At 44.0% G+C, this 277711-nt stretch overlaps 2 protein-coding genes across 2 annotated transcripts; one reads left to right on the top strand and one right to left on the bottom strand.

The window, feature by feature from the left end:
• Positions 1-56439: 56439 nt before the first annotated feature.
• Positions 56440-163423, top strand: LOC136632686 (BAR/IMD domain-containing adapter protein 2-like). Its single transcript, XM_066607732.1, has 14 exons — positions 56440-56689; positions 80558-80633; positions 95404-95490; positions 103702-103763; positions 108295-108366; positions 108482-108619; positions 134266-134418; positions 139279-139488; positions 143143-143380; positions 144857-145058; positions 148808-148879; positions 150021-150192; positions 156997-157037; positions 160635-163423. Exons 1-14 carry the CDS (start codon positions 56642-56644, stop codon positions 160705-160707), a joined length of 1644 nt encoding a protein of 547 aa, XP_066463829.1. The 5' UTR covers positions 56440-56641; the 3' UTR covers positions 160708-163423.
• Positions 163424-174569: 11146 nt separating this feature from the next.
• On the bottom strand, positions 174570-245817 carry LMTK3 (lemur tyrosine kinase 3). Its single transcript, XM_066605771.1, has 16 exons — positions 245777-245817; positions 245326-245456; positions 207916-208046; positions 201870-202020; positions 199101-199171; positions 197047-197165; positions 188746-188833; positions 186039-186187; positions 185615-185699; positions 183999-184120; positions 181989-182138; positions 178699-181736; positions 177638-177996; positions 176181-176292; positions 175571-175816; positions 174570-175024 (listed from the first exon to the last, which is right to left on the bottom strand). The coding sequence occupies exons 2-16, from the start codon at positions 245411-245413 to the stop codon at positions 175008-175010; spliced, it is 4926 nt and encodes a 1641-aa protein (XP_066461868.1). The 5' UTR covers positions 245414-245456; positions 245777-245817; the 3' UTR covers positions 174570-175007.
• Between the last annotated feature and the right edge of the window lie 31894 nt (positions 245818-277711).

Genomic DNA, 277711 nt, shown 5'->3' with positions numbered 1-277711 from the left:
CCGCCATCAGGAGCTGCACACGTGGGCATAGCAATGGGGAACCTATGTGTCACACACTATTCATTCTGTCAAGGTGTCTCTGCATGCCCCAGTCAGACCGGGATTTTTAATTCATAGACACAGGCAGGTACAACTCCCTATTGTGAAGTCCCTGTCGACCGACAGCATGGGTGGCTTCCTGGAACCCACCGGCGGTACATAAAAATATCCCATTGCAGTGCCCAACACAGCTGAGGTAGTAATGTCGTGCTTAATGCAGGTGGGCTTCGGCCCACACTGCATGCCCCAGTCAGACTGGGGTTCTTTACAAGTGGACACAGATGCATTTATAATTCCCTGTGGACCCACAGCATGGGTGGGTGCCAGGAAGCCACCGGCGGTACATAGAAATATCCCATTGCATTGCCCAACACAGCTGAGGTAGTAATGTCGTGCTTAATGCAGGTGGGCTTCGGCCCACACTGCATGCCCCAGTCTGACTGGGGTTCTTTACAAGTGGAAACAGATGCATTTATAATTCCCTGTGGACCCACAGCATGGGTGGGTGCCAGGAAGCCACCGGCGGTACATAGAAATATCCCATTGCATTGCCCAACACAGCTGAGGTAGTAATGTCGTGCTTAATGCAGGTGGGCTTCGGCCCACACTGCATGCCCCAGTCTGACTGGGGTTCTTTACAAGTGGACACAGATGCATTTATAATTCCCTGTGGACCCACAGCATGGGTGGGTGCCAGGAAGCCACCGGCGGTACATAGATATATCCCATTGCATTGCCCAACACAGCTGAGGTAGTAATGTCGTGCTTAATGCAGGTGGGCTTCGGCCCACACTGCATGCCCCAGTCAGACTGGGGTTCTTTACAAGTGGACAGATGTAGGTTAAACTCCGTGTGCACCTACAGCATGGGTGGCTCCCTGGAACCCACCGGCGATACACAAAAATATCCCATTGCATTGCCCAACACAGCGGATGTAACGTCAGCTGTAATGCAGGTGGGCTAAAAATTCATTTGATTACACTGTAGGCGAGGGCCCACAAAAATTGCTGTATCAACAGTACTAATGTACATCCAAAAAATTGGCCATGGCAAACCAAGAGGGCAGGTGAAACCCATTAATCGCTTTGGTTATTGTGGCTTAAGTGGTAACTAGGCCTGGAGGCAGCCCAGTTTAACGAAAAATTGGTTCAAGTTAAAGTTTCAACGCTTTTAAGAGCATTGAAACATATAAAAATTGTTTAGAAAAATTATATGAGTGAGCCTTGTGGCCCTAAGAAAAATTGCCCGTTCAGCGTGATTACGTGAGGTTTCAGGAGGAGGAGCAGGAGGAGGAGGAGGAATATTAGACACAGATTGATGAAGCAGAAATGTCCCCGTTTTGGATGGTGAGAGAGAACGTAGCTTCCATCCACGGGTGCAGCCTACGTATTGCTTACGTATCGCTGCTGTCCGCTGGTGGAGAAGAGAAGTCTGGGGAAATCCAGGCTTTGTTCATCTTGATGAGTGTAAGCCTGTCGGCACTGTCGGTTGACAGGCGGGTACGCTTATCCGTGATGATTCCCCCAGCCACACTAAACACACTCTCTGACAAGACGCTAGCCGCAGGACAAGCAAGCACCTCCAGGGCATACAGCGCGAGTTCAGGCCACGTGTCCAGCTTCGACACCCAGTAGTTGTAGGGGGCAGAGGCGTCACGGAGGACGGTCGTGCGATCGGCTACGTACTCCCTCACCATCCTTTTACAGTGCTCCCGCCGACTCAGCCGTGACTGGGGAGCGGTGACACAGTCTTGCTGGGGAGCCATAAAGCTGGCAAAGGCCTTGGAGAATGTTCCCCTGCCTGCGCTGTACATGCTGCCTGATCTCTGCGCCTCCCCTGCTACCTGGCCCTCGGAACTGCGCCTTCTGCCACTAGCGCTGTTGGATGGGAAGTTTACCATCAGTTTGTCCACCAGCGCCCTGTGGTATAGCATCATTCTCGAACCCCTTTCCTCTTCGGGAATGAGAGTGCAAAGGCTCTCCTTATACCGTGGATCGAGCAGTGTGTACACCCAGTAATCCGTAGTGGCCAGAATGCGTGTAACGCGAGGGTCACGAGAAAGGCATCCTAACATGAAGTCAGCCATGTGTGCCAGGGTACCTGTACGCAACACATGGCTGTCCTCACTAGGAAGATCACTTTCAGGATCCTCCTCCTCCTCCTCTTCCTCCTCCTCAGGCCATACACGCTGAAAGGATGACAGCCCAGCAGCATGTGTACCCTCACCAGTGGGCCAAGCTGTCTCTTCCCCCTCCTCCTCATCCTCCTCATGCTCCTCCTCCTCCTCCTCAACGCGCTGAGATATAGACATGAGGTTGCTCTGACTATCCAGCAACATACTGTCTTCCCCCGCCTCCGTTTCTGATTCCAAAGCGTCTGCCTTTATGCTTTGCAGGGAACTTCTCAAGATGCATAGCAGAGGAATGGTGACGCTAATGATTGCAGCATCGCCGCTCACGATCTGGGTAGACTCCTCAAATTTTCCAAGGACCTGGCAGATGGCTGCCAACCAGGGCCACTCTTCTGTAAATAATTGAGGAGGCTGACTCCCACTGCGCCGCGCAAGTTGGAGTTGGTATTCCACTATAGCTCTACGCTGCTCATAAAGTCTGGCCAACATGTGGAGCGTAGAGTTCCACTGTGTAGGCACGTCGCACAGCAGTCGGTGCACTGGCAGATTAAACCTATGTTGCAGTGTCCGCAGGGTGGCAGCATGCGTGTGGGATTTGCGGAAATGTGCGCAGAGCTGGCGCACCTTTCCGAGCAGGTATGACAAGTGGGGGTAGCTTTTCAGAAAGCGCTGAACCACCAAATTAAACACATGGGCCAGGCATGGCACGTGCGTGAGGCTGCCGAGCTGCAGAGCCGCCACCAGCTTACGGCCGTTGTCACACACGACCATGCCCGGTTGGAGGCTCAGCGGCGCAAGCCAGTGGTTGGTCTGCTCTGTCAGACCCTGCAGCAGTTCGTGGGCCGTGTGCCTCTTCTCTCCTAAGCTGAGTAGTTTCAGCACGGCCTGCTGACGCTTGCCCACCGCTGTGCTGCCACGCCGCGTGACACCGACTGCTGGCGACGTGCTGCTGACACATCTTGATTGCGAGACAGAGGTTGCGTTGGAGGCGGAGGAGGAGGAGGGTGGTTTAGTGGAGGAAGCATACACCGCCGCAGATACCACCACCGAGCTGTGGCCCGCAATTCTGGGGGTGGGTAGGACGTGAGCGGTCCCAGGCTCTGACTCTGTCCCAGCCTCCACTAAATTCACCCAATGTGCCATCAGGGAGATATAGTGGCCCTGCCCGCCTGTGCTTGTCCACGTGTCCGTTGTTAAGTGGACCTTGGCAGTAACCGCGTTGGTGAGGGCGCGTACAATGTTGCGGGAGACGTGGTCGTGCAGGGCTGGGACGGCACATCGGGAAAAGTAGTGGCGACTGGAAACCGAGTAGCGCGGGGCCGCCGCCGCCATCATGCTTTTGAAAGCCTCCGTTTCCACAAGCCTATATGGCAGCATCTCTAGGCTGATCAATTTTGCAATGTGCACGTTTAACGCTTGAGCGTGCGGGTGCGTGGCGTCGTACTTGCGCTTGCGCTCAAACTGTGGCACTAGCGACGTCTGGACGCTGCGCTGAGAGACATTGCTGGATGGGGCCGAGGACAGCGGAGGTGAGGGTGTGGGTGCAGGCCAGGAGACGGTAGTGCCTGTGTCCTCTGAGGGGGGTTGGATCTCAGTGGCAGGTTGGGGCACAGGGGGAGAGGCAGTGGTGCAAACCGGAGGCGGTGAACGGGCATTGTCCCACCTTGTGGGGTGCTTGGCCATCATATGCCTGCGCATGCTGTTGGTGGTGCCTCCCCAGCTGATCTTGGCGCGACAAAGGTTGCACACCACTGTTCGTCGGTCGTCAGGCGTCTCTGTGAAAAACTGCCACACCGTAGAGCACCTTGACCTGTGCAGGGTGGCATGGCGCGAGGGGGCGCTTTGGGAAACAGTTGGTGGATTATTCGGTCTGGCCCTGCCTCTACCCCTGGCCACCGCACTGGCTCGGCCTGTGCCCACACCCTCACTTGGCCCTCCGCGTCCTCGGCCGCGTCCACGTCCTCTAGGCCTACCCCTACCCCTCAGCATGCTGTATTACCAGTGATTTGATTTCCCAGGCAGGAAATAAATTGGCGCAAGCCTGCAGGTCAAATATAATTTTTTCGCTTTTTTGCAAAGGGAAGGCCCCACTGCGTATATTCAATGAACAATACGTTTAATAACTGTGGTGTGGCCCTGAAAAAGTGTCACACAACTTTAGTGTAGCAGAGTTATTAACTCTGGCAGAGCAGGTATTTGCCAGTCAGGAAAGACAATGGCGCAAGCCTGCAGTAAACCGTAGCTGGTTGCGTCTGATTTTTGTACGTTGTACACGCAGCACACACGTACACGGAGACCTTAGGACTGACACAGGCTGGCCAAATATAATTTCTTTTCCTTTTTTGCAAAGGGAAGGACCCACTGCGTATATTCAATGAACAATAACTTTTAGAACTGTAGTGTGGCCCTGAAAAAGTGACACACAACTTTAGTGTAGCAGAGTTATTAACTCTAGCAGAGCAGGTATTTGCCAGTCAGGAAAGACAATGGCGCAAGCCTGCAGTAAACCGTAGCTGGTTGCGTCTGATTTTTGTACGTTGTCCACGCAGCACACACGTACACGGAGACCTTAGGACTGACACAGGCAGGCCAAATATAATTTCTTTTCCTTTTTTGCAAAGGGAAGGACCCACTGCGTATATTCAATGAACAATAACTGTGTTGTGGCCCTGCCTACACAATTCTGTCCCTGTAGTATCAATGGAGGGTGCAATGCTCTGCACAGACGATTTTTAGAAAAAAAAAAAATATGCAACACTGCTAACAGCAGCCAGCACAGTACTGCACACGCTTAAATTTGGCCCTAGAAAGGACCGTTGAGGTTCTTGAAGGCTACACTCACTCCTAACACTCTCCCTGCCTATGCACCACTTCTGTCCCTAATGCCGGGTGCAATGCTCTGCACTGCCGATTTTGAGGAAAAAAAAACAAAAACACTGCTAGCAGCAGCCTGCACACAGGTAGATGTGGCCCTAAGAAGGACCTTTGGGGTTCTTGAAGCCTACACTGACTCCTAACGCTCTCCCTACAGCAGCACCAGCACGATAGTACTTTCCCTCAGCTAACTCACAAGGCATGTGTGGCGAGCCGCGGGAGGGGCCGACTTTTATACTCGGGTGACATCTGATCTTCCCAGCCACTCACTGCAGGGGGGTGGTATAGGGCTTGAACGTCACAGGGGGAAGTTGTAATGCCTTCCCTGTCTTTCAATTGGCCAGAAAAGCGCGCTAACGTCTCAGAGAGGAAACTGAAAGTAACCAGAACACCGCGTGGTGCTCATTACGAGTAACGAGCATCCCGAACACCCTAATATTCGCACGAATATCAAGCTCGGACGAGTACGTTCGCTCATCTCTAATCTCGACCCGGAGAAGGTTATAGGCTAAAAAAAAAAACTGAAATGTTGTTGTCTTGGCAACCTTATTTGCATTTTTTTTGCCTTTGCTTGAATTTTAATGCAGCAACCCCCAAATTTGCTTCCACCAATGGATTCTACAGACTTGATTTAGTATTTCTAGTTGTTTCCAACAAGTAATTCCCACTAAAAGAGTCAGACTGAGCGCTGACAATTTGTGTTTCAGGAAATGATCTGTCCCCAGGCAGGAATACATGGAGCAAATTTATGAACACCGGCCCTCATTTATCAAAACTGTCTAACCTAACAGTAAATCAATAAACAGTAAAAAAAACTGTTTTTGTTTCCCATAGCAACCAGTAACAGAGCAGCTTTTATTTTATCTCAGCACTAAGAGCGTTGAAAACTGTTGCTCAAAGAAACCAATCACAGAGCAGCTTTCATTTTATCTCAGCACTAAGGATTGAAAACTGTTGCCCATAGCAACCAATCACAGCACAGCTTTCATTTTACTGTGGTATGAGGACATAGAATAATGAATGTACTTTAACTGCTATTGACTCTCTGTTATCAGCCAGACAAATGGAGTATATTGTAAGTCTTCTTCTGCTCATACTGTTGTAATTTGATACCAAAATAGCCCATTTCCAAAGCAACTTCCTTACTGAAATTCACGTAGAAAGTGATAAAAAATTCTTTTCCCCTTATGTTTTCCCTGTGCAGTGTTAACTAATAGTTATGAATCTGTGAATAAGCCAGCTTACACTGTATAAAGTTATGTTAACATCTTTATATAGTCATTCAGGGTGAAAGATGCGAATCGACCAGAGTCTGCACGCACATAAAATAAACACCATTTCCTGAGGAAATCCTGAGTTGTCCTGTCAAGTGCCATATAAAATTACCTCAGCAGTATAATATATAGCAACCAATCACAGCGCAGCTTTCATTTTACCTCAGCACTAAGAGGATTAAAAGCTATTGCCTATAGCAACCAATCACAGCACAGCTTTAATTATACTTTTAACAGTAAAATATATAGCAACCAATGACGGCGCAGCTTTCATGTTACCTCAGCAGTATAATATATGCCAACCAATGACGGTGCAGCTTTCATGTTACCTCAGCAGTATAATATATGGCAACCAATGACGGCACAGCTTTCATTTTATCTCAGCAGAATAACAAATGAAAGCTGAGCTATGATTGGTTACTATTGGTAACAAAAAATGCCAAATTTTACTCAAATCAGGCCAGAACTGGGGATTTATATACGACACAAACAAACAGATTTTGTGTTTTAGATATTATACTGCTGTTATACTGTGTTCTAAACATTGAACATGGAGAAAACAGCAGATGCTGCCACTTAACTGTCTTTAAGGGCTCGTTCACACGGAGCTGTGGGCACACATGAGAGGGGCACACAGAAAGCGCTTCTATAGGAACCAATGGGTTCAAACACAACTAGTAATAACTTCGATACAGTTCACGCTTAACATCCACCGGCAGTATAGGTAGTGCAGAAAAACACTTTGTTTGACAGGGAGGAAACACAGGAGAACAGAGTGACTTACGCAGGCCAAGCTATCTGTGCTTCTCTGGTCCCAGACACTTTCTCATGAACACCTTGCTGACTCTGTACCGGTACACACTTACGGAGTAGGAGATTCGCACTCCACACTGCACGGCGGGAACTTGCACTTCTTGCGGCTTGTCACACTTCTAGTTCTCCATACAGTGAAGAAAAAGGGGGTCACAGCACACTCCATAACCACCACACACAGACTAAGCTCCTCTCAGGACAGACCATCTGACAACACAGAACAACAACAACTCCCTCTCAAACACCTTGCACCCACATATATAAAACAAGGTCACATGACACACCAGGAGATACTTTTCTAGTCATAACCCAGACTGTAACCCATTCAGTGCTGCAGCTATGCAATACACGTCATATTCACTCACATGAAACACATTGCCAATATACATAAGCACAAGACTACATAGACCATTCAGAAACATCCAGAAGCTTCCACATACTGACATCTGTACACTACACTTGCAGCCTAGAAGCACATTTTAAATGTCCACTATAAACTCCTGTTAGTCCCGGTGGTGATGAGGGGAAGCCCCGAGGGTTCCATTCATTTCCCTGGGGGTTCCCTTAATCCCCACGGGGGCTAACAGGAGTTTACAGCTGGACATTTAAAACAGGCTTCTGGGCTGCACGTTTGAAATGTCCCGCTGTAAGCAGCAGTGACTTCCTCTAATCTTGCTGCTGGGCAATTCCCCTTCACCTCTTCCCCAAGGGATTTCCCCATAGCGGGGAGAGTGAGGGGGGCAGGGTTACAGTGCTCTCCTGAGGGTTTTTCCGAGAGCAGGGGCAGAACTAGAGGGATCCACCCTCTAGCCCCGCCCCTCTCAACTTTCAATAGGGAAAATCCCTGGGAAGGAGACATTTAGCCCCGCCCCTCCCTCTTTGCTATGAGGATAACTCTCAGGGATCCCCTATAGCTCTGCCTCCTCTCTCTCTGGACTACGGGGTATCCCTCAGGCATCCCCTTAGCAGGGAGAGAGAGAGCGGGGCTATGTGTTAGTCCCCTATAGCAGGGAAACAGAGCAGGGCTATGGGAAATTAACCCATCACAGGGAGAGAGAGAGAAAGATAGAGAGAGAGAGAGAGGGGTTATGGGTTATTCCCCCTATAGTAGGGAGACAGAGCGAGGCTATGGGGAATTAACGCATAGCAGGGAGAGACAGAGCGGGCCTATGGGTTAATAGCCCCACTCTATCTGTCTCCCTGCTATGCGAGGCTTCTTCTCTTTCTCCTCTTGGAGCAGCTGCGCTTTTTTAAGCTTTTTTAAATATTTGCCATTCAAGTGATTGTTAGTGCAGTGTAGGCTCATTTTCTTTGCACAACTATACTACGCTAAAACAGCGCTCTTGTGAATGAGCCCTTAGACACACACAGACACAACATCATCATGACGCTAGAGAATTACTGAGCAGTGGAGATGTCAATAAATATCAGTAAATCACTTACCATTTGCCTTATCAGGACGTCTCCTCTCTACAGACTTTTATAAGTCATCCCCCTTTGCCATTTACTGTTCTCCGATTGTTATCTCTGTTACTAGAGATGGGCATCAATTGAAAACAGGTAGTGCCCAGCAAATTAGCTAGTTATCATATTTTCTATCATATAAGCGCAAGTTGTTTGAAAAGTCCATTGCCATTTAACACAAGACTAAATTAGACACAAGGATTTATGTTATTTCACAACAGGTATCTGGTCCAGAGATCCTTAGGCATCAGGTCTCAGAACTAAGATCAGTGTAGAAACAATAAAAGTTTCACATTTTTAAAATTACAACACTGTCTTTGTGAGTCTGTGTATATTGCTTTAGAAAGCAATTTGGAAAGTAGGAATGAGGGCAGAACTAGACAGATGTAAGACAAAGCCCACAGGTCCTCAACACACAGATGACCAACCGCATACATACCCCACACACCAAATAAAGCATGGATTCAGGCGTATGCACAGCTACAAATGAAGTGATACATTTAGACCAGGCATCTGCACACCAATGAACCAAAGGGATACTTTCAGACCAAACCACGCATTTGCACACCTACATGCGGGGGAATTCAAACGAGACTCAAACACCAACAAACAGACCACACCTATCTCATACAACATTGAGCTAGACTACCTCACCCAACTGGATGCAGACGGAGAGCAGCACAGTACATATCCTCACACAAACAACTAGACTACAGAATAAACACCACCAAAGGATGGATGTGACCAGGTTAAAGGGTCTCACACCAATGCAGACTGGCCAACCAGTTGACATACACATCCATGTCAACCAATCAGCCCATACACCATATGAGATGTTAGAACAGAGTGGGGAGGAAAGCCTCAGAGAGATATTTCAAGACAATCTCAAAGGGACCTATTGCAGCAACAGATTAGAGGCAAACAACAGAGCTGAAGGTATAACTACATGGACCAGACTGACATAAAAATGCCACCCATGTTCCACTACCTGTTATTGATGGCACACCGTAACAAGTCCAAGTTCAAACCCTGAAAAACAGCTCCATACGATTTTTCCTCCAAATTTTACAGTCAGCAACATGCATACCGTAGGTAGCATTCACCGGGCATCAGCCAACCTGAATTCAACTAGAGGCACCATTATTTACACCTCACCAGTCACCAATTGGCATTGTGCACTGTCAGAGGCGTAACTTGAAGCTCCCGCCCCCCTGATGCAAAACTTGTAACAGGGCCCCCAACTATAATGCTTTACTCATAGTACTGAGTTACCTATATGTAGAAGAGAGGCCTTATGGGCCCCCTAAGGCTCCTGGGCCTGGGTGCAACCGCATCCCCTGCATCCTCTATAGTTACACCCCTGTGCGCTATGATCTTAAGCTTGAGGATAGCTGCTCAGCCATGGAAACCCATTTCATGAAGCTCCTGATGCACAGTTCGTGATGTAACAGAGTATAGACAATTTTTGTAAGCCACGTGCTTTTGGACTCGGTGGCCTTGCTCTTTGAGTTTATGTGGTCTTCTGCTTCATGGCTCAGCAATTAATTCTAGATGCTTCCACTTTATTATAATAGCAGTTACAGGCGATTGGGGCAGATTTTACAGATATGAAATTTGCCAGAGCTGGCATGCTATGACAGTGCCATGTTTAAGGTTACTGAGCTCTTCAATACAACCCAGACTGGAACCAATGTTTGTCTATGAAGATTAAATATTTGTGTGATTGATTTCTTGCACCTATTTTTAATGTGAGAAGCAGGAACACCTGAATTTAGGAATGTGGAGAGGTGTTCACATACTTTTAGCTAGATAGTGTACTTCAAGTACTTTAAAATCTTGGGAAGAGTTAAATGGCTTTATCCATGTGGACAGTCTTCATGGGACTCAGCCGCCCAAGAGATGCCTCTAGACCTTCCATGGCTCTATACCTATTAGGTCCTGAATAAGGCATAATAGTCCGCCTGCTAGTGTAACCCATTGGGGATAAAAAAAAAAAAAAAACACATTTAAAAGATCAAAGAAACAAAACTTTTTCCAATGAAACATGTTTTATTAGGCAATGTACAGCATAGCATCTTTTCATAAGAAATACACAAATACTACTGCTACAATCATTACGAACCAACATAAAACATGTTGTTATTTATGCTGCACAGTGAATGTTACAAAACAATGGCAAACCTAGCAGGATGCCATCTTGATTGCTGCTTATTTTCAACCTGCAAAAATGAACAAAAGTTAATAGTGCTAAAACAAACAAAAACAAACAAAAACAAGCCATCATAAATAGCTGGAAAAATAAAAGAGAAGGGCCCTCAAAATGTGATGATGTTTTAATCCATAAGAAACAAGGATAAGTGCTTCATAGTACAATTGTAGTAAAACAAAGAAGCTCTGATTCTGGTGATACCAAATCCAGAGCCACCCAGAGTCTGTTACATGTGTTACTCATACCACCTTGTAATTATCCTGAAGAGTCCTAAAAAACGGCAGAATTGCAATGTCATCATTTTATGGTAAATATGATTGATTTTTATCAGTTATATGTTATTAAAAAATACATAGTAACGTATCACGCAAGAACAAGCCTTCATACAGTTACGTCAGCAGAAAAATAAAATGTGTTAGCCCCCCTGTTCATGGGCGTTGCGGTATCCTGCGGCAGAGCTGCGTCGCGGGTGCCGCCGCCGCCCGGGAGCAGGAGCTGGTAGACGGATCTCCGCAGGTCAGCCTAATCTGATAGATAGGCTGACCACGGAAAATTGGGGCAATTCCCAGCATGCTGCGAATTGCCGGCCGCGAGGGGAGAATCGCAATGATTCTCCGCTCGTGGACAGGGGGCCGGCGTTTTCCATAGCAACGCTATGGAAAGCTTCGGATGGTGTGATTTACCAGCGATAAATCACGCCTGTAAACAGGCAGCCTTACAGTTCTCACACTTTAGTTCTGCAAAATTTTTTTAAATGCTGCGTCCTAAAGACCCAAAATAGGTCACGTCCTTAGCAAGGGGAAGAGCCTACAAACATCACTGAGGCCATCAGCCTAACCAATGACACCGATCTGCTGACAGTAGTTATACAGAGTTGTTGCTTCTCATCAGTACAGAATAGGGTTCTAAACACTTCGTCCCCCCCAGGACCACAGCCACAGGAATAACCAGCACCTTCTGTGGTAGAACATGTGCTCAAGGAATTTTTTAATTCTCTGCTATAATTCGTCCATTAGGTGGCACCAAAATATAATTACTGAATTCCTGTTTCCATTTTCTTAATTGTAGTCATATTTACTATCATATTATGAAATGTTCTTACTTTTTGTATATTTGTTGTTACATTCTGTTAATTATAATGTCAGCATTCTGTATCTGATCTATCACATATTAAATGTAAATTAGGACATTGAAGTGCTGTAGATGCTTTCCTCTGAGCATCATTTTCAGGTTACATAGAAATAGAAGCTACTTAAAAATTAATAAACTATGTAAATCTGTTGTTGTATTTACTGATCTTGGGTTATATGACGTTTTCTTCTCTATTTATGTGAAGTTAGATTGTCTGCAAATATGATAAAAACTAACTAGTGTGTGACTGAAGTTAATGTGTGGGGACAGCCTTAATGTCCCCAACATCTCCCACTGGTAGAAATAAGGATTTGATAGCTATGCCATTTGCTAAGGTACATTGGCTATATTTTCTTAAGTACTTTTGTACACAACAGAATTATAATAATTATGGGGGATGGGGGGGAGGATAGAAATTGGTACACTGCAATATATTTTGCTCTGTATAGTCACACCTCACCATCAAAAACAGAAGTGGGAAAATAAAAGGGGAGCACAGAAATATTGATCCACTCAGTCGGACACAAGCATACACTTTCACTTTCGGTCAACGACAAGTGTATAATATCACTATACAATACTACTGCCCTACAGTGACCATATAGTATTACCGTGTATTATCACACTGCAGACTGTAAAGCTGAATAGAAGACTGGCCAGATGCTCTCAAAAACAGAATACATAACTATGACATCTAGTGACTCATAGGTAATGTTTTATCTAACTTCAGTTTTCATTTCCATTCGGCCCAGGCCACCATGATAACATCTGGCCACTGTAGAGTTTCTTGCTCAAACATCATTGGACCCTCATTCCTACAGCCCCTTCAGAAAAATAAATAGAGATCTCAAAAGCAGACCCTTAGGCTGCTCTCATACAGCCCACTTTTTACCACAATTAGCGCGAACATTTAAAACTCCGCACTAACCGTGGTACAATGCTCCCATACATTTCAATGAGGCTTCACAGACCAGCACTCGAACGCAGCATTCACTAAATCAATGCAGGCCTCAAGACCAGTCCCTTAAAGAACGTCATGCCCAAGGCCCGGATCCTAAAAATATAAACCTCAGACCAGAAACAATGTTTAGATCGGACATCCCCATATATTTAGCCTCCTCGTTCCCAGATTCTTCTTTAGCATCAAGAACCCATTAACACAGTGTTTTAACAGTAATTTCATCAGAACCTAGTATGGCTGAACCCAGGGCTGATAGTGAAACCAGTGTCCGGAATGGTAGGCATTAACAATAGAGATGAGCGAACGCGTTCGTCCGAGCTTGATATTCGTGCGAATATTAGGGTGTTCGGGATGTTCGTTATTCGTAACGAACACCATGCGGTGTTCTGGTTATTTTCACTTCCTTCCCTGAGACATTAGCGCGCTTTTCTGGCCAATTGAAAGACAGGGAAGGCATTACAACTTCCCCCTGTGACGTTCAAGCCCTATACCACCCCCCTGCTGTGAGTGGCTGGGAAGATCAGGTGTCACCCGAACATAAAAGTCGGCCCCTCCCGCGGTTCGCCTCAGATGCGGTGTGAGTTAGATGAAGGACAGTGCTGTTTGTACCGGAGCTGCTGTAGGGAAAGAATTGGTAGTTAGTGTAGGCTTCAAGACCCCCCAAAGGTCCTTATTAGGGCCACTGATAGCTGTGTGTTGGCTGCTGTTAGCAGTGGCAAATTTTTTTTTCTCAAAATCGCCTCTGCAGACCGTTGCACCTGGCATTAGGGACAGAAGTGCTGCATAGGCAGGGAGAGTGTTAGGAGTGAGTGTAGCCTTCAAGAACCTCAACGGTCCTTTCTAGGGCCATATTTATCCGTGTGCAGTACTGTCCAGGCTGCTGTTAGCTGTGCTGCATTTTTTTTTGCTTCTCAAAATCGCCTCTGCAGACCATTGCACCCTCCATTGATACTGCAGGGAAAGAATTGTATAGGCAGGGCGACAACACAGTTGTTATTCATTGAATATACGCAGTGCTGCCTTTTGGTGCCAAAAAACTGAAAACAAATCTATTTGTCCAGCCTCTGTCCGTCCTAAGGGCTGTGGACACGTGTGAGCTGCGTGAACAACATTGCTAAATCAGACGCACCCAGCTACGCTTTACTGCTGGCTTCGCCATTTGCTTTCCTTAATTGGGAAAAAAATACCTGCTCTCCAAGAGTTATAATAACTCTGCTACCCTCACGTTCTGTGACACATAAGCAGGGACACAGCACAGTTATTAAACTTCTCATGTTCATTGAATATACGCAGTGCTGCCTTTTGGTGGAAAAAAACTGAAAACAAATCTATTTGTCCAGCCTCTGTCCGTCCTAAGGGCGGTGGAGACGTGTGAGCTGCGTGAACAACATTGCTAAATCAGACGCACCCAGCTACGCTTTACTGCTGGCTTCGCCATTTGCTTTCCTTAATTGGGAAAAAAATACCTGCTCTCCAAGAGTTATAATAACTCTGCTACCCTCACGTTCTGTGACACATAAGCAGGGACACAGCACAGTTATTAAACTTCTCATGTTCATTGAATATACGCAGTGCTGCCTTTTGGTGGAAAAAAACTGAAAACAAATCTATTTGTCCAGCCTCTGTCCGTCCTAAGGGCGGTGGAGACGTGTGAGCTGCGTGAACAACATTGCTAAATCAGACGCACCCAGCTACGCTTTACTGCTGGCTTCGCCATTTGCTTTCCTTAATTGGGAAAAAAATACCTGCTCTCCAAGAGTTATAATAACTCTGCTACCCTCACGTTCTGTGACACATAAGCAGGGACACAGCACAGTTATTAAACTTCTCATGTTCATTGAATATACGCAGTGCTGCCTTTTGGTGGAAAAAAACTGAAAACAAATCTATTTGTTCAGCCTCTGTCCGTCCTAAGGGCTGTGGACACGTGTGAGCTGCGTGAACAACATTGCTAAATCAGACGCACCCAGCTACGCTTTACTGCTGGCTTCGCCATTTGCTTTCCTTAATTGGGAAAAAAATACCTGCTCTCCAAGAGTTATAATAACTCTGCTACCCTCACGTTCTGTGACACATAAGCAGGGACACAGCACAGTTATTAAACTTCTCATGTTCATTGAATATACGCAGTGCTGCCTTTTGGTGGAAAAAAACTGAAAACAAATCTATTTGTTCAGCCTCTGTCCGTCCTAAGGGCGGTGGAGACGTGTGAGCTGCGTGAACAACATTGCTAAATCAGACGCACCCAGCTACGCTTTACTGCTGGCTTCGCCATTTGCTTTCCTTAATTGGGAAAAAAATACCTGCTCTCCAAGAGTTATAATAACTCTGCTACCCTCACGTTCTGTGACACATAAGCAGGGACACAGCACAGTTATTAAACTTCTCATGTTCATTGAATATACGCAGTGCTGCCTTTTGGTGGAAAAAAACTGAAAACAAATCTATTTGTCCAGCCTCTGTCCGTCCTAAGGGCGGTGGAGACGTGTGAGCTGCGTGAACAACATTGCTAAATCAGACGCACCCAGCTACGCTTTACTGCTGGCTTCGCCATTTGCTTTCCTTAATTGGGAAAAAAATACCTGCTCTCCAAGAGTTATAATAACTCTGCTACCCTCACGTTCTGTGACACATTAGCAGGGACACAGCACAGTTATTAAACTTAGATAATTCATTCACTAGAGGCAGTGGGGCCTTTCGTTTTCCAAAAAGGGCAAAAATTATATTTGGCCTGCAGTCTTGCGCCAATTTATTTCCTGCCTGTGAAATCAAATCACTGGTAATACAGCATGCTGAGGGGTAGGGGTAGGCCTAGAGGACGTGGACGCGGCCGAGGACGCGGAGGGCCAAGTCAGGGTGTGGGCACAGCCCGAGCTCCTGATCCTGGTGTGTCGCAGCCGACTGCTGCGCGATTAGGAGAGAGGCACGTTTCAGGCGTCCCCACATTCATCGCCCAATTAATGGGTCCACGCGGGAGACGGTTATTAGAAAATGAGCAGTGTGAGCAGGTCCTGTCCTGGATGGCAGAAAGTGCTTCGAGCAACCTATCGTCTACCCGCAGTTCTGCGCCGTCCACTGCTGCCAATCCGAATCCTCTGTCTGCTGCTTCTCCTTCCTCCCAGCCTCCTCACTCCACTACAATAACACCTGCTCAGGAGCGGGAACACTCCCAGGAACTGTTCTCGGGCCCCTGCTTAGATTGGGCAGCAGCGGTTCCTCTCCCACCAGAGGAGTTTATCGTCACTGATGCCCAACCATTCGAAAGTTCCCGGGGTCCGGGGGAAGAGGCTGGGGACTTCCGCCAACTGTCTCAACAACTTTCTGTGGGTGAGGAGGACGATGACGATCAGACACAGTTGTCTTGCAGTGAGGTAGTAGTAAGGGCAGTAAGTCCGAGGGAGCAGCGCACAGAGGATTCGGAGGAAGAGCAGCAGGACGATGAGGTGACTGACCCCACCTGGTGTGCAACGCTTACTCAGGAGGACAGGTCTTCAGAGGGGGAGTCAAGGGCATCAGCAGGGCAGGTTGCAAGAGGCAGTGCGGTGGCCAGGGGTAGAGGCAGGGCCAGACCGAATAATCCACCAAGTGTTTCCCAAAGCGCCCCCTCGCGCCATGCCACCCTGCAGAGGCCAAGGTGCTCTAAGGTCTGGCAGTTTTTCACAGAGACGCCTGACGACCGACGAACAGTGGTGTGCAACCTTTGTTGCGCAAAGCTCAGCCGGGGAGCCAACACCAACAGCCTCACCACCACCACCATGCGCAGACATATGATGGCCAAGCACCCCACAAGGTGGGACGAAGGCCGTTCACCGCCTCCGGTTTGCACCCCTGCCTCTCCCCCTGTGCCCCAACCTGCCACTAAGATGCAACCCCCCTCTCAGGACACAGGCACTACCGCCTCATGGCCTGCACCCACACCCTCATCTCCGCTGTCCTCGGCCCCATCCAGCAGTGTAGTTCAGCGCACCGTTCAGCCGTCGCTTGCGCAAGTGTTCGAGCGCAAGCGCAAGTACGCCGCCACGCACCCGCACGCTCAAACGTTAACCGTCCGCATAGCAAAATTCATCAGCCTTGAGATGCTGCCGTTTAGGGTTGTGGAAACTGAGTCCTTCAAAAGTATCATGGAGGCGGCGGCCCCGCGCTACTCAGTTCCCAGTCGCCACTACTTTTCCCGATGTGCCGTCCCAGCCCTGCACGACCACGTCTCCCGCAACATTGTGCGCGCCCTCACCAACGCGGTTACTGCCACGGTCCACTTAACTACGGACATGTGGACAAGCACAGGCGGGCAGGGCCACTACATCTCCCTGACGGCACATTGGGTGAATTTAGTGGAGGCTGGGACAGAGTCAGAGCCTGGGACCGCTCACGTCCTACCCACCCCCAGAATTGCGGGCCCCAGCTCGGTGCTGGTATCTGCGGAGGTGTATGCTTCCTCCACTAAAGCACCCTCCTCCTCCTCCTCCTCCTCTGTCTCGCAATCAAGATGTGTTAGCAGCAGCATGTCGCCAGCAGTCGGTGTCGCGCGGTGTGGCAGCACAGCGGTGGGCAAGCGTCAGCAGGCCGTGCTGAAACTACTCAGCTTAGGCGATAAGAGGCACACGGCCCACGAACTGCTGCAGGGTCTGACACAGCAGACCGACCGCTGGCTTGCGCCGCTGAGCCTCCAACCGGGCATGGTCGTGTGTGACAACGGCCGTAACCTGGTGGCGGCTCTGCAGCTCGGCAGCCTCACGCACGTGCCATGCCTGGCCCACGTCTTTAATTTGGTGGTTCAGCGGTTTCTGAAAAGCTACCCACGCTTGTCAGACCTGCTCGTAAAGGCGCGCCGGCTCTGCGCACATTTCCACAAGTCCCACACGGACGCTGCCACCCTGCGCACCCTGCAACATCACTTTAAGCTGCCAGTGCACCGACTGCTGTGCGACGTGCCCACACGGTGGAACTCTACGCTCCACATGTTGGCCAGGCTCTATGAACAACGTAGAGCTATAGTCGAATACCAACTCCAACATGGGCGGCGCAGTGGGAGTCAGCCTCCTCAATTCCTTTCAGAAGAGTGGGCCTGGTTGGCAGACATCTGCCATGTCCTTGGTAATTTTGAGGAGTCTACCCAGGTGGTGAGCGGCGATGCTACAATCATTAGCGTCACCATTCCTCTGCTATGCATCTTGAGAAATTCCCTGCAAACCATAAAGGCAGCTGCTTTGCGCTCGGAAACGGGGGCGGGGGAAGACAGTATGCCGCTGGATAGTCAGGGCACCCTCCTGTCTATTTCTCAGCGCGTACAGGAGGAGGAGGAGGAGCATGAGGAGGATGAGGAGGAGGGGGAAGAGACAGCTTGGCCCGCTGCTGACGGTACACCGGCTGATTGCCTGTCATCCTTTCAGCGTGTATGGCCTGAGGAGGAGGAGGAGGAGGAGGAGGAGGAGGAGGATCCTGATAGTGATCTTCCTAGTGAAGACAGCCATGTGTTGCGTACAGGTACCCTGGCACACATGGCTGACTTCATGTTAGGATGCCTTTCTCGTGACCCTCGCGTTGCACGCATTCTGGCCACGACGGATTACTGGGTGTACACACTGCTCGATCCACGGTATAAGGAGAACCTGCCCACTCTGATTCCCGAAGAGGAAAGGGGTTCGAGAGTGTTGCTATACCACAGGACCCTTGCGGACAAGCTGATGGTAAAATTCCCAGCCGACAGCGCTAGTGGCAGAAGGCGCAGTACCGAGGGCAAGGTAGCAGGGGATGTGCGTAGATCGAGCAGCATGTACATCCCAGGCAGTGCAACAGTCTTTAAGGGCCTGGCCAGCTTTATGGCTCCCCACCAAGACTGTGTCACCGCTCCCCAGTCACGGCTGAGTCGGCGGGAACACTGTAAAAGGATGGTGAGGGAGTACGTAGCGGATCGCACGACCATCCTTGGTGACGCCTCTGCCCCCTACAACTACTGGGTGTCGAAGCTGGACATGTGGCCTGAACTAGCGCTGTATGCCCTGGAGGTGCTTGCTTGTCCTGCGGCTAGCGTCTTGTCGGAGAGGGTGTTTAGTGCGGCTGGGGGAATCATCACAGATAAGCGTAGCCGCTTGTCAACCGACAGTGCCGACAGGCTAACACTCATCAAGATGAACAAAGGCTGGATTTCCCCAGACTTCTCTTCTCCACCAGCGGACAGCAGCGATACGTAAGCAATACGTAGGCTGCACCCGCGGTTGGAAGCTACGTTCTCTCTCACCATCCAAAACGGGGACATTTCTGCTTCATCAATCTGTGTCTAATATTCCTCCTCCTCCTCCTGCTCCTCCTCCTGAAACCTCACGTAATCACGCTGAACGGGCAATTTTTCTTAGGGCCACAAGGCTCACTCAAATAATTTTTCAGAACAATTTTTATAAGTTTCAATGCGCTTAAAAGCATTGGAACTTTAACTTGAACCAATTTTTCGTTACACTGGGCTGCCTCCAGGCCTAGTTACCACTTAAGCCACATTAACCAAAGCGATTAATGGGTTTCACCTGCCCTCTTGGCTGGCCATGGCCAATTTTTGGGATGTACATTAGTACTGTTGATACAGCAATTTTTGTGGACCCTCGCCTACAGTGTAATCAAATTAATTTTTAGCCCACCTGCATTACAGCTGACGTTACCTCAGCTGTGTTGGGCAATGCAATGGGATATTTTTATGTACCGCCGGTGGGTTCCAGGGAGCCACCCATGCTGTAGGTGCACACTGAGTTTTTAATACATCTGTACACTTCTAAAGAACCCGTCTGACTGGGCCATGCAGTGTGGGCCGAAGCCCACCTGTATTACGCACGACATTACTACCTCAGCTGTGTTGGGCAATGCAATGGGATATTTCTATGTACCGCCGGTGGCTTCCTGGCACCCACCCAGGCAGTGGGTCCACAGGGAGTTTAACCTACATGTGTCCACTTGTAAAGAACCCCAGTCTGACTGGGGCATGCAGTGTGGGCCGAAGCCCACCTGCATTAAGCACGACATTACTACCTCAGCTGTGTTGGGCAATGCAATGGGATATTTTTATGTACCGCCGGTGGGTTCCAGGGAGCCACCCATGCTGTAGGTGCACACTGAGTTTTTAATACATCTGTACACTTCTAAAGAACCCGTCTGACTGGGCCATGCAGTGTGGGCCGAAGCCCACCTGTATTACGCACGACATTACTACCTCAGCTGTGTTGGGCAATGCAATGGGATATTTCTATGTACCGCCGGTGGCTTCCTGGCACCCACCCAGGCAGTGGGTCCACAGGGAGTTTAACCTACATGTGTCCACTTGTAAAGAACCCCAGTCTGACTGGGGCATGCAGTGTGGGCCGAAGCCCACCTGCATTAAGCACGACATTACTACCTCAGCTGTGTTGGGCAATGCAATGGGATATTTTTATGTACCGCCGGTGGGTTCCAGGGAGCCACCCATGCTGTAGGTGCACACTGAGTTTTTAATACATCTGTACACTTCTAAAGAACCCGTCTGACTGGGCCATGCAGTGTGGGCCGAAGCCCACCTGTATTACGCACGACATTACTACCTCAGCTGTGTTGGGCAATGCAATGGGATATTTCTATGTACCGCCGGTGGCTTCCTGGCACCCACCCAGGCAGTGGGTCCACAGGGAGTTTAACCTACATGTGTCCACTTGTAAAGAACCCCAGTCTGACTGGGGCATGCAGTGTGGGCCGAAACCCACCTGCATTAACCCTTTCCAGTCCACTGTGTGACCTGTGAAGACATTAGGGTTTAAGGCTGTACAGCTCCGTTGTTGGTAGACGTCCGTCGGGGTTCTCTTACTGTATATTGCCAGCCTCTCTGCTGTCGGAGCCTATCCTACGTGTCAGCTCATGCAGTACTGGCTTTAGCCAGCATATAGCGCCGTTGTATAACAGCAGAAAAAGAGTAAGCCCCCTAGGAAAACCATATACAAATTGGATTGGAAAGGGTTAAGCACAACATTACTACCTCAGCTGTGTTGGGCAATGCAATGGGATATTTCTATGTACCGCCGGTGGCTTCCTGGCACCCACCCATGCTGTAGGTGCACACGGAGTTTTTACTACATCTGTACACTTATAAAGAACCCCAGTCTGACTGGGGCATGCAGTGTGGGCCGAAGCCCACCTGCATTAAGCACGACATTACTACCTCAGCTGTGTTGGGCAATGCAATGGGATATTTCTGTGTACCGCCGGTGGGTTCCAGGGAGCCACCCATGCTGTGGGTCGACAGGGACTTCACAATAGGGAGTTGTACCTGCCTGTGTCTATGAATTAAAAAGCCCGGTCTGACTGGGGCATGCAGACACCTTGACAGAATGAATAGTGTGTGGCACATAGGTTCCCCATTGCTATGCCCACGTGTGCAGCTCCTGATGGCGGTGGCACAGGATTCTATTTCTCATTGCTTCTGTACAGCATTGTGGGCTATCGCTCCGCCACTTTTAAAGAGGGTCGCTGCCTAGGCGTGCCAACCTCTGCAGTGTGTGCCTGCGGTCCCTCGTCATGGCAGACGCAATTCTAAATAGACATGAGTGTGGCGTGGCATGAGGGCAGCTGAAGGCTGCGCAGGGACACTTTGGTGTGCGCTGTGGGGGGGGAGGGGGGGCGGTTGGGCAGCATGTAACCCAGGAGAAGTGTCAGTGGAGTGTCATCCAGGCAGTGATTGTGCTTTGTTGTAGCTAGTGTGGTGCTTAGCAAAGGTATGCCATGCTAATGAGGGCTTTTCAGAAGTAAAAGTTGTTGGGAGGGGGGGGGGCCCACTCTTGCCGGTATTGTGGCTTAATAGTGGGACCTGTGAACTTGAGATGCAGCCCAACATGTAGCCCCTCGCCTGCCCTATCCGTTGCTGTGTCGTTCCCATCACTTTGTTGAATTGCCCAGATTTTCACAAATGGAAACCTTAGCGAGCATCGGCGAAATACAAAAATGCTCTGGTCGCCCATTGACTTCAATGGGGTTCGTTGTTCGAAACGAACCCTCGAGCATCGCGGGAAGTTCGTTCCGAATAACGAACACCCGAACATTTTGGTGTTCGCTCATCTCTAATTAACAACCATTATAATGGATATATGGAACATTTCATGTATTTGCATAAATGTCCTAAGTAAGGACTTCTTAAACAAACTTTCCACTATGCGAATGCCTCTAACGAACCATGTACTCATGTCTATGTTTGGTATCAGTAGCCGGATCACCTCCACTGGCAATCTTAGGCTAGGGTCACACAGGGCGGATTTGTTGCGGTTTTGCTGCGGTTTTTCCGTTGCGGTTTTGACGCAGAAGAACTGCTTCTGCGGCAAAACCGCTTCAAAGGTTAATTTGGGCTTGCGGATTTTGCTGCGGATTTTCGTGCGGAAAAATCCGCAAGCGTTTTTTTCCGCAGCGCTTTTCTACTTTTGTCGCGTATTTGTCGTGTATTTGGTGCGGTTTTGGCTGCGTCCATAGAGGTCTATGGACAAAAAAGCGCTGCAGAAACGACCAAAGAATGAACATGCTGCATCTTTTAAAACCGCGACGCAGTTGCATTTCCGCACTGCGGCTGTGCGGAAAAAATCAGTCCTGTGAGAACAGCTTTTTGGCAAATCTCATTTGTGCTGCATTGCACTGCAAACGCAGCGGTTTTGCCGCAGTGCGGATATGCAACGGCAATCCACGGCAAAACCGCGGCAAATCCGCCCTGTGTGAACCCAGCCTAAGAATTCGTAGTGAGAGGATGTCCAGTTTTATAGATATTAGTTTCCAAATGAGATTTTTTTCGTTTACCTACTGTTGAAACCTACAAGTAAAAGCTTTGGGTATTTAGTGATATTGGTTTCAATATTTACCCAGCATTTGGAGGCCCTCAGACCACTTAAATGGGAGAGAGCTTTGCAAGTATGCTTGCATGGTTTAGGGGATTGTCATATTAAGGATCAGGGATTTGGAGTTATTGACCTTATATTTGCTTGACTGATTATCTGATAATGTTTGAGACTGCCTGGTAGAGATTCTAAGCTGTAGGAGCTCAGGATGGCATGCTGGTGTGGTACACTTGGTTAATACGGGGCAATGCACTACTTTGTTAGTGACAGTTGTACTCCTGTGTGGTGTGGCGCATTTATCTATGGCTGTCATCCTGGTATCAGTTCATACAGTGCAGTTTAGGTTTGTCAGCAGTCACGCCTTTCCAGTTTGAGTTATTAGTCTGCACATTAACACTTTTGCTCCTCTATATTGCAGTCTGGCTTGCTGCATGCTATTAAGGTACATGGCGATTTCCTGTAGTTTATACAGCATTATGCTTCTTTTTCGGTGAGTTGCTGTACAACCCTTAGGCCTGATGCCCACCGCTGGGTTGGATTCAGACTGCGAAATATCGCAGTGGAATCAGGCCTGGCGCCCCTCAGAGACCCCATACTCACCTCTCCATTTCCTCTGCAAGTGGCTCGCCCAGGGAGCTGGCACATGTGCGCAGTGCAGCGTATGACGCGTCGGTGCTGGGCTATGACGTAGATCCCACAGTACTTCTGCAGTGCTCACAGCGGAAGTATAGCGGAACGGACGGCTTCCATTGACTGCAATGGAAGCCGATCGTGCCATTTTCCACACAGAATAGAGCAATAGAGAATTGTTTAACACAGCATGTCTATGGACGGACATTGCAACATAATTCGTGATGGGTGTCTGACCGTGAATTCCGTAGTGATAAATTGTCCGTGGGCATTCGGCCTTAGAGCAGGGGTGTCAAACTCACTTTCACCAAGGGCACCATCAGCCTTTATGGTTCCCTTCAAAGGGCTGATTACAATTTTAAGATTGTATAGTAACAGAGACCCCCATAGTAGTCCCAGCAGTAAAAGTGACCCCCTATTGGCCTCTGTTTCAGTGCATGTTAAAAAACTGGTGAATGTTGAGAACAGCTATCTAGTCACTGGAAAAAAAAATGCAAACCTGATCTGATGTAGGACTCAGTCACACGGGCACCGATCTTCCCGTGTTTCTGCATGATAAGACCGCTGTACTGCAGGTGTGGACGACTCTCCGCAGTGCCGGAAGAAAGAACACATGACCGGCAATGGAGCCGATCATATAGAGAGTCGCCCAGCACGCGGTGCGGCTGTCTTATCGCGCAGATACACGGGCGGATTGGCGACTGTGTGACTGAGCCCTTGCTGTAATTTTAACTGAGTTTCAACTCTGATCCATATAACCCAAGATCAGTAAATGCAACAAAAGATTTACATAGTTTATGAATTTAAGTAGCTTCTATTTATGTGTAACCTGAAAATGGTGTTCAGAGGAAAGCATCTACAGCACTTCAATGCCCTAATTTACATTTAATATGTGACAGATCAGATACAGAATGCTGACATAATTAACAAAATGTGACAATAAATATAAAAAATATAAAAAAAGTAAAATCAATATTCTTGTGTTTTTTTGCTCTTCAATAACATTTCATAATATTATAGTAAATATGACTTCAATTAGGAAAATGGAAACAGGAATTCAGTAATTATATTTTAGTGCCACCTAGTGGACGAATTATAGCAGAGAATTAAAAAATTCCTTGAGCACATGTTCTACCACAGAAGGTGCCAGTTATTCCTGTGGCTGTGGTCTTGGGGGGAACAAAGTGTTTAGAACCCTATTCTGTACTGATGAGAAGCAACAACTCTGTATAACTACAGTCAGCAGATCGGTGTCATTGGTTAGGCTGATGGACCCAGTGATGTTTGTAGGCTCTTCCCCATGACCTATGTTGGGCCTTTTCTTGAAGGCCAGGAAAAGGTAAGTATATTGGTTTCACAGGGGAATGTCTGCAGCAAATTCCGCAGCATTTCCACATCCAAAAAACCATCAGAATCTGCCTGGCCAGGTTTGGCGCTGCTGGTCTAGTGATGCTGGTCTGGTGATGCTGGTCTGGTGATGCTGGTCAGGCGAGGCCACTACAGCTCGCTGGGAGCTGGAAGTCAGAGCGCTGACAGCAGGAAACCTTCAGAAGATGTGAGGGGGAGCGCTGCATAGTATGAAATCCGCTGCGGGTACGGCCCTGTCTGCTTTATAGAGCTGGAGATAAAAGCATATGTCCTGATATGCCCCGCCCCTGACCACACCCCTTTGTTCGCCTCAGACAGTGGGAGTTTTGGTGAAAGTTGGGACCCAGCCCTCTACAGCAGCGGAAGCAATTCTGTGAGTGTTTTATTAATTTATTTCTGCTGCCATGTAATCTCTAGCAGGTTCTGACTTCTAGCAAGCAAAATATTGTTTTATCTGCCTTTGGTGCTGGAGTCAGCTTTGTAACTCTTCACTGTGCTTTTATTTGTGTGTCATCGACATGCCCCTGTAAGTTGATATTTTTATGGGCTTCTGTGTTAACTTTGGCATTTGGACTCTGTGCTTCATTAGAAAAACACCCCATATCATAATGTGCGCAAGAAAAGTGTGACCCTCTGAAAATAGATTTTTACAGTACTGCAATGTTCCATTGGTATTGTATGCCTTTTGCAGCTGAAAGAGAATGAACATTGTGTGCAGCTACTGATAATAGGCCGGCCCATTCTGGACCTTTATGTGCCCTATAAATTACCACAGAAACATGCTGTAAATGGCCTGCAACCCTATTTACATTGAAGAGAGTTTTTGTACTTTATGTCGATCCGGTTTGCTCCATGGAGAGCAGATCAGTACTAACCTGTGTTTATTATAATTGTAAAGACTTATATTTTATTTACACGAGCGTATATCGGCAGGCGTTTCCACGGCCGGACGATATACGCTTCCATCTAAGTAGTTCCCCCCTTTCCTCCCCCTCATCGGCTCTCTGTCTCTTTCCTCCACTCCAGCATCTGCAATGGGAGTGGGACGGGATGGGGTGGAGCTAAGCTTCCGCCCCCTCTCCATAGCCAGCAATTGGAGTGGGCAGGACAGAGCAAAGCTTTGCTCTGCCCCATCCCCCCCCCCCTCCAATTGCAGACGCTGGAGTAGAGGAAAGATGCACAGAGCCGGTGAGGGGGAAGGAAGTGCTTAGATGGAAGCGTATATCAGCTGGCCATGAAAACGTCGGCTGATATACGCTCGTGTAAATAAGCCCTAAAGAACACTTTATTAAAATAATATTTTTCTATCATTAATTAGGTCATCTTTCCTAAAGATGAAGATCATCTTCCCACCACTTCAGTCCAGAGGCAACTCAGAACCCTGAAGATCTGGGGCGGCCCTTCACCTTGGCTGTAAGAAGCCACCATGCAGCCCCAAGGCATAAAAGTCGAGGGCCCAATCCTCCTGGTTTGCTGGTAGATCAGAATGTTCTGAGCTACTTGTGAACCAGTAGGGAGGAGGGTTGGGCAGATCTTTACTGCCAAAATCTGTCCCCAGACTTCAGGGAGCTGCTTAAACCAAAGGTGCAACCAATGAAGGCAGCAATAGCGACTCTTTTTGAGGCTGCATTGCCTAACTACAAGCATGGGTCTTGGGCTTCTTCATAGTGAACCCATAGCCAGTTTCATTGGCATGAGCCCTATTATGGCCACCCATCTACACCTCCCTCTTCCCCTCCTCCTATTCACCCCTCCTTTAGGGAAATCCAACCCCAGCCTGGCCCCAGTGGTATGGCCAGAGTGCACAGGTCTGAGGCCTTTGGCCCCTGACCTCCCCACCCCCGAAGGAGATATATTTTCCAGATAAGGACAAACTACAAAAGAAAAACCACAGCTGGCTTGAAAAGCAAATAATGGTGCTTGGAGAGATCAGTTCATCTGCTTCTTTGAACATAGTCCATCGGCCACTGAACTGCTCCCTTAGGGAAAGTAGTCTGTAAAGAGGTCCCTGACTCGTGGAGCATATTCTGCTGCGGTGCAGCCTGGGGTGATGCCCAACTTCCGATGGAAGAGTTGCAGGTTGAGCCTCTTCTGCATTCCAACCAGCATCGTTGTTCCAACAAAAAGTATGCAGATCCTCGCAGGCTCTAATTATGGCACACACAATATCAGGTTTTGGCTGACGTGCACTCTGGAAAACTCTCCACTTGTTGGGAAGAATCCAAAAGGCCTACTCCACGAAATGCCGGGCCCGTGTGAATCGGTAATTAAAGACCCGCCTTTTTGGTGTCCATTTCCCTGCAAGCAAAGGGACACAGAACATGAGTCATCAGGCCAAATCCCTCCATCGCCACAATGATAAATGAGACAAGTGGACCTGAAGAGCCAGGAAGGTTTCGTGGTTCTGGCAGGGACAGCTGGTCGTCCCAAAGTCGCTAACCCATTCTGGAAACCCTAAAAATGCGAGCATCCGCAGCGCTACCATAGACCCCAATATCTACAATCACAAATCAATAGTAACTATGGCCAACAGCACAACAGTGAGGTACTGCTTTTAGTTGTAATATCTGGACCCCAGTGACTTTTTACCACAGATGCGTTTGCAGTTGGGAAACTGTGCAGCATCCAGGATTCCCTCAGAGATGTCAGTTCAATGTAGACGAGAGGGCGCAGCCATCATCAAGGCACCAGACACTGCCAAAGGACATCACAGGTCTTCCTGACAATCGCAGAAATAGCAGATATGCCCAACAGAAAATCGAAGCATACGAATTTCCAGTGGCCTGGAACCTGCACAAAGAAGGCAAATGGGAAAATTTTTAGTACAAATGTTACTTTGTAAGGGTTAACTCCCATGTCAGTACTTTACAGCAGTATTTTGCAAGCCAAAACCAGGAGACGGTCAATAACACAGAAAAAAAGGCAAAATATTTCTATTATTTTTTTCTCTCAGTAGGATCCACTCCGGGTTTTGCCTTACTTAAAGGGGTTGTCCCGCCACGCAGAGTGATTTTTTTTTTATAATAGTAATGCTTTCCTTTCGCTAAGCATTGTAACACAGCATACATGGGTTCACAATGGCAGGCATATCAGCTAAAATGTATTTTTCTTACTTTGTAATCTGATGCTGTAAGCAACTTTCAAAGATGGTGCTGTTGTGCTACCTTCCCACAATGCCCTGTGCCTCTCCCCTCTGTGTGCACGCTCCTAATGACAAGAGAATAAAAAAAAGTACCTCCATACAACTCATCAGCAGTGTCCTGGCCCCACTCAATTCCATTGCACACCTCAGCCATCTCTCCTGGCCCCGCCCGTTGCAATGAATGGGCAGCAGTAAAGAAAAAAAAAAAAGTTAAAACCATGCATCCATCCATCCATCATCCATCCTTCCATCATCCATCCTTTCTGGATGACAGCCCAACAGTGAACACCATGCGCGACAAGTTATAGTGACAGCCCCACCCCCCCAGGCATGACAAGCTACAGTGACAGCACCCCATCCCCCAGCGTAACAAGTTACAGTGACAGCCCACCCTCCAAAGCAACAAGTTGTAGTGACAGCCCCCCCCCCTTCCCGTCACGACAAGCTACAGTGACAGCCCCACCCATCCCCCAGCGTGACAAGTTACAGTGACAGCCCCCCCCCCCCCCTTCCCCGACACGACAAGTTACACTGACAGTCCGGATCACACTGCTCTAGAAGCTTGTTGAACAGCTAGACCGACAAACCATAGAAAACGATAAACTTCTCCAGATGACGCCTCAAGTCAGCATTAGGGCTCCTTTCCACTGGCGATAGCAATATCGTTGCGAGAAAATCGCAATGCTAAAAACACATCGCAACGCTGCAAAATTGCAAGCTTTTGCGTTGCGATGCGAGAATCTGTTTTGCCATTGCACTGTATGGGCGACAAAAAATGCTAAACGCTGAAACAATCCCCCAGCTGCGATTGTTAATCCTCGCATCGCAGCTTGCCCTTAAACATCGCTAGTGGAAAGGTTGTCATAGAACAACATGTGCGGGACTTTCCTGCGAGAGCTCGCACTATCGCATCGCACTGAAAACGTGCGATTACCTCGCCAGTGGAAAGGGGCCCTTAGGGCTCCCACACACTTGCGATTGCGTTTTTTGTTAACGCGATTGTCAATGGGACTTTCTATTGTAAAAAACGCAACGCAACTGCGTTTTTGGTGCATTGCGTTGCGTTTTTAACATTAGGAAGTCCCATTGACAATCGCGTTTACAAAAACGCAAACGCAAGTGTATGGGAGCCCTAAAGAGTATAGAAATGCCCCTTATGCACATGTTGCGCCTCCCCCTCCTCGGCGCATCCTCCAACATCTCATGTGACTGTCCAAATCTGTGAGACAGCAACAGCACAGCAGAATAGCGCGGTGCCGCACCTATGGCCTATTTATGGTTGTTTGCAGTGGGCAAGATCAACGACGACATGTTCAGATTCTGTTTGCATTCTCTTTTTGAGCGCGCAACAGCGCTTCGTCTGAATGCGCAAAAAATGCTAAATTTATGCAGATAGGTAAACAATAATGCCTCGTTCATGTGCAAATATGTTGCGCTCAGACAAGCATTTTTGCACATATGCTCATGTAAAGCCGCCGTTAGGGTGGCTACTCATGGGCGAGAAAATCACGCGATTTTTGCGTGATGCGAGAGTCAGTAAAAACGCCTTTTATGAAACCAATGATTTACAATGGTTTCCTTCCCAATTGTGATGTTTCCACTGATGGGATGTTGAGAGAACAAAAAAATTGCAGCATGTTCTATCTTTCTGCTATGTGCGGTTTCCCTATGGAGCCTGTTTTTTATCGCATCGCAACAAACTTGCGTTGCGATGCAATGTTAACATTTGAAAGTTCTATTGACGTTCGCAATAAAAATGTGTGATTTTATCGCGGGTGGCGGCGATGCGAGATTATTCTAAAAAAAACAAAAACAAAACATCGCTGACGCTCATCAGTCACAGAAACAAAGACGTGATTTTGCCACAAAGACGTGATTCTCGCAAAATCGCGATCGCTCGTCTGAAACTAGCCTGAGGGCTCCCACACACTTGCGTTTGTTGTTAACGTTATTGTCAATGGGACTTTCTAATGTTAAAAACGCAATGCAATGCAACTTGCGTTTTTGGTGCGTTGCATTGCGTTTTTAACATTAGAAAGTCCCATTGACATTAACGTTAACAAAAAACGCAAAATGCAAGGGTGTGGGAGCCCTTAGGGGGATTTCAGCCCTCAACCTCTCTTCTGGGAACCTTCTTGTTTCAGCCTACGGTTTAGTGGTCTCTTCCTCTGCCACAGACCTTTGCCTCTCAGTTTCCTCAGTGAGAGGACACAATCTGGCAGCTTCCTCTTTTGCCAACAAACATTGCCTCAGTTCTTCTGCGTGAGCGCTCAGCCTGGGAACTTCTCCTGAAAATTCTCCTACCTTGCCTTCGGGTTCCGGTATCCTCTGGTTAGACCCTTTCGCTGAATGACACTTCTCTTTTGCATCACTACATATCTTACCGACTTCACATTTGAGGTGGACACACTCCTCTTCCAGAACCATGCGCTGCTGCTCAACATGATTTACCTTTGTCTTCAGCCGCATCATTTCTTGGTCAGCCCATAACTTGTAGGAAACAGTTTCTTCAACTCTCTCTCTGTTCCTCTAATTCTTTACCTAGGATGGAACTACCCTTACACTATTGGTCCAGCTCAGCCCTAACACTAGCTAGCTCCTCCTGAAGCCTACCGTGTTTCCCCGATAGTAAGACACCCCCGATTGTAAGACGTATCGGGGGGTGTCAGGGGGGTCAGCCAATGTAAGCCGTACCCCGAAAGTAAGACATACCGTAGAAAAAAAAAAATCATTACTCACCTCCCCCGGCGTTCTGTCGCGCTCCGGCAGGATGTCGCTCGCTCCTCGTCCCCGGCGCAGCATTGCTTTCTGAATGCGGGGGCTTGAAATCCCCGCCTCCAGAAAGCTAATACACACGCCGTCAGCCAGTTACAGAATGGCTGTGATTGGCTGAAGGCGCACGTGGCTTCAGCCAATCACACTATTCAATGACATCATTGAATGGCTGTGATTGGCTGAAGGCGCACGTGGCTTCAGCCAATCACACCCATTCAATGATGTCATTGAATAGTGTGATTGGCTGAAGCCACGTGCGCCTTCAGCCAATCACAGCCATTCAATGCTGTCATTGAATGGCTGTAACTGGCTGACGGCGTGTGTATTAGCTTTCTGGAGGCGGGGATTCCAAGCCCCGCATTCAGAAAGCAATGCTGCGCCGGGGACGAGGAGCGAGCGACATCCTGCCGGAGCGCGACAGAACGCCGGGGGAGGTGAGTAATGATTTTTTTTTATTATAAGACATACCCCGAAAGTAAGACATAGTCTGGCTTTTGGGGATAAAAAGAAAGTAAGACACTGTCTTACTTTCGGGGAAACACGGTAGCTACCAATGTCTCACTTTTGACATGAATTGCTTCTTTTCCATCCCACTGTGGATCTACACCTCCCACAGACTCTAGGGACACATCACTTTCTCCATTTTTGTTTTCCCACCTACTCCCTGTACTTGCAGGGAAAATTTCCTTTTATTGACTAAGCCACTATCCCTTGCATTTACTGTACAAACCTGGGCAGGGAAAATTAACATTTTTCAGTACCACACACATTCTTATGTATTATACCTTTGGTTGCTACTAGCAACAACACTAGTCTCACCTGAAACCGCACTGGCTATAATACTCCCTGATTGGCCAGCAATCACATCAGATTCAACACTTCCACATTACACATTACTTCATCATCCCTCATTTCACTCTTGAGGAATCACCACTCCAGCATCTGTAGACGACAGTTCTATAATTATCTTCATTAAAGAATATGCGCACAGTCTCCTGACTCCACACTGTCTCCAATACCGACACTCTTTTGGCCAGGCACACACAAGCGGGTCAGATTCCGCATGCTGGAGGTCTGCAGTGGATTCTAGCTGTGAGCTCGGCCGGTGACCCTGCATACGGCACTTTATTTTATTGCAAATGACCGTGAAGGCACAAAGGTGGACATGCGCAGTGCAGGGTTTTTTTGGTTTATATTTCCCATGAAGTCACTTAGCAATGATGCAGGTACCCGTAGTCCATACACAATGTTAATTGCATATAGGCTGCGGGTCGGCCGACTTCATTGACGTCAAAGGAGGCGGTTCGCGTGGATTGCGCAGTAAAATTGAGCATGCTGCAATTTTTCTTTTGCTCATAGAATACGCAAATGTGAAGGAAAATTCGAAAATACATGCCTTTTAATGTCTGTGTTTTACTGCAGCTCGTTCGTGTGGACGCCGATCGCAGAATCCGCAATTCAAATTTAGTCATGTGAGCCCGGCCTTTCTGGGCCCAGTTTAGCTCAGCTGCACATACATCAGCAGCTATATGCCTAGTCTGGTCAGCTAGCAGCAATGTTATAACACAGGGGTCCCTAACTCCAGTCCTCAGGGACCACAAACAGGTCATGTTTTCAGGATCTCCTATAGTAAGAACCCCTGTGGCAATGTCTGAGGCACTGACAATAATTACATCACCTGTGTAACACTAAGGAAATCCTGAAAACGACCTGTTGGCGGTCCCTGAGGACTGGAGTTGGGGAACACTGTTCTAGCAGACATTACAGCCATGTCAGAGTTAGGTTTGTCAGAAGAGGTTGTTTTTGTCTCACATGGTACCTTACTACCGTATACAGCCAACATCACTTCCTGCAGCCGACTCAGCATTCTGCTCAATCACCAGCTCCCGGTGCTCACCAACACTTACGGCACACGACGGCATCTCTTGTAGGTGGAAGAATCAGCTAGTTGCTATTAGTAACACACTAAAAACTCAAGACACACATTGCGGCAGCAGCTATCGGGTTAATCCCAGTAACATCCTGTGCATCACACAGCACACTTTCATTGCTGCCAGTTAACCTCACCACTAGGGGCGTATTAGAGCTACTTCCCACATATATGCTTTTCTTATACACACTACTTAACACCTTGCAGATTCCACTGCACCATCCTGCAAAGAAAATGTGTTAAACACTTAACAAAGATATGATAATGTGATTGCAAAGTCATGTCAAGTGCTATTTCTAGCATTTCCTTTTGCAGCCGACACATCCTGCAACACATTTTTATCATAGAGTCCATCAGACTTTACAAGTCCATGCTGCACCCAGTTACCACTCCCTGGGATGGTCTCACCACCCCTCACACTTGTCTTGCGGTGCTGCAGCTCCTCAGGCCACCCTGATGTTGGACCTTGGACACAGAACTCCAACCACCATCGTTACTGGCCTCCTGGCCAGAGGACATCCAGGTGCACATCTATTCACTTTGTTGCACCTCCAGCAAAAGTCTCTTTGCTCATTTGTGAAAGCTACCTGCAGTCAACGTTTGTTACCACTGGAAACTGCAACAGTCTGTCTCAGCCCACTTGGCTTTGTGGACTGCAGCACAATCCGGTGGAAATGACTTAAACTAGACCCCACACAAGTCCATTTGCACACAACCTCGATATAGCTCCTGTCGGTTATCACTGTTAGCAACAACCATCTGTTCCTCTTGTACTCCAGCCGGAACAGCATTTTGGACTTTAGAAATACAGTCCTTTGCTGGGGACACCTCCAGTTGTGTCCTCACAGCCACTCAGTCCACTTCCAACCATGGCTAGAAATTCTTATTATCCATTTCTACTTGAGCATTCATCTGTCGGTGCTTGGCATTCAACTGCATCATCTGCCTGAGGAGTTCCTCCATTGTCACACTCCACAGCGGAAACCTTCTTTCATAAAGAGCAAAGATAGTGTTTCATACTTGAGGGCAGTGGTGGCAAACCTGCGGCACGCAGAGTCCTCCCTGCTGGCACGCTCACCACTTTAGTGAATACTGGCAGGGGCCGCGGCTCCCCTGCTAGCATTCAATCAGCTGCACAGCTAGTGGCGCTAATCCTGGTGCACACTGTAACATCAGTGTGCAGCCAGGATCCTCCTCCGCCCTCGCGACGTTGGTATTCTTGTATTATGTCGCCACTGGAAGTTAAGGGCGGCGACATAATACAGGAAATTGACATGTAGTCACGCCCAGCCCAGCTTGTGATTGGCTCGGGGCATGTGTGGCCTGAGGAGAGGAAGTGGTGGCGGCATCATGAGAGGCTGGGGCAGTGGCACCAGGACCTCTGGTAGCCGATGCTGAAGGGAGCGGCGACACCACACCCACTGGCAGCGGGCTCTGCAGGAAAGGTCAGTGTATGCATTTAATTTTGCTTTTCATTTTACCTGGCCTGGATTTTCCAGTGAGGCTTACATATAATGGGGGGGCCCGCTGTGGGGTGTCACTATTCTACTGGGGGCCGCCGTGGGGAGGGGGTCACTATTCTACCGGGTTCGCCATCACTGCTTTAGGGTTTACTGGCCCTTTAAACCTATGCAGTCACAGCAGCCATTAAGGCTCTTAGGTGCAACACATCACTTTCATCCATGCAAATCAGCGCTTTCCACTACCTACTGGACATTAGACCTTTCAGGACACCATAGCAATTTTGTGTATCACGTTTCTTGCCTACATCCAAAATACTATGTGATAACTTGAGGGTTGTCAGCTCAGGCGATCGCTATCTTTCCTCTACCAGATGGATGGTCACACACCAGTAAATAAATCATGTCCAGGCTAGAAGTTTAGTAAAAAACTTTGTAAATCTATCCTTTATTGTTGTAGATCAAGAGCAAATTATACCACAATCTTCACACGGTTGTTACATATCACAGTGTACACAAATACAAACAAGTCCCTAGCTGTCTGACCACTACATAAGATGGGCATCATCATGTCTACCAATACAGGCTTTGCACTAAAACATATAGTGTAAAAGTCAATCACATCATACCCATCCAGGGTGTCAACCTAGAGGCCGTCCATCCCTGTCAGGTTTGTGGCTATTCAGCCACCAGCAGGAGTTCAGCAGTGGACCATGGCTTGCTCTCCAATGGACCTTTTTCCAGGAACCAAGTGTCCCAGAATGGACAGTTAGCTCAGAAACTCATGAGCTTTTCTGTACTGAAGCCACCCAGGTGTTGGCTTATTAATTGGGACCAAAAATCCTTCTGTGCTGGAGATTTCTTTTCAAAACCTGTTCTCAAACTCCCTAGAGGCTGCTTTTGGTACTGCATTCCTACAATACATATTGGCCAAGAATTTAGGAGGTGATGGCAGCAAGTTGTGTGTTTGTCATTTTTGGACTGTAGTTGGACCGTGCTTTATGCTCAGTTTGTAATCCGAGTGGAAGGTGAGTGATAACAGGTAAACTCCTTACCGTTGCACCTACATCATGTAAAGGGTTACTAATCCACATGATCAGGGATTAATTTTACACTGATGGGGTTCCATTTGTTTAAAATGGGAGCTCCCTTTCCTCCTACTATGGTCGGCCAAAATGGAGCGGTCTTCTACGGAACAATGGCTGAGTATATGTACAGTCATCTCCATATACGTCTATGAGAGAAGCCATCACTCCACACAACTCCATGGCTGTCTTACAGAAGGACAAATGGGTGTCCCCTGCTCTAATGATCAATGGGGCTCCCAGCGGTCCAACATTTCTCACATATTTTGCGGATTGGCGAGAAATGTTAATAGCAGATAAACCCCTTTAACACTTATCTCCATCTATACTAACCCTAATTCTTTTTATTAAAATCACCATCACAGGGAAATTCTTTGGAAACCCACCAGAAAATTACCCAAGACCCCCAGAACTAAGTGAAATGTATTAACAGATGTCAGTATATGCCTTATAAATGGAATATATATACTGACATACTCTAGCCTTACATCAAATACATTCTTCCTAAAATTGCTGTGGTTTTTTGGGGCTTGGTAAAATACATGCAGACACGCACTCACACATAATACTGGTCTGATTTAATATACTTCAGTTCAGATGATCACACTGCAGTACTGTTCTGTGCTGCCAGAGAGTATATTGAATCAGCCCCTTGCAAAAGAAGCTAAGCACAGGCCTGCAGGCTCGTGGAGGAATGCCCTGTGAAGAGGTAGGTAATCTATTGCTTCCTAATCATAAAACATCATGCATAGATGCAAATTGAATGAGTACAAGCTGCATGTATTATGTGTACAGAGAAAATGGGATTCACCTGAAATATCTGTATACAGTACACAGGATTTTATTGCAAGAGCCAAAACAATCCCATGCTTTGAACAACATACATTAGATAGGATCTGTCGTATAAAGGATCATGCAGATTTGTAGGCAACATTATTCATATAGGATATGATATATGCAATAACTGGAGGCATGCAAAGAAAATATGCTATTCAGTCGCATATGATTCATTGTGTGAATCGAAGGAATGTGTCTGCCTCATTATCTCATACTGTACTCTTCCTTGTCACATAATCCCCCCCATCCCACCCTTCTACTCATATCATTCTACCCTACACAGTGGCCGATCATAGTGATGAATGGGGCTGTAGGTAGAGCCCAGAAATGGACAGGAAGGAGAGTGCCTCTAACTTCATGCTAGGATTGCACTCTGCTATTGAAAGAGAAATAAGACATAATTAAGAAAAGAACCACTACAATAAAAACTCCCACAAGGCTACTACTGCACATGTAATGCAAGTTGTTATGTCAACATATGTGCAAGTAGCAGAGAAGGATAGAAACAGGCAGGGGAATTGTATTTTCCTCTCTGGCTGCATAAAGGCTTTTGGAAATTAAAGGGATAGTTCATTGAAACATATTCTCAACTTTAGATGGGCTATATTTGTTAGAAGGGTCTCTTAAAAATAAGATGGTGAACCACAAAGACCAGCTGCAATCTGGGGGGAAACCTGACATTAAGTGCTCAATAACCCTACAGCACTACCACAGGAGACATTAGGCATTGCACAGACCCCATTTAAATCAATAGGCTGTGTGTGTATTGCAATACAGTTCAGGTCCTCCAGAGCAAAAGACACTCTTTGTATGTGCTTTTAATTCTGGCCAAGACATTAGAATCCTCAACAGAGAACCTCGCATCCCTTCTATTAAAAGGGTTGTCTGGGACAATTTTTAAATTTTGATGATCCGGATAGGTCATCAATAGATGATCAGCGGGGCTCCGCCACTCAGAATCCCTGCTGATCAACTGAATACTGGTCCTGCTGTCACTATGGACAGTGCAGGAAGCAGATCACACTGACCATAATACCTGCAATACCAACCCAGGCAGCCATGTTACAGTCAGCGCAATCTACTTCTTGCACTGTCCATAGTCACAGCAGCACCAAGAATCAGTTGATCAACAGGGATCCCAAGCAGCATGACAGGTCATCAATAGAAAAAAAATCAAAAAAAGTCAGACAACCCCTTTAACCAGGAATTCTCAATTAGGGAGAATGAATATGGTTTTTCTAAATTGAACATCCCCTTTAAGTTACTGCAGGACTTCTATAGTTGGATGTCAACAGCATAAAAATGGTACTGAACACCAAGTAGTAGATAAAAGGCACAGTAAAAGTATAGTCAGACAGTAAGAAAACTAGGATAGAACATTGTCCTTTAGGTCAGAGTGGAGAGTGTGTAGGAGTTGATGTACAATGTAAGGATAAGAAATGCTCCCATACATAGTAGGGAAATGTTATCAAAACTATCTGATTTTGGCAGGATTGGCAAGTATATGGGAGCCTCCTGACTCTCCCCAGATCAGTGGCGACGAACCTATTGCACGGGTGCCAGAGGCGGCACGCAGAGCCCTCCCTACTTGCACGCATGCTGGCAGCTGTTCACCATGGTAGTTAATACTGGCAGGGGTGCCGCTGCACCAATATTCACTCAGCAGCGCTGATCCCGGTGCACACTGTGATGTCAGTGTGCATCCGGGATCTTCCTCCCCCTCTCCCCTGATGTCTCCTCCTTGGTTCCACGAGAGCAGGGGGAGGAGGCGTCTGGCAGTACACTGACGTCAGTGTACACCTGGGATCAGCACCAGCAGCAGTGCAGAGCAGAGGAGGGTGTAAGTATATGGGTCTCCAGGGCGGCGCTATCACTACTGGGGCTGATATAGGGGATGCTATTAGTAATAGTATCCCCTATATCGGCCCCAGTAGTAATAGCATTACTGCTGGGGCCGCTGTGGGGTGTCACTATTACTACCGGGGCCACTGTGGAATGTCACTATTACTACTGGGGCCACTGTGGGATGTCACTACATCACAGTGGCCCCAGTAGTAATAATGACAATCACAGCCACTCATTGAATTACATCACTGAAGGGCTGTGGTTGGCTCATCAAGCGCCGGCTGTGATTGGCTGGCGCTCGATCCACTCACAGCACTCGCTTTGCTGGAGGTGGGGTATTCAAAGCCCCGTCACCAGGAAGAAGCTGAGATGTCAGAGCGGAGGACACTGCAGTTTGCTGCAGCGCCGCCGGAGACCACCACGAAGCATGGTGACGCCGTGGATCAGGTGAGTATTGTTTTTGTTTTTTTTTAAAGCAGGTTAGCTAGGACTTATTTTTGGGAGAGGGCTTATATTTCAAACCTCCTCGAAAACCAGGGTAGGTCTTATTATCGGGGTAGGTCCTATTATCAGGGAAAAGCGGTATTACTACTGGGGCCGCTGTGGGATGTCACTATTACTACTGGGGCCGCTGTGGGATGTCACTATTACTACTGGGGCCACTGTGGGGGGAAACTAATCATACTGGGGCCACTGTGGGGGGAAACTAATCATACTGGGGCCACTGTAGGGGGAAACTATTACTACTGGGGCCGCTGTGGGGGGTAACTATGACTACTGGGGCCATGGGGGGGGTCATCATTACCGCTGAAGCCACTGTGGGGGTCACTATTACCCCTTGGGACGGTCTCTGGGCTGTCACTATTACCGCTAGGGCCGCTCTATGGGCTGTCACTATTACTACTGGGGCCACTCTGGGGTGTCACTATTACTGCTGGGGTATGTTTACACGTGGCAGGAATGCTGCAGAATGTCCTCAACGGAAATTTCTGTGGCAAATTCTGCAGCATCTCTGTATCCAAAAAGCAGTCAAAATCTGCACCGTCTATTTTGAAACAGCCCTGTCCATTTTATAATGGCTAAGGTAAAATCATATGTCATGATAAGCCCCGCCCCCTGAAGTGTTGGTACTTTGCGATAAATAAGTGGGTTTTGGGTTGCAGTTTTGGCACTCAGTCTCTAAAAGGTCCGCCAACACTGCCCTAGATAGATGATGTCACTGGTAAGAAGCATTAGGCACATTGAAAAGGAACCTATCACTGGGTTCATGCTGCCCGAACCACAGGCAGCATGAACTCGAGATGGCAATCCTCATTGCCCCTGTGTATGTGTTATTCTGAAACACTGCGCCTTTAAAGTTTGACTCAGGAGCTCTAAATCATAGAGGCAGGCTGCATCTTGACTGACCACTCTATCCCCTTTTGTGTATAGGCAGTGTGCACATGGCTCTTACATGTGCATGGAGCCTAAGGCCTCATGTCCACGGGGTTAAAATCCGCAGCGTTTTTCCCGCACGCGGATCCGCGCCCCATAAGGATGCATTGGACACCCGCGGGTAATTAAATACCTGCGGATGTCATTTTTCCGTTCAGGCGCGGATCCGCGTGCAGGAAAAAATACGGACATGCTCCATTTCAGTGCGGGTCTCCCGCAGGCTTCTATTGCAGCCTATGGAAGCCATGCGGATCTGCGGGAGACCCGTACCATAATTAAAACTCACCCGTCCTGGACGCTGCAGATCTCCCTTCCTTCCCGGCCGGATCTTCTTTCTTCGGCCCGGCGGATGTGCCTGGCGCATGCGCGCGGCATGCCGATCACATCCGCCAGGCCGAAGAAAGAAGATCCGTCCGGGAAGGAAGGAAGAACTGCAGCGTCCGGAGAGGTGAGTTTATTCTTATTTTTTGGCCTCATGTCTGCGGGGCAGGAGGGACCCGCTACGGATTCTCCATGAAGAATCCGCGCTGGCCTGATTTTTCCCTGTGGACGTGAGGCCTAAAAGTGATGAGTACCTAACGTTTCAGGTGATTTTTCAGAATAAGCTGTTATGTTTGTGTACAGATGAGCTGTAACACCGTTTCTTGCCATTGGTATGTCCGGTTTTCAGTTCTCTCTGAGCTGTTGGGAAGAGACTGCTGCTATAATGTTCTCTACGTACTGCACAAGGAGAAAACTGCAGATTCTGCTCATTCAGTTCCCATGCCATTTATTACTTTAGTTACCCACCTTTTGTACCCGCTCAAACTCTGATATGTCCTTCTTGAGTTCTGGTGCCCAAAACTGTCCACAATATTCCATGTGTGTTCTGACTAGTGACTTGTAAAGAGTAAGAACAATGTTCTCGTCATGTGCCCCTAGACCTCTTTTGATGCTCCCCATGATACTATTTGCCTCTGCAGCAGCTGCCTGACACTGGTTGCTCCAGTTTAGTTTACAATTAACTAACGTTCCCAAGTCCTTCTCCATGTCAATTTTGTGCAGTAGTTTCCCATTTAGTGTGTAACGGTGACATGTATTTAACCTCCCCATGTGCAGAACCTTACATTTATCAGTGTTAAACCTCATTTGCCACTTTTCTTCACAAACCCCCAAACTTATCCAGATCCATTTGTAACCAAATTCTGTCCCCTATTGTGTTAATTACTTTACATAGTTTTGTATCATCTGCAAATATTGCTATTTTACTGTACAATCCTTCTACCGGGTCATTAAGAAATATATTAAAAAGAATAGGGCCCAATACTGCCCCCTGTAGTACCACACTAGTAATGGCGACCCAATCAGAGTATGTACCATTTATAACCACCCAACCACTGTTTTCTATCACTGACCAGTTACTTACCCACTTACACACATTGCCCAGACCAAACATTCTCACTTCATATACCAACCTTTAATGCCGCATAATAACAAACGCTTTGGAAAAGTCTAGATAAACAAGATCCAGTGACTCTCCCCGGTCCAGTCTAGAATTCACCTCCTCCTAGAAACTGATCAGATTGGTTTGACAGCCACAACCCCTCATTAACTCATGCTAATATGGAGTTCTATGGCTATTTCCCTTGAGATACTCCAGGATAGCATCTCTTAGAAATCCTTAAAACATTTTACACACAATAGAAGTAAGATGAACCCGCTGGTAGTTTCCAGGTTCCCTTTTCGACACCTTTTTGAACATTGGCACCACAATGGCGATGCGTCAACCCAGTGGAACAGACCCCATCACCGTTAAATATAAGGAACAATTATATGTCATTGGGACCTGTTGATTTGTATATTTTAGTCTTTTTAAGGCGACGTTTCACTTCTTCCTGGGTTAGACTAGTGACATTTAGTGGAGAGCTTACTTTATCACTCTGCATCTCATCTGACATTTCATTTCTCTGAGTGAATACACTGGAGAAAATCTACTGTATTTAATGGACTTGCTTTCTCCTCATCCCTCTCCACAACATCCCCCTCCCCCTCTACATTATTTATTAAGGGGCCAACACTTTCAGTATTAATCCTTTTACTATTTAAATGATTGAAAAACAGTTTAGGATTATGCTGCGTTTAGATTGAACGATTATCTTTCAGAAAATTGTAAAAAAAAAAAAAAGGAGCGGAACTGAATTATAATCATTCAGTTTAAATGCAGCCAATGACTGAATAACGAATAAGAATCGTGCACTTCTCATTTGTCAATCAGTTTTAGCTGGCGTAAAATTCCGCGCTGGCTCACGCGCTTATCGTTCAGTCCTTAGGAATGTGAAACACTGAGCGATTACTGCATGAGAGCCGTGTAATCTAAACGTGTTAACATCCCCAGCTTGTTCGCTTGGGCAAACAAGAATCGTTAGATTCTCAGCCCGTGTAAAGGGACATTTGTTTTACTCTCCTTGGCAATTAGTCTCTCTGTCTCCAACTTTGCTTTTATCTGCTTTTTCACTGAAAATATATGAATAATTTGTTCCTTCTTCTGCACTTCATGTACTTCACTGAATAAAGATTAAAATTTAACTTTTATTCTCACAATTTAAAAAATATTCAACACAAGCGCAATGTTTTTCTTCTTAAGAAGGCGCAGAAGGTAAATTGCTATTTGCTGATACTTCCTTCTTTTGTATAACAGGCAGTTCTAAATGTAACAAATACGTCCAGGGCTGGCTCTTGTAGAATAGTGATAAATATTACTTCCAACCAGCCCTGTGTACAGAATATAGCTTATATTAGGGCAATCTATCCAGACATATTCATGTCTGCAACAAATCTTTCTAAGATTAGTTGGTATGGGGAGATATTCAATCCCCACTATCCTCATAAATGGCCGGTCTGCAGTAAAGGTATTGGACTGGAGACCCCCCTAAATAAGTCTCAATGCATTTCAACTAGAGATGAGCGAGCGTACTCGCTATGGCAAACTACTTGAGCGAGTAGTGCCTTATGCAAGTACCTGCCCGCTCGTCTCTAAAGATTCGGGTGCCGGCCGCGGAGAGCAGTGAGTTGCGGGAGTGATCAGGGGGGAGCCGGGGAAGAGAGTGAGAGAGAGATCTCTCCCCCCGTTCCTCACCACTCTCCCCCGCAGCTCCCCGCCCCCCGCCAGCACCCGAATCTTTAGAGACCAGCGGGCAGGTACTCGCATAAGGCACTACTCGCTCGAGTAGTTTGCCTTAGCGAGTACGCTTGCTCATCTCTAGTTTCAACAAAAATACTGGTATCCTCATGGCTCATTTATTAAAACAGCCCTTAATACTCGATTGGAAAATATTTTGCCATATAAGAATTTTCGATTGATATGCTTGTTTTATGTAGGAGGCCTATTGATTAAAGGTTTAATACTCTGTCCAGTTTGATCTTTATAATGGCCATATGATTTTGTTTATCAATGTTGTTTGAGGAAGATGGACTTTTTTAATACTATGGTTGACAAATACAGTCATTCTATATAGGTACTCCTGTCACATGAGATTACAGCTGTATATCTAAAGCAAGTCCTTAGAGGCTTATTAACCCCATCCCCTCCACAGGACATAAGGGTATGTCATGGCGGCTGTCACTGATAGCCGGCCTCCCGCTGCAACAGTGGGGGTGCATCGGAGATGCGACCCCTGCTGTTAGCCCCTTCCCTGACGTGATCTATGTAGATCACGGCATAAGAAGGGTTCACAGAGGGAGTGCGCTCTCTCTGTGACCTCATTGGGCTCTCACGATGTAATCGCAGAAAGCCCGGCTGGTTGCCGTGGTAACAGGACGCCACTTACAGGCGATAAGGCATTGCAGGAGAGAAGTCCTGCAATGCTTTATCATAGCGATCATAGGTGCTATGGTGCAAGTCCCTCAGAGGAATGCAAATGATGTAAAAAAAAAAGATAAGAAAAATGTAAAAAAAAAATGTAAACGTAACCCATTTTTTTGTGCTTTTGCTCATATTTGCATAAAAAAATGAAAATAAAAAAAACTAAGATATTTGGTATCGTCATGTCCATAACAACACATACAACACAAGCTGAACATGCTTTTTATCCTGCACGGCAGAAAGCGTTAAAAAAAAAAAAAAACGCTAAACAACTGAGGCAAAATGCCAAATTTTAGCCTTTTTCACCCACAAAAAACGCTGTGAAAGTGATCAAAGAAGCCGTATGTACCCCAACATGGTACCAATAAAAACTACAGCTTGTCTTGCCAAAAACAAGCCCTCACAGAGCTCCGTCTATGAACAAATTAAAAAGGTATAGGACTTTGAGTGCACCGATTTAGAAAAGTAGAAAAAAATATATAGGAATTTTGGTATCGTTGTAATTATACTGATCCGCAGAAAAAATGTAGTGTCATTTATGCTGCATGATTAACGCTGTAAAAAAAAAAAAAATCTATGGCAGAATTTATGTGTTTTCTCTCCCTGCTATCATAAAAAAATTAATAAAAGTTTTACAATATAGTCTATGTACCCGAAAATGGCACCGATAAAAACTACAGTTCGCCACGCAAAAAACAAGCCCTTATGCGGCCGCATAGACAGATATATAAAAAAGTTATGGCTTTTGAAAATGGAGATGAAAATCCGCCAAAAATCGTTGCGTCGTTAAGCCCAAAATAGGCCATGTCATTAAGGGGTGCAAGGTCTTGAACCACTGAAGTTGTTTCTATTGGGGCTATTTTAGACTAGCTTTGCTATCTGGACAAAGTGACACGAACCATTCTCATAAGCCTATTATGGCACATTACGCTCAATAATACTGTCAAATCTTGCATATATGAGCGCTGGGTTCTTCTAGAATTGCTTTTGCGATCGTTAAACCCCTCTTTTAAAACAAACTCCCTTATATGTTCTTAGCAACAATCATAATTCATAAACCTATTTTGGCACACTGTGCTCAGTAATATATAATCTCGCACTTGTAAACTCTAAATCCCTATATTATTGCATTTGCGAATGTACTACACTTAAAATGTCGTGAGCTGGGCCAATAGCCAATCACGGCATCTCCCACATAACTCTCTGACGCTAATCGCGCCAAGGAAATGATGGATAGGCCCCATCACAGTCCCTGCTGAAGGAGTGGGATCCACCCACAACTTGCTATGGGAACATAGGACGCTATCACGTTCCTAATACAAGAGCACTGGCCTCCTCAAGTCACGGTTTGACTATTCAAATATGTTGATGGAATGTGGGTGCGGGTCTGAAAAGCTACATTTTTATTTTCTGGAACAAGGTTTTGTTTCATCAACTTATTTTAAACATTGCGTATTAGAACAGTAGCGATCACGATATCGCTACGAGAAAATTGAGGCAAAATCGCAACTTTTTTCCTTGCACTTTTTGAGTGTCAGCTCTGCTTTTCTTGCAAAAACATCCCCAGTGTCAAGGCGCCCTAAATAAGACACAAACAGAGGAGCCCTGGAATTAGAGACCTTTTTATTGGTTAATGATGTACTACATTATAGTGCCTATAATTGGCATCTTTTAGGATATAATGCTCCAAGAACACAGCAGCTGTCCTCTATATACAGTGAGAGCCTTCATTTACACACTAATAAGCTCTTAAAGGGGTTGTCTCGCGCCGAAACTGTTTTTTTTTTTTCCATAGGCCCCCCCGTTTGGCGCAGGACAACCCCAAGGGATGTGTTAAAAAAACCAAACATATTCCTTACCTGAATCCCTGCTCTGCGACGTCTTCCTTCTTCCTTCTTCTTCCTTCACCAAGATGGCCGCCGGGATCTTCACCCACGATGCACCGTGGGTCCTTTCCCATGGTGCACCGTGGGCTCTGTGCGGTCCATTGCCGATTCCAGCCTCCTGATTGGCTGGAATCGGCACACGTGACGGGGCGGAGCTACGCGATGACGTGTAGAAGGGGGCAGAGCCAGAACGCCGCTCGTGCCGGAGAGAGCAGAAGGGGAGAAGACCGCACAGCGCAAGCGCGTCTAAAAAAGCAAGAAGACCTCAGAATTAGACGGAGCCATGGAGACGGGGACGCTAGCAACGGAGCAGGTAAGTGAATAACTTCTGTATGGCCAATATTTAATGCACAATGCATATTACAAAGTGCATTAATATGGCCATACAGAAGTGTATACCCCACTTGCTGCCGTGAGACAACCCCTTTAAGTAGCTAATTATCTACTCAAGAGCTAATGCAAAGTAAACGCTTAAAACTGTTATTTTTGAGCAATCATCTTGAATTTCAATCAATCATCTTGCTGTGTAAATGCACCCAACGATTATCACTCAAAAAATTGCTTTTGAGCGGATTTTGAGCGATAATCGTTGCGTCTAAATGGGCTTTAAGACGGGAGGGATTCAACAAAAGGTCTTAGAATCATATCAACCTAAATGCTGATGTTTTGAGTTAGATTCCACATCCCAGATGCTATAAGAGTATATTCCTCATGGGTTTTAGGGAGACTGTAGAGCATCAATATCCCGGGATGGACTTGTAATAGAAATGCATGTTCCTTTTGATCAATTAACTCATTTTCCATTGCTGGATTTAAGACTATTGCTAATTTTTGTTTGAAAGATGGCAGGGGATTGGAGCTCAACCTTTTAAAACAATCCATATTCTTCAAGATATTGAGACACATTGTTTCATACAAATTTGCATGATAAGATCACAATGTTTCCTCCTTTATCTGAGATTTTAGTTACAATATTTTCATCACTTTCTTCACTAGTATGCCTCTCTCTCTTCTCTTGTCGGATTCTGCCATTTCATAGGTCTATTTTCAATTTTCTTCTCAGATGTTCCTCAACAAATAACACAAACAAATTGATGTCCCTATAATCTCCACAAGGTGGAGCTTTTGCGCTCTTTAAATGAAAGTCTTTGTCCTTCCTCCCATGGTTGTCCGAGATCTCTTAGGCCATCTAAATCTGTGATATTTTAGCCCAATTTCTCCCATTTTTCTTCTCATACATAGCAAAAAAATTGCCATTTCAATTTTCGTGCAAATAAAAGCACTTCTTTTGTCCAGCTGAATACGTCAAATTTCACTGTTGGAACGTACGACAAACCTTTCTTTGGAAGATCTAATTCAGAAGTAGATAGGGACTTCTCTGATAAATTAATAGTTTGTAATTGTTCTTCCTCACTTTCTCATGATCCTTGCTGTCCCTCAGGAGATAAGACATAATCAGAGGGGGGTTGGACAACCCTTTATTACCTTCCCGGTTGCGATACTCTCTTCTATTCCTTGGTCCGGGTCTAACTCTAGAGACACCTCTTTGAATATGACAGGTCAGATAATGAAACGACATGGCCCACCCATAACAATCATTTTGTAGTGTAGTCATAAACTCTATAGTGCCTAAAATATTTTAGATCATGAAGATACTGGAAATTCTCCCAATCTCTTATGTATAATGTGAACTTCACAATTGTTGCCCCTACATTATATTCTCTCTTTGTAAAATAAGGTTCCACAGAAAACTTCTTTACAGCAATTATTGATGTTTCTAGCTGGACTATAAGTCTTCCGAACACTTTCTTTTCTTTCTTCAACGATCCCATAAGTTTTAGTTATATTTCTGTAACTTCCTTTTCCCAGCTTTTCGAGAGAAGATGTATGGATCCGCTCTGCTGGATAATGTAATTTTCAAATACTCTTGATAGCGTCCTAGGAGAGCTTTGTGGGTGAGGGGTTTAAATTTAGTTCTGCAGTAGATGGGCAGCCAATACAGCGACTGGCATAGTGCAGAGACATCTGAGTAATGGCTGGATAGAAAAATGAGCCTAGCTGCTGCTTTTAGTATGGATTGGAGTGGAGCAAGTCAGGTGCGGGGGAGGCCGATGAATAGCGAGTTGCAGTAGTCGAGTCGGGAGTGGATGAGGGTGACCACAAGTGTCTTTAGTGTGTCCATGGTGAAAAAGCGGCCGGGTTTTAGCAATATTTCTGAGGTGCATGTGGCATGTTTGGGCCAGAGATTAGATATGGGGGGTAAAGGAGAGGTCAGAGTCCAGTGTGACACCCCCCCCCCCCCCCCCCCCCCAAGGCAGCGGGCATGCTGTCTGGAGGTTATGATGGTGCCAGACACTGGAATGGAGATGTTGAGGGTAGGTCAGTTGGAAGGCGGAAAGATGAGAAGGTCAGTTTTAGAGAGGTTAAGTTTGAGAAAAAGGAAGTACCAGAGACAGCGGACAGAGGTGTATAATTGGGTGTCATCAGCCCAGAGATGGTATTGGAGGCCGAATTTGAAGATGGTTTGTCCAATTGGGGCTTTGTAAATGGAGAAGAGAAGGGGACCAAGGACTGAGCCCTGGGGTACCCCAACAGTGAGAGGACGTGGAAAGGAAATAGAGACAGTGAAGGAGACACTGAAAGAGCGATGAGAGAGGTAGGAGGAGAACCAGGAGAGAACAGTGTCCTTTAGGCCAATCGAGCGGAACATAGTGAGAAGGAGGTCATGGTCAACAGTGTCAAATGTAGCAGACAGGTCAAGGAGGATTAGTAGGGAGGGAGTAGTCACCTCTCGACTTTGCCGTCATCAGGTTATTTGATACTTTTGTGAGGGCAGTTTCAGTCGAGTGTAGAGAGTGGAAACCAGACTGGAGTGGGTTGAGGAGTGAGTTGTCAGAAAGAAAGCGTGTGAGGCGAGAGTAGACCAGGCGTTCTAGTAATTTGGAGATGAAGGGGAGGTTTGAGACGGGTCGGTAATTGGTGGCATCGGTCAGGTCGAGGCTTGGTTTTTTAAACAGAGGGGATATGATGGAGTGTTTAAATGAGGAGGGAAAGATGGCAGATCTTAGGGAAAGGTTGCAGATTGTGGTGAGGTGAGTAATGAGAGCTGAGGAAAGGGTCTGGAGGAGGTGAGAGGGGAGAGGGTCGCTAGCGCAGATGGTGGGGCAGGCAGCAGAAAGTAGCCTGGGAACTTCTTCCTCTATCGTTGGTTGTAACATAGAAAATGAGTAGGTGCTGGATATAGTGCTGTGGAGACTGGGATCGGGGCTAGCCGTGCAGTTATTGCCAGAAACTGATTACCTTTATGAGATCTGCATATTTTGGCTTCCTAGTTTGTATCCGGATAGTTAGTCTCCCACAATAATTACCTCAGTGTGATTTGCTGCTTCCTCTATTTGCCTCATTAATAGATTTTCAGTGGCTTTTGTTCTATTTGGTGGCCTATAGAAAACCCCTATGAGGATTTTATTATTGTTTTTCCCCCCATGTATTTCTACCAATAGAGACTCCACATGTTCATCTCTCTCACATATATCTTCCCGTAATGTGGGCTTTAAACAGGATTTTACATGAATACAAACCCCTCCCTATTTCCGTTTTTTACAATCCTTTCTGAATAGACTGTAACATTCATTGCCCAGTCACAGCTTTCATCCAACCAGGTTTCAGTTAGTTCCACTATGTCAGATTTTTCCTTAGACATTATTACTTCCAGTTTATAAACCTTATTGGTCAGACTTCTAGCATCAGTCCCCATACAGTTTAGAAGATTTAAGTTATTTTTTATTTTGAGTGTATCCCTACTAACTGTTCTGCCAGTTCTAACTATACTTACCCCTCCCACCGTTCTACCCCAGTTTTCATTACTTAATCCCAGATCACTGTCTACACTATCTTCCCCTCCATCTCTGTGATTGCCCCCCCCCCCACAACCCCCAGTCCCTAGTTTAAACACATCTACAACCTTCTAACCATCTTCTCCCCAGTACAGACGTTACCCCTCCCCATCCCTATTGAGATGCAGCCCATCCCCACAGTAGAACCTGTAGCCAACATCAAAGTTAGCCCAGTTTTCCAGAAATCCAAACCCCTCCTTCTGACACCAACTCTCCTCCCTAATCTCCCTCTACCTTTTTGGGGTGACATGTGGTACAGGTAGTATCTCAGAAAAAAACTACTTTGGAGGTCCTTGTCTTAAGCTTACCTCCTAGTTCCCTGAAATCGTTTTTAAGGACCTTCCACCTACCTCCAACTTTGTCATTGGTGCCAATGTGTACCAAGACTGCTGGATCCTCACATGCCCCTCCCAGTAATCAGTCAACCCGATCCGCGATATATTGAACTCGAGCGCTAAGAAGACAGCACACTGTTCTATGATCCCACTCTTTGTGGCAGATTGCCCTGTCTGTCCCTCTATTAATTGAGTGTCCCACCATTATGACCTATCTAGCCTGCCCTGTGCTCCTATTCCCCTTCTTACTGGAGCAGACATCCCCTGGCGGTCAGAGGCCATATCATGCTGCAGTGGTGCTAATCCTGTAATGGCATCCCCCTCATCTGCCAATTTTGCAAACTTGTAGGAGTGTACCAGGTCAGGACTAGCCTCCCTGGATCTCTTTCTTCTACCCCTCCTTCTGTCACCCAACTAGCTGCCTGCTCATCCTGCTCTCCCTTACTACTATCCACCCCCACATCTACCCCAGTGAGTGCTTGCTCAGTGATGAGCAAATTGCTTTCCATATTGCCAATGGATCACAGTGTTGCAAGCTGCTGATTTAGATCCAGGATCTGGGCTTCCAAATGTGCAAAGTACTCGCATCTCATACAGCAGTATGCACTTTCAACCGTCTATTCAAGGACTGCATACATGGCACAAGATGTACACTGTTGATTATGGAGCACATTCTAAACGGGGATTGTACAGATAGATTGGATAAAAGTGATATATGCAAAAATTCAAATGAATAAGCAGTAAATAAATGCAAGTTACTCTTCTGAAGTCCCTGAATCCAAAGTCACTAATCCCAAGTCACACACTTAGGAAACCGCACACCTACGAATACAGTACACTTAGACTACAGCATGCAAACTCAGGCTAGTTTCATATGGCCGAGAATCTTGCGTGAGATTTGTGTGTTGCGAGATGCACAAATCTTGCACAAATATGCAACCCATTGTTTTGAATCGGGTCATACACATGAAAATCGCGGCATGTCCTACTATTGGGCGTGCCCTCATATCGCCCATTGTTTTCAGTGGGGTTAGCTAAGCAGTGCAATGCGCGGTTTCCCATTGAAAACAATGGGAAGCACTCCATGGCTGCCAGCCTTGCCAGAGATCACCCGAAGTGATGCAAGACGTTTTTGATATAAAAATGCTTTGCATCCGCAGGGAAGTTGCATGTGTGAAATTAGCCTTACGTTTGCTTTATATAGCACTTATCTGTAATACTCCTGCTCCTCCTCTGGGAAAGTTTTCAGCACAAAAACATATTTTAGGTAAATAAAGCGACTGGCACTTTTGCTCGTTATGACATAAGCACAAGTTACATATGTATATGGCGTGTAAAGCCTGGTTTAGACACAACAATTATTGCTCAAAAGATGTCTTTTGAGCGATAATCGTTGTGTGCCTTTACGGCGCAAGGTGATCGCTCAAATGTTGAGTGATCACTTTGCGATCCAAGCGGGGTATACAGAAGACAAGCAGGACGCTTGTATTCTGCATTCAGCTGTTCTCTGCTCGGAGCGCTCAGCTGAGCACTCCAAGCGGGGTATGCAGAACACAGCTAGACCGCTGTGTTCTTCATACCCCGCCTGTGTTTAGGGAGTGGGATACAGCTAAAACAATTGTATCAGCTGTATCCCGCTGTGAATTCTTGATAAGGCTGATCGCTGATCTTTCAGAATGTTGAAAGACAACGATCAGTGACAGCTTAACGAAAACTGCACAATGTCAGTGCAGTTAGACACAACGATTCCCGCTCAAAAGACTGCTTTTGAGCAAATTTTGAGTGATAATAGTTGTGTCTAAATGGGCCTTTAGGCTTAAAAAAAAGGCATATGTCCATCCAGTTTAGCCTATTACCCCCTCCCCATGTTGATCCAGAGGAAGGCAAAAAAACCCATGTAAAAAAAGCCAATCGGAATAATTCCAGGATCACTGATTCTCCTGAAGTAATCAGTGACTATAACATGTAATGGCCTTTTTTTTAATACAGAACGAGAAATGCACAATTGTTTGTCCGAGTGAATGAGCTGGTGACGTCATTAGCAGCTCGTTGGCACTCGTGCAGCCTGTTTAGACAAGCAGCTCATCGTTGAGAATCGCTCAGTTCTTGTTCAGTGTTTCCCATTCCTATGGGAAACACTGAATGGGCAGTGCTTAAACGCTACAACAAGTGAACAAGCTCATGATTTTTATGCCGGCTGAAAATGAACGATGAATGAAAAGTGCACGATTCTCATTCATCGTTTAGTCATTGTCTCATGTTTAAACTGGGCGATTATTGTTCACTTTTGTCTAAACGCACCTTAAGAAAGGCATCCAGGCCCCTCTTGAACTCTTTTAGTGAGTTCGTCATCTCACCACATCCTCAGGCAAAGAGTTCCATAGTCTCACTGCTCTTACAGTAAAGAACCCCCTTCTATGTTGATGTAGAAACCTTCTTTCCTCTAGACATAGAGAGCCCCCTTGTTACTGTCACAGTCCTGGGTAAAAATAGATGATGGGAGAGATCTCTGTATTGTTCCTCTGATATATTTATACATAATTATTAGGTCGCCCCTCAGACGCCTTTTTTCTAAACTAAATAACCTCAATTTTGATAACCTCTCTGGGTATTGTAGTCCGCCCATTCCAATTATTACTTTAGTTGCCTACTATAGATGAGCGAGTATACTCACTAAAGGCAATTGCTCGAGCGAGCATTGCCTTTAGCGAGTATCTCCCCCGCTCGAGACTGCAGGTTCGGGTGCCGGCAGCGGGCACGGAGCTGCGGGGGAGAGCGGGGCGGAATGGAGGGGAGATCTCTCTCTTCCTCTCTCCCCCCCCCCCCCCCTCCCGCTCCCTCCTGGTGACAGCCGCTACTCACGGCTCCCCCGCGCCGCACCCGAACCTGCAGTCTCGAGCGGGGGAGATACTCGCTAAAGGCAATGCTTGCTCGAGCAATTGCCTTTAGCGAGTATACTCGCTCATCTCTATTGCCTACCTTTGTATCCGCTAAAGGTCAGATATGTCCTTCTTGAGTACCGGTGCACAAAACTGTCCACAATATTCCAGGTGTGGGATGACCAGTGACTTGTAGTGAAGTATCGTTCAAAAAACTGTTCAAATGAGCAAAAATTAATGATATCGTTCAGTGTAAATGCAGCCAACAATCGAAGGATGAAAGATAAATAGTTCGCTTTTCATTCATTGTTCACGAATGAACAAAAAAATGCATAAATAAGGCATAAAAATCATCATTGGCTCATTCACTAATTGTTCAGTTTAAATACCAATCGTTCAGTTGTTCTTATTTATACAGTCAATGTGAACGACTGAACGATTTCTTGTTTGAATGAGCCAACAATGCATCTGCCAGTGATCGAGTAAACTCTGACCATGTACGCTCGTTCTAACAACAAATCCCCAAGTCCTTTTCCATACCAGTTATGCCCAAATTCACATGAGCATATAAAAACTTGTCCGTGTTGAATCCACAAAAAAACAGTTTTTTTTTTCATTTCAGTACACTTTCATATGCCAGTTATATGCAATCTGTGCGTCCAGTTTTTACTTCTGTACGAGGAGAAATTTGGCCCCCTATCGCACTCGTCAGCATGCTTTTTCACGCTAAAGTGAGGCGGTTTTCTGTTAAAAACGCCTCCCATCACTTCTGTGAAGCAGCGACCCTCCATGTTAGAGAATCGGCAAGCTAATCATAATTATAGTGTCCTCCCAGGAGACAGAAATGGTACAGGCTCTAGCTGCTCATGTAATACTGTGCTGATGTACAGAAAAGTGAAAGAGCAAGCAGGGAGAAATCTCAATATCAAAATGCCACCTGATAATATCAGACATGAAGCTGTACTGCATGGAAGTGACTGCAATATACATAGGTGATGTCCAGGGAGTGGCATATAAATATGTGTTTTCACCAAAGTGGCCCTTTAACAATGTTGCACTGTCCAAGCAATATGCTCGTCTCTCCCCGAGTGCTGGATATGCCATATTCATGAACAGGGCATATGGGCATAAACAATGCTAGTTCGGTTCTGTTTCCTACTTTTAAAGTGATGCAATAACTTGCTGAGTGAGCCCATATTTAGTTGTATTGGAAAAGGGGGAGTGTGGCCTTCCAAAGTATGGCATTCTGCCCAAATGATGTATCTTTCAATGTATTCATACCTGTAAACTGTCTTGAAGGGCCACTACTGTCTTGTTTTTTTAATAAGTTCATTATCTAGTTATCCTCCCCAGCATATATAAGTCAGCTGATGTTATCTTGGTTAATTATTTCTGTCTGAATCTACCAGCGTCTTTATCCTCAGATGATCATGTGATCTCAATTCTGACCAGTTCTGATCTCTTTGGCGTTATGGATTCATTTTCTGGTCAATTTCTCAGTCTGTGATTCTGTTACATGGATCTATCACAGAAACTGCAAGCAGGGGGACGCCAACAACCCTATTACTGTTACTGATGCTGATCACATATCTCCTGTCACACAGTTATAACTGAGGACATCACAGCTCATCCTCCTAACTGTATACTTAAGGGCTGTAGCCTTTTTAGAAGCATATAGTTGCTAATGATAATTAAACTTTCCCTCAGCAGGCAAAAATGGTATAGCCTCAGCTAATGCTATGCTGATGCATCATGGGATAGATGTGAAACTGAAAGTAAAAACTCTCAGCCTAAGGCCACTCTCACACATGGGCTCGGCAAAATACCACGATTTTACTTTCATTTTCAGACGCAGGTTCCTGCCTCCGATAGCGGGTTTTTAGCACCCCATCATTGTAATGGGTGATAAGATGTGCTAAACGCGGCAAAAAAATGCAGACAGCGCTCGAAAATCACAGCACTAGAAAGCGCCATGTTCAAGCATATATCTGCAAGACACCATTGAGAACAATTGGAGCGTTATACCGTGATTACCGTGGTGGTTGAAATGCCACGGTAATCACGGTAAAAATCAGATGTGTGAGAGTGGCCTGAAGATGGTGTCTGATAAGCATCAGACAGGGGGGGCTGCACTGAATAGAAGTGGCTGCAATATACAAATGAGACCTCCAAAGTTTAAAAGGACAATTAGGTTAGGGGTCAGAGATGGAAAAATGTGTTTTACCGGAGTGGCCCAGTAAATGATACATTGCTATATCTACCCTATTATTTGTAGTCTAGGCAATCTTAGACTGGGCTACAGTTTTATACCTCTTAGGCTAGGTGAAATTGCATTTTTTGCTACACTCATAATTTTCAACTGGAATCCTGGGACAGAAAGGGTTAGCATAGCAAACAACTCCATCCTTATCTACATTAATCTGTAAATTCATATTTGGTAAAATGAATGCATATGTAGCTATTTCCTATTATACTGCTATTATCGCATCACTCCGTGGCATCTGAATCTTCGGCATCTTGGCTTCTTACTGTGCAGGGAGTGATTATTATATTAAGAACATACTAGAGATTTGTAGTTTGTACAATGAATAAGTAAGTGTCGATCACTTTAATAGCAGCCTATTAGGCAATTGCTGATAATGCGTTGCCTCAGTACTGTATCTAAAGTATGTCGGAAAATGAGGATTTGTCTAAGTGACTAATTTAAAGGGCCACTCCAGTGATTTCTTTTTATTCATCCATTATGCAGCTATTCCCCAGTATATATAAGTGAACCAGTGCTACCTTGGTTAGTTATTTCTTTCTGTCTGAAACTTCCAGCCTCTTTTTCCTCAGGTGATCATGTGACCTCAATGATCACTAGCTCAGATCAACTTGGGTTTATGGATTCATTTTCTAGTCAAACGCTCAGTTTGTGTGATGCTGTTTCATGGACCTACCACAGAAACTACCTGAGACCGCAACACTCCTATCATAGTTCCTGCTGATGATTAGAGGCTCCTGTCAGATGGGTATAATAGAGGAGATCACAGCTCAGCCTCCAGATTATATACGTATGGGCTGTAGTTTATATAGGTGAATACAATAATAAACTGTCCCTCCCAGCAGGCAGAAAGGTACAGCCTCACCTAATGCTGTGCTGATGCATCATGGGATTGATGTGAAACAGAAAGTAAGGCTGGGTTCACACGGGGCGGATTTGCCGCCGAAATTCCGTCCGGAATGTCGCTGCAGCAAATCCGCCTGCGGCTGCTAATTCCGGGATTAGCCAAGCCATGTGGACGAGATTTCTGAGAAATCTCGTCCACACGGGACGGCAAATCCGCCACGGCAAAGCCAGCAAAAGGCGGCACTGCCGCACGGATTAGCCGGCCGAAGCATGCTCATTCTTTTTCTTCCTCCGCTGCGGCCGCGCTCTCCTCTATGGGAGCGCCGGCCGCAGCAGAAGAGCGAGCGGCCAGGCCACTTCAAAACCCGTGGCTAAGTGCCACGGGTTTTGAAGCAGCCCTTCTCCCGGCAGAAATCTCACGGGTTTTTCGCTGCGGCCAGACCGCGAGATTTCCGCTGGGATTCCGCTATGTGGGAACCCAGGCTAAAACATCTAAAGATGGTGCCTCATAAGGGCTTCGGTCCACGGGCGTAGCAATATCCCGCGGTAGATCTCTGACACAGGAGCCACCGCCGGGGAGCAGGGGAGAGCTGATGGTTGTCCGCGCTGAGCCTATCTGACAAATAGGCTCACCGCGGAGAATCGCAGCTAATCGCAGCATGCTGCGATTTAAAACCCATGAGCAGAGAATCGCTATGACTCTATGCTCGTGGACAGCAGGGCTGCGCTTTCCATAGTAGTCTATGGAAAGCGTTCACTGCATTTCCTGCGGACAGATTATCGCCGCGGGAAACGAAGTGAAGAATCGCCCGTGGGCAGGCGGCCTTAGTATTAGACAGGGGACTGCATGGCATGGTAGTGGCTAGAATACTATATGGGGTGACCTCCATATAGTACATGCTATGGCTCACATGAGACCAGCAAATTCTTGTCAAAAAAGAGAGCCCAGAAAAATCCGAAAATATTCCTTAAAGCATGCCTTCATTTATGACTGCAGCGTGGAGACTACTAGTTATGGGATTGAACTCAGTGTCATGTCTCCTATTCATTCACAGGGGAAATTGGTGTGTCAGGGAAAAGATGAAAGAGACTATGGATGAAGTCAAAGGCTTGAAGGTTAAGAGACCCCTTTGCAGACTCTCCCAGATGTCTAGAGAATGAGCCCCTCCCTTTCTGTCAAGCTAAATCCTCCCTTTATGCAGAGCACATAGCTGGGTGACAGCCGAGCAAAACTCTTATTGGTTGGAAGTTTTTTATTCTGAGCTGCAGAACTTTTGTCTGAGGCTGTTTTCTCCCTCCCATCCTGTTTCCTCCCCAGGCCCTTCTCCTCCCTCCCACTGCCAGCCCTCCACACCAGAGCAGTGGTCAGTGGTCACCATCACAGAGACACCTTCTGCCTCCACATCTCCAGGGATCCAGCCCTGTGTCCTACATCTAAATTCCATGTGAACAGCTTCAAGCCAAGCAACATGTCCAGGTCCGACGAGGTGAACAGACTGACAGAGAATGTATACAGAGTAAGTAGTCTATGAAGTAGTCTATTCACTCACTGGGGGTCTGCACCCTCCGCAAACCTTTCATTCTCCTATACCGCTTATTCCTTTTTTATTATGCCATTCATACGGATGTAGCAGTGCTGGATTTGTCAGTTAACTCTTTGTGGTTTGCAGTACTGTGATAACGCGGTAGAAGACCTTCAGTCCTGTGTAAAATCAAAGTGATTTCAGAAGTTGTGCCACAGGGCAAACTCAGCTCTGCTCTACTGATGTGTCTATTGATTTAAAGGAATTCACATTCTTAGGCTGTATTGATACGGATGATATTCATAAGATATTCACGCATGAGTTCTGTGTGATTGGATGATGCAAAGAACCTGAAAAGAACTCCATAATTGCTTATGTAAATTAACCCATTCAAAATAATACCACAATAATATTGCAAGATGGAAGAATCGCAGCAGGTCCTATTTTTTTTGGCGATTCTACAGTGAGGCGCGTCCATTATTACCTATAGGAGTGTGAAAAGAATTGTATCGCACTTGCATGCTATGCGATTTACAAGCAAGTGCAATGCAGTTTTTTCATTTCATCTGCTGGAACAACAAGTCATTTTTTTTCACGCGTGTACAGCAATGCAAATCACAAGGTTTTTACGTGGAAACACATCGCAGAAATATGAAGATCGCAGGTTACATGAGTTTGATATAGGTCAGACTTTCGCTTACCTTTTCGCACTTGCCCATGTAAATACAGCCTTAAAGTGGGAAAAAAACAGATAAAGAGCAAATAAATTGTCGACAAGCAAAGGGCCGGCGATGGAACCCGCATCGGCGATGTTGTATAGTCATTTATCTGTGCCATGAGATTCACAAACTCTATAAGAAATGAATACAAAATTTGAAAAAAAGTCACTGCGCCATTACATGAGGGGTACATTTACACCACAAACCTGCCACAAAATCCATATGTCTTTAAATGCAGATTATGATGCGGATTTACCACAAAATTCCTGCGGATTTCACTCTTTCCAATGTAGCGGACATAATCTGTAGCCATTCCACCGCAAACGCACATGAAAGAAAGGTGGATTTCCTTGTGGATTTATTTGCAGTGCCATAATATATACTGTGTGGGAGGTGGGGGGTCTGGGGGGGGGGCCCTAAGGTTGGTTTCTCACGGAGCAACTTTTGGAAAAAACATGTCCTTTTTCGGTGCGTATTTTCCTGCCATTTTTTTCATCCAAAAAACTGCAGCCAGATGTTCGCTGTCTACAGCGAAATATAAAACACGCTATAAACACTGCTGCTTTTGTTTCTGGCATTTTGGTGTGTTTTTTAGGTGCCTAGCATTTTTCTTTTCAAAATACAGCTTGTTCTCATTATTGCATTTTTTTTCTGCCATTTTTCAAATAGGTTTCACTATAGAACTTGAAAAATGTTAGAAAAAAATGCATGTTAAGAATGTAGTGAATAGAAAAAAAGTCCAAACCAGGAGTGACTCCAGCAGGAAGTAGAAGTCCATCCTTTACATTTCTTATCCCCTTTGAATTCCTTTCTGACTTTGATTTAAAAAACTGCATCAAAAACTGCTTTAAAAAAAACCCCAGCAACCTGTGTGTATTGTAACATATCCGTAATACGGATCCATAAACCGGATGTGTTATAGATGACATTACAACCGTGTGCCATCGGTATTTGCCTCCATATTTGCTGTCATTGCTTTTATTTTCTATTGGACAAGTACTGCTCCTTATTTGCCCAATAGAAAATAGTAGCAATACGGAGGCAAAACCATGAAGAATAGATTATGCTGTGTTTTAAAAAAAACATCTGTGAAAAACATAGCAATGTGAATAGATACGTAGATTTACACTAGATCCATATTACTGCAAAGCACAGAGCAAATACGAAGCTATGATAAACTTGTCAGAAAGCGGCCGGAAGGCCATATCCAACGATTTGTTGAATAAAAACACGTGGACCATAATGCCTTTCATACTAGTTTATCCATCGGTGATATCCTTCGTTACACCCACAGGGTTGTCCAGAGTGGACTTTCCTTCATACCAGAGAGAAAGTTTAGGGTAGACTAATCATCTGCTAATAGGGGCATTATGCACGGTTCACTGTGGTCCACTTAACCCTTCTGTCATTTAGGATGGGGGAAGGGAAGCTATTTTCATTGCATCGCGACACTAACATGGCCCTAAATATAAACCACAAGACTTTCTATAATTACTTAGTTGCATTACAAGTTTAGACATTCAGTGGAAAAAGTCTCATGATCAGGATCATCAATGTGTCAGTAATTGTCATATGATAAGGTTTTCTCTAGAACGAATGCCTCATGTTTCTTGTTTCCAGTCCTCTAGTTCCCGTAGCAGCTCATGATTTCAGGATATCCTATTAGAGAGAGATCTGTTGTCAATAGTTACAAATGCTCTCTCTATAGGATGTCCTCAGATCATGACCTGACCTGAGTTGGGAAACACTGGGTTAGAATAATATGGATAAACTGCTTTCTGGAAATATTACAATTGTGCTACCAATGGCACAATGGTAAATATTCCCCTCCACACAACATCATCCATACATATACAGATAGTCTGATAATCTTAGGGTCCTTTTTTACAGGCAGATCATCAGCTAGTACAAATGAGTGCTCATTCATATTGTTCACATGGGCAAATGATCTGCTGTACAAGCAATTGTTAAAGGGGTTTTATTACTTTTTACTGTTGATGACTTATCCTTCAGATAAGCGGCAGATCAATGGGGATCCTCCGCTGGGGATCTCCGACAATCACTCAGACCGCTATTGGTACATTGGGGCTGGACTCTGTCATAGGAGTCGGTGAAGGAAGGCTGCTTCACACCTATTGAAATCAATGCGAGTGAAGTTGGCTATTACACTTTTGCCCTGACCACCGATGCTGACTTCCGGCTTCACTGCACTGACAGCATGCCAGGAGATTAGCTGAACGGCTGGGATCCCGAGCGGCAGATCCCCATCAATCTGCTACTTTTTACTCAATAGTAAAAAGTGATAAAACCCCTTTAACACAATAGATTGTCTCCATACAACCATCATTGGTTGGCTACTAGAGATGAGCGAACGTACTCGTAATGAGTACTTACGCACCCGAGTACCGCCATTTTCGAGTACTTCAGTACTTGGGCGTAAAGATTCGGGGGGCGCCGGGGGGCGGGGAGAGGCGCGGCGGTGCGGGGGGGAGCAGCGGGGAACAGGGGGGAGCCCTTTCTCTCTCCCTCTCCCCCCCACTCCCCACTGCTACCCCCCGTGCCGCCACGGCGCCCCCCGAATCTTTACGCGCGGGTACTGCTGTACTCGAAAATGGCGGTGCTCGGGTGCGTAAGTACTCGTAACGAGTACGTTCGCTCATCTATATTGGCTACCCATCTTCCTGCTTGCTTGGTAAAATGTGTGGCCAACCAGCAAGCGTTTTCATGCTTGCATAAAATATATGATTAGTTGACAAATGAGCATTTGCTTGTTCGTTAGCTATTCACTTTTCCTTTTACACGGTCCAAGGATTGGTCAAATGAACCATTCTTGTCCAATAATCAGGCCATGTAAAAGGCCCTTTATGCGTATAACGGTAACCTATATGTAGAGCTTTCCAATATCTTCGGCGAGGAACTTGCAGAACAGCGTGTGACTACACCGGAGCATGGAGATGCATTGTAGTCACCAACTGGCTACAGATCATGTTTCTAGGCAACAACCTGAATCTATTCAACATGCAAAAGAATTTGTCAATGAATGACTGAAATGAGAAACTCTGCTTTTTACTAGAGTTTCCCTTTAACACCAATTATACATGCCCCATAAGGAATTCCATTCACAGTCCCCTCATCGCACACAGTCACATCAGAATTACTGTTGCCTGAGCCGAGTCTGACTCCGTTCTCTGTATTACAGGGCCTCATCTTGGCTATGGCTTCCTTGAGTGTCTCCAATGTTTAATTGTAGGGGCTGCCAAAGAAAAAAGGTTGGATTCTAGAAATAACAGATGTGAAATGATCTTCTCAATGTGATTTCCAACAGTAAATACATTAATGAATAAATATAAGCCATCTGATGCTTTTTGAGGCTTCTCACGGTGTTGAGCAGATTATGCACGGGCACCACTTTTCTTGTAGAGCTCTAATAAACGGTAATCCAGGAGCACATTGATGCAATCGACACATTGGTAGCATCCTATCTGGTAGCACTACCCAGGCCTGTTCCCACGTGGCTGTAATATGGCCACATTTTAGTATCTGTATTATGGCAGGTTTGCTGACGATTTACACTTTTTTTTGTTTTGTAATTTATATATTGCTTTGCTACAATAACGAATAGTTGTTTATAAACACGAGTGAAGCACAATGTTACTGTTCTACCTATGATAGGATTCGTATATTGTATGTAGGGCATTATATATGCTGGAATCCTGAAAATATTTGCTCCCTTTTGTGCTCTACTAATCACTGTACGTTGCAGCTAAAATAGACAGCATAGATCACAGCCTATGGGGTCTTTGTTTGGCCAGCAGTGCTGCCTGAGAACAATACCTCGGCTGCCTGAATCTAGAGGACACGCCATATGCTGTGTGCTGATTTTTTTTGTTATTGCCTTTTTAGTTGAGAATAGTGAATGGGTTGGTATCCCCCAGGCAGTATGTCACAACCCAGTAAAATGCAGATCCTCACAGCAAGACCTTATTTTATTTATCATTTGAAGACCACTAAGGGACCTTTTACATGGGGTGGAATTATCCGCAGGATGCAGAGCATATGCAGATTTTGTCAATTAGTGTGGAAATTGTTGCGTTTCTGACTGCAGAATGTCGTGCAGAATTGATAGTGATTTTTTTTTTACCCCCCAAAGACTTTGATTGCGGAATTACAACCCCTGTATGTTGGAAATCCACAACAGCAATTCTGCAAGACGTTCTTAATTCCACAGCAGAAAACTATTCTGCTGCGGAATTTAATCTAGCGGCTTTGAAGTAAGGACACACGGATTTTAGCAAATACAGAATTCACGCTCAATAGATATAACATTGTGACACAGAAATGTCCGTGCCGACTAATTCCGTCCCAAGTGAAAGGTCCAACCCAACAAGTTAGGTGACGGTCTGAAGGTTTAGTGAAGATTTCAATTTATACATTGTGAAATGATTTGTTCTTGTAAAGTCTGAATGTAGTCCTTAGAAGAAAAGAAAAAGACTACACACAGCCAGCAAACGGACCCACATTATTCAATGGTGCAACACCTACTACTGAGTCTTTCACACTAACACGGACTGATTAAAAAGAATCATCAAATGCACTACTGTGATCCGTTTCACGGACGAGACTTGCCCATTCAAGTCGATTGGCAGAGGAAAAAAAAAGAACCGCAGATGGATGCCGTCTGTGTGTAGTTTGTGTGTTGTCTGTTTTTTTTTTTATAAGACATACAAAAAAAGAACTGGGCCTGTGTGAGTTTTTTTGCGGGCATGAAAAGGAATCATGGCATGCATAGGAAAAAACTAACACATGGACCGAATACCGGCCAGATACAGAGGTCCACAACAAAAGTCCTCTTTTTTGTGGACATAGCACTCGGTCCGTTATTGCGCTCGCTAGTGTGTATTTTCATGTTGATGTAAGATGTTTTTCTGGCAAAAACACCTCCCATCACTTTAGCGATCTTCCGGTGCGTCTTTTTGCCACGTTGGAAGATAGATAGGCAAGTGTCTCCCATTGTTTTCAATGGGAAGCCTTGAATTGCAATGGCATGCACAACACACACCATGCAATGTATTTTACTGCCCCATTAAAAATACTGCGCGATGTGTTCTGAGGAAAGGACATGCAGCGATGTCCGTCTCCCCCCCCCCCCACTGCATCGCTTATGTATATGCCTCCATTCAAAAGAATGGGGTTTATATCTGCACGAGATCTGTGCATCTCGCAACCCACAAATCTTGTGCGAATTTTGAGGACGAATTCAGGAACAGTATTTTGTGGATTGACTTGGGACCTTGTCGTACAGACCTTTTGGAAACCCATGTTCTGCTGTTTAGGGTCTATATGCACAGAATTCCTGTCTGCGATAGTCAAATAAGTGACCTTTCACACGGGATAGAATAGGAGTCCTATTATAGGACGTATCACAAGCCATGATTAATTCTGCAGCAAAATCCACAGGCTATCTGCAGATTTTGATGTAGAATTGAAAATGGCTTAAAACCTGCCTGCAATTCTGCATCAAAATCTGCAGTTAGACCTGCGGATTTTGGTGTGGAATTCTGCAGCTGCGGATTTGGCTGCGTCCTGCGGTGTAATTCCATCCCACTTGAAATGGGCTTTTGTGATGGAGTAGCCTGGAAATCTGATTTATAGGGCTTCTAGATGAAGGCTTCTATAAAAGAGCATGAGTAGTTATGTCGGGCGATGCTCATCAGCATATGTATCACCTATATGAAAGATGTATATACTGGTATGTCACAGGATTTCCCCCAGTGTTTGCTTACCTACAATACATCTCATCAATGGACTAGTGATATATACGCTACTCATGAGCACTTAATGTGAGTAAACTGACATTAACCCTCCCAGCCGCACCCTGCAGCTGCAGTTACTGTTACTGACATCATCTACATTTTAACACAGTACATATTAAGAGCAAAATATTCCTTTGGTGTATTTACATGAGATTCAAAAATTCAGATACTTTTTAGCGGACTGCTACTTTTTTGTGTTGGCAAGCAGAGAAATTCACAGTATTAGAAATAATGCTTGAATGTCCATTGGTAATATTTTCTGTTGGGCAGATACAGATCTATAGTTGCCCATTTGAAAAAAAAACCAATGACTGCAAATACTGGGGCAAAACAGATGAAATACTGATGACCTATGAATGCAATATGACTTGTAACACATCCACATTATAAACCCTTATTACATATTATATGTTACAATATACTTGTGTGACATTGGCCTTAGAGCTAAAGCAGTATTCCCAGAATTGACATTTATCACTTATCCACAGAATGAAGGTCCTGTATCCCCCTTTCCTCCTCACTGCCCCCCCCCCACCTAGCAGACAATAGGAACTTGAATGGGGTGGCGGCCAAGCATGCATGCTTCCTTCAACTCTCTGTGACTGTTGGAGATGGCCGAGCACTTATAGTTGGCCGGTGGTGCTTTTTACAGTTGGAATCAAAATTATCCAATCCCAATTGAAAATTGAGTTTATTTGCCCAATTTACAAATTTGTTGCTGTTCGCAAAAAACAATCAAAAACAATTGAAGAGCTCAACACATCTAATGCCATGTTTAATGACTACAGCAGTCTCAGAATTATTTAACCCCCTGAACAGAATTCCTCATAAGGGACCTTTCACCCGGGCTGGAATTAGGATGCATCGGAATTTGCTGTAAATTCTGGACCACCTGCTGGCTTTAATGCAGAATTGAAAATGATTTAAAACCTGCTGCAATTCCACATCAAAATATACAGTGGATTTTGGCATGGAATTCCACAGCTGTGGTTTTGGGTGCATCTTGCATCCTAATCCCAGACCATGTGAAATGTCTCTAAGAACAGGCCTTTCACACATGCGGAATATTTTTGCAGGATGCACCTAAAGACTCAGCTTAATCTGCTCCATACTCCCACGTATATGCGGATTTTGGTGCAGTATTTTCTGCTTTTTGCAGAAATATTCTGGTCACAGAAGTAGGTTTGGAAGATTCTGGATTGGCTGTTGCAATCACCTGACTTAAATCCAAAGGTGACCAAATTTTCTCAGGGTCAAGGAGGGACAGAGGGGTGTGACCAGGGGGCGATGTATGATTTTACCTCCGGCATTATAAAAAGTACAGGGCCTTTTCAAAAAAGACGGGGAGCAAATTCTGCAGCATTTCTGCATCCAAAAAAACAATCTATACCATTGGTGTAGATTTTGACTTCATACTATGCGGTGCTCCCCCTCGCTTCAGCTGAAGGCTTCCCGCTGTCAGTACTCCCCGTCTTCCGGTTCCCAGCAGCCTATAGTGGCCTAACCTGACCAGCATCACTTAACCAGCGGCGCTGCACATGACCAGGCTGCTGGGAACCGGAGGCTGGGAGCGCTGACAGCGGGAAGCCTACGGAGGAGGTGAAGGGGAGTGCTACATGGCATGAAATCAGCTGCTGATACGCAGATAATTTCCAGTCAAAATGGTTTTTGGATGCGCAAATGTTGCAGAATTTGCAGCGGAAATTTAAGCTATGGACACTTCACAGCATTTCCGTAACATGTAAACAGACCCTAAGCCAGCTTGAGGTGTGCTGCCATGTGCAGAGTGGTCGCAGTAGTAATAGTGACCTCTATATTGGCCCCAGTAGCACCGATAATAGTGTCCCCTGTATTGGCCCCAGTAGTAATAGTGACCGTCACAATGGCCTCAGAGGTAATAGTGACCCCCACAGTAACTCCAGTAGTAATAGTGTCCCCTCGGTAGTAATAGTGACCCCCCCATAGTGGCCTCAGTAGTAATAATGAACCCCACAATGGCCCCACTAATAATACTATTACTACTGGGGCTGATATAGGGGACACTATTACTAGCAAAAGCGTGTGCGCCCGCAGCAGCGTCTCTTCCCCTCTCCAACCAAGGAGGAGAGGTCAGGGGAGGAGGGGACGAACATCCCAGATGCACACACTGCCGTCAGTGTGTGCATCCCGTCACAGTGCTGCTGAGTGATTAAAGGGGTTGTCCCGCGGCAGCAAGTGGGGGTATACACTTCTGTATGGCCATATTAATGCACTTTGTAATGTACATCGTGCATTAAATATGAGCCATACAGAAGTTATTCACTTACCTGTTCCGTTGCTAGCGTCCTCGTCTCCATGGTGCCGTCTAATTTCAGCGTCTAATCGCCCGATTAGACGCGCTTGCGCAGTCCGGTCTTCTTTCTTCTGAATGGGGCCGCTCGTGCCGGAGAGCGGCTCCTCGTAGCTCCGCCCCGTCACGTGTGCCGATTCCAGCCAATCAGGAGGCTGGAAACGGCAATGGAACGCACAGAGCCCACGGTGCACCATGGGAAAAGACCTGCGGTCCACCGTGGGTGAAGATCCCGGCGGCCATCTTAGCAAGGTAAGTAAGAAGTCGCAGCAGCGCCGGGATTCGGGTAAGTACCGGACGGTTTTTTTTTTTACCCCTGCATCGGGTTTGTCTCGCGCCGAACGGGGGTGCTATTGAAAAAAAAACAAACCCGTTTCGGCGCGGGACAACCCCTTTAATGGCTAGTGAGCTGCAACACCCTGGCTGGTAATCACTTTGATGGTAAACTGATGCCCCGAAAGCGGGACAAATGGCTTAGGACCATGGAGAAAGTATGGCATAGGGTCCCAGAGCAGGACTGTCCCGCCTAAATCGGAATGTCTGGTCACCTTATGAAACGCAAAGAAAATCTTTGTTAGGATTTAAAGGAGGAGGTTGCAGCACAAACATTTGTGAATTGGAGGCCATTGGCCATTAGGAATGGGCTAAGATTCCTCAGGAACGCAGTCAGAGGCTGCTGTCTGGCTATGCATCACGTTTGCAGCAAGTCATAACAGCAAAAGGGGGCTTAAAGGGGTTGTCCCACGCCGAAACGGGTTTTTTTTTTTTTTTAACCCCCCCCCCCCGTTCGGCGCGAGACAACCCCGATGCGGGGGTTAAAAAAACAAACCGCTCAGCACTTACCTGAATCCCGGCGGTCCGGCGTCTTCATACTTACCTGCTGAAGATGGCCGCCGGGGTCTGCTTCCTCCGTGGACCGCAGCTCTTCTGTGCGGTCCATTGCCGATTCCAGCCTCCTGATTGGCTGGAATCGGCACGTGACGGGGCGGAGCTACACGGAGCCGGCATTCTGCACGAGCGGCTCCATTGAAGAGAGCAGAAGACCCGGACTGCGCAAGCGCGGCTAATTTGGCCATCGGAGGGCGAAAATTAGTCGGCTCCATGGGAACGAGGACGCTAGCAACGGAGCAGGTAAGTAAAAAACTTTTTATAACTTCTGTATGGCTCATAATTAATGCACAATGTACATTACAAAGTGCATTAATATGGCCATACAGAAGTGTATAGACCCACTTGCTTCCGCGGGACACCCCCTTTAATGAAGTACTAAAGACTCTTGTCATGCAGGGGTTGTATAATTCTGAGGCTGCAGTTGTCATTAAAAGTGGAACTTTTTGTGTTGAATTTGGAGAAACCACTTGTTATATTAGTTGTGTTATTGCTATTTGTTTTTCAGCAATTTTAGCAAACAGCTGAGAATTTGTAAATGTGGCAAATAAACCTGATTTGCAATAGGGGTTGAATAGCTTTGATTGTAACTGTAAATGAATAGAATGGCAGCTGTGGATAAGTGATAAATATCAATTCTGGGAATACACTTTAACAGCTTAAAAGGGAAGAGAACAATCTTGCAGCTCCTTACATTACAGGGATAAGTTCCTTTTTGTGTGTCAGAGGGTAATGCACTTCTGATTATACAGTTCCTCAAATTTGGAGGTTGCCTGGAACACAGAAGGGGAGGGTCCGGGACTATGGTTTTCAGACGGTTATCCTTGTGTAGGGTGTGATGGAGTTTCTTTGCGGTCTTCCTTAGTATGTCTAGCTGTGACTTGTAGGTCACTACTAGAGGTACACAATTGTTTCCTTCCTTTTCTGTGTATCCTGATATCCTCTTGGCTCTGGTGACTTAATCATCAATTGAGGTGGGATGGTAGCGCTGATTTCAAAATGTCCTTTTAAGATGGTACAAATGTTCCTCTCTGTCTGTTCGATTGGAGCAGATCCAGTTGTATCTGATGGCCTGGCTGTAGACCAGTGATGGTGCATCTTTTAGAGACCCAAACTGCAACCCAATATGTACTTATTGCAAAGTGCCATCACAACAATTTAACCTGAATACTGAGTTCAAGCGCGATATCGGGCCGTAAAATTTGGCCTGATATCATGCTTGTGCACTGTGGTGTTCCGTAAAAAATGCCTCCTATCACTTTAGTGAGGTTGCGATCCCCCAATGCAGCTTTCAACCACATCGGAGGATCAGCAAGTGTTTCCCATTGTTTTCAATGGGAAACCTTGCATTGCACCCATGTGCACATCTCATGCTGTGCGATGTGTTTTCCTGTCCCATTGAAAATGATGGGCGATGCATTCCAAGGAACGCCCAAAGATAGGACATGCCGCAGTTTTTTCCCCCCACCGCAATGCGATGCAGGAAAAAAATTGCTCATGTATATATCGCTCTACTGATAGTGAGCCCCATAGTGGCCCCAGTAGTAATAGCGCCCCCCCTGAGACCAATATACTTACCACCTCTTTGTCTTCAAAGCGCCACTGCTCCTTTGCTCGTTGCTGCTGCAGTGGAAGTGTGTGTGCACAGATTCCTTCCTTATGCTCTTCTCCTGTAGAACCAAGGAGGAAAGGTCCGAGGAGGAGGAACTCTGGTGCACACACTGCCGTCAGTTTGTGGACCCGTAGCAGTGCCGCTGAGTGATTACCAGTCAGGGAGCAGCGGCACCCCGGCTGGTAATCACGTTTATGGTGACCCGACGTCCCAAAAGTGTGACAAAAGGCTGTCCCGCTTAGGGCCCCTGTCAATGTCTGGTCACCTTATTCTAGAAGTACTAGTAATAAATGGCGCGCATGCCCACAGAGAGGGCCAAGAAGTCACTCTCCAGTTTAGCCATGAAAAGGTTGGGATATTGCAGTGCCATTTTACTGCCCATGGTTCTGATGAGTAGAAGGTATAGCTCTTTGTGAAAGGAGAAATTATTGTGTGTGAGGATAAATCTTCTGAGTTGTAACACTGATTCAGAGGCAACCCCATTGGCCTCAAGTAGGATGTTGGAATATAAGAATTCCAGATCCATGGTGGCCTGGATGGCATCATCGGGGAGGGGACCTATGGATGACAGTTTGTTCAGTAGTTCCGTGGTGTCCTACAAGTATCTGGTTGTATTTCTCACCAGTGGTTTGAGGACACTTTCTACCCATCCTGAGATTCCTTCATTGGGGGTTCCCACACCTGAGATAATTGGCCTCCCTGGGTTGCCACCTTTGTGTAGTTTGGGAAGCATGTATAATATACAAATGCTGGGGTTGTCCAGTATGAAGTCCAAAAGTTTTGTGGAGCCCACAGACAGGCTTCTGACGACCCTTCTCAATTTGCTCATATATTTTTGAGTCCCATTTTGATCTAGTTTGGTGTAGTATCTGGTGTCCGTCAGCTGTCTGTCTGCTTTTTTTATGTAATCTGATATATTCATGAGGACTATAGCACCACTTTATTTTTCATAGTCCTAATGGTGATCTCCTTGTTGGCTTTGAGCGCATAGATGCCCCTTCTTTCCTGCATATTGATATTAAATGCTTCCTTTTTCTGCTTACCCAATATAGTAGACTGCACCACATTTCTTAAGAAGTCTATATATTTGTCCAAAATGGGATTGCGACCAGGTAGAGTTGTCCAATCAGATTCTAGAACTCCTGCACTGCAAGGGAACAGTGCCAAGCCAACACACCTGTCCTTTCTGCTCAAAGCACATGGCCAATATTTTGACAATTTTTGCTAAAAATCGGATCAGGATCCAGATTTTTTTGCCCGGCTGATCATGATGAGCAACGCTAGTTATAACGAACAATCCTTTGTTGTTACATAACTAAACAGATTTCCTCAACAGGACTCTATAGATAATAACTTTGAGGGTAGTTGTGAATGTGGTTATATATTGTTTGACATCCAGCTTTCCCATAGCTAGATATAAGGTGGTATTTAAGAGCATGTCTTAGCTCTTCTGATATGTCTGTTCTAGTAAATTCTTGTATTCCATATGAAAAAACTATTTTGGAGCATCTTTTCTTAGACCCTCTTTAAGAAATGTACATATATGATAAACGCTAACATCCAAATGCTATCTCATGTACTAGAATTGCTTCCTTTCTTCTAGTTCAGTTGAAGTTCGTAGACATCATTATATAATGGTATATAATTAGTAAAACCAGAAGCTGTCTGTATTTTGGTGAGAGAACAAGCCTGGCCTGTGTATTATGTGCTAGCGGTTTAAGAAATTGATGGACTACTGCAGAAATGTAAGTAAGGCAGACTACTTCCACTTTGCCACGGAGGAGCTCGGATGCTAAGATTAGTTTAAAAAGCTGGAACAGTGTTTTACTGTTCCCTCCGCTGGCCTGCAGGATCTTCTACTGTTGCTGTATAAAGATGGGCAGTATGAATAGCCTGTTATATAGCCCAGGATATCCCTCTGCCGGATAAACAACCTCATTACCCAGGAGTCAGGGGAAAAAAAGCTCTTGTATTTAATGTGAATATGTTATAGACACAGTCATAACCTGCAACTCCTACAGCCCACTGCAAATATGTAGCATGGCTCCCCAACCATCACATGCATTTATAATAGTGCTGTCCTCTTATATAGCAGAGGGCTGTTTGATCTCCGTCAGTCATCAGAGCTTTGGAGCAACTGCAATCTCTTTACTGCTTACAGCTACCTCACCGTGTATAGCTTTTAACAAGGTCATCATTAGGAATCTCGGTTACCTTACAGACAGATTTTCAGGGCCCTAAGCGCCCTTTAGTGTCACCTTTGCTGGGGTACGGCCGATGACTAATTTACATTTGCTTGGACTTGTAGAATCTGTAGAACTGTTAAATGCTTGTGGTCCATGCTATTTTATGTGATGGTGGCTTTGGGGCACAACGTGCTGCTCTAGGAGAAAGACTATTCAGAAGAGAAATGCCAATAAACGCTGATTAGTTGTATCCTTTTCACGCTTTTCAAAATATGACTTCGTTTAGCTGCAAGTAATCAGGTGATGAAACCATAAAGTGACAACCAGTTATTTCCTCAAAACTCCAGTGTAAGTCAGTATCTATAGGTAATGCTTATGTGCTATTTATTTTCTTGAGTGCATACTCCTTGGTTGCTTTTTAGCTGTGCTTCATTAGGACAGAGCTGTGATCTGTGATCATAGTTTAGTACATTGTCTATAGGGAGTCTTAAACACACCCCTTGTCTTATCATTGGTTCAGGAAGACACCTACTGCACCTCCTGCCCAATGAGGAGGCCGAATAGAGCTCCATTCACTTTCAGTGAGACAGCCGAGCACCTGCTCAGGTATTTCTGTTACTCCCATTGTAAAGAATAAAGCGTTAACCACGCATGCTTGCCCAGCGCTCCATGCAGAATGTGAGGGGAGAAGAAACCACTGAAGTGACAGGAGAAACGGACACAGGAGTCCTGTTCTCCAAATCAGTTGGGAGTCTCAGTAGTGACTTGATATCCACAACCCCTTTAATGATTCTCCTATTTACTTTCCCCAAGATCAGAGTTTTAACCCTGAAGGACCAGAGTATTTTAGCCCTGAAGGACCAGATACTTTAGCGATTTTACTCATGTGACGGTTTTATGGTCCTATTTTTTTTTGGCCTGCCAAAATTATTTTGCTGCTTTTTTTATGACTTAAAGGGCTATCTTTTAGCACCTTATTTCAAAGAATTTGTTTTTTCATTTTTTTTGTTAGGGGTCATGTGTACAAAAAGTTTACAAAAAAAATTAAAAATGGTTTAATTAATACTTTATTTTTAACATTACTATTTTTAAACTATAAGAAATTACAGGAATGGATTTCCCATTTTTTGTTTTGGACGTCTTGATATATCAAGTCTTGGATTACAGGGTAGATCTAGCAATAGTTTCGGTTGACGTGGGCAGTGGGTTGTTTTTTTAAATATATTTGTAATGTATTCTGTAATTTCAATTTTCTTATTTTTGTAGATTTTTTTTTAACATCTCTGTCCTGCATGGTATTACATTGTAATTTTTTTTCTTACTGCACAGTTCTCCACTGTACACAGGGGCATCGATAGGAGCAGCATCCATAGGAGCCCCTGTTACAAGGAAGAACATCCCCATATAATGACAAAGGTCAGAGCTGATCTAGGTCTTGTTAACCAACCGGGATGGCTGGTGATTAAAGGCATTATCATTCAAAAAATTGTCGAAACGAGCAAAGATGAAAGATAATCGCTCAGTGTAAACGCAGCCAACGATCGAATGACAAAATTTATTTGCTTTTCGCTCATCGCTCTTTTTATGCAGGTATAAAAATCATCATTGGCTCGCTCGTTAATCGTTCGGTTTAAATACAGATTGTTCAGTCCCTCTCATTCACTTAGGGTGACTACCCACTATAGTTTTTTTTCACTGCGAAATTCGCAGTGTTTTTTTTCTGCAGGGGTCTATGGGACTTGTAATGTTAAAATCGCAATTGCGCAAAATCGTGATTTTGCGGTAAATTGCGATTTTGCGCGATCGCGATTTTAACATTACAAGTCCAATAGACCCCTGCAGAAAAAAAACACTGCGAATTTCGCAGTGAAAAAAAAACTGTAGTGGGTAGTCACCCTTATATAGAGAATGTGAACGACTGAACTATTTATTGTTTGAACGAGCCAATGATGTATCTGCTTGTATAAACGGGCCGCCCAAACAAACAAGCGAACTCCGACATTGTTCACTCGTTCGAATGATAAATCATTTAGCGTAAACAGACCCTAAGTGATCGTCAGGTCCAATAAAGGAAACAGCGCTGCAGCTTCCTCTGTTCTCTCTATAGCTTATTGAGCCCTATGTATCCTGCAAAAGAGGACAGAAGCAGTTATAAACCACTTTTGTCTTCCCTCTCTAGGTCCTTGGCTATCTTTGACAGCCGAACACCCAACCTGCTCTTGCTAGATTGCTGGCACCGGGGCTTTAAACTTGCAATGTATTTTTTACTATTGGCTATTATTAAAGCCCAGGATCGAGCATTGGATATTTGCAGGGTTTGCTCCTTAACGGGGTAACTATTTACAAAGTTCATATGAGGAAATTAATGGAGCTCTATACACTTCTTACTTGAACCATATTTCTTTCTGTATTGGGGGGTCATTTAAAAAGAAGTCTTGAGACAGAAATGAGGCATAGCAGGTACTGCAGTTCTAAGCTTCCTCATATGTAGAATCGGCAACAAATACCATAAAATTGACTGAGCCAATGTGCTTCAAATAAACAGATGGCTAAAACCATCATAAAGTTTTTATTTTCCACTGGAGACACACTTTTATGTGTTTTTGATTGTAAATAATTCTATTGTATTTCCATAAATTAGGCTAATTTTTGATACATGACAGACATGATATAACTAGTGATGAGCGAGCATACTCTCTAAGGGCAATTGCTTGAGCGAGCATTGCCCTTAGCGAGTACCTGCCCGCTCGAGAAAAAAGGTTCGGGTGCCGGCGCGGGTGACAGGTGATTTGTGGCAGTCAGCAGGGGGGAGCGGGGGGGAGAGGGAGGGAGAGATCTCCCCTCCGTTCCTCCCCGCTCTCCCCCGCAGCTCCCTGCCCGCCGCCGGCACCCGAACCTTTTCTCTCGAGCGGGCAGGTACTCGCTAAGGGCAATGCACGCTCGAGCAATTGCCCTTAGAGAGTATGCTTGCTCATCACTAGTTATATCATGTCTGTCATGTATCAAAAATTGGCCTAATTTATGTGTAGGATTGAAAGCTCGCATGAAAATCATGTATTTTTATATTGTTCTGCTTGTAAATCATATCTTATTTGTTTGTGAAGTTCTAAGTTATGATATATTTACCATGGTCTCAACACAAACTATGAGAGCAGATTGTATACTGTGACATTTTCATCTGCCTTCTCTATCTGGATGATACGTCTACAATGTATCATAGCGGTCGTACATTATGATTTCCTGAATGTAGTCGCAGATCTGCAGTACAAGCAGAAGATGTTATTGTTTGTAGAGGTGTCATGGAGGATTTTAAGGCAAAAAGCCTGGTCCCTAGTGAGCGCACATGGGAAGTCCTAGTTCATGCCAGCTGGTTCAGAACTACAAAGACCACAGAACAAATCATGTCAGCTCAGAACATCCTTGCAAGTTTGAAGTTGTTGGAGACCCCTCGGGCTGTTATGAAGTTCAGGAAAATAATGTGAAATGAGCTGCAGCTATGGTAACCTCTTCTGTGCCACGGAGATTCACAGCTCAGCTTTTCAGCGCTTAGCAGAGCGTTGTTGAGTGTTTTGCTGGGTGTATTGTAATGCCCAGAACTCCAGGGTTTTTCATAGGGAACTCTGGGGCTTTTGTTTATAATTACTGGGGATTAACAAGAAACCATAGCAATTATGTGAATATTAACATTGCAGGCAAATAGGCTGAACTGGATGGACACAAGTCTTTTTTTCAGCCTAAAATACTATGTTACCATGTTAAATGCTAATAGGTAAAGATCACAATCTGACTTTGGCTCCATAAATATGCATAAAATTATGACAGCCAACAAAGCAGTCAGCAAAATTCATTCAGACTGCACTAGAAACCATAATGGGCACAGTGATACAAGAACATTACATGTGCCAATCCATAATGTAGTGGATTACTTGTGTGCTTATACTGTACATATTTGACCTATGCAAACAATGTTAGAACTGCATATCCATACTATACTGTCTGTACTGTACTAAAGCTTGAGTGTCCTGGGTTCAAGCTCAACAGCTATACATAGATCATGCAAAACCTCTATATCTCATAATGTCATGCTTCATGGAATCTATATACATATAGTCAAGCCTAGTCAATTTATTACATGTAATACTTTGTTAACCCACCTTTTTTACACTTGTGAAATGTTTTAACCCTTTCCAATCCACTGTCCTCTGAAGACATTATGATTTTTTAGGCTGTACAGCTCCGATGTTGGAAGACATCCGTTGAAGTTCTCTTACTGTATATTGCCAGCCTCTCTGCTGTTGGAGCCTATCGAACGTGTCACCTCATGCAGTACTGGCTTTAGCCAGCAGATAGCGCCATTGTATAACAGCAGAAACAGACTAAGCACTCTAGGAAAACCAGGATACAAATTGGATTGGAAAGTGTTAATGTCTAATACACTGTACATAAAAAAGGTTAAAGGGAACCAGTTATCAAATAGGAACACCATAAAAGTTATAGTTTAGGTGAAGTGGAGTTCAGGAACCTGTCCCATACGCGCCTAGTCCCCTATTCCTGCGCTGTTCCCGTTGAAGTCTGTGTGTACACAGTAGCTTGACTCTTCAGCAGACTGAGCATACGCACTCCCATAGAGATAAATTGGAGATGCGTGCACACAACCTTCTGAAAAGAATCAAGTTGCTGTTGGTTTGCTCATTCCATTGGGAGACACCACAGGAACAGGGAACCAGTTGAGTAAGAAACACAGCTCCCCGGATTCGTCGTCATCTAAAATATAAGCACCATAACCTAGTTTGTGGTGCTTATAATTAATGATGACGGTTCTCTTTAAATTGGCATTCTAATTTAAAAAAATTTGGAATGTCTACAGAATGTGGGATTCACAACTAACAGGCATTATCAGCATATTGCCTCCTGCATTACTTCCTCTTCCCTCTTCTTGGGTTGTGGAGGTAATTGTTATTTCGCCCTTCCTCTTATTATACGTTTCTCCTGACTGCTGATCCTGGTTACCAGAGTCCTTTTCTTTAGTTTTTTGCCATTCCCATTGGTTATTTCCCCTTAGTTTAATGGCACTTCTGCAAACAGATAAACCTTAAAGGGGTTGTCTCATGAAAGCATGTGGGGTTATGCACTTCTGTATGGCCATATTAATGCACTTTGTAATATACATCGTGCATTAATTATGAGCCATACAGAAGTTATTCACTTACCTGTTCCGTTGCTAGCGTCCTCGTCTCCATGGATCCGTCTAAAATCGCCTCTTCTGGCGATTTTAGACGCGCTTGCGCTGTGCGGTCTTCTCCCTTCTGAATGGGGCCGCTCGTGCCGGAGAGCTGCTCCTCGTAGCTCCGCCCCGTCACGTGTGCCGATTCCAGCCAATCAGGAGGCTGGAATCGGCAATGGACCTCACAGTGAAGATCCCGGCGGCCATCTTACTAAGGTAAGTAAGAAGAAGGAAGAAGTCGCCGCAGCGCGGGGATTCGGGTAAGTGCTACCCGTTTTTTTTTTTTAACACATGCATCGGGTTTGTCTCGCGCCGAACGGGGGGCCTATTGAATAAAAAAAAAACCCGTTTCGGCGTGAGACAACCCCTTTAACTACGTTAAGTATCACACTTTTTCCTGTGAAGCCTACACATTTTACCTTGATTGTGATAGCACGGCACAGAAAGAGATCTCTTAACCCATTAAAAACCTCTATTCTCAACACAATAAAAGCTTATGGGCTGAAAGTAGCTGACCTGCTGAGTCTGGGGATGTAAGTTTTGTACTCGCACTCTCCATCATTCCCCCAGTGTGAGCGCTAAAAGTCGCCACTGAATGCATTGAGAGACGGTGCTAAGTGGTCCGTCCATTCTAATTTTATAATGGGTGGACTACTTAGCAGCGGCTCTCAATACAATCAGCGGCACCTTTCCGGGCTTGCACTGGGGGTCGAAGGAGAAGGTGAGTATAAAACTTACATCCCCAGACTCCAGGAGTCGCCTACTTTCAGCCCATAAGTTTAGTTTATAGGGCAAAAAGTAGGTAACAGAGTCTCTTTAATATACCACATCTAGAGTTTTTAGAGGATGTTGCAGCAGAAAGTATAACTTATAGCGCATTATATCCACATATTGCTGAAAAAAGGGATGACTAAACGTTTGAAAGGAAAATGTGTAGAGGGATTAAACTGCCAATCGGATAATATATAACACCTAATTATGCACCATATATGTAGCCCATAGGGCACTTGTATACCAAAGGCCATACCGTCCACAGGTAAAACATACATATACCTCCAGCATTTATAGTGTACTCTATATATCCCTATATATTGCTGTTCAAAACACATTCTTCCTTCTCTATACGGGATTGTAATATCTGATTTCTAAAAACAAAATCCCACCCATAATATGATAGAATGACCCTAAAGGTGATGCTCCTTTGCAGTTTTGGAAATTATTTGTGTCATTTTTTTCATGTGCTATATGCAGTGAATAGAACCCATTGATTTCAACGAGTTCGTTTTATATGCATGTATTTTGTGTGCTTCTTTTCAGCTGCGCAAAAAAAGATGCTCTATCTTTCTGCGCATTTGTGCACCAAAGTTCCACATAAAAGTCAATGGGGGTGCGCAAATGCGTGTGGAATAAGCAGTGAGAAGCGTGAAACACTGTGTAATTCTGCTGGAAAAAACCCACATCTGAACTAATTAGCCATTTCAATCGGTGCGTTTGTTGGCTGCGCATAAATGAATATGACACGCAGGCAGAAAAAGTATGGTAAAATACACCGATGCACACACAAGAAAGCTTCGTTCATAGCACAAAAAAAGTTGCGCTAAGGCATGCACAATTGCACTTATGCCCGTGTAATGCCTGCCTAAGGGCTCTTTCACACTGGCGCTGCGATTTTCGGACAGCCGTGTCATGGCCACAGGGCGCCTGCAAATCACATGAACGAGAGGCAGCCGTGACTAAGTCATGGCTGCATCTCCAGTTTATACGCCCGTTTAGACAGCCCGGGTCCGGCAAGTATACGCCGAGCCCAGGATACCGTCGGGCAGGGGGAGGGAGTTTAGCTCTGCTAAACTCCCACCCGCTTCTCTCCCCTTCGCCGCTCTTTGCTGGCTGTCTGCAATGGCATGGGGTGGGAGCTAGTGTGCTAATCCCCCGCCTCTTCCTTTGCCAACAGCCGGCAAGAGGGGGAGGAAGGAGGGAGGAGAAAGGGAGTTTAGCAGAGCCGCTGCTAAACTCCCTCCCACCTCCCTTTTTTGGCAGTTCCCATAGGATCCCACAGGAGTCTATAGGACTGTCTGCCATATTCCAGCCGGAAGGTAGTACCAGAACTATCTTTTCCAGCCAGCGTAAAAATGGCCGATCGGAATGCGCACTGTATGTGTTATCTTGGCCGGCCATTTTTACGCACCGCAAAAATGGCCATCTGAACTGAAGCATTGGAAACCAATGCCTCAGATGGGTAGCGTATATCGTCCGGCTGTGAAAACGGGGCCAATATACGCTCATGTGAATGAAGCCTAAGGTTGCTATTACACAGTGGCACTACTGCCATGCAAAACGCAGGAGAAGCTACACTAATTGTAGTTGGCACTTGGATATCTCAGTTCAGTAACAATGAGAAGTCCAGGTACCGGCAGCAATCAGTGCAGCTCCTCCTGGGTTTTGCAGGGCAGTAACGCTGCTGTGTAATGGCACCCTTAAATGTGTTTGTACATGATATAGTGCTGTGTCTTGTCGCAGCATCGGGATTCTTAGTTCTAATAAGCTTCTTAGGAATCCAATTCAGGTTGCTGTAGTTGCAAAGTGTTATAATATATGGTGCTCGGGAGGCATGAATCACCAGAAACCTGTTCAGAAGCGTTAAAGCTAATACATTACAGAGTTGGCTTGCTTGGCTTTTCTATTGATATCAAAAGGATATCCAAATGCAGAAGGGACGTTAGCTGCCAGGACTCATTTTTTGTCAGCAACCTGACCTTCATCCTGCCCTGTACTTTCTCATATGTTCACTTTCCATTAATTTTTTTATTAAAACGCATATCTTCTGCCATCCCACATTAGTCCCCACTTATAGACTGCTACTTATGAGAAGAAAGTTCCAATATTTGACTCCACTGCTGAGCACTACCGGGAATGGAAGTGTCGGTGATGTGCCACAATCCTTACAAAATTCTGTTCACATTTATTCATTGTCTGTGTCCTACAGTTGCATTTATTTGGGCATAAAAAGCTTAAAACTGTACAACTAGGGTAGGCTCATATAGCAGTAGTTTGCTATGGATTTAAAGCGAAACACACATGGAATCTGTGTGGATTCTGCAGCCTATATGGTGTAGATTTCAAATCCGCACACGGAAAAAAAGTAATGACATGTCAATTCTTGACACAGATTATTTTGCTTTGCCCATTGAATAAGTCTAAATCTACGTGCGAATCCGCAGGCAAAGAACTGCATAGCTGGTTATTTGTGCCATGGTTTTTGAGGTGCAGTGCACCTGTGTGAATGAACCCTGTGGAACCTCCATGTCACAGCGGTGCTTGTTCGGCAGGAGGAAGGGAAAAAGCTGGGTGGTGGAGGCGGGGAAGCAGCAGCAGCAGCTCCCGCTGGTGCTTACCATCATTCGGCGGCACATATTGGGCGGCAGTGGGGAGGAGAGAAAACTGGTAAGTGTTCGAACATTTGTTCGCGTGATTGCGAGTTTATTTGCACGACCGCGATTTAGTTGGCGTAATTATGCGAACAAATGCCGATTTGACGAATTTCAGCAGGTTCACTTTATAAGATGCAGTGATTTTTTTTCCCCTCTCTGGGGGGAAAAAGTGTGTCTTATAAAGTGAAAAATACAGTACAGTATATGGTGGTGATATAGAAGGGAAGAAGAGCAGACTGGTACAGATGGAGGCACGCTGGACCCATCTTTTACAGACATTTTACCCCAAAGGGATAAATGAGGTGTGTAACCTGAATTCCTCTGTGTATAGAGAAGGCGCTTGCTGTATAGAAGTGAACCGGTGGATTTCCCCTCTTTGATGATCATAATCCTCCTGTGTAATCAGCATAAGGGAATGTATTCCTCAGTAGTAATAATAATTAATATTAATAATACAATCTTGTATATACTTCTAACAGATGAATGTAATTCAGTCTTAGTATGAATACTAGTGGTGGGCCGCAGATCACGCATGCCCGAGGGAGGCGGATGAGCCCCCGAAACATTGCTGCTATGGTGGGCGATGTGCATTCACCTTGCTCGCTGCCTCTGGACTTGACCTCTTGGCTTGCAAATGGACTGTACGCACCATGGTGATCAGAGGCATAGCTAAAGGCTCAGGGGCCCGGACGCAAAGGTTCAGCATGGGCCCCCCACAACTTTCCTCTGTATTGTTTGGTCTCTTAAGAAGCCCATCAATGTAATACTTTTAGGTGGGGGCATTGCTAGAAACTTAGAAGATTAGGTAGAGGCTAAATATAGGGGATCCCAATGCAAAATCTGCAGCATGGGCCCTCAATCATCTATTTCTTATATGATGGACCCTTTGGGACCCTTAAGATTCAAGGCCCTAGTAGTAACTGCTTCCTCTGCACCCCCTATAGCTACGCCCCTGGAGGTGATTATTATTGACAGATGTGAGGAGGATTTTAAGTTCAAAAAAGTATTTTGAAAAAAAACTAGAAGTTTAGTGGTATTTTTTATTTTTTTGTCTGCAACTGTGGAGACTGTCTCTATTCACCGACACAAAGGCTGAGGTGCAGCTTTGGCTGCTCTGTTGGGTTACTGGAATACACATGTTTCTAACTGTTGAAATATGTGTCCCTACTTTAATAGGCTTTTGTGCACATGTTCAGCTGCTTTTCAAATGTCCTTGACTGGACGCATTGGAATACTGAACCCCAACCCCTCCTAATTATACTCTCTATGCCTAAAATACTGTTCTGTAATGTGTCCCTCGTCAATGTAGAGAGCATCCTCTGCAATATGACAGACCAACATACTGTTACTACTGTTACTACTAATTCAATGTGTTTAGGGACAATTACAGCATTAACAAGGCTATATCCAGTACCTATCTAATGGCACCGAGGGCTATAAAGGGGTCTTCAAGTATAGATTTTTTTTTTTTTGTCTGAGCCCATTCCCTGCCCACTGAGTTTTGTAAACTCTTTTTTTTAACTCCTGGAAAAGCCCTTTAATCCAATAATAAATGATGTATAATTGATTGAGAAAGCTTGAGCTTGTTAGAACTTTTTAACACATGTAACTAAGGTCTTAGTTTTATTTATGCCTGCCAAATAATATCTTCTCTCTTTCACAGGTTATATTGGACCAATTCAACCCAAGTCTTAAGAACTTTGTGACGATGGGAAAGCATTATGAGAAAGCACTTTCTGGTATTATTATGATTATTACTTGTTGGACATTTGCAATACCTATGTGTAATAATAAATATATTATTTCAGGGAACTGGCTTACAAAAAATGACAGCTGTAATGTGATTGGTTGCTATGTGTAACACCTAAAATCTACTGTATTAGGCCTCAGTCACACGGGCGCATCGGCATCTGTACACCGGTGCCGATGCGCCCGTGTGACTGATACCAGCAGACAGACTACCTAAAGACGGCCGTCTCTCTGCAGCGCCGGAGGAAAGAACATGTGACCGGCTTCATTGCCGGTCATGTGTTCTTTCCTCCGGCGCTACAGTGAGACGGCCGTCTCCTGGTACGTCCGTCTCCTTCCTGCAGTCACACGGGCGCATCGGCGTCGGCGTCGGTGTACAGATGCCGATGCGCCCGTGTGACTGAGGCCTTATGGTACATGTCCATGCTGCTTCTTCATGGGTGAAGAATTGTAGCCAAACTATCAGTGTTTTGCTCATAAATGACCCCAGACTTTTTAGCGATTTTGTGTATGTGGTGGTCTAATTGTCCTAACTGTAAGAACCAGCAGCTCTGCCACGCCAGGGGTCACTCACTGATCATGTGATCACAGGAGCTTTTAATCCTTTTAAACCCGTACCATTAATGTACAGCATGTGGTTATCAACTGGTTAAAAGAGAGCTACTAGAATGTATATATAGTTATACGTGTGTATTTTGTGTAAGGCACAGTGTCGGCATAAAGACTATGCTTGGATCAAAATAATCATTTACAGCCTCTCTACATCATAGATTCTGTTCATATTATGTTTGAGCTCAATATGTGGCATGTTTGCCTCTGTATGCCTATACTTTGGTATACATTGGAGGTATACATCCTGTGTTGGTCCCAATCTATTCCTCAAATGTACGCTGCAAATGTAGTGTGAACAGAGCCTTAAGGCCTTTTTACATTAGCCGATAATCATTCGGACTCCCACTATCCAGCGAGAATCTGAAGGGTTATCATTCAGTGTAAATGCATGCCACGACTGAACGACAAATGAGAACCCGTTCGCTTCTTGTTTGTTGTTCAGTTTCTGCATGCAGAAAACTGACCGATGGATTGGCCCAAGTAAACAGGCAGCCGTTCACCTACTATGAATGAAGGCATGCGGGTCGGACCGATCTTCGGCCCGCTCCAGTGTAAAAGCACAGGAATGATTATTGCTGGGACGACCTGACAGGTTGTTCCGTGTAAAAGCACCCTTACCTATCTTGAATAGCAGAAATGTATGTGTAGATGGTGATTTAAAGTTGATGATGAACTGAGCTACAGGTCGTTCCTAGATACCAGATTGCTGTGGTGTATGGGATTTTGTGCAGTGGAACATGGAGAGAGAATCAGTGCAGCTAGCTTTTAGGAATTGCATTTTGTATCTATCAGCACATCCGCTCAATCAGAGACATGCACCCCACGATGGGAGCTGTCCAGTAGCCTGTTTTAATTTGGAACAGAATTTAGAGGAGTATGCTTTTAGGATAATAAATTGTAAAGGGAATATAAAATATTCTTCTAGTTAATCCAGAGGCACCCCAAAACCATTTACAATAATCAAATTTTCTTGAGCCGCATTCCAATAGAAGTCAATGTTGGGTCCCATGAGATAAACATTGAACAGTTGAAGTCTATTGCCTTTGCTTTTTGTGGGAAAAAGAAGACATCTATATGAAACGTGGCAGCAGTATATGAATTCCATTGCTAGTGCTTAAGATATTGGAAGCCGAGAACATTACAAAGAATTTGGCAGTGAGACCCTTAGAAATATCCAACAGCATTGAAAATATATTAAGAAAATCCAGGATTCAAGGATGATTGAGAGGGGCGAGGTTAAAAGTCACACGCAGAACACCCTGAAATGAAAATATTACCTATAAATATATTTCCTTGAGTTGTCCTCTTATGGGAAGCCTCTTGGCATCCAATTCTGCTATCCCAAATACCAATCACAGTGACAGAAGCAGTTGTTACTAGTTTTCCATAGATCTTTCTGGAGTGCTTTTCAGATTCTGTACAGTTGCATACAGAATGATTCAACCTCCTTGCAAATTAGTTTTTATGTCAAATTACAGACTTTCAGCTGTTTGCTAAAAAAACAAGCAGGAACAATTTAAATGTAATAGCTTCAAACAAATAATATAACAAGTGTTTTCTCCAAATGTAACACATAATGCTACTTTTAACAACCTACTACGAGCTCAATAATATTCAACCCACTTAATAAAATCCCACTTAAGAAAACACACTTGTAAATCAGGTGTTGTTTAAAGAACACCTGATGTAACTAATCAAGGGTTTCATTAGTTGCATCAGATGTGCTTGAGATAAAACACATCAAAACATCTGGACTGGCTAGGGTTTTGTTGGCTGTGAGATGTTTGATTGCATGTTAGAAATATCTGTATGTCAAAAGAACCAAAAAGTTAAGAGAACAGATCATTGTGTTGCACAAACAAAGTGATACAAAAAGGTAGCAAAGACACTGAACGTCCGTAGAGATACAGTAGAAAGCATAGTTTGCAAGTTCAAAGTTAAAAGAATAGTGGCTACACTATATGGACATGGCAGAAAGGGGAAGCTATTACTGTCTGCTATCAGATTCCTGATAAGGTAGGTGGTCAAAAACTCTTGCATGACTGTGACAGACTTGCAGCAAGATTTTAAGGAGCAGGAAATGAGGTTTCCTTTTGCACAATAGGGTGCATACTAAACGCTGAAGGTCATCATGCCCAAACTTCAAGACGAACACCTCTACCAACCCAAAAGCAAAAGGAAAGTCTGCACCAATATGCACAAAATCATATAAACAAGACACGGACGTTTTAGGATTCTGTTGTGTGGAGTGATGTATTAAAAATAGTACTTTTCGGGCATATAGATCAGCGGTATGTCTAGTGGAGGAAGAATGAAACACATGCTGTACTTTGGTAAAGCTGCTTCTCTTCCTTTGGCAATGGAGATCTGTAGAGTGTGGAGGGCAAAGTAGATTCAATCAAGTATCAGGAAATCTTAGGATAAAACGTTCACCAAGGTTTCAAGACGTCTATAGCATTAGAGGGGTTATACAGAATTTGACTATAAATGGCCGCAGTCGATGCAGCCTGCGAGAAACCCACTCTAGACAGGTTGAATCCGGCTGTTTATCAAAGGAGGATGGGGTTTACTGTTCAGCAAACAGGAGTGAACATGGCGGTGCTGGTATATTTCTAAAAAACCATGATCTATCAGACCACTGAACATAACAATCTGTTATGTGTGTATACATGTATGCGTCTTCAGATCTATTCTGTTAAGCCTGAGGTAGAACCCTGAGCTGGTTGGAAAGCTTGCATTAACATCATGTCTTTTTGTTAAGCATTAAAAGGTATCATATCTACAAGATTACTTGGTTTCTCTTACTGAGAACAATCACACTTTGAACATAACAATGGAATGTGGTTGATGAGCCTGAAACAATTCCATAAAGTTCAATATATAATCCTAGTGTTTGAAAAATTATAACTGACCATGAGATTAATATTTTCATTGGTACTATACTCACTGTCTGTGTGGAGGGAACTCGGACCTCTAGGAAAGTAGCTTTATTGTTGCTTATCCATTTTTTTGGACGCGCTATTGACGAACAATAGTGTATTGTTGAGCTTATTCATTCACACTGACCTATTATAGTTATGTCAGAACTTTACGTTAATCATGTAGTCAGGTAGTATTGTCTGCATGCTTTCATCTATACAGTATAGTTATCCCAAGGTTTATCCATTAGGGACCTTTTACAGAACAGGATACACGATGCACTGCAAACTACCTGCGGATTTTGTGGAATTGAGAATGGTTTAAAACCTGCCTGCAATTCTGTATCAAAACTTGCAGTTAGATTTTGGTGTGGAATTTCGCAGCTACAGATTTGTCTGCGTTCTCCGACATACTTTTGTGTGAAAGGTCCATAAGTCATCTAAAAATCGGCATTGCTCTTACATGTGGTGGTACAAAGTCTATTAAATCTTCTGTAAGGGGTCATATTCCTTTTGTCGTCAACTGATTTAGGTACAGCTTACGACCACAGATCTTTTTGCCCATTCTATTGGTGTTATATAGATTTCCACTTTAACTTCTCTTTCTTCTTCACTAAAAGTGATTGGATGAAAAGTACATGAAATGTGCCTTCATATCTGACACCAACAATGAAATGTTTGATAAAACACAGAAAAGGGTTCAGCTCCCCTCATGTATATGTTTGTAAATGGACAGGTATAATCCAAAAGGAATCATGGAGGAACTTCAAGCCCTGGACTTCGTTAGCATTGATGAAAACATTGTACCCAGCATCCAAGAGTAAAATAAAGCTTCCAATGTATTGCATCATGTAAAAACCACAGTCTGTGTGCACACAGGTACCTCAAAGTCACTGATGCATTTCGGCAGAATGTCTACCATAGTCATTTATAGACATGATGTACGTTTGTTCAGTAAGCTATGACTAAGGTAGACGTCATGAAGCAATAAATTGGAAATTTTATTTTACTTTTGGAGGCTGGATACAATTTTTTTGGCAGAATATTTTTAGCTTTTGCCAAAGTCACGGGCTGCTTTGGTTCCTCCTAGGGCTAGCTATGTATGTTGTAATGGAAGGTAACATGATTATTTGGCATCCATATGGTAATTTTGTAAGCCTACTAAACTCTTCCTACTAGCTAATAGTTTTTATTGCAGGTTGGACTATGGGGTGCAGAAACCAGAGCTTAGTAGGTGGTTATGTCTTAGAATAGAGCGCGTCACATCTTACATCTAAGCCTGGATTTTTAGTTTAAAAAAGGTTTAGCAAAGAAACATCTCTTTATCCAAACTCAAAAATCAAGTCATTTGTGGGAAAAGGGGGACAATGAACTAATTAAAGGGGTTGTCCCGAGGCAGCAAGTGGGTCTGTACACTTCTGCATGGCCATAATAATGCACTTTGTAATGTACATTGTGCATTAATTATGAGCCATGCAGAAGTTATAAAAAGTTTTTTACTTACCTGCTCCGTTGCTGGCGTCCTCGTCTCCATGGTGCCGACTAATTTTCGCCCTCCGATGGCCAAATTAGCCGCGCTTGCGCAGTCCGGGTCTTCTGCAGTCTTCTATGGGGCTCCGTGTAGCTCCGTGTAGCTCCGCCCCGTCACGTGCCGATTCCAGCCAATCAGGAGGCTGGAATCGGCAATGGACCGCACAGAAGAGCTGCGGTCCACGGAGGAAGAGGCCATCTTCAGCGGTGAGTAGAGAAGTCACCGGAGCGCGGGGATTCAGGTAAGCGCTCCGGTGAGCTTTCTTTACCTCCCTGCATCGGGGTTGTCTCGCGCCGAACGGGGGGGGGGTTGAAAAAAAAAAAAACCCGTTTCGGCGCGGGACAACCCCTTTAATATTCCTGGTCCTTCCTCATATTTACATACTGTCTAATCATAAACAAGAAATTTGCCTAATATGTTAATAGGCACTTCTGAAACCTTAGCCAAAGACTGAAACTATAAAAATGTGGATTGCACTATAACTTATAGGAAAGTGTACAGCCCCTTCTCTTTCCATGAGGATGCAATCCTGGGGATTTCATATCTGGATGCTACAGATATGGCTTCTGCTGCAGCTGGAACAGGAAATCCCAGGTTTTATCTTACAACAGGACGGCCCCCCACCCCTATTTTTACAATAGATTCAGGGGTGAGCTCAATAGGAGACTACCAAACAGATGGATTGTCTTACAGAGAGAAAATTGCAGCATGTCCTATTTTAGCACGAATTCTGCGCGGACGGCTTCCATTGAAGTCAATTCACTGCAGGCAGGCAACGGAATCCTCGTCATCGCCTAGCGATGGTGCGGCATCTTCTGTACTGTGCATGTGCGTCGGCTGGCACATCCAGGATACAGAAAAGACAACTGTGGACAGGTACGCAGGGGTCACCGGCCGGGCACTGGGTCAGATTCTTCTATGGCATCCTGCATGCGGAATCCGACCCACCGTGTACATCCGGCCTAACCATGAGTGTTTAAGTGTTATGAGTGTTTTAGATCGGGAAGGTGATTTGTATATCCTGTTGTGAGATATGATCTGTTGTGGTTTAATGACATTTATGGCTGATGCAAAGCTCTGCAGGTTTGCAGCTCTATTATTTTCATACAAAAATATAGTAACCCCAATAGATCCCATTAAAGTCAATGGGATCTATGAGTGTCCATTTGAATCTATAGAAAAACCGATCCATCCCAGTGCTGATGACTGCATTCTGATTTTGCAGCTAGGACTGTGGTCTTTTTTGATAAGCTAACATGCATCATGTAGCATGTCAAGATGTTAAGGGTCAAGGTATATATTAGGCAGCTGCATAAATAAGTTTCCTATTTTGCTGCGTTTGCACACATGCAGCACTTGTGGCATTCATTGAAGAAATTGCCCAATTCAATGGCTCGGAGCATTGGAACATATCTTTTTGTGCGTGCAAAAAGTACAGTAAAAATGCAGTTGCGGGTGCAAATACGCAAATTTCAAAGAACACCTCTCATTAGGCTATTTAATCCTTCTTTCCATGGAAAGGGTGTATCGCATGCACATGTGTGAACTGGCCCTGTGTGCGCAAAAAGTACAGTACTATGCGCAGACACTCACGTGCAAATCTACCTCATCAAATGTTGTCCATGTGCAAATATGTTGCGCTGCGGTGAGTGTTTTTTCACATACGCTTTTGTGAGGCCGCCCTAAGGGCTCCTGCAACGGGCGGCTCGGACCCCGCATGTGGAATCCCGCAGCGGAGTTCGACCTGGTGCCCGGCCGGTGACCCCAGCATACCTGTCCGGTGTCGTCTTCTGTGCTGCGGATGTGCCGGCCTGTGCTCCGTGATGCATGCACAGTACAGAGGACGCCACGCCATCACTATGGCAATAATGCGGCTCCTGCGGCCACTGGTGATTGCGGAACAAATGGCTTCCATTGAATTCAATGGAAAACGCAAGCTGCCATTTCTTCTCCACGAGCGGAAAATTGCAATCGATTTCTGCCCGTGGGCAGGATATCGCGTTTTTACCTTGCATGCTATGGGCTGGATTTGTTGCGGAGTCCGGAATGCAAATCCGTCTGTGGGCAGGAGCCCTTAGGGTAGAAAATGCCAGCTCATTGTTAGGACTATTCAGACTGATTCTGCTCACTGATGGGTGCCTAGTCCTGGATATGGACTGCAATACGGAAATGAAGACTTTTAGAACAAGGACCTATAGAAAAGCTACATATGTTGAAGGAAATGGGTTTGTGGTTGCAGATGCCCTTAGGGTCACTTTCTTTTTTGCGCTGTAAACTCTGCAATTGCTAGCACAATCCCCGTGTAATTACATTTCCAATTCTAGAAAAAACACTGTAAAAACAGTCACTCCATAACGAAGATATCCCAAGTTGTGGAAATGATATTTGGCATTCACTCCGGTGACGTTCACTGCACTTTATTTCCAGGTGGTGGTCATAAACAGCGGGTACTGACAGCAATTCTCATTTCACGCGATCTTGCGCTTCCTCAGGCCTCCATAACATCACGGCGTCCGCACACTGCGCAGCGTCCAAGTCCCAGTAACAATACTGAAGTAGTTCAACAATTAAAATCTCAGTAGCAAGTCACAAGAACACACTGAGCTCATTAACAGGGTTGTCTAGCATGAAGGAGACATCCTTTAAAGGGGTATTCCCATCATGGCTGTTCATAGCCGGAGATAGGAAACCGCTGCTATATTTCCTGGCCACCTAGCCAGTGACTACGTGAACAGCCGAGCGCTTCAGCTCTGCGCTGCTTGCATAGCTCTCATTGAAGTAAATATGAGTCAAAGAAGGAAAGTAGTTCCATAACCCTGAGTTACAGAAAATCGTAGCGTGCCGTGCTATGCTGTTCCTGTGGCTCTCCCTCAATGAGCGCTATGCGTACAGTGCTGGGCTGAAGCGCTCGGCTGTTTTCGTAGGTGGTCGGATACAGAGGGCCTGGTTTTTCCATCTCGATCTTGAAAGCCATGATGGGAATACCCCTTTAAAGCAGCAATAAAATCCTGAACAAACTTAGGCCGGCTATACATGAGCGCATTGGCGTATGCCTTAGCCTTGTTCATAGCGTTAGCACATTGCACCATTTGCACACATATTGACATATGTTACTGTACTTTTTTTTTTTTACCAAACGCACCAATTGAAATGACTAAATAGTTCCAGATGTGTTCTTTTTTTCTGCAAAATTATGCAGTGTCTCATGCATCTCCTTGCGCATTTGTGCACCCCCCTTTTGCCTTCCATTTGGTGTGCAAATACACAGAAAGATAGAGTATGTCCAAAATGCACACGCAACATACGCACATGTGAACAAACCCAATGAAATCAAATATGTCCATGTGAAGCCAGTCTTACCCAATTGATGTCTCTGGTGCTCCGGTTTCCCAGCGCTCTGGCACCCTGCGGTCACATATAGTCTCTGTCTAGTTCTAGTTGACACAGTCACGTGCCGTCCAAGCGTGTGGCCATTACAGCCAGTCACCGCTTCAGCATCGGTACCATCGAGCTCGCATGGACCTTTTCATATATTGTGGATGGAAACTCCGATGGGGCTAAATTGCAGTGGGTTTCCGATAACCAGAAGGGCCATTTGTATCATTCTCCACCGAAACAAAAATGTTCAAAGACTCAATACATTGAATGTGATCCTCCTATTTCTGGTGGTTGTAGGGATACATGACAAATTCGTTAAATTGTCTGTGTGAACCAGACAAAATTAGAAAAACATTGTCCGTGGGTTTAAGAAAAAGTTTTATACACCTCAAGGGTTGGTCACACAAAATATTGAAGTATCTTCAAACCGGGCCAAAAAGGTATTAGCGCACCCGTTGAAGTCCCTGCTTTTTTGATAATACCACTTGTATGAAGTAATATACAGTAATCTGGACTCTTATCAGCACTGCCCAGCGGCGGGCGACTTGTATCGGTAACTGCTGTATATCATGAGCGATCAGGTGTAAAGGTTCTCAACATCTATGGAGGCCAAGGCATAATACATGATTACTACAAGCCAAAACGAGATTGAACTCATTCACAACATCCTAATATAAATATAAGCCATGTGGTCGTGGGGGGAATGTATGATGTGGGCTCCGGCAATGGCCACGACTGCAGCTGCTTGCACCAGCATCATCATTTGCTTCATGGTTAAATAGAATGGATAGCGTAGCGTTGCTCATCTCATTTCATTACTCCCATAGATTGAAATGCAGACGGCTATGCACAGGAGCAGTCGCCTCTCTAATGCTTTCTATGGAGACTACCCTTTTAAATGCCCTTCTTCAGCTATGAACTGATGAGTGGAACGGTTGTTACTAAGGTCTCCGCAGACTATCATTACCGTATAAATCTATATCCCTGCGCCCTCAATATGTTGCTTTTCTACCTGTAGTTCTCATGAACAGTGCTACAAGTCCCTATCTGCAGTGCGCAAAATTGTGGAAAACAAGGACATCACCATTAGGGCTCCTTCATAAGGGTGTATTTGCACAAGCAATAGGTTCATTCAGTTTTTTTTTTGCGTGCAAAGAGATAGAACATGCTTGATTTTGTGTATATTTGCGCACCAAAAGACCCCATAGAAATCTATGGTGGGGGTGCGCAAAAGTGCATGCAATATGCAGGGTGATGAGCAAAATATAGCGCAAAGCTGCAGGGAAAAGGAACACACTTGGACCTTAGTAGGCTAAAGAGCCTTTTAAATCAGGGTTGATGTGTGTTGCGCTTGCTCATATGAACAGGCCCTGCGAGCGTAAAAAAAGTACAGTACATTGTGCAGACGCGCACAAATAAACTTTGTTCAATATGTTGTGCTGAAGTGTCTGCATTTGCACATACGCTCATCTGAAGATGCCCTTGGCAAGCAATGTTTTGATTTGTGAGCGTTTTAGGGTGGCTTTGCATGGGCATATACACAAAAACGCTTGCGATTGTGCAACTTTTTGCGCAGTGAAGATGGCGCTATCGCATGCATTTTAGCACATTTTACTGTGCTTTTTGCGCTGGCAGGGACCCTTCACATCGATTGTGATTGGAAAGGCTGTGCAACCTAGTTAGTGCCTAGGGTTTTTATTTTTCTGCGGAATTGTGCAGTTCATTGCACAATTTTGCGGAGATTGGGTGCGTATTTGCACACCCCCATAGACTCCTATGGTGCCTTTCGTGTGCAAATATGCACAAAAATAGAGCGTTTTTTTTTTGCGTGTGCAAAAAGTGTGAAAAACAATGGGTTCTATTCTGTGCGCAAATGCGGTCCCGGGTAACCGCCCTTATGAGGTATTTATTGAGTAGATAACAATGTGTAGGGGTTAGGGATGAACGAGTATACTCGTTAAGGCACATTACTCGAGCGAGTAGTGCCTTAGCCGAGTATCTCCCTGCTCGTCTGTAAAGATTCGAGGGGCGGGGAGCGGCGGGGGAGAGCGGGGAGGAACGGAGGGGAGATCTCTCTCTCCCTCTCTCCCCCCCCCCCCCCCGCTCCCCGCCGCAACTCACCTGTCACCCGCGCCAGCCCCCGAATTTTTAGAGACGAGCGGGAGGATACTCGGCTAAGGCACTACTCGCTCGAGTAATGTGCCTTAGCGAGTATACTCGCTCATCTCTAGTAGGGGGAATGAATGAGATCCACATATCTAAGGCTCTATTCACACATGCACAATGTTGTTATTGCTAATACCAAGAACAATACAGTCTTCAGCACTTTCTTTGCTGAATTCCGATGGAAGCCTGCAAATCCCACTGTAAGTTACTGGGGTCCATCACAATCGGATACACCTATTTGGAAATGGGTCCGGCGGTGCTGTCATGGCTCCTATATTAAGTTAAAGCAACTCAATAGAGTGACTGCCCCATAAAGCAGTAAGCTGCTAGGCTTACATAGACAACACTGAGACATATAGCCTCAGGTATGAAGGAATCACAACACGCATGTAGCAAGGTCAGACATAAAGAAAGCCGGAAGAATTCTTACTTTACATGATTTCATTATAGGGCATAAGCCAATTTCTGACAAACGGTGACTTAATGATGTAAAACCTGAGCTGTAAGGAAGTTGTGTCACTGCCAGATGGTTCTAAAAGAATGAATCACGTTCTTGTGTGGTGTTAATCATTGGTTCTCTCCTGTCATCATTCTTAACCCTTTCAGAACTGTAATATGTCCCTTGGGCCTCATGTCCACTTGCACGCACGGATTGCACTGCTGAATCCCGCAGTGGTATCCCTGCGTGCCCACAAACATGGACAGGAGAAAGGTAGCTTGCCTCATGTCCACGGCTAAAATAAAATTTAAAATCCGCAGCGTTTCTCCCGCAGCGTGATCCGTGCCCCATAGGGAGGCATTGGACACCCGCAGGTAGTTAAATACCTGCGGATGTCATTTTCCCCTGAGGCGCGGATTACGTGTGAGGGAAAAGACCCGCAGCATGCTCCATTTTAGTGCGGGTCTCCCGCAGGCTTCATTTGAAGCCTATGGAAGCCGTCCGGATCCGCGGCACAGCCGCACCTGAATTATTGCTCTCCAGCGCGGGAGAGCAGGAGTTAAAAAAAAAAATGGATTGCCCGGCGCATGCAGACGGCACGCTGCTGGGCCGAAGAAAGAAGATCTGGCTGTGACGGAGGAAAGGTCCGCAGCGTCCGGATAGGTAAGTAAATCTTCTTTTTAGGCCTCATGTCCGCGGGGCAGGAGGGACCCGCTGCGGGATTCTCCATGAAGAATCCGCGGCGGGCCTGATTTTCCCCGTGGACATGAGGCCTTAGTCTTCAAAGGGTTAAAGGAAGACTAAATCTGGAAATGAAGATTGCAGGAAACATCTTGCATTTTTTGTTAGTCTGCAGCATGTTTTGCATGTTCCTAAAAACAGTTTCGCAGAAATTCAGCAGAGGACAAGGGTTAATCTTCTGGTGATTTGGTCCATTTTCAACTGCAGAATAGGTAATGGACAAGTCTTAGTCAATGAGGCGGGGCTAACTATCCTTTTGTCGTACTACAGGCAGGGGGAGGCTCCTGCTTCAGGGTTTGCAAAAAAAAAAGAATTTTGTGCAGATTCTGCTGCGAAATCCTCGTTTCATTATTTTATCATCCCCTTGGCTTCAATGGGAATCTGCATTGCAGTATACCAGCTGCGGGATATCATGCTGTTTATAGGAAGTTCAGTTCAACAAGCAAGACTTTATTAAGTGTCAGATAAAGAAAGCTATGGCAATACCTTACAATAGTATTATTTGGACACCATGGAACAGGTTAGCTGTACTTGGAGGGGAGAGCTCTAGAGATGAGCGAGTATACTCGCTAAGGCACATTACTCGAGCGAGTAGTGCCTTAGCCGAGTATCTCCCCGCTCGTCTCTAAAGATTCGGGGGCCGATGGCGGGCGGGGAGCGGCGGGGGAGAGCGGGGAGGAACGGAGGGGAGATCTCTCTCTCCTGCTCTCCCCCCTGCAACTCACCTGTCACCCACGCCGGCCTCCGAATCTTTAGAGACGAGCGGGGAGATACTTTGCTAAGGCACTACTCGCTCGAGTCTGGACTGTATCTGTAGGTAAACCCTGCTTTCCTCTCTCAGGTACACAAGTGTAGTTGCAGGTCAGCTCTGCTGCAGCTCACACTAGTCTCTCCTACACTCTATAAAACTGCACCAGAGCCCAGGAACAGGACCTCTCTTCTATACCCAGCCCTTCAGCCAATCAGTCTGTAGCTCAGGTCCTGTCAGTCCACAGCAACAAAATCATGTGACCTCTCTCTGAAGGTCACAGCAGTTATCTTGTATATAAAACGTAAAATCCTGTGTTTGTGTCATATACAAATCCACAGTTCTGGTCTGAGTTGAGTGAAATTGTGCATGAGCGTTCTCCAGCACCAGGCGACGAATACTGGTGGAATTAAAAATCAAAACGTCACTGTCTTCCCCTGTAATTTTTGTTGCTAATAGAAACCAATCACAGCTCCTCTTTAATTTCTTACACTGCTGAGGTAAAATGAAAGCTGCACTGTGATTGGCTGCTAATTGCACGCCTTGCTTAATTGAGAACCTTCTTTTTGGGCTTACATGTTTGTAAAAAAAATGTGGAAATTCTGGAAAAATAGGGATATCGGTATAGCAACAAAACTTAGGATAGTGCAATCCATCGTTTTTCCAGTAGCCATGTATGGATGTGAAAGCTGGACTGCTGATAGGAGGATTGATGCATTTGAGCTGCTGGCGAAACCTGCTGCCTATATCCTGAACAGCGAGAGTAACAAACTGAGAAGTCCTGAATCGTATAAGACCCGATATATCACTGGAGGGCAAGATGGCCCGGCTCAGACTCATGTATTTTGGCCATGTAATGCGAGCAGAGTCACTGGAAAAATCCATAATTCTTGGACAGATCAGTGGCAAAAGAAGACCTGGCCGCCAACGAACATGATGGCCGATACTATCAGAGCGGATACTGGCATGGGTATCACATAACTGAAAGAAGCAGTGCAAAACCGAAAAACATAGAGGGAGACTTTAGGGTCGCCGATGGTCGTGAACGACTAAACAGCTCACAACAACATCATGAAAACGTTCATAAATCGTATATTAGGTCAGGCCAAGCTGGCTGCTGTCTATAATATACCACCAAAACAAACTTTTCGCATGTCAGCGACTTGTAGCAACTAATGACATTAATGAACAGTTCAGCTAAAAAGAAATCTTGCTGAAGATGATTGCACGTAAGGGTGATGTGCCAATTGTGCAGCTCCTCATAATCAAATTATTTGGGACTGCTGCGAAATGGCGTAGCAGCATCAGTTATGTAGCAGAAGGAAATAACTTTGATATACATAAAATATAATAGGCATTTAACTCCTTAAAGGGGTTGTCTCGTGAAATCAAGTGGGGTTCAGCACTTCTGTATGGCCATATTAATGCACTTTGTAATATACATCGTGCATTAAATATGAGCCATACAGAAGTTATTCACTTACCTGCTCCGTTGCTAGCGTCCCCGTCGCCATGGATCCGTCTAAATTCGCTGTCTTCTGGCGTTTTTAGACGCGCTTGCGCAGTCCGGTCTTCTCCCTGGTGAATGGGGCTGCTCGTGCCAGAGAGCTGGTCCTCGTAGCTCCGCCCCGTCACGTGTGCCGATTCCAGCCAATCAGGAGGCTGGAATCGGCAATGGACCGCACAGAGCCCACGGTGCACCATGGGAGAAGACCCGCGGTGCATTGTGGGTGAAGATCCCGGCGGCCATCTTGGTAAAGGAAGAAAGAAGACGCCACAGCGCGGGGATTCGGGTAAGTAATAAACTTTTTTTTTTTTAACCCATCCCTTGGGTTTGTCTCGCGCCGAACGGGGGGCCTATTGAATTTAAAAAAAAACCGTTTCGGAGTGAGACAACCCCTTTAAAGTAGTTCATAAGTCCAAAAGGAGTTGATGTGACCTGGTTTCCACATGCAAAAATTGCACCATTGCATGGCGCTAAATTTATGTGCAAACCACACGAAAATCCACAGAAAAATTCAACGGTTCAGCTTCATATTTCTGCCACTGATTTATGTGGCAGATTTGCATCTGAAGAAATGTATTAAGAATTTCCGACTTGTCATATTAGTAATATTACTTGTCTGTTATTTTTTTCAATAAGATATCCGGAAAAAAATAAATGCTCAGGTTGGCAACTCTGGATCTAGACTGTTGCAAAGGTAAAATTCTATCTTTTTCCTCATAGGTGTCACTGTAGCGGCAAAAGGCTATTTTGATGCCCTGGTGAAACTTGGGGAACTTGCCAGCATCAGCCAAGGCTCCAAAGAGCTGGGTGAGTTTCATGTATTCCTTTATTTATTCAACTCCAACTATGTCCTCCACTCTTACTACTTTATGTTCTGCAAGTATAATGTGTAGGACCCTTCAAGATCAGGGATTCATGACCAGCCTGATTAAACAGGAAGCTCTGCCTTCCTGCGGAGTGCCAGAAATTCCTGTTAACTGTCTCCTCTCACATATAACTTGGATGTAGGATATAGTGTGGCTCCTGCAGGGGGAATGTGAAATTAAGCGTCCGTCAGTGTCTGCTCTGTTCCTTCCTTGACAACTCTGCCAGCTCCCGGCTTTTCTTAATTTAAATCACATTCCCCACTTTGCTGCCCTGGCAACCTGCTCAGTGCTAGAGCGGATTGTGAGAGGTGCACAGACAGTCGGTGCCTGGATTTCCCGTGGCCTCCCTCTTCATGCCAGGGTTACTTATTTCCATTACCATCTTTTGTTGCCCAAGTGACCTTCATACTGATACAAAACACTTTAAATCACCGTCTCCGGGAGACTTTCTATCATGAGGGAATCGGGCAACATTCACACAGATACTGATCTGTTCACTCAAGCAAGTCTACTCTACACTGTAGGCTTATAAAACCTCGAAAGATTGCTTCTAAAATGATAGCCACACGAGTCAGTGGGCCAGGTCACAACCTTTATCAGCCGGCAGTATATATCCAGAAGTGTTATGATCCCATAACAGGATGCAATAAAATACAAACGTCTGCACTTCCGACAAATAAATGAAATGTGAAGGCACATACAAGCCATGGCTGCAACAAATCTAGTAACAAAAAAACAAGCCTCAGCACTCCTATACACTGAATAGCTGCACAACTGTTGTTTAAACTAAATGCATAAAAAATGCAAGGTTCTTAGAGCACAATTTGATCAAATTATGTGGGCCCATCCGCCGTGTTCAGACAAACCTTAATGGATGGGTTCCCATATATAGATCAATGCTCTTTTTCCCTGCATGCCTAGATATAGCCCCATGCTCTGTGCCCCCACTTAGATATAGCTCACTGCCCTGTGCACCGCTCTTAGGTATAGCTCCCTGCTCTGTGGCCCCCTTAGATATACTGCAATGCCCCACTCTGTGGCCCCCTCTTATATGTAGCCACTGCACTCAAATTTCTATCAGCAGTAGAAGACTACTCACAGTCACACACACGCCTGCTGCAGGCATAGGTCGCTGTGCTCTGTACTTCATAGACGACTCCTCTCCCGTTCTCCTGCACACACTGTAGATGGAAGGCCCCATCTATGTAGTACGGAGCACAACCACCAGCTGCAGCATAACAATAAAAAGAAATGGCTATAATGACTAGAATATAAAAATGAAAGATAGCTGCGCTGGGAAGGGGTTAAGGGGTCTGCTAATTGCTCTCACTATTAGGATGCTTTCAGACGAGTGTATTTTCGTTCCATGTTAGGTCCATACTGAGAGGCCCATAATGCACAGCTAATCACCAGAACTATGGGGTAATCATATGAATGTATTTTCTAAAGCTGTTTTTTGAAAACGCAGCATGATCCACTTGCGCATTTGCCTCTGTATTTGTATTACTTTCTATTGGGCAAATACTTATCTTTATTTGCCCAATAGAAAAGAATATGAATACGGAGGCAAATATGGCTGAAAAATTGATAGCATATGGATGTAATGGCTTTTGAGACACTAGATTGAACCGATGTTCACTATGCGAACATAAAAAGCTTGGAAGGATGGTTGTAAATGTTTTAAGAACTGTTCAGCCGAGGATTCGGCTTAAACTTGTTCTTCCACGTTTTTGAGACATTGTAACAGTCAATTAGTGTATATTACATATCGGTATATTACACTTAGTATAGTATGTGTTACTGTGGAGCCCCCAGTATATTTGGTGTATCCTGTGGTAATATCTTGTATCTCTGGTACACTCTACAGATTGCATCTACTACAGAGAGAGAATACAGTCACTGTGCTGTAGACCACTATATACCGGTGTGTAGCAGTGCTGAGTGTGTATAGCTGCGTGTAGCAGCGCTGAGTGTGTATAGCTGCGTGTAGCAGCGCTGAGTGTGTATAGCTGCGTGTAGCAGCGCTGAGTGTGTATAGCTGCGTGTAGCAGCGCTGAGTGTGTATAGCTGCGTGTAGCAGCGCTGAGTGTGTATAGCTGCGTGTAGCAGCGCTGAGTGTGTATAGCTGCGTGTAGCAGCGCTGAGTGTGTATAGCTGCGTGTAGCAGCGCTGAGTGTGTATAGCTGCGTGTAGCAGCGCTGAGTGTGTATAGCTGCGTGTAGCAGCGCTGAGTGTGTATAGCTGCGTGTAGCAGTGCTGAGTGTGTGTAGCAGTGCTGAGTGTGTATAGCTGCGTGTAGCAGTGCGGAGTGTGTATAGCTGCGTGTAGCAGTGCGGAGTGTGTATAGCTGCGTGTAGCAGTGCTGAGTGTGTATAGCTGTGTGTAGCAGTGCTGAGTGTGTATAGCTGTGTGTAGCAGTGCTGAGTGTGTATAGCTGTGTGTAGCAGTGCTGAGTGTGTATAGCTGCGTGTAGCAGTGCTGAGTGTGTATAGCAGCGTGTAGCAGTACTGAGTGTGTATAGCTGCGTGTAGCAGTGCTGAATGTGTATAGCTGCGTGTAGCAGTGCTGAATGTGTATAGCTGCGTGTAGCAGTGCTGAGTGTGTATAGCTGCGTGTAGCAGTGCTGAGTCTGTATAGCTGCGTGTAGCAGTGCTGAGTCTGTATAGCTGCGTGTAGCAGTGCTGTGTGTATAGCTGCGTGTAGCAGTGCTGTGTGTATAGCTGCGTGTAGCAGTGCTGTGTGTATAGCTGCGTGTAGCAGTGCTGTGTGTATAGCTGCGTGTAGCAGTGCTGTGTGTATAGCTGCGTGTAGCAGTGCTGTGTGTATAGCTGCGTGTAGCAGTGCTGTGTGTATAGCTGCGTGTAGCAGTGCTGTGTGTATAGCTGCGTGTAGCAGTGCTGTGTGTATAGCTGCGTGTAGCAGTGCTGTGTGTATAGCTGCGTGTAGCAGTGCTGTGTGTATAGCTGCGTGTAGCAGTGCTGAGTGTGTATAGCTGCGTGTAGCAGTGCTGAGTGTGTATAGCTGCGTGTAGCAGTGCTGAGTGTGTATAGCTGCGTGTAGCAGTGCTGAGTGTGTATAGCTGCGTGTAGCAGTGCTGAGTGTGTATAGCTGCGTGTAGCAGTGCTGAGTGTGTATAGCTGAGTGTAGCAGTGCTGAGTGTGTATAGCTGAGTGTAGCAGTGCTGAGTGTGTATAGCTGAGTGTAGCAGTGCTGAATGTGTATAGCTGAGTGTAGCAGTGCTGAATGTGTATAGCTGCGTGTAGCAGTGCTGAATGTGTATAGCTGCGTGTAGCAGTGCTGAATGTGTATAGCTGCGTGTAGGAGTGCTGAATGTGTATAGCTGCGTGTAGCAGTGCTGAGTGTGTGTAGCAGTGCTGAGTGTGTGTACCTGGGTGTAGCAGTGATGAGTATGTGTATCTAGGTATAGCATTGCTGAGTTTGTTTAGCTTCGTGTAGCAGAGGTGTATAGCTGCGTGTAGCAGTGCTAGCAGAGCTGACGGTGTATAGCTGTGTGTAGTAGAGCTAAGTGTGTGTAGAAATGTGTAGTAGTGTATAGCAGAGTTGTACACTGCTACACACACATATGGAACAAAATTACACTCGTCTGAAAGCATCCATAGACTTAACACTGTAACTTTAATCTCGCCTGACTGCTCACTGAATATATTATAATCAACTCACATTTGATGATTTTACGGCAACAGTGACCATGTGTGTCATGTAATGACACCAACATCATACACCAAAGTTTCAGCAAAGGGGGCAAAGTGGGGTCCAAGAAAAAGCCTGTAGGCTTGTTAATATCAGATGTCCAGAATACGAATCTGTGTTACAGACATATTTTTATATGCTCATCTGAAACCAGTGTAAGGGCGCCTGCACATGGCAAAGCCGGATTCCGCATGCGGGAGCCTGCTGCAGAATCCAACCCTGACAGCAGCCAGTGACCCTGCATACCTGTGAGTTCTCCTCTTCGGCTGTACTGCAGATGGTCGCAGCGCAGTACAGATTTTTTTCAAATGATTATTTTCCGTCGGTAGGTGATGATGCGGAATCTGCGACCTGTCCGCAATGTTAATTGCGGACGGAACGCGACTCGGACAGTTTCCATTGACTTCAATAGAAACCATCCGCGCGGAATCTGTGCAAAAATGTAGCATGGTGCGATTTTTTTTTTTTTTTCCTTTGTGGATTCTGCAGCAAAAATCCATTCGTGTGCAGGCGGCCTTACTCTAGTTTTACTGAATTGAGCTGACGCTGATTTATAGTAATAGGTTACTGGGCCCAGCAGTCGTAGCACACATCTGTCTGGCTGCGTATACATAGTACTCCCGTACCCTAAAGAAAAGATTTCAGACTGATTTTATTCGTAATTCCTAAAAACCTCCCTATGACCTAAATTTAACCTTGAAAGTGCCAAAATGATAGTGCCAAGCTGGAAGAGAGCTGAGGTCACAGAAGAAGCAAGATGGGTCGCCATATTAGTCAAAGAGCTATAAAAGCACATACTGCATGATCCACATTATATAAGTGGGGGGAGAGACTGTAAGAGGCCTTTCGCACGGGATACAATATTCTGCAACAATGTTGTGGAATAGGCTCCTGGCGAAATATTCAGCACCAAAAGCCACCAAAAACATGCAGATTTGGATGCAGAATCGAAAATCGTGGAATTCTTCCCGCAATTCTGTTTCAAAATCTGCAACAAAAAAGTGTAGATTTCAATGCGGAATTCAATGCTGTTGCAGAATATGCCGTACCGCGTGAAAGGTCCCTAATAATACTCAGTGGATACTTCTCTTCTAATCTGATCTAACTCGTTAGCAGGAATCTCCCTAATTTCTCTCTATTGTGACATCTTGTAATGGCAGCTCTACAATGAGTCATGTAACACTTTATTGTCAGTTTCCTTATCACCATGCCAACAGCTATATTGTTATCCAAACCTCCTGTACATATTAAAGAATCCCCCACTTCTCAGAAGTGCCCCCCACCTGGTTATTAGTAGTGTTCTAATGCTAGAATGTATCAGCATCCCTGCCGGAGTATTCCAGCTATGTGGGAGTAAGTGATTAGTAATGTCTTAGTCTTCTTAGATGGAATGGAACTAAAAGATAATCTGAGTCACGTTGAACTGCAAGAATGTCATAATTAGGGTTAAAACAGTTGGAAACAATATTCATCTTTATTTCTGCTCAGGAGGGTAACGATTTGTAGCTGGTGCTGACATGGCCCCAAACTTGATCTGTCTCATGTTAGTTCAGGTTCTGAATTAACTGTAGTAATAACATAGAGAACATTGTATCAGTAGCTGTATGATATAGGCAGTGTAAGGCCTCTTCGCACGACCATATGCGTTTTTACGTTCAAATGTACACCGGGTTTATTCGCCTGCATGAACATTTGCCGTAATCGAGTCCCGATCTTACTCAGCGCAACGATCTGTCGGCAGAAATCCTGAATGACTGCTAATGCTTAAATAGGCCAAGCTGTCTTCTTTCCCCAGCGTTGTAGGCAGGATATCTCCCTCCCCCTCCCTTTTTTCCTGCTTTAATTGAAATCTATGGAAGCTTCCTGCGTATTTCAGCAAAAGATAGGGCAATCTATCTTCTCACGTGGCGTATAAAATCGGCGACCGATAACGGTTGCTGATGTGCTATTTTTCCTGGTGCAATTTTTTTATGCTACCAAAAATCGTTCATCTGAATGAATACATTGGAATCCAATGCTTCAGCTGGTCGCGATTTTTGGGCGATTTTTTTTTTTTTTTTATTTCTTTATGCGGAAAAATACCTGGGTGCAAAACACATTGGGCAGCACATGGGCAGCCATCTGCACAGTTAGTGCACATTGCATGCCCTATTCTCATCTGAGAAAATGGATGGGAATAGGACTTGTGGTGACCTTTCTTTCACAGGGACCACAAGTCCATATGAAAAACCGCTTGTGTGTATAGCCTCATACGCTATAAAGCATCCATGTGCTGTGTGTGAAATAAAAAAGGAAATTCTATATGGGCAGACTAGTGGGGGCATATGGTCTTTTTCCGCTATCAATTTTCTAGGGTTCTATGAATACATGGACTGAAAATACATCCATCCGAACGACTCCTAAATATGCAGTATAGCATAGCATACAGCATTTCCATTTCATTCATTAAATGGGTTGTCCCATTTCTGGCTATTTTGCTGCAGGAAGCAGACGGCTCTATACATTGTTCCGTAGCCTGGGTTGGTACTGCAGGCACAGCTCCCATACACTTTAATAGAACTACGCCTGCAGTACCAATCCGGGCCACTGTACAATGTATGGCACTGTCTGCTTTCTGCAGCAAAACAGGTAGAAGTGGGACAATTCCTTTAAATAGGAAATATATGATTCTGGAAGCGCTGTTAGATGAAGACAATCCCTATCTATATACCATTGTAAAATAGATGGGGAAGATTTACTAATGTTGTCTAAAATTTAGACAGTGGACTAGACAGCTTGAAAATGGGCCATATTTATCACAGTGGCTCATGTGGTAAGATAGATTTGCCACATTAATTAGACCCTTTTATCGACCACTACACCACCTATTGTTTGCTTAGTTTTTGCCAATGTTTTGCACCAAAATTTTGCCACAATTGTATGCCACATGTTGTGACATTTAAACAATGCCACTTCTCCACGTTACTTTGTCGTGTGAGCCACAAAGGGGGAATTTAACATCAGGGGAATTGTTGGTGCCCGTTTTCTGGCAGCTTTTCTTCCCTTCTCGAGTTTAAGGCCCCCTGCACACTGTACCTTGTCACTTTCTTTTTCTTCTGTACTGCAGATGGTCCGCACAGCGGAATCTGCGACATTTCCACAGTGTCATTGCGGAACGGCCGCGGATCAGACGACTTCCATGGAAGCCTTCTGTGTGGATTCCGCAAAAAAATGGAGCATTCTGCGATTTATTTTTTTTCCCTCTGCTTGCGGATATCGCAATTGGTCTCTGCAAGTGTGGAGGAAGAATCGATTTCCCATAGTATGCTATGGGCGCTTTTTGCTGCGGATCCACGGTCACGGTTCCGCAGCAAATATCCAGCCGTGGGCAGGAGCCCTGAAGATCTGTCACATTTATCAAATGTCGCACAATGTTGATAAATGTGTCACCTCTTTAAATATGTCTATAGATGTGGAGCCACTTTGTACATCACCCAGCGAGTGAAGTGAGATGGCCTCAAAAAGTCGCATGTCATAAATGTCTGTAAAAAGCTTACTCCACTCAAACCCCGCCTCTTTGCTAAACCCTTTTAAAAAGTGTTAAGAATGGCGTAAATCAGTAGTAAAGCTTTCTAAATTCATTCGCACTAAAAAGGTGCTACTTACACCAGAATTTTGATAATAAACGTGCTCCATTGTGTCTAAACCACATAATGAATGTGATGCCCGATATGTACGCCATTTTTAAAAAATGCAAATTAGGCCATCATTCTTGTACGTTGACTTAGTACTGCATTCCTCCTCTATTGCTTTGACAATGCGCAAATACCCACTCACCTCAACGCAACTTATTAGTACACTGACCAAGGCTTGTTTTCGGGTGTGCCTGCACACTTTACCATACCTACAGGGGGGTGGACAAAATTATGGAAACGCCAAAACTGAGCCCCGACCATTTTTCAGTCTTGGCAGCAAACAATCTGGATCGTAAGCTTGGGATGGCATTCTCCAGACAAAAAGTTGGAAACCGTGTAAAAGTAGACTCATCCGACCAATAGACCTTATAGCTCCATAGTCCAGGTTTTATGACTTTTATATCACTGTCTTCTCTGAGTAGCACCTCGATCACTGATGAGTGGTTTTGGGATCCGGCTGGTAACAGCAACTGAGCGGCTAAAACCCCTGACCAATGAACCTGATGTTCACTTCTGACCGGCAGCTGGAATCTCTTCGACAACAAAATCAGTTCCATACGTGTGAATGGGGTTGTTTCTGCAGCAAGCGGATGGATTTCTGCTGACCCCATTTAGATTCATGGAACAGTTGCAGAAGTTTGCTCTGCAACAGATTTGCACCTGTGAATATACCCAAAAACCTGAAGATCACCTCCCAGCCGCCGTCTGCTGTTTAATATTATGTGATTTGCAGGATATGTATTAATCCATATGGTTGATAATTACAGGTGACACTTTATTTCAAATGGCTGAAGTTCATCGGCAAATCCAAGTCCAGCTGGAGGAAGTAGTAAGCATTTTCTTTAGTATTTTTGATTATTTAAAGTGTTGGATGTTGGATATCTCCACTGAACCCCCATCCAAAATAGGTGGGCACACTTCATCTTTTGCTATAATGAAGGGCAGTGATAACGCAGCTGGTCTCACATTGTAAGTATGCTGCTGATTTCCCGCCTCTTTTTTCAAACTCCTGCACTCTGGCACAGAGTTTGACTGCTCGCGGAGGTGAAGGGATTCTCCTCATTTAGGCGCAACTACGCTCCGTCCTGCTAAGCGTAGTTGCGCCTATGTCAGTGTGAATAAGCCCTCATGTGCGTGTACTTTTCAGGCGCATATTAAAAAACTCTTTCTAATTCTCTTTTTTTAATTATGGCTGCCATGGTTACATACATTTAAAATCATGCAAGTGCAATCCTTTTTCAGGCTTGCATGGGGGATTTTCATATGAAAATCTTACTAAGATAGGACATAATGCAACTTTTTTTTTAGTTGGACTGCTAGTAAAATTGGTAAAACTAGTTAGTGAATTGTTAGTAAAAGAATGCTGATGTGAATATTCATATTGAAATCGATGCGTTCTATTTCTGACAAATTTCGGACCAATATTTTTGGTCCGAAAATTTAACAGAAAACTGTCTGTGACTATACCCTTTGTAAGTATGGTCAGGGACTATGAAGGGCCCATGTTTGGATGGTTGGGATTATTATCAGAAGATTCCGATTTCTAGCATATACAAGTATCAGTTATCATGCAGCCTCCGAATATTACGTTATATAGTCGGGCAGCTTAGATGTTCTTCATCCTGGTCTAGTCTGGTATTTGCTCAGTAGTTCTGTACAAGCTGGAGTGATTACAGTGTAACGCCTAGGATGCATTGTAATTACATTATTACTGCTATTAAGAAGCTTCACACTCTGCTAATGAATTAGTGCTCCTTAATTATTAAGGAAATGTCTAGTTCTTATTTCTCCTTTCTTTTCCACTAAAGAAACACAAAGCATAATAAGATAGAACACGATTCTGGAGGTTTATACTTGTGAGTTCTGCCATTCTACAATGTCCCCTATGATGTTGTGCCATGGGTGCTGCAGTAACGCATCATCTTCGTAGGAATACTAGTAATTATTTATTAGGAAATTATAGTGCCAGCGTTTCCTGTGCCGCAATGCGCCACACAGCTGTGCTACATGCACGTCACACAGACAGCACTGCTACATACATTATCCATCCTATACAATAGGGATCAGAAGCAGCACAGCAGTGGAAATAAAGGACTTGTGATGACATCACTGTCATGCTCCACCCCTGATCACATGACGGTGACGCTCATCTCGAGTGAATAACTTATATGCTCTGCCCCTGATCACATGACGGTGGTGTCATCAAAGGTCCTGGATCTTTGTGCAGATTACGGGTGGACTATAAAACCTCTGTGGTCTCAGTTGCTATGGAATACTAATGAACACATAGCTGGACAGCTGCCAAGTGCATACATGACCTGTAATGATGTCACCATCATGTGATCAGGAGCAGAGTATGCAGCTCCCTTACTGGGGATGAAGGACCTTTGATGACGTTACCGTCATGTGATCAGGGGCGGAGCATGTAAATCACTCACAAACCTACTTAGTCACGGACGGACAGACAGGTTGTCGTTAGTAGTTTGATAGCTTGGGAAAACCTCTGCTAAACAAAAGTGCATTCACATGTAGTTAACTTGCTGTGGATTTTGGTGTAGATCTGGCAGATTTCATGCCTTCAGGGAGGTTTTAGATGGCCGTATGCACAACTATGCTTGCGCTATGGAGCATAGTTGCACATGAACAGCTTTTTTTCCCCTTCCTTCTTGGGCTTTTCAAACTCCACCATAGTGCAGAAGTTAAAAAAAAAAAATGCGTGAAGATAGGTGCTGCCCAATCTTTCCGGCACATAATTAATACTATGTGCAGGAAAGACAGGGCAAATCCTAACTTTTCTCGCCCGTATAATTAATAGGCAGAAATCCCAATAGTGAAAACAAAACCACTGAAATATGTTGCAATCAGTGCTTTTCTTTTGTCCCGTTATGTTGTCGTGATTGTTTTCACCACCTCTTTTCCCAGCTGTGTTTTATACGGCCAGGAAAAGTTGGGACCTGCCCTATCTCTCCCGCATGTAACAAATACTACGTGTGGGAAAGTTCAGGCAGCACCTGTCTTCCCAACTCTTTTTTCAATCTCCTGCGCTCTGGCGCTGTAATGATTTTACGGCACCGGTGAGCCTGTGTGTCATCTAATGACACCAACATCATGCACCAAAGTTACAGCAAAGGGGGCAAAGTGTGGTGCAGGAAAAAGCATGTAGGCTTATTTATACTAGATTTGCTATGGGTAAATACGGATCAGTATTTGTTCAATAGAAAATAAAATATACAGAGGCAAATACTGATCAAATACTGATGACATATGGTTGTGATGTTATCTGTAACATGTCCGTAATTCAGATCCGTATTGTAAATTGCTACAATACACTCACCTGAAATCCGCCTTAGGGTGCCTTTGAATGTATATTTTCACATAGCATGACCTATTTTGTTACAAACTACGCACCCCGATAGGCCATTGAAGTGAATGGGCCGCGCAAATACGTGGTGAATGCGCAGGAAACCTATGTATTCACTGTATATTTGCGCACCATTTCAGTGGGCCCATCTGCGTTCTTTTTTGCGTGCCCAAATATGCAGGCATAAGCAATTTTCGATTGCGCAAATACGCAGCGTATTTGTGCAACCAAAATACGATTACGCCAGTGTGAATGAGCCCTAATTGTGACCCCTATAGTGGTTGCAGTAGTCAGTGACTCTAATAGTGGCCCCAGTAGAAATAACGACCCCCCCCCCACAGTGGCCCCAGTAGTAACAGGGTACCCCACAGTAGCCCCTCAGAAATATTAACCCCCCCTTCAGTAATATTAACCCCCCCTCAGTAATAATACTTACCCACCAACCAATATACTTACCTCCTCCTTGCTGTCAGTGCCGCTCCCCTTCTGCTCGTGCTGAGCCTGAGTGCACACTGACATCAGTGTGTGCGCCCGTCACGTTTCCTCCCTGAGTCCTCTCCTGCAGAACTGAGGGGCAGGGGGCTCAGGAGAGAAGGATCCCGGCTGCACACTGATATCAGAGTGTGCGCCAGGATCAGCGCTAACAGCGTGATTACCAGCGGGGAGCTGCGGCACCCCAGCTGGTAATCGCTTAAGTGGTCAGCAGCCGTCCGCACGCCACGGGCCATATAAAATGAGGCAGCGGGCCTTGTATTTGACACATGTGGTATAGCGGATACTATGTAGAGATAATAGTTAAAGGGACTGCTGTGTTTCACTAGAGTTGCAGCCCCTTCACCCTAGTGATTGATGGGGGTCCCAGGCTCCTAGTGAGTGATCAGACTCCCACTGGTCAGTAAGTTATTATATACCATACATTTTTTATGGTTGTAAAACTTGGACATAAAGATAAAGTGCTGGTCAAATGATTGGCTTTACCTACTAAGACACATGTTCTGCCTGGGAATTATGCAGCTGTCTACCAGTCCGATCCATGTTTCCGACACTGGTTGACATGTGGAGGATTGTATACCAGATTGCCTACACTTATGGCATTTGTAGACTAGAACTCAATTCCTGTTGGTGGTTTTAGTATGGATGGCAACTGTTTGAGAGAGTATTTAGAAAAACTGAAATATCCTTGCTATATGGATAAGAGATCTATGTAAGCATTATTTATATTAGTATATGTAACGGCTCAACCCATCCTCTTCTGTTATTGGACTGTAGTCAGTCAGTCTTGGTATTACCTACTTCTAGATAGAATTTGGTGACAACCAACATGGCTGTCCTTCCACCTCCATAGGGGCTGTCCTTTAGTATAGGTCATAGAATCATGAAAGATACATTTGCCTACAGACAAGCAAAGATTGTATCACCATACTGTATAAGGCCTTTGGCGCACTAGCGTTTTTTTTTCGGGCTGCACACTGTCCGTGTAATTCCATGGACAACACACAAAGCATATATAGCCTTTGGGGCTAGAAACAGTGATGTTTTTTCATGTTGACCAATGGTCCATGTGACAAACTCATGGCATGTCTTATTCCTGCACATTTCACGGACAAGAAGTAGGACATGCCAATGCATGTCAATGTACTGTGTTCATGTGCATTGGACTCACACCTCCAACTAGTGTGCACCTAGCCTTACTAGATAGATTTGCTGAGAAAGTTACGCAACAGTTGTTATGTGAATTCTAATGGCAGCCAAATCGGTTAATTCCTCAACTTTCCTTAAAGGTGATTCAACTAAGAAGCAGCAGATTTTAGAAAATGATTTGAGGATTTCTATTTATGGGTGACGGGTCTTACAAGAAACATTCCGCGATTAGTAGAAAAAACAGTACTGTTTGTATTTCATTGTTAACCTCATTGTCAGACTGTGTTATCTTTTTACAACACCATAGAAAGTTACAGTGCAGAGAGTCACAAAATAATATATTTCTTTCCTTTTTCAGCTTAAACTTTTCCACTCCGAACTCCTGGCTCAACTGGAACACAAGCTGGAGTTAGACATTAAGTATCTAACAGTGCGTAGTTTTGTCTTCCGTTCTGTTACATTGTCTATTGTGATATTCGTTCCACCTTCTTGGTATCGGGGGATTGTCACTTTTTAACTGATAGCGTTTCCTCCGTTATTCCCAGGCGACACTGAAAAAATATCAAGTTGAGCATCGTTCCAAGTCAGAGTCTATAGAAAAATGTCAGTCTGAGCTGAAGAAGCTAAGGAAGAAGTGTCAAAACAGCAAAAACCCTCAGAAATATGGAGACAGAGAGGTGCAGGTACAGCGATATCATAAATCTACCGTAGGAGAACATTGTATAAAGATCATGTCTGTGTAAAAATGTGACTATGGGTGATTTCACATCTGCACTTGGGTTCCGCTTTCCTCCCGTTCGGGGAGCAGGAAAGGGGAATACTCATGGCCGAACGTCTCCCTCTCCGGACAGAACCGAAGAGCGCCGGACGCACCTCATTGAGTGTAATGGGGTCTGTCTTCTGCCCTGCTGCCCGGCTTTTGGATGGAAGAAAAAAAGCTGTAATTTGAGCTGGATCTGTGACGGAACCTCCGACCAGAGGATTCCGATGTGGATGTTAAACTGGCCTAATGTGGGCAGAACTGTTAGACGTTGCCAGTGTTGTGGTATTGCACATTCCATGTAGCTGTGGTGGAAAGTACGCTCAAGGGTTGGATCAGGTATCCTGGGCTGGAAGATAGGTAGTACAGTAATTTAGCTCCGCTGAACAGCTTTTACAAGTTATATTCAGAATTTTCTTCTCTGGTCTATTCTGTTATTTATTGTTTCTGCTAAAGTTGGGTGCAGGACCGATATTTGGAATACGTGTGTTTTTATATAGTCAAATAAGGCTCCTCTGACTTCCTCATCCTTCCATCATCCATCTTCTATTCCACTTCCCCATGTAAATGTTATTGCTTTATGTTTGTAAACAGACAGAACAATATACATTAAAGACAGATCATTCTATGCACCATCTCCCCGAGGTGGGAGAAGAAGAAAAAAAGCTGTAGCACCCCACAAAGCCTCTAGGGTGCATATTCTCTATGCATAAATCTGTATATTTGTATGTTAGACCTCCATTCCAATATATTATTTTGTCCAAATGTATTTGTATTCCATCTGAAAACCTCAAGGGTTAGGTGTGAAATTCAGTTCTGCAGTATTATTTTCCTTGCCACATACAACTTACTATCTCAATTTTGTCAAAAAAAATTTAAAACCCACATTTCTTTAATTATTCCAAAGATACAATCAGATCAATTGGAATTCTAATTGCATAGATACTGTTCAATGTATCTAACACCTCCTCCAATGTCTGTGCAATTTAGGACAGTTTCATAACGACACTTTTTTTAATTACATATTTAGGGCAATCTTTTGAATTTCAAAGCCCCATTCTGTATAACCTAGAGCGTGTATAATGTTATCTATGTACAATATGTAATTAGGAGGTTCTCTGAGAAGAATAGGTAGATGGGGGGAGACTATGTCCAAAACTTCAAAACATCTTGCCACCTTCTCTGTTTTAACTTATCAAGTATGTTTTCAGTAGAGAAGTACTGAGCAGTGTAGATGTGATTCTAGTAGCTATAAAGACAGTGATCACTTACTAGCAGGCATACCTGTGTGAGTCTGCCTCTCTCAAGCAGCTCCCTTTCTTTTTCTATCTATAGACTTCTATAAGCAGCATGTATTATTACCCTCTTCCACTTTCTGCTCTCTATCTTGTTGTTTTTGTTACTAGAAATGGCTTTTTATTTGGCTATTTTCATATAGCTTCTACGGAACCATATATCAAGCTATGCACAGACTTATAGCCTGTGATAGCATAATCTTTTAGATCTCCACTTTCCCCAATTTTGCGGTAGCCTTCCTCCAGCACAATACACCTGGAGTGAATCTAAGCCCCTGAGAAGCCCATTTGGTGGGCGAAACGCGTTGGGGATTGATAGGGCATGCATCAAACTACATCTCCATCACCTGTGTGACGTATCACGACAGAAATACACGATTCTGGTTGACCAAAACCCACTATATATATATAGCAAAATTAGAGTTGCGAGCGTTACTAATCTGGACACATGACCAGATAGTACGTATAACCCTTTTTCCTTGGAGTATCAATCTTTTGTTACTTCTCTAGAAATATATGTTTGTTTTGTTTTTTCATAGTTTTTATTTGGAATCTAATAAAAGTTAAATTTTAGCATTTACCCAATTAGTAAGCTTTGTTACTAGAAATGGCTATTGCTTCACAACAGGCAGTGGATGTCTGATAGAATTCAATATTTTCTATATCCTAACACATTAGAAATTTGGAATCCGACATCCAGTCTGCCTCTAGTGTAGCTAAAGAAACTTTGTCAAGGGTCATAGAATCTGGTTGTTTCTATCTAGAGTAAGTCTAATTCTGCATCCCCTTTGATGACTGTTATGGGTGGAAAAAGAGTACATGCAGACATGGCGTAAGACCAGACCTCCCTCTACTGTACCTTCTTGAAATTATTTCATTGCTAATCATTGCTCTCTTCCTATTCCAAATATTTTCCCCAAATACTGACTTTATAGTTGTCAGATAGTCAGGGTTCATTGGACTTCTTCATCCTCTCTTTTGTACCCCCAATGTAAATTTGCTGAGTGCCTGGAATAGAGGAGTAGATTTCTTTAATATGTGGGTTCCTATGGGAGGGACCATAGGGGCATATTATGATTTGTGTATACATTATATTTAGTGCTCTATTAAACAGAACAGGGAATAGTGGTGGATGGCAGTTGCTAAGTGAATGGGTCCCTGTGTTAGACTAATTTTCCTGAGCCTCCTGGCGCTACATGTAAAGTAGTCCCATGATGGCATCCCCGGCTGGGTAACAATCAATATGGTCACCACCATTACAGAGGTTCAAACCTAGCTTTCTTAAATTCCTGAATCGAAAATCTACCTAGTTTTGCAATGATATAGTGAAGTGGAGATTTGAAACTTTGAGGAATGAAGAAGCTGAAGAAAGCCCTCTTGTTTTGCTGAGTTAGGCCAGCGGCACACAAACAGGTCGGATTCCGCAAGCGGATTTCCACCAGGGAAGACCTGCAATTCAGTGCGGAAGTGAATTGCGATTGTTTCCAGACGATCGCAAATGCAATCTTTTTTCCTTACGGACGTACGTGGATTCACGGTGTATCATCTGCACGAAAAAAAAGATCACAAGCAGGTAATTACATAAGAAAGGTGCCCAACCCACTGGAAAATCCCTTTAAAAGAAGCGATCGCCCAGACGGCATTGTCTTGCACTTTTGTCGTGGTGAGAGCTGTTGCATTTGCTCTTACAACCACTGCTCTCCATAGGCCATGTCCTTTAGGCTTCTTTCCAGGTAATTGCTCTGATTGTTCTCCCAGATCACCGAAAAGTCCTCCATGAGAGCAATGAACCTGATCATATCGAATACCATGGCTGCTGCAATGTACGCCCATCTATGCCCATTCACAATGTAATTGCAAGTGCACTGCGATTCGAACGCTGCCATAGAGATCAATAAAGCCTGTCCTTGTGGATTTCATGCTAAAATAGAACATGCTGTGCTTTTTCTTTGCTCACGTAAATTGCAATTAACATCCACACATCTACACGGATTTGCGAAAATTCTATTATTTTAATTTGTGCGGAATACCACAGATCGTCCATGTGGGTGACTATCGTGGATTCTGCTATTTAAATCCGTTTGTGTGCCACCAGCCTTAGTCATTTTGGCATAAGTGACAGTAGGGATTGCAGTCATATTGACTGAATATTTGTTTCATCAAAATGTGATTGTTCTCCGCAAGAGAAACCAATTAATCTTGTAGATATGATACCAAGGTGTTTGATAGGGAAGGGACTATCTGGCAGTGACTTAAAGACCATTTATACAGCATGATCACTCCTTTGCTTTCATATAGGAGCGATCATCGCTCAGTGAATGGAGGTGGAGCCGGTTGGATATCTTCATAGATGATCGACTGCCTGTTTACACGGGCCAATCGTCGTTTGATTTTTATGGCTGCTCAATCCAAACTGCGAACTAATTGTTCGGTGTTCAGATCATGCAGGCATTTAGATTGAGCGATTAGCGTTCCAATTCCCACAATCCAGCAAGAATCTGAACGATAATCATCAGTGTAAAAGAGCCCCTACTCCCCTATCCTCATTGAAATAATCATGCCAATCCAAATGTGTATGTTTTGGGGGAGCCAGTAGCCCAGGACTTGACTGTCAACTCCAATATACCGTTGGGCCAAAATTTCTTATTTGTCCATTTTCACAGAAAAGAATATGCTCTCAGAGAATATTAATTAATTATTAATAGGGTGTTACTTTACTTAAATTTCAGGCCTGTAACTTTTACATATCCTTTTGCCTTAAACCTTATTTGGAAAAGGTCCTTGCTCAGGAACAACAGGGCTATATATAGAAGGCAGCATGTTCTACATGTTGGCACAACCCTATGTATGTCTATAAATGGTAGCGTATGATGTGCCATTCCATTGTCATTGGATAGAACCTTTTATACTATGTTATAGGTCCCTAGAGACCTTTGAGGTATCTAGTCTTAAAGGGGTTGTCCCGCGCCGAAACGGGTTTTTTTTATTTTTTAAACCCCCCCCCCGTTCGGCGCGAGACAACCCCGATGCAGGGGTTAAAAAAACCACCCGCACAGCGCTTACCTGAATCCCGGCGGTCCGGCGTCTTCATACTCACCTGCTGAAGATGGCCGCCGGGATCCTCTGTCTTCATGGACCGCAGGGCTTCTGTGCGGTCCATTGCCGATTCCAGCCTCCTGATTGGCTGGAATCGGCACGTGACGGGGCGGAGCTACACAGAGCTACACGGAGCCCCATAGAGAACAGGAGAAGACCCGGACTGCGCAAGCGCGGCTAATTTGGCCATCGGAGGGCGAAAATTAGTCGGCACCATGGAGACGAGGACGCCAGCAACGGAGCAGGTAAGTATAAAACTTTTTATAACTTCTGTATGGCTCATAATTAATGCACAATGTACATTACAAAGTGCATTATTATGGCCATGCAGAAGTGTATAGACCCACTTGCTGCCTCGGGACAACCCCTTTAAGATGAGGTCAATCTACCAAGGAGCTACTGACTAGATGCTGCTAGGATGTGGACTTTAAAAGGGCTTTATAATTAAGGGGTCACATTCACATCCTAGCATTTCCTGGCTGAGTTGAGAAACACATGGCTGCTTCCTGACCATCTCGCCGAGTGTTACGGAAACAGTCAAGGCAGCAACCTCAGCTATTTCCATGATGCCCCTCGAGGTGGTCAGGAAATAGTCACAGGTCTCGGTCGTGAAACGTTGAAATGGGAATACCGTTCTAGGATAATATACCCTATTTGGGCAAGTGTAGATAGTAGAGGGCAGCTCTTGGCTCTTTCTCCATTAGCATGCAATGATGGTGGGCACTGTGTACTTCTTCATTTTCCCTGCTGCTCGAGTGCAGGAAATCTCCCTGTGTAAAAATATCCCATTCATCTGATGATGTGGTAATTATTAGTAAACCTTCTTGATGTCTGATTCAATTCAAGGTCCGGGTACAAAAACCCGCTGTACAGTGCTCTCATCTATGTTGTAAATTGCATTTTCTATTATTCTGTAACTTTTTGGAAAGTTTTGACAAAAGTAACGCAAGCCCCATTCGTTGTACTTTCCTTCCAAGCTGAAGTCTTCAAATTATTATTTTAACAGACTTTTCAGATTAAGGTAGTCAAAGTTATTAAAACTATTTCCTGTAGAACTATTGACAGAGCATTTTGAAATGGTTAACAATATACAAGCGTCTATAACCTGTACTGGATGTGAAAAGGAGCCAGTCTTTATGTTCAACACATGTCTGGTAAAACGGCCAAATCCCACTAGTAATACAAGGGTTTTGTAATTCATTGAAATCTTGTGCTGGATCCAGCCAATGGTGCATACCAGTGCTTAACCGTTTAGTGTAATGAATAGCGATTGAAGCATTTATGTAGCAGGGCGGCCTACTGGAACTGTGGCTTATGAGTGAAAGCAAATAAATATCAACAGCAGACATACAAAGACGGGATCAAAGAGCTTCATTCTCAGAACTCAGGCTGTGTTCCCTCTGATGAATCGTATGCGTGGCTAACCCACAATGAAAAGGGAATGCTCACAGCAGCCGCCCGGCATACAAAGTGCACGAATATAGACAGGAGGGGACATTTAATTTCTGTTTATCGGGATGTTGCTATTCCTTGTAAGGCAGTGGAGCCAATACTAAAAACTAATGCCAAGAAACCCCCCCGAGTACCAGCTGGAAAACCATCATAACTGACACTCATGCACAAATATGTGGTAAACTGCTAAACACAGAAAATACTTTGTTCCACGTTACGTAGTCATTGAATGTGTAGGTGTCAATTATTTTTTCTCTAGTTATTCCAAATAATTAGTAGTGTCAGATATAGATGTTGTTGTCATAGTTCCATTGTGTCTGGCCAGCATTAGCTGTTCATAATTGTATGAAATATTAGGATGGCTAAGGAAGGAAATATCAGAGGGGTGTCCCATCAGGACAGACCTTTTGCTTATATCCAATTAGGAAGGGGCTCCCCGCTCGAGACTTGCCATTGATTAGTAGAGGGAAGAGCTGCTCCAAAGAGTGTCTTCCACTGTGTAGGACACGGAACATCAATGTATTGTTGCATGGTCGTTCATCCATTTGATTGGGCACAATGTTATACTATCTGTCCTCCGCAGTGACAGCAGACTGCTGAGAGTTTTATCTGAGGAGTTCATTTAGAAAAGGCTTTGTCAACCCTGTTATGTTGGCTGCATATTTTGAAAGAGAGACCTATGTCTGGTTCTTATATTACTCGGAGTAATGGGACATTACGTGCAAACCATCTTGTAGATATATTTACCCTCAAATTCTTTAATACCATATATAGTTATGAATGTGTTGAACACGGCCACAAGGATAAAATTATGTACAGACCTCTCCAGCCACATTTAATTTAAACGAAAAGGTAATTAATTAATAAAGCTGGCATAAATGAAGAATGGTATGGTTGTATGGCCAACAGTCTTTTCTTCCCATTCTCTGCCATCAGCACTGTGCTGTGTACGTGCCCCAACATGAGGTAAGATGAGTAAGTGGTCAACTAGGGCTTTATTGATGGAGGATAAGCAATTTATACATTTACTAAACAAAATTCACCAGGATTCTGGTACAAGTTGTACCAAAAAGGGGCATATGCGCCACTTACTAGAGATGAGCGAGCGTACTCGCTAAGGCCAACTACTCGAGCAAGTAGTGCCTTATGCGAGTACCTGCCCACTCGTCTCAAAATATTCAGGTGCCAGCAGGGCGCGGGGAGCGACGAAGGAGAGCGGGGAGGAATGGGGGGGGGGGGATCCCTCTCTCACTCTCTTGCCCTCACTCCCGCAACTCACAGCTCTCCCCCGCCGGCACCCAAATCTTTTGAGACGAGCGGGCAGGTACTCTCATAATGCACTACTCGAGCGAGTACGCTCGCTCATCTCTACCACTTACCTATTGTATGTGTTTTAGGGGCTTTTTAAATGGGAAGATGCAGCGCCACCTATTGGAAGGCATTATTCATGCAAATCAATGTTAAACTTTTTATACAAGTCTTGTAACAATGACTGTGAATTGTAAGCAAAAGCCAGAATAACCAGGAATGCTGACTTCCAATAGGTGGTGCTGTAGAGGTATTGTTCGATATTTTTTTTTTTCTTCCCATTTGCATATTTCCCAGAGGACCATGGATGGTCTTATAAGTCTCCTCACACATCTTCTAGATGCTGTCCTTAAGGAGATACAATACCCTTCCTGAGGGGCTTTTTAGGCACACGTTGACATTTTTGAAATGGCTAGAAAAAAAGTGAAGAGGTGTTATTAAATGTGGGCAACTTTTTTAAAATATTGGTTTAACATATATCAGCCAGGTGTAATGCAGAAGTATCTAAGGCTCTGTTAACATCTGCATTCATGATTTCCAATTACCTGTTCTATCATGGGAGCAGGAAAACAAAATCCATGCTGGGAACAGATCTGTCCTGTGATGGAACTGAACAGTTTCAGGCGAAGCCCCTTGACTTTACTGGGGTCTGTCCTGCTTTTGTCATGGTCTCCAGCATTTACCTGGACATGAAAAGCACAACATGCTCTACTATTTCATCCAGGAGTCGGTGCTGGATCTGCAACAGCGCCTCTGAATGATGGCTCCAACGCAGATGTGAACAGAGCCGAACGTGTAGTGAACTGCATCACATTTATTATAAAGCGATAAACTTGGTGGAGTTTGTGCCTGCCTGCTCTGCTGTTACCCTGTCTAAATTCATGCCAATATTAATACATTTGCCATATTGTTCTGTTTTACAATTATTTACTAACGTTTCCCTTGAATAAGAAATGTTTGGAAACAACTTTGAACAACAAATAAACTATATGTAGAAAACTTAGTAACTTATTTTAGAATCACAGTTCATCAAGTAGTATTCTCTTATGTGACCATCTGCTGACCAGATATGGACTTCAAAGGAGAAGCTGTCATACATTGTTATTTGTGGGATTATTCCTTTAGGTCAGAAGCTTAGCCCCAGGAGAATGGCATTATTCCTGCCAAGCCCCGTTTATAATTGTCTGCAGATCTGTATAATAGATCTATACTACCTGCCTTAATGACATGGCATGGCCGTTACTGGAGAAGCTGCTTGTATTGTATTCTACTAGTCATTCCTTTATGTTACCAAAGGTTCCTATGTATCTAATATGATTCTTGTTTATTTAATGTAGTGTTTATTGTATCAGGAAATGTGCGTAAAGAATAGAGAACAATGGCATTTTGCTCTCCCAAACTCCTTCAGAAAGGAACAAGAGCAAATGACATGACATCAGCACAGGAAACAGTGAGGGAATCCGCTCTAGAGGACAGTAACAATGTAACCAAGTACACACAACTTCCTCTTCCCCGATCAAAATAGAATTGTAGTCTTGCTCTGTGCTTGCTATAATATATCTATATGCTTGACACATGTAACGTACATCTGTTATTACAAATCCATATTCTCCATAATACTCTCTGCGAATCAATTCTACCATCTTTAAGGCTGGGTTTACATAGGGCGGAAATGCCACGGAAATCTCGCCGACTGTCCGCAGCAGGATCAAGCGGAAATTCCGTGGGATTTACGCAGCTGAAGTCCAGAGACATTTGGCGCGGGTTTTGAAAGCGGCTTATTCTACTGTTGCCATCTATCCACATAGAGAGGAGAGCTCGCAGCAGAAATGGCGATATAATTGACATGCTGCAGTGTGTCAGTTTCAGCACTTTGCTACTTAGGCTCAGGCTTAAGATTGCAGGTGGAATCTTCGTGCGGAAAGTCCGCACAGAAATTCTGCATCAATTCTGCCCCCTGTGAACCCAGCCTAATTATTAAATCAACATTCTGGTGTTTAAGTTGGTGTAAAAGTTAAAAGTTCAGCCGGTCTACCACAGGACGGGATGGATTCCACATGCGGGACCCTGCAGCAGAATCCGGCACTGATCTCTGCCGGTGTCTGCGTGTACCTGTCTTTCTTGTCCGTATCATTGGGGGCCACAGCCTAGACCATGGGATATAGCCACTGCCCTAGGAGGCGACACTAAGCAAGAAAGTGTTAGCTCCTTCCCCCTGGCTATATCCCCCCTGCAGGCACTCAGCTAATTAGTCTTTAGCTTAGTGTCTGCTAGGAGGCAGACGTGGCTATTCGCGGGAATCTGGGGAGTCGGGGCTTTTCCCTGGCTCTACTGGCCTCCCGGGGGAGACGCAGGCAGGGGGTGTCTCCGCCACTTCTGCGGCGTCTCACCCAGAGAAGAAAAAGGGGCCCGACCCTGCAATGTGCATTGGCGTCGGTTACCCGCCAGCCATAGGGCTCCCCCTCCCTGAAGTAGTGCACTGTCTGACTAGTGATGCATAGGGGGCAGCACTGCTGGAGACAGGTCGACGTGCGGACAGGCTGTGGCTTCCCTGAGACGACGCAAGGTACCTCAGAGCAGAACGGACATCAGGATGGCAGCGGCAGCAGCAGCTCTCCCGGCAGCAGGGGTAGGAGCACGGCATGCTAGCAGGACGCCGGGGCGATGGCTTGGCAGGTCACTTCCGTGCGCGGCGCTCCAGGGGGGGGGGGGGCGCCGACGCTGGGTCGGAAAACGTCACTTCCGGGTCGCGGGCGGACTTCCGGGGCAAGCCACGCCCCCTCCGACTGCGGCAGACTTAAAAGAAGCAGCCAGGCAGAGAAATGGCCGCTCTCAGCAGCAAGACACTCCGTTTGGCACTACTGAGCCCAGCACTGTGCGCAGCTCTCAGCTCGCAGCACACAGCAGCATCCAGCATCCAGCCCTTATACGGCCCTGCAGACTTTTGGCTACAGAGTGAGCACCCGGACAGCAGCAGCACCTTCTGTAACGGGCAGCAGCAGCTGTAGCAGCACCGCAGCAGTTTCTGCCACACACCTGCCGGGTCACCAGCGCTACTATCTCCGTGTGGTGGACCCACGTCGACTCCTGACGGCCTTCAAGCTTCAGGACCAGAGGCTCCAGCTGGATCAGGGGAACCGCTAAAACAGCGGCTAGACCGGGTAAGCCCTGCCAAGGCAGCACTTTGCGGTGTCTCCCCTCCCCCTCCCCTGTCCCCCCTGCAGGTACTCCTGTGGCAGTATGCAGCATCCCCACCTACCCGAGGGTTTCCTGTTTGCCATGTCTGACCCTAGATCAGAGGGTTCCAGCCCGGCCAAGGGGAGGGTGAAGCATTACGCTTGCACAGCTTGCAGCGTTAAGTTTGCCTGCGGTCAAGTCGACCCCCGCTGCGCTAAGTGTACCACGGCACGCGCGGTTCCAGGGATCCCCGTGCCTCCCGCCGCCCCTGTGGAGCCAGGGCCCGAACCCCAACGGGCGAGGTCCTTGGCCGCTGCCATCTCCGGCCTGGCCACATCTTCTGCGGCGATTTTTACGCCGGTTAGAATCCAGCTCGGAAGTTTCCTCTTCAGAATATGCGCGCGGCAGGGCACGCAAAAGGAGGTCCCGCAGCAGCAAGGACACCTCCCGTAAATCTCGCCATACCAGGAGGTCGTCTAGACCCTCCAAGTCCAGGCGGTCCAGAGACTCTCATGGTTCCCATGGGTCCAGGGAGTCCGTCCATACTTACCACAGGTTAAGGCATTCTTCGCAGTCCCGGTACTCTGCAAGACCGGCCCGGGCTCGCCATGACTCCCCCCGGGCATCGTGCTCGCGGGCTTCTCAGGATACGGCCCAAACAGCGGGCGAGAGCAGTGGGTCAGAAGACGACGAACGCTCCGCGGTCTCGTCTGCTTCTGATCTGGACGATGAACAGGTTTCGCGGCTGGCGAGCCTAATGGACAGCCTAGTAATGGCTGTAAGAGAAACCCTCCAAGTAACGGAGGAACCAGTAGAGACGACTCCTTCCACGGTGTCGTTTAGACGGCAGAGGAGATCGCGACAGGTCTTTCCAGACCATCAGGATTTCGCGGACGTCCTTAATAAAGAATGGCAGAACCCTGACAAAAAATTTAGGCAACCTGGGAAAACTTGGGAAGTTACATACCCATTCCCAGGAAGTCTGAAAAAGGGTTTGGCGGTACCCCCGGTAGCCGATCCACCGGTGTCACGGCTGTCTAGAGGCACGGCATTGCCAACAGCCGAGGTGGCAACTCTGGCTAATCCTCAAGATAGAAAACTGGATACATTGACGAAATCAGTGTTTCAGGCTACGGGCATTGCCCTGCAGCCGATCTTCGCGGCCGCATGGGTCAGTAAAGCGTCCATAGCCTGGGCCAAACAGCTGCGGAAAGACATTCTGGCAGGCGCTCCACCTAGTGAACTACTGGAAGCAACAGACAATATCATACAAGCGAACAAGTTCGTATGCGCAGCAGAGCTAGATGCAGCTAAGTTCATGGCTCGAGCGTCCGCCGCATCTGTCGCGGCAAGGCGAACCCTCTGGCTAAAGAACTGGTCAGCCGATTCAGCATCCAAGATGGTCCTAACAAAGTTGCCATTTGAGGGAAATAGGCTCTTTAGGCCTAAATTAGATGACTTGATAAAGGACGCCACAGGCGGCAAAAGCACGTCATTGCCACAAATTCCAACAAGAAAGGAAAAGGTTCCATTGAAGAGGAAACAGTTTTTTAGGTCCTTTCGGCGTTTCTCGTCCCGTTCTGGGTCAGGGCAGTGGTCCCAATCTAGGAGGACCACGACAGATGCAAGGAAGGGTCCAACCTTCAAGACGAGACAAGCATGGCGATCCCGACCTGGAACATCTAAGGCAGTGGGATCAAAGAACGCGGCATGAGGCGCCACCCCCACCCAGTGTCACCAGGGTGGGGGGCAGGCTCTCCCAATTTCGGGAGACATGGTGGAGTCGCGTGAGCGACAAGTGGGTGCAGGAGATCGTGGCATCCGGGTACGCGATCGAATTCGCGACTCTGCCACAGAATTCGTTTCGCAAATCCAGAGTGCCTGCCACCCCAGAAGGAGTAGCCAACCTACAATTGGCAGTGGAAAATCTTCTGGCACAGGGAGTTGTAAAACCAGTGCCAGTAGCGCAAGAGAAGCGAGGGTTCTACTCAAATCTTTTTCTAGTGCCCAAAAAAGATGGCAGGGTCAGGCCAGTACTGGATTTAAGGAGACTGAATCAATTCATCAAAGCAAAGCATTTCCGGATGGAGTCGATCAAATCCGTGATAGCCTCCATGCAGCCGGGGGAATTCTTGTCCTCAATAGATATCAAGGACGCCTACCTCCATATTCCGATTCGGGAAGCACACCAGAAATTCCTCCGTTTCGAGACGCAGGGAAGGCATTTTCAATTCACGGCTCTGCCATTCGGCCTGTCAACTTCCCCAAGAGTATTTACGAAAGTACTAGCAGCAGTGATGGCACTACTCCATGCAAAGGGCATAGCGGCCATACCATACCTGGACGATGTGCTAGTAAAAGCACCGTCACGGGACGGCAACATCAGGAGTTTACGTGTCACGATGGAAACTTTAGAAGAATTTGGCTGGATAGTAAACCGCAAAAAATCGTGCCTAATACCAGCACAACGGTTGGAGTTCTTAGGCATGATATTCGACACCAGCCAGCACCGAGTTCTACTACCTCAAACAAAGGTAGACAAGCTTCTACACGGTGTTCGGTCTCGAATGCAGAAGAGAACGCTAACCATCAGACACTGTATGAGTATTCCGGGCCAGATGGTAGCAGCCTTCGAGGCGGTCCCCTTTGCCCAGTTCCGGTCAAGGATGCTACAACATCTGATATTGTCCCGCTGGAATAGGTCCACACTGACCCTGGAACAACAAATCCGGATAACCTCTCAAGTCCAGGATGCATTGAAGTGGTGGTTGAAATCTGGGAGGCTTCAGGCTAGACGGCCTTTGGGCCCAAAACGATGGGTAGTATTGACGACGGACGCCAGCCACTCAGGCTGCGGCGGAACACTGGGGGGCCAGTCTGTTCAGGGAGTTTGGTCTCAGGGAGAAACAAGGTTGCACATCAACATCGTAGAATTACGGGCCATTTACCTGACTCTCCGGCACTTCGGGTCCAGTCTCAAGAAGAAGGATGTGCGCTTCCAGACGGACAACACCACAGCTGTGGCCTATGTCACCCATCAAGGGGGCACACGGAGCGCGTCAGTAATGAACGAAGTAGCTTGCATACTGACGTGGGCGGAGAATCATCTGAACTCAATATCAGCAGTCTACATTCCTGGAGTAGACAACTGGGTGGCAGATTACCTAAGTTGGGAAACAGTGGATCCCGGCGAATGGGGGTTGCACCCAGAGGTATTCCGGACGATATGTCTGAAATGGGGTACACTGGACGTGGACCTCATGGCGTCCAGACTGAATTACAAAACTCTTCCGTTTGTGGCCCGAGCACGGGATCCGCAAGCGGCGGCAACGGACGCACTGACCATCCCGTGGGGAGGATACAAACTCCTGTACGTATTTCCACCAATTCCTCTCATACCAAGAATCCTAGGGAAAATCAAACAGGAAGGGCGACCAGCGATATTAATAGCGCCAGATTGGCCAAGAAGAAGCTGGTACGCGACCATTATAGAAATATTGACCGACACACCATGGCACCTACCGGATCGAAGAGACCTGCTATCCCAAGGGCCTTTGCTACACCCGGATTCTAGGTCTCTACATTTGACGGCCTGGCCGTTGAGACCGAGGTGTTAAGAAGAAAAGGTTACTCGGAGAAGGTGATTCACACAATGATACGGGCCAGGAAACCAGCCTCGCCGGCTACAGAGTCTGGAAGCGTTTCTTCACCTGGTGTGAGGAGCGGCGAGTGCAGCCGATGCAATTTTCGGTGGCCAGAATACTGGCATTCCTACAATCGGGTCTCGAAATAGGATTAAGGGTAGGCTCGCTAAGGGGGCAGGTGTCAGCACTGACGGTGCTGTTTCAGAGGCCAATCGCAAACAGAATGGCTGTGCGTACATTCCTACAGGGAGTCGCCCATACAACACCCCCATAGAAACCCCCAGTTCAAGCATGGGATCTTAATCTCGTGTTGGAGGCTATGACAGACCAACCATTTGAGCTGCTGAAAGAGATTCCTATGCGACTACTGACCTGGAAGGTAGTATTCCTCGTCGCTATTACCTCTATTTGTAGGGTCTCGGAGCTGGCGGCCTTGTCTATACAGACCCCCTATATGACTTTCCACCAAGATAAAGTGGTACTGAGACCATCACCAGAGTTTCTACCGAAAGTAGTCTCGGAGTTTCACATCAATGAAGAAATTGTCTTGCCTTCCTTCTGTCCAACGCCAGTACACACGAGGGAAAAAACGCTGCACCACCTGGACTTGGTGAGGGCGTTGAAGATTTATGTAAAAAGAACCCAAGAATTCCGTAAAACGGACACCCTCTTCATGATTTCGGAGGGGGCCCGGAGGGGCTCGGCAGCCTCAAAGGTCACCCTATCCATTTCGGGTTACGGCCCACTCCACACGGGTGGTAGGGGCCTCCTGGGCGGTCTGGCACGGAGCCTCGGCGCTTCAGGTGTGTAAGGCAGCCACCTGGACTTCCTTACATACGTTTTCAAAGTTTTATAAGGTCCATATATCTGCATCATCGGACGCTGCGCTCCGCCGCAATATCTTGCAGGCGGCAGTCCTTTGACCGCACGGTCAAACTTTAAATGCCCACCCAATATATATATATATATATATATATATATATATATATATATTTTCGGGACTGCTTGTGGACGTCCCATGGTGTAGGCTGTGGCCCCCAATGATACGGACGAGAAACAGATATTTTTGGTATAACTTATCGTAAAATCTCTTTCTCGTCACGTTCATTGGGGGCCACAGCACCCACCCCTTGTTTATTTAAGCGGTTGCTGGAACTTTCTGTTCTTTGGTCATTGTTTGGCAGAGAATTATGCCAAAGTATGTATTTTGGTATGTATAAAATATAATATGTATAATCGTACTCCCACTGGCTTCCTACTGCTTGCAGACAAACTAATTAACTGAGTGCCTGCAGGGGGGAGGATCTAACACTTTTTTGCTTAGTGTCGCCTCCTAGGGCAGTGGCTATATCCCATGGTCTAGGCTGTGGCCCCCAATGAACGTGACGAGAAAGAGATTTTACGGTAAGTTATACCAAAAATATCTGTTTTTCTCTTCTTCCTCTGTACTGCAAATGGCTGCGGCAAGTTGCTTTTAAGACATGTGCAGTACAGATTTTTTTTGCAAAATGTTTATTTTTCCCGCGCCGTCACAAGGCGATGACCCGGGTACCCATGACCAATTTGCAATGTCAATTGCAGATGGCCCGCGGGTCGGATGGCTTCCATTGACTTCAATGAAAGCTGTCCGTGTGGAATCCGCCAGAAAATAGAAAATACTGCAATTTAATTTCTATGACCGGAAATCACAATTGCTGTCAGCTCATGTGACTGGAAATGGTGAATGTTCTATTTTCTAATTGCTTGCGGAATACCGCGGATCGTCCATCGGGTGATGATCAAGGATTCCACAATGCAAATCTGATAGAGTGAGTTGTATTGTTTCCTGAAGGGTTAATAATATTAATATCCCTGATGTCTGTACTTATGGGCTATAATGGAGCCGTGTGATGACCGTAGAATACATGGGCAGCATATGGCCCGAAAGCACAGCCCTGCGCCTTTGGCTAATACATTTCCCTGGTTTCTAGTGGACTAATGATAACTTCACTGGTCTCTACCTGCTTTAGCACAGAAGTACTAATAAGAACTTGGATAACATTGTATAAGCATCTATTCTGGTACCCATAGGTAGTTCTCACCTAGTTTTCTGCAGACTCTTAATAGAATGTTGTTACAGTGTTATATTTCCCTTTGTGCACTCTCCATCTCTTCTACTGTTGGTCTTGCGTCAGTCTTCACTGCATTTCTGGCATTGTATTCAACAAAGAATTCTAGGATAAATAGAGGTATAGGTCCAATACAGATAGGAGATTACAGCCTGGTTAAGGATGGTTTCACATCTGCGTCAGAACCTCCAGCCATAGGTTCCATCTGGATTAAAATATAGCATACAGCGCTTTTTCTTCATTCCAAATTCGTCCAGCTGGACGGAAAGCGGACGGACCCCACTATAGTCAATGTGGTCCACCAGGCACTGTTTGTTCCGTCCAGAGACTGAACCAATTCAGCCGCGGGGATTCCCCTTTCCTGCTCCCCAAACTGAGCATGAAAACAGAATCCCCAGCGCAGGTGTGAAAGCCCCCTTCCACTCGCAGGCATGGTAGTATATAGAAGATAGCTTTAGGAATCAATGTTTTCTATGCAGGGTAGAGGTTTTCCATGGACGTTAGCTGTTTTGGAACTGTTTAGTATATTTTAAACGTTTCCTAATTGGTGTTATTTAATCCTCTCAGCCGTAATTATCACTCTGAGCTCTGCAACCTGACAACGCCTCTGTAGTCTGCCTGGGAGATCATCTCGACGGGGCAGAAGAGGATACTGCAGTCTGGCAGATTCCATGGGTGGAACTTAAAGCCTTAGTTGCTCCGTGTGACGTTGTGTTTCTAGCGCACTATTTATATAAAGAATTCGTATGGAATGTAGTTTCTAGGACTCATTAGCATCCATAACAAAACATTAGTGATACATCGTGCGGGCACAGACACTGCATGGTTATCATTATTTTGGATGCCAAGCTGCGCAGCTGAAAACTGACCGGCGGGTCACCCTTCGTACCAGGATGCTGTGCACTGTGATGTGTTGTGATCTGAATACATATTCTAGTCCACTCGTCGTGCTAGAATATCTAAAGAGATGCTATACAAGTAGTCAGCGCTGCTCTCTTGCAGCACTCACTCCTGGTTTTTGAATCTGACCAAGGGCAACATCCCTTCAGAGTTTGTACGTCGTCCTTGTGTTTGTATCGGTTTCCTCCATGTACTTTGGTTTCATACTGCACCAAAAACACCCTGAGAGCTAACTTGGCTCTCTATGAAATGTACCTTAAGTTGGATGTGTCTGAGATAGGAAAATTAGGTCGTGAGCCCATTGGGGACAGGGACTGATCTGCATGGAGATAATCTCTGTACAGCGCTGCAAAATATGGCCGTGCTATATAGGCAACATTAGTTAATAAGTTCTAGAAAGGTTGTGTGACAATCACTATGGCTGCTATTACAGACCCCATAACTGTTGTCACTCAGGTTTCCTAGACTCCTGCACTAGTTATGTAGTGTTCATTATCCACACGTAATGCTGCATTACTAGTAAGATTTTCTATTCAGTACTTTAGAAAATCTGCATGACTGCTGCACTGGTTCATGGGGCCACACCAGTTTGACATAGAGATAAAAAAATGAATTAATGGAAAAACACAGGGGGTCCCAAAAATATATACATGCTTTGAATGATTATAAGGTAAGGTATAGTCCCCTGGTGCAAGCACCGAGTCATGGCTGACTCCTAGGCTGACGTCACATTGTGACATTTTCTTGGCAGACTGTTTTTGTGGGGTGGTTTGCCAGTGCCTTCCCCAGTCATCTTTTATCCCCCAGCAAGTTGGGTACTCATTTTACCGACCTCGGAAGGATGGGAGGCTGAGTCAAACATGACCCGGCTACCTGACCCATAAAGCCAGGGTTTATTAATAACGGTGCATTCATTCATACAGAACTGAATAATTCTTTTTAATAGTTTTTTGTCTTTTTATCAATGTCTGTTTTCAGACTGATGACCGTTCTGGCCCAGGCACTACTGATAATAGGAAGCAATGGAATCGCAAACATTAAGAATCATCTCATTGGGTATTTGTGTGCAGTTTTGTTCTCTGGCTGCTCTCAATTCACTGACTTTTGCTGGTTTGCTGCTGTAAACTTTATCTTTTAAGTATCCCCATAAAAAAGTCTAGTAGTCTGGTAAACTAGGGGTAGGGGTAGGGGTGTGTGTGTGTGTGTGTGTGTGTGTGCGTGCGTGCGTGTGTGCGTGCGTGCGTGCGTGCGCTTTTTGTTTCCATCAACGAAGCTGTGCAAGGACTTGTTTTTTGCGGGATGAACTCTAGTCTTTATTTATCCAACGTTTGGGAACAAAAGTTGTATGGGCGGTCATTAAGGGGTTAAATGTAGTTTCATTGCTCCAAACAATCTTTCTTTGAAACTGTGCATCCTCTGCACATCTTATCAAGTGCCACTCGCAAAACTGCACTCTTCAGACTGGATCATCTTCACTGAGTATGGACTGTTCTTGGAATGCAACTTCTAGCTTTCTTGTTTTTTGGGGATCATCAATGCCTGCAGTCTTCAAGAACGCTTCTTGTCGACATTCTGAACGCTTCCACCTGCTTCAAGCTTATCTCTAATTTGACTGATATAGTAAGTCATGCAGGGGATTTGTTTGGAGCTCTGTCCATAACTGTCTTTGCACTTCAGCTGCGGTTTCAAACTCCCAGTAGTACTTTAGGGTAAATTTTCTTTGTTCAAAGCTTAGTCTGCATTCACCCATTCTTTATGATCGATTAAGGGTGACTACCCACTAGCGGTTTTTTTTCTGCTGCGAATTTGCTCCTATTTTTTCTTCCAATTGTCAATGGGACTTCCTAATGTTAAAACCGCGACGCAACGCAACTTTGCATTTTTAACATTAGAAAGTCCCATTGACAATTGGAAGAAAAAATAGGAGCAAATTCGCAGCAGATAAAAAAACGCTAGTGGGTAGTCACCCTAAACCTAAAAAGTGAAAATTAAGTAGGGAGATAAATGAAAACTGGTGAAAAGGGAAACTGGCCTAGTTGCCCAGAGCATCCAATCAGGTCTCTGCTTTCATTACCCAGAGGAGGAATCTGATTGGTTGCTAAACCAGTTTTCCTTTGTACTAGTTTTGATTTATTATTCCCCCAATGGGTAACTGAGTTGTAAGCTGTTTTGGGACACCCTGTATGTATGGGTCACTTTTTGAATTTAGTGATAATACATCAAGATTAACAATTAGATATGTTTAGAGACATACCAGTGCCAAGCTTGTAATGTGGCTCAATATCCTCATGTGTCATAAAAGTGCAACTAAACAGGATTTGTGATATGAATATAAGAGGACTGACTGTTTGCCAGTAAGGCACGGTACCTTACTCCTTTTGTAGTTACAAGCGATGGCCTACTACCCACCGGATGGCACGTTACAATGTTCATACTTGTTTTCTCTAGGGAAGACCAAGCATAACTGTGCATGCAGCTTTATTAGGGTGTGTTCACATGTAGTGGGTTTTGGTGCGGATCCTCACCAAAATGTGCAGCATATTTTGTGCTTTGTATTTTTATGTTTATCCGCACAAATCTAAGTTAAAATCCGCACTGTTTGACTTTGACGCAGCTTTTGTCGTGGATCTGTAGCTGATTTCACCTGTATAATTGAAGGACTGAAATCTGTCGTGGGTCTGCGTTACAATCCGCTCCAATATTGCACATTTTAAGATGTATTTTTACGCTTTTTATGATGCAGATTTCAGAACAGATTTTCCACAGTGGAAAATCCTCACCAATTCCACTATGTGTGAACCTGCCTGTATGTGCTATGGGCGTATGGATGTCCAGTTACGGTTTATTCACAGGTCATGGTCATTTAGTGTTTTTTTAATGTGTGAATAAACCCCCAGAAGAAGAACCTTGTCTGCAAATACTGGATTGAGCTTTTTATCTATGGTGAGGTCTTGCAAGATAGGATTCTGAAGGTTTTGGGACCTCCATTGATTGCTAGAACGGGAGACCAAGGCTAGGAGGAGATTGAATGCAGTGTGAGTTGAGCGTATGCCCTTCTGCTGAATTCAAAGCCTGTTGCACTGATGGAAGCAGTCGAGCACATTGGGGAGATGTACTTAGCTAAGTGCACCAGAATTCTGCCTCAATTTGTGCCAAAAAACTGGCAAACATGCCTTGCACCACATTTATTATGTGTTTTAGACAGATTCTGCGCTTTGTATGCCTTAAGGGAAAAGGGTTGAGAAGTAGCATGTCATGGCTTAAATGTGGCCGTGTGCGCCAAAATTGTACCAAGATTTTGGCACAAAATAAACAAACTAATAGGTGGTATAAAATTTAGTGCATCTTTAGCCAAAAAAATGCACCAAATTTATCTAATATGAGTTACGGCTCAGTCAAACGGGTGTTTTTATGTGCGCATGTTACTTGTGTTTGCGATCTGCATCTATTAAGAACCAATGCTTTTCAATGGCAGCGGTCACATGTCCGATATTTACTACGCATAAAATTTGCACGTACAAAAGATAGAACATATGGGTGGCAATGGACGTGGTCACACATTTATTTTACTCGCGCGCAGTGCGATCTTTATTACGCGCGTATAAACGCATGTAAAAAAACGCCCGTCTGACTGAGCCCTTACTGGGATAAATTAATGCATTTTTACACTGCCTGGCCTACGTTTATGCTATCTATTAGACCAGGGGTGGGCAATTAATTTTCCCATGGGGCCACATGAGAAATTGGAATGGTTTTAGAGGGCCAGACCAACATACGAAGGCTCCATGCACATTGCCTTAATGGGGCCGTATTCCAGCCACCCGATTTGCGGCCAGAATACGGCCGCCATTGAAAATGAATGGCGCTGTAATATCTAGCAAATCTTCAGATACCCGTGCCCGCTCTGCCTCCGTCAAGTTGTTGTATTTCTCTCCGTGTTTAGTCTCATAATGGCGATGCAAATTGTAATCTTTAAATACAGCTATCTGCTCTCCACAAACTAAACACACAGCTTTACCTTTGGTTTCAGTAAATAGATATTTAGAAGTCCATTCTTTGTTAAAAACTCGGCATTCTGCATCAATTTTTCTTTTTTTAATGTTAGCCGCCATATTTAAGGGTTAACAGCTAACCTCGGAAAATAGATTTTTTAAATACACAGTAGTATGCTCCTAGGAGAGGGCACAGAGAGCTGCCCCAAGAAGAGAGATTAAAAAGTGAATATTATTAGTATTATTATTCTAATTACAATGCAAAGGGAAAAGTCCTGACACTTACCAATGACGAGCGTGGAACGATTGTCCTGGCACTCCCCAAGGTCCGCAACGAGCATCCTGGCACTCAGAAGTTACAGTGGCATCACTTACTCAGCATCGGGAAGCAGTGAAACTACAAACTCCGAAGCCTTGTCCATTTTGTTAACTTATGTGCTGTTTAATAAAGTTATTCAAGCCTACGTCATTGGTAGAGGTGCTTGAATAAGTAAGGCCTGAATAACTATTAGCACAGCACAGAAGTGAACAAAATGGACAAGGCTTCGGAGTGCATAGTTTCGCTGCTTCCCGTTGCTGACACCGGACTCATTGGTGAGTCACCAGGACACTCTTTGCGGGCCGGTCCGAGCTATTCAGCGGGCCGGATGTGGCCCGCGGGCCGTGCTTTGCCCAGGTCTGTATTAGACAGTACTAGTAAATTTGCTCCATTCTGTGTATCTTTTACTCCTGTAAGACCAAATGCACACAGGCACATACAGATTCCGCATGGGGAATCCCTCACAGACTCCACCCGTGCCCACGGCCAGCGACCCTGCGTACCTGTCTGTGTCTTTTTTCTTCTGCACTATCGATGTGTGCGGATGGGCCGGCCGCCGCACATGCGCAGTATAGATTTCCCCTGCGCAGTCACTAGGCGATAACACAGGTCGCACAACCTTTCCAGGAATTGTCATTCTGGATAGGCCGTGGAAAACGCTCCGGAATGCAGCATGCTGCTATTCCTTTTTTTTTTTTTTTAACTTCGCTTGTGTGTGTGGAACAATCACTTTTGCATTGCATCCTATGGACGGACATTGCTGCGGAACCCACTGGTAGACACCCACCACAGATTCCACAGCAAAAATCCACCTGTATGCATTCGGCCTAAAAAAATGATTTTAGAAGCCATGACCAAAGTATTGACCAAAGAGAAGTGAAATCTGGAGACTTGATGTATAGGATATTCTTATCCTTGATACCCACTTGGCCCAGGTCACCACTGGAATGCATGAAGAAATAGAGTAGTGTTATTGTGAACACATATTAATAATGTCTTCCTTCATTATCCAGCTCAGTCCTTTGATATTTTTCTTGTGTGCCCAGCTCTTTTTGCCTCACTCTTCGTCCATTTTTCATTAGCATGTCAGCTGTGTAAGGGTTGTGCAGGGAGGAACAACATTTGGCTCCAGTGATTTAGAAAGGCTTGCCCATTATCTTCGCATCCCTTTTGTAAACAGGGTTGTCATGGGAACCATTACTTTTGGATCATGGCTTGCCTACTTGAGGCCAGTTTTGTAGGAGAGCGGTCTGGGGGAGGTGAAATGGGGAGGGAAGATGAGACTGGTGCTGGAAGCAGAAAAGAGGGAGGGGGCAATGAATAGTTACTGTTCCTTAAAAAGAATGTAAGGATGCCCCTCACCCCTACCCCGGTGCCATCCTGTTTATTGAATCACAGACCAGGAGGCCAGAGACCTCATTGTAACCCTTTCTCTGTCACATTGTCCTCATGCTGAGGAATACCGTATTACATCCAGTCTACTGGAGAGCTCAGAGGCCACATAGACATCTTCTGACTCAGCAAGATGTCTATTAACTTTCTCAAAAACTTAGTAAAGACCCAAATGGCTGTGATGGATTGTGATCGGAGCTACAAGAGTCCACCAGATGTTTAAGAATTGTTCTAGCCGGGAGCTCTGGTGAATAAGCAATTGTCAAGAATGTTATCCTTGTGGAAGTGGAACAATCTGGGGTTTGTCTGCCCGCTGACATTTTGACATCCTTATCAGTGACCGGTCATTTTGTTTTTGGAGATAAATGATTTAATGCCTGAAATTCCATCAACTAAACTGTTCACCTCTGAACTTGAGAAAACCTGTTTAGTTCTCATTTTTGTGGGCGATAAGTGTTTCGGGTACAATCCTTTATTTATGGTGTATATATTCTTGTGAACATGGCATGAGATGCATAACAAGGGGACTTTAAACTTTGAGTTGGTTGTTCCTCAAACTTAAAATCTATATAAATTATTAGTTTTTAAATATCAGAAAGGCCATAAATTTGAAGCTTTTTTTATGACATGTTTTTTGATGGTATTTTTTGACATTTTATACTTTTTTGGCATTTTTTTTTAAAGTCTTATGGAGAAGCCTATGGGAATAAACACCAGAAAAAAATGCTGTACCCAGAATATTCTGCGCTTTGAAAAAAAATACCAACTGACTTCAAGAAAATTTCAACAAACATCATAAACCAAAGTTGATAGTGAAAAGTTGAAAGTTTTAAAAGTAATATCTGGCTATACCTTGAGAATAGAGGACGGCTCAGGATCTTGTGGTGATTATTTTTTTATGTAAGGGTGATGATAATATGCGAATATGGTGCGTGTGCATACCACATTTATCACTATAAATGAGGGTTTAATATAGACCCGTCAGTGACCCTATCCAGAACAGGGCAGGATACATTAATGTTGCAGAAGAGGACGATTTATTGTATGTTATTAGCAGACCCCTGAAAAATGCCCAGAGCCAACTGCCACAAATTCCTTCTGATATCTAATAGTCAGATGGCAGTGAATGTGTTTATTTGACCCTGACACCAGCGAGAATGTAGCAGGACCATCTCACAACCTATACACTTATATGGAGCCTCACTTTGAGGGAAACTTATAAAACCTTTTTGGGGCACTTAAAGTGAGAAACCTAGTTCAGATAAAAGTTAAAGAAGAAAAAACAAACTCCCTAACTCCTTCAAGTAAGGCTGCTTTCAGATTAGTGTACTTTAATCTATATTTGGTCCATGCTTTGCGGACCATAATATGGAGTTAATGAAAGTCCATGAATCTGTTTTTCACAGTCGTGTTTTAAAAATGCAGCAAGCTCTTCTTCTTATGCACCCATTATAGTCCATGGAACGGGATTAAAGTACAGATGCTTCCTTATTTCATATTATGTTCCACTGGGCAAAAAACAGATCAGTATTTGCCCTGCAGAAAAATATTAGCAATGAAAGCAAATAATGAGGCAGATGCAGATCAAATGCTGATAAAACACTGATACAACGTGGATGGAAGTTCATCTGCCAGGTTATGTTCACACAAGGTAAAATCATGCCAAATTTCAATTACAATCTGCATCAGAACTCTGCGTGGTTACTGAGATTTCTGACGCAGATTTTCATTTGTATAAGGGCTTAAATAGATGGGCGCGAATGCAACTGCACTCACCGCTATGGAGCGTAGCTGCGTATGAAGCAGGTTTTTTTTATTCTTTGGGACTTTTCAAACTCCGCACTAGTGCATGCAAGTTTGAAAAAAAAACTGCGTGAAGATACTATAGGTCCTGCCCTATCCTTCTCTCTTACGTAGTATTAGGGCAAGTCCTATCTTTCCTCGCCCGTACTATTAACGGGCGATGATACCGCTAGTGATAACAGTCGACAAAATTACGCCCATCTGCTTAAGCCCTAAGTCAAAAATTTGCATGCAGATTTAGAACGGTCAGTTGGCAAAATCTGCCTGTGGGTTTTCTGATGCGGATTACAACTCTGCGTGTGGAAAAGATCCATGCTGCATCACTACCATGAGGATTCCAATTAAAATGAAATACTTCGACCCAGATTTAGCATCAAACCCACTGCGAAAAATGCTGTGTGAAGATGGTGAGAAAATCGCGTGAGATTTGAACCCCATAACCATGAACACAAAATCGCAGCGCTTCCTATCTTGGGGCGTGCTCTTGCATCACATCGCTTATTGTTCTCAATGGGGCCGGCGGCAGCATTGCACCACATGCTGGGCGCACGCGGTGTGATGTGAGGTTTCCCCATTGAAAACAATTGGAGAAGCTCCGCACCGCACCGGATCGTTCCATGCAAGGTGGTTTTGTTACAAAATGCCACGGATCTGTGGCTAAATCACATGCTGGTGAGCGCAATATCGGGCCTTGATTCGTAGTCCAATATCGCACTCGCCCATATGAAATTAGCTTTACATCTCCATATTATGGGAATCTTACAATACACTCCTGTGAAATGTCAATCAATTGAATAGGGCTGAATTGCAATACCAGACAAAGCCACTGTACAAGAGTGGCGCTATTTCTGAAAAGTAAACAGACACTTTTTTCTAATCGTAAACAACACTTTAAAAAATCTCTCACTACATGGTGGAATACATATAGCAGTGTCGGATGAACACCGGTTCTATTAAATGTGTCCTAGTGTGTGCAGTCATTGCCGCTGATTGCCTCAGGCAGGTTGTCCTGCTGGCCTCACATAGACGGGGATATTGTGTATTTAACTGATAATATAATTACTTTGTCTAAATGTTTTGCAGTACGTTGAGATCATGAGCACCAAACAATGTGAGTTGGACCAGTTTGTGGCAGAAGGATATAAAGCCGCACTCACAGAAGAGCGTAGAAGATACTCTTTTCTGGTAGACCGCCAGTGTGCTGTATCCAAACACCTGAGTGCCTACCACAGCAAGGTACAGTACAGGTGTATGACAAGATATTTACCTTCTTCCACTTACCATAAACCACCAAAGTCAAGTGTAGCAAACTTCATGAATGTAAGCCCAAATCTGGTGTGATTTTAACCAGTTTGTCAGTAGATTTGAAACTGTCCACTGAACATATACCCCATATATAGGCAACTGTATGCCTACAAAGCTGTATTCTGTACACTTGCCACTGACTTCTATTACAAAAGTATACAAATGGGGTTGTCTTATTTTGCATAGATTTGTATTGAGAAATCTAATTGCAGTAGTTGAGGAAAAGGTATCTTGACTAGAGATGAGCGAGCATACTCGGTAAGGCGATATACTCGAGAGAGCATCGCCTTTTTGAGTACCTGCTGGCTCATCCCTGAAGATTCGGGGGGGTGGCGTGGGGGTGAGCGGGGGGTTGCAGAGGGGATCTGGAGGGAGAGAGAGATCTCTCTCTCACTCTCCTCCCCGCTCCCCCTCGCTGCTCCACGCCGCCCCCGCCCCCCGAATCTTCAGGGACGAGCCAGTAGGTACACGAAAAAGGCGATGCTCTCTCGAGTATATCGCCTTACCGAGTATGCTCGCTCATCTCTAATCTTGACATTTACTTGTCAGACTTATGTCAAAAGAACACCCTTTTAAACTTAAATCTAGGTAGGTTATAGTCTATGGATACTATTGATGCATACACACTTTGTAAAAAAAATCAAGCACATAGGAGTTTCAAAACTCAGCATGCAGTTACATTTCAGACAGATATGCAAATGTTTGGAGTTGTGGTGTGATTAGATGAACAGTCTTGCCACCTGAGGCACTAGAACCTCCATGTCCACCCGTATCATATTTTGCATCCAAGCCAGAGGCAGCCCAACAGGATACTAGAACCTCCCTCCAAGTGTTCAAAGTGTCATTCGATTCCACCAACTTAGGTGCTTTTGATTTTAGATAATGAATGAATATATATATATATATATATATATATATATATATATATATATATATATATATATATATATATACTAGCTGATATACCCGGCTTCGCCCGAGTTAATTTGGTACTGGTGTTTATCTGGTGTTCACACGGAAACTCTTATGAAGTCGTGGTTACTTTAGAGATACTGAGGAAAAACATATGTTCACCATTTTGCATAGTTCTCTGCGTTACCCAGGAAACACCACGTGGAGGTAACCATGCGACGTTTCCTTCATATAAAATGACATCAGGAAGTGAGAGAATTAGATTACGTACATAAAATTTGGACACTAATTCTTTTGCGCTTAGAATTGAATAATCGAGTTGGGACCTATTAACTTTTCATATTTATGACACAATCAATGCTTGTGTCAAATTTCATGTTTCTATGACATTGGGAAGTGAGAGATTTGGATTATGTACGTAAAATTTGGACGCCAATTCTTTTGCGCATAGAATTGAATAATGGAGTTGGGACCCATTAGCTTTCCCTATTTATGACATAATCAATGCTCGTGCCAAATTTCCTGTTTCTATGACACCGGAAAGTGAGAAAATTACATACCGCACGTAAAATTTGGACGCTAATTCTTTTGCGCATAGAATTGAATAATGGAGTTGGGACCCATTAGCTTTTCCTCTTTATGACATAATCAATGCTCGTGCCAAATTTCCTGTTTCTATGACACCGGAAAGTGAGAAAATTACATTCCGCACGTAAAATTTCAACGCCAATTCTTTTGTGCTAGAATTGAATAATCGAGTTGGGACCCATTCACTTTTCCTATTTATGACATAATCAATGTTCATGCCAAATTTCCCGTTTCTATGACACCGGCAAGTGAGAAAATTACATTCCGCACGTAAAATTTGGACGCTAATTCTTTTGCGCATAGAATTGAATAATGGAGTTGGGACCCATTAGCTTTTCCTATTTATGACATAATCAATGCTCGTGCCAAATTTCCCGTTTCTATGACACCGGAATGTGAGAAAATTACATTCCGCACGTAAAATTTGGACGCTAATTCTTTTGCACATAGAATTGAATAATCGAGTTGGGACCCATTAGCTTTTACTATTTATGACATAATCAATGCTTGTGCCAAATTTCACGTTTCTATGACATTGGAAAGTGAAGAAATTACATTCCGCACGTAAAATTTCGACGCCAATTCTTTTGCGCTAGAATTGAATAATGGAGTTGGGACCTATTAACTTTTCCTATTTATGACATAATCAGTGCTCGTGCCACATTTCATGTTTCTATGACACCAGAAAGTGAGAAAATTAGATTCCGTACGTAAAATTTGGACGCTAATTCTTTTGCGCATAGAATTGAATAATGGAGTTGGGACCCATTAGCTTTTACTATTTATGACATAATCAATGCTCCTGCCAAATTTCCTGTTTCTATGACACCGGAAAGTGAAAAAATTACATTCCGCACGTAAAATTTGGACACTAATTCTTTTGCGCATAGAATTGAATAATCGAGTTGGGACCCATTAGCTTTTCCTATTTATGACATAATCAATGCTCGTGCCAAATTTCCCGTTTCTATGACACCGGAAAGTGAGAAAATTACATTCTGCACGTAAAATTTGGACGCTAATTCTTTTGCGCATAGAATTGAATAATGGAGTTGGGACCCATTAGCTTTTCCTACTTATGACATAATCAATGCTCGTGCCAAATTTCCCGTTTCTATGACACCGGAAAGTGAGAAAATTACATTCCGCACGTAAACTTTCAACGCCAATTCTTTTGCGCTAGAATTGAATAATCGAGTTGGGACCCATTCGCTTTTCCTATTTATGACATAATCAATGCTCATGCCAAATTTCCCGTTTCTATGACACCGGCAAGTGAGAAAATTACATTCCGCACGTAAAATTTTGACGCCAATTCTTTTGCGCTAGAATTGAATAATCGAGTTGGGACCCAATTACTTTTCCTATTTTGGAGATAATCTATGCGTGTGCCAAATTTCATGTTTCTACGACATCAGGAAGTTGGAGAACTTTTGGCGAGTCAGTCAGTCAGTCAGTGAGTGCTTTCGTCTTTATATATATATATATGAAGATGCTCCAGCTTCTCCACCCACCAACCTAAACTGTCGCCAAATCCACCCTGTAATCCAAGACTATATAAATTATAAATCAAGATGTCCAAAACAAAATGTCAAATTCTGTATGCTGCTATAACATGAATATAAATATAATAATTAAAAATATATATATATATTCAAATATTGATTTTTTATTTTTTTTTTGGTATATATTACCCATAATAAAACTAAAGAAACTGAAAAAAATCAAATTTGGTAAAAAAAGGTATTAAAAATATCCCTATATGTCACAAAAAAAACAATAATTTCGGCTAAAAAGTGTCTGCTCCTTTAGGACCAAAACACTCTGGTCTTTTTAGAAGTTAAAGAGGAGAATCTTTTCTTGGAACATTTGTTATTCCTCCTAGAAATTTATGAATAAACTGACAACTGGGTGTTATTATTTCCTGTGTCAAAGGGGTGTGTCTACGCCCTTTACTGGTAACACCCAATTGACAGTTTATTGGGTATAGACTTCTCCGAGGACTAAAAGAGGAACAGCACAACACAGAGCTCTAAGAAAAGAGGCTCTAGAATTGTTAGTTTGTCAGGAATATGTATTAGGATTCCTGGCAGGCCTTCTTTATCCTACCATTGCCTTTGAAGCTGTGGAGGATCCATACTACTCTTTGAAGCTTTCTCATAGAGATAGAGTTGTTTCTTATCCAACTGGATATGTACGCTGAATGGCCACTTACAGACACCTGCCCTTCCATGATTCAGAGCCTGTAGGAGAGTATACATTTAAATCCCAGAAAGAAACATCCCTGGTCCACAAATGAAAACTAATAACTCCTATCCTGTATCGCTACAATAAAATATAATTAGAGATGAGTGAGCATACTCGCTAAGGACAGTTGCTCGAGCGAGCATTGTCTTTAGCGAGTACCTGCCCGCTCGGAAGAAAAGGTCGGGTGCCGGCGGGGGAGAGCAGGGGGGAACGGAAGGGAGATGTCTCTCTCACTCTCCCTCCCCCCCCCCCACCAGCTCCCCCCTGCTCACTCCCGCAACTCACCGCTCACCCACGCCGCCACCCGAACCTTTTATTCTGAGTGGGCAGGTACTCGCTAAGAACAATACTCGCTTGAGCAGTCGTCCTTAGCGAGTATGCTTGCTCATCTCTAAATATAATGTATTCAAAGGACAATTGTACAAAATGGCCCCAGTGAACTCTAACAAAAACTCTGAGTGACTGAGTACCCAACCGAAAAGGGCAACCTCAATTTTTAACATGCCCCTAGGAAACTTTAGCAAGCCCTACCCATTGGGGCTGAAAAAAGGGGTTTTTAGACCCGGAAAAAATATCACCAACACAGATCCAGATGGCAGAAGAAGGGGAAATAAATATCTACATATAAATAATAATGTGATACTCAGCCAGATAATCTAAAGCCATTGGATAGATCTGATATGTTTCCCTGGAGTATAATCAGGTTCATCTGGGGTGAATATACTGCTGCGCAGTACAGGAAGTATACTATGTATATAGTAAACCATAAAGCTGATGCCCATCATAATGAATAAGTGACACTGAACCACAGCGCTGAACGGACCCCGTTGACTATACCGCGGTCTGTTCGTTTTCCAGTTGGCTTTCCAGCATTTTCCAGGACAAAATAGTACAGCATGTTGCACTATTTATCTTGTATTTAATGGAATTTAGCAACTTATGTTCCGAACAGAACTTCTGATGCTGACGTGAACAGACCCTAATACTGACTCTTTGTATTGTAATATATATGCTGTAATAGTCATGTTCTTGATATTTTAAAAGGTGAAGGAATTGTTAAGTGCCAAGCTCCCATCATGGCAGCAGTCGTGTACTCAGCCCACTAAACTTCCAGAACGCGCTCTGATGCTCGTGAAACAAACGGCTAATGCTTCTACTGAGCCGGTCATCTCCGATCCAGTGCCAAGCACCAAACCACTAGATGTGCCTCCTGAACTCGCACCCCTTCTAGGAGGAGGACTGTCTATGAATCATGTAAGTGTCTCCTAAATTTCAAGTTGCATAATAGTGTATTACCTGACCCCTGCAAACCTTCGCACCAGCATTAAAAGGGGTTTTCAGGGACTTGTAAAAAATTAAGCTACATGGAGGAAATGTGATTTAAAAAAAAACAAAAAAAAACACATTACTCTTGATAAACCTGAAGGAGGTCCACCACTGGTCTTCGTTGACTTTGGCTGCAGCAGTCATGTGGTCATACGGCAATAATCATTATCCTCAGCAGTAATGCTAGGAATGTATGGCTTTAGACTGCTGATGCTAGAATGTAAGCCAGTCATTGGCTTCTGCAACCACATGGATGTATGGCATGTCACAATTGCATGGAAATATATAAAGACCATCAAGAACTACCAAAGCAGTAGCATCAGCGCAGCTGGGGATTTAGTAAGTTGTGCAATTATTTCTTTTTATCTTAATTTTTTTTAAATCTAAGAAAACTCCATTAATTGACATAAAGGCTGAAGGGAAGGGAAATGTTGCCTCAATAATACAAAGAAGACTCATGGCACTACACCTAATTATTATGTCCATTGGACAAGTAGACACCTTGATACCTTTGTACACTGACATGCCAAAAGTTAGCAGACAGGAACTAATATCATGTAAGACCCCATTTAGTTCAGTAAATTGACATGGAATTGATTCCACAACTGCATGGAAGACGGCTAGAGGGCCATGCCGTCTGGATAGTCACCCACACCTCCGCGGTATTTGTAAGTGCAAATCTCTGATGCAAGTGGACCTGTCCATCACATGCCATAAATGCTTGATTAGGCTGATGTTGGGTGAACGTGCAAATTACACCACGTGTAGGAACTCTCGAGAATACTCCTCGAACCAGTTCTGAACAACTTGGGCCTGATGGCACAATACATCATCCTGCTAGAATATCCCATCTTTACGAGGGTACATGAAGTCCATGAAGGGATGCAAATCTTCACCAAGCAGTGAAATGTAGAGGTCACTGGTCAATGATGTGTTTAGGTGGACCAGTGAACCCAACCCATGCCATGAGAACCCACCCAACACTAGTATTAAGCCACCACCAGAGTGAACAGTGCCTTGTTGACAACTGGGGTCCATAGTTTCATGGAGTATATGCTACACATGAACCGTACCATCAGCCAAAACAATTGGTACTGTGACTCATTGAACCACACCACATGTTGACAGTCCTCTAGGGTCCAGTTAGCAACTTTATGAGCCCAGGTGAGGCGCTGTGTCCAGTGTTGTGGTATTAACAGAGGCACTCTGGTGGGTCTTCTGCCCCTGTATCACAAGCTAAAGAATGATGTACTAACCTGTGGGATACGTGTACGGGGCATCCTGCAATAAATGTGGATTTCTGCCAGAGTCGCTTGTGTTTTCCCACCAACAATTCTAGCCAGATGCTGCTGGTCACAATCATTAAGTACCCATGGGAAGCCACTGCGCTGTCCACAGCGGGTGGTCATGTCTTCTATGCCATATTCCCAGTACACACGTGACACTGTGGATCAAGGAATGTTAAATGCCTGCACAACTTTGGAGATGGAATGTCCCGTCCGTTTAGCACCCACTATCATGCCTCGTGGAAACACCAATATAGTTCATGTTGCCTTGCAATGAGCACGCTGGCCAGTGTTCAACCTTCCTCACAAGGTAACACCTCCCAACTAAGGGCCCTTTTACACTGAATGACAATCGTTCACATGCTGGATAATTGGAATTTGAAGGATAATTGTTCAGTGTAAATGCCAGAAGCGACTGAATGACGAATGATAGATAATTCGTTCATAATTCAGTTTCTGCAGACATAAACATCAAACAACAATCATCCTGTGTAAACAGGCAGTTGTCCATGTATGAACAACTGCCTGTTTACTGAGAATGAAGGCGGGCGGCCAGATTGATCTCCGGCCCATTTTACCTTTATTCACTGAGTGATCCTCGATCCTGTGTGAAAGCACAAACGACAGTCATACCGTGTAAAAGAACCCTAAAGGTCCTTTACACACAATGATTGCTCAACATTGGCTTAAATGCCATCTTTTGAGTGATAATCGTTGTGTGTAAATGTGTGCCCATCCTGCACTTACCGTGCACTTATCATCCATCACTGAGTTCAGCTCAGCTAAAATCCATCGGGACTGATAAGAGGGACCGCACACTGAGTTCTCCGCAGGCAGCGCTGATAATATTCTTTCAGCAGCTGTCCCACTGGAGAACAATAGTGATGTATTTAGAGAACAGACCACCCGCTATTCTCTAAATACATGCAAATGAAGCTAGTTAGCTACTAATGGGCTGACTAGCCCATTTGTTACTAATGCAAAATGATCGCTCAAAACGGACAAATTTTGAGTGATCATCTGTGTGTGTAAATGGGGCTTTATACAGGTGTGGGTGTTCCCAAGCCGTCACCTAAGTTAGCGCTATTTCATAATCAATTTACATACTGCTATCCCGTGACTTTGGGCATGTCAGTGTATATACAAATATGTGTATATTTAAATATCATATAATATAAAAACCAAGAATCTTGTATACACGTTTTTGGTCAAGATTTAGTGTTTGCTGGGTAAATTTGCTTTGCAGGGACAAACAATGTGTAAGCAGTGTAGATATCTATAGGAGTCAGGTCCTAGTTTCCTTCCGACAAGTTATAAAACTACCTAAAATGCTGGCAGGCTGTAGCTGCCACTAGAGGGATCTACATGATCTCCTGCCATATGGATTCAAGTTACTATGAGCAGTAAAAATCTGTATAGCGTGAATTCTCTCAAGCAGTTTAGCACCTTGCCCCTGCAAGCCATGAGTCCCATAGTAGTCGCATACTCTGTCCCCATGGTATATCTACCAGAGTATATACACTTTGTAGAATATGTCAGACCTTCCATATTAACATTAAACAAGCCTCATCTTGAGCCGTAGAAGCTGGAGAGCTGCCGCAGAACTGTCAGCTCTCCTATTCTACTCCAAGATTTCTCAATTCCACAGAAAACCATTTCTGCTTTTGGTTACATAGCGAAGCAGAACATGTTCAGTATTTGCCAGAGAGTTACTGATTTTACCAATGTAATGCAACACTTATGTTCATATTTATTAAACCTGGTGTTTAATCTGCCAGTCTTAAAATGAAGATCGTCAGAGTGAAATGCACAAAATGTTTTAAGAGGTGCATGACTATTAGTTTGGCGCACGTTGGGCTCTGCTTATGCCAGCAGTTGTTGAAATCCATGCATGCGATTTACACTATAATTTGTGACAATTTCTTGGTTGTGATAGTAAATCTGTCAGTCTATTGAGCCCCTCCCCTTTTTCTAAATCCCACCCACTTTTTTTGGCCAATTTTGAAAAATGGGGAGAAGTTTGAAAAGTCACAAATTATGGTACAAATATGGAATCTGCCATAATTTGTACATTTTCTATGCACTAAAAGAGGTGTATTTACAAGACTTAAGTCACAAACCGATTTTATATTAATATGAAGATAAAGAATGTACAGTATACAGTATCAACTAAACGGATCACAGGAAAAATGCTGATCTCAGCAAGTATTCAACAGCAGTTGTCATGATGAGGCTGATGCACAGAAAATTAGCGCCTTATACATTGTCTTGGATACTTTTTGTCTTGCATTTACAGAGGATGTCTGTGCAAGAGGTTCTGCCGATACCTAATGGAGAGAGCCATCGAACAAAAGGACCACGGGACTTGGGAAACCCTGTTCATTTAGATCCAATATTAAGTAATCAAGTGGTTCCACCCCATCCAGCAACCCCAACTTCAGTTACGCCTCCAACTCCAAAGGCCAATGAGTTGTATTCATGTACTTTACCGATACCGCGCAAGCCAGCCTCTGAGAACAGACTGGCAACATTAGGTGAGCTTCTCATTATGTATTATCCTATAGGTCTACCTGCTATGGAGAAGTACTGGGCTCTCTACCACAATGAGCATCTCATTTACGAATGTGGTGGCATACTGTATGTGAACCGTATACCGTAACTATAAGCAGCAGCATATGGCTGGTATTTCCTGTAATGAATTTACTGCAATGTCCAGAGAGCTTGACCAAGAATGTTTTTAGGACTTTTTATACATCTACGTTAGCATAAGAATATTCACTATGGACTTCTAGACTAAACTTTCTAGGTGGCCACTGGTAAAGTGATGGTCGACATGCTAAGCATTGATGAAGGATGATATTTTTCATGGACATACTACAGTTGGTGTTTAGCAAAAGCATGCAAGGTAGAGTTAATATCCACCAGTGCACTAAAGGGAAGATATACATTGGGGATGCATTTATGCTGGACATATAGCTCTAATGTATGCTGCTGTTTGCCCTAGAGTTGTATATGTTTGCCATTGACTTCCACTGGAAAATATTTTTTCTGATGGATTCTCTTGCATTGTAGTTATTCTTGTGTATGCTATCTGCCTAAAAAAGGGATAGTTGTAGGAAGTGCAAAGGTATGAGTCGTATCCAGGCCCTAGTGACTCAAGGGGTCTAAAGGCCCCTCTGCAACGTAAGATGACCCCAGTATTAAAAAAGGGCACAGTGTAGATGGGGGTGCCATAACAGACCTTATATTGGGGAGCTATAGTTTACGTGTCAAAAGATCACTCTGTTGGGTTACGTTTGTCACATTATAACTAGAGATGAGCAAGCATACTCGGTAAGGCGATATACTCGAGAGAGCATCGCCTTTTTCGAGTACCTGCTCGCTCGTCCCTGAAGATTCGGGGGGGGGGGGGGGGCACGGGGGTGAGTGGGGGGTTGCAGAAGGGATCAGGGGGGAGAGAGAGGGATCTATCTCACTCTCCTCCCCGCTACCCCTCGCTGCTCCGTGCCGCCCCGACCCCCACGGTTATCTCTAATTATAACCCCTGCCATAGATTTCCATATTTGCTGTACAAGCTATAGTATACATTGAAAATGTAGTGTGAACATAGCTGAAGATGTAAATATATAGTCTAGTGTTTTCATTGGGTTATAACTGTATAGATTTATGAGGATATTTATTACTCGTTCAAAAAATTCACTTAGTACCACCTTCCAGTAGCACGTTGATTTATTTGACAATGGTTCCTACGTCTGATACCAGAAATGACTGATGATGATGATATAGATATTATTAGGACTGCACTCTGCCCACAGGACATCACAACCCAGCTTGTCTGCAGAGTACATGACTTGAATGATGTCTGTGCAAAGCATCTTCTGTAACATGTAGTATAAACTGAAATTGCACAGATGGGAATCAGCAACATCATGCAACACAAATAGGTTTGTACCAGTTTTGGAAAATTTCAATGGAAGTGAATTTTATAAAAATCTTTTTGCACCTTGTAGTTGAAAACAAAACCCTACCTCGGATCAGTCCTCTGTCTGTTTTGCCTCCTCGAGTGGAACGACGCAGAGTCCAGGCTGTCTTTTCTCACATAGCGGGGGAGAACAGCACTTTACTCAACTTCCAGGAGGGAGACATTATCCTTCTGTTGGTACCAGAGGCCAGAGATGGCTGGCACTATGGGGAGAATGAATCCACCAAAATGTGAGTTGTATATAGAAATGCCAAAATGTGTGTGTGTGTGTGTGTGTGTGTGTATATATATATATGTGTGTGTATATATATATATATATGTATATATGTATATATATATATATATGTATATATATATATGTGTATATATATAATATATGTGTGTGTATATATATATATATATATATATAATCTTCATTGTGAATTGTTATGCGTGCTACAACATTGCTTCCTGTTATCAGCAGCTTTGTTTTCTTAATATTGAGATACAGGCCCATGTGTTTGCTTTCTTCTTTGACTATTTGAATTAGGTATTCAAGGTCTTTTTCATTTTCTGCAAGTAGACTTGTGTCATCAGCATAAAAATCGAAGATTGTTTGTTTGTTTCTTCCACCAATTTTCACTTCAATTGGGGATTCATCCAACTTGCATCGCCTTATGATCAATTCGGCATACAAGTCGAACAGGGCTGGGGATAGAATGCAGCCTTGTCGGATGCCTTTCCTGATTTCAAACCAGTCAGTGTTACCAAAGGCAGTCGTGACTGCAGCTTCTTGGTTCTCATAAAGTAATCTTATCAATTCTTCCAGATACTCTAAACTTCTCATTTGTTTTAGGCATTTCCACAGCTTGTCATGTTCAACACAGTCAAAAGCTTTGCTGTAGTTGATGAAGCACAGATATGTCCTTTTGGTGTTCACACGTCTTCGCCATGACCCAGCACAAGTTTGCGTTTTGGTCTCTGGTTCCACGAGCTCTGTGGAACCCAGCTTGAACATCAGGGAGTTCCACTTCAATGAAGGAGGCCATACATTTTTGAATGATCTTTAGCAGAATTTTGCTTGTGTGTGTTATAAGAGCGATGGTCTGAAAACTGCCGCACTCTAATCCATCACCTTTTTTGGATCACTTTCTTTGGACCCTCAATGGACTGCAGTGGCAAATCAGGGCCTGAAATCTAACGAAGAATCAGCCTTGGCTGTAGTGCAATGCAAGGAATGGCGAAGATATGGAAGAACAAACACATCAGCTGGGGCGTAACTATAGAGGATGCAGGGGATGCGGTTGCACCCGGGCCCAGGAGACTTGGGGGGCCCATAAGGCCTCTCTTCTCCATATAGGAAGCCCAGTACTATGAATAAAGCATTATAGTTGGGGGCCCCGTTCCGGGTTTTGCATTGGGGCCCAGGAGCTTCAAGTTACGCCTCTGCACATCAGCCTTATAACAAAGATCTGATTAATCAATACAATCATTTTCCCAATAGCTATATATGTATGCGAAAGCTGGGCACTCAAGAAAATAGACGGAAGAAGGATTGAGGCCTTTGAGCTGTGGTGCTGGTGGCGTATGCTGTGCTTACCATGGACAGAGGTGGTCACGAATAAGGTGATCCAAGACCAAAAGTATCACTAGAAAGCAAAATAACCAAACAATGGCTTTTATACTTTGGTCATGTCATACGAGCCAATTCTCTGGAGAAAACATTAATGCTCGGCACAGTATGTGGGTCCAGAAGAAGACGCTAAAGAACCTGCTGGCTAGACACAATCAAGTTTGACACGAACATGATGGAAAATCTGAAGGAAGCCACCAAAGACAGAGAAGCATGGCGAATTCTGATCCACAGAGTGACTGAAAGTCGGCAACGATTGAACGGTTAATCTATATATCTATATATATATATATATATATATATATATATATATATATATATATATATATATATATATATATATATATATATATATATTATACACACATACATACAAGAACCAGGGATTGAACGCAGCAGTCACTTGGTCATCTGCGATTCCCCCAGTCTCTGTTGATAGCAGAAGTCAGGTGACCTCCACCTGCCAAACAGAGGCAGCAGCATCACTGCTCATTTTCCTGGCATCAACGCTTACATCCTGGCAACCATGATGCCAGGAGTTTGGAACAGTGATGCTGCGGCCTCTGATTGGAGTTTGGTTGGGTCCACCTGAGTTCCGCTATCAACAGAATCCAGGTGCATTGTGGGGCTGCAGTGCTGGATCGCCGGGGCTAATACCTGTTTGTTTTATTGTTTTAAGTTGTAAGATTTAAAATGTAATTTCTAATTGGAATACAGTATTATGATAGTACAGAAGACATGAACACAGTGATGTCACAGTGGAGGGATAATAAATAGTTATATCATATTACCCTGGCTGCAACTTCCCCAAAATAACAGCTGATCAGGATGGGTTTCAGTTGATCGCCGAGCCAACTTCATTTCAGAAAGCGCTTGTCGAGATTAAACAATCTCTTTATTGGGAATGACAGCATGTTATATTCTTTTATTCTAGTCCCCTTAATTAATCAAAAATTTTTATATGATAAACAGGGCTCCACCATGTGGCCGATTTTTTTTTTTTTTTTGTATTACAGTACATTTATTTTCCTCCTCCAAGATTTTTCCTGAGCTGTCCCATTTCTCTGGAACGTGCTACCCCAGACAATCAGGTTAATTTTCAAATCCCACAGCTTTAAGAATACTCTAAAACACATCTTTTAAGGGAGGCCCTACATATTCCCTAATCTAAACTCTTCTCCATCTTCCCCACCTGTACACTCACCCTTGGAGCCCTGAGCCCCTTCTTCCCACTGCACCTCTTATCTGTTTATTCACAAACACGGCTGGTGGTCCACTCACACAGCTATATGTATGTATGTCTAGTATCCTATGTGTATACTTCCTTAGGGCTCAGTCACATGGATGCATGTCGCCTGCGTATTATGTGCATAATATGCAGTGCTAAAAGCCCACTGATTTCTATTGGGCCACTCACACCTGCGTTTTTTTCACAACATGTCCTAACATAGGTAGTAGGGATTTAACATACGCAGCAAATACGCTTGTACATCCGTATTTGCTGTGTACTGTGAGCCCTCACCCCTATTGTTCAAGATGTGCATTGGTTTATTACTCGATGTTATGACCTAATTTTTATAGGTTATCCCCAATTTGTAAAGCACTGCGAAATATGCTGGTGCTCTATAAATAAAGATTATTATTCTGTTATTAATATTTATTTGCTGTTGCTATATAAATTAAACACTGATGCCCTCTGGTGGAACAAACGGAAATCTGCACGCATAAATGAGACTTGGCAGCTTTCAGTAAGACGAAAAAATGGTTTGGTACGGTGTTAGCAAGTAGAGCAAAGTCTGATTGTTCTCAGTGAGAGAAACCAAGTAATCTTGTAGATATGATACCCTTTAATGGCTAACAAAAATACATGATGTTACAGCAAGCTTTCCAACCTACTTAGGGTTTTTCATCTGTACTGGCTAACACGGTACCAAACGTATTCCTGTTTACCTAATGGAGAATACCAGAATGTATTGCACACAGATGGAACAAAAACATTTTCTGAAGAAATTGGTAGTTGAGAACCCTAAGTAGGTTTTTACTTTTACCTCCAAATGAGAGCAGCATCAGTTGTCTGTAAATGTACGATACGTCTGACCACAGTTTCTTCTATCAGCCAGTGAATATATTGACCTGCTTATAGAAAAGTGCTAACACAAGTTTTTACACAGTTTTCACACTGTGAGAATGACGTGGGACTCTGCCGCACAATTACACAACATGCGCCATGTGTAATGAAGCAGGCAGTCTAGGGGTGAGACGTAACTTTACCCTCGCCTGGTGGTAGTAATTAGTAGGATGTTAGTTCTTGTATGTGTTTTATGTGTGAAACAGGAGGGAATATTTAGCGTTTCCTTTTTTCAATAGGAAAGGATGGTTCCCGTTCTCCTACACTCGTCCTCTTCCTCCACCAGATAATACAGATAAACATGGCTCAAAGTAAGACATTTTTATAGTATTTTTTTCAGTCATTTTCCAGCTTGTGGATTTACAAAGTATATTGAAGCATATTTATTAACCCTTTCCAATCCACTGTCTGACCTCTGAAGACATTATGATTTAAGGCTGTACAGCTCCGATGTTGGAAGACATCCGTCGTGGTTCTCTTACTGTATATTGCCAGCCTCTCTGCTGTCGGAGCCTATCCAACGTGTCACCTCATGCAGTACTGGCTTTAGCCAGCATATAGCGCCGTTGTATAACGGCAGAAAAAGAGTAAGCCCCCTAGGAAAACAAGGATACAAATTGGACTGGAAAGGGTTAATGCAACTATGCCAGTTTTCTAGGGCAATTGCATCAAAAAGAATGTTGTTGAAGCTTAATATTATGCTTAACCTTCGACTGCGGACGTTCTTTACTTGTTGCACTTCCGTGGATGGGGGGTCTCACAGTCTACTATATATTGTGCTTGGCTTTTTTTGCAATAATGAACTGGATGTTTACAATAACTTGTTCTTATTAATTTTCAGGTTAGAAATAATTTAAAAACATGTAGAAATAATCAACTTTTATTTATATGTTTTATATAAATTGCATACTTCCCCGCCCCCCTGTGCGGAGATTCTCAGAAATCTAGAGTAGGGAGGGGTCTGTGAGACTCCACGTCCATGGTTAAAGGTAAAGGGGTTACCCCATCAAAACATTTAACACATATCTATATGATAGGTGATAAATGATCACTGGGGATTCAACTGCCCGGCCTCCCAGGAATCACAACAGTGGTGCCCCAGAGTCCCCCAGGTTAATGGAGTGGCGGAGCTCTAGTCACATATATGCATCTCCGCTCCACCCGGGGGACTAGGAGGGGGTGCCATTGTTATGATGCCATTGTTATGGGTCCTACTGATCTGACTCCCAGTGATGAAACATTTATCAGTTATCCTGTGGATAGGTGATATCTTTAGTAGCAATATCCCTTTAATAAGCCAAGCCCCCTTTTTGAAAAGCTGCTCAGTGCGATAAAAAGGGAATGTGACTTTACTGCTCTGAAAAGTGGCAGTGAAGTATAACATATGAGACAAAGAGAATTGTTGCAGTCCATCCCCATACTTGTATCAGTTATGAGCTTCTTTTCTTGCAGTTTTCCACTTAGTAAACTAAATAGTAGCAGCACTGGAAATCTAGACAAAGTTGGCGTGTCCATTCCTGAATCTGAAAGTGTCCGGATAGAAGCGGTCAGATATACACCCTCACCGCGCACTAGCACCTTCCGACAGCGGCCATACAGCATGATTAATCCAGACCTGGTGCAAGTAAGTACAGTACCCAGCCAATTAGCTAATGCATATGGGGAGTCTGTTGCTATTCCTGTTGCTTTCCCCTTTGAAGTAGGTACTGGCGGAGGTGTTGAACCGCAACTCATATCTCTCGCCTCTGCAGGAATGCATTCACCTTTGGCAATGTTCAGCCTGCATGTTACAGCAGGATTGCTTGATTTTAATTGTCAGCACCTATAGTACACATTTTTGTTACATGATCTTGGGGTCCTTAGGACTTCTGGATGAAGAAAAGTCCAACCTCTTAGATTTGTTTAGAAGTTGGGTGTGCAGTAGATACAGTAACCCTTGCTATATTCATTGTCTGTTATGCCAGCGATCAGTCGCTGGTGGTCTGAATCTGTCTGTGACCAGCTACAACCTTGCTTATTGGACATTAGAGGCATATGCCAGTGATATGCCACCAATATCTAGAATGAGACAACCACTTTAACCCTTTAACCCCTTAACGACCAGCCCATAGTGTTTTTACGTCCTCCCGAAGTGGGCTCTATTCTCTGAGGACGTAAAAACATGCTTCCTGCAGAGAATAGTGCCCCTCGGGCTGTGGACGTGACAGCTCCATGCTGTCGGTGTCCGCAGGTAGCTGACAGCATGGAGCTGTCATCCCGGGCTGTTCGGAGCCCCCCCCGGCATTGCGATCGGCGCTATGCAATGTATAGCGCCGATCGCAAAAAAAGTAAATAAAAGTACATAAAAGTTAAAGATTCAGCTGCTCTGATGGATCGGATCCATCGGAGCAGCTGAAATTACTCACCCAGGTCCTGCACGCTGCTCCCCGCTCTCCTGCCGCTCCGGGGCCCGAAGCCGGTCTTCTGCGCATGCGCGCCAGGCGGCATTACGTCAGCCGCATGCGCAGAAGGCCCGGCGGCGCGGGAGATTTAAAATCTCCTGGCTCCCGGCTCCTGTAGGTAGCCGGGAGGCAGGAGATGTCAGCGGGGACTGCGGTGAGCGGTCCCCGGTACCGCGATCGCCGTTATCCAATGGTTAGCGGCGATCGCGAAAAAGTTAAAAAAAAGTTTTAAAAAAGTCAGTTTCACCTCCCCTCATGGATCGGATCCATGAGGGGAGGTGAAAATACTCACCCCCAGTCCTCAGCGGTGTCCCGATGTCCCGGGACCCGAATCCCCGTCTGCGCATGCGCGCCCGATGATTGACATCGGGCGCGTGCACAGACGGGCTCGAGCCCCGGGGAATTTAAAATCCCTCTGCTTCTGGCTGCCATGTGTAGCTAGGAGCAGAGAGATTATACCAGGGACATGATCACTGTCATCCAATGGATGACAGTGATCATGTAAAGTGAAAAAAAAGTGTAAAAAAGTAAAAAAAAAAAAAGTAAAAAAAAGTTTTTAAACGTTTAAAAAGCGTATGTTTCATCTCCCCTCATGGATCATATCCGTGAGGGAGGATGAAAGTACGTACCTAAGGCCCCCAGATTTATCCGCGGACCTTACCACAGCTTCTGCACACGCGCCCGTCGCCAAAATGGCGGGCGCATGCGCAAAAGCTGTGGATTGCCAGGATAATTTAAATTCTCCCTGCTCCTGGCTACAAAACGTAGCCAAGAGCATGGAGATTTAATGGGGGTCCGCGGTGAGCGGTTCCTGGTCACGTGTTCGCCATTATCCAATAATGGCGATCACGTAAAAGTAAAAAAAAAAATTTGAAGTTTCATCTCCCCTCACTGATGCGATCGGTGAGAGGAGATGAATCTTTTTACCGGAGGCCTGCGTATTTGAATCCCGACGCGATCTTCCTCCGTGGACCTTCCAGGATTCTGCACATGCGATTGCCGGCAAAAAGCCGGACACATGCGCAAGAGTCAGGGAGCCCAGGAAACTTAAAATCTCCTTGCTCCCAGCGACCAACAGTCACCGAGAGTCTGGAGCAGTGACGGGTGGCCTCGTTGAGCGGTCCCCGGTCACGTGATAAAAAGGTAGCGATCTACCTTAGGCCGGTCTCACATGACCGGATAGGAATGACGGATTCCGCATGCGTCTGATCCGTGGTAATACGCAGATCAATCGCACTGGATTACACAATTCCGCTCACATTAGCGGGTCAGAATTGCGTAATCCACTCGCAGAAAAGAGAACGCAGCAGGTTCTATTTTACTGCGGAATCGGCAACATAGAGCCCATTGTGCTCCATGGTCGCGGATATACCCGCTGCCCATACGCAACTACCTTGTATACGGGCTGCGGGTACCCGTGTCATCGCTAAGCGACGGTGCGGGAAATACAAACAAAGGTGTACTGTGCATGACCGCCTGTGTGAGTAGGCAGTTATGCGCAGTACATTACGCAGCCGTACGCAGGGTCACAGCCGGGCTCACAGATGGGATCCGCTGTGGGCCTCCGCAAGCGGATTCCGCCTGCACCCGCGTGAGCCCGGCGTTATTCAGACAGCTACCTGTGATACGTATTTTACAAGAAGCCCCGGGAACGCTCGCTTTCCTGCAGTTCCAGGAGCACCTTGTTGAGCGCCTTCTGTGTGAGACCGCCGCACCTCATCAAGCTTACGGAGACTCACGGAACGCCACTTTTTACACCCCATACCCGCCACTGAGGTCATGAAATACCCCCAAAAAGCATGAGAGGGGGGGGGGGGATACCCGGTTTTATTGCCCCATGGGCCCATTCCAACCAGCCTCCGTAATTACCCCTGTCTTCGGAAATACTACACAGTTCACATTTTTACTTTTATCTAAGATTTGCGAACGCCAAAAAGGGCGTGGAGGGGGAGGGGGGGAATTTTTAGGGAGTCAATCTTTATTCTGTACAAATAAGCAATGGGGCCTGGAATGTATTCAGTTGTGCCCTAAAATCCAACGGGTGTTCCGTCCTTTATAGGCCTTGCCATGCGTCCTGTAAGTAGATTAGGGCCACAATGGGTATGTTTCTGAACTCGGGACAAACGGGGGTATCCATTTTGGGGTGAACGTCTTCATTCCTATGTACACTGTACAAAAAAACTGTTTTTAAATTGAAAAAATTGCCAAAAAAATTGAAAATCGTAACTTTTTCCTTCTGCTTTGCTTAGATTCATTCAAATACTGTGGGGTCAAAATACGCAGTACACCCCTAGATGAATTCGTTAAGGGGTCTAGTTTTCAAAATGGGGTCATTTGAGGGGGTTCTTTATAGTTTTGGCCGCTCAATGGCTCGATAAGTGGGCAATGGGGCCTGAAATTTATTCAGTGGTACCCTGAAATCCAACGGGTATTCCTTTTTTATTGTAGGCCTAGCCATGGGTCCTGTAAGTCTATTAGGGCCACAATGGGTATGTTTCTGAACACGGGACAAACAGGGGTATCCATTTTGGGGTGAAAGCCTTCATTTATATGTGTGCTGTACAAAAAAAACTGTTTTTAAATTGACACAATAGCCCAAAAAATGAAAATCCTATTTTTTTCCTTTTGCTTTGCTTGAATTTATTCAAAAACTGTGGGGTCAAAATATGCAGTACATCCCTAGATAAATTCGTTAAGGGGTCTAGTTTTCAAAATGGGGTCATTTGTGGGGGTTCTATATGGTTTTGGGCGCTCAAGAACTCTACAAGTGGGCAATGGGGCCTAAAAGGACTTCAAGCAAAATCTATGTTCTGAAAGCCACCGATTACTCCTTTTATTTTGGGCCCCGTTGTGCATGCGGACATAAGATTAGGGCCACAATGGGTATATTTCTGAAAACAGCACAAACAGGGGTATCCATTTTGGGGTGTAAGTCTTCCTTCATATGTGTGCTGTACAAAAAAAGCTGTTTTTAAAATGACAAAATTGCCAAAAAAACAAAAATCCAAATTTTTTCCTTTTGCTTTGCTTGAATTTATTCAAAAACTGTGGGGTCAAAATGCGCAGTACACCCCTAGATAAATTCGTTAAGGAGTCTAGTTTTCAAAATGGGGTCATTTGTGGGGGTTCTCTATGGTTTTGGGCGCTCAAGAACTCTACAAGTGGGCAATGGGGCCTAAAAGGACTTCAAGCAAAATTTGTGTTCCGAAAGCCACCGGTCGCTCCTTTCATTTTGGGCTCCGTTGTGTATCCAGACATAAGATTAGGGCCACAATGGGTATGTCTCTGAACACGGGACAAACAGGGGTATCCATTTTTGGGTGCAAGTCTTCCTTCATATGTGTGCTGTACAAAAAAAGCTGTTTTTAAAATGACAGAATTGCCGAAAAAACGAAAATCACAATTTTTTCCTTTTGCTTGATTTGAATTCATGCAAAAACTGTGGGGTCAAAATATGCAGTACACCCCTAGATAAATTCCTTAAGGGGTCTAGTTTTCAAAATGGGGTCATTTGTGGGGGTTTTCTATGGTTTTGGGCGCTCAAGAACTCTACATGTGTGCTATGGGGCCTAAAAGGACTTCAAGCAAAATTTCTGTTTTGAAAGACACTGACTACTCCTTTCATTTTGGGCCCCGTTGTGGACTCAGATATAACAATAGGGCCACAATGGGTATATTTCTGAACACGGGAGAAATAGGGGTATCCATTTTGGGGTGTAAATCCTGATTTTCATGTAAACTATAGGAAAAAAATATGTCTTTAAAATGACAGATTTGCAAAAATATGAAATTTTACTTTTTCTCCTCTAAATTGAATTAATTCCTGAAAAAAAACTGTGGGGTCAAAATACTCATGACACCTCTCAGTGAATACATTAAGGGGTGTAGTTTTTAAAATGAGGTCATTTGGGGGGGTATCTATTATTCTGACACTCATGAGCCTTTCCAATCTCGGCTTGGTATAGGAAAACAAAGTGTTCCTCAAAATGCTAAAAAGTAATGTTAAATTTGTACGTCTCCTAAATAGTTAAAAAAAAACGAAAGTTTTTCCAATGTGCGCCCAAAATAAAGTAAACGGGTGGAAATATAAATCTTAGCAAAAATTTCTATATTATGTTTGCACATATTTAAGATATTGCAGTTGGAAATGTGAAAAAATGACGATTTTTTCAAAATTTTCCCAATTTTGGCGCTTTTAATAAATAAACACAATTTCTATCGGTCTATTTTTTCCGCCTAAATGAAGCACAACATGTGGCGAAAAAACAATGTCAGAATCGCTTGGATATGCAAAACCTTTCTGGTGTTTTTCCATGTTAAAGTGACACATGTCAGATTTGCAAAATTTGGCCTGGTCATTAAGGCGCAAACAGGCTTGGTCACTAAGGGGTTAAGGGATTGTGTGGTTTCATATTAAAAATTGTTTTGGCTGGACATGAGTTAAAATAAAAAATAAAGTATAATCAACTGTCTATAGCCCCCTTGAGCACAACTAACTGGCTACCGCTGCCCCATCCCTGTCCACCGCTGGCAGAAGTCATGTGAGCACTGCGGCCAATCAGAGGCCACAGTGTCACCTTTCTGAGCTCCTGGTATCATGGCGCCCAGGATGTGAGCAGTGATCACCTGACATCCGGCAGTGGAGGACGGGGATGGGACAGGGGGAGACAGTGGTGGCCCAGGGGCCGAACACAGGTGAGTATGCTTTATTTTTTCATTTTATCTCCTGTCCAACTCGTATATTTTGGGCCTTATGGACACAGCGGTTTATTTTTTCACTTTTTTTCTTGCTGCTTTCTAAAAACTATAACTTTATTTTTCCATCACTTTTGCTGTATGAGGGCTATTTTTGCAGGACAATTTGCAGTCTTCAATAGCAGCATTTGGGGTACATATGTAGGTAAAGGTAAAGTCCCCTGGTGCAAGCACAAAGTCATGGCTGACTCCTAGGGTGACGCCACAATATGACGTTTTCTTGGCAGGGTGGTTTGCCATTGTCTTCCCCAGTCATCTTTTACCCTCCCAGCAAGCTAGATACTCCTTTTACTGACCTCAGAAGGATGGAAGGCTGAGTCAACCTTGAGCCGGCTACCTTAACCATGCAGGGATTCAACCCTCAACCTTCAGGTCGTGAGCGAGAGCACAGGACTGCATTTCTGCTGCCTTAACACTCTATGCCACATTAGGCCCTACATATGTATTGTTTAGCATTTATTACATTTTGGGTGGGGGAATGAAAAAAATAATAATTCCACTATAGTTTTTTGGATTTTTCCAATTTTTTTGCAATAACAAAGACTTCTTTCTAAAGGTTGGAATAAATATGGTGATACCAAATATGCACAGACAAGGCTAGTGAGAGGCCTTAAAGAATGCTGCCTTTCAATAGGTTGCACTGTGGAGGATTTATTCCATCTCCCTTATTTGCATATTACCCAGAGGAGGGTGCATGGCCATTTGAGTCTCCTCACTTAGTTTATAGTTGCTCTCCCTAAGGAGAAAAGATAGTGTTTCTGACCCCCGTCCCAGGCCTCTCACTAGCAAAGCCAGACTCCTACTGTACACTGATGAAGGGCAAAAACCCTGAAACAGCTGTCTGTACATGGAGTCTGGCTTTGCTTTTAATTCCCAGTCATTGTAACAAGGCTTGTATAAAAAGTCTGACTTTGGCTTTAAGGAATGCTGCCTTTCAATAGATGGAACTGTGGAGGATTTATTCCATCCCCCTTATTTGCGTATTACCCAGAGGAGCGTGCATGGCCATTTGAGTCTCCTCACTTAGTTTATAGTTGCTCTCCCTAAGGAGAAAAGATAGCGTTTTTGACACTCGCTGATGTCACAAGTAGCAGCACCCATGATGGATATATTTGTTGCAGAGCATTCAGAAGCAGCTAGTAGACAGATGTTCTCAAGGGAGAACAAACCTTTATATTTTCCGTCTATATAACAATCCAATAATATTATTATTTTTTGTTTTTGTTTTTCAGTTAGCAAATGAATTTGGAAGTCCAGCATCATCTCCGTCCAGGTAAGAGGGACTGAGAAACTCTTTGCATACAGATGTTACATCAGGAGGTATTTACCAAAAAACTGGTGTTTGCAAAAACAGATTCCAGATAAGATTTTCTAGTGCACTGCAGACAATGAAAGCAAATGTCGGATTAGTTGCAAAGGTAATGCCGCTGTTTTATTAGCACAATATTTCAGAAATGTTCAATATTCTGTATATGATAATCGAGAAAGATGTCATTAAGTGCTTATTGTCAGCGGGTAGAATGGAAAGCAATACGGGGTTTTTCAAAGAGGAGGAGCAGATTTGGAGATTTAATTACAAACTATCTACAATAGGAGGGTACACAATCCACACATCACTGAAAAGTTTATGACTTACCAGTAGAGATGAGCGAACGTACTCGTCCGAGCTTGATGCTCGGGCGAATATTAGGGTGTTCGGGATGTTCGTTATTCGTAACGAACACCACACGATGTTCGGATGTTCCAGTTACTTTAACTTTCTTCCCTGAGAAATCATTTCTATATGCGCTCAATGGGGCCGGCGGCAGCAGCGCCAACCCCATTGAGAACATATAGAAGACAAATCCTTCTTCTCTGCCACAGCTGTAACAGCTGTGGGAGAGAAGAACGATGTTAGCCCATTGAATTCAATGGAGCCGTCAATACAGCCGACTCCACTGAATGCAATGGGCTGCCAGCGATTGCGGGATGAATTGTCGGAAAGGGGTTAAATATATAAGCCCTTTCCTGCAATTCATCCAGAAATGTGTAAAAATAAAAAATATATATATACTCACCTGGTGCCGACAGACGGAGTTCAGCGCGGCAGGCTGCAGTTCTCCTGAACTGCTCTGAACAGCTGTTAGTAGTATTCAGCAGCCGGGGATTTAAAATCCCCGCCTGCTGAATAAGATGCCTCTGAATGGTCACAGCCTGACCAATCAGAGGCCAGCCCTCACTCACACCCATTCATGAATTCATGAATGGGTGAGTGAGGGCTGCCTCTGATTGGCTCAGGGGCAGGAGAGTGCCCCTGAGCCAATCAGAGGCAGCCCTCACTCACCCATTCATGAATTCATGAATGGGTGTGAGTGAGGGCTGGCCTCTGATTGGTCAGGCTGTGACCATTCAGAGGCATCTTATTCAGCAGGCGGGGATTTTAAATCCCCGGCTGCTGAATACTACTCACAGCTGTTCAGAGCAGTTCAGGAGAACTGCAGCCTGCCGCGCTGAACTCCGTCTGTCGGCACCAGGTGAGTATATATATATTTTTTATTTTTACACATTTCTGGATGAATTGCAGGAAAGGGCTTATATATTTAACCCCTTTCCGACAATTCATCCCGCGATCGCCGGCAGCCCATTGCATTCAGTGGAGTCGGCTGTATTGACGGCTCCATTGAATTCAATGGGCTAACATCGTTCTTCTCTGTCACAGCTGTTACAGCTGTGGCAGAGGAGAACTTGCTGTGTCGTTCCCATCATTTTCTTGAATTGCCAAGATTTTCACACATGAAAACCTTAGCGAGCATCGGCGAAATACAAAAATGTTCCGGTCGCCCATTGACTTCAATGGGGTTCGTTATTCGAAACGAACACCCGAACATCGCGGGAAGTTCGTTTCGAATAACGCGAACCCGAACATTTTGGTGTTCGCTCATCTTTACTTACCAGTAAGTTCCATTTTCGACCACATCGCAGCACATTTTCATGAGACGTCTGCGGGCGGACAGTGCTTTTCTGTTTTTATATGCAACCAAGTTCAATGATTTTTCTGTGCCACTTGTAAATTTGCCTGTGACGAGGCGGCTGTTTTTGGAATCGATGCCGGAATTCATGTTGCACTTGAACAATGGATTCACACATAGCAAACTCAAGCGTGCAATGACTTCTCCCATGGGGTCGCTATTTTCCTGTAAACAACACGAAACAGCATGGCGGGACAGCAGAAAATTGAACTTTCTGATATGTCATATAGAACTGTGAATCTTCCTTTTTTTTTTAGTGATGTGTAGCCGGTCACGGGTGGTGGTGAGTCACAAGTTCAGGATGCCGCGGCGATGGCAGCGGCGGCACATTTTTTTTTCTATAAAAATACTTTTTACTGAAGTTTTGCATCTTGAAGAAATTACACTCCATAGGAGGATTTGTTACTTTTAATGTTACATAATAAACTGTGAACACATTAGGACTCTTAAAGTGACAGTACTTCTCATCACATGGCATCTTTCATATACATCTCGTTCTGTTCCTCTATAGTTCCTTCTGGCAGCAGTAAGGCATGTGGCGTTCCTCTTACTTTATATGCGTAATTTTACATCTCATTACTTGCGGCATAACCACTACGTATATCACCGTTGTGGCTGTAGGCCTTGACCTCAAATGTCCCGTAGGAGCAGCACCTCCATTCATGGTACATGTAAAACATGATATAGACAATATTAAAGTCCAGAGGTCTTCACATCATCATCATGAACTAACTGTTTCTCTCCCGTGTTACACATCAGTCTACATTTTGCCTGCTGCATCATCTTAAGCGCGTGCCTTGCTCCACCATCACATTTCTTTTGTCATGTCACAAATTTGCAATAACACTTTACATTACACTATATGCACAATACTTTACATAACATCATTATCCATATAATATATTAACCCTTTACGCAAGGACTTGCATCTCCCAAAACTATCATCGTGCTAACCATATCATAGTCTTGTGAGTCCATTTACCCCCATCCTGGCCAGGAATTTTATCTCCTATGGTACTGGGGTCCAAGTCCACTTATGCTCACCTTTTTGCAGCTTCGCTCTTCTGCTGCATTGTCCATGACAAATACTCTGCAGCCATTGCCCACCCAATGGCCTCTTGCCACTCACCCCCCGTGGGTACTGGACCAGAGGGAGCAGGATTAAACACAGTCATCAGCTGTTCTGATGGAGTGACTGCATGCCGCTAAGGGCAAGTAGTGCCTCCACCTTACATATGTGAGGATTGTGTACCTGCCTTCTGTAGTTTGTTGTAAATGTAAGCCCCATTTATACGCAAGAATTATCGCTCAAAATTCGCCTCAAACGATGGCTTTTAAGCGATAATCGTTGCGTGTAAATGCTACCGTCATTTGCTTTTTGTCTGAACGATGATTTTTAGTTGAGTTTAAAATCCATCTTTTGGCCAGAGAGCTAATAGCAGGGACCCCACTCTGTGATTCTCCACAGCGCTGATAACATTGTATTCAGCTGCAGTCCCATGGCAGAACAAAGGGACTGTATGCAGATAATAGACTACCTGCTGTTCTCTGCGTACACCTCAGGGAGGCTCATTTATATGTAAATGAAGATAATAAGCTGCTAATGGGCATTAGTGCCCATTAGCAGCTTATGCAAAATGATCGCTCAAAGTGTCATTCTCCCTATCTTTTGAACAAAATTTGAGTGATCATCTTTAAATGGGGCTTTAATCAAAGATTGTTGCTCTGATTAACTCTTTGTCGTCTGAAATACAGTTCATTCATTCTAAATAAATAGTTCTATAACGTAACCTCACAACATACATAAAATGCCATGTTTTCCATGTAAAACCAATACTTAAAATTGTCTTTTTGTATTCAAGGAGCAATCCCTTCGCTCATGTTAAACTGAAGCGAACAATTACCAATGATCGCTCAGCTCCGGTCATTCAATGACCTTGTGATGTCCTTCAAAAAGATGCTGCTTCAAGAAGAGTCTATAAAAGACACGGATTTCTTCAGATTTCTTCCTTAGACTGAAGAGGACTAATGTAAAAAAAAAACTTGGTCTTTTGTGAAACCAGCAAACAATATAACCAACTCTGGAAATATTCTGTTTACAGTAGTCATGAGAAATTTCCCTGCGGTGTGTATGTTGACTCTATTGTCAGATGCATGGCAGCATACATTTCTGTGGATACACGCAATCACCGGGAAGTATTCATGACCTCAGCAGTATTATACGTAAGGTGACCATCTCTGATCCTATGAACAGAGAACAAGTTAGCCATGCACATTCGTAAGATGCTTCATAATAGACATATAGCAATGGTTATATGTAAGAGATACTTAACACATGTGCGTTATGGGCACAACGGGAAAGTTGGCGTTTTGAAGGCATGACTACATTACATTACTCAACAGAATATAGTCATGCAAAGAAATAATAGGCAGACTACAGAATTCATGATCATGTTGGAGTAGAAGATGGAACAGACACTCTTTGCCTTTACTCTTTCGTCTTCAGCTACCGTAAGGGCTCTCATACTGTCTGTAAAAGCTGAAATTCCAATGATAAATGGATCTGTAATATATACAGTACAACTATTTAATTTTTGTCTAGCTTGGGAAGTATGTGTCACTCAGTATTTTATGTTTTCGAGATAGAATTCTTGTATATGCCAAATGTAAGACAACAGGAATCAAAAATATTAATGGAAGAAGTGAACTTGATGTCCACGGAAAGTAAAGGCAAGTTGAAGAAAGGCTGAGGAAGAATATAAGGTAATTGAATGAAAGCTATGCAGAAAGTGCTTTGGAGGTGAAATAGTTAAGAGGGCTCGATTCATAAGTGTAATGTGGAAGCCATTTAAAGGAGTTTTCAGATGCATTAAAAAAAAAGTTACAGGCAACACATAATGGTGTAAAATAGAAAAAAATGCTATACTCCCTTTTTCAGTGGCCGCACCTTTCCAACGCCACTGGTCTGATTCCAGAAGTGACTGCTGTGGTCACATGTTCTTCCTTGCTCACATGACTGCTCAGCCAAGCACTGGTCTCATTAGTCACAAGCCATTCATGCACAGTTGCCTACTGAGGCCAGGGATTTGCTAATCAATCGTGTGAGTGATGAATGGCAAGTGACTGCTGCAGTCACATCAGACCGGTGGGGAGCGATGCTGGATGGAGGACGCCATTGTAAAGTTATGATGTTTTTTTTCAATATTACTATATTATCTTCTGCTTGTAATTTTTTTTCATGTTGGACAGCCCCTTTAAATGCTATATAACTAAGGCTAAAGAAGACAACCAGGGGTTCTCTAGAAATACAAGCTTCAGTAGGTCTTCACTGTCAACACTGATAATGAGAGCAATGTCTATATGCAGTGCATCCATTCTGGTGTTTGTTAGATATAACATTAATATCTTCATATTGGATGCTGTTTGATGTTGACTACATAGAATTATAGATTGTCCTGCTCTGGGATATTGAATATATTGAAACGTTTTTAAAGGCATATGGAAAGTGTGAATAGGATGGTAAATGGTAGGTGTTCATGTTTTCTCTATATGATGGGACAATTTATTAACGTCCTTGATGAGAGAAAGAAATGTGGTATGTACTTTCAATGGGAAGGACCAATTAAAGAAGTCAACCACAGGTAAACATCCTGTGGATATTTCAAATTGATGTTGTAAAACAGGCGACCACTTTAAATATATTAGGAAATTCTGAAAGGTGTTGGCCTTCATTTATTACCCATAGCGTTGAGTGGCTACTGCCCTGGAGGACCCAACATGTCATACATTGTACAAACAGACCATTGATTTTACCAGCAACTATGCAATGCATAATTCTTCCTGTGGTGGCGCTGCAGGAAAATTGAACAGTTGTTGACCCATCTAAAAAAAAAGGGATTGTCCAAAGCAGACAACCTCTTAGACAAGTTGAGTATTAGAGTCTGGAAGAACATGTTAATACTTGCAATGAGAAGATGAAAAGACCATAAGGTCATCTATCTTGCCTAGTATACATGTAAAGAACACAGAGCCTTCGCTTATATCAATTTTTGTTTCACCAAAAAAATATTTAATGGCATCATTTTTTAATTGAAAGAAGACCTAATGTAGACGGTCCAATGCTTTTAGAAAAACTATTTTTTTCCTTAATGTATTTTTTACACCCGTAATATTTTGTATGTCTGTATGTACTGAACCTCTGACCTCAATGGAAACTCCTCGTTATACTGAGACTCCATTGTGTTGTGTACCATATGTTTCTTTAGTTCTTCTCTAAGTAAACTTATTTATATAAAATATGTTGTCCTTCCTAAATCTAAGATTGAGCAATTAATTTAAAGTTCTAGCATATGAAATATATTGGAAGCCTTAGATGTTATGTGGGGACTAAATGACAGAATCTATAACGGCCAGTGTATAAATGACAAAATCTGTGAATGGCATGAAATGTTATTTTTTATGGCAAGAATGCTTTATAGGCTGTGGATTATTTCTGTTAACTTTATTTCTAGCCTGTCTGGATCTTATCGGCATATTGCTACAAGTCGTGCGTAGCGCGATGTCAATAAATGATCTATGCCAATAATGAAGACACAACACCCGTTGCTCATCCAGGTTTTCATAGAGATAATAAATCCTTTATAAATTGTGACCTTGTGTTTCCTCATGAACATGTATGTGAATAATAAATTCTACAGTGCCTGTCAGCTTGTTGTAACATAATGTAACATTGTAACATATTGTACTATGTGGAAATCTTTCACTAACTGAAAAATAGATATTGTATTAATCCAGACCATTGTGTTTTGTTATGGCTGAGTGACATTATCAATTGTGCGATGTAGAGTGAGGCCTCATGTCCATGGGCCGGTCGGATTCCGCAGGTGGAAGCCCGCAGCAGTATCCAATCAGGCTGGCAGCCGAGGACAGTGCTTACATGTCCGGTTCTTCACCGCGGATGTGTGCGGAAGTGCCGTCCGGCACCCCACCGCACATGCACAGTAGAGATTTTTTTTTTTAAATCTCCTTCTTTCCCGCGGAATCCGTGTCCCATCTGCAATTCAATTGCGGACAGGCCGTAGATCGGTCGGCTTCTATTGACTTAAATGGAAGGCATCTGTGTGGGATCCGCAGTGAAATGGAGCATGCTGTGATTTCTTTTTTCTGGACCAAAAGGTCCGCAAATCAAATCGTCATGCCTTACTTTACTTGCAAACAACTTACACGGTACAGGTGTTTACCCATTGTTTGCAAAGAAAATTTTATGAAGTTGTGGTTACTTCAGAGAGGCCAAGAAATAATATATGTTCGCCACTTTGCATGGTTCTTGGCATTACTCAGGAAACACCACGCGGAGGTGACCATGCGTCGAGATGTGAGGTAGATTCTCCATAGTATGTAGACAGGTAAGTTAGATTCTCCTCAGTATATACACATTAGGACTTCTTCACATAGGTGTGATTTTGTCTTGTTATGGCGCCGTGATAATCACGGCCACATAATAATGGGGTGCCACATGGTTGAGTATTAGGCCCCATTCTGTTCAATATATTTATCGATGACCTGATAGAGGGACTGCACAGTAAAATATCAATATGTGCAGACAATACGAAATTATACAAGATAATTAATACAAAGGAGAACAATGTATGGATGCAAATGGACCTAGATAAGCTGGGGGCTTGAGTAGAAAAATGTCAAATGCAGTTCAATATTGATAAATGTAAGGTTATGCACATGGGCAGGACAAACAGATGTCACCAATACACACTAAATGGGGTACTGCCAGATAAAAGTGATCTGGGAAAAGACCTGGGGGTACTAGTGGACTGTAGATTTAACTGAAGCAAATAATGCCAGTCAGCTGCTGCAAAAGCAAATAAATTCTTGGAGTGCATTAAACGAGGTATAGGTGCGAAGGACGAGAACATTATTCTTCAACTGTATATGGCACTTGTCAGGCCTCACATGGAATACTGCGCACAGTTCTGGACACCAGTGCTCAGGAAAGATGTTGCAGTGCTTGAGGGGGTACAAAGAAGGGCGACTAAATTAATAAACGGAATGAAGGGACTGGAATACCCAGAGAGGCTATCAAAGTTGGGATTATTCACCCTGGAAAAAACACGGTTAGGGGCGATCAAATAACTATGTGTAAATATACTAGGGGACAATACACAGATCTCTCCCATGATCTGTTTATACCGAGGACTGCGTCAGTAACAAGAGGGCATTCTCTACATAGAGAAGAAAGCAGGTTTCATCACCAAAATCATGGAGTACCAGATAGTGTAAGCTGTTAGCAGGTGCTATATGGAGATTGGGTGCGTGACACCTGTGGAGTGGCTGCAGATCAAAGATGCTTGTGCAGTTTAAGGCTGCTTTGAGGAAGCGACCAAAATGGTCAGTCGGGATGATGTACAGATCAGTATAACCATCCCTGTTGTCTGTCTGTTGGAAAAGACGCTAACAGAGGTGTAGCATAGTTGCGACTTTTGGCAAGAAATGGAGGTGTCTTCTCCAACATGTTCCCTTCAACCATAGAAGAATAGAGAAGGAAAAGCAGGAGGAGAAAGAGGAGCGTGATAATATAGGTCCAGAAGCAGTGGAGGGGGCTGCGTAACGTTCCTTCCATCCTTCACTAACTCCAGCTATTTTATGTAGATGGTGTGATCAGCCTGAGGACACTGTTATGTCTGATCCCGAGGAATATAAGCCATCACACTTAGTCACTTTGATACATAGGTTTTTATGCAGCAGTGCTTGCAGAAGGACTATTGCATAGCCCACATCAAAAACATCAGATCATTACTGGGTGGCCACACTCCTTGATTCCTGCTACAAGGCCAAAGTGACAAATCTCATTGAGAGGGACCTCAGAATGCAGAAGTACCATTCTGTTAAGCAGCTCAAGCAGAGCATTTTCCCATGGCAGCAGGGATACATCACAGCTCTGTGGCTCATGAAAGACAAGCATGGAGCCATCATAGCAGCACTACTACTGGTGGCAGGGAAAGTCTAACAGGGATGTAGCATAGTTTTCTCAGTACGTTGCAGCCTGCAGCAACAGTACAGTGTAGGACTGACAGTCATAGGCAGCATTTATCCATAATGGTCCAAGAGTATGTGAGCTCCCACATGGATGCACTTAGACAGGGTGTTGCCTGCCCCTTTGCAGTGTGCTATCAGAAAGGTTGTTCAGCACAGCTGGGTCTGACAACTGACAGATGCATCCACCTCTCCTCAGACAATATAGGTTGCCTGCCGTTTATAAAAATGAACCAGACATGGATTCCACCTGACATCTGCGCCCCCATGGCAGATTTTACAGATAAATTAGCACACTGGCAATTTCTACTCACATATGACTAAGAATAGATTTATTTTAAAGACCACACACTGCCCTCAAGGAGCTGTTGCTGCTGGTCGTTGTGGTGTTGCTGCTGATGCGGCTGTCCTGCTACTGCCATGTTTTCTCTTCCTACATCCTCCTCAAATGAAAAATATGTCAATATGGAAATATAGAGCTATAGCTCTCCTGTTTCCATGAGGAACACACTCTGTCCTCAGGGTGCTGTTGCTACTGGTATTGGTTATGGTGTTGCTGCTCACAGTCTCCTGCTTCTGGCATGTCTTCTCCTCTTCTTCCTCCTTCTTTTTCCCCAAAATTGAAAATTCTCCAAAGCACAAGAAACAGGCGTAGCTCTACAGCTTTTCTTGGAGAAGACCCGTGCTTCAGTGTTCTGTTCACCTGATAGAATTTGTCCTTTGGAAAATTTATGACTTTCCTTTTTTAAACAAGCACCACACCTGTTCTCTTAAATTGTTGTTTTACTAATTTTTGGGAGGAGCACAGTGTTCCCCAGATGTATGGCTGTATTCCTGTACAATTTGGTAAGCTTTGGCTGCATTGAGGACCTTCTGGGGGGCAAATTAGTGAACCCAATTTTTCCTTCCACTGACTTTTGTGGGAGACAAAATGGGCGGTCCTGATACACAATTATTTTCTTGAAATCTGCCAGCTACTGGCAGGATCCAACTATTCCACTAGTTGCTCATCACTATCCATTACCTTTTTATATTACGTAAATCTGCTTAGTTCTGGATGTCCATGTAGACTGGTTGGCTGGTGGCCCTACACCTAAGGCTGGCCTAGGGAAATGACAAGAGCAGATGTAGTTATGTGCATACAAAACTTTGGAAAACTTAGACTGCTAACTACCCAAACACCACAGTAATAATAATTACTACTACTAGGACTATATAGAAATTTCACATGATGGTTAGGGAGCCCTAACCTGAATCTACTCAGAACATGACCATCAGATGAAAGCAACATGGTTGGCAACTCTATACATTTGAAACACTTAGGTTACTATGTCCTAAACATTAATTTACAAAGCAGAGTTGTTCAGATAGAGCAAATGGAAGAAGCAAACAAGACAGTCAGTATAAGATCTTATTTTAATGTTATTTTTTTCCTTTTTGGCAAACATTATTTTGGCGAACAAACACCATTTTGAATGAAAAAATTTTGTTTTCAATTTGCACTTAAGAACAGCAAATGTATCTATTTACAGACAAAATTGTCAAAATACATCACATTTTAACCATGTAAAAATAATGTGAGTTTCTGAGAGATAATACTGCAGTCTTTATGGTTTCTTACATATATATATTTTTATACTGTTTTCACCCATTTTATACATGATGGAAGGGACATCATCCCCTTATCTACTAAAGCTCTCCTATTCCAGATCTTATAGAACCTATTGAGAAAAAAACAGTGAAAAAAGTCATTCCATATTTCTGTCTTCTGCATAAAACCTTGTTATAATAATTGAGAGACCATGATACAGTAACATCAAGAAATGTCTAAATCAGGTGAGTGGTGGCATCTTCGATGAAAACTCCCATTATTATCACAAAATTAGTACACTAAACCTGAAGATGGTCATGGGACTAAAAGGTGACTTGAAGTCAACCAAAAATATATAGTAAATGGTCAGCCTGTCATAAGTCACCTTAAATTCACATGCCATTAACTTATGATCATGGGACTAAAAGGTGACTTGAAGTCAACCAAAAATATATAGTTGACTCTACAGTTCTGGACATTCAACGAAGATGCAAGGTGGAAATTTGTGAATACTGTTAGACATGAAAAAGTGCTGTAACCCAGACTAATCAATAGGTACATCAAGGTCTGTTTGATCCTGGGGGCTACAGCACTTCTTGCCACATCAGTAGTAAATATCCTGTAGTTGATTGGACACAACTACTTTGATTTCTGATGACGATATAAGACATGACCTTACACATGTGCAACATCGATCAAAGCATAACGTAGTTTGCAATGGGGGATATATACACACCTAATTTTAGCCTTGGTTTCTACATTTTTGAGTTCGTCTTGATTGCAGAAGCCATATCCAAGGTTTGCATATTGCACCTGAGCTAATGATAACGTATTTCTACAAGAAATAAAAAAATTACCCATACACATCAGGCTCTGTCCACACTAACATTATTTGTTACTTTTTCAGAAAAAAAAGGAGGGGACACATTTTTGTTAAGGTCCCCATTCATTTTAATTTTGGAGGCAAATAACATTTCTGGTCATTAGCCTTTATTCCATTAGAATACTTTTCATTATACAGAATAGCACAGCTTGTTACATTATTCTAAACCATAACAATCAAGAGTCCTGATGTTTCATTATTTCTACTATAATAAAACAATTGATTAAAGAACAAAAGTTTCATCTTGTTGAAATGGCAAAATATGAACCCTCCCTACCTATTGCTGTGGATAGGCAAACTCTTAGATTTGCCATTTCAAAGAGCTTGCAGGTCGGGAGTTTGGCTTTAGAAGTAGGTTTCTAGAGATATGGAAGCCATGGCTGGACTTCGTTAAGAGTACGAGTTAAATATGTTTAAACTCACTGCACTTTTCTCTGGCTTGATCCTGGCTGAGTTGGAGCAACCTGACCCCCTCTGGTGATATGTTACTTCCCCGGAAGTTAAGGAGTTAATTCCACTTTAAACCTATTTTTCATTCTATGAGTATCCTTTTGCTTTGTTCAATTTGTCTTTATTTCAAACGAGTGAAACTCCCTCTGTAGGTGCAAACAGTCTGCAGAGCAGCAAAGATTGATGGGGTCACCTCTTGAAGGTTTAGCCCTCAGTCTCCTCTCGCCATACCTTTCAATCTTGTGCTTACTGTACTGAATAGCTCTATCTCTATACTGTATCAGAATTGTGAGTGTTGTGTTGTGTTGTTGCAAGGTGATATTTCACCTCTATATTTCCTTATGTTTCAATAAAAAGAGATTGCATAAAAACAAAGTTTCTGTTACATTCTCAATTTTGAGCCATTAAAAATACATCAGTCAAAAATGGAAGTCAGACATCAGTGTGAACAGAGCCTTAGTCCATTGGTAGTTCTCATCTGTCAAGTTCAATTAACCTGGTTTTAGTCGTAATTGTTCCTAAGTATATTGGGGGACTATAAGAAATTTGACAGTTATCCCTCAGCATCTCGAATTTTAATTGGTAAATCTGGGCAATAGTCCATGCGGGAGCTATGAAGGTGGTAAAAGTGCCCAGGTTGGTTATCAAATAGCCATCCCAGATAGGTGAATGGAATTTTGAACAGTTTAACAGAAGAGAAGAATGGATGGACTTACATTTCATTGAGATTTTTTTTATAACTGTAAGAAAATTCTTAACAAGGAGACTCTATCATCATACATACCTACAGATCAACATCTTTGTAAACTTTCACCGTGCAACATTTTATACATTGAACAGACATCTGGTTCTGTTTGACTTTTACCACCATTTTAATTATATTTTAAAGAAGCAGTACTAGATAATTACATGATTGGTTTCTATAAAAAGATTGAGGTTAGCAGATAATTAATGGCGTAATGTTCATGTCTGTAAACTGTAATTATACATATACATGCATATATAATATATACAGTATATATACATAGAATACAAACTTGTGGTTTTCAGTCACTTATTGCAAAGCCAAAAACCACACGTAAATTAATATATCCTTCAGAGGGTGAGATGTCAGATAACTCTTAGTGCCTACAAAAATGCACTGACAAGGTGTAGATTACTTCACATACGGTAGGATAGTAAAGCTGCCTTAAGTCCCTATGGCCATTAGTGAGGTAAGATAAAGTAGGCAGAGAGGTGTTCAGTAAGTTAGAAAACTATAATTGCTCCAATTTTGGCGTTACTTAATTTCAAATACAGTTTGATGATAGTACCACTAAGGTTGAATGCAGTTTGAAATGCCGTTTTTTCCCTTATAGTTGTCATTGCTTTTGGATCCACTTCTAGCTTTGACTAAAAAAACGTAAAAACTGAATTTATAATGGCATGTTTGGTTCTAGCATCCTAACATCTAGCCAACTTCAGTGAACTTACCAATTTCAGTGGGACCAGCTAACCATCTAATGTGTATAAGAATTTCCCCAATCTCCCTTGGTGGTGAGATGTCAGAAAAGAGAAGGATTGGACAGTTGGATTTCAACATGCCCAATCCTTCGTTCTCATATGAGATAAGCTGCTGCTAGAGGTGTGTATTGTGTATTGAGCATGTATGTGTGTATTTGTGTGGGGGATCAGAATAAATAGCTGTCAGATGAACACTCGTTTGGCTAATAGCTATCGAAGGTGGATGCACCTTTAAGGAAATACCCATAGAAACACCATTGATAGCTCAGCCTAAATGTACGTCATAGTACAGCAATGAGCATGTACCGTACGTGCCAACTAACAAGCACATGAAGATAAGACCTACTGCATCTTATGTAATAAAATATATCTAACTCATTAAATCAAAAACCGGTGACATGTATGAACAACATACACAGCCAAATGTTTCAACTTGACTCAACAAGCATCGAGTTCTGCATAGAGACATATAGCAACCTCTTAGGTCCATCAGAAGAACTCAACGTAGAACAATTCCATTTTCCATTTCTTTTTCTCAAAACTGCATTAACGAGTAGTAGTAAACTATTGATATGTATGAACATTTTAGATTGAGTCTTAGACTAAACATCAAACTTAGGTTCTGTTCAGACTTGTGTTTCATCACTGCTGTCAGGGTTCTACTGCTTTTAGCAGTCAAGGCGATAAGCCATTGTAAATCAATGGGAAAAACCTACATGATAGCAGAACAGGAAGGATCAAAACAGCTCTAATCAATGGATTGTAATGGATTTTAAAGTGACCCTCTGGGCCTGCACAAATAAAGATGGCTGCACTGCTTGTCTGACTACCTGATACACACTGTACATTAGTATGCATTGGTAGCTGAAGACATTACATGCTGCTCGGACTGGCCATTACTGCTCACATGGACAGCACTGGTTAACCAAAGCAGTTGTAGAGTCTTAGACTTCTGATGCATACCAATGCACTGAGTTTGTATCAGGCAGCCAGAGAAGCTGGTGTGGCCGTCTTTGTTTGTCTAGGCTAGGAGGGTTGTTTTAACTGCTTTTGTCTTAGATACTGTAAAAATGAAAGTCCTGGTAATTGTGAAAAGAACCTAAGACCTACCTGTCAAATGTCTGATCATGCTGAGTGGAATATTACAAAGGAGTGAAAGTTATTTATGATTAAACTGATAATGAAGTGCCTTCATGTAACAAAACTTCAGATCATAACTGTTTATTACCAACCTACAGTAAAGTTGACCATTGCAATCCAATTGTTAGCCTAACCAATGAGATTAAGCCATATGTAAGGAATGTATAGAGATATATCGTATGCTTCTCATACTCAAAAGTGCTTGATATCTCACAAAGAACTCTTCCTAACATGCTACAAAATGTCTTTATAACTACCAAACGCCAATAGTCAGATATTTCACTGGTAAGACTATGATCTATGTGATCACATATGTCCTAATCCACACGGCCAAAATAACCAAAGTAGAAGTATTAATCCATCACAGAGGTCCCCAACCTTTTCTACCTTGTGAGCCACATTCACTTTTGAGTGGTAGTCATGAGCCATATTGAGCAAAAAGCAATGGAGATGACATGGGGCTCACAAGCTACTGGTTAAGGACCACTGATCCGTTCTACAGAGATGTAACAACTTGAAACACAATTTTAAAGATAAAGTCTTGATATCTAGAAAATGCAAGTGTTGATGTTTTGCACTGCTTGCACTTGCCATGTCTAGTACTGCTTCTTTAATGAGGAGAGGAAAAATACTGCTTACTACCAATTACCTTTCTTTAGCTCACAGTTATTAACAGTTGAAAAATATGAATGATCATAAAGAAAAATCGAAAGTAACATACAAACACACATTCATGAAGCCTGGATTCTTATGATGCATTGTAAAAGCCAGACAAATTTTGTGGTAGTCAACATGATGAGATACCGGGTATGTGCTGTGCCATTGAAGGGACCCAGAGAGTACTTGGTGCTGACCGTGGTGTCACTGGAGAAGACATGGTCTATTGTTATGGAGTGCATTCAATGGAATTGTATGAAAAACCAAGACTTCAGTATAGTCAGTAGCTTTCTTCAAAGAGTAAATCCAGAATGAAGGGAGAAAATTCCCCAATATTGGAAAATCTCCTTAACATGAAGCAAAAGTGTTCCTAATTTCTCTGTAGCGGAGGAGTTGAACTTTTTTTTTTTGCTGTTGCAGCAAGACTCATCTAAAAAGAAGACCAGCCAGTTCATGTCTTCTCTATTGTTGTCAAGTCAGCTTGGCCATAGTGAAGTAATAAAAACATATTCTCACCAGTCCTTGAGAGCAGCCATTTGTATTCCAGTGGCTAATAGCACAGTTATTACTATTAATCATCTCCATGTGACCACCACTTCATTTCACAGTAAAATGTCAAAATCAGGCCGTATATGCATCTTGTATAGTCTCACTACCACCAGTGCAAACAATAATAAAAATAAAATCAGTGTTGCAGTGAGTTATTTCATTGTACCATTTGCATTTATAATAGTCCTTTATATACCAAAAGTCAGTTATGTCATTGCTTTATCCAATAAGGCTTCCTATTGGGTTAATTTGGCACTAAGAGTAAACCAGATTATCACCAGCAGCAGGTTTACAGTCTGCAGTTACTTTTGCAGGAAATAAAACAATTTGGACTATATGTGGAAGGGGGTTTATGAAAAAACAGCAAATAAAAAAGAGTAACAGTGCATAAAACAGCGGGTCAAACTTTGCTGCCATTCTTATAGGACAGTCAGAGGCTTACACAAAAGAAAAGGTGGCCTCATAGCAAAATTTAAAGGGACTCTGTCACCAGGTTTATGACATTGGACTCGGAGTTGAGCTCCGATTCACGGATGCAGAGATGTATTGACTTCTTCCCGCTCACAACATGCAGTTATAACTCTATCACTATACACAAAAGGGGAAAGAACTGTAAGACTGCAGGACGCGGGCAGGAAGAAGCCAGCATGGCCTGCATCCATGACTCAAACCTCATGAACCTGGTGACGGAATCCCTTTAAACTGAGGCCCTTCTCGTAGTGTTGGATTATACAACCACATAGCTCAGTGCTACTTCAAACCACCCCACCACCACCACCACATACACACTTCCCATCCTTGCCCCACTTTCTAACACCATAAAGTATATGGAGAAGGGGTGTCCTGTGAACAGTCATTCCACCCATTGGGCTTGAACCAAAGTGACTCAGGTTGTCCCTTACCAGGAGGCCCCACAATAGCTGTTGGGGCTGCTTCAATGACTTACAGTAGACTAGTAAACATATAGTTAATGGTGATGAATTTTTGCGGGTAACCCTAAAATGTATTCTAACAACTGTTCAAAAATGTACCCTAGAGTGTGCAAACTTTATTGGCAAGCACCCATCGATATACGTCCATATGTCACTGCTTTCCATCAGGAACATCAAAATCTACCTACTTAAGTAATATGATAAAATACACATCAATTTCTTTAGTTTACAGTCAATAGCCTTTGATACTATACATGCTCTAAACTCAGTACAATGCTTAAATAAGCAACCATTGGCTTTTCCTTTCTCATCTCACCTGCGCTATAAAAATGGCTGCCTATTAATAGATCCTTTACATACACAGCTTACAAAACATCTTCCTCCTCTGCATCTGTTTGTGAAAAATGCGTCATTCGCCACTGCTGACAGTTGTTAAAACCTCTCAGCTAAACACCTATGTTATATTTCTATCTAATGTACTTTCCCAGCCCTGCCTCTAGCAGGCAGAAAATGTCTGAAGGCGTCAATTCTCCACTTCTTTGTAAAAAGAAGACTGTAAGGTATAGTTCCAATACAAATAGAACAGTTATATTAGATCATCCATGTATTACTGTAACCCTCTGATTATGAGCCATGTGTGGCCAAGTATAAAGTAGTGTAATGGATCCCATACCTTGTTTGGCACTCTTTTAGTAAGGCGAATATCCCAAAAAATTCCCCAAAATATTTGACTCCCCAATTTTCAGACTGACTTTGCAACCTCGGAATGTCTATACAGCACCTTGACGTTGTGGGACACACACACACACACATATATATATATATATAGTAACATTATGGAGAAAGCCAAAGAAAAATAAATTTCTCACAAGGGTTACAAGAATTGCATTGTAATGGGAAGTCAATATGACTGGTGCTTTCATGGCAAAAATACCCATGTATGATAAAGAGGGTCTCTTTGAAATGGATCTCAGCTCAGGAAGCTAAGAATTTGAAATAATAGAGTTAAAAAAGCAATAAAAAAGAGCTGTAAACTGAGGCTGTAAACACTGCAGTCCGATTCACTTGGGCCCAAAAAACACTGATGTATAGACCGAAGACCAAAGCTGGAACTGGACATCAAATAAAATGGAGTCAGTTTGGCACATTATTTTTTCAATATGAAGAAATCATCTTGCACAGTAGACAAGATAAGAGCTGATTATCCAAAATATCTGATGAAGAGTTCCCCTGTGGGCTTGATTATGAAGAGCATGTATAGGACGGTCAACATCTTCTTTTGCTCCATAAATTGCAATCTACGGTGCTCGTCTATGCATGGATCTTGATAATCCAGAGAGTCTACAGTTGTGGAAAAGAGTATATTTGCTCAGATCTAGAGCTGGTCAAGCAGAAAAAGATCCATAGAAAGTCTATAGAAAAGTAGTATGAGGCCTCACTGACTTCTGTATAACAGCCAGATCGCTCAGCAGGAAATATGTCTTCAGTTTTCAATAGCACCTGGAGAAAAAAAGACAACAGTCATGTATTTCATGTTAATGGAACTAACAAGAAGTATCATACTTATTTTGTTATTATTACTAGTGATGAGCTAAATTTTGAAAGGTTTGGTTAGGCTGCCAAATTTCGGCCAAAAGTTCGGTTTGGTCCAAATTAATTCAAACCAAATTGTAACTTCACTAATACCATCAAATGGGTGTAAAAAATTGTCTAGGAGCCATAAAAGTCCTGTATTAAGCTCTTAGGTCACCTAGGAGTGTATCTAAGTACTTGAGATATTTTTAAGGCAAACTTAATGAAGAAAAACAATAAAAAAGAAGAAAAAGGAAAAAGAAGCTAAAAAAAATAAGGAAAAAGAAGAAGGAAACCAAAGAAGTAACGAGTTTAGCCAAGCTGAACTGCCTGAGGTTTGGGTTTGCACCAAAGTGAACTGTCAGCAAAGTTCGACTGTTTTGGTTAGCTTAAAACTAATTCTTACCAACGAACATTAGTTTTAGTCAGCTAATATGAGTTTACAGGTTTATATATGGCAATAATCATACTAACCTGTAGGTGGAACTACATCTGATTCACATAATGGAACATGTGGTTCTACAGCAGGTGAGACAGTGAATCGGGTAAATCTCAGTGAGTCCATCAGGTTTCCTTCCGCTCGCTTCCCTTGAAGTGCAGGAGGTACTGGAGAAGTAGTACTTATTGGTGACTTGAGAGCTGCACCTTCAGCTGCCATGGGAAGGAATGTGGAGTTTTGGGTCATCAAGGGAAAGTCATCGTCCCATTCAAAACTTCCACCTATCAGACACAGAATGCACACTATGAATTATAGATCATACATTACAGCAATACTTTAGGATTTAATATAATAGGTTCTGCGCCTTTTTATATATATATATATATATATATATATATATATATATATATATATATATATATATATATATATATATATATATATATATAGGCTGTTCCTGGCTTCACAGAGAAGACAGCAGGTCAGACCATTCAATAGTGTTTCTGTAGGAGAAGATAAGGAAGCTTTGTGTTGATCTCAGGTATAGGTGTTCAGGAGGTAATGAAGGTGTAGTATGTACAAAAAGACATATGTGAATGTCAATGGCCTATAGGTCACAAAATAAAAAGGAAAGATATTGCTTACTAAAGCCATCAGTTGAAGAAAAGGCATCCAAACTTGACTCCAGTGAAGGATTCTGGGAAATCTGATCATTTTCTGGTTCATTCGGATTACTTAATTCGTTGGTCGGTGTCTCCTAGAATTAAATTGTACAAAACAACATTAGGATACCTTGAGGGCTGTATTAGTAAAACAATGAACAGCCGGTAATCTAAGAATATACAATCTCTGTATAGATAAATTCTATAAAAATGTCTGTAAAAGTCTGCAAAGATAGAAGCAGCAAGAACAAGTAAGACATTGTCATGTGGAATTCCTTAAAGGGGTTGTGCTGAGTCATAAAGTAATCCACTATCCAAAGGATAGGGAAGAGCTCTATAACCAATGGGGACCCCCAATCATTTTGAGAATAGGTGTTCCAAAGGTCACCACATGACTGAAGTGGTGGTTGCGTATGTGAGTTGTTACTCCATTCTTTTCAATGGGAGCAGCAGAAATTGCTGTGTATGACAGCTTGAAATCTCCGATGCTCTATTTACATCAACAGAGCCATGGCACCCAAGTGTAACTACCGCTTCCTTCATGTGGAGACATTTGGGACTCCATGCTCTCAAGATTAGTGGTGGTCCAGCAGTCAGACCCCTACCAATCATAAAGTTATACCCCATACCGTGGATAGGGAGTAACTTTACAGTTTGGCACAACCCCTTTAATGGAACACATGGCAAATTTTAGTTTTATCAAAGTTTTCCTTGTACTAAAATGTAGGTTGTGAAAATCTGCCATCTGTCAGGATGTTACATAATGGGCATCTGGATTCTAAAGGAGGCAGCAAAATAGAAAACTGCCAGTACTAAAGATGCAATTGGAATATACCAAATCTTTTCAGCTTCACAGAACTATTAAAGCCCCTTTACAGGTACAATGAAGTAGCGGCACTTAAGAATTCAACTGTATTTTAACGCATTTACTTAAAGTTCTACCTTGAGAAACATTGCAGATGCTGCTGTAGAAAAGCATTCACACCCACAGCATGCACCCCCTCCATGATATTCACATGCCCTTATAGCACATGAAAGAACCAATGGAACCATCATGTTTTAACTAACTACCCTATATGAGTATGGCATTTGTTGCTGAGCACTTCAGCACATTAGTGAATGCCAAACTGTTCAATTTAACGCAATTTTTATTATGACGTTTTTCTACAAAAAAATGTAATAAAGACCTATGGTATCTGTGTGAAAGAATCTGAAAAACTATCTTCTAGTGAAGTTAATGGATAATCGCCTTGCATGCCGTATTTTGGGCATATAAATCAAAATGCACATAAAACACAGAATAGAATTTAGAGGAATCTTCTTACCAAGCAATGAAATTCAGCATGAAAATATGAACAAAGATGACAATGTAATATACATGGTTGTGGTATCATGATTGTATTGTTAACACATTGATTACTGACTGAAAATGTTTCTTACCTGGTCAAACAAGTAAACTGTTACATCATCAAAAAAGGACACCATTTTTCGCTTTCGATCAAGATCATCATCTACCTCATCAGCAGATTTGGGTGACTTTAGCAGACTCCGGAGATTCCGTGCATCATCTGTCTCGGTTACCACAATTGGGACTCCTGACATCTCTCCCTCAGCTTCTAAACCTATTCTTTCATGCTCTTGAAGGCCAAAGGCTTCATCTTCCTCGTCCTCATCTTCCTTGTTGTAATGTGCCTCTCTTTTTTCTTCTTCACTACCCCAAAAAGACTTGCGTCCACTGGAACTTTGGAACGCTTGAAGATTTAATGGTGGAAGAGACAGAGAAAGTCTTGCTACTTTTGCTAAAGAAATTAAAAATAAGATATATGTAAAAAAAAAGAAAAGAAAGATTTTAGAACATCTTTGCAGTCTTTGCAATAAAATTGTAATCAGGTAATTGTTTTGCAGTTCTGCAAGCTGTCATAGAAAACCAATTATCACTGGTAAGTGTCTCTAATAATGTGAACAACCAGAAGAAATACACCGGAGGCCCTGTAATGCACATGGACAATGTCAAAACAGTTTTTAATACTTTTCTTGTTTTCCGAGTTATCACTACTTTAAGGCATAGGTCTAAAATGTCTAAAATGTACAGTTTCCACAGGTCTTCATGATAGCACTTCCTGCCTTGGCACATTATAAATCCAAGTCATCATCCACATAAACTCTTACAGCCTCAATGCCTTTAATAATGATAATTACACATTCACACAACATCCCTATAGAAAGGCCATAACACAGAACTGAAAGGCATCAAGTGGACCTCAGTGTAATACAACTGCAAACTTGGGACCAGTAACTTCAAGTACAATAACTTAGCATAAGTTAAACTATTGAAAGTTGTTTCAAAATATAATGTTAAAGTATATTTCCCTACTGATTTAGGAAGGTCTACTTTGGCTACTCTGACTGCACAAGGGTGGACTATTATCGGACTTGTTGGCTCATTAAAACCCTTTATTCCCCCTTGAACTATTCCATAAGAATGATCAGTGTAGTTTTACCTTTTATAGCCTCACTTCCACTACTTGCTGTATTGCCAAAGTCTAGAAAAGGTTTTGATTGATCTTCTGACTGTTCTCCACTTTGTTCAACAGGGGTCTCTTCTTGTTTCTTTACACAGTTTTCAAGGATCTGTTCCGATGATATTTCAACAGCATCTTCACTCTTTTCGTTTTCACAATCTTCTTTCACTTCTCCTCCATTGTTTTCTGCGAGGGGTTCAATGCAATTGTTCTCATTCACATCTTTGTTCACAAAAAGTTCAGAAGGATTACTAACTCCATCTGAAGATATGTCCTTGTTGACGTCATCTGTGTTAGGGTTGCATTCATCAGGCTCATAGTTTTCAGATGGCTCCTTGAATAATGGTTTATTATTTAATGTTCCTTCAATAACTGGATTTGACCTAGGCTCCATAGACCATAACTTCAAAACAGCTTGATCTTTTAAGACACATGAGTTCACAGTTCCAGACTCAAAGGTAGACAGTACATTCCTGGTTACATTTTCTCTTAAGGAGACGAGGAGCTGCTCTTTACAAACCTGAACTACAAAACCACTTTCTGGTTGTTTTTTCAGCATGTTCTCATTTGAATTTCTTTGATCTATAACTGTTTGAGATTTTTCATGTTTCTCTTGAGTTACATCTATGGTATTGTTTTGAGAAATGGGAGTAATTAGGACCTCCTCTGGAATTAAATTTACCCCACCATTGCAATTCAAAATTCCATCTTCAACATCTTGGACTACATCTTGAATATACTCTGAATTATGATGGATTTCCACTTTATCCATTGCTTTTACATGCAAGTCTTCTGGTATTTCATTGGCATTTATTCTATCTTCATTATTTTCTTTTTCTGAATTGGCATCCTGAGAACTTTGAATGTTCTCAACTGTTGATATGACAACTGATATTTCTTCATTGAAAACTCCATTGAGAATTCCACCATCAGGTTTTTGTACAGATACTCTATTATGCTTATCTGGTTCATTGTCGTAGTCAGAAAAATATGCTGAATCTCTATGTGGTATGGCCAGATTTAATGTTCTTAGAGAGCTGTCTTCTTCCATAGGTGTAGCCTGTGGTTCAGAGGAGTCCTCTGTAAGAGTCAAGTCACTAGTTGATTCTGATATGGGTGTTAAAGGTAATTTCAAATCTTTTAAACCTGCTTCTTCTTCTTTCACTTCTTTGAACATGAATTCTGGGGAAAATGTATTTTCTGTTTCATAGCCACTATCCCCAAATTTCTGTCCAGGGGATGAGAAATGAGAAGCTGGACTGCAAATATCTGACGAACTAGTGTTGGATGGAATGTCCAGAGAATCAACAGAGTCTAATGTTGCTCTAGAGGCATGTGGTGACTTTTCTATTTGCAGTGTGCTATGGTTCACCGGGAACCTATTTAGTACATCTGGAACAATCTCAATTGTCTCCTCTTCGATGCTTTCTGCTAAGGTGGAAAGAGGAGGGATTTCAATTGGAACAATAACACTGCAGTTAGCCATTGAGTTGGAAATTCCTATGAAAGGGGACGGAGGGTGATTAGAGATACTCTTCTGCAATGATTCATAAGTTTTTACTTGACGGTTACAATAGTCTTGAATGTCATAACTTTTCACAGCTGCTCCCATTAAAGGGTCATAAAATTCTTGGTGCTCTGCTGCACAAAGACTGTCTCCAAATGGACCAGCGTAGAGATCTCCATCACCAAAAGTTCTTGCAGGTATAGAGCACTCTGATAAAGAACCCTGTTCAACTTTTAGAGAAGAATCATCATCCAAACCATAATGGTCTTGATGCATGGCAACATGTGTGGTCCAATCAATTACAACATCTCCACGTAGCATTGCACAAGAGCATCTCTGCAGGCTACCTAATACCCCCCTACTACACAGGGGACAGGAAGGCATGTTGCGATGGCTGCTGTTGTCTGTGCTGCTACTGCTGCTTTCAGTGCTTTGATCTTCCATTAATGAAGGTTCACAATCCCATGGTGATGCACGATCATCTAAAAACTCTGCCAAGGACTCGGGATCTCCAGCAAGAGTCTCTCCAGCTCCTCTCTCTTCAAGCGTATCTGAATCCCAGCTCCTCCTATGATCTTCTATATCTCTGTAAACATTCAAAATTGATTCAGAAGAAAACACATCAGATATAGAGGGCTCCATTAAGGAAGTCTCCTGTACCTGCCTTGATAAGTCTCTTTCAACTGGGCCACGAAAAGGATTTACATAACGAGGCAATTCTCTTCCTACAGTAATAAAAGGATTATTATTACTAGGTGTCCATCTATCTATAAGTTTAGGAACTTCATGTAAAATCAGATGAGCAGGAGGATCATCAGGACTGGTTCTACCACTCTCAAGTGGGTCCCAGTCAGAGGGAAACAGTGGTTCAAGTGGTGAAGATGGGCTTCCAAGTGATAAGCGTTGATGGAGCAATCTCTGTTCCTGCAAGTCATACTTTCTTTCATAGATGGGACTGGGAGCACAGACAGTACAGTCCACACCAGTGCCCCTGTCTGTGTGCTCTTCTAACCGTATATAATATTCACTGCTTACTGAAGGGCTACGGGCGCTGATGACTGGGACAACACTTGGAGTCTCTAAGCTTTGGCGTGAATGTTGATGGTTGGAATCATAGAAAGGATTAGCAGGCACAGTCAAACTCCCATTATTTGGCGCATAATCTTGACACTGAGATGTTGCTTTCCAACGTCCTAATCTGGCTTTCTCCCACATGTACTCAAAATTGAGTCCACGACTGCTCTCAGTTACAGTTAAAATGTCATCCATGTCTGCATGAAAACCATCCCCTCCACTAAAGTTATCTAGCAGGGGGAATGCAGAAATCTCATCAGAGTGCCTCAGAGGACCCCCTGATGATTTAGTTGGCTTAAGTGCATTCCAGCGCCACTCAAAGCTTTCCTCTGTCTGATTGGAGCATTCATTTAACAAGTAAGTGAGCTGGAGATGAAGCTCTTCTACTGTTGGTCTTTGTTCGACAGCCAGCCAGCAGGACTGCATCACCTCATACCTAAGGAAATGACACAAAAAAACACTGATAAGTAAAAACTGTGCTGCAGATTTCCAAAAAGTAAATATGTACAAAATATGCCATATTTTAGCATTTAATGTGAAAGTGCAATCATATACTAAAACCTTCATTTCATTTGCCCACGTTACGGCTTATATACAGAACTGCTCCCATACATCAAATGTACCGATCATGAACTTATATTCTTGCATATATTTTTACTTATACTTGCTTCCCAAATTATACCCTCACCAGTAATCAGAATGGGGGAGCTTGAGTCGTGGTTTGGCTAGTTTCATCTGCTGCTCTTTAATTACAAAAGCTAAGACTTCTTCATCCGATAGGTGGCGATATGGCTGACTTCCAAATTCAAAGAGTTCCCATATTGTTACTCCTAGAGACCTGTATGGGATTAAAATTACATTTTGTTACAATTTGTTATTAGTTTATAGGAAAACTAAGCATTCGAGACAATACTCACTCTTATTTAAAAGACTTATTTAAAAGACTGGGGTATGGCACAACCTCATCCAGAAAAAATAGTAAAACAAACGTCTCTTTATTAAAATGAGCAGTATGATGCGTCTTGAAGATAAAACCTCTTGCTCCAGTTTGCTAGTGGGGTGCATAGCCCTTCCATTGTAGGCATGCTTGCCTGTGGCATGGGGTAAGCAAATCTGTCAGATGTCATGTTTGTAATAGTGATCGCTCCCTAATAAGGAGTTTTAGTCCTATTAAATACAAGTTTTTCCAAGTATAAAGTTATACATAGATGCATACATCATGCATAAATAATTTAGGCCATATTTACATGGCCGATAGCGAGTTACACCTATGCTCGACTCATTGCACAGCACAAGAATACCGCACATTTGAATGTACTACTTGTTAGGTTGTGCTTCTGGGACTTGTAGTACTCTCGGTTCCAGGAGCACATCTGTACAGGTGAGGGTTAATTGAGTTGGCTGGGTGTGGTTGTTCTGGTCAGCCAATCCCCTGGGTTTAGGGGTAGATATATACTCCAGCCCGTCTGCAAGAGGAAGTGTTATATCCTCAGTCTTGTCTGCCTGTGTTTGTGTCATGTTAGCTTGCAGCTTGCTGGGTGTTTGGTGTCCTGTGCTGCCTGATTTGTGTCTTGCTAGAGTAGGGACTACAAGACACGAGGAGCCTTGTTGCAGCCCTGCAGCTTAAGTTCATTGGCCAATGTACAAACTAATCCCTTGCTTTTATATTCAGCTTTACCATCTGCTTTATTGTGCAAGGTTGAGTGGTAAGTGTGTTAATCTGACAGTTACCAGTTTGTGCATTGGGTTTGTCTGTACTTGTCCTGGTTCTGTGTACCACCTATTCTGGGAGAGCCAGGGCCGAGGTTCCAGCATGAGGCCGCCTTTATAGAGGCGATCGCTCCACTCATTAGGTAGGGCCTCACCATCTTCCCTGCAGCACAGGATCAGTTTCCCCTTCTGTGTTTTGTATGCCAGTTCTGTTGTTTTCCTCAGTCTGTCGGTATGTCAGTTGTCCTAAATCCTTGTCCTTTGGTCACGTTCATACGGACCTGGTGCTTATTTGCCCATGCGAATGTAACACTACTCTTGTGTGAGAATCACACGAAAATAGGACATACTGTGAGAGAAAATCGCTCATGTGAACTAACCCATTGCAAACAATGGAGTCTATTTTTATGCAAATTTTGTGCACAAAACTCACGCATGAATATTGGCCATGTAAATACGGCCCTATAGGAAGATATTTAAGAATGCTGTCACATGATTTAGTCCAACAAGGCTCAAGGAAAATCGTGACTTGCCAAAACGGTTAATATTGCTCTGAGAAGTATTGGGTTATTTATTATATAAAAGGTCTATTATATTATCCTTATAATTTGGTTCATAGAACTCATTGCTCACTCCTTTACTGATATTGGTCAATAGTGCCGTCTTTTCTTTATTATGCTCCAAACTGTTAGTTTTTCACATAGGTGGTATCATAAAGAGCATGACCTATGGTTATTATGGAGGACTCATGCTTTTGTTTCCTAACAACTGTTTATTCCTTACATCATCCAGTAAATGAGGACATTTCTGAGCTTGTCATCATACAGAGTAATAATAAATATGCATGCTCTGATGTGCTGTCTTAAATAATGCATTACATCTGCACATTTATCTTTTGTACAAGACACAGATCAGCTGTCTATGAAGAAAACAAGAAAAAGAAATCTAGGACAGCATGAAAGTGTTGAGGAGGAATAAGAAGACCCACCAGACATTGCTTTCCTTGCTTTGGTCTACCACTACTAAGTTTCCATGAACTTCATCTAAAAGTTCTGGAGCAACCCAGCGCAATGGGATCCAGAGGCGATCCGGAGTGATGTAGTAGTCCTCCTATATGGAAATCAAATAACTGTTATCACATACTTATCACAATGTTACAAGCATATAAAACACAGCTTGGCAAATTGTGTACTAGATGATAACTTTGAGACAACTGGGTTATTCAAAAAGATTTCTGCGGCACCGCAGCGCTGTTGCTTGTGGTTTGCAGTTCATAGAAAAATAGCGACACCACAGGAGAAATCATTTTGAGTTTGCTAAGTGTAAGGCCTCATGCACAAAGGTGGATTTGATTTGCGGAATCTGCGATCAGCACCCGCGCGGGATATCCGCTGTATTGGTTGCCCATAGAAAAGCATGCAACTCCACGCACACATGCAAATTTAATTTGCAAATTCCACATGCGGAAAAGAAATCGCAGCATGCTCCATCTTAGCGCAGATTCCGTGTGGATGGGCTCCGCGCGTGGCGTGTGCATGAGGCCTAAATCAATTGCTGAAGTGCAAAGTGAATTCCAGCATGGATTCCAAAAACTGCCACCTCGTCACAAGCAAATTTATATGTGGCATAGAAGATTTGTTCAACTTGCTTGCATATACATACAAACCTCAGGTACCATAAAACTGTAAACAAGACACCCAGCACTAAGTGAAAATGGAACTTACAGGTAAGTCATAAAAAACTTTAAACCTTTATCTTTTCAGTTATGTGCGGTTAGAGATGAGCGAGCACCCAAATGCTCGAGTCTGCGTTATTCGAGTCAAGCTTTTCGTAAAATTCGAGAGCTCCACTCGAGTAACGAACCCCATTGACTACAATGGGAGACTCGAGCATGGGGCGCCGGGTCCCGAGCTTTTTTTTTTTCTCGGTTCGTTCTCTCTCTCTCTCCTCCCCCCCCCCCGCTGCGTCGCGGCAGGGAGGGGCCAAAACAGGCACGTCACAGCAGGGAGGAGCCAAAAACTGGGGTGGGGTTGAACACGGCGTGATGCTTGTTCGAGTAATGAGCACCATTGAGTACGCTAATACTCGAACGAGCATCAAGCTCGGCAGAGTACGTTCGCTCAACTCTAGTAGCGTCACTTGTAGCTTGTAGTTAAATCCCCAAATCTGCTCCTACTTTTTGAATAACCCTGTATAACATAAAAATAAACTGTAATCTAAAACTTCATCCCTACTACTATGTGTGTGAATGGAGAGGTAATTAGAGATGAGCGAACGTACTCGCTAAGGCAAACTACTCGAGCGAGTAGTGCCTTATGCGAATACCTGCCCGCTCGTCTCCGGGGAAGAGTGGGGAGGAACGGAGGAACGGGGGGAAGATCTCTCTCTCACTCTCTCCCCCCGTTCCTCCCTGCTCACTCCAGCAACTCACCGCTCTCCCTCGTCGGCACCCGAATCTTTAGAGACGGGCGCGCAGGTACTCGCATAAGGCACTACTCGCTCGAGTAGTTTGTCTTAGCGAGTATGCTCGCTCATCTCTAGAGGTAATAATGAAAGTACTCGTATTTTGACTAACATTTTTCTTTCATTAAAATATATACTGACCTTATAATTGTTGTGAGATATGCCATAGTCTCCAATTCTAACAGTCAGGTCAGAGGTGAGAAGGCAATTTCGTAGGGCAAGATCACTGAACAAAAAGACAGCAAAGTAAAATCAGTGATGTAAAACTAAAATAAAAAATGGGGTTATTTACTAATACTGTTTAAAAGTTAGACAGTGCAAACGTAGAGCAGATGCGCCAGATTATTACAGTAGCTGCATGATAAATCGGCTGAATTTGAACCCCTCAGGACCAAGCACACTAAATTTACGGTGCTTGGTCCTGGGCTTTAATCTCGGCCGATAGTAAAAATACGGCGCACGATTAAAGCTCCTGCAATGTAGCAGAAGCAGGTCGGGTTCTCAGCTGTTAGCCATGTTGTTATTAGACAAAAACAGTCATGTCAGAACACAAAATATACTCTACCTGTGTATGTAATTGTTTTTATGGAGGTGCATAAGCCCAAGTGTTATCTCATATGCCATTCTCTGCAGAGTTGTAAGGTCACATGTTAAGAGGTCAGGGGTCATGCCATCTGCCTTCCGTTGTGCTCTTAGATACCTTTTCAAATCTCCCTATAGAACAAACAGGTACAAAAGATGTCAGTGTTGAATGTCAGTCACAAAGTACTGCATGGAAAGGCAGAATCTGTAAGCAAATACTATGTCCAGATTTAGTTCCCTGCATGCAACAGAAACATAGAGAGAAGAAATCTGAGATTACTGTTCCTCTAAATACTACATTATCCAAAAATATGTATGCGAGTAGCAAAGAAGAATCTACTCATATAGTTGTAAGAAAAAGTGAGTGAACCCTTTGGAATTTCCTCAATTTCAGCATTGATTATCAATAAAATTGTGTCAGATGCCAAAATGCAGGAAAAAAAAAAAAGTGAACCCTACATTTCCTGTTGCTACAAGTAAGATTTGCGCAACATTGAGGAGGAATTTTTGATCATTTTTGCCTGCAAATGTGTTTCAGTTTATCAATATTTCTGGGATGCCTTGTGTACACAGCCCTCTTCAGGTGAACCACACCATGTTGACAAGGTAAAGGTCAAAATCCTAACTTTTCTATAGCAAAACACTTTTAAAACCATTCTTTAGTTGATGAACTACTGAACGGCTGCTGTTTACACTGAATGATCATCATTCAGGATTTTATGAAGCTTAAAATCCTGATCGCTGATCGTTCAGTGTAAACAGCCGCTGAGTTATGTGAACCATGCTTCAATGAGAACAACTTTCTGAAGACCTCAGACATATTATTAAGATAAGTGAAGCTGAAAAGACTAGTAAAGCATTGCTAAAGCTGGGTGTACATCAATCCAGGGTTAGACACATTATCTACAAATAGAGAAAATTCAGGACTGTTGCTACTCTCCTAACGAGAGAGCATTCCCGAAAGAGGTGAGAAAGAACCCAAGGATAACAGCAAAATATCTATAGAAGACTCTACAAACTGCAAAAACCTCTGCTCATGTGTCCATTATTAGAAAAACACTGAACAAGAGTGGTGTTAATGGAAGGATGCCACAAAGGAAGTGTCTGCTATCCAAAAAAAAGCATTATAGTCCATCTCAATTTTTCCTGAGACCAACTGGATGTTCCACAATGTTTTGGGGAAAATGTTCTATGGACAGATGAGACAAACGGGGAATGTTTTAGCTCAAATGCACAATTGTGAGACAGTGTGAGATGCTACAAGGGGTAGTGAGCATGGCTGCACAACAACTCTGTGATGGCGCTGCACTAAGCTGTTGAAGAGAGGCAGTGAGAGCAGAGACTGTCCTGCATGTGTCAGTGATAGATGGCACAATGGAGAAGCTGTTCTACAGAAAGGACTAAGGATTGTATCTGGTCTGCCTGAGAGGACATCCGGGTTGAGTAAGAATGGAACTGTGCGATATAGTAAAGGATCAGGACGCTGATCATCTGGATCGGACTAATACTAGAACTTTTACATTGTGTTGTAAGTGAGGCTCTGCCTCAGACCAGTGTGTACTCGATGGGCCACTAGTTAAATTGCAGGCCTGCGATAGGTGGGCCTTTACACTGTTTTGCACATCTATGTCTCTATGACATCAACCCACACACTAGGGTTGATGTGGCAAGCCTGGAAACCATTAAGTATTTTTGTAGACACTATGTATGTCCTATTTCATTTCTTCTTTGGCACTGCTATACCACATGCAGTAAACATGCTGTATGTAAAATCACATCCATCAGGAAAGTTATTCATCTTTCAATATAACCAGTAAGTTTTTTTTTTAAACTATAGTAGATCCTGGACATTCTCTAGATAACAATAAATTGATTTCTGATACCATTAATGGCAATTGCATTATTTTTTTTAACTGCACCATGTCAATCTGGTATAATATACTTTCTGTCAATTTCAAAACAAATCACCCCAAATGGCATTTTCATAATCCTTTCAGCAACTGACAGACAATAGAAGACCCATTGAAGTTCAATGCAGTATGCCATATTGCATACTCTTGAATTGAAGCGACCAACAGATATTTCACATGATATGAATATGTTTCTCATCCATAATGTGAGAGATATTGTGTATTTGCATTGCCCAAATGCACTTTTTTAGACAATATTCCATTTTTAATAATGATATCACTATTACAACTGTTTGCTGTAAGCAATCATTTTTAGCTCCATAAAAATAATGATTTACATTAGCAAAGTAAAACTATTGATTATCTTTACATCTATAGCCAGTTCAAGTGTTATTCCGGGTGAAACTACTTTTTGATAAGCCAGCAGGCACCATTTTTTCAACAGATCTTTGTCATTATGGAGTGAGAATAACTTGTCATGGCAGCTAAGGGCCTAAGTAAAGTCCCCCCCCCTCCCGATGTTCTATCTTATACCCCTAGTAAGCCCTAACAGAGGCAGGGCTTAATAGGATAATGCTGACAGGCATTCTGAAAAAAATAAATAAAACACAAGTATTCATACAGCTATGTTGATGTAAAATGTTATGGCTATTGGAAGGTAGGGATGCAAAAGCAAAAAAGTTGCTACAAAAACTGTCTGTGATAGGAAGGGGTTAACAGCAAAGTTTGCATATTTCTTCCTTTCAATTAATTCCAAATTTGAAATCATTCCCCACTTACCAGCTGACAAAACTCCATGATGAGGAGGAAGGGGATGGTTTCTGTGCACAGTCCAAGGCATTGTAGAATGTTAGGATGTTGTAGACTTCTTAAGGGGAAAAGAAAAATAACCGTCACTATAAATGTGCTAAAAAAAACACAAACAAATTATTATTATCTTACATATCGCATTCGCTACGCAGTGAAAACCAGTAAAGAGGATGCAGCACTACGCGAGTGCTGAGGTCACTTCATTCTCAAGATCCATGGTGGTCCCAAAGATGGGATCCCCACTGATCACAAAGTAATAACATATCCTAGAAATATGCCAGCACTTTATAAAATATGTAACCCCCTTTAATGGATCCACTTTAAATGCTGCTCACAAATCTTTGTTATACAAGAGCAGTAGGCCGCTGTCTCTACACAGTTGAGTGGTATAACCCATTGATTGTTTCCATGGCCATCCTTAGCTATGTGTGACCCATGCGGCCGCACAGGGCGCCTGCCACTAGCTTGTAGGGAAGGCATTAGACGGATATGGGCTGGGGGTGATCGCCCCCCTTACTCAGGTGATGTTTTTATGTGCAGCTACCTGAATCATCCTCTGCTCCTTTGATGTTCCAAGGCACCACTATCAGCACATTGGCACCTCTGGAACACAATCACTTAGGCCTCCCTCACACAGGCGTTTTTTAATGCTGCCTTTACTGCGGTTTCAGCAGCATTGTCATGCATTTTTGACAACGTTTCGGCTGCGTTTTCAGCCAAGGATGCTGAAAACAAAATCAATGTTAACCTTGCTGCCGCTGTACAGGTCCCTGCTGCTGTTCTTTGGCGCTCCCAGCATTTGTCATCGTCGACAGAGGATCTTTTGCTAGTGACGGGGTTTGAAAAGTCCACCTCCAGCAAGAGATTGCTCTGATTGGCTGAGCCCACTGAGTGTCAGCAGGCTCAGCCAATCACAGCCAGCACTGGATGCACTAATCACGGCCATTCATTGAATGGCTGTGATTGGTGCATCGAGCGCGGGCTCTGATTGGCAGAGCTGGGGCTCCTAAACCAATCATGGCAATCTTTCGCTGGGAGGCGGGGATTTCAATCCCCATTACTAGCAATAGATGCTTTGCGGCTTGACAAGTGCACAGCAACCTGCCCGGGGCTTCGGAGAACAGCGGTGAGGACCCTGACGGCGCCTGCTAGGTGAGTATTCCTTTTTTTTTTAAAGTAGTGCTTGCTTTTAGTGCTGTCAGAAACACGGTAGCAAGTTGTGTCACATTTTCAGCAGAGCTAAAACCGCTGCCCATTTATTTCAATGGGCGACGCAGGGCTAAAAACGGCCAAAGATAGAGCATGCATCGCTGTCAAGGTGAAGGGTTGAAGACACTTGTGTGAGCAGCCCTATTGAAATGAATGGGAGCGTTGTATAGCGTTTAGTGCAGCGCTGAAAAGGCAGCGATAAACGCTGTACAAAAACTTAGTTGTACTACTGTATTTATGTTATGAGCTTGTTTCTGGGGCTGTATCTATGTACTAAGGTTGGTTTGTGTTGTGTTTATATTATGTGTTTGTTTCTGGTACTGTATTTATGTTATGAGCTTGTTTCTGGGGCTGTATCTATGTACTAAGGTTGGTTTGTGTTGTGTTTATATTATGTGTTTGTTTCTGGTACTGTATTTATGTTATGACCTTGCAGGCTGTGCTATTTGTTCTATTAAAAAACAGAAACCTAACAGAACGCAAGCAAACAGAAAGCTTTCCATTTGCTTCCCATTTCTTAAGAACCCTATTGAAATCAATAGGGAAAAATGTATCTTTTTATTATCATTTCAATTTCAATTACTGCTCTAAAAATAGAGCAAAGAGACGGAATTATGACTAAAGCCCTAACGCAGATGTGAATCAAGCCTAAAACACATCATCAACTAAAAGAACACTAATAGTATGATACCTCAAACTTAATTTATACTAGCGGAAATATAAATATGTAATTCTATTATTTAGATTGAGGGGGTTTTTTTGGGGGGGGGGGGATTTGCTACATGTGCTTGAAACCTGCTGATCTATGAGACACATACAGCTACTCCATCTGGTTTGAATAGGATTAGGGTAAGTACGTCCGAGGGTTAAATATTATTAACACATACAGAGATACTAAGTAAGTAAAACAACTGAGAAGCTGTGTGTGGGGTACTCAAATAAAATGATTTCTGTTGTTACATAAAGCTAATTTTACTTTTCCTGTTGATCTCAACAATTTCAATTTCTTCTGAATGTTCTAAGAGGAAAACAAGTCTGCAAGGCAGAGATCTAGGTCACATTCCTATTATGGGTAAGAGCATCACAGATCAGTGGTTGACTCTGTGCATAAGATAATCCTTCACTGAATACGTTCTGAAATTGGGAAGATTTTCAGAATATATATGGGTGGTTAATAGATTGTGCACATATGTATCATGGTAATCCTGTAAGTAGGCATATTGCTGTGGTATCGTATGATTAGTGATGAACGATTAGTGGGATAATCAATGTGTGTTGGTATTGGGCTGATTTTACAAACATCATCGTGTATCGAGATGGTAGATTCTGACTCCCTTAAAAGTCAATGGGAGGAAAAATCGGGTTCACTAACTTGTCCTCCAGAAGTTTCCCAATGCAGCCATAGCCTCCAGAATGAATGTGAATACAAACACATCCAGGGGAACACTGTGCTCCTCCCAAAAAACAGTGTACAGTGATGTAGGGGTCAATCATAGCACATGGTTGTCACTGAAAACTAAGAAGGCCAATATAGGGTCTCCTAGATCAAAACTTGCATCAAGGAAGACAGCAGGTGTGCTATTTGTTTTAAAAGCAATGTCAGCATCTTTACAAGATGAATTTCCACCAGGTGAACAGAACAGCCAAACGGGGCCTACTCCAAGGAACAGCTGTAGAGCTGCAACAGTTTCTTATGCTTTAGAAAATTAGAATTTGGAGAGGAGGAAATATGGCAGAAGCAGGAGAAGGAGAGCAGCAGCATCAACAGCAAGAGCATGTTGAGCGCACAGTGTGTTCTTTTATGCCCCACATCCAATTTCTGGCTCAAACATGCTACCTGCACCTCAGAAATATTGCTAAAATCTGGCCATTTCTCACCACGGACACGCTAAAGACACTCGTTGTCGACCTCATCCATTCCCGACTCGACTACTGCAACTCGTACTGCAACTGCATACTAAATGCGGCAGCTAGACTCATCTTCCTATCCAGCCGCTTCTCAGACACTTCTGCACTATGCCAGTCGCTGCACTGCCTGCCCATCCACTACAGAACTCAATTCAAACTCATCACCCTCACCCACAAAGCTCTCCATGGTGCCATGCCACCGTACATCGCCTCCCTCCTGTCAGTTACCCTTTCTGATAGCACACTGACAGCGGGGCAGGCAAGCACCTCTAAAGCATGTTGTGCAAGATCTGGCCACTTGTCCAGCTTGGACACCCAGAAGTCAAAGGGGCCAATGCCATGTCTGAATATATCCATGTGGGAGCTGACATACTCTTGTACCATCATGGATAACTGCTGCCTGTGACCGTCAGTCCTACCCTGTGTTTTTGCTGCAGGCAGCAATAGCTAAAAAACTATACCACACCTCCGTTAGACTTCACCTGCCACTGGTGGTGGTGCTGCAGCAGCAACATCCTGCTTGTCCACCATGTGCTGCACAGCTGCGACCCATTTTAGATGAATTCCCGCGGCCATGAGGAAACGCTGTGCTCAAGCTGCTTAACAGTATGTCCTGAAAGTGCTGAATTTTGAAGTCCCTCTACACTGCTGGAATGAGATTTGACACTTTGACCTTGTAGCAGGGATCAAGGAGTGTGGCCACCCAGTAATGATCTGATGTTTTGATGTGAGCAATATATTGCTCTTGCAAGCACTGTAACATAAAAGTACTCATATGCCTCAAAGTGCCTAAGAGTGATGGCTGGCATTCCTAGGGTTCAAGCCTAAGAGTGTCCTCTGGATAGTGCTGCAATCCATTTAGAATAGCTGGGATAAGTGATGGATGGAAGGAACGTTATGTAGCCCACTCCACTGCCTCTGAACATATATTATCAGTCTACTCTTGGATGGAGAAGCATGTCGGAGAAGACAACCCCCTTTTTTGTCCAAAGCCAATCTCCCTGCAGTGATGAGTAATGGCAGATTGGCCAGGCAATTGGGAAATTAGTATCCCTTCCTTCTCCTGTGACTACAACATGTCATTGTGCCCGAGGCCCTAGAGTGTCTGTTCCAGCAGGCAGACAACAGGGATGGTCATACTGATCAGTGCGTCATCACAACTGACCATTTTGGTCACTTTCTCAAAGCAGCCTAAAACAGTACACACATCTTTGATCTGCAGCCACTCCAAAGGCATCAAGTGACTGATTTCTATATAGAATCTGCTAATGGCATACACCATCTGGTACTCCATGATCGCTCTCTGCTGCTGACGTAGCCTCTGCAACATATGCAACCTGGAATTCCACCATGTAGGCATGTCATAGATAAGATGGTCAGGTGGTAGCCCGAACAGTCACTGTACCTCTGCCAGATGACAGATGATTGGGAGGGAATACCAAAAATGTGAACACAGCTTCCTGGCCATTTCCAGCAGCGGATGTAAACCTGGGTAATTGTTTAGTAAGTGCTAACACTACAAACTTCATCACATGAGTCAGGCAAGGTACATGTATGATGCTACCAAGGCGAAGGACTGCCAGCAGGTTGGCCCCATTGTCACCCATGGCCTTGCCTGACTTCAGATTGTGTGGGGTCAGCCATTTGTCAGCCTGGACCTGCAGAGCCGTCAACAGCTCTTCTGCCGTGTGGCTGTGCTCCCTTAGAGAGGTGAGTTTTAGGAGTGCATTTTGGCATTTACCATGTGCACTGCTATATGGAGATTGGATTTTGTCACATATGGATATCTGTGCCACTGTGGAAGGTGTTGAATGGTGGTATAAAGAAGTAGAGGAAGAGAAAGAGGAGAACCCAGGGAGGGAGGGGACAGACAAGGACGAATATCCCACAACTCTTGGAGCTACCATGAAATGTGGACCAGCACTTTCGGCTTCATGGCCCACCCACAAGATATTGACCCAGTTCACTGTTAAGGAAATGTAATGCCCCTGGCATGTTTGCTGGATCACGTGTCCTTGGTCTAGTGTACCCTACCACGGACAGCGCTGTTCAATGCCAGGGACAAATTATCACTAACATGGCACGGCAGGGCTAGGATAGCTTTTTGAGCAAAGAATGGTGGAAATTGGTATGGTGGGTTAGCATGGGGAATCACGTTGCAGAAGGCATCTGTGTCCACTAGCCAGAAGGGCAGCATTTTCATTGCAAGCAGCTGTGCAATGCTACTGTTCAGGCTCTGTGCTCCTGGATAGTTGGGGTGGTATTTTTTTTATACTCCCATAGCTGAGGAATAGAGGGCTGGCTGCTGACCTGGGAAATGCTGGAATACGAGGTAGATGTCAATGATGGAGAAAGTGGTGGCAGCTCAACGTTTGCTCCCCATTTCGAACTTCTGACTCTGAAGTCAGTTGCGGAGGGAGGCCTGAAGTAGCTGTACTTCTGCCCCTACACAAAACTGCCTCTCTGTGCTCAGAGACAACTGCATGAACAGGGAGGGAGATGGCAGCACTCAAGTGTCAAGATTCTTTTATACACCAACATGGGTTCTGTAAATTATGCATATGGTTGCTTCCCTTTGAGGGATTCTTCACGCCATCAAAACGTGACAAAACAAACCCACTGATTTCAATAGGCCTAGCCCTATCTTTCTCACACGTAGTTTTTATACATTATAGAAAAAATAGGGCAGGGCTTATCTTTCTGAGGTAAAGTTTAAACTGTAAAAAAAGAAAAGACTTTGCACCAGTTCATGTGAAAATACGCGCTGTAGTGGCGAGTGTATTTACGCATGCGCTGGTCTAAAGAAAACCTTAATCTGCCTAGCATATGCAGATCTTCTGGGTTGGATACTCCTCTAAATAAAACATATAAACACTTTTGCAACACTTTTATATGAAGGAGTTAATATATATATATGTATTCATTGATTCATTGTTGTTGGTCACATAATTACTACGTCTTTAAATGCTGAGACCTGTGTACTGATTCATTGCTTGAGAAAGGCTCAGTATGAGCTGAATCGTTGCTTGTGGGTGAATGAAAGGATCTTGATACTCTGGCACTTCTTTCTATATATGAGACTGATACCCAGTGTTGTATCTATGTATAAACCAGCCAATAAAACCAGGCTTTATAAAACAGGATATTAGATGCTCAAGTGTTGTATCTAAAGTGTTGGCCAACATGCAGTAAAACTGAATGCCAGAGTGGTTACGTGTCGTGAGGGTCTACATTTGTCAGTGAAGGAGTTATAGTTCCCTGTGGTGGAGGAAGGAATGATAGGAATTTGTGTTTTAGATCCATAGTAGGAGATGGGAAACATATACTTCTTTTTCAGTAGTACCTGGCATGGCCCTTGCTTCAGACTGTTTCTGTCCTGGGGGCACTCTCAATAATCTGCTGCCTAGCTCTTGCCTTTGACTAGTGGCCCTCTGTGAGCTGGTAATGTGTGATCAGGCAGTGCCATGCTGCAGGCAGCAGCAAGAACTTAGTTGCCAGATGTTGGGTGATGGGGCCCCTGTAGCGGTGCAAAGGATGGAGCCCAGGAGGGAAGGTACAGACTGGTCTGTCAGTGTACATGTCATCTCAGCCAGTGCATCCATGTGAATAGAAAAACTGGCCAGTTTCTTTTATGGAAGTACAGACTGGCTGAGATGCTGTATGCTGCCTATTTGCATGTATTGCAGGTGGGTGGGGGGCTCACTACTGCTCAAGACACACAAGGGGATTCATCTGTTCCCTGGTGGACCAGTCTGAATCTGCTGCGTCTACATTTTTTACCCAGGAAATCATTGCTGTGGTATTTTGGATCCCGAAAAAAGTTTGGTACCGTGTAAGCCAGTAGATCAAAATGGCTAACCAAGTAATCTTGTATATATGATACCTTTTAATGGCTAACAAAAATACATGATGTTATAGCAAGCTTTCCAACCTACTCAGGGTTCTTCCTCAGGCATAATGGAACAGATCTAAAGACACATTTATATAAAAACATATACACGTGATCACATAGGAGGGCACAAACATGATGTGCTTAATTTGCATTTAAAATGAATTTCAGAACAGGATAAGAGGACACAGACATATTGGGATTAATAGCATTTAGCTAAATACCAGGGAGGGATGAGCAGAACAGTAAATACTTAATTAGTCCAGTGGCAAGGGATGTGAAAGTTTTATGGTCTCTAAATTAAGTGCAAAATAATCACACCCTGTTTGTGCCTTCCCATGTGATCATGTTTATATAAGTATTTGTATAAATACATCTTTAGATTTGTTCCATTTTTCCTGAGGAAGAACCCTGCGTTGGTTCGAAAGCTTGCTGTAACATCATGTATTTTTGTTGGCCATTAAAAGGTATCATATCTACAAGATTACTTGGTTTCTCTTACTGAGAACAATCACATTCTGGATCACGTAATGTATGAAGGTATGTTTGCACATGTCACAGAGCATGCCCACAATGCTCTCCCATTAACCATTTTTCTGAGTTTCCTTTAGATGACAACAGAGAAAGATTTAATTTACTTGCACATACAATGCTACATGCTGTAATTTTGTGTAGAAATTGTACAGTATCTTAAAGGGGGTTTTCGCGTTAATGGTATTTAATTCCTCCCCACAGCATAGGAGATAAATGTGTGATTGCTGGGACTCCAAGAGATCCTGATATCTGCACACTCTAAATGGAATGGTGAAATGAATGTGTGACTACTGCTCCATTTACTTTTATGGGATGAAGCAGATTGCTAAGCGCATTGATCACCCTTCATCTCATAGAAGTGAATGGAGTGTGGTCATACATGGGCACCACTACTCTATTTGCATGGGCTCAGAGTGGGTAGATGTCAGGATTGCTGGAGGTTCCAGTGGTGGCCCCAGCAATCACACATATAAATATCTGTGGATAGAAGATAAATATCATTAGTGGGAAGACCCCTTTAAGACTGACTAGCTGATTGCGGTAAGGTTTTCTTTACATAACTCCATCCACACCAAAGTTCACCATCTCTTATCTTAAGAGCCGCTAAAACTATGGTTTGTGGAATATACTTAAATAACTTCAGTGTCCCTTTTGTATTTGACATATAAGCAAGATTACAGCATAACAGAGTGTTGTCATACTTGGAAAAATGTATTGCCACAAATAGGTACCTGTAAGGCTGTGCTTCAGACAAAAACTTGCGTTGTTCTAAAGGGCTAGCATTGACCCGTAGCTCCTTAACCACTACCTGTGCAGGAGTGTAGTCTGAGAATATTTCCCCCAAGATAACCTTCGCAGGCATTAAAGGAAAAGAAAACAGATCAGACGTGATAGGTGAAATTGTTAGTTAAAGTAGTTGTCCCACTTCTAGCTGCTTTGCTGCAGGAAGCAGACAGCTCTGTACATTGTGCAGTGGCCTAGGCTGGTATTGCAAGCTGAGTCCTACTGAAGTGAATGGGAGTCAGCCTGCATTACCAACCCAAAGTACGGAGCTCTCTGCTTCCTGCAGCAAAGCAGCTAGAAGTGGGACAACCCATGTAAAGTATTTGTTGTATGGTATGTAAAGTAATTTACACAATAAGTTCTTCATTTAACTCCTAAGTAGGTAACTATGCACATGTACTGTATGTACATAGTTAGTGCATAATTACTTAAGTACATTGTTAAACTGATATGCTTAACGGTAGTATTCTCTAACCAGTGGCTCCAGATACATTTCTAGTGCCATTAGTGCACAAGGTACCATACTGTACTAATACTACCAGGGAGGATATATCATTACTAACATTTAGGCATCTATGGATGCACCAGTTACGATAAAGAATAAAAAACAATTAGAAAGACTAAATGTCCCTCTGAGGTCTTTCCTGACCCACTGGGAGGAATATTATAGTACAAACATTAACAAAAATAGGCATTAAAAAGTTACGGTATAAAACAAAATACAATTCAAGAAGAGAAAAAACACTGCCTACACCAACACATTTAGCACTACCATAATCACAAAATAGCCCCTTGTGTCAGAAATACACTGCAAAAACTATTTTGATAACCCAAGACATTGAAAAAAATCAGGACCATTTCATTATCATGTGTAGAGAAATCAATAGAAAGTATCTGGTCATTTAAGACCAAAAGACTCTCAATATTAAAGTGTTAATTGGCTTTTTCCTCTTTCACATTAAGGGCTTATTCAGACGACCATATATCGGCCGGGTATTCACGCCTGGCCAATATACAGTGTCCCTCTCTGCAGGGGGAGGAGGCTGGAAGAGTCGGGAGCAGTGCACTGAGCTCCCGCCCCCTCTCTGCCTCCTCTCCACCCCCTCTCCGCCCCTCGGCACTATTTGCAATGAGAGGCGGTGGGGCAGGGCGGAGCTAAGTTCCAAGACTTAGCTGCCCCCCATCCCAATCTCTCCCATTGCAAATAGTGCCAAGGGGCGGAGAGGGGGCGGGAGCTCAGTGCACTGCTCCCGGCTCTTCCTGCCTCCTCCCCCTGCAGAGAGGGACGCCGTATATCGGCCGAGTGTGAATACCCGGCCGATATACCGTTGTCTGAATAAGCCCTCAGTGTGATTCCACACTATCTGTTCTATTTTAACTGTTATTGGCAACTAAAAAGATTACCAAGGAACACCAAATTGTAATTGTATGCCCATTAGTGCCATTAGATATTCATGCTTCTGTTAAATGGACATTCTGATTCTTAGGTCCATCTTCCTTGCACTGAAAATGCAAGACATCATTCATACCCTACTAAGATGCTAATCAAGTCTTTAATAAGGTATGTATGATCATAAAAAGGTAAAATAAGAATTACAAGCCTGACCAATCAAGGGCTGTTCATGGTGACATCATTGCAGAGGTCTATGATTGGCCACCCCACTGTTATGTACCATTCCCAGGGACAACTTGCCAATATAATCAGGAGGGTGTGGGAATAGAGCATCCATTGAAAGGGAAGTATATGCCAATGTTTTGGTTTTTTTGTTTAATTTTGTAGTTTTTGGTTGCTTTACAGACATTTATGCTGCCCTTTAACCTTTTAACGTTTTCATGAAGACCATCATTGGGCCCTAGTATCTGTAGATTTACAGTAGAAAATGTATGCCCTCAACTTGTCCCCTTTCTCTCATGCCCACAATTTTTACTTCTTGCCTTTGTCAGAATTTAGAATACAGACTGAAGAACAAATTCAGAGTATACAATGACTATAAATACTGACCTTTCCAAACCAGCCATTTCCAATCTCCTGAAGATAGCTGAGGTCCTGCCGACTAAATCCTGTCTGTTTTACTGTGCATGAATAAAAAATATAGTTAGTACCAGGTTTTCTGTTGACGTATATGTCTACTATACATTGTATAATCACTAGTCTCTTACACTTTGTCAAATGCTTGACTCTATAACATTAAAGGGAATCTGTCAGTTTGAGCATGCTGTCCAAACTGGAAGCATCATGTTATAGAGCAGGAGGAGCTGAGCAGATTTACAGTATATATAGTCTTATAGGGAAAGATTCAGTATGAGGCTGTCTGTCTACGGGTAAGGTGTCATTGCGAGATCTGCGGCAATAAATCGCATGCAGAGCTCGCATGACATGATTTCCATATGATAACTATGGAAAGCGTAGCCTACTGCTCACGAGCGGAAAATCATAGCGATTTTCAACTTGCGTGATTAAAATCGCAGCATGTTGCAATTTGCCGCGATTCTCCAGGGTGAGCCTATAATTAACATAGGCTCATCACGGAGACCTTTTAGTGTTCCCCCTCGTTCCTGTGCCGGAATATCGCTAGCAATATTCCATTGCGGCCGTGGACAGGCGGCCTAACTTGTATTTTATTCAACCTTTGCTCATTCCGAGGTAAATAGTCCAATGGGCAGGGGAAGCTGTCAGTCACTGATAAAACCACCCATTGGATTGTTTATAGAATCATAGAGTTGGAAGGGACCTCCAGAATCATCAGCTTCAACCTCCTGCTTAATTCAGGATTCACTAAATCATTTCAGACAGATGTCTGCCCAACCTCTGTTTGAAGACTTCCATTGAAGGAGAACTCACCACCTGTCTAATATCTAATCTGCATCTCCATCCTTTCAGTTTCATCCCATTGCTTCTAGTCTTTACTTGTGCAGATGAGAATAGGGCTGATCCCTCTGCACCATGACAGCCCTTCAGATATTTGTAGACAGCTATTAAATATCCTCTCAAGGAAAAGTAGATGGACCTGATGATCCTGGAGTTCCCTTCCAACTCTATGATTCTATGAACAGTCCAATGGGTGGTCCTATCGATGACTGAAAGCTTCCCCTTTATCTACAGCTATTCATAGATAGCTGTCAATCCCTTAGAGAACTGCCCATTGGACTGTTCACCTCAGAATTAGTAGAGGTTTAACCCTTTCCAATCCATCCCCTCACAACCCCCATCTCCGTCCATTGCCCCCAGCTCTAATTTATTTGAATGCCCATTTGGCATTCTCCCTTCACTCTCCTGATCTCTGACAGCCGAGATCAGGAGGGTGCCGGTGGGTACCTGATCGCTGGGGAATGCGGAAGTAATACTTCCGCATTCTCTCTTCACCCTCCTGATTTCAGCTGTGACTGATCACCGAGATCAGGGGGTGTCGGCTGTCACATGATCACTGGGCGGAATGCAGATGTAACACTTACACATTCTCTTTTTATCTTCCCGAACTAGGCTGTAAGTGACAGCTGAGGTCACGTGACTCCGAGCGGTCACATGATCTCCAGATGGAATGCGAAAGTGTTACTTCCGCATTGTCTCCTCATTACATAGCGCTAATTGAGCACTATGTAATGTGTGAAGGAGAAGGCAGAAAGGGTTAAAAATCCTTTCTGCCTTCTCCTTAGGGGTCCTCGATGAGGACAACTGCAGGAGTGCATCTGCATCCGATGTGTCTGATGAGCTTTAGAGGAAGCTTAGATGTTAGAACAGGTCAGGCATTGGAGTAGAAAAGGTTAAGTGAATAAAATACAAGTTATACATACAAGCTATACTGAATCTTTCCCCATAAAACTACACATGTCTGCTCAGGTCCTCCTGCTCTATAACATGATGCCTGCAGTTTGCACAGCATGCTCGAGCTGGCAGACTCCCGTTATTGAATACAATGTCAAAGGCAACAAAAGACCTCCAGAGTCACACAAGCCCATACCGCATCAGTAAATTCTAATCTACCTACTATAGTTACACTCTGAGATATCATTTAGTAAATCCACACAATCAATATATATTTAACTATTAACTTTCCTGAGAGTGATTTTAAACTTGTATATTGTTAAGGTCCATTTAGACACAACAATTATCGCTCAAAATTTGCTCAAAAGCCGTCTTTTGAGCAATAATCATTGTGTCTAACTGCACTTACATTGTGCAGTTTTCGTTAAGCCGTCGCTGATCGCTGATCTTTCAGCATGCTGAAAGACAATGATGAGCCTTATCAGGGATTCACAGCGGGATACAGCTGATACTATTGTTTTAGCTGTATCCCGCTCCCTGATGACAGGCTGAGTATGAAGAACAGAGCGGTCCAGCTGTGTTCTCCATACCCGACATGGAGTGCTCGGCTGTATAACAGCCGGGTGCTCCGTGCAGAAAACAGCTGGATGCAGAAGACAAGCGGGGACACCCTGCTTGTCTTCTGCATCCTCCGCTCGCAGAGCAAGGTGATCGCTCAATGTTTGAGCGATCATCTTGCGCTGTAAATGACACAACGATTATCGCTCTAAAGTCACTTAAAAGATGTCTTTTGAGTGATAATCGGTGTGTCTAAATGGGCCTTTAGACAACCCACAATATATTCTAATCAATGTAAATGCAGTAAACATATTCACCAATAGGAAAATTGTTGAAGTCACACTTTATGTCTATAAAAGGCCCTCGGGCAACCTCTTTAAAAAAACAAAAAAGATTCTCTTGTTTGAAAAGGGCTACAGTCCTTCATTGCCTTTCATTGGCGATGCATACCTGTTTTAGGAGCCTGTGTGTTGGGGACAGGTAAAGACACCTCTGAGAGTGGAAGAATGTAGACATCAGGAATGGACTGAGAAGAGGAGGTCTCCTCAGCAGGTGGAGTGTACTCCCCGGAAAACTCTTCTCCATCTGGATTTTCAAACTCCTGAAAAACATAGTAAGTGATGTAAGAGAGAAGACGTACAAAAGACTTAAAAAACATGTATATCTAAAATACTCTAAGTGAAAAGTCTACTGATATCTTTGTACTATATGTAGTGTCTATGTAAAAACTGTATATTAGATGGTAATTAGAGATCAGTGAGCACACTTGTACGAGCTTGATGCTCGTTCGAGTATTGGGGTACTCGAGATGCTCCTTACTCGAGACGAGTACCACGCAGCACTCGAGTCAATTCCATTTCCTTTCTCGCATGTTTAGCACCATTTTCTAGCCAATAGACATGCGGGGAAGGCATTACCACTTTCTGCTGTGATGTGCCAGACCTCTCCCCCCCCCCCCCAGTAGTGAGTGTCTGGGCTGATCAGGTGACCGCCGAGTACTTAAACTGGTCCCGCCCGCGGCTCGCATCAGACGCATGCTGGCAGAGGTTATGGATAGTGTTGCTGCTGATATAAGGATAGTGTTAGAGTAGGATCCTGTCGTCAAGAACCCCAATAGTCCTTCTTAGGGCTACTCCTCATAGTGTGCATTACTGTTGTGGTTAGCTGGGAGCAGTAGTGCACCAACTTTTTTTCAAGCATCTAGGGCTGTGCAGGCCATTTCAGCTATACTGTTCTGTGTGTGCAGTGCATAAGGCAGAGTGTAGGGACACAGCTACCTATATAGGGAAAGTTTTACAGTCCTGATCCTTTGTACAAGAACCCCAACGGTCCTTCTTAGGGCTACATCTCACCGTGTGCTTTACAGTTGTGGCTGGCTGGGAGCAGTAGTGCATCAATTTTTGTATTACGCATCTAGGCCTGTTCCCAGCCTTACAGTAATAGCGTTCTCAGCCTGCAGTGTCTTACAACCAGCTCTCACCGTGAAACTGCACTCTAACATCTCCTAGCCTACTGCAAACTACTTCAGTTATACCGTTCTGTGTGCAGTGCATAATGCAGAGTTTAGGGACACAGCTGCTTCTATAGAGAAAGGTATACAGTCCTGATCCTCCGTGCAAGAACCCCAACGGTCCTTCTTAGGGCTACATCTGACCATGTGCTTTACAGTTGTGGCTGGCTGGGAGCAGTAGTGCATCAATTTTTGTATTACGCATCTAGGCCAGTTCCCAGCCTTTCAGTAATAGCGTTCTCAGGCTGCAGTGCCGTACAACCAGCTCTCACCGTGAAACTTCACTCTAACATTTCCTAGCCTACTGCAAACTACTTCAGTTATACCGTTCTGTGTCTGCAGTGCATTAGACAGAGGTCTCACCGCTAAACAGTACTGTAATATTTCCTGGGCCACTGAAAAAGTATTTCAGCTCTGCCACTGTGCAGAGCGTCTCACAATACCCTTTCCTTGGTGGGGTTGAGATAGCCGCAGTTACCAGCACTATCCACTGGCTTTAGAGTCTTCTCCCACTCCATACAGCCTGTCTTATCTACAAGTCTCTGTGAGCAGTAAATTAAGCCACAGTTGTCAGTGCTGTACAGTGGAGTAATTTATTTGGGCCCTGCTCTATTCTTAATCTGCCATGATGAGGAGTAGGGGTAAGGGTCGAGGACGTGGACGCTGGCGTCCAATTGAGGGTGTGGGCACAGGCCGAGTTCCTGGGCATGGTGAATCACAGCCGGCTGCTGCGGGATTAGGTGAGAAGCAAGTTTCTGGGCTCCCCAGCTTCATATCACAATTTATGGGCCCGCGTGGTAGACCTTTATTACAAACAGAGCAGTGCGAGCAGGTCCTGTCGTGGATGGCAGAAAACGCGTCCAGCAATGTATCGACCTGCCACGCAGTCTTCTACGCAGTCCACTACTCCCGGCCTAGGGACTGCAACTCTAAATCCTCTGGCTGCTCCTCCTTCCTCCCAGCCTCCTCACTCCATGAAAATGACATATTCTGAGCAGGCAGACTCCTAGGAACTGTTCTCGGGTCCCTGCCATGAGTGGGAAAAAACGGTTCCTCTCTCACCTGAGGAGTTTGTCGTGACCAATGCCCAACCTTTGGAAAGTTTCCGGGGTCCGGGTGATGAGCTGGGGACTTCCGGCAACTGTCTCAAGAGCTTTTTGTGGATGAGGATGATGAGACACAGTTGTCTGTCAGTGAGGTAGTAGTAAAGGCAGTAAGTCCGAGGGAGGAGCGCACAGAGGATTCGGAGGAAGAGCAGCTGGACGATGAGGTGACTGATCCCACCTGGTTTGCTAAGCCTACTGAGGACAGGGCTTCAGAGGGGGAGGCAAGTGCAGCAACAGGACAGGTTGGAAGAGGCAGTAGAGTGGCCTGGGGTAGAGGCAGGGCAGAGCGAAGAATCCCCCAACTGTTTGCCTCCGTGCAGAGGGCTAGGTGTTCAAAGGTGTGGATGTTTTTTAGTGAGAGCGGGGACGACCAACGAACAGTGGTGTGCAACCTGTGTCGCACCAAGATCAGCTAGGGAGCCACCACTACCTGCCTTACCACCACCAGCATGCATAGGCATATGATGGCCAAGCAACCCACAAGGTGGGACGAAGGCCATTCACCGCCTCCAGGTCACACCACTGCCTCTTCCCCTGTTCCCCAACCTGCCACACAGATCCAATCCCCCTCCCAAGACACAGGCAGGGGCGCCTCCTGGCCTGCACCCTCACCCTCAGCTCCACCGTCCTCCACTCCATCCAGCAATGCCTCTCAGTGCAGCGTTCAGCTGTCGCTAACACAAGCATTGGAGCGAAAGCGCAAATATGCCGCCACCCACCCGCATGCACAAGCTTTAAACGTGCACATTGCAAAATTGATCAGCCTGGAGATTCTGCCATACAGGCTTATGGAAGCAGAGGCTTTCAAAAACATGATGGCGGCGGCGGTCCCACACTACTTGGTCCCCAGTCGTCACTATTTTTCCCGGTGTGCCGTCCCCGCCCTACACCAGCACGTCTCCCGCAACATAATTTGTGCCCTCACCAACGCGGTTACTTGGAAGGTCCACTTAACCACGGACACGCTGCGACCCTGAGGACCCTGCAACGCCGGTTTCAGCTGCCAGAGCACCGACTGCTGTGCGACGTGCCCACATGCTGGAATTCTACGCTGCACTTGTTGGCCAGGCTGTACGAGCAGCGTAGAGCAATAGTGGAATACCAGCTACAACATGGGCGGCGGAGTGGTAGTCAGCCTCCGCAATTCTTTACTGAGAAGTGGGCATGGATGGCAGATATCTGTCAGGTCCTCGGAAACTTTGAGAAGTCTACCCAGATGGTGAGCGGCGATGCGGCAATCATTAACGTTACCATCCCGCTGCTTTGCCTGCTGAGAAGTTCGCTGCTAAGCATAAAGGCCGACGCTTTGCGGTTGGAACAGGAGGCGGGGGATGACAGTATGTTGCTTGATAGCCAGACCACCCTCATGTCTATATCTCAGCGTGTTTTGGAGGAGGAGGAGGCGGGGGAGGAGGAGGAGGGGGAAGAGACAGCTGGCCACACTGCAGAGGGTACCCATGCTGCTTGCCTCTCATCTGTTCAGCATGTATGGGCTGAAGAGGAGGAGGAGGATCCTGAATGTCATCTTCCTAGTGAGGACAGCGATGTGTTGCGTACTGGGACCCTGGCACACATGGCTGACTTTCCCGTGACCCTCGCGTTAGACGCATTCTGGCCAACATGGATTACTGGGTGTACACCCTTCTCGACCCGCGGTATAAGGAGAACCTTTCCACTCTCATTCCCGAAGAGGAAAGAGGTACGAAAGTGATGCAATACCACAGGGCCCTGGTGGAAAAAGTGATGCTAAAGTTCCCATCTGACAGCGCTAGTGGCAGAAGATGCAGTTTAGAGGGCCAAGTAGCAGGGAAGGAGTGGGGATCAGGCAGCATGTCCAGCGCAGGCAGGGGAACACTCTCCAAGGCCTTTGCCAGCTTTATGGCTCCCCAGCAAGACTGTGTTCCCTATCAATTTCTGTGGTGTTTCCATGGCTTTCTCATGTTTTCTGGTGTTTCACAAGTCATCCCCTATGCGGAGCATCAGTCCCATACCAAAATGCTCGAGTCCCCCATTGACATAAATGGGGTTTGTTACTCGAAACTGGCTATTGAGCATTACGAAAAGTTTGACTCGAGCAACGAGCACCCGAGCATTTTGGTGCTCGCTCATCATTAATGCTAATACTATGGAGAAATACTCAGAATTGAGATCACTGGAAATACATTTATTCAGGATTACAGCCAGTGGTGACCATGTGGGGGATCTTAACATAATAGTCATTTTGATTAACATACAATTGTTTATAATTGCATTCAGTTTACATTAGTGTTTGTCAGTATTTCTAATCCAAATACTCAAAGAAACTATATTAAAGTACCTGCAAGGCTATTATCATACACTGTGCTTTCTATGGAAAGCACAGCAAGAGCACATTGTACTGCAGCATAGCCCTAAACATACAGCATGTACCCCCCAGAGTAAAAGTACAACAGGCAGAATTCCTAGATCCTAGGGGATTGGTACTGAAAGGTTGAGAACCTGGAGTCTAAACAGTCATGGATATTTTTGAATGAGAAGAATGCTCATATTTTTTAATATCCTCAAAAGGTAAATATCCATGACTATACATTTTGATTCCAAATTCTCAAGCTGACAACACGTTGCCCAATATGTCTATCAGATCCAACAAGAAGTTAAATAACTGGGTGGTAGATTGGGTTTACGATGATCCAAAATGCTTGCCGTTGCTCAGAGAAAGTTTATCAGAATCTCATACTGCTTTTAACAATCCTTCTCCTTTATTCATAGTTAAAGGGATTCTGTCCTCAGGTTTATGAAGTCATGTAAGCGGACCATGCCAGCTTTTCCCCGCCTGCATCATACACAATGGCAGCTCTTTCCCCTTTTGTGTACAGGCAAAGAGCTGTTACTCTGCATGCTGCAGACAGGGGAAGGCTGGTGAGGCCCGCCTTCGTGACTCGGAGCTCAGGTCTGTGTCAAACTTCATGAAATTGTTAACAGAATCCCTTTTAGAAAGGACTGGTATCTTGCTGCACTCTGACATTGACATCACAAGCACTCACACGGGCACACGGGCGGGTCAGATTCCGCATGCGGATTCCCGCAAGCACACTGGCGCGCCAGATTCCGCATGTGGAATCCCGCATGCACACTGGCAGGTCAGATTCCGCATGCGGAATCCCGCAGTGGAATCTGGACCTGGCAGCAGCGGCCTCCATGTGTACCTGTTTTCGCTTCACTTCATCTGTACTGCGAATGGTCTGCACGGCTCGCCGTTGGACATGCGCAGTACAGTTTTGTTTTTTTAAAACTCCTGCTTTTCCCGTGGAATCCACGGCCCGTCCACAATGTCAATTGAGGATGGTCTGCGGGTCGGAAGGCTTCCATTGACTTAAATGGAAGCCGTCTGTGCAAATCCCGCAGGAAAATGAGCATGCTGAGATTTTTCATCCACGAGCTGAAACCGCAATTGGTTTCCACTCGTGTGCAGGAAGAAAAATCACTTTTCCATAGCATGCTATGGAGGGTATTTGTTGCGGAACATGGAGGCGAACACCTGCTCCGGATTCCGCAGCAAAAATCCGCCTGTGTGCAGGCAGCCTAGCACCAATAACAGAATCAGCAGCTCACAAACAGCATGTAATTGGTAGTACAAAGAAATGTTAGAAAGGGAGAGCATTTTTTATCTGGGGATACAGATATCGGGAGCACCACTGCGCAGGAGAAAACAGTGATGGAGCCGCAGCACTAATAAACCAGCACAGCACCCCTTTTTTCATTAATGTGGAGGTCACAGAAATTGAGGCTCCCCCAATCATAAAGAAATGGCATATCCCAGTGATAATGACTTTCAACCCAAATAAAGTCTGCATAAAGAGGAAATTATATAGAAGGAAAAATTTTGTGCAACCAGTCTCACCTTGAATCCAACATCACCTCTCTTGCAGCAGAGGCAGGTAAGGAGCAGGAAGATGAAGGCTAGTAGACCAGAGCAAGAGATAAGTACCACAGCATATGGTGGTGCAAGAGGGGCCCTCTGAGATGAGCCATCTAAAAGAAGATTAAGAAGTAGTTGGTTTAAATGGTACGGTAATAATAAAGCATATAAAATATATTTGCAAAGCATCCAAGAAACATCAATACCAATACTGTACATTGATATTGTTCAGCTACGGAGAGAAGGAATGTATTGTCTGCAATACAATGCAGCAAAAGCCATTCTAGACTAGAGCGCTCATGTGAAGGAGATTCTTAATTCATAGTCACACTCTTCCCTATTGAGGGGAAACAGCATATAGAATATAACACCAAAGAGATAGATAAGGATGTGTAAAAAAAAACACAGCTTACAATGGAAGTTTATTCTAATGGGACAGCCGCTTTAATGAGTATCATTGTGACTAGTAACTGATAGATTCTTAGGTCGAACAACATGCAATGTGTACGGGCCTTCTGAGAAGTTTTGGATGAATTGTTTGTAGCATTTGACATTGCATTACCCGGCATTCATATATTTTCAGTGTTGCCACTCTATAAAAGCAGACTATTTCTGAACTAATCACAAGGAGCTTCCAGCAGAGGAAATCCTCCCTCTCCAGACCCCATTAATATGCCAGTTTAGGTCCTGACTATAGAGATAACCAGCTGAGAAATATCTTGTCCAAAATGACAATTTTTCTATAAGATGGGGCGGGGGAAGGATTAATTTGTGCCAAGGGTATTTATAAAGGCTAAAATTGGGCTTAGCTCTCTGTAGTGTCAGATCGTAGTAGTGAATATGTTAATGTGCATCAGACATCCCTACGCTACGAGTGTGTGTGTGGCTGGAACCCTGCTGACGCAGCTCTACAGGAGTGCTGGAAAACTGACTATGCTACACCAGAAGATAACGAGTCCTGCAAAAGGGATCATCCGGTGAAACAGACTGGGTGATTATTAGCACTTCTCAGAGACGAAAGGTTCTGACCATTAAAGTGTTGGTTGTATTGTATCTGGAACATTTGCCAAGCAAAGTTTCATTAATGCACATTATGGTGTATCTTGCAACCTGAGAAATATACGGCTGCAGCACTCCCCCAAGCCATCTCCAGTATCGTCCTGTGACCATCTACTTGACTAACAACCTCCGTGCGGAGATATGTCATTTTTCCTCCTGCTTCTACATCCATAGTGGGGCCTGCTACAATAAGCCAGGTACCCTTGTTCATAGTAGCGTAGTTGGCAGGAGTGGTTCCCCTGCTGGGACCGAGGAAGAAGAGGTGCCTTCTATATTAGTACTGGTGGGGCAACTCTGAGAATACTGGGTCTTTGAGAATGATGACAAAAAAAACCCCTAAGATCCAAGAGGAGCCAAAGACAGGGTTTAGACTGTCACAGTGACTGTTCACGAGAAACCGGAGGTCAAGACCAAAGCAGAAGAGCCAATGAGCAGATGGTCATCTGACATGCCTTGGTATTGCATACATCCCCCATTGCAAGAACTGATCATTTATAATGAGCAACAACTAATTAAAGAGGCCAAGACACAACACGTAACAGTAGAGATAACCTCAAGTATGATCACATCTTCATACATTGGATGTCAGTGGCCCATCTGGATCTGTCAATAGACAGGCACAACCTGAAACCAGGTGAGTGCATTATACAAAGGTGGTGGGGCCCAAAGAGACTTGGACAGTAGCCATTCTGAGACTCGAAGAAGCTGGGGATCAAAAGCCTTTCACATAGGATTGGGCGTATGATTCCAAGAGTGGTGCTGCAAGGCCCACTTCTGTTCCTGGGGAAGAATTTCCTGTCTGCACAGTTTAACTGGGGTCCAACATCAAGAAATACAGCCTGTGAATGTCTAGTTTTTCCCAGTTGTCATGGAGCACGGGGAACGTGGTATTCCCAAACTGTAAAAAGTGCTTCCTGGACTGTGTAGTGTCCAGAGACATTCCAACAGATATAATCTCTAGACTATGTTAGAAATTTTCCTACTAATTATGGTTCTGAAAAAAAACAGAGCTGTTTTAGTTTATGCGATTGCCATTACGTCAATAGAGAAAGCGGTGGGGAGATGTAAAAGGGGTCTTGGAGCTGTTGTTCTGAATCTGGTTATTCTGAAAAAGTTTTATTGTTTGCCACTTGCCAAGATGTATGCTGTTTCTTTAAAATTCTGGTTGCACTACGTCATCCACCAAAAAGAGCCAAGTTACGAGGGTGTGATTAATTCATGCCACAGGTATTTTTAGAGGCCAAAATTGGGCCTAGCTCTTTGTAGTGTCTGACCGAAGTAGTGAAGATGTTAATTTATGTCAGGACTTCCTATGTTGGGTTACAATGGAACGCTAGGAGCGTGTGTGCGACGCAAACCCTACAGACGCAGCTTCCATAGGAGTGCTGGAAGACCAGCTATATTACCCCCAAGGAGGAGTCCTGCTAATGGGATCTCCAGTGAGACAGAATGTGCGATTCTAGACACTTTTCAGAAGTGAAAGGCGCGACCAATTAAGTGCTGGTTATATTATATCCGGAATATTTGCAAGTGGTCGAGTGGTGTATCTTGTGACCTGAGAAATGTGCGGCTGCATCACATCCCAGGCTGCCTACAGTATCGGCCTGTTACTGTCTGCCAATAGACTGACTCCTCCATGCGGAGTTATGTAATGTCTCCCCCTGCCCCGACACCCGCAGTGAGGACTTATTTGACAAGCCAGGGTTCCCAGTTCATTAGTAAGGGAGATAGATCAGGGAGATACAGTAGATCATCTATAGAGAAAGGAAAAAAAGATACTGATGGATATATAGTGTTATCACCCAATGTGGTGCCTTTAGACATCTTGAATCCAGTTAAAAATCAAGATGTACATAGTTGCATTTGAATCCCAAATCACTGGCAACAAATCCCTCTTCAGAACAAACTAGAACCACTTTATGTGACTAGTTGACATGGGACATCTGCTTTAAGTGATTTAAAAGTGTAAAAGGCAATACTGACATTAGATGTGCAAGTCCACTTTTGGGACCAGTTCTAATAATATATTGAAAAGCTATTAAATGGCAGATCCAAGACACAATGCTATTTGAAAGGGTTTACCTGATAGAATTATATGTCAGTAGCCTGTACACCAGTAATAGAATCCAGTAAAATGGCAACCTGCAGTCTTCTCATGAGTCCCCATGGCAAGTATTAGTTGAGAGAATAAGCAACACAGTACTGATTTGCAGGCCTGTATATTATTTCAAGTAATTCTGTATTAGAGAATTGCAAGTTCGGCGGGTACTTAAAGACTAACAGCACTTTTGGGAAACTTTTGAGATTTCGACTTCTATGAGACCATCTTCAGCTGCCTGGAGAAGTAAAAAAGCAGTGAAGACAGTTGAAGGGGCACAGCGCTTAGGTGAGTGCTGCAGCCACCTCATTTTAGCAATCATCGGGGGTCTAAGCAGGGAGACCCCCCACTGATGAAAACTTTTAACATGACTCCAGGACATGTCAAAAATTTCTTAAAAGTGCAGTTGTTCTTTAACACATTCTAAAGAACTAAAAACTAGAAGGAGAAAGAACAGCCTCCGAAACAAAATGATTCTAATAGAGCTCAAAACACTTCCACTATTAAAACAAGCAAGTTACTTATATCATCATATATATATATATATGTGTGTGAAAATTTGTATTTTGCTTCTTTGTTCTTCATTGGCTTCTACATGCCTTGATGGATCTCAATCAAACCCATGCAATACATAGTCTTCATGATCCAACTTAAAATATTCAGGGGGGGTTGGGTGTTTCAACTGTTTGATGCTCATAGCAATTAATCACAGCACTGCTTTCATTTTACTGGAGCAGTTTAAAGCAACCCTCCGGTTTTGGACAAACAAAGATTTTCGCAGCACTTCTCTGACTACCTGATACACACTGTGCATTACTATGCATCATTAGGCTAAGACACTACAAGCTGCTTTGATTAACCAGTGCTGTGCATATGAGCAGTGCTGGCCCGTCCGATCAGCATGTAGTGTCTTAGGCTACCGATGCATACTAATACACAGTGTACATCAGGTAGTTAGAAGCGACGCAGCCATCTTTGTTTACCCAGGACAGGAGGGTTGCTTTAACCCCTTAGTGACCACCCATACGTGTTTTCACAACCTGGGTGTCTGGGCTTTATTTTACAAAGCTGTGAAAACATTTTGGCCCTGTAAAATAAAGCTGTGGGGTCGGGGAGTGCGACAGCTAGTTTTCAAAATGGGGTCATTTGTGGGATTCTCTGTTGACCACCAGAGGTAGTCGACAGCTTGGAGCTGTCACTGGGAGGGTGTGGTGTGCATTCCCCAGTCAAGGGATCACTGTTATTTAACGGATAACGGCAATCACGTAAAAGTTAATAAAAAAGGTCAAAAAGTTAAAGTTTCATTGGCCCTAACGGATCCAATCCACGAGGGCAGATGAAACTACTAACCTAAGGCCTCCGACGATGTGCTCCAACGCGATGTTGCTCCACAGACGTTTGCCCGGCTTCTGCATATGTACCCACTGGAAAAATGGAGGACACATGTGCAGAAGCTGAGGTGGGCCCGGAAAATTCATGATTTCCTTGCTCCCGGCTACCAAAGGTAGTCGAGAGCCTGGACCAGTGATTGGAGGCCCCGGTGAGCAGTCCCTGGTCATGTGATTGCCGTTATTCAATGGTATAAAAAGGTAGTGATCTACCATATTCAGATCGCTACCGATAATGCCTACGTAACTTACAAAAAGTCCCTGGGAATGCTCACTTTCCTGCAGTTCCAGGAGAAGCTCGTTGAGCGCCTTCCATTTGCTACCACTGCACCTTAGCAAGCCTTTGGGAGGAGGTGCAAAGGTTTACAGAGCAACATTTTTTACACCCCATCCCTGTCACTGAGGTCACGAAATACCCCAAAAAAGTGTCAGGTTTGCAGCAAGCATGGGAGGAGGGATACCCAGTTTTATTGCCCCATGTGCCCATCCCAACCAGAAATCTGTAATTACCCCTATTTTCAGACATACCACACAGTTTTACATTATTACATTTATCTAAGATTTAGGGAATGCCAAACAGAGCGGTGGGGGGGATTCTTTTTAGGGAGTCAATTTATTTTCTGCACAAGTGTACAGTGGGGCCTGAAATCTATTCAGTTGTGTCCAGAAAGCCAATGGATGTTCCCTCCATTATAGGACTAGCCATGGGGGTACTAATGAGCACAGAAGAACCAGTGCTATAAAATTTGAGGTGTGTCTCTCCCGTTTTCCCTGCTCGAAACAGAGAAAACTGTTATGAAATTGACATATTTGTGAAAAAACTGAAATTTTATTTATTTTTCATCTGCTTTCTAATAATTTTTGCAATAAAGTGTGGGGTCAAAATTCTCACAAGTGGGCAATGGGGCCTGGAATTCAATCTGTTGTGTCCTGAAAGTCAAACTGTGTTCCCTCCATTGCAGGCCTAGCCATGTGTCCAGCAAGCAAATTGCAGCTACAATGGGTATGTTTCTGAACAGAGGACAAACTGGGGTATCCATTTTAGGTTGAAAGTCTTCATTCATATGTATGCTGTACAAAAAAAACTGTTTTTAAAAAGACACATTTGCGAAAAAATGAAAATCGTTATATTTTTTCCTTCTGCTTTGCTTAGATTTATTTAAAAACTGTGGGGTCACAATACGCAGTACACCCCTAGATGAATTCGTTAAGAGGTCTAATTTTCAAAATGGGGTCATTTGTTGGGGTTCACTACCATTTTGGCCACTCAAGGGTTCTACAGGTGGGCAATGGTGGCTAAAACACCTTCCATCAAAATTTCTATTCTGAAAGCCCCCGGCTGCTCTTTTCAGTTTGGGCCCCGTTGTGCATACAGACATAATATTAGGGCCACAATGGGTATGTTTCTGACCACAGGACAAACAAGGGCATCCATTTTGGGGTGCAAATCCTCATTTTCATGTGCACTATAGAAAAAAAAAAAACTTTAAATTGACATATTTGTAAATAAACTTTATTTTTCTCCTCTAATTTGCATTAACTACTGAAAAAAAACTGTTGAGTCAAAATACTCCTGACCCCCCCTCAGTGAATACATTAAAGGGTGTATTTTTTAAAATGTGGTAATTTGTGGGAGGATCTATCATTCTGATACCTATGAGCCTTTGCAATCTTGGCTTGGTGTAGGAAAACAAAATGTTCCTCAAAATTTAATTAATGTTAAACTTGTATGTCTCCTAAATGGTTAAAAACAAAACTGAAGTTTTTCCAATGTGCACCCAGAATGAAGTAAACAGATATAAATATATATCTTATCAAACATTTGTACAGTATGATTGCAAATATTTGACATGTTGCAGTTGAAAATGTGAAAAAAATGACACTTTTTTCCCAACTTTTATTAAATATACACAAATTCTATCTGTCTATTTTTACCACCTAAATGAAGAACAATATGCAGCGAAAAAAATGTCAGAATTACTCGGATATGCAAAACCTTTACTGTTAAAGTGACACATGTCAGATTTTGCAAAAATCTGGCCTGGACATTAAGGTGCAAACAGGCTTGGTCACTAAGGGGTTAAGGAATAACAATTGCTTGCTATGTGCAATAAACACAATTGTCACATGAGGCCTATTCTATCATCTGCAGTAAAATAAGATGCTTTGTGAATTAGTGTGATGAATAACTTAGATGTGTGGTGGACAGGAATTCCTCCGAAATATGGAAATCCATCGGACAAGTCCAGCCAAAAGCAAGGAGGATAACATGATCAATGACTCAAGAAAGAGAGGGAAAGAGCCAGGACATCAAGGGCTGCAGAGACTCTGGAACAGCATGAGGCCAGAATTCAAAAAAAGAGGGAAAAAGCCAAGACATCAAGAAATACCCGAGCAACGCTGGGCATATAAACTAAATCTAGGGAAATGTTAAAATGTGACCAGGTCTTGTGAATTCAGTCATGCTGTCTCATTCCTCTGATGATGCTTCTAGGCAGCGAACCATGTCGAGGAGACATTGCTTGAGCCCATTTACTTTTTAGTAAATGTGCCTTGTCACAACAAAAATTGGAGACTAGGTGTCTGGATGCTGCCTTCCTCAATATTATATTGCTTGTGGTGCTCACTATTAGCATCTGCATTAAAGGGGTTGTCCCGCGGCAGCAAGTGGGTCTATACACTTCTGTATGGCCATAATAATGCACTTTGTAATATACATTGTGCATTAATTATGAGCCATACAGAAGTTATAAAAAGTTTTATACTTACCTGCTCCGTTGCTGGCGTCCTCGTCTCCATGGTGCCGACTAATTTTCGCCCTCCGATGGCCAAATTAGCCGCGCTTGCGCAGTCCGGGTCTTCTGCAGTCTTCTATGGAGCCGCTCGTGCAGAATGCAGGCTCCGTGTAGCTCCGCCCCGTCACGTGCCGATTCCAGCCAATCAGGAGGCTGGAATCGGCAATGGACCGCACAGAAGAGCTGCGGTCCACGGAGACAGAGGATCCCGGCGGCCATCTTCAGCGGTAAGTATTGAAGTCACCGGAGCGCGGGGATTAAGGTAAGCGCTCCGGTAAGCTTTCTTTACCTCCCTGCATCGGGGTTGTCTCGCGCCGACCGGGGGGGGGGGGGTTGAAAAAAAAAACAAACCGTTTCGGCGCGGGACAACCCCTTTAATATTGAAATAGCACTGGGAATTTGCAAAACATTTTTTTACGATTCTTTAGACCCATTTATATATTATTCTCCTAGTGAAATGCTGTGTCACTAGTGTTTTTTTTGCATCTTTAGTTGTTTTGTGCTCTTATATAATTTGTAAAGTGGCTCCAAAGATGAATCCCCACTATAAAAAGGTCAAATCAATTAAAGAGAACTAAAGGATATTCATTACTTTATTATACTGCTTGTTCAGTCGGGGGCTGTAAGATTTGTGACTGTTATTTCTGCATCCCCTATAGCTGTACCCCTGTGTATAATACTATAGGATTGGACAAACCTACATGTAGAATGTTGGGTATGAAGAGCTTCGTCTTTAGTTTGAGCCCTGCAGTTAATATTTTAACCGACAATTACTCATACACTGATTAAATGATGATGTTATAAAACGGCGGAGAAGCAAGAGCCAAGGGAGCTTTCAGCCGGGCTGAGAGGGTGCCTGCTGCAGTGTTAAATCTGACTTGGATGCCAAGCTGAGCTGTTAGCAGAGAAAACAATGTATTACATCCCCTCTCCTGAGTGAATTGTGGGTACATCAGAAGTAGTTGTCCCTAAACTAATATAAAACTAACCTTGATATAAGAATATGTCCTACATAGCGACGATGAGCAGGAATGCTGCTAGGGTGCTAAAGGTCAAGGTCACAAGCCCAAACCTCCACCCCCCGAAAAAAAAAAGATTTATATACATATATAGTTATCGTATAACATTTTTATTGTTAGGTGCAAATATTACACCATACAGTGGTTAAATATTACCTCCATACTGTTACTGAATGGAACACACTATGCAAAGTCCTATACTGCCACTATAAAGGGACTAAATAATACCATCCCATCGTGACCATTGCATAAAGACTGAATGCCACCATCATACTAGTACTGAATCAAAACCTCTAGACTAATATCACCATCGTGTAGTGACCATCTAATGGTAGATATTGTTGTACATTGGTGTTCTGCAGATCACAGAACTGACTGCAGTACAGATATATCTAGTAACTAGAAATGAGCGAGCATACTCGCTAAGGCAAACTACTCAAGCGAGTAGTGCCTTATTCGAGTACCTGCCCGCTCGTCTCTAAAGATTTGGCTGCTGGCGCAGGTGAGCGGTGAGTTGTGGGAGTGAGCAGGGAGGAGCGTGGGGGAGAGAGTGACAGAGAGATCTCCCCTCCGTTCCTCTCCGCTCTCCCCCGCCACTCCGCGCCCCCCGCCGGCAGCCGAATCTTAGAAACGAGCGGGCAGGTACTTGAATAAGGCACTACTCATTCGAGTAGCTTGCCTTAGTGAGTACGCTTGCTCATCTCTACTAGTAACTTACACAAAATGTCCTCTCTTACTGGAGTTATTTAATTTTTCCTTCTTTTCCATCTAGCCCAGACTACCATGGCAACTTCTTCCAGCCACTGCTGTATCTACAAACTTTACAACACAGACATCTTTGGCTGTTCACATTTTCAGCACCATCCATACTTTTTACCAACCTACTCAAAGGTCTCCCCCTATTGATACCACCATTTCTGTGCCTGTTACTGCCTCATTTACCCTTATTACTGTACCTGCTATATGGCATAGTGTCCCTAAATAATCTTTCACTTGCCTGAAAATTGCCCATGTGAATGAATGCATTGGAATTCAATGCTTCACATTGGCGCAATTTTTAACCGACATTTCAAAACGGCTAGTCCCGTAAAAGCACTCGTGTGAATGAAGCTTGGACTGGTAGATATTTACTATATTTAGTAAAGTCTTTATCTATCATTTGCCATACCATAATCCAATTAGATTATTTCCTACTCAGCCATTGTGCCTTGTCCTTGCAACTCGAAGTAATGCTGTGATGAGACAATGAACTGATACTCGTCTCTCTGTCATGTTTAGCTAATATGCGGCATCCATGGTTATAAAGGCTCAAGCAAGGTGGCTGCCCCCACAGTCATGTACAGACAATAGAATAAAAAGTCTGCAGTCATAAAAATGGACTATGGAATATTTTTCACTATATGGTTTTAATTAGTTAAAAAATACAGGTGATACATTCCGTTTAAGAGCAGACTTCTTCCACAGGGGATTTAGGGGATTCTTCTACATCCAAGTGGAAAAATGTATCAAGTGGGGTACGACAAGGCTCTGTCCTAGGTCCAGTGTTGTTCAACATTTTTATAAATGATCTGGAGGAGGGAATTGATGGGAAACTGATCAAATTTGCTGAGTACACAAAGCTAGGAGGGATAGCTAACACTAGGGAAGAGAAACAGAGGATTCAAAAAGATCTAGAAAAGCTTGAACAGTGGGCTGCGACTAACAGAATGGTATTTACATGCAAAGTCCTACATCTGGGCTAGAAAAATGAAAAAAGCACATACAGAATGGGAGGAATTGGGCTAACTAGCAGCACATGTGAAAAAGATCACAGACTGAAAATGAGTCAACAATGTGATGCAGCAGCCAAAAAGGCAAACACAATTCTGGGATGTATTAAGAGAAATATAGAGTCTAGATCATGTGAGGTTATTATCCCCCTCTACTCTTCCTTACTCAGACCTCATCTGGAATACTGTGTCCAGTCCTGAGCACCCCACTTTGAAAAAGACATCAACAAACTGGAGCAAGTTCAGAGAAGAGTTACCAAGCTGGTGAGCGGTCTGCAAATCATGTTCTGTTAGGAACAGTTAAAGGATCTGGGAATATTTAGCTTGCAAAAAAGAAGGCTGAGAGGAGACTGAATAGCGGTCTACAACTATCTTAAGGGCTGTCACAGTGCAGAGGGATCAGCCCTATTCTCATCTGCACAAGGAAAGACTAGAAGCAATGGGATGAAACAGATAGGGATGAGACAGAAATTAGATATTAGAAAAAAAACTTTCTAACAGTGAGGGGGATCAATGAGTGGAACAGGTTACCACAGGAGGTGGTGAGTTCTCCTTCAATGGAAGTGTTCAAACAAAGGCTGGACAAATATCTGTCTGGGATGATTAATGAATCCTGCACTGAGCAGGGGGTTGGACCCGATGATCCTGGAGGTCCCTTCCAACTGTACCATTCTATGTAGGCCATAATTACTGGGTGGGTGCCTGTGAGAGGCATTATTACTGAGGGGGACCTATATGGGGTATTATTACTAAGTGGGAGCCTTTATGGAGCATTACTACTGAGTGGGGGGCATATATGGGGCATTATTACTGACTGGGGCCCTGTGAGGGGCATCATTTCTGGGTGGAGGGCTACGAGGGGGATTATTACTGAGTGGGAGCCTAAATGAGTCATTATTACTGAGGCCACTCACTATTAGTGAGTGGGGCCAATATGGGGAATTTTTACTGAGTGGAGGCATAAGAGGAGCATTATTTTTGATTGGGGACACTTTTACTGTGTGTGGGACACGAAACGTAGTACTTACTATGTGAGACCTACAGGGAGCACAAAAAGTGGGATAGTATTAATATGTGGGTCACCTCAAATGGCATTACTACTATCTGAGGCACTATGGATGGAGAGATTAGATGGAAGTTTTGAAAATGAAGCTAGATCCCTGGAAAATTGAGCAGTGAAAGTTGTGGCCAGGAGAACTCATCATGACGGTCTGGGCCAAATTAGGAAAAAGGAAGTGAACAACTCCAGTCAGAAGTGATGTTACTTGTGATCACTGGATATAACAGTACTGTGAGCATTTATACGGTCTACAAAGTGCCTGTGTAGATCTAATATATACAGCTATATTGTCACTTTGTGTGTGCAGAAAGGGGGGGGGGGGGGGGGAATTGATCTTTGTGTTTTTTCAACAAAACTGCGGTAGTATTATGTGGTCATAGTCTGGGAGTATTATTTGGCTCTTATATACTGTGATTATTCACAATGTTAGTCTTGATTAGAGATGAGCGAGCATACTCGTCCGAGCTTGATGCTCGTTCGAGTATTAGGGTGCTCGAGATGCTCGTTACTCGAGACGAGCACCACGCGATACTCGTCTCGATTAAACGAGCACTGACCATTGAATTCAATGGAGCCGGCAACACAGCCGACTCCATTGAAAGCAATGGGCTGCCGGCGTACGCGGGATGAATTGTCGGGAAGGGCTTAAATATATAAGCCCTTCCCTGCAATTCATCTAGAAATGTGTAAAAATAAAAAATATATATATACTTACCTTGTCCCGGCAGAACAATGTTAGCCCATTGAATTCAATGGAGCCGGCAACACAGCCGACTCCATTGAAAGCAATGGGCTGCCGGCGATCGCGGGATGAATTGTCGGGAAAGGGTTAAATATATAAGCCCTTCCCTGCAATTCATCCAGAAATGTGTAAAAATAAAAAATATATATATACTCACCTGGTGCCGGCAGATGGAGTTCAGCGCGGCAGGCTGCAGTTCTCCTGAACTGCTCTGAACAGCTGTGAGTAGTATTCAGCAGCCGGGGATTTAAAATCCCCGCCTGCTGAATAAGATGCCTCTGATTGGTCACAGCCTGACCAATCAGAGGCCAGCCCTCACTCACACCCATTCATCCTGCCCCTGAGCCAATCAGAGGCAGCCCTCACTCACCCATTCATGAATTCATGAATGGGTGTGAGTGAGGGCTGGCCTCTGATTGGTCAGGCTGTGACCAATCAGAGGCATCTTATTCAGCAGGCGGGGATTTTAAATCCCCGGCTGCTGAATACTACTCACAGCTGTTCAGAGCAGTTCAGGAGAACTGCAGCCTGCCGCACTGAACTCCGTCTGCCGGCACCAGGTGAGTATATATATATTTTTTATTTTTACACATTTCTGGATGAATTGCAGGGAAGGGCTTATATATTTAACCCTTTCCCGACAATTCATCCCGCGATCGCCGGCAGCCCATTGCTTTCAATGGAGTCGGCTGTATTGACGGCTCCATTGAATTCAATGGGCTAACATCGCTCTGCCGGGACCAGGTAAGTATATATATATATTTTTTTTATTTTTACACATTTCTGGATGAATTGCAGGGAAGGGCTTATATATTTAACCCCTTTCCGACAATTCATCCCGCGATCGCCGGCAGCCCATTGCTTTCAATAGAGCCGGCTGTATTACCGGCTCCATTGAATTCAATGGGCTAACATCGTTCTTCTCTGCCACAGCTGTTACAGCTGTGGCAGAGGAGAACGATCGTTATGCTGACAGTGTGGAGGGGGGGGGGGGGGACATGGTTATAATGATATTGTATGTGCTTTATTTTTCTTCACTTCTGCAAAATAATTTTTTTTTTAACTCTGTAAAAAAAAAATTTAATAAACTTTCTTAACATTTACTCCACTATTTATTTAGACTCACAAAGTAATCTTTGGTATACTCAGTATAGCAAAGAATTATTCTATGTGTGTTCCAAACTGCAATGCCATCTATTAGGTTGTGCTGAAGGATCTGCGTAATAATCATACAGCAGTGGCATGCCTAGAGGTCTTTCCTAGGCCTCTGGCTGCCTTGATTACCTATTGGTATCCTGTAATTGCATTTCTGGAGACCTATGGTAAGAGAGGAAGCTCCCTGCCTCTGTCTAATCCCCTAGATACCATGGTCGCTATTGACTATGACATCTAGGGAGTTAAATGACAGGGACCGGAGTCTTTCTGATCCTTCACATTACATGGATAGCTCGGCTGTCAGTAAGCACAGGGATCATGCGGGCGCAGGACACATGACATAAATGTCTGTCACAGCAGCTAAAGACAAGCCATTCTATGGTGTTAATTCACATCATGGAGGCACTTTAAATATACCTCCAGTTCTAACATGTTCTGTGCTTCACACAGTAAATTTGCTGTGACGATCTATGCATGCTGCAAAGGTTTCTTCCCTCTTACCAACTTCGTGCCCGTGGCAGGAGATCTGCTGACCCCTGCCTACTTATATTCACCCCCCTTATTTGCCGGTTTGGGCTGCCTACAACATGGGGACACTCTGTAATCTTTTTCAGGGCCACTTTGACTTACCAATCCACCCCTGACTATAAATTACATTAAAGTTTCACTAAGTTTTATTAAAGTTGCATGAAAACCTTTCACATAACGATGCCTAATTTGCCCACACATGGGGTATAGAAAACCGGACAAAACTAATAGAAACAAAGTGGATCATGATTAGAGATGAGCGAGCACCAAAATGCTCGGGTGCTCGTTACTCGGGACGAAATTATCGCGATGCTCGAGGGTTCGTTTCGAGTAACGAACTCCATTGAAGTCAATGGGCGACCGGAGCATTTTTGTATTTCGCCGATGCTCGCTAAGGTTTTCATGTGTGAAAATCTGGGCAATTCAAGAAAGTGATGGGAACGACACAGAAACGGATAGGGCAGGCGAGGGGCTACATGTTGGGCTGCATCTCAAGTTCACAGGTCCCACTATTAAGCCACAATACCGGCAAGAGTGGCCCCCCCCCTCCCAACAACTTTTACTTCTGAAAAGCCCTCATTAGCAATGCACACCTTAGCTAAGCACCACACTACCTCCAACAAAGCACAATCACTGCCTGCATGACACTCCGCTGCCACTTCTCCTGGGTTACATGCTGCCCAACCCCCCCCCCCCCGCACGACCCAGTGTCCACAGCGCACACCAAACTGTCCCTGCCCAGCCTTCAGCTGCCCTCATGCCACACCACCCTCATGTCTATGTATAAGTGCGTCTGCCACAGGAAAAGCAGGCACACACTGCAGAGGGTTGGCATGGCTAGGCAGCGACCCCCCCATAAAAGGGGCGGGCTGATAGTCCACAATGCTGTACAGAAGCAATGAGAAATCCAATCCTGTGCCACCTCCATCTGGAGCTGCACACGTGGGCATAGCAATGGGGAACCTATGTGCCACACACTATTCATTCTGTCAAGGTGTCTGCACGCCCCAGTCAGACCGCGGTTTTTTATAAATAGTCACAGGCAGGTACAACTCCGCAATAGGAATTCCGTGTGCACCCACAGCATGGGTGGCTCCCTGGAACCCACCAGCGGTACATAGAAATATCCCATTGCATTGCCCAACACAGCTGAGGTAGTAATGTCGTGCTTAATGCAGGTGGGCTTCGGCCCACACTACATGCCCCAGTCTGACTGGGGTTCTTTACAAGTGGAAACAGATGCATTTATAATTCCCTGTGGACCCACAGCAGGGGTGGGTGCCAGGAAGCCACCGGCGGTACATAGAAATATCCCATTGCATTGCCCAACACAGCTGAGGTAGTAATGTCGTGCTTAATGCAGGTGGGCTTCGGCCCACACTGCATGCCCCAGTCTGACTGGGGTTCTTTTCAAGTGTACAGATGTAGTAAAAACTCCGTGCGCACCTACAGCATGGGTGGCTCTCTGGAACCCACCGGCGGTACATAGAAATATCCCATTGCATTGCCCAACACAGCTGAGGTAATGTCGTGCTTAATGCAGGTGGGCTTCGGCCCACACTGCATGCCCCAGTCAGACTGGGGTTCTTTACAAGTGGAAACAGATGCATTTATAATTCCCTGTGGACCCACAGCATGGGTGGGTGCCAGGAAGCCACCGGCGGTACATAGAAATATCCCATTGCATTGCCCAACACAGCTGAGGTAGTAATGTCGTGCTTAATACAGGTGGGCTTCGGCCCACACTGCATGCCCCAGTCAGACTGGGGTTCTTTACAAGTGGACAGATGTAGGTTAAACTCCGTGTGCACCTACAGCATGGGTGGCTCCCTGGAACCCACCGGCGATACACAAAAATATCCCATTGCATTGCCCAACACAGCGGATGTAACGTCAGCTGTAATGCAGGTGGGCTAAAAATTCATTTGATTACACTGTAGGCGAGGGCCCACAAAAATTGCTGTATCAACAGTACTAATGTACATCCCAAAAATTGGCCATGCCCAACCAAGATGGCAGGTGAAACTCATTAATCGCTTTGGTTAATGTGGCTTAAGTGGTAACTAGGCCTGGAGGCAGCCCAGTTTAACGAAAAATTGGTTCAAGTTAAAGTTCCAACGCTTTTAAGAGCATTGAAACATATAAAAATTGTTTAGAAAAATTATGAGTGAGCCTTGTGGCCCTAAGAAAAATTGCCCGTTCAGCGTGATTACGTGAGGTTTCAGGAGGAGGAGCAGGAGGAGGAGGAGGAATATTAGACACAGATTGATGAAGCAGAAATGTCCCCGTTTTGGATGGTGAGAGAGAACGTAGCTTCCATCCGCGGGTGCAGCCTACGTATTGCTTACGTATCGCTGCTGTCCGCTGGTGGAGAAGAGAAGTTTGGAGAAATCCAGGCTTTGTTCATCTTGATGAGTGTAAGCCTGTCGGCACTGTCGTTTGACAGGTGGGTACGCTTATCCGTGATGATTCCCCCAGCCACACTAAACACACTCTCTGACAAGACGCTAGCCGCAGGACAAGCAAGCACCTCCAGGGCATACAGCGCGAGTTCAGGCCACGTGTCCAGCTTCGACACCCAGTAGTTGTAGGGGGCAGAGGCGTCACGGAGGACGGTCGTGCGATCGGCTACGTACTCCCTCACCATCCTTTTACAGTGCTCCCGCCGACTCAGCCTTGACTGGGGAGCGGTGACACAGTCTTGCTGGGGAGCCATAAAGCTGGCAAAGGCCTTGGAGAATGTTCCCCTGCCTGCGCTGTACATGCTGCCTAATCTCTGCGCCTCCCCTGCTACCTGGCCCTCGGAACTGCGCCTTCTGCCACTAGCGCTGTCGGATGGGAAGTTTACCATCAGTTTGTCCACCAGCGCCCTGTGGTATAGCAACACTCTCGAACCCCTTTCCTCTTCGGGAATGAGAGTGGGAAGGTTCTCCTTATAGCGTGGGTCGAGCAGTGTGTACACCCAGTAATCCGTAGTGGCCAGAATGCGTGTAACGCGAGGGTCACGAGAAAGGCATCCTAACATGAAGTCAGCCATGTGTGCCAGAGTACCTGTACGCAACACATGGCTGTCTTCACTAGGAAGATCACTTTCAGGATCCTCCTCCTCCTCCTCTTCCTCCTCCTCAGGCCATACACGCTGAAAGGATGACAGCCCAGCAGCATGTGTACCCTCACCAGTGGGCCAAGCTGTCTCTTCCCCCTCCTCCTCATCCTCCTCATGCTCCTCCTCCTCCTCCTCAACGCGCTGAGATATAGACAGGCGGGTGCTCTGACTATCCAGCGACATACTGTCTTCCCCCGGCTCTGTTTCCGAGCGCAAAGCGTCTGCCTTTATGCTTTGCAGGGAACTTCTCAAGATGCATAGCAGAGGAATGGTGACGCTAATGATTGCAGCATCGCCGCTCACCACCTGGGTAGACTCCTCAAATTTTCCAAGGACCTGGCAGATGGCTGCCAACCAGGCCCACTCTTCTGTAAATAATTGAGGAGGCTGACTCCCACTGCGCCGCGCAAGTTGGAGTTGGTATTCCACTATAGCTCTACGCTGCTCATAGAGTCTGGCCAACATGTGGAGCGTAGAGTTCCACTGTGTGGGCACGTCGCACAGCAGTCGGTGCACTGGCAGATTAAACCTATGTTGCAGTGTCCGCAGGGTGGCAGCGTGCGTGTGGGATTTGCGGAAATGTGCGCAGAGCTGGCGCACCTTTCCGAGCAGGTATGACAAGTGGGGGTAGCTTTTCAGAAAGCGCTGAACCACCAAATTAAACACATGGGCCAGGCATGGCACGTGCGTGAGGCTGCCGAGCTGCAGAGCCGCCACCAGCTTACGGCCGTTGTCACACACGACCATGCCCGGTTGGAGGCTCAGCGGCGCAAGCCAGTGGTCGGTCTGCTCTGTCAGACCCTGCAGCAGTTCGTGGGCCGTGTGCCTCTTCTCTCCTAAGCTGAGTAGTTTCAGCACGGCCTGCTGACGCTTGCCCACCGCTGTGCTGCCACGCCGCGTGACACCGACTGCTGGCGACGTGCTGCTGACACATCTTGATTGCGAGACAGAGGTTGCGTTGGAGGAGGAGGAGGAGGAGGAAGGTGCTTTAGTGGAGGAAGCATACACCGCCGCAGATACCACCACCGAGCTGTGGCCCGCAATTCTGGGGGTGGGTAGGACGTGAGCGGTCCCAGGCTCTGACTCTGTCCCAGCCTCCACTAAATTCACCCAATGTGCCGTCAGGGAGATATAGTGGCCCTGCCCGCCTGTGCTTGTCCACGTGTCCGTTGTTAAGTGGACCTTGGCAGTAACCGCGTTGGTGAGGGCGCGTACAATGTTGCGGGAGACGTGGTCGTGCAGGCCTGTGACGGCACATCGGGAAAAGTAGTGGCGACTGGGAACCGAGTAGCGCGGGACAGCCGCCGCCATCATGCTTTTGAAAGCCTCCGTTTCCACAAGCCTATACGGCAGCATCTCTAGGCTGATCAATTTTGCAATGTGCACGTTTAACGCTTGAGCGTGCGTGTGCGTGGCGTCGTAGTTGCGCTTGCGCTCAAACTGTGGCACTAGCGACGTCTGGACGCTGCGCTGAGAGACATTGCTGGATGGGGCCGAGGACAGCGGAGGTGAGGGTGTGGGTGCAGGCCAGGAGACGGTAGTGCCTGTGTCCTCAGAGGGGGGTTGGATCTCAGTGGCAGGTTGGGGCACAGGGGGAGAGGCAGTGGTGCAAACCGGAGGCGGTGAACGGGCATCGTCCCACCTTGTGGGGTGCTTGGCCATCATATGCCTGCGCATGCTGTTGGTGGTGCCTCCCCAGCTAATCTTGGCGCGACAAAGGTTGCACAGCACTGTTCGTCGGTCGTCAGGGGTCTCTGTGAAAAACTGCCACACCGTAGAGCACCTTGACCTCTGCAGGGTGGCATGGCGCGAGGGGGCGCTTTGGGAAACAGTTGGTGGATTATTCGGTCTGGCCCTGCCTCTACCCCTGGCCACCGCACTGGCTCGGCCTGTGCCCACACCCTCACTTGGCCCTCCGCGTCCTCGGCCGCGTCCACATCCTCTAGGCCTACCCCTACCCCTCAGCATGCTGTATTACCAGTGATTTGATTTCCCAGGCAGGAAAGAAATTGGCGCAAGGCTGCACTCAACCGTAGCTGGTTGCGTCTGATTTTTGTACCTTGTCCACGCAGCACACACGTACACGGAGACCTTAGGACTGACACAGGCTGGCCAAATATAATTTTTTTCCTTTTTAGCTTAGGGAAGACCCCACTGCGTGTATTCAATGAAAAACAAGAAGTTTAATATCTGTGGTGTGGCCCTCAAAAAGTGTCACACAAGTATAGTGTAGCAGAGTTATTAACTCTAGCAGAGCAGGTATTTGCCAGTCAGGAAAGACAATGGCGCTAGGCTGCAGTAAAGCGTAGCTGGTTGCGTCTGATTTTTGTACGTTGTCCACGCAGCACACACGTACACGGAGACCTTAGGACTGACACAGGCAGGCCAAATATAATTTTTTTCCTTTTTAGCTTAGGGAAGACCCCACTGCGTGTATTCAATGAAAAACAAGAAGTTTAATATCTGTGGTGTGGCCCTCAAAAAGTGTCACACAAGTATAGTGTAGCAGAGTTATTAACTCTAGCAGAGCAGGTATTTGCCAGTCAGGAAAGACAATGGCGCTAGGCTGCAGTAAAGCGTAGATGGTTGCGTCTGATTTTTGTACGTTGTACACGCAGCACACACGTACACGGAGACCTTAGGACTGACACAGGCAGGCCAAATATAATTTTTTTCCTTTTTAGCTTAGGGAAGACCCCACTGCGTGTATTCAATGAAAAACAAGAAGTGTAATATCTGTGGTGTGGCCCTCAAAAAGTGTCACACAAGTATAGTGTAGCAGAGTTATTAACTCTAGCAGAGCAGGTATTTGCCAGTCAGGAAAGACAATGGCGCAAGCCTGCAGTAAAGCGTAGCTGGTTGCGTCTGATTTTTGTACGTTGTCCACGCAGCACACACGTACACGGAGACCTTAGGACTGACACAGGCAGGCCAAATATAATTTCTTTTCCTTTTTTGCAAAGGGAAGCACCCACTGCGTATATTCAATGAACAAGAAGTTTAATATCTGTGGTGTGGCCCTCAAAAAGTGTCACACAAGTATAGTGTAGCAGAGTTATTAACTGTAGCAGAGCAGGTATTTGCCAGTCAGGAAAGACAATGGCGCAAGCCTGCAGTAAACCGTAGCTGGTTGCGTCTGATTTTTGTACGTTGTACACGCAGCACACACGTACACGCAGACCTTAGGACTGACACAGGCAGGCCAAATATAATTTTTTTCCTTTTTAGCTTAGGGAAGACCCCACTGCGTGTATTCAATGAATAATGTATGTCTTCTGGCCCTGCCTACACAATTCTATCCCTGTAGTATTAATGCCGGGTGCAATGCTCTGCACAGCCGGTTTTGAGAAAAAAAAAATAAAATGCAACACTGCTAACAGCAGCCTGGACAGTACTGCACACGGATAGAAGTGGCCCTAGAAAGGACCGTTGGGGTTCTTGAAGCCTACACTAACTCCTAACACTCTCCCTGCCTAACCCCCACTTCTGTCCCTATTGCAGGGCGCAATGCTCTGCAGATCCAATTTTGGACAAAAATAAATAAAAATACTGTGCTAACACAGTACTGCACACTAGTAGATGTGGCCCTGAGAAGGGCCGTTGGGGTTCTTGAAGCCTACACTGACTCCTAACGCTCTCCCTACAGCAGCACCAGCAGCAGCACTTTCCCTCAGCTAAGTCACAAGGCATGTGTGGCGAGCCGCGGAGGGGCCGATTTTTATACTCGGGTGACATCAGATCTCCCCAGCCACTCACAGCAGGGGGGTGGGATAGGGCTTGAACGTCACAGGGGGAAGTTGTAATGCCTTCCCTGTCTTTCAATTGGCCAGAAAAGCGCGCTAACGTCTCAGAGAGGAAACTGAAAGTAACCAGAACACCGCGTGGTGCTCGTTAAGAGTAACGAGCATCCCGAACACCGTAATATTCGCACGAATATCAAGCTCGGACGAGTACATTCGCTCATCTCTAATCATGATAGTAGTAAGAATAAACTCCTCCAAAATACCCTATTACAGTTCCAGTATCAATGGGCAAGGCACTGGAAGCACAGGTAGTTTTTACGAATCAAACTCGCCTGCAATATAGTAGACAACTCAAAGAACCATATATATTTATACAGTACAAAAGTGATATAAGATAAAATGTAAAACACTATTCCAGGCAGATGGGGGTTATCTCTCCCAAAATATGAGGAACAAAATGAAAAATAGCATAGTTCTTATTATGAAGTAAGAGGTGGAGTCCTCTGTGTAAATCCTAAGAAGTATGACTGTGGTATTCATGTTTGGTGGAATCTCTCCATTGTGTCGGACCCGATAGCATCATGCGCAACACTCTTTCCTTGACCATCAACACAGACAGAGAGGGAATTTCCATTACGCTGCTACGTGGAGCCTTGCTGCCATGCAGATATGTTGAGCTAATTTGTGGGCTTGATTCCTTAGCGAGTTCAATCCCCGCATGATTCAGGTAGCCGTCTCAAGGTAAACTCAGCCTTCCATCCTTCAGAGGTAGGTAAAATGAGTACCCAGCTTGGTGGTGGTGGTGGTGGGGTAATAATAAAATGACCTGAAAGTGCTGCAGAATAAGTTCTCTTGCAAGAGTAGGACTGAGTATGACTTAGGAAACTGGATATTTAACACCCTAGAAACTAGGCTCATCACATGGCCCTAAAATAGGAACAACACTGGGCATAACCACCATAAGTACAAGTGAGTGCCAGACAATTGACACCCTTGTAAACAAAGTGGAGAGGTGGTTAAGAACATGTGAGTGATATTACGAGTAGACCCTTTGGCTGTATGATAATATCAAACGCTTTCCATTTTTTCTACTGTATAAATTCCATATTACATACATATTTCTCATTTCTACATACAGGGCATTACAATATGGAGAGCTCTGATTCTCTTTTATTCATCACAAACGTCATAGGAAATAAAGTTTCCACATTACCTGCAGGCCTCATAGTCAATAATTAACTTAATTAGTAAATGAGTAAATGAAGGAAAGAAAATATAATTCTATTACATGGAGAAGTAATATCTGCCGTCTTGGTAGAAGAATCCAGGACATGGAAAGAGGAAATTATGTGAAATAAACATATGCATCAATTACATGTACACTTTGACTTGCTGAGCAATAAGATGTTTTTCTTACTATTATGTTTTCAGTCTGGAGTATTATAAATTATAGAGGTTTACTAGTCACACTAAGTGATCTTGCTTGATTGCAAACCTCGAGTGAGCAGGATAGAAAATCACACTCTAGCATGAACAAGCATTTACTTGTTGCTGTGTTTGCCAGTTTTTAATATAGCATATACATTTTTAATGTGGTACCATCCACATAATTTTTCTTGCACAGCTACAATTCCCATTCATGTTAACAATCAATTTTATTTGTCCCTGCGGCATATGGATGCTACTCAGATTTAAAGAAATCTTACGAAAAAAATCAAAATTAGGGTGCTCTGCAATTCCCCATATCACAGGAGATCATACAACATACTGTATGCTATAAGGCTATTCGTCCTCAACGTCCAACATAAATTCATTTACAAGAGCATTTAGGTATCAGTTCTGCTTTCAATGCAATGTTTTAACAGAAGCAACAGTTTCTGTCACATACGACTGACTAATAGGTGCAACTGAGGATGATTAATTCTGGAGCTAAACATTGTTTAACAGAATATCTATGGTCAAACATAGAATACTACAATAGATTACAACAGGAAACTGTGATAATGGCATTTAGGTATCACCTGAACCATGCATACCGAACCAGCCACTCAAGCTGAGCAGCCGTCCTGAAAAGGACGACTCTGCTGCAGGAAAGAAGCCATGATCAAGTCCAAGATGAACAAACGATGCTGGCCATGGAATGTCAAGCCACAGAGCACTACAGTATTAAACACAGGATTCATGGAAACCGAGTATGGAACTTCACAACACAGAACCGCTGAGTACTGATCCACTGAACACAGCATCACTGATCCACAGCACACAAGCCAGAAAACTAACAGTATAACCAGCATCCCCTGTACAAGAGAGCTGGCTAAAACACCCTCACAAAGAACCTGATAGGCTTACCAGGCTCAAAGATGGCCCAGTCAGCCTGCCAGTGCTGGACCTGAAGAGAGATGTTATACCCTAGGTGTCCAGCGCAATATGACACTGGGCATGTGTCGTCCGATGCATCACATGGTCCAGGGATGATGTTATGAAATCACCTGGACCAGCGCCCAAAACTAATAAGTCACACGACTGTCGATGCCATGTCAGTTTTCAAATTTAGCTTTTTAATATTATGCTGCCATGACATCACACTGTAGAATTCCCAAACAGAAATCCACAGAGGGGCTACAAAAATGGTGGAAGGTCTCAAGTACAACATTAAAAATATCACAAATAAAAAGGAAAGATTAAAAGATTAACAGCAGAAAAAGACCACATGCTCCATCTAGCCTGCCCTTATATTTCTGCATGCAACTCGTGGGTTCATTGGAACATAGAGGTTCCCCTGAAGACAGCAGCTGAAGACTTCTCACTTGAACACTATGGACAGCTAAGCTCTAAAGGCCCGTTCACATGGTGCCATGCTGCATGGTGGCTGCTGTTGCTGTAGTGTGGGGGAATACTGTGACCGGAGCTGTGGGGGCTTAGTTTTCAGGGTTCAGGATAAGTCATCAATAGTCAATCGCCGGGGATCCGCCACTCAGGATCCCTGGCGATGAACTGATCACCCAGCCTGCTGTCAGCGGAAGCATCCTATTACACTTCCAGCACTTCTTGCTCTGACACAGGGAGTCAGACGCAAAAGTGTAATAGGAGGCAGCACTCCTATTTATTTCTAATGGGAATGAAGCCCTTTATGATGCTTCTGCTTCCGACCTAGATGATGATGTCTGGCCTCATTGCATCAACAGCGAGCCTGGGGATCCTGAGTGGCAGGTCCTCAGCGATTAACTATCCCAAGGATAGATCATCAATAGGATTTGCCAGGAAAACACCTTTAAGTACTTAACAGAAAAAGACTGTCGAATTGTGATCTGGGGTGAAGTACTTACTAATAAGAAAATACTCCGGACCAATGCCGATCTTGTGAGAGTCATATTTTTCAGACTTTTACCACCAAACCCCAAACTGTTGTGTTTATATGAAATATTCTATGATATTCAGAATAAAATGGGAACAAATGGAGCTATTACAAGCTACCTTAATTCTCAGAGTTTATTCTGATGTGTCATACAGTATAGTCATGTCAGAAGATATGATCAGTGGAGTTTTATGCGCCTGATTTCAGTAGCTCGCCATGTAAAATGATGTGTCAGGAATTTCACTGATGACATTCTCCAACCAGCTACAGTCTTTTTATTTAGCAAATTGGTGGAGGCCTGAGATTATGGACCCTCAGTACCTTATCTTCTGGCACGACTAAACTACATGCCAGAATGTACAGCTGTAATAGAGCTGCGTTTGTAAATATAGTACAGCTCGCTCTTCATTTGGAACATATTGTAACAATGTTGCTGCTATCTACAGGAATGTAACACAAAATATACTTGGTTATTTCAGTTCAATGAGCTATCACAGTAGACAGAACAGTGTTATTCATGTTACTTTGGCTCTTCTACATCTCTATTTTAACTAGATTTCCCTGTAATGATTCATACTGCAGCAAAGCATATGTATATTTTATGTATGTTGCAGGTTATATATATTAGCTTCAACTTAAAGGGGTATTCTTGGATTTCCTTAAATGTTTTCAATTGATGACCGACAGGTCATCAATAGATGATCGTCAGGGTCCTGCTGCTCAGATCACTGGCGAACAGTTGATTCCCAGGCCCACTGTCACTGTAATCAGCACAGGGAAGAGAAAGCACTGACCATAGCAAAGCGGGCCGAGTTGGAACTGCAATGTGAGCTGTGCGTACAATACCAACCTGGGCTGCTGCGCTATGGTCAGCACTTTCTGCTTCCTGTGCTGACAATTGTCACAGTGGCTGTGATAATCACATAGAAGCTGTCGCTACTCCTGCTGGGCAATTACCCCTTCACTGCAGACCGGAAGAGCTGCGGTGCCATGACAGATGAAGTAATCAATAAAACAGCAAAAAGGTGAGAAACACCAGTCTGAAAAGCATTCAACATTAATCGGGGGATATGCTTATCGCATGCAGGCCTGCGAATGCATGTCTCACAGTATCTCACATTTGGTGATATAAACCCTTTATGGTGGACACTTTTTTTTGCTGTATCCAACAAAGGAAAGTTCCTTTGTTAAAAAAAGGGAGGGAGTAGCCCAAATTGCACAAAAAATAACGCCAAATTGCAGTGAATTACGCCAATATTTTGGTGCAATTTTTGGCAGGAACTGAACGAAATAAACTTAAACTTAGAGGAGTAGTGCTGGCTTCTATGCCAGTACTAGTTCTGTCCTTACAGCCCGAATTCCACCCTTCCCCTTATCAGTACTGTACAGCTCCATCCCACCACGGCTCCTGATTAAACAAAGCATGTGCTGGTACCTAGTGGTACAGTACATGTGTACACTTTCGCAAATGGCTGGAGACTCTGCCTTTGTAGAAAAGGCAATACAACAACGTCACTTGTGACATAGCGTCAACTACCCCAGCTGCTAGTAGAAAACAGATATCAATGTGATGTCGGTGGATCTGAGAAAAATGTGCTGAATTGGGTCATGTTACCTGTCCTGTGATCACCGGAAATTAGAAGAATATACCTCAAGAATTTGTTGAGAACAGGGAGCAAACTACAGATGGCAAAGCTTCATTTTAATGACACATCCCCTTTAAGTCTTGATACTGCTCATCGTAAGGGCCCTTTTACAATGAATGATTGTCATTCAAAAAAATCATTGGATCATATGAATTTAAATGCTAATCATTCAAAGTAAACAAGAGCAACTGTTGAATGATGAACAGGAATTTGTTTACTTCTCATTTATTGTTCATTTTATGCACGCATAAAAATCATTGTTCGCTTGTTTATACATCGTCACATGTAAATAGCGATTGTTTAGTCATTCACATTCACTCGTACAGTGAATGTGAACGACTAAGGCTGGGTTCACACGGGACGGATTTGCCACTGAAATTTCGTGTGGAATTTCTGTGTAGCAAATCCACCCCCGGATCCTAATCCCAGGATTAGCCAGCCATGTGGACGAGATTTTCCAAAAATGTCGTCCACACGGGGCGGCCAATCAGTCGCAGCAAAGCCAGGCAGAACTGGTGCCGCGGTGCGGAATTGGCAGCCACAGCATGTCAATTCTTTTCTTTTCCTGCTGCAGCCTCACTCTTCTCTATGGCGAGAGAAAGCCGCAACGGAATGCCGGCGGCCAAACAGCTCCAAAACCTGTGGCGAAATGCCGTGGGTTTTGAAGCTGCAGCTCTCCCCGGGAATCTCGTGGCTTGTTGGAGCAGATTTCCGCTGGATTTCCATCCCATGGGAACCCAGCCTATATGATTTGCAAACAAATGAGTGATAGATACCGTATTTTTCGCCTTATAAGACACACCGGTCTATAAGACGAAAATAGGGGGAAAAAATCATTACTCACCTCCCCCGGCATTCTGCGGCGCTGCTGCAGGCTGTCGCTCCCTCCTGGTCCCCGGCAGAGCATTGCTTTCTGGATGTAGGGCTTGAAATCCCCGCCTCCAGAAAGCTAATACTGTGATTGGCTAAAACACGCCGTCAGCCAATCACAGCCATTCAATGACATCATTGAATGGCTGTGATTGGCTGAAGGCGCACGTGTGTTAGCCAATCACAGCCATTCAATGATGTCATGAGGTGGGGATTTCAAGCCCTGCGTACAGAAAGCAATGCTCTGCCGGGGACCAGGAGGGAGCGACAGCCTGCAGCAGCGCCGCAGAATGCCGGGGGAGGTGAGTAATGATTTTTTTTTTGACAGGAGGAGAGAAATCTTCTAACTGATCGCACATTTGTTCGTGCGTTAAATTTGCAATCGCGCTAAAAATGGCGATCAGAACAAATTTTCGGCACATTCGCCTTATAAGACGCAGGAACTTTTCCCCTCCGCTTTGGAGGCGGAAAAAGTGCATCTTATAAAGCGAAAAATACGGTATATCTGCTTATATAAACAGGTTGACTTACTATGAAAACATAGTTGAATTGGCGTGGATTTTCTGCAGCAGAAAATCCACATCGAATTCTGCTGTAAAATCGGCATCAAAATCTGTACCATTGCTGCAAATTTTGATGTGGATTTTGCCGCAGATCCAGGGACGACTCCACCTCTTGAAAGGTTAAAATCTGCTATGGATCCACATCAAAATCTACACCAAATGGTTCTGATTATTACTCGGATTTCAGTGCGTATGTGCACCAAAATTCGTACTGCAAAGCATGCCATGGATTTCAGTGTGGATCCAAGCCAAAATCTACCACATGTGAATGAACCCTTAATAATGAACACACAGTTCTACTATATACCACTTACTCTATTGCACAGTTCTTAAAATAAATAGTTCATGTGCCAAATGTAATATTGACTTTGGGTACGTCATATAGCCTTGTCCTAAATCCCCCTGTTTAGAATACTTGGGAACCGCAAAACTCAAGATCAAAGATTTTGAAACAAAGGGGACACAATCTTCTACAACAAGAATTTTCAGCTTCTGCAGATGTTGCACAGCCAACAGGAAAGAGCTGTTATAAGGCTTCAAAGCCTTTAAACCTGAGGTGCTGCAGTGGTGGCTCCAGGCAGCAAGAATGTTATCTTTTTATCCTTTCTAATTCACTGTCTAATGTCTTCCAACATTCTGATTGAAGCCTGTACAGCAGATGGCGCCATTGTAAAATGGCAGAAAGAGAAAGCCCCCTAGGAAACCCTGAATCCAAAATTGGATTGCAAAGGGTTAAAGGGGTTCTCGGGAATGGAAAAAAATGGGGGCCATCCCTGCAGCCTGCCAAAAAACTGTACTAGAATATAGTTAGGATGGGTTGAATGCAGCTCTAGACTAGAGTGGGAAGGGCCAAAGGCAAGGCCTAACACTACACCTTTCCTTCCTGTCAGACTTATGGTATGCATGACAGGAACAAACAACACTATGGTGTTAGGCCCTGTCTCTCTGGTCTCAAGCCGCATTCAATCTGTCCTAGGATGGAGTTCTCGCAGACTGCAGGGACGACAGTCATTCTTTTGCATTCTAGAGTTATGCCTATGCAGAGGATTTGGAGATCTGGATCAGAAAAAAATGGCACTCAGAGCACTATGACAATATACTAAAAATAAATTAGAATTCAATCAAGGACAAGGCTTTCATGGGAGTCTGGTGTCCTCCCACATCCAAGAACATACTGATAGGCTAACTGACCTACTATAAAATTGACCTCCTATAAAACTGACTGTAGTATTTCAGAAATGTGATAATTTATTTCAGTGGTGCAATTTAAAGAAAAGTGAATAAAAAAATTGTAGTATAAGTTCACCTTGAGCCACTGCTGATTACCTTTGCTACCAATGAAAGTTTTAGTAGTTTGTTAGTTAAGAAAACCTTAGTGCCATAGGTAGGAGAGCTGCTGTCACGTGTGGGCTTCAACACCCAGCTAAGCAGAGCAAATGAGTGTGATAGCCTCTGCAAAAGTACAGTAATGTAATTGAGAGGAATAAGGCAAGATTTTTACTGCTTCCTCTAAAGTCAATATTTTCACTGGGTATTCAGTGCATGACTCATGAGACAGCTCATTATCTAAAGATAATTTGTCTGGTGCCTTACAGGCCTTTTACACAGCCTGATGGTTCGGCTGGAACATTCTTTTGCCAGATTATCGGGTTGTGTGAATGTATCAACAATCACCCGAAGAACTAGCAAATGCTCATTTGTAGGGTTATTGCAACCTTTATTTTACACAAAAACATGAGAACCTGAGATACAGTGCTGACAATGATAAAGCTCTATGGGGGGCAAATGATCATATGAACAATCTTTTGTTCTTTAATAAAGCCTGAATCAGCCCTAGTGAAGGATTGGTAAGTGAACATCAACCTTGTGAACTTTTGCTTGTCATCATGGGCATATCTGTTAAAGTAAAATGACCCTTAAGATGCCCATACACACCACACACAGAGTAAAGTCGATGGAAATGGACAGTTTCAACCAAAGTGATCATTTGTCGGGTGGAATATAACAATGAACAATTGTTTTAGCCAACTGATAACAGTGTCATCATGTGGAAAGAAGTCGGTGGTGTCCAATATTTGGATGAAAGACCTTTCCTACATAAAGGCTGGCTGCACATGGGCATATTTGCATTGCGGAATATGGAGCGGACGTCTGCCTCCGGATTCTGCAGCAAATACCGCCCATAGCATATTATGGAAAAATGTTTTTTCCTGCACATGAGGGGAAATCAATTGCAATTTTCCGATGATGTTCTATTTCTAAGCAGTTTTCACACAGACGGCTTTCATTGAACTCAATGGAAGCCATCTGACCTGTGGCTGTTGAGCAATGACATTGCGGAAAGGTCATGGGTACTCACGTCAACGCCTAGTAATGGCGCGGGAAAAGCAGGGATTTTAAACGGTTGTGGGTACCGATTGTCTACTGTACAGACCATTTGCAGTACAGAAAAGGAGAAGGATGTCAAGTATGCACAGATGCCGGCTGGGCCCTGGGTCGGATTCTGCTGCGGGCTCCCGCATGTGGAATCTGATCTGGTTGTGTGTAGCTGGTTGAAAGTTTTTTCTTTGAAAGAAGGTCCCCAGAAAAATGTTCGTAAGTATGGAGAGTGCCCTCAGTTCTGTGACCTGTGCAGAAACTAACAAATAACTTTCCACCCCTGCCACTTCCGAGATTAACCCAGTAATTCTTTACAAAGGGACTAAACAAAAGTCCTCATGAGCCTTATTGAACATGTGGCCAGTATGAATAACTTGAACAACAAATATAGACTAATATGTGTTTAGCTATGTCTGAGAAACAATCATTCACCAGGTAATTGTTCACCAAACAAATGTTCAAGTTCTATCTAATGTGTATGGCCAGCTTTAGTTGTTTCAGGCATTTCAGGTTTGAGAGCATGGGTTAAATTCTGCCCAGGAACCTACCTGCATGGAGATAGTATATTATATTCATGTTTGTCTGTTTTTTCTGAGATTTTCATTCTTTAAGATTTGTTCCCAGTGTGTATCTATGAGAACATTATACAATAGGCTCCTCAGGGGTGGGGCCTGACAAGAAACATTCAAAACATTTTATAGCTCTGCAGAGCATGCCAGCCCTTTATATAAATTTAGTACCCTAATATTTAAGCCTAGGTACATCTAAACCAGATTTAAACTTTACAAATATGTTCTCTTTCAAATGAGACACTCATAAAATAATCAGAACTGTCAAGCTGTCCAAGACAGTCCAAGATCCAAGGTATATTAGCTTTAGTGTCAATGGTCAGGCTATATAGCTGTGTAAAGCATGAGAACTTTGCATAGCAAAGATAGACCAATGACTTGGGACATGGACCTTGTAGTGGATATCGGAATAGCAGTGGTTAAAGATGTAAAGTCTGGGAAAATGTCAAATTACACTGTTGCTGTTGGATGAAGCAAGTGTACCTATTTCAGCAACTGGGAGAGGAGCTAACCAGCCCATGTTCACTCTGATTAGCAAACATAAGCCTAGTGATTTACTCTCAGCTTCAATAGATAAACCTTCCTTTCAATGGAGAAAGAATGGGGGAGATAGTTATAAACAAAATTCCCTTGATTACATTAAATCTGAGATGAACCCAGGTGGAGCTGTTGGTAGAAAAGGAATATTCCATGAGTTTGCTGTAGTGATGAATGAAGAAGTTGTAGAGGCATTGGAAAAAGAGCATAGATCCTTAACTACGGTTAAAACCACTTCAGATTCATATACAGCAAAAAGTATATGAATTAATTGGTGAAATCACTAATGTAACTCTATAACAAGACTTTTGCAGACACCTCAAGGTTGCTGGTGATAAAAATCTAACTAGATCTGTATCAAACTTAACATCCACCAATTTCTTAGTTAAAAAAGTGGGGGCATCACCCCAAAATTGCTATCTGGATAGAAAAGTACAAAATCGGTGTCGACAAATTCTACAACCTAATGTGCAACTGAATCATGAGCCTTGCTAGAAAAGAATTATGCCAATGTGGAGAGTACCCTCAGTTCTGTGACCTGTGCAGAAACTAACAAATAACTTTCCACCCCTGCCACTTCCAAGATTAACCCAGTAATTCTTTACAAAGAGATTATGTGGGACTAAACAAAAGTCCTCATTAGTCTTTGATCATGGATTGGCTGGAGAAGCTAATATCTGAGCACCAAAAAAATCAGTGGTTAGATTAACGAAGCTGATTAAAAGGTTTCTAGTTTCACTACTATAGAAGAGAGATTGGAACCAGTCATCCAGAAGCAGGCCGCACTTGAAAGAACCATTGGGAAATTATCAATAATGGTCGTCAAAGTAGAATGATTGCTAATAGAGATGAGCGAACCTACTCGGCCACGCCCCTTTTTCGCCTGAGTGCCGCGATTTTCGAGTACTTCCGTACTCGGGCGAAAAGATTCGGGGGGCGCCGTGGGTGAGTGGGGGGTTGCAGCGGGGAGTGAGGGGGAGAGGGAGGGAGAGAGGGCTCCCCCCTGTTCCCCGCTGCTACCCCCCGCTCCGCCACGCCTCCCCTCGCCCCCCGGCGCCCCCCGAATCTTTTCACCCGAGTACGGAAGTACTCGAAAATAGCGGTGCTCGATCGAGTAATTACTCGATATGAGTAGGTTCGCTCATCTCTAATCGCTAAATAATGCCCTGGTTGCAGCACTATCTTATTGGCTGTCCATCAGTGAGAAAGAAGTAGGAATCAGTAATACACTAAAAGTCATACTGCAGCAGAATCAAAGAATGACTTTCAAAGAAGTTACAATTGGTATCAAGTTCGAAAGCCATGATGTTGACTGTGTCTCATCTAGAAAGGAGGAAGTGAAGGTCTGAGGTCATTCTGCAGAACATAAACCCAGATAAATGCTACAAGTTTCAGGCCTGCTGCCAATCCAATTTCTAAAAGCACACTAGAGGATCTAATAAAATCTCAAATTAAAGCACAAGGAACAAAAAGCAGATTACTAGAGGTGGTGGTAACTTTGACCAACAACCACCTAGTGACTTTTTCTATAAGATTAAAAAAGCTGATAGAAGATAGACAGTACTAAATATGTTAGTACATTTGCTACATGAGCTGTACGTATAAATAAGGTATCTGTTTTGTTTTTACTTTGGCATGTAGATATTCCTATCTGGACTGCCTACTAAAATAGAGGAGTGACTTTTTCTATAAGATTATCCGGACTGTCTACTAAACTAGAGGAGAACCAAATGTTTTCTATTGTTTGGCAATAGTTTGAAGAGAAAGAACTGTCCAGGTAGTGTAGTTGTCTTGTTATCATTTCAATAAAAAGTGGGAAACATGTGGATGGAAGATCCAGTTCAATCACCCCTAAAGAAAATTGGATTAAACCAGCCTTCTCCATTACATTTCACCGACATAGGCACCAATACATCGCATGAATGTGTTGTGCCATGACAGACCTCTTTAACTGAGGTCTTATATCAGCTGTAAATTGAGTGGTCATGTAACTACATCCGTAGCACTTTAGCATGTGTATTACATATATTAAATTTACAAGAGGGTGTGGTGCCCTTTGTTGTGTTACCCCAAGAAGGTCAGAAAGGCAGCTGATTTTGATTCAACTATGTGGGACTGCCAAAGAAAAGTGAAGTACAGACTCAACTATCTCTTGCAGTTCCATAGAGCTGAAAGGCAGCACACATGCTTGTTCAAGGCACCATTCAAGCTCCTCCTCACCGTGGAGGGGTGCAGAGAGGAGGAAAGGGGTATACAGAATGTCAGCTCACATGATTGATGCTGGTTTTAGCAATTGCACCCCAGTGTGAACAGGTGATAAATGTTAATTTGGGAATATTTCTGAAAACATAGATCTGTATCGAGCTTTACATCTACCAATTTCTTGGTTAAAAAAACATTGATTAGTTTTCCCAGAGAACAGCAGTGTGGTGGCTTTTGTTATTTGCCTACGGAATTACCAGTATTAAGATTTTTCTTATTGACACAGTCATGTCAGTGTATTAAGCTTGTGTTGTGCAGGACACTAAAGCTGGCAACATGCATAAGACAGCCAACAGCCATTTTCATGACTTGTGTATAGAGATGAGCGAGCATACTCGCTAAGGCAAACTACTCAAGCGAGTAGTGCCTTATTCGAGTACCTGCCCGCTCGTCTCTAAAGATTCGGCTGCCGGCGAGGGAGAGCAGGGAGGAACGGAGGGGAGATCTCACTCTCCCCCCCCCCCTCCGCTTACCCCTGCTCACTCCCGCAACTCACCGCTCACCCACGCCGGCAGCCGAATCTTTAGAGACGAGCGGGCAGGTACTCGAATAAGGCACTACTCGCTCGAGTAGTTTGCCTTAGCGGGTACGCTCGCTCATCTCTACTTGTGTAATTTTGTGCATGTTCATGTCAATGGTGAGACTAGTCTGGCAGCAGCTGACTACTTTGGAAACAGGATCGCACATGTTGAAAAGAAACTTGCTTGATCCTTCTTTTCCTCCAACATCTGCTATCGGGGGGAAATTGCAAGATACCCCGTCATATACTTAATATGGAGGCTGTTCCTGGTAAATTGTTGGGTTTGGTTGAATTTATCTGGGGATATGCAGTGTGTATGTATCTCAAATTCTTGAGGAACTACAATTCACAGTGTAGAGAACGACCTAGCATAAATATTTAAAAAAAAATGCTATAGACTAGCAATTATCATGGTTGGCATGGACATATTAGGATTCTGTTTCCAAGCTGAAAAAAAGACCACCATATCTGCATGGAGTGCCCATATGTTCAGCATTTACATTGGGTTCTCCATTGTCCTGATGAGTCCTAATGTAAGAGCAAACCCACACAGACATTAGATTCTGAGACTTTCTTAAAAACACAAGGATCAACAGAAGATTCAATTACAGAGGTTTGCCGAAGATTAGGGGAAAACAGAGAAAGTCTGCATAGTTTCCATAGGTTGTGCATGGTATTACATCTTAGCCCCATTCAAGTGAACGTTGCAATACTAGATACAGCTCATTGACAGAAGTGGTGCAGTTTCTGCAAACGCATCAGACCATTTTTTCCTATTACTGAATAAACTAAGTTTTTTTAATCTAAATAAAAATACATGGCTTTCAGTGAAGTCCCACAAGGTGCACCAAAATACTGAACCAACTCCACCACACAGAACATAAGGACCACAAAATAAGTTACAAGTATTGTTTATCCTGGAATTGTTCTTAACTACTGAGGTCTTCCCGCCAAAGCCACTAGGTCTGCCCTAAATGACTGTATAGGAGTCCATCTGTGGTCAGCGATGTTTCTTATCAGAAAAGCACTCAGACTCCTCTTGAAGATAGTCAAAGTTTGGTAACTTCATGACTATCTCCAGAGGAGCATCCAAGCCACATATCTTTGTACAAAGAGGGAATTGTTCTCCAGTCATCCATTTTACAGCTGATAGTAAGGCCTTTAAGGCCCATTTAGACCCAATGATTCTTGCTCAAAAATCACTCAAAGCTGTCTTTTGAGTGAGACTCGTTGGATCTAAATGCACGGACATCGTGCAGTTTTCGTGCATGAGTCATTCATCATTCCATTCTAGTTTTCTTGAATCCCGCTCCGCCTGCTTAGCTCTTTAGTAGCTACTTAGCTACTATAGACTATGCAAAAATGATCGCTCAAAACTTTCAAACTATCGTTTGAGCGACTTTTGAGCGATCATCTGTCAGTGTAAATGGGGCCTAAAATGTAGTGAGAGCTAAATAGCTTTAGCTTTACTATAAAGTCCCACAAAGGGTCAAAACATCAGGCTTCAAGGATTTCAAGGATGTAGAACAGCCTTTTCAGTTAGGCTGCAGTAGTTGCAAACAACATTACATCTCTGCATCCACTATTACACCCCTTATTTAAGGCACCAGTGTCTCATAGCTGCAAAACTGTAAAATGGCTGTGCCAACTTATGAAGTTATTTCCTATCCACATAAAAGGGGACAACTTTATGATCAGTGGGGGTTCGACTGCTGGCACCCCCAACGATCCAGAAAACGGAGAGCTGGTTGGTCCCCAAGTGAATGGGGTGCAGGATTCATTTCAATGGCAGTGCCAAAGATTACTGACTTCAAGCACTTCAGTAATTTCTGGTGCTGTCATTGAAGTGAATGGGACAGCGGCGACCTCCGCTCCGCATTGGTCAGCTTGTTATGCATCTTACTTTAATCATCAAGTAGAACAATATTCGATCCACTTACATGACTAATCAAGCAATGTTTATGAGACAGGAGATCAATGAACTTATAACAATTTCCATTTTTCCATTTTAATTAGTTAACTATTAATTGGAATTGCCATCTTCTCTCACTGAGGTCATGGATTTCCGGCTGGGCATTCAGAATTTGTATTTTAAGAGTGTGGTGAAATGAAAAACATGGAGTAATTTGTCTGGATCCAAATGGAACTATCCCACTGGTGTGTGCACCCAAACTAAAGAAATAGACTGCTAGCTCCAATGGTGCAAGGACATGAAAGATGTATATTAATGTGACCCTTTGAGCCTAGAGAAATAAAGATGGCTGCACCACAGGGGCGTAACTATAGAGGATGCAGGGGATGCGGTTGCACCCGGGCTCAGGAGCCTTAGGGGGCCCATAAGGCCTCCCTTCTCCATATAGGGAGCCCAGTACTAGGAATAAAGCATTATAGTTGGGGGTCCTGTTACAGGTTTTGCATCAGGGCCCGGGAGCTTCAAGTTACGCCTCTGCTGCATCTGCTTCTCTGACTGCATTAGTATGTATCATTAATTAAGACACTACACCTGCTTTAATCAGCCCTTTCATGTCTACTATGTGTATATGTAAATCCTAATTGTTAATGCACCATGCAACTACAATTTGTAGATATTAGTCCTCCACTTTAGTGGCAAATCTCCCCAGATAGCGCTCTGCCAGTAAAGAGTTGGGCCGGCACTTTGTCATTTCAACTCTAATAAAGTGGGAGGGAGTTGTAATGATCAGCTCTCAGCAATGAAAAGTGATGAACATAGTAGTCAAAGTGAGCCGAATTACCAGCGAATGGTAACATGGGGACCATTGTTTCCAGGTCTTCCATTAATAATGGGTTGATCGGAGTACACATATTTGGTCTTGTTATGTACAGGAATGCAAGAAGATTTTTTTTTATAAATCAGTTTTTTCAAGTTTATTACACCAAATTAGAAGTAGAAAAAAATGAAGAAAATGTAAATTTTATACTATTTCTGCCACTTTTCTCTATATAAAATGTAAAATTAAAAAAGATACTGGCCCTGTCCTGGTATTATAAGAAAGCCCAATCTATACCAAAAAAAAAGGCATTGAATAAAAAATATTAACCCTGAATGTACTGTATTGTTTTGAAAGTGTGGCATGCTGATATGGACATTTAGGCATCAAAGGCCATGGTCATGAAGAAGTTAACCAGCGCTGTCCACATGAGCAGTGCTGGCCAGTCAGAGCAGCATATAGTGTCTTAGACTACCAATGTATACTATGCACATTGTGCATCAGGTAGTCAGAGAAGTGGTTTGGCCATCTTTGTTTCTCCAGGCCTGGAGGGTTGCTTTAATGCATTACCTTCTAAACACTGCAAAGCAGTATTTTATATAGAACTGTATATTATTATGAAGGTATATGAATATATTTAATGATCAGTCGCCATTGTAGCGTGTATTTACTCCGCATGCATAGAATTTCTACAACTATGAGTACGGCCCAGGGACACTGCACTAAATGACAAGTGAGGAGTCTCATTCTTGGCCGTGTAGTCCATTTCTACGTATTGTGTGCTGCCCACTGCTCCACGGAGTGATATCATTTTCTGCTGCTACAAAGTACAATCACACCCATGTATACCATGGGGAACCAGAGGTAAACACTTGACAGAGCCTCAGGGATTTAATGAAGACAAGCACAAAGTGAATTGCACAGTCACAAGAGCAACCAACGTTTAACCTTTTTTAACATTCATCCAACCTGGGAGGCCTCGGAGTGTGATACTTTCACCAAAACAGCATATGCAAATAATCTACCTTATATATTAACTAAGCAAGAAATCCATCATGACCAAAAAAAAACTGCATTCAATATACAACTTGGACTATATCACCCCATAGGGAATGGCTTAGCAATTATTGTCTAAGTAAAGCACAGTTCATAATGACAGGTTGCATTTGAAAGGGTTAAACTATAGTTGCCATTGCAACGAACGAAGGTAGAAATCCTGTAGAAGAGCACTTTTTAAAATAGGGAATAAACAAGGGGTTTTAAGGGGTTAAAAATGGCTGAGGCAAGGATAAATGAATGGCTATGATGAGATAACTAGCAACGCTCTGTGCAACCCTAGCCTAAAATCGGAAAAAGGCAAGCGGTGTAGAAGGTTTGCAGATGCTTGAAATCAACATTAAAAGTCCAGGTAAAATAGCAGCACATGCAGTCTCTATGAAATAGGATGCAATAGAAATGACACAGGACAAAAGGAAAAGGGGGGGGGGGGAGGTAGCTCACCGCTTTCTGCTGGGGCTGCCAAGGCCTTTTCGGGGTTGAAATACGACATGGAAACCACCAGGATAAAGAGGGGGTCCACTCTCAGCATCTTAGGGGGCCAAATTCCGTGGTCTTGGAGAGATCACACTCTGCTACAGCATAAAATATAATAAAAAAAAGCACAACATAGAATGCAATGCATATCATGAATGCAGATAGCATGCGACCACATCTCCAGTCCAACATAAGCTACCATAAAAAGTCTATGCTTCCTGCATAATGAAAACCCCCCAGATCACTAAAGGACACAGCCGAGTGACGCGGTGTATGTGTGGATTTGTTTGCCTGTATAAATGATGTCAGTGCCCCTATTGTGCCTGCCTGGAATCATCATCATCATCATCATCATCACCCTCTTCGTAAGCAGAGATGGAGAGTAAAAAAAAAGGGCCATTGAATTGCCCCGTCTTACCTGCTTCCCCATTGGTATGATAGCATTGCAGAACGAAGGGATCTAGGTCTCATGTCAAAAACAAAACTCTGCCTGTCTGGAGGATACAAAATAGACACATGGAATGATAAGGGGAAAAAAAAGAGATCTTCCCAGACAGATGCAATGTGGTGGAGGATGAGGTTAATTAAATACTATGGTTGCTGTCTGCTATTAGGCAGAGCAGAGAATCCACTGAATGATAGGAATATGGACATGTTAATCTATGTGTGTAGAAATGATGTATCAAATAAATCTAATGAAGCTGAGATTGATATTTTCCTGTTCTGTATGTAGCAAGGGCCCCCTTCTATGTGATGGATAGGAGACCCTCCTATTGTCCCGCCTGCCTGTCTTTAGATATGGGCATAGTGATTGGCGAGGCGCTCTGTCTTTTAGGATCTCGGCTAAAGTAGATGCTGTAGAGGGGAGGGAGGAGGCTGTCGTCATGGAGACCGTGGTGCTAGCAGCCTCAGCAGCAGCTCCGAGAAGCTGCAGAAGGACTGAAGCTAATTTGGTGGAAAGGCAGAGCCGACTTACCCTCCATTGTGGTGAAGGCTAAACAGCATACAAGCCATGAGCTTCTTAATGTCATTCCTACACCTGAGCAAGAAATGAGGTGGTCCGAAGACTGCTGACATAATAGTGCTGACCCCCACCTACATACAAGCCATGACAAGGCTGTGTTCACACCGACCGGTTTTATCCGTGGTTTTAGAACATATGTGTGATATTACAGAGCGAGGATTTCAAAGATTCCTGAGATACGCAGTCATGCGCAATCCAAAATCACTGCCATACGCAGCGATACACCGTCTCACACCGCGGTAAAAGACTGCGGAGCACACACAGCCTTTTATGCATACGGATGTGTGAATGAGCCCTTATACCGTATAATGCTTTTTTTTTGCTTTCCTTTTTTATATTTACTTTTTACCCCTTGATTTAGTAAGCAAAAATCCACAATAGTCATAACTGCATGTAAACAAACGCACTTACTGTTTACATAATGTATCGCGCATGCAGGGAAGTAAAATTGACCATTACAAGTAGTAAAAGCTGCCCATGTAAACAGATTTTTGCAGCTTTTTTGGTGTCATAAGGCCAGGGTCAGATGAGCGTTTTTTTTTTTCGCGCATGAATAGGTGCGCGAAAAAAGCAGCCCTGTTATATCTAGTGCTTTCCAATAAAAGTGTTCACATGTCCGAAAAAAAATCGCACCTGCAAAAGATAGGACATGCGAGTGCAAATGCACCAGTTCACACAATTTTTCTACACGCGATGTGCTTTTTTTTTCTGCGTGGCTTTCATGCACAAAAAAAATGCTCGTCTGACCAAGCCCTAAAGGTCTAGTGAAAAGGGGAATTTTACCCTAAGGCCAGGGTCGCATGAACAATCCGGAATCTGGCTTTGACCCTGGCCGGCGAACCTGCTGTTTCTGTACTGTGGATGACCGCACATGCTCGCCAGTCATTCGCAGTACAGATTTTTAAAAATATATATTTGTCTTTCCTGCACTGTCGCTAGGCAAAGATGCGGGTAGCCGCAGCCTATCCACAATGTCAATTGCAGATGGGCTGCAGTTCGGATGGCCTCCATTGCCTTATATGGAGGCCATCCCCATGGCGTCTACAGCAAAATAGAACGGGCTGCGATTTTTTTCTCATCTCGCGTCAATAGCAATTAGTTTCCGCGAGTGTGAAGGAAAAAGCTATTATTACATGCCTTCAATGAATGCCATTTGCTGTGGATCCTCCGTGCGGATGCTGACCGTGGATTCCGCTATTCAAATCTGCCCGTGTGAGACCGGCCTAAAAAGCATGATTTTTTTAAATTTTATGTTGTACTTAAACTATTTTATATTTTACCTCGTCCCCATTTACCTGGATCTTATACTATATAGTAATAAATCTACCGACAGGTGACATGAATAACGCTACTTGCACACAGGCGTTTTTCCCATCCGATTTTCACCCGTGTGCATAGACAACTAGGCTCTGGCCATGGCTGGACGACTAGGTCAGTGCATCTCCAAAATAGACGATTTAGTGGGGTGTTCCTATTATGTAATGGTTAGTATATGCCAGAAGTGGTCGAAGGAAGGACAACTGGTGCACCTTGGGCAGGGACATGTAAGCCTGAGGCTCATTGATGTGTGTGGATTCAAGTTTGGCTTGGTGCAATCACACAGATGAGCTACTGTAGCACATATTGCTGAAAAAGTTAAAGGGGTATTCCAGGACTTTAAAGAATTTTTTTTCTATTGATGGCCAATCCACCACTTGGATCCTCGCTGATCAGCTGATTCCTGGGGTATCTGTCACTACGGTCAGCTCAGGAAGCAGAAAGCGCTGACCATAGTGCAGTGGCCCAGGTTGGTACTGTAGCACAGCTCTCATTTTATTCAATTCGGGGATCCAAGAGGTGGGTCCCTGTTGCTCATGAATAAAAAAAAATAAAATTCCAGAGTACCTCTTTAATGCTGGACACCCCCAGAGGTTTTGTGGAGTCTATGTGTTTATTATATAGGGCTGTTTTGTCTGCATGAGGGGGACCAGAGAATACTATTGTTATGTCACTTCCATGTGATTATAATGTGGTGGTCACCTTGCTAGAGGGAGTTGTATATCCTTTCCTACCAAATGACTTAAGTAATATAATATTTCATTCCCGTGTGGGGAGCCATGCTGCAATCTGTCATGCCTTTATATTCCTCATTTTGTTTGAGTCCACTTCTAAGTTTGGCTCAAAAAATTTCCTGATAAGCTGTGGCTATATGTTTCACAGATGAGAAAAAGGACATTGCAGTGCATGTTAATGTGCTGCCTCTGTATAAGGTCTTACTCACACGAGCGTTTTTACGCGGGTATTTAGTTGCTATAAACCGTCGGCCAACAATTGCGACCATGTGAAGCATTGGATTCCAATGTATTCATTCACATGTGCGATTTTTGGGCACAGTCAAAAGATAGATCTTGACTAGAGATGAGCGAGCGTACTCGGTTCGGGTGTTTTTGCACTCGAGCACCGCTTTTTCCGAGTAACTGACTACTCGGACGAAAAGATTCAGGGGACGCCGGGGGTGAGCGGGGGTTTGCAGAGGGGAGTGGTGGAGGAGAGAGCTCCCCCCTGTTCCCCACTGCTACCCCCCGCTCCACCACGCCGCCCCACGGCGCCCCCCGAATCTTTTCGTCCGAGTAGTCAGTTACTCGGAAAAAGCGGTGCTCGAGTGCAAAAACACCCGAACCGAGTACGCTCGCTCATCTCTAATCTTGACCTATCTTTTGACAAAAAACGAAGGAAGCTCCTATAGACTTCTATGGGAGCTGAAAAAAAGGGAGGGGGAGGGAGTTCACCTGCATTGGCGCTCAGAAAAGAAGACCGCCAGCTCTATTTAAACTATTAAAAGTCATTCCGAGGATTTCTGCCGACTGACAGAATTCCGCGCTGTAGCACATTTTCACACGATACGTCCGTGTGAATGAACGAGAAAATGCTAATTAAGCTCGGGACTCAATTGTAGCTATTTTTCATTGACGTGATTTTCGGTTCTGATGCGGCTGGCCTGAATAAGGCCTAAATTGGACAGCACATACACTTGTGTCCATGTGCTGTGCAATGTGAGCTGCTTTCGAGCCTCTTGGTTACAACCCGAACACATGGCTAGTTTGCACCGAGCCTGAGAGAGTAAGTCTGTGTTGGACATGCACCCTATTTGCTGGGTGGCAGGAAAAAGCCAACAAGCCACTTTGCATTGTACAGGGCATTTAGATACAGCCGTCTCACATAGACTCCTATCATGCTGTGAGTTTGGGTCAGTGGACCCACTATTACACTGAGACACTGGTCCTTATTACGGGCACATAAATGTGCCCATAATAAGCTCATGTAAAATTAGCCTATAAGGCAGCAAATCCATGAATGAAGGAAAGCCTATTTACAACTCGGCCCAGTGGGTGCACAATCTCTAACATACATACAGGGCTGGTTCTAGACAAAGTGTGGCCCTGGGCAAAATTAAAAGTGGGGCCCCAGATATTGAAACAGTCTACCGACGCCAAGTTACATTCAGTTAATTTAGAAGGCAGTGCGTAGAACACTGCAGCTCTGATATCAACTGCTTTCAGGTGCCATTGCGGGTGAATTAGATCAGGGGCACAAGTCCCAAGATATATTGTATGACCCACCCAAACACATGCAAAAAAATGTATTCATATACTTAGATTGTAATTAAATAATACCACTATACCTGGACCAAATATCACCACCATACAGTTAATAAATATTACCTCCATAGTGTTACTGAACACCTATATTACAAACAATGCAACTATACAGAGTCCAAACAATGCTGCCACATCATGACCACTGCATAATGAGTAATATTATCAGAGCATAAAGGTGGGCAGGGAGAGGGAAACACAATCTGATGGATTCAAATAAAAGCTTAACATTTTTAGACCATAAATCAAATCATTTATGTGTGTGTAACATATATACAAATGTTAAGACACTTAACAAACACTTATATGATGAAATGCGTGTGGAAGTTTAAAATTTCTGCCCAATTACAGCGGCACCCAGCTACCTAACTGCTTTTCTTTGTGCTACTCAAAAAAAAAACACTATGCAATGCCCAATATTAATATAGTACATTGACCATGTAGAACTCTACACAGGTGATCTGCAGACCGTATACGTGATTACAGCAATGTTATATCCAGTGATCACAGGTGATGTCCTCTCCAACTGAAGTTGCTCAGTTGCTCTTTTCTTCATCTGGTCCAGACCGCTATGATGACTTCTCCAAGCTATGAGTTGCCTCTGCAAAATTTGACACACAGACATCTATGGCTTATAACTTTTCCAGCACCTTCCCTACATTTTCACACCTCTTTACATTCTCCTCATCTATAGTGTCCCAGATAGTAATAATCCCAACAGTGGTGCCCTATATAGTAATGCATTCCCTCTTTTGTGCCTCCTGTAGGCCCAACACAGTTTAGCTTTTAGTGCCCCTACCAGATTAAAAGGGCCCCCTTTTATGCCACCATTCAATAATAACATCCTCTTTATTCCCCCATCAGTACTGAGTAATAAAGCCACCTATATGACCCCACACAGTAATACTGCCTCATCTATGGCCCCACGTAGTTTTATCCCCCCCCCCCCCCCCTCCCGTGCATGCCCCACACAGGAACAGATTTATGAAAACTGTCTAAAAAAATCCTGTCTTTGTTGCCCATAGCAACCAAGCACAGAGCAGCTTTCATTTTTCAAAAAAGCTGCAATGTGATTGATTGCTAATGCTATGGACAATAAAAAACTGTTTTTGTTTTAAACAGTTTCATAATTCTCCCCTATAGTTTTTAGTAGCACCTTTTATCTGGTTTGTAAAAAAAATACACAAATTTAAAGTATTCTTCGCAATTTTTTTTGGTGTCTTTTTCTTTATGCATGTCTTTTTTTCATTTTTTTCCTATAGAGAAGTCTATGTAAAAATGGCAAAAAAATACTATACTGTGTTTTGAAAAAGAAAAATGGCATGGACCAACACGCTAGTAAAACTGCAACAATAAACATGGTCTGTAGATCTGTAGTCCATTTTATAACTCCTTATTGACCCACAGCTAACATTTGGCCAAGGCAATTTTTGCCAAAAAAATACAGCAAAAAAATGTTGGGAAAATGCAGCAAGACATGATGTTTTCCTAAAACCGCCATGTAGGAAACTGCTCTTCGCAAGAAGAAACCGAATTGGTCAGTTCATAATAATAACTGGCAAACAGAACAAGTAACATTAACATGTAGATTAAATTATCAGTGATCATGCATTAGTTTGGGCATGTTGATGAATATCTATGAATGATTCTATCAGTTTTGTTAGCGGCTTCATTACAGGGCCCATATTCTACCAACTGTTCCTTTTCATTCTTTCAGTTAGAACCTTTATTGAGTAATATTTATAATTTATCCTGCTCCTATTGCATAAACACAGTGTTACACGGTAGCATAGAATAATACATCATATAAACCTGTAATATTACTGCAGGGTATTATGCAAAAGCAAGTGACACATTAGACTGCAGAGACCCAAGCAGTAAACCTGTTCCATAATAAATAAAAAGCCACGTACACCTGCATTCCTTTTATGTGGGTGAGCGTTAGCCAGATTTATTAACTAGAACTACAGATTTTTAAATATATATATATATATATATATATATATATATATATATATACAGTAAAAAGGTAAAATACAGTTCACCAAAAATCTTGATCCACAGCCTTATGTTAAACAGTCAACCTCCAATAGGGCAAACGCCAAGCTGGTTTCTCAGAAAGGCACTGTAAAAAAAACAATGTATATAGCTCCAGCTATTCTTCAATCTTTGTTAGAATATGTCCATAGAAAGGTAAAAATGCTCACATGTGCGACCAGTGCCCTACGCATTTCAGCAAGGAAGCAAGCCTTAATAATAGCAGAAAAGTGTAGGTCCCTGTTCACACATGTGAGCATTTTTACCTTTCTGTAGATATATTCTAATAAAGACTCTTTTTTTATGAGAAGTTCTAAAGAAAGCTATATACATAATTTGTTTCCACATTACAGATTTGAATTGCCATATAGTGCCCGGGGGATGTGTGTTACATTATAGGTCTGTCTACCATTTTGCACTGAGAACCAGGTCCCTGCAGAGTTCTTCAGACTGCAGAGTTCCAAGCAGTAAACCCCATATTGTACCGTAATTAATATAGACACGCACAACTGAATTCCTTTTATGTGAATGTTGATTGGCTACATCTTTATTAACCTTTTTCTTTAAAATGTCAAAGCACTTGAATTAGCCACATTGTTAAGATCAAAATTCATATATCACCCTCTGGACTCTGGTGGGCTAATGACCACCGAACTCAATTTTTTAAATAAAACTTTAATGGCCAAGGAAGAGTCTATTTATTACCTACACTGGTCTCTGACCCCCACACAACAAAAACAGGGCCTGCTCTATCCCATCCTATAACCTGGGCAAAGAGATGTCAGGGCCTAAGGCCGACAAGTGAATCCTGTCTGGCCTCATTAGTTGACTATTGCTGTATTCACCTTCACAATGTCTAATTACAAGAAGAAACCTGGATCTAACAAATCAAGAAAGACAAGCATTAGTGATGTGTTGGGTGTACTCCACCATGCCTGTATCCCAGGCTCTTTGCCAAACCATTCTGGGGATGATCTCTGGCCATACAATTAATAGCTCAGGGAGAAAAAACGGGAAAGGCGCTCCAAATCTGAGTGCATGATGGTCAGAAGCTTCGCAAACTTGATGTAATTTTTTGCAACATGGATGACTAGCATGATTGGATCCTGCACATTGCAACTGATCTCAACCGCCTCCGGGTGAACCTTAGACCATTGAAGGCCCCTGATGCCTCTCCGTGATGCTTTGACACCCTGAAAACCAAGATTTCTGCCACTTTGCTGACATTCCGAATGCATCCAGACCAATGGACAAACAGCACCTAAAACAACAGAACAAATTAAAACATGAGCTCTGGTTTAGCACAGCCAGCGAAGCAATTAGAATGTCAGCGGTTGATTTTTTGTACCTACACCTCTGGAAGCCCAGCACTAGTTATCTCAGTTGCAGTGCCAATGTAGAAGGAGTCCATCCCGAACTCTTTCAGGTCAGTCACCAAAGCAGAGTGCCACATCACTGTCAGCATACCTTCACTACTGATTATCCTGATTAGCTAGGGTTTACATCTTCTCTCAGTTAATTAGTCCTGCAGCTGTTAGCTGAGGTAATAGCTGGTGATTTAAAGCTCTGTCAGCCAATCAGTTTTTTCCCACTCTCTACTGTATATAACCTAGCTCTTCCTGGCTGGGAGTTGCCAGTTATTTTTCAGTGTTCCTGATCAAGTACGTTTGCTCAGTTCTCCTTTCTGGCTGCCTCCTGTGTTCTGGTTTGTCCTGTTTGTCTTCCTTTTTTTTGTTCTCATCTTTTATTTATTGTCAGTCTCTGTTTGTCCCTGGTTTTCTATACTCTGGTTCCCCTCTGACATTGCACCTGTCCTCGTGGAAGTAGTGGGGTCATCCTTTTCAGGACAGGTGCTCCGCTGCAGGGTCGGGTCTGTCAGAGGGGTTCAGAGTGACCCTCCCAGATTGCTACATCTTGTTTCTGTCGGCTCCTATGTCTAGCCATCTATGTAGCAAGCAAGCAGGCTGCCATGTCCTATGCACTGACACAGAACTCTCCTTCTGGTGATGGGGCTTTCAATACCCCGCCTCCAGCAAGCGAGTGCTCTGATTGGATCAAGCGCAAGCCAATTGATCATTCACAGCCATTCAGTGAATAGTGAATTACATCACTGAATGGCTGTGATCGGCTCATCGAGCGCTGGCTCTGATTGGCTAAGCAACGCCGCTTATGAGCCAATCACAGCACTTGCTTGCTGGAGGCAAGATATTCAAAGCCGTGGGGTGATCCCTTTCGGGACAGGTGCTCCGCTGCAAGGTCGGCTCTGTCGGAGGGGTTCAGAGTGCCCCGCCCAGATCGCTACGTCTTGTTTCTGTCAGTTCCTACGTCTAGCTACCTGTGTAGCAAGCAAACACGTCAGTTCTGACTGCTCCAGTGCCAAATCTCCACATGGTTGTCTACGCAGTCCAGGACGAACAAAACATAGACTGGAAATGGAAGTCTGTAAATGAGGAGCCATCGAAGTGAGCCTAGAAGCACTGGTCACCCCATCATACTGATAAAAATTCCAACACCATTAGAAATGAACACACAGGCCCTGATATAGCATAAAGGGGGACTCATGAACCCTGCCTCGTTTGGTCTATCTTAGACCTCTGCATATGCAGACAAACCAAATCATCATCAACCAAACTCGCAAAGGCACCCAAAAACCCTGATGAGGAGGAAGGGGAACACCACCTGAAGTACCTGGAGCCATGTTTGCATCAGGAAGTCCTGAATAAATGCTTGGAATATCTCCTGCTCCTCCCCAATGAATGCACTTGGGAACACAGAGGGAGAAGATCAAGCACTTATATATCTTTGCTCCTTAGTAGCTGCCTGGGCTGGAAACAACGCAGAGGGGAATATAAAACCCACACCTGCTACAGGAGATGTAGCTTCAGACTTTCCTAGCAACACTAGAGAGTGCATAATTTGTTGTATGGGTTGGAGGAGTAGTAGGATTGGCAGACTGTGCCACTGGAGGAGTTTGAGGCTCCTCAACAGGCTCTGAGATGCAGGCCTGAGTGCCCAAAGCTTCACCTACCCTCTATATTTGGCTACACTGTGGAGGAATAGTGTCAAGGGTAGCTGGACACACCAGAAGAGGGTGGGCCTAAATCAGGACCCTGGCCATCACAATCTCTAGTAGGTACAGCAAGGACTAGACTTGGCCTTAACCTACTGGTGCAGTGGGGTCACTATATGGATCACTGGATACTTGAAAGCTCTCAAAGCCACAATCAGATTGCTGGACAATGTCCACTGGACAGCGCGCAGCTATTCCAGGACCCAGGTAAGCAGGGCTAGAGGAATAGATGGCCAACACATGGCTATACCGTTTCCCCCGAAAATAAGACCTACCCTTATTTGGGGGGATGGGCTTGAAATATAAGCCCTCTCTCGAAAATAAGCCCTAGCAAATTGAAAAAAAAACAAAAAACCCCCCATAAATATTCACCTAGCCGTCAGCATCGGAGTCTTTCGCACTGGTCCCTGGGTTGCGGCAGGCTGCCATGTCCTCTGCACTGACACAGAACTCTCCTCCTGCTGATGGGGCGTTGACTAGCAAGCGAGTGCTGTGATTGGATTGAGCGCCAGCCAATCGATCATTCACAGCCATTCAGTGAATAGTGAATAACATCACTGAATAACTGTGATTGGCTCATCGAGCGCCGGCTCTGATTGGCTGAGCAACGACGCTCATGAGCCAATCATAGCACTTGCTTGCTGGAGGCAGGATATTCAAAGCCCCGTCACCAGAAGGAGAGTTCTATGTGAACACAGAGGACATTGTAGCCTGCCACTTCTCCGCCGAAGATCAGCAGTGCCAGGGACCCAGATGTCACGGACCAGGTAAGCATAAGGCCAGCCCCTGAAAATAAGACACTGTGCCTCTTTTGGGGCAAAAATTAGTATAAGACAGTGTCTTATTTCCGGGGAAACACATTATATATGAGAAGGAATGACCACCAGATAGGGGTCCACAGCCATTGGCTGCTACAGGAGGCACAAAGCACCATCCTATAACAACAGGGTATACCAAATACAGATTTTAATTATCATAAAGTGCTGATGGTGGGGTTTTACCTTATGGGACAGTCCACTACTTCTTCACAGACCACTGAGAACCAAGCAGGGCCCATTAGGAAAATTACCGAAGTGCAGAGTAATGTAAGGAAATGACCATGAGTTATAAGAATGCATGACCTGATCTGGCTGCTTTACAACATTTGGCCCTGGTTCATGCCATGCCTATCGTGTATGTGGCAGCAACAATCCAGGTGCCAATGATGGTTTAGATACTCAACTTTCAAGAGAGTACATAACATGACAGGCAATGTGGATACACAGTATTTCAGTAAAAAAGAAATGGTGAGATACAGGAAAGGAGGACCTGGACCGGTATGAAAGCTTTTTTGAGTATAGTGGAATGGTCAAATATAAATACCAGAGTCCATAAGTAGTTCAATATGATGCAGTTATCAAGATGATGTCTGTGCAAGCACAGCTATATGGTGCACTGAGGAGGAAAAGATGGATGGAGGGGAGAAGAGAGGATGTACAGTGATTTAAAGTGAAAGTTATATGATACATAAGTGAGAATGTTATTTTGCAATATAATGCTATAACTTGTTTTGCAAAGCTGCAGAGATATTGCTTTACCGTTGCACCCCTCTCCCCCGCTTAGTTCTCCATTGATATCCAGTAGTTATGACCCGCATGCTTTACTGTTTTACTTGCTGAGCATGCACAGTGTCTTCAATTTCTGTAATGATGCCACAGTTGTAAAGTTATGAATACACCCTTGTCAACAACTGGCAATGGGGCATTGTGGGAGATGCAGTTTTTGCATTCCCTGGTGGCCATTTTAAATAATGATATGGAAATCAGAAGCTGGTTGGAGTGCAGCAGTGGCGCAGGCCAGAAAAATACTGATTTACATGGACGTTTGGAAGAATGGTAATAAGTGGAAATGTTAGGGAAATTTAAAAAATGTCACCAGTCTCCGGAATACCACTTTAAAGATAATCTGTCAGTTTAAACATGCAGGCCAAACTGGAGGCATGATGTTATAGAGCAGGAGGAGTTGAGCAGATTGATATATAGTTTTTTGGGGAAATATACAATATAACTTGTTTTTATTCATTTAAACTTCTGGACATTCTGAGCTGAACAGTCCAGTGGGAGGTCCTATCAGTGACTGACAGCTATCTGTGAATGAATATACATACATGGGTAGCTGTCAATCACTGATAAGACCGCCCATTGGACTGTTCAGCTCGGAATGAGCAGAGATATAAATGAATATAAGTTATACTGAATCTTTCCCCATAAAACTATATATCGGTCTGCTCAGCTCCTCCGGCTCTATAAGATTATGCCTGCATTTTGGACAGCATGTACAAGCTGACAGATTCCCTTTTAAGTGTAAAAGTAAAGTTGTAGGTAAAACTATACAATCAAGAACTAAAATGCTCTTGTGTAGTGTTTGACAACTGTGATAAGCATGCTAAAAAGATGTGCTTTTAGGACACAATTTAAAGAGTGAGTGATAGCGATTAGTCTAATTGGCTGCAGTAGAACATATCACAATAGAGGTGCAGCACAAGAGAAATCTTAGAGACACGAGTGGGAGAAATTAATAAAGAAGGATCGGCTTAGAACATTAGTAGGACTGTGGGGATTGGTGATGAGCGACGAGATGTAGGAGAGTGCACAGTTGTACATAGCTGTGTGAGTAAGAATTTATTCTGGATAGAACAGCTGACAGACAACCACTAGTGTTTTGGAGTAGAGTAGGAGAATTCATGGAAGGAAATGTATGTCAGCATAGAGATACTGTATTTTGTAGTAGAGTGAAAATAAATTTAAAAAATCACACTTATTGGTGGTATTCCAAAATATAATAAGTGTACAGAAAAATGAAAGGGTTCCAAAACAAAACCATGAAGATCCCCGATACAGTGATAGCTGTGAGAAAATAACCCTCAATTAAAGTCAAGGAGATAAGGTAAGAAATGCAAAGTCCTACATCTGGGCAAGACAAATTAAAAAAGCACAAACAGAATGGGAGGAATTGGGCTAACTAGCAGCACATGTGAAAAAGACTTGGGTATACTAATAAATCACAGACAGAACATGTATCAACAGTGTGATGCAGCAGCAAAAAAGGCAAACACAATTCTGGGATATATTAAGAGAAGTATAGAGTCTAGATTGTGAGACGTAATTATCCCTCTCTACTCTTCCTTAGTCAGACCTCATCTGGAATACTGTGTCCATTCTGGGCACTCTGATTTAAAACAGACTTTGGCAAACTGGAGCAAGTTCAGGGAAGAGTTACCAGGATGGTGAGCAGTTTGCAAATCATGTCCTATAAGGAACGGTTAAAGGATCTGGAAATGTTTAGCTTGCAAAAAAGAAGGCTGAGAGGAGACTTAATAGCTGTCTACAAATATCTGAAGGGCTGTCACAGTGCAGAGGGAACAGCCCTATTCTCATCTGCACAAGGAAAGACTAGAAGCAATGGGATGAAACTGAAAGGGAGGAGACACAGATTAGATATTAGAAAGTGAGGGTGATCAACGAGGTGCCATGGGAGGTGGCGAGTTCTCCTTCAATGGAAGTATTCAAACAAAGGCTTGACAGACATCTGTCTGGGATGATTTAGTGAATCCTGCACTGAGCAGGGGGTTGGACCCGATGACCCTGGAGGTCCCTTCCAACTCTACCATTCTATGATTATAGTGTAATTTTTACATCCTCTGGTGTGGATGAGCTGCAGCAACATTGCACAATGAGAAAGGGACTCATGCATTTATGTTCTGCGTGGTCTTCTAATAAGCAACACAGAAAAACAGACTGACCGGGCATCAGGCGGCAAACAAAAGTGAAGATGGTAGTCTTTGACATCACTTGTATCTCCTCGCCAAGTGCTTGCAATGTACAATTGACTCATATCTCACCAAGCTATTAGACAAACTTACTTTTAAAGGGAATCTGCCACCTCCCTACAGTACCATAAACTAAGTTATAGTACTGCTAGATGAGGTTACAGAGGGCTCAGTGATGTCATTTTTATACTCAACCGCTCTCACAATCCCACGCTGTCACACACTGAAATCCACACCAAGCACAAAAATATCACTCTTCAGATTGTCATGCACATGCTTTACCATAGACATAAATGTGGTGATCGATCCATGAATTAAGGCCCTTTTACACGGACAATTATCGTATAAACAGGCTGCACGAGCAAACGAGTGAACGCTGAAACGATAAATCGTTAGGTGTAAAAGCACCTCTGCTCGGTCTACATTACATCCCAGCTAATCACTACGGTGGTACTGTGCAGATTTTAACTGCTGATACCACAGAGTAATGATATCTGCTGTGGTCGTCTACTGCATACAAGAACATATGTTCATATACTTGCCAGTCACAATAGCAAATGGAACTCAAACATTGCAAAATATATCACATATGCTAATTGACAGCTTATCTGTAACTGCATTTTGAAAATGAGATAACTGCATGTGACGCCTCTGATAGGTGTTTTGACACGTGACAGCAGACCTAAAAAAAAAGACTCCATATGACTCCAATTAGAAACATACAAACTCATATGAGTGACATGAAATTCTGAGCAGCAGTTAGTATATAGACTAGTAATTATTAAGAAATTATAGTATTGTAGGGTTTTTTGGTGCAGCAATGAGCTGCACGTGATTTACTAACGTCAGCTGGTGACTGAAGTGAAATCGTGGCTTGTCACTGTCATGTAAGCTGCATTAGCGTCACGGCGGCGTTAAACCCTCTGTGGTGACATGTTTGCACGATAGCAACGGTTTGTTTCAACACTGGACAACAGTTGACGATTAACCCCTTGAGTGGTGTGTTTCCTACCACCCTGTCGTGCCCACTAGGGCAGGTTTTTTAAAATGGTCTAATCATTGAATTTCAACTAGTTTTGCAGTTGCGTCTCAAGAGCCATAACTTTTTCATTTTTCCATTGACATGGCCATATTAGGGCTTGTTTTTTGAGCGACAAGTTGTGATTTTGTAAACAGGGGGGAGGAAAAAAAGAAATGGGGAAAAAAGAAAAAAAGGGGCCATGTCATTAAGGGGTTAAATAATGTATTAACCTCCTTCTCTGGGTCATTACGACGCATGGATACCACATGTGTGATTGTATTTTTGATTTTTTACAAAGTAAAGGGAGACAAGTGCTTTTATTATTTTTTTTTTATTATTTTTTTTACTTTTTAAAAAAATTTTTTTTTTTGTCCCTTTAGGGGACTTCCACAGGGACCCATCAGGACCCCCTGATCACATTCCGGGGGTCCGATGGTGACAGCCCTTTACATGCTGCAGTGACAGCCCTTTACATGCTGCAGTCACATAGACTGCCCCATGTAAAGGGTTAACACAGCAGAGATCGAGGTTTTCTCTGATCTCTGCTGTAAGAGCAGGTACCTATCTGTCCTCTCACAGCCAAGCACCAAGCTCTCCCTGCCACAGAGACCATCGGCTTGCTTCTGACAAGCCGATGGTCTCTATGGCAACCTGTAAACAAAGCAGGAGATTGCCGGCATATCGGCAATATCTTCTGCTGGTTTTTCAAAGCCCTTGCTTTGTTCTCTGTGGGTCTGTGCAGGCAGAGCACACTGTCACAGCTTGTGGCATTGTGCTCTGCAGCTCCCATAGTGATACATAGCCCGGAAATCTTCCGGGCTATGTCGCTATGAGCAGTGGAGCTCGTCCCGGAAAATTTCCGGGCGTGCCACTCAAGGGGTTAAATGAAGGCTGGACTGGTGTTGATGGCAGCACATGAGATGACATGATATCACGTTCAGTAGACTGTGAAGATAGTGGGGAAGGACTATACTTCAATGTTGTTGGTCAATATGCACTGCCAGCCATGTATGTGGACATTTGTGAGGTGTCATTTATTGGAGTCTCCACATAGGTGTAGAGCTGTCACACAAGCAGTTACAAACTGCCAGACTGAGAACTGCTGTATCCATAGCAACTGAGGCTGCAGGGGTTTGTGGGGGATGTATTCCACCCATAATCCCTTGTTCAGCTCAGAGACTACCATATGTGACTAATCACATGACGGTAATCATCACAGGTCTTGTCAGCACACGAGCTATGTATGTGGACATTTGTGAGATGTCATTTATTGGAGTCTTCACACAGGTGTGCAGCACTCTCACAACCAGGTACAAACTTCTAGGCTGAGTACTGCTGTATCCATAGCGACTGAGCCGCTGGGGTTTGTGGGCGATGTAGTCCGCCTATAATCTCTCATTCAGCGCACAAGGAGGATAAAGCACCTGTGATTACGTCACAGTCCTGTGATCAGGGGGTGGAGCTAAGAGCTGGTGAGTGACATCACAGGTGTTGCATGTAACTCACACAACACACACAGATGGATGGACGGACGGACAAGTGGTCGTTAGCACTTTGATTCAGTGGAGTAATGTACTCTAACATCACTAAGTCTACAGCCCCATTTACACTGACAGATGATCGCTCAAACGATAGTTTGAGTGACAGTTTTGAGCGATCATCTTTGCATACTTTATAGTAGCTAAGTAGCTACTATAGAATATACAAGCGGAGCGGGACACAGCCGCGGCCACTAATAGAAGTATACAGCTGCTTTGCATAAACAAACAGATATATTCTTCTCCGCTCTGACTGCCAGTGTCCCCGCTGTGAATTTACAGTGAGAAACTAGCAGAGAGAATCTTATCAGCGCAGCCGGCTGTAATAACAGCCAACTCGGCTGATAACAGCTGATCACTGAATTCTAGCAAGCTAGAATTCAGCGATCAACGACTAGTACACGAAAACTGCACAATGTCAGTGCATTTAGACAGAACGAGAATTGCTCAAAAGACGGCTTTGAGCGATTTTTGAGCGATTCTCATTGAGTCTAAATGGGCCTTAAGGGCTTAAAGGGGTTGTCTCACGCCGAAACGTTTTTTTTTTTTTATTCAACAGGCCCCCCGTTCGGCGCGAGACAAACCCAAGGGATTGGTTAAAAAAAAAAAAAGTTTATTACTTACCCGAATCCCCGCGCTGCGGCGACTTCTTTCTTCCTTTACCAAGATGGCCGCCGGGATCTTCACCCACGATGCACCGCGGGTCTTCTCCCATGGTGCACCCATGGGCTCTGTGCGGTCCATTGCCGATTTCAGCCTCCTGATTGGCTGGAATCGGCACACGTGACGGGGCGGAGCTACGAGGACCAGCTCTCCGGCACGAGCGGCCCCATTCACCAGGGAGAAGACCGGACTGCGCAAGCGCGTCTAAAAACGCCAGAAGACAGCGAATTTAGACGGATCCATGGCGACGGGGACGTTAGCAACGGAGCAGGTAAGTGAATAACTTCTGTATGGCTCATATTTAATGCACAATGTATATTACAAAGTGCATTAATATGGCCATACAGAAGTGTATAACCCCACTTGATTTCACGAGACAACCCCTTTAACAGACGTGTGCACGCACAAATATGCTCGCCACTATGGAGCGTATGACGCAGTTTTTTTACTATTCAAACTCCTTTCTATTGCACACAAAGCAGGAAGATAGGTCCTGCCCTATAGAAAAACAGCATGCGAGAAAGATAAGGCAAGTCCTATCCTTTCTCGCACATAGTATAACGCGCAAGAATCCTGCTAGTAAAAACAAAACCATTGAAAACAATGGTTTCGTCTCGGCCCATTTTGCGGGACAATATCACGGTTGTCTGAAGAAGCTCTAAGTGCAGATATCATGTAGAAGAAATTAATATGAGCACTGGTTAACCACTAAATACTCAGCCTCTTTTAGGCCTCATGTCCACGGCAAAATAACATTTTAAATCCGCAGCGTTTCTCCCGCAAGCGGATCAGCGCCCCATAGGGATGCATTGGACACCCGCAGGTAGTTAAATACCTGCGGATGTCATTTTCCCTTGAGGCGCGGATTGTGTGTGCAGGAAAACACCCGCAGCATGCTCCATTTTAGTGCGGGTCTCCCACGGGGACGGCTCCCGCGGGCTTCTATTTAAGCCTATGGAAGCCGTCTGGATCCATGGCACACCTGCAGCTGAATTTCTGCTCTCCGCCACAGGAGCACAGGAGTTAAAAAAAAACTAGAGTGAATGGCGCATGCACGCAGCATGCTGCTGGCGTGCCGAGCTCATCCGCCCGGCCGAAAAAAGAAGATCCAGCCGCGACGGAGGGCAGATCTGCAGCGTCTGAACAGGTAAGTAATTCTTCTTTTTAGGCCTCATGTCCGCGGGAAAGGAGGGACCCGCTGTGGGATTCTGCATGGGCCTGACTTTCCCTGTGGACTTGAGGCCTTATGGTTAAGGGCTGCAGAAATGTTTGGGTTTTTGCAATGCTGCATTCTGAGGGTTATACATTTTCTATTCTTCCATCTATATAGCTGGATAAGGTTTGATTTTGCAGGATGAGTGGGATTTTTCTAAGACCCTATTTGGGGAGTTATTTTAAAGCAGTCGGGGTGGGAACTATTTTTATTATGTGGACACTATGACTGCCATTAAAGTTTCTTTCTGGGACTGTCGTATTGATGTCCTATTCTTAAGACAACACTCCCCCCACCCCCACCAATCAGTCACCCATCAAAGTGCAGTGTCCTCTTCATTGTCTACCAAGCATAACCCCCCCATATTTGTAATGGTTGTGCTAGGTACTACAGCCCAGCTGCAATACCAGCCACAGCCACTGCAAAATGGGCACATTTTGCCTGGTAAACAATGAAATGGACTCCTCTCTGGTCTACCACAGCCCCTGATCCCAAAGATTGGCCATCAATATTAAAGCTCAAGAAAGACCCTTTAAACATACTCTATGGGATTTCTAAGATGGTTTTTATAGATGGTATTATACAGTATTTACTATAATATGGCATTACATATTCATGTAACCACTATTATATTGTCACTGTCTGTCATTATATATGCAGTATAGCTGGTATTATGTTGACACAATAACTAGTGTTATTCATGCACTGTTTGGTATTCGAAGTATGGCTCATATTAAATGGGCAATACAGCTAGCTTTCTATGGGTTTTAACTAACATTATGCAGTAAAGGGACCGTGGCTAGCATGTTGTTAGCATTATATGGATACTATGGTTAGTAGGATAACATATGCACCACTATAGACATGATTATAAATGCACTATGGTTGGCATTATTGGCAGTATGACATCCCTATTAGAGATGAGCGAGCACCAAAATGCTCGGGTGCTCGTTACTCGGGACGAAATTATCGCGATGCTCGAGGGTTCGTTTCGAGTAACGAACCCCATTGAAGTCAATGGGCGACCCGAGCATTTTTGTATATCGCCGATGCTCGCTAAGGTTTTCATTTGTGAAAATCTGGGCAATTCAAGAAAGTGATGGGAACGACACAGCAACGGATAGGGCAGGCGAGGGGCTACATGTTGGGCTGCATCTCAAGTTCCCAGGTCCCACTATTAAGCCACAATAGCGGCAAGAGTGCCCCCCCCCCCCTCCCAACAATTTTTACTTCTGAAAAGCCCTCATTAGCAATGCATACCTTAGCTAAGCACCACACTACCTCCAACAAAGCACAATCACTGCCTGCATGACACTCCGCTGCTACTTCTCCTGGGTTACATGCTTATTGCCGGTTCCACTGAAAGCAATGGGCTGCCGGCGTGCGCGGGATGAATTGTCGGGAAGGGCTTAAATATAGAAGCCCTTCCCTGCAATTCATCCAGAAATGTGTAAAAATAAAAAAAATATATATACTTACCTTGTCCCGGCAGACGGAGTTCAGCGCGGCCGGCAGTGGGTGTGAAGGGGGTGTGAGTCAGACCTGCCTCTGATTGGCTCAGGCTCTGAGCAAATTTCTCAGGGAAGAAAATGAAAGTGACTCGAACACCGCGTGGTGCTCGTCTCGAGTAATGAGCATTTCGAACACCCTAATACTCGAACGAGTATCAAGCTCGGACGAGTATGCTCGCTCATCTCTAATCCCTATCCAGTGGCTCATGAGCCACATGTGGCTTTCAAGCATACGGAATAAGTTGGCGCTATACAAATAAAGATTATTATTACCACCCCTGTATTGTGGCTCTCCATAGTTATGGGTATATATACTAGTTACAATATAACATTCACACAGATAATATTGTAGATATAGCCTAGCAGGATACTTTCTGATTAGCATATTGTCAAGGGACACCGCCAATTAAAAGCTACTGTACAAAGCATGCAAACCCTTTAAATGGATTTTTCAGAGCTGTATTACTGATGATCTAGTATTAGGTAGATCATCTATAGTTGATCAATGGGGATCTACTGTTTGGATCTCGACCAATCGACTGTTTGCTGGGCCACTGGCATTGTGGACAGAGCTGGAAGCAGAGAGCTCTGCCTGTAGTGCAACAGTCTGGTGCAGGCACCGCTCACACTGAATTCAATAGCAGCGGTGCCTGCAATACCATTGAATTTCTGGACAGTATTGTTTTAGGAAAGGAGGCAGCTCTAGGTACTGCATGTGTACAGTGTTACCTGTTCTCACCAAAATATCTAGCAGTATCCTCCTGGACTCTATGGAAGAGCAGGCAGATCTATGACCTCACTATTCTACTCTGTGGGCATTTCAGTGGCTCCTGCTGGTCAAAGTACTCTTTTGCAACTCATTTCTAACCGTTTTGAGAGAACAGAGAAAATTACTTGAAAGTATATCGATAGTTAGGATGAGGTTATCCCTTCCTCCTTTTTTTCAGATTATATGATATTTTACTTTGTTCTGCAATCTGCTCCCTGTGTGAACACAACCTTACGCTCGTCCTTGGCGTGGTGCGTCTTACTCTTAGGGCAAACGTGACAAAGTGTCTGCAATCAAGTGAAAGCCAGATAAAAAAGACACAGCTGCCCTGCTGTTTCACCCATATCTGTGTTTTCTATATGGTTTCTCTGAAAATCTGGGATTCCTTGGAACTTTGTAAGAGGTTTACCAAGACAGCAACAGCGAGTGCTATTAGTTTGACCATAGGAAGAGCAAAATCATTTAAACCTAGACATAGATGCTAGGCATGATGGTAACCAAAGTTGCCAAAATCTCTTAGAATAAGGCTGCCTGTCCACGGCATTGTTGAATTGCGATAATCCAGCCACAGGGAGCGCAATGCACGCTTTCCATAGCGTTGCTATGGAAAGCGCTGCCCCCCCTGTCCACGAGTAGAGAATCATAGCAATTCTCCACTCGCGCCCAGCAATTCGCAGCATGCTGCGAATTGACGCGATTCTCTGCGGTCAGCCTATCAGTCAGATAGGTTGACTGCGGAGATCCGTCTGCAGGCTCCTGCTCCCGGGCGGCGGCTCCCGCGGGGAAGATTCGTCACGGGATATCGCAATGCCCGTGGACAGGCATCCTAAAGATTAAAAGGATTGCACAGATGCAAGGCAACTTCCTAAAAATCAATCCAGGCTTATTAGAACAAAAAACAGGGGTACTAACCCGTTCTCTGCTTGGACAATCTTACGCTGCAGTCCTGCGGTCCTCCGGGTCTTTGTTGTGGAACAGATACCACCTAACCACTGCAGCTAATCAGAGGCTGCAGCGGTCGGGTGTCGTTCCCCTGGCATTACTCAGATACTGGGAGCCATGATGGTTGGCTCTGATTGGCTGCAGCAGTCCGGTGATATTATTTCCACAATAAAGACTGGAAGGATAGCGAGGCTGCAGTGCTGTATCTCCTGGGTAGTGGATGGGTAAGTATTCCTGCTATTAATGTTTTAACAGACCCAGATCAATTTTTAGAAAGTTGCCTTGCACAAGACAACCCCTTTAAGAAAAGTGTTACCTGCCACTAAGCTGAGCTTCTTTGAGGTGAAAACTAGAATATGAGTTCCCAGAAAATGAAATTTGTTTTCACGGGTTCCTCCGTAATGCTTAGTTTCGGATTTACTACTCTACTACACTATTACTATAGTATTTTGTCTGTTTACAGCCACCACTAGGGGGAGCTCATTGCATAGTAATTTCCAAAAGTAATTTTGTGAGTTACTAAACTCTCACTAGTGGAAGCTGTTGACATACATAATGTTATCATTCAAACGTATGTATGAAGAGAAGCAGGGGATTTGGAGATCTCAATGAGAAAAAGTTTTGACTCATATTCGTATATAATGAAATTAACCATCATAAAATATTGGTTATGATTACTGTATTACATTTGCTTTAATTAACTGAACTTTTTCATAGCTGTAATGTTAAAAAAGTGCCAAATTGTTAATGTTTCTTCAAGAAGATGATGGTGGGGGGCTCTCACACATGGTTTAGTAAATGTTCAGCTACTTGGGTTGTCTGCTTTCACAGGAATGTTGACATTTTATTATAACGTACAAGGGAAATTTAATTTTCTCTTCTGTACTAGAAAGCTGAAGCATATCAGTGGTGACTTCAATGAAATGAAATAGAAGTTAATGACATTAGTGTTGTAGATTTATTGCCCGGTTTTCTTGTCTGCATCTGCACGAAAGTTACAGCAGTCTGATACTCTGATTGAATATCCCATTCAGCCAGAGGCGTAACTTGAAGCTCCTGGGCCCCAATGCAAAACCTGTAACGGGGCCCCCAACTGTAATGCTTTATTCATAGTACTGGGCTCCTTATATGGAGAGGAGGGGCCTCATGGGCCCCCTAAGGCTCCTGGGCCCGGGTGCAACCGCATCCCCTGCATCCTCTATAGTTACACCCCTGCATTCAGCTAAGTCTGCATACAATCCTTGAGGTACTGTAGCAGAAAGGTGACCATTTCTAAAATATACTGCATGATTTTTAGTTATATTCTGAGCAGCGTGGCACTGATGACCAATATGATTTGCACTTTCATTGAAGGACCATTGATTGACATTAAAGAGGTTGTCGATGTAAAAGTTTTCTCTGAAAACAGCTCCCCTGTGGACAAAACATAATAAGGAGTTTATACTCACTGCTCCCGGCACGTCCTCCACCGGCGGCTACGGGTCTTCCTGGTAATGTATTTTTTACAGGGCTGCAGTCAGCCTGGGATGTCCCATAAACCTGCTGATGCAGCCAATGACAGAGCTCACCCTGCTTACAAGGAGACCCGAAGCTGCTGGTGGGGGACTTGCAGGAAGATTTGCGTATAAGCTCTTGATTATGTTTTGGCCATGAGGGAGCTGTTTTCAGATGTCTTTTGAGCGATAAACATTGTGACATTTACATCGCAAGATGAGCGCTCAAACGTTGAGCGATCATCTTGCACTCCGGAGGATGCAGAGAAGAAGCTGGGGGGGGGGGGGGGGGGCGCTTGTTCCCTGCATCCAGCTGTTCCCCGTTGGGAGTGCCCGGCTGTCATGCAGCCGAGCGCTCCCAGCGAAGGATGCAGAGGACAAGTGGGGGTCCGCTTGTTCTCTGCATCCAGTTGTTCCCCACTCCAGACATCAGTCTGTCATACAGCTGAGCGCTGCCAGCGGAAGATGCAGAAGACAAGCGTGGTGGCCCTGCTTGGTTTCTGCATCCAGCTGTTTTCTGCACGGAGCGCCCGGCTGTTATACGGCCGAGCACTTCGTGTGGGGTATGGAGAACAGGGCTGGACAGCTGCGTTCTTCATACCCTGCCTGTAATCCGGAAGCGGGATACAGCTGAAACAATAGTATCAGCTGTATCCCGCTGTGCATCCCTGATAAGACTCATTGTTGTCTTTCAGCATGCTGAAAGACAATGATGAGCAACGAACGGCTTAATGAAAACTGCATGATGTCAGTGCAGTTACACACAACGATTATCGCTCAAAAGATGGCTTTGAGCGATAATCGTTGTGTCTAAATGGGTCTTTAGATACTGAGGTCAGCAATGACTGCAGCATTTGCAGGGTGAAATAGCATAAAGAAGTAATTAGATGAGCAAGTGCTCATCTTCTCACTTCTTTTCTGGGGAAAAAGACCCCCATATGTGACAATCAGGAAGTAAATGTGTTCTCCGATTGATAAGGACCTTTCAGAAGGGCAGAATTTGGCCGCAACACATTTCCACAGCAAATTCCACATGCCTCAATGCAGATTTTGATGAAGAATAAAAATGGCTCAATTCTGATAGCAATTCCTCTTCAAAATCTGCATTAAGGCCTCATGTCCACGGGCCTGAATGGTTTCCCTATGCAGAATTCAACAGCGGATTCCACCTGGCTTGCAAACATGATGCCAAAAAATACATTTTACTCATCTGTCCGGACGCTGTGGGGCTATCCTCCGTCACGGCCGGATCTTCTTTCTTCTGCACAAAGGATGTGCTCGGGATGCCGACAACGTGCCGCACACATGCACCGTGCCTTCTTTTATTTTTTTTTTAACTCCTCCTTTCCTGCGGATCTGCCACACAGGTACAGTGTCATCCGCGGCTGCGTCGCAGATTGGACAGCTTCCATTGGCTGCAATGGAGGCCGCGGTAGCTGTCTGTGCAGGAAAACTGCATTAAAATGGAGCATGCTGCGGGAAAATGACATCCGCAGGTATTTAATTACCTATGGGTGCCCAATGATTCCCTATGGGTGCGGGTCACACGGGCGCGAGACCCGCGTGGATTTTGTAAATTAATTTATGCCGTTGACATGAGGCCTAAAACAAGTGGGTTTTCGTATCGATTTCCATAGCGGCAAATTCAGAACAGCAAGTGTGTATATAAAAACCTCAGTACACCAATATCAATGCAGCCAAACGAGGATTACTATAACAAAGCTTATTAAACACCTATGAATATATAAACACACTGATTTAAAAACAATTAAAACAGTGTTCAGACAACACTAGTAAAGATCAACACAATCATCTATGCTCTTCTATCGCACCCCTAAAAACTGTAATACAAAGTGCAAAACTGCCATTAGATAACATAAGCATATAAGAAGACTGGGAATGTGGATCCACATGTGTGTAAGGCCGGCTGCACATGGCCGTGACAGGCTCCGCCGTGGAATTCCGCGGCGGAGCCCATCATAGCGCCCCCTAGAGACCCCATACTTACCTGCGGATCCGGCGTCCTAGGTCCCGCATGACACTTCGGCGTGACACGCCACAGCGTCATTTGACACGCCGGCCACGTCACATGACACGCCCACAGCATCACATGACGCGGCAGCGGTAGGCGGGGAAGCGGTTTCACGCTATCTTCTGCTGTGCTACAGCGGAAGATAGCGTGACGGACGGCTTCCATTGACTGCAATGGAAGCCGTCCGCACGTACACCCGCAGCAAATAGAGCATGCCGCGGGGTGAGGACGGGTGATTTCATGGTGCGGAATTCCGCGGTGGAATTCCGCACCGTGAGCCCTGAGCTATTAGGTTCAATAGAACCTAATAGCTGCGGGCAACGCAGCGGATTTCCGCCGCGTATTACGCGGCGGAAATCCGCCCGTGGGAAGGAGCCCAAAGACAAGGGCTAATCATCAAATACAACCTGATGAATGCAATGTAGTGCTAAAGGTACAAGACTAACCCTCCTTAATACCAGGAGGTTTAGTCTTGTACCTTTAGCACAACACTCACCCGTAGATTAGATGCTACACTCGTGGATGGGTATTACAACAAAGGTGTAAGTGCAAAAAAGTGCAGTAACAGAAAAGGGTGAGGAAGGCAAAGCATTAAATATGACCTGATTTAAATGGTGTGGTACTACAGGTACAAGAGTAGCCCACCTTGATGCAATCAATATTGCAAAATAAAGACAAGTAATACTGCTGAAGGGCCATACAATTACATTGGTCTCAAAAACACACATGTGGAAAGAACATATCCCAAGTCAGGTGCAGTCAGAAGGTAAGAGAGGGATGAATCCCCACGTATATTGCCTACGCCCATTGAATACATATGAATTATGTATTTTTGTTTTATGATTTAGATTTTTTTTATTCTAGATATAGCAAGAGGGGGGAGATTCAAACTTTTATTATTATTTTTTTTTACAATTAATAAAACTTTATTGATCTTATTTTTACTTTTTTTTAGCCCCCCTGGGAGTCCACAACTAGCAATGCTTTGATGGCTCCTGCAATATGATGTAATGCGATAGCATTACATCATACTGCAATCTGACTGGCAGTCTATCAAGCCACTCCACAGGCACAGCTTGATAGGCAGTCTGCTAAGGCAGACCTGGAGCCTTTCAGATGGACCCCGGCTGCCAAGACACCCGTACGGCTCCCTGCAGGGCATTTAAAGGGTTAATAGCCGCGATCGGCTGTGCGGCTGATTATAGCTATTGCCCGCAGGTGTCAGCTGTAATAAACAGCCGACGCCCGCGCTGTGTGAAGAGAGGTCGCCCCGCGATTTCTCTTCATACATAGGCCTCCGATACAGGCCGTCCAAAGGCATATCGGCGGTCATTAATGGGTTAAACTCAAAAACACCCTTTGGATGGTATAATACATTGACTTTCGTGATTTTGTTTATGGTGTTTTTTGAGCAAAAGCCAGAGGTGAATTCCAAAGGTATGAGAAGCATAAAGGAAAAACTTTAGGGACTTTTATGGGGGTTAATGATTCTTAGTAAGTGTCCAGTAGAATGCTTATTTACCTGATTATTGCCCTGAATAAAAAAGACAACGATCACTCAAAAAATGAGCAAATGCTTGTTTGTCGGCTGATAATACACTTTTTGTAAAAAACTAAAAATTAAGCACCTACAAGGAGTTGTTGTTTTTCTGCAAAACTCAGCATGCAGTTACATCTCAGGCAGATATGCAAATGATTGAGTTGTGGCGTAATTTAATGAACGGTCTTGCCACCTGAGGTCCTTAAAGTGGTTCCACCCTTGGCCTCTAAAAAGGCTCCCAGAGGCTACTTGTGTGTAGTGGACCTCTTTTTCCGCTCGCTTCTGTAGAGCTTGTTGACCACTAGACATGCCCACACAATGCAATGAAAGAGATTTTTCCCAGTTCACAGAGTTTTACAGGGGGCGCATTATTGAAATGTGAGAAGCTGGATTATTGTATCAATGAACTGCCCGCCACCAGGGCTGTTCTGATCAGACTGTTAGGAGGTATTGGTAACTCTAGATGCGTAAGGGTATGCACACAAAGTGACTCTGCTTAGGACGCCCTTGTCAGACTACCCGTAGAGAGGATCCCTTTGACAAGCATAAGGTGGGACCATTGTTTCCAGCCCCTGTGTCTGTCTGAACCATTTCCAGGTGCTTGGCTGAAGGGCATTTACAACGCCCATTACAGGTACTGCCTTTGATACCCACTCACAGTTGCCTACATTTGCAGTGGTGTCGTGAACAAAGAAACTGGACTGCTACGGAGTGGAACCAAGTTGTCTTCAACGACGAATCCAGGTTTAGTTTGGGCACTGATGATGGCCATGTTCGTGTCTGGAGACTTAGGGGTGAGCGCCTCAATCCTGCCTTTGCTGTGGACCCCACTGCTGGTGTAATAGGCTGAGGGCCATTTCATATGATAGCTGGTCACCCCTAGCAGTGGTATGAGGGGCAATGACAGCTCAGCAATTTGTTCAGGCCATCCTAGAGTCACGCGCTGCCTCTCATGGCAGGACTCTAAGCGGTATTTTCCGGCAGAAAAAATGCTGAGCCACACACAGAAAGGATGTCATCAGTAATGTCTCCACAACATTGCCACACTTCCATGGCCTGCACAGTCACTCCATTTTTTGCCAATAGAACATGTATGGGAACATCTGGGATGCCAACTTCGACAGCCCACGACTTTGCACAATTTAGAGGCTCAAGTACAGCAAATGTGGAGCAATATGCCGTGGGATAGCTCCAGGCCCGCCTTTATAACATCTTGTATCCAAGCTGGAGGCAGCACAACAGGGTACGAGAGCCTCCCTTCAAGTGTTCAGTTTTCCACAATAAATGATACTTTCTCTCAAATATTGTAATTGCTTAAGGCCCATTTACACCCAAAGATAATCTTTCAAACTATTGAAGGTTTTAGCAAACTTTTTGCATGAAGTGTTAATGGCCACTGATGGCTATTAACACTTTATCATCTTCATTTGCACGTAAAAGGGCCTCCAGAAGCTGTTTGCAGAGCCCAGCATGTGATTAATCAGATGCATTGTTCTTGTCCAGGCTAGCAGCAGATTACAATGTTAACTGCCGACTCCCTGTGGAGATAACAGCCTGCGGTCTACTGACAGATAAAGGTGGTTGCTTTATCTCCAGTAGCTGAACGATGGATTTTAAGTCCACCTTAAAATCATTGTTTAAACGAAAAGTGCCTGATGCCTGCGTTTACATGTAATGATTATTGCTCAAATTTGAGCGATAATTGTTGCGTGTAAATGGGCTTTTATTTATATCAACGTCACAATCACACATTGAAAGTTACATTCGATTCTGACAACTCTTTCTAGGTGCCTGATTTTTTTGACAATGAGCGCATCTTTTGTGCAGCAAGAAAAATCATCAATCTCAGCAGCACCTGTCCCCGTGTGCGGGAAATGTCCTGCCAACAGCAATGAAAGTGCCTAGGGAATAAACAATCATGAGAACAATCATTCAACCTCTCAGTCTGATTCAACTTGTTTTAAAGGTTGGGTAAATGAGCTTCAATCTCAATGATCTGAGCTCATCAAACGCCTATATTGGACTGTGTAAATCTGCATTTATCAGCTCAAATCAAACACAACACCTACAGGGACAGACCCAACAAGTTTTTGTTATTACAAGTTAAATAATGTAAAGTCAAGTCCTACATTTCATGGCCCTAACAGGCTCATATAAATTGTTCAGATTTCGGCATCCAGAAGATGCTGTGAATGCAGATCACAGGTAGCAGAGAACTAATGGGCTGTTACCATTAGGTCACTGCTTATCAGTGATCAAATGTGGGAAAGGCAGGAAACACATAGCGTGTTCCCTGCTAAACTGTGTTATCAATAATAAATACAGTGAAACGTGTAAATACAATAAAAAATAGGGCTAAACTCACACATGCATTCGTTAAACGCCGCCCGGAACCACAGCAATTCACTGTGATTTCGAACGATGTTTTTTAAATTTATTTCACACCGTTTGACAGCACTTTTCAAAGCACCCCATCATTGTGATTGGTGATGGGGTGCAATAAAAGACACAAAAATGTTGAAAAATAGAACAGACAGCATTCGAGTGCAGGTCTGAAAATCCCCATTAAGATCAATGGTAGCGTTGAACTGGGATTAGCGCGGAACTCGGGATGCCATGCTATTTTTGGGGAAAATGTTATTAATTCAACTAACTACCTTAAAACACAGCATGGGAAAATGAGGGAAAACTGCATTTTCTCCAATTTCTGATGATTTTCCCTTAGAAAGACCTACAAAGGTACAGCGCATTTAGACACAACGATTATCGCTCAAAATTCGCTCAAAAGCCGTCTTTTGAGCGATAATTGTTGTATCTAACTGCACTGACATCGTGCAGTTTTTGTTAAGAAGTCGCTGATCGCTGTCTTTCAGCATGCTGAAAGATTAACGATCAGAAATCAGGAATTCACAGCGGGATACAGCTGATACTATTGTTTCAGCTGTATCCCGCTCCCTGAACACAGGCGGAAAAAAAAGCGGTCCAGCTGTGTTCTTCATACTCCACACAGAGCGCACAGCTGTATACCAGCTGAGTGCTCTGTGAACAGTCGGGGTATGAAGAACACAGCGGTCTAGATGTGTGTGCATACCCCGCTCGGAGTGCTTGGCTGTATAACAGCCTGGCGCTCCGAGCAGAGAACAGCTGGATGCAGAAAACAAGCGTCCCCACTTGTCTTCTGTATACCCTACTCGGAGCGCAAGGTGATCGCTCAACATTTGAGCGATCACCTTGCGCTGTAAAGTTGCACAACGATTATCGCTCAAAAGACATCTTTTGAGCTTTAATCGTTGTGTCTTAACCAGGCCTAAATCAATACACATCACAATGTGTCCTGAGAAGAATGAAACAAAACATTTTTGGGTAGTCTATAAAAAAAAAAACCCTGAACCCTTTAGATTACAACATTCCAAAAGGGGAAATTGTGCTCTGGCCTGAAGACCTAAAAAACATCTAGTCATGAAAGGGTTAATGTAGCACTTTTTTTTTTAGAACTCTACATCATGCCATTCTTCTGTTAATCTTCCTGGAAAGTCTGAACAAATTCAGAACTGGTTGTTATTAGAGATGAGCGAGCGTACTCGCTAAGGCAAACTACTTGAGCGAGTAGTGCCTTATGCGAGTACCTGCCCGCTCGTCTCTAAAGATTCGAGTGCCGGCAGGGGAGAGCGGTAAGTTGCGGGAGTGAGCAGGGAGGAGCGGGGGGGAGAGAGTGAGAGAGAGATCTCCCCCCCCATTCCTCCCCGCCGGCACCCGAATATTTAGAGACGAGTGGGCAGGTACTCGCATAAGGCACTACTTGCTCGAGTAGTTTGCCTTAGCGAGTACGCTCGCTCATCTCTAGTTGTTATCATTCCTTTCGACATAGGGTGTGAAATGGTAACAGGTAGTTGCCAATTTACTCAAGCATTTCCATAAGGAATAAAAGGAATGGTACAATACAATGAAAATATGGTGAAATACAAATATTTACCAAAAACAGACATGTCAGGAGAGCTTGTGTTAACTATTTTAAGGTTAATGCTCCCAGAAAGAACAATTTTGTTAAAGCTTTATGCTTGGTTAACATATATATCCTCTGATTCTCTTCCACCTCCTACTCATGGATACTTGTGCTAATTTACTCCTTGCATTACAAAACTTTTCAGTAAAAACAGACTTTTAACAAAAAGGATAATCCAATGCAATATTGTAGAATCAAGCTTACACATTAATAGCTTAGTCGGAATTAGCACCTCATAGTTGTGAGATCTGTGAGGTAAGGGTGATACATTTGTTGATGTTGCCCATTAAATTTAGAATGAACCGATCAAGTTCATGGTTTCCCAGGAGCTTTTTCCTAACTCTGAGTCACTTAGTTAATGATTGAAAGTATGTCACCTCTCCATCTACAGGGCTTGGTATACTTAAAAATGTAAGTATTGAGCAATACTGTCTGCACATCCTGGAGGTGCTCTTCCCGCTACATGATGACTTCACTACTGAACGTGAAATGCTTCTGCGAAAGAGATAAAGAATTACTGCTGATGAGGTTATTTATGTGAGAATGTGCCAGAGAGCGTATGTACATGGTTTGCGAAAATTCTGGGGCCAAAGTTTTCCTGCATTTCTCATTTGAAAAAGTGAATGACATCAGCTCTTTGCTCGTGCAGCTTGCTTAGATAGGCAGATACATTGTTGGCTCCTTCAAGCGCTAAATCGTTCACTATATACATGATTGAGAATGTCTGAACGATCGGTATTTAAACTGAATGATAAGTGAACGAGCCACCGATGATTGTTATGCTAGCATACAATAAACAACGAACGAAAAGTGAACGATTGGCGTTAACTTTCACTCCTTCCAACGATTTATTTTTTAACGATAATTGTTCCATGTAAAAGGGCCTTATATGACTCACATACCATATGCTAGAAAGAAACAAAGTGTCCACTAGGCATTCATCAACTAAGGAAATGTCCCGGGCTCTCGGCTATAAAGCCTCCACAACCCTTCCCGTCTGCTCTTGATTGAGGTCATTAGCAGATAGGATGTCATATGACAGCACAGATTGCTAGGGATGCTGTAGTATCCGTGTCAGCATTACTGCTCCTTCACAGGTGTGCTGTGATTTTCAGTCGGCCATGTCACAGCACGGTCAAAAATCACATGAACGAGAGGGAGCCGTGACCAGGTCATGGCTGCAACTCCCGTTTTAATGCCCGTGAAGATGGCCAAGGCTGCGGTGTATATACGCAACAGCCCTGGGATGCTGACAGGTGGGGGGGTTTTAGCTTTGCTAAACTTCTAACCCATCCAGCACCCTCTCCGCTCCTTGCTGGCTTACGACAAGGGGAGGGGCCGGCAGCTTAGCAGAGCTAGTCCCTCCCGTTCTCCACTCTTGCCTATGAGAGCTGTTGGCAAGGGGGAGAGGCGGGACTTTAGCACACTAGCCCCTGCCCCATCCCTCCCATTGCTGGCAGCCAGCAAGGGGCAGAGAGGGGGCAGAAAGAGGGAGGGAGTTTAGCAGAGACACTGCTAAACTCCCTCCCACCTCACTTTTCCGGCAGGTCTCACAGGCTCCCATAGGAGTCTATGGGACCAAGGATAGTTCCAGAACTATCTTTTCAGGTTGGCCAGTTTTACACACCAGAAAATTGGCCATCTGAAGTGACGCATTGGAATCCAATGCATCAGATGGTCGGGTATGTCGGCTGAACGTGAAAATGTGGCCAATATATGTTTGCGTGAATAAGCCCTTACTCTAAAAGCCATTTGATAAGGCAGAAAGGAGCAGAAAGATAGCAGACCTGAGATCATTCATTAGGAACCTGGCTGCCATAGAAATGCATCGGCACACGTGATCATGTCATGAGTTGACAGAGGGAGCCCCTCTTGGACACCACAGCCATTATTGACCACGGCATCTTAGGAGTTAAAACAGCTGGAAGGAGAATGTCAGTGTCCACACCATCCTAGTGATGTACACCATTTACACTGGTTTGTGATAAGTGTATAGCTACAGATCTATAAATGTACAACCAATATGTCTGGGGGTTGGGGTTAAAAAATATATA

This window comes from Eleutherodactylus coqui, chromosome 6, assembly GCF_035609145.1.
Source record: "Eleutherodactylus coqui strain aEleCoq1 chromosome 6, aEleCoq1.hap1, whole genome shotgun sequence".
In the NCBI taxonomy this organism is placed as follows: Eukaryota; Metazoa; Chordata; class Amphibia; order Anura; family Eleutherodactylidae; genus Eleutherodactylus; species Eleutherodactylus coqui.
Note: the sequence above shows the minus strand (reverse complement) of the source record. Positions and strands in the feature narration are given on the sequence as shown.

What these genes read in the sequence shown, in the direction of transcription:
- LMTK3 (XM_066605771.1), bottom strand. Translation starts at nt 245,413, where the DNA reads ATGCTGAGAGTGGACCCCCTCTTTATCCTGGTGGTTTCCATGTCGTAT. An exon ending in GGCAGCCCCAGCAGAAAGCG is followed by an intron (nt 208,047 to 245,325) that starts GTGAGCTACCTC and finishes ATCTTCTTTTAG; the next exon opens with ATGGCTCATCTCAGAGGGCC. An exon ending in GAGGTGATGTTGGATTCAAG is followed by an intron (nt 202,021 to 207,915) that starts GTGAGACTGGTT and finishes TATGTTTTTCAG; the next exon opens with GAGTTTGAAAATCCAGATGG.
- LOC136632686 (XM_066607732.1), top strand. Translation starts at nt 56,642, where the DNA reads ATGTCCAGGTCCGACGAGGTGAACAGACTGACAGAGAATGTATACAGA. An exon ending in AAGTCCAGCTGGAGGAAGTA is followed by an intron (nt 103,764 to 108,294) that starts GTAAGCATTTTC and finishes TTCCTTTTTCAG; the next exon opens with CTTAAACTTTTCCACTCCGA. An exon ending in GAGAATGAATCCACCAAAAT is followed by an intron (nt 145,059 to 148,807) that starts GTGAGTTGTATA and finishes TTTTTTCAATAG; the next exon opens with GAAAGGATGGTTCCCGTTCT.